General features: G+C 38.6%; 2 protein-coding genes, 2 non-coding genes and 1 pseudogene across 6 annotated transcripts; 1 reads left to right on the forward strand and 4 right to left on the reverse strand.

Annotated features, from left to right (window-relative positions):
- Positions 1-2722: 2722 nt before the first annotated feature.
- Positions 2723-134057, forward strand: EEA1 (early endosome antigen 1). 3 transcript variants are annotated; one of them, XM_030856399.2, is made up of 30 exons: positions 2723-2948; positions 36490-36582; positions 43919-44047; positions 48514-48638; positions 54511-54565; positions 54662-54727; positions 56631-56670; positions 57927-58040; positions 63725-63846; positions 64972-65127; positions 70862-70978; positions 79418-79756; positions 85702-85851; positions 86887-87006; positions 93887-94090; positions 97487-97687; positions 99049-99162; positions 101977-102132; positions 104657-104796; positions 108201-108531; positions 109620-109721; positions 111598-111792; positions 117970-118152; positions 124931-125116; positions 126120-126251; positions 127239-127424; positions 128330-128568; positions 128825-128945; positions 129506-129604; positions 130534-134057. In XM_030856399.2, exons 1-30 carry the CDS (start codon positions 2925-2927, stop codon positions 130654-130656), a joined length of 4362 nt encoding a protein of 1453 aa, XP_030712259.1. In that variant the 5' UTR covers positions 2723-2924; the 3' UTR covers positions 130657-134057. The 3 variants fall into 3 exon arrangements, with proteins under 3 accessions (XP_030712259.1, XP_030712261.1, XP_030712263.1); XM_030856401.2 differs by lacking the exon at positions 43919-44047; XM_030856403.2 differs by lacking the exons at positions 128330-128568; positions 128825-128945; positions 129506-129604; positions 130534-134057 and adding an exon at positions 127973-128323.
- On the reverse strand, positions 22385-22731 carry LOC115853030 (large ribosomal subunit protein eL34-like; annotated as a pseudogene).
- Positions 134058-136898: 2841 nt separating the features above from the next.
- PLEKHG7 (pleckstrin homology and RhoGEF domain containing G7) lies at positions 136899-225574 on the reverse strand. The gene is given in 18 exon segments (XM_060306262.1): positions 136899-137006; positions 138010-138107; positions 143303-143456; positions 145388-145467; positions 151070-151163; positions 151521-151636; positions 153183-153357; positions 193899-194012; positions 197813-197894; positions 197896-197912; positions 198768-198863; positions 201952-202092; positions 203062-203120; positions 203123-203144; positions 208280-208320; positions 211158-211285; positions 224325-224347; positions 224855-225574. Coding segments are annotated over 18 exon segments (2268 nt in total).
- LOC115853103 (U6 spliceosomal RNA) lies at positions 198385-198486 on the reverse strand. The gene has a single exon (XR_004039420.1). It is a non-coding gene; the product is annotated as a U6 spliceosomal RNA (small nuclear RNA).
- A 53273-nt stretch (positions 225575-278847) lies between the features above and the next one.
- Positions 278848-278954, reverse strand: LOC115853085 (U6 spliceosomal RNA). The gene has a single exon (XR_004039406.1). It is a non-coding gene; the product is annotated as a U6 spliceosomal RNA (small nuclear RNA).
- Positions 278955-288358: the final 9404 nt, after the last annotated feature.

Raw genomic sequence — 288358 nt, forward strand, 5'->3', positions numbered from 1 at the left:
GCATATTTGCAAAGGGTGGCGGTGCTATAAAGTTGGATCATAGCTTTAAGCTGGGTTTTGACAGGAAATGAGGATGCTAGGGAAATGGCCGATAGCAAGAATGTTAAGAAGGGCCAATGGACTGGAGGTCATGATGGAGTCAAAGAATTGATGGAATGTTGATGTAAAAGAGTTAAATGGATAGGAACTAGCAGCCAGATGGGTAAATAGGAATGTTTTGTGTGGGAAGCTGCTACATTAGTGAAGGATATTCTTACATGATTATTTCTCATCCACTGCTTATTTTCTTGGAGTTTTCAGTTCCCTAGTATATTATTCCAATGATGGAGTTATCATAAGCTGTAGGGGAGCGCACAGATTTTTGAATAACCCATCTAGCTAATCAGTAGATGAGAGTCTATTATATTAGTCAAAAGATTCCACTGGAGAATTCCAGTGGAGAAGGCCTTAGCATGTGACATTAATAAGCAGCTTTAAACTAATTTTTGAAAAATAAAAACAAATGTCACTTTAAAGGGAAAAAACTGCTTCCTTTCTCTACTTACAAGACTTATGACACCAAATGTGTGGAGTTTTTTTCCATACCAAGCAATTCTCCAATTCCCTGCACACCAACAGTGAGTCCTACAATTTAATTCAGTTCTGGCACTAACAACCCAGAGTTAGCACAGACCCCACAGACTAAAGGCTCAGTCCCACCAAGAATGCCCCCTACTTCAGATACCAGTTGAAACTTCCAGGTTGTCACCTGTACTTTGGGCCAACTGGCTATAAATTGGGTGTTCCCACAATACTCTCCCCAGCTTTGATAATTTGCTATACTGGCTCACAGAAATACTTTACTTACTATTACCGGTTTATTACAAAGGCTACAACTCAGGAACAGCCAAATGGAGGAGATGCATAGGGCAAGGTATGGGGGTATGGGTGCAAAGCTTGCCTGTTCTCTCCAGACACTTCCTCCTCCCAGCATCTTGATGTTCCTCAATCTGGAAGCTCCCCAAACCTCGTTATTTAGGGTTTTTATGGAGGTTCCATTACATAGACATGATTGATTCTATCACTGGCCAATGGGGATTAAGTCTTGAAGTTCCTCTTGGCTCCAGTAGGTGGGCCAGAAAATTCCAACCTTCTAATCATGACTCAGCCCCCACCCTAAAGCTATCTAGGGACACCCAACCACTCAGTAGATCAAACATTACACCAAAAGATGCTCTTATCACCCTATCACTCAGGGGCAGAGACCAAATCTATTCAATATATTTATTATGTCACAGTTTTATTACTCTGCTTCAGTGAAAATATTTCCCATACTGTCTGAAAATAAAGTACCTCTGTCTGGAAAGGTGGAAAAGTGTGTGCTTTGCTATGTTTGCCTGGAAGTACTTAAGTGCACTATCATCAATAGTGATTAATAATGTATGAGTTGTAGGCACGACTGTTTTGCTGCACTACAGACATGACACACATTAAAAAACAGACATGTTTTGGATGGAAACAACATATTATATCATATAATGCTTTATTTACATTTTACAAAACACTTTTACATTAAGTACTTTGAAAATAAGATTTGCTGCATTTTTTTCAGAAGATCTGTGGGGATTTTCTGATAAGCACTCCATTCATTGCTTGATAGACTTCAGATCCCCACCCTCCCCTCCCACCCCCAGCAAGGTTAGTTGCATTATTCTCCTCCTCTCCTTTCCTACTTAAACATTATTAAAGGCTTCTCTTTCCCCCGCTCAGGGTAAAGCTGAACCTCTTAGCTCGTGAATACTGGCAGAATGGTAGGATTCCGCAGCTGTGATTTTTGAGTTTAAATAATAACATCGTGCCTGGAAGTCAGGTCCAAGTCCACTTCCAAGTCCACGTCCTTGTTTTGGCACACTGTTTATCTGTGACCTCATTATTTTTTCTTAATCTATGAAACAGACGCATTAAGGTAGATTCACTTCATACATCTATTGTCAGAAGAGGATTTAAAATTCCCTAGGAGAATGGGCCAAGCGTGGGCTTTAGATGGTGCAACATGTTAGCGACATCAGTCCATTATTGTTGCTATAGTCCAAAGATGACAACCGCAAACTTCTCTTACCAACTCAAATTCCAGTGTCTTCCTACCCTTTCTTCCGATTCTTTACTTTCCCTTTGGCTGATATTAGAAGCAGGAAGGGAGTACGGAAAGGCGCCAGGGGTTGGACCAGGGGAGAAAAAAAGCCCACCAGACCAGTTAATCGTGTCTGCGATTCTCTCCTTTGCTTCCAAGCGCTTCCAGCAGAAATGAGGATCCAGTTCAGGAATGGCCAAGGCCGGGGTCACAGTGACATATTTTACAGAGTAATCTGAGGTGCCGTCGCAGGTACCCGCCCAGAGACCCCTTCTTGCGTCGCGGTCAGGGACCCCCTCCAGGTTCCCCTAGAGAGTACGCTGTCTGCGCGCGGGCGCGTCCTCTGACAGAGCGCAGGCGTGCGCTCGGCGCCCGCGTTGTCCCTCGGCCCGCCGGAAGGAGCGGCGGCGCCAGCGTCCTGCCGCCTGTCCGTCACGCAACCGCCCACGCCGCCGCCGCTTCCGATTGGCCGCAGGGGCGGGCCAGGCCCCTTCCAGCCCCGCCTCCCGCGGATGGACAGGCCGGGAGGGCGGGGCGGTGGCGGGCGGGTCCGCCCAGCTGTCAGTTACGGGGGCGGCCCGGCAGGCGGGCGGGCGGGCGATCGCTGGCTACCTCTTTGCTCGCTCGCGCGCGCTCCCTCTCGCCGCCTGTGGGGAAGTCGGGGCAGCCCGAGCGGCCGCCGCTACAGCCTCGCCCCGACCTCCTCCCAGTCCTTTCCTGGCTCAGTCCCTCCCTCCCGCGTACCCCCGAGTACTGAGTGGCCCCGCAGAAGGTTTGGAGAGTCACCGGGGCGGCGCCGGGTGGTGTTTAAACCATGTTAAGGAGGATTTTGCAGAGGGTAAGAGAGTGAAACCGTCTTTCAGGAGCACGTGAGCGGGAGAGCCGGAGCCCGGGGCCGCGGAAGCCGCCGCCTCGCTGAGTAGCAGAGGCGGCGGCGGCGTGGCCGCCCCCTCTTCAGCGCCGGCCCCTTCCTTTAGGCCCCGCAGCCCAGGCGGCGATTAGGCCTCGGTCGTCTGCTCTGGGGGCGGGCCTCGGGGGGGCAGGGGGCGGGCGGGGCGGCGGCAGGGCAGCAGGCCGGGTACTCCGCGGCCCCCGGCTCACAGGCCCGGGCCCCGCACCCGCGCGGGCTGTCAGTGCGAGCGGGCTGCCGGGCGGGAGGGTGTGGCGCCGGCGCGTTCCTTCCAGATTCTGGAATGGCAGTGAAAATGGAGAGTTAGTGCCCCCGGGTCCGGCCGGCCAGCCGCCCGCCGGGCTGGAGCACGCCGGGTGGGAGACCTCGGGAGGCTAGCTCGGCTCTTCCCCCAGCGCCCCGCCCGGCGTGCCCCGCAACTTTACCCGACACGCACCTGCCTCACGCGGATTCTCATCTGGGCAGCACTGCAGGGTAATGTGGTGAAACCCGGCCTAACGTTGGCCCAGTCGCTGTACCGACACTTAACTGGCTAAAGTCAGCTGCGAAGGAAGCTATTACTCACTGTTGGCAACTCCCCTACCCCACACACCCCCCCATTTAAAAATGCGTTTTCCCCTCCCAGCCCGGTGCCTTTTTGTTTGAGCCATGCAAGTATAGATCCGTTGTCAGCTTAATCCAACGGTACACTCCTTTACTTTCTGCCAGTGCTCTCTCTATGTCAAATCTGGAAAAGCCTGAAGATACAAAGATTAGAGCACTGGAAAGCTGTAGGTGTTTTGTTTAGGAATCAGTTCCTAGAATAACAAAATCTTTTCTATAGGAGTCACTGTTACTCAATTTTTTGTTTTGGTTAGCTTTTTTTTTCCCCCTTAATTTCCTTTTGAGACGGATGGGGTGCAACAAAATGTAAATGACTGAAAAGTTGGTGCCAAACCCATTAGTTGGTTACTGAGAGAGTAGGATAACTAGTTCCAAGGGCAAGAGGAGTTAGTGAACTTGTAGCATGCAGTCAAGGAATGTACCAAAGAGAGTTGAGTCATCCACTGTGTAGAAAGGGAGTGTCCTTGCTCCTGCATAGCTTTGGGAAATGTTCAAGTCATGTGGAACTTGGTCATATATCAGGGGGAGAAGTAGTTAACTTCTGTATCTTCCACCCTGTATTGACATTTGATGATTTTTTGCAATGTTTTGTCAGAGTTTTTTGAAATCTTGATAAGCGCTGATATTGGCAGTAGCGAGGGCATGCCCTTTACTCTGGTCATCAGTTCCTGTGTTCAACATTAAAGACACCTGAGCGTGATTTACTTCCACTACTTAGAGATTTTTTCTCTTGTCAGACCTGACTGATTACCTCATGTCTCAGATTGTGTTTCCGTCGCATAATTCCACAGCTGAAAATTAGTTCACCTGTGGTTTGCTTTATAGTTTATAAATAAAGTGTTTACTGACTTAAGAGTAGCTTCTAGTAGTTGTAGATTAGTTTTCAGAAATATGGACTGCTTTCCAGTACTCTTGGTTTAATGTTGTTAAGCGTTACGATTATATAAAGATCATTTTGAGTGTTGGTGCATACACATCGATGGCTACAGAAGTTTCAGCTGAAACCACAAAATTGGAATTTATTCTGGTTATTGCTGAGGTATGATAAGGAATCATCACACATGAATAAGTCAGTTGACAACTGAGTTTTTTAACCATGGAATTATTGGTATTTGTGACTGGATAATTCTTGGTTGTTGGGGGCTGTCCTTTGCACTGTAGGATATTGAGCAGCATCCCTGGCTTCTACCCACTAGATGTAGTAGCACCCCCAAGTCCCCTCCCCCATCTTGTGACAACCAAAAATATCTGAAGACTTTGCCAAATGTCACCTAGGGGCAAAATTGCCCTGGTTGAGACCACTGTCTTAAATTTATATACTCTTTTATAGGAAAGTTTGAATTGTTTCTCATCGTTAACCACTTAACTTCCTTTTTTTCAATGTCCTTATATTGAGTGTCAGTAAATGCAAAGCATCTGCTAGGGGCTGGGAACCAGTTAAATAAGATATGGGCCCGCCTTTTAGGACTCACAGCTGGTTGGGGAAGTGGACATTTAAAAATAATGGCAGTTCTTTGTAATAGAATGAATAGTGCCTGGGGGCCACTTTGTGGGAGGGTTTTGGGGCAATCAGGAAGAGCTTCTGGGAGTAGGGCATATTTGCAGCTCAGAAGAGTGGAGGGCGGGTTGGGCTGAGGGAACCGCAAATGCCTAGACAAGAAGTCCTAAAATGGGGCAAGTAATATTAAGGGGAATGTGAACATTTAAGTTTAGGGAGTGAAATGATATGCAGGGATTGGTGGGAGGTGAGGCTGCAGAGGTAGCTCAGACCAGATCAGGAGAGGACCTAGAGCCACCTGGGAGGAGTTTGGCTCTTACAGATGGGTCTCTGTTAATGCTCAGCATTTAATAGGGGTATTTGGATAAAGCCTTAAAGAAATCTTGTAATTTGTATTACTAGTATGAACTCCACAGGTGCTATTTACTAACAAGTATGACTTGAATCTTTAAATTATGTAACATGGCAACCATTTTATTTTACTCCACCCTGATAATCTTATTTCTCAGCAGAGGTCATAAGATTAAAACTAAGTTTGCTGATTTAGAGATTTGTTTGAAATGGTCTTCATGCTTTGAAATTAAGTCGCATACCTTTAGCATTCTGTTTTCACATGACCTTTTCATTTTACCTGTTGTAATTTTCTTCTGAATAGCGTCCTTTATTTTTTATATTTTTAAAATAAATTTATTTATCTATTTTTGGCTGTGTTGGGTCTTCATTGCTGCGCATGGGCTTTCTCTCTAGTTGCTGCGAGCGGGGGCTACTCTTCGTTGTGGTGCGGGGGCTTCTCATTGCGGTGGCTTCTCTTTGTTGCGGAGCACGGGCTCTAGGTGCTTGGGCTTCAGTAGTTGTGGCGTACGGGCTTAGTTGCTCCGCGGCATGTGGGGTCTTCCTGGACCAGGGCTTGAACCTCTGTCCCCTGCATTGGCAGTCGGATTCTTAACCACTGTGCCACCAGGGAAGTCCCTGAATAATGTCCTGTAAGTAGCATTTTTGAAAGAAGAAACAGACAATGTGCTTATAATCAATTGTAACTCAGCATCTTTGAACATCACCGATAAGGTCCTAGGGTACTTTATAGAAAATTTAGTTTCTGGTTCTTTTTCTTTTTTCCATTAGCAACTAAAAGGTGTTTCTTTGAGGCTTATAAGAATCTGAAAAAAAAAATTGGGGTAGCTCCAATATGTATGTATTGATTATTTTACTTAATAGACTTTGAAGAGAAATGGGGATTTAAAGTGCTTCATGGCTAGAAAGACATCAGCATTTAGTACTTTAGGCAGTTTATAAACTTCTTTGCTATTTCTAATATCCTTAAGTGTATTAGATTTCCTTTTATTGGTATATATCAATAAGATTGCTAAAGAAAAAAATGGGTTTAATTCTAGAATTGTGGAAATAGAAGGCTTCTTTTATGGGTAACGAGTCTCTCTGATTTTAAAAATGAGGAAGTAGGAAGTGAGAGATTGAGTGATTTATCTAAGGCAACACAGTTAGATGTCAAAGCTGAGACTAGAGCCAAGTTTTCCCAACTCAATCCATTTCCTTTTTTTAGCACCTTGTTGCCCTTTCCTCCACCACTCAACTCATATGGTTAGCACTATGCCAGTCATTGTGGAAGATACGGGAAAAATACGAGATCTGACCTCTCTCTCAGGGAACTTACATGATTAAGTGCCAAAGTAAATTATATAGACAGTGAAGGCTGTAGTAATACAGAGGAGGACCAGTCAGACAGAATGAACCTGTTAGAGTGAAGTGTCTCCTTGGAGAAAATGGGCAAGAGATGGGGTTTTGAAAAGGTGATTAGGAGAGGAAGAGAGTTACTTTTATTCTTGGAAGGAGTTACAGTATAAACAAAGACTCAGAGGTGGGAATGATTTCATTCTTCCTGCCCTCCCTCCTGCCTTTGCTTGCATATTGCCTTTCAATAAACAAATGTTTATAACACTGGATATGTGCTAGATACTGGAGGTACAACAGTGAGTAAAACTGATCCTTACCCTTGAGTAGCTTAAAACCAAGTGACTTAGAGAGAGAGCTCTGTTTAGAGCAGAAAGAAATTGAGAGAGAAACTTATAGATAGTGTGACACCTCATTGTGGAGATTCTTGATCATCTAGCTCTAGTCCAATGCAAATAGGAATCACATATGTAATTTAAAGCTTCTAGTAGCCACATTTTAAAAAAGTGAAAAGAGGTGAAATTACTTTTTTTTTTTAAATTACTTTTTAAAATATATTTCCTTTGACCCAATCTATCTAAAATATTTGAACATATAGTCAATAGAAAAATTATTGAGATATCTTAAATATTATTGATGAGTTTTTTTTTATAGTAAGTTTTTGAAATCTGGTGTATATTTTGCACTAACAGCACATCTGACTTTGTTATTTTTTAAAAAAATTATTTATTTATTTATTTATTGGCTGCATCGGGTGTTAGTTGCGGCACATGGGATCTTTTGTTGCTGTGCGTGGGCTCTTTGTTGCAGTGTGTGTGCTTCTCTCTAGTTGTGGCGCGCAGGCTTATTAGTCGTGGTGCGCGGGCTTAGTTGCCCCGCGGTATGTGGGATCCCAATTCCCTGACCAGGGATCTGCCCAGCGTCCCCTGCATTACAAGACGGATTCTTAACCCCTGGACCATCAGGGAAGTCCCAGCACATCTGACTTTGGACAGGCCATATTTTAACTGTTCAACAGCCTCATATAGTTGGTGGCTACTGTATTGCAGGGCTAGTTGAATACATATATAATTTTTAATTTTTTTGGAACCAATTTCAAGCTTACAAAAAGTTACAAGAATAAAATAATACAAGAAACAGCTGTATACTCTTTATCTAAATTTACTTATTAACATTTTATCCTATTTGCTTTATCATTTAAACACTTTGTTCTCCTATCCTTTTTCTTTTCTCTCTCTGTATGTGTGTACTTTTTCTTTATTTTTCCTGAATCACTTGAGGATCAGTTATAGTTCTTCACCTGTGAATGCTTCAATGAAGAATAGGGATATTCTTTTACATAACTGCAGTATAGTTGTCAACTTCATAAATTTACATTGATTCCATTTACTATTCATAATTCCATTTTTTTTCAGTTGACCTGGTAATGTCCTTTGTAGCATTTACCCCTCACCAGTATAGGGTCAGTTAGGGTTAGGTATTATATGTAGTTGACATGTTGCTTTAGCTTCTTTTAATATGGAACATTTCCATAGCATTTCTTTGTAATTTATGACATTTTTGAAGAATACAGATCGCCTCCTGCTTTTTTTTTTCCTTACAATGTTCCTCATGTTGTGTTGTTTGACGTTTCATTGTGAGTAGATTGAGATTGTGCATTCTTGGCTGAAATGTGGCCTAGAATTTGTTGTGTCCATCTCTGGTTATTACATCTGGAGGCCCATGTCTTTTTGTCCTTCATAGGTGATGTTAATTTTGATTACCTTGTCAAAGTTCAAGGTGTAGCCCAATTTTTTGACCTTATCATAATGATTATTTTTTCTTCCTTTGCAATAAATAGGCAGATACTTATAAGACTATGCAAATATCCTGTTCTTTATCAAGAATTTCTCCTGTATTTACCATTGTTGATTCTTGCTTAATCTAGTCTTCACCATAATGACTGCAAGATGATGATTTTCCTACTCTAGAACTCCTGCACCTTTACCAATTGGTTCTTGGATTTCCCCTCCCTCCCTTGCCTCACATCTCTCCCTCCCCCCTCCCCCCCCCGCTGCCCCCCACCCTTACCTACCTTCCTTCCTTTCCTGTTGGTATGGACTCGTAAGTTCATTTTTATAAAAATGGCCTATAACTCATCACTGTACTTAATTATTTTGGTGTTCAAATTGTCCCAGATTTGAACAGTGGGAGTCCCTTCAGGTGGCTCCAGTGTCCTTTTGTCATGCCCCTATCATTTTTTTGAACTCTTCCTTACTTTCTGGCGTAGTAAGGTATTCCAACCTTATCCTTTACCTACCCTTTCCCAGCGCTGAAACTAGCCATTTCTCTGAGGAGCCCTGTTTCTTTTAGGGGGGAATGGTATTAGAGACCAAGGTCTGGGGTAGTTTTCCTTCTTATTTATTTCTTTCAATAGACAAATCTGACATTTTGAATTTTATTCTATAGGCGTTAGGAAATTAATAGGATTTTATTAAGCAGTGAAATATATTTGGTATGTAGGGGAGGAAAATTCTCCTCTACCCTCTTTGGGTCTCTGGCTGGGCCTAAGAATTAGACTGTCTAGGACAGATTAACAGCAGAGAAGCATACAAATTTTATTAAATTTTTACATGTACATGGGAGCCTTCACAAGAGAATGAAGACGTGAAGGGACCAGAGCAGGAAGTGTTTACAACTTTTAGACAGAGAAAAAAGATTTGTGAAGAATTGACAAGACAAAGGGGTTTGGGCTGAGGTAGTAAATGATGAAGAAGTAACGCGGAAGATAAGGGTTAGTTTAACAAGATTTGTTTGTACGGATTTCTCAGCCCTAAATTCTCTGGCTGTAGTGATGAGGACGTCTTCTTTACTCCTGGTATAGTGAGGGTCCCTTTCACACGGGAGTTTTATCTCCTGCTTTCAGAAAGTAAAAGAAGGGTCAGATGTCCTTTTTTTTTTTTTTGGCTGTGTTGGGTCTTCGTTGCTGCCTGCGGGCTTTCTGTAGTTGCAGCCAGTGGGGGCTACTCTTCTTCGTTGCGGTGCGCGGACTTCTCATTGCGTTGGCTTGTTGTGGAGCAGGGACTCTAGGTGCTCGGGCTTTAGTAGTTCTGGCACGCAGGCTCAGTAGTTGTGGCTCGCAGGCTTAGTTGCTCTGCGGCATGTGGGATCTTCCCAGACCAGGGCTCGAACCCGAGTCCCCTGCATTGGCAGGCAGATTCGTAACCACTGCATCACCAGGGAAGTCCCCAGAATGTTCTTCTTGTACCTGCTGTTTCTTAAATGCCTTTAATTAAAAATAATCAATATGCCAAAGTGACATATTTTGGTGTGACGTTCTGGTTTCCTTTAGGCACATAGTAGGAGTTAATATTTTTTGAACGAGTAAAGGAATGTTTTAGGAAGATTAATTTGTCAGTGTTGCATGAGATGTATAAAACCATAGGAGAATAAAGGCAGAGATCAGATGAGATTTATTTTAATATTTTTGGCACTAAGTAATTATGATTTGCATTATGATGATGGCAACATGAGCAGAAAAAAGTGATGAATAGGGAAGGCCTTTTGGACATATCTACTTCTCAAACATCTATTATGGGTCTACTATATGCTGAAGCTGCATTGATGAGTAAAATAGACATGAATCCCTGTGGAGCTGAGTATCCAGGGGAGGACAGAGCAACTGTTGAAAGGATCACATAAGTATATGGTCACATCCTTGGGTGAATGTTAGGAAGGAAAGCACAGGGAGCCCCAAGAGCGTACAGCAAGAGGGCCCTGATCTAAACTAAGATGTTAGGGAAGGCGTCCCAGATTATTTACACATTTAAGTTTGATGAAATTATTACTCATTTATTGAAGCGAATTTTAAGAAGTGGAATTTTTTCTTACTGTGTAGATTTATTTTTAGTGTGTTAAGAATAAAAAAGAGATTAAGATATAAAAGAACCAAGGCTAGAACTGTATCCTTATACTGGTGTCTTTTGCTTGAGCTAAAGACATAGTATTGAGTTGGCCAAAAAGTGCCTTCGGTTTTTAAGTAAAAATAAAAGACACGTTTTTCATTTTCACCAAGAACTTTATTGAATAACATATTCACCCTTTTGTTCCACTACTTCCTGCCATTTTTCAGGCAACTTCATAATTCCATCTTCCCAAAACTTTTTATCTTTTTGAGCAAAGAACTGTTCCAGGTATCTTTTACAGTCTTCCACGGAATTGAAATTTTTTCCATTAAGAGAATTTTGTAAAGACCTAAATGGAAATCCAAAGGTGCAATGTCTGGTGAACACGGCGGATGAATCAGAACTTCCCAGCCAAGCTGTAACAGTGTTTGCCTGGTCATCAAAGAAACAGGTGGTCTTGCGTTATCCTGATGGAATATTATGCGTTTTCTGTTGACTAATTCTGGACGCTTTTTGTCGAGTGCTGCTTTCAGTTGGTCTAATTAGGAGCAGTACATGTTGGAATTAATTGTTTGGTTTTCTGGAAGGAGCTCATAATAGAGGACTCCCTTCCAATCCCACCATATACACAACATCACCTTCTTTGGATGAAGACTGGCCTTTGGTGTGGTTGGTGGTGTTGCATTTCTCTTCCCCACGATCTCTTCCGTTGCACATTATTGTACGGTATCCACTTTTCATCGCCCATCACAATTTGTTTTAAAAAACGGAACATTTTCATTACATTTAAGTAGAGAATGGCTTGTGGAAATACTGTCAAGAAGGTTTTTTCCCCTTAACTTATGTGAACCCAAACATCAAAGCGATTAACATAACCAAGCTGGTGCAAATGATATTCAACGCTTGGTTTGGATATTTTGAGTACGTCTTTTGAGTATGTCGGCTATCTCCCGCATGGTATAATGTTGATTGTTCTCAGTTAATTTCTCTATTTGATTGCTATCGAATCGCTTCAACTGGTGTACCTGACCCTGAGCATCGTCCAGTGAGAAATCTCCAGCACAAAACTTTGCAAACCACTTTTGACATGTTCAGTCAGTCACAGTACCTTCTCCATACACTGCACAAATCTTTCTTTTTGCATTTCGGTTGCGTTTTTACCTTTCTTGAAATAATAAAGCATAATATGCCGAAATGTTGCTTTTTTTCCTTCCATCTTCAACATTAAAGTGGCTACACAAAAATTCACTGATTTTGGTTTTTTTTTGTTTTTTTTTTGCGTTACTCGGGCCTCTCACTATTGTGGCCTCTCCCGTTGTGGAGCACAGGCTCCGGACGCGCAGGCTCCACGGCACGTGGGATCCTCCCGGACTGGGGCACGAACTCGTGTCCCCTGCATCGGCAGGCAGACTCTCAACCACTGTGCCACCAGGGAAGCCCAAATTCACTGATTTTGATAAGTTTTTTTTAAATGCATGCTGATATGACGGCTGTCACATACAGTCTAACAAAATTGTTCTGAATGAAGTTAAAGATGACTGAGTGCCACTAGAGCCATCTTATGGAAAAAACCGAATGAACCGTTTGGCCAACCCAGTATAATTATTGGTAAAAAACCTGAACTCTGAAAAAAACAACGAACAAAAAAGAACCTGAACTCTGGAGCCAGACTGCCTGGGGTGGCATCTGCACCCTATTTACTAGCTGGGTAGCTTTGAGCAAGTAACTTGACTTCTCTGTGGCTCATTAAAATAGTCATAATAATAGTACCTTTCTCATAGAGTTGTTGTGAGGATTAAATGAATTAATACATGTGAAGGTTTTACAGCTGTATCTGACACACAGTAAACTCTATAAATGTTATTTGCTGCTAATGTTGGTTTTTTGTTATTACATACTTCAGATTTCTTCAAGGAATGCTTTTCTTATCACTCCCTTGTTATCTTTTTTTTTTTAACTTCGTGTATGTGTGTGTGTGTGTGTGTGTGTGTGTGTGTGTGTAGAAAGTCATTTGTCATACTGTTGAACATTCTGTGCTCATTACTGTGCTGGGCTGGCAGAGATTTAATGGGGGAGACAGATACTTAAATAATTACAAAGCAGTGTGATGTGTCAATAGATATACAGAGGAAGAATGTGAGCGCAAAAGAAAAAGTAACTAATTCTGTGGTGAAAGGAGGAGGGAGAGAGACGGAATGGAGATTGTTAAAGGCCTTACAGAAGCTGAACAGACTCAGGCAAGGAGGAACAAGGGAGAGAAGGCATTTTTACAGACAGTGACCAGGCAAATGCAAAAACCTGAAGCAGCCTAGCACAGCATAGGGGAATTGTGAATATTTTCGCATGTGGATGGGGATAGTTATGAGATGAGACTGGAAAGGATTTTGGACTTTATACAGTAAACAATATGGAGCCACGGAAGGTTTTTAAATAATCAAATTTGTAATAAGGAAAACCCTCCAAAAATATTTTCCCCTTATAATCCTTATAAAGAGTGTATCAGGTGAATCAGTCTTCTGTCTAAAATCTGTTGGTGACAACTCAGCGCCCATAGGAGATGTCCAGACTCTTTACCTTGGCATGCAAGGCCGATACTGCTCTGGTTCCTTGGGAAAAAAGATTCCATTTCAGGCTCATCTCCACGTACCTCTGTACATTCACTGACCTTGCCATCCTCACTAACTGTGTTTCCCACAACTTCCCCTGATCTCTCATCCCTTCACATCTCCATAGAAGCTCTTTATTCTGCTGTGAGTGCCCTACCATTACTTGTCCACACTGCTCAGTTTAGGGGATACTAAGAGTTAGTTGCTTGCTATTTTTTCTTTCTCCCAAAGCACCCCATACTAATTAAGAGAATGGGCTTTTGGAATTAGACCGTCATTTAAGCCCTGGCCTCCTCTATTCATGAGCGTGAGATCTTTTGCAAAATTTCAAGCTCTTTGAGACCCAGCTGTTTTATCTGTAAATTGAGCATAATATGTACTTTACAGTATTGTAGAAGGATTAAATGAAATAATGTTCATGAAGACTCACCACAGTATCAGCATTCAATAAACACTTAGTGTGTAGTAGCTCAGTATACTAAAACACTTAGTATATAGATCTCTGCAAAACTTATTCCACTGTTTTTGTGATACTTGACTTCTCCACTGCTAGACTGAGCTCCCTTAGGGTGGGGATTTTGTTTTTCTTCCTTAGTGTGTCGGACCTACATTAATGTTTGATACTTGGTGTATTTTCAGTAATACATGTTGACTTGGTAGCTGTGTAGAGAGGATGGCTCCATAAAGGGAGAGACCAGCTAGAAAGTAATAATGTTTTAGTTCCTAAAATTGTTGCACATTAGAATCATTTGGAATCCTTAAAAAAAAAGAAAAAAAAATTCCCAAGTCCCTCCATTGAATCAGAATTTCTGCATCTCTTGTTGTTAATCCAGGGGATGATGAAAGCTTGAATCAGACAATGGCTTTGGGGCTAGAGAAAAAACAGATTTTCAAGAAAGTTAGGAGAATTAATAGGACTTAGTGACTTGTGAGTAGTCTGGGTGGAAGGAACTAAGGTAAAGAATAGAGGAGGAGGAAGAACAGGTTTGGTGAGGAAGACAAGTGTGAACTAGAGGTATGGACATCCCAACAGAGATGTTCACTAGGCAGGTGGAAATATGTAGGTCCAGCACTCAGGAGACAAGTGGAGGCAAGTATTAGACATGTGTGAATGTTGGAGAGACGTCAATTCAAATAAGGACTGAGAAGTATCCACTGAATGGAACAGTTAGGTCATACCTAGTTCAGTTTCAGGAGAGTCATGGGGAGGAATGATTGGCTGGGAAGTAAGGGTGTAGAAACAGGGAGTGCAGACTATTCTTCCAAGATATATGGAGGAGAGGAAACAGTAATTAAATATTAAATGCATGAATGTAATCTGTCATCCTTGGACAATATTCTAATGAGTGCTTTTTATTTTCAAGGATTATAAACTTCCCCAAATCAGTCTAAATTGAAAGGATTTATTGTAAGGTTTCAAAGTGATCTAAGAATAAGAATTGCTGTACAGTTGGGTCTCTAGACAGTAGGACCTAGAAAGGTGTCGGGGCAGAGGCAGTTCTCCCCTCTGTCTCACACAATCTCCTGGACCACTGGCATTTTGCCTCTGCATCTCTGTGTCCATCCTCCTTGCTACTCCTTGCTTAGTATGCTCAAGACCTCAGATGGCCATCTGACCACATGATTCTACTTGCTTTTCACCTTACCTTTGCATAGCCAACTGGCCAAATGTTGCATAGCCAACTGGCTCAATTTACAAACCCCAACGAGAAGAATCAAAAATGTCCTCCTCATCTTTTCTTGTTGGGTCATGCGTAGGTCTCTGGCTGGCCAGTAATGGAGTTAACTTCCTCTGGGTCAGGTGTCTGCTGCTGGTTTAGTCAGCTGAGGTTGAGAGTGGAGTGAGGTCATTTGATTCATAGGATTCCTCCTTTTAGGAATTGTGATACCATGAAACACATCTTTTACAGATCATTCTAGAAATAAGCTTTACGGTAGCTCTGAAATAGTGATTATAGTTCTGGTTAGGTTCATTTGGTGCCAGCTAATTTTCTTACCCTCTATTCTAGTTTTTTCCTTCATAGCTTCTGCATTCTCAAGAGTCAGTGGTGTTTTGAAACTTTGGCTGGGTTATAACTTTGATTTACTTAAGTCCCTCCTGTACTCTTATTTACCTCATGACTTTGATGTGTATCTGTTTAGTGCCAGTTTGTGTGGCTAATTTTTTTTTTAATATTTATTTATTTATTTGGCTGCACTGGGTCTTAGTTGCAGCACGTGAGATCTTCGTTGCCACGTGCAAGATCTTTGTTGCGGCTCATGGGATCTTCGTTGTGGCATGTGGGACCTTTTTAGTTGTGGCATTTGGGCTCGTTGTTGAGGCACGTGGGATCTAGTTCTCTGACCAGGGATCGAACCTGGGCCCCTGCATTGGGAGCGTGGAGTCTTAACCACTGGACCACCAGGGAAGTCTCTGTGTGACTAGTCATTTCTCTTCATAGTTTGCAGTTTAAAGGCCTAAGCATGGAGCTCAGCAGTAGTTCATTGTTCACACTGGGGTTTGTTTGCGTGTGTGTGTGTTTTGCCACTGAACCATTTTATTGGTTGCTAGCTAGCTTGTAAATGGCTGCTTTTGGGTCCAGGTGATCACATTTGGTCGATTGGCAGTAGACGTGGGGTCATATACCCTGGCTGTCTTGGACTATGTTCTCAATATGGGCTGCGGTAGGATAACTTACTTTGGGATAGATCCATGGCCATTGCTTACACTGTGATTGGTTGACATATTGAACATGAATAACTTAGTTGCATAGACATCTGTTTAAGTATTGCATGGGTCATAGCAGCAGATGGAATTTAATAAAAACCACATCCTTTCCCTCGTTTCAATGTTTAATATTAGACTATGGTTAAGTTTTACATAAGTATGCTAATATGTTTTTCTAGCGTCTCAGTGATACTTTATTGCGACTTTATTAGCTAAATAATATTTGGAAAGTGTTTTAAGAATTCCTGACTTTGTGTAGTGCTATGCCAAAACACACTCTGTTGTGGGGGATTGATTAAGAGGTAATTGTATTGAATTGGACCTCTGATAAGGAAGTATGGGTTTATTTTGTTCTATAAGACATTAATTTTTGTGATGAAACCTTGTTATATCTGTTTGCAACTTCCAAATATTCAAAGCAATGATTTAGTTTTAAAATAGAATATTTAGAAATAATAAAAGAATATATTTCTGGTTATAAAAATAAATCATGTACATCATGGAAGTCTGAAAAGTTCAGGAAAGGAAAATTGAGAAGAAGCATAGGGCTTGTAGCATAGTGGATGTTTTAACTTTGAGAGCATTTTGTTTAAGTCAGGTGGAATCTCCAGCTCTGTGCATTATTACATTTGTAATCTTAGCTAGCAACTTACTTAGTTTCTTTAACCTTATTTTTCCCCCTTGGTTAAATGGGAACAATTCCTTTAATTTTATCCAAAGGATTGTTGTGATGATTAAATGATATAATGTGAATAAAGATCTTGATGTTGTGCCTGTCACAGAGGTTGTAAGTTAGCTATTATTATTATTAATAGAAAGATATAATATTTCATTTAGCACACTACCAATTGACATTTCTTTAACTAGTGTAAAACTCAAGTTTCTTATGTGCCTGATTTTGAAAGTACAAATGATCTAGGAGAAGTTGATATTCTGAGCTTTACAATAAGATTCATGTCTCTGGGTTATTTTGATTTTGTTAAGTTTTTGAATGTAAAGACATCACATCAAGTAGAGAAATCACTGAATTTGGAATCAAAAGACTTGAGTCCACGTTCTAAATTCTGCTATCAGTGTGATCTTAGGCAAATCATGAGCTTCTCCTGGCTTCACTTTCCTTATCTGTTCAATGAGGGCACCACCTAGGTGATTTTTGAAGTGCTTTTCAGGGTAAAAGTATTAGTTGAAAATCACGGAAGTACCAGGATTTTGAGTCTGCAGACCATTTGCAACCCCAAAGTAGCATTTTAAGTGTTACATAACAAATCCTGGTACCTTTTACCCTGTTTCCTAGCCTCTTTGCTGAGAAAAAACACTGTCTTCAGGAAGCAAGGATTCAGTGATAAAATCCCATAGCTCATGTAACATGACTATCACAGCACCTGCTACATAGTAGGCTCCAGAAGAGAGTAGGTCTCCTTTTCTGTTGAGTTCCCTCTGCCACTCCCTTTCCCCAGTGTATAGCCCTTTATGCGTGTCTCAAATGCAAGTAAGGTACATTCATTTTAGTGGATGCTTTGGTGTGGGCCATAGATTCCCCTTCAGGATAGAGACACATTCTCGTAGTTGCTTGGGATCATGGCTGCCTCACCCAAGTTTATGTCCCCTTCCTGGAAGCCGCCTGCATTTCATTCCTGGTTAATGGTGGGGGATGAAAAGAATCATCCTCTTGCCTTGATTAGAGACTAACATGAAGGGTCATTCTCGCTTCAGGACTCTTAGTAGGCTTAGCTGAGGCTGCTCTTGCAACTGTTATTGATCAGTACTGTTCAGCTTCTCCCTTGGCCCAGTCATGCTGCCTCTGTGCCTACACAGGTGTTCTTGAGAGCACTCCCCAGTAAACCTGCTTGCAGATATCAATCTCAGACTCTGTTTCCTTGGGAACCTGAATTACGAGTCATCTGCTATTTGGATAGTCTTTCTCAGGGATTTTTGCATCGTAAAAGATGATAATATTCAGGATGGATTTTAATTTTATAAATATTGTGTTCCACTTCTTTGAAACTGACATTCTACATATTTTTTAACAGGAATCCATAGCCAGTAGATTAGGATTTTTGTTAGATTCTGAAGTTTTTACATAGTAGGTCTTCAAGAACATTTTGGGATTTTGAGTATGGCCCACAGATTCTCTGTTTAGGAAATTTTATTATTAGCACCTTTCCCAGCTCAAGTGATTTTAAGACTTAAAAAATGAAAAGTGCCGTGTGAGGGACGGGAGCAGGAGTGTGGGCCATCCTCCCTCGGGGTGGGGTGTAGTTGTCGTTTCCACACACCCCCCCCCACACACTCTGAGACAGGTAGGAGGGCTGTGTTGAGCCTTGAAGCCTAGGGTGTGGGCCCAGGTGGAGCCGCTGCAGGTGCAGATCTTGGAGATAGTAGCAAATATTCAGATGAGAACTTTGAAGGCCAAAGTAGAGAAGGGTTGCATGGGAACAGCAGTTGAACATAGGTCAGTCGGTCCTGAGAGATGGGCAAGCACCTTTATTTTTTTAAAAAAACTTTTAATTTTATATTGGAGTATAGCCGATTAACAATGTTGTGATAGTTTCAGGTGCACAGCAAAGTGAGTCAGCCTTTCATATACATGTATCCATTCTCCCCCAGGTTCTGAATTCTTATTTTGATATATTTTTGTGTCTGTCTCTCCATATTTATTGAATCAAGACACCTGATAGCCTAAACTTGCTTAAAATATGTGAATCAATTTTAATTACATGTTAGATATTTAAAAAGTGTTAGATATTAAAGTCTTTTATTCTTTCACTTAATATTGAGTTAATTGTATGATGTCTATAAACCCAATTTAGTTGCTAGTAACTTATCTATAATTAGTTTTGATTGTCTCAGTCTCTTATTGACTAGGCTGCCTTTTTTTCTGACTTCACTGCTTTCATATACCTATTAATAACCACTAACTAAATTTTAGAGTTTTGAAAGTATGCATAAGAAAGCTAAGCATATATAAAAATTGGAAATATATTTGACTTTGTTTCTATGGGCATGCTTTTAAGTTAGCCAGTTTAAGGCCCACATGAATCATGGAATGAGAATTTTGGAGCTAGAAAGACCCATGATCTTGTCATGTCCCTGTAGTTTGTCATTGAAGAAGTTGAGATTAGAGAAATTAAGTGTCTTGATGGGTATCAGAGAGATGGCCAAGAAATATTTGAGACAGTAGAGAGGATATTGAATTAGGACTTGGAAACCTAAGTTTTAATTGCAACTCTATCGTTAGATAGCATGATGTCAGGTAAGCCAGTTGTACTTTCTAGGGCTTCGTTTCCTCATCTATGGAGTGTTACAGTTGGAACATGATTTCTGAGATGTTTTCCAGCTTTTAAATTTTGATTCTAGGTCTTTTTTTTATGAGTGCACTTAGTAATAATGTAAGTATCTACTACATATAGTATATCTAACAAATGCCAGGCACCGATTTAAACGTTGTATGCATACTATTTCATTTAATCCTCCCAACAGTTCTTTGAGGCTGACATTAGTTCCACTTTACAAATGGGAATTTGGGGCTTACAGAGGTTAAGTACTTTTACAAAGCTTCTAAGTGGGTAAACTGGAAGCTGAATGCAGGTCTGTGTGACTCCAACTACTGTTTTATGAATCAGTATTCCTAGATTTAGATGTACTTTTGTTTTGGGGACGCTTGACATGCCCTGCTGAAAACAAGAGCCAATTGCATTTAGATAAGTATATGCTTCTCACCCCCCTTCTCTGGCATACTGTATTGTATGTATTGTAGTCTATGTCACTAGGTTAGGCAGGGAAGACTTAGGATGCGGAAGTATATTGTGTGCTGGCACTTGAGAAATTTTGGAGTAGGCTGGAATCAGGTGCAACGGGGGAATATAGCCTCTTAGAGACACCTTAGAAAGACGAATAGGAATTGCACTCAATTCACCATTAGTAATTTAACAACAGGGGTGACTATTTGATGCTTATTAAAGTTGTAGATGGCTCTAGGTTAGGCGGAACTGCTCACATTTAAAAAAATAGGAATTATTTTCAGTTGAAAGCTGATGTAAATGAATTAGTGTTAAATGTGGTATATTTGTAAAGAAGCTTACTATTGTACATGGTTTTATGATGGATACAAAAGCATCTGTGGAGTTACATGGTGGGTCAAGGTCGTACTGCAACAGTCTGAGTAAGTCTTCTACATCAGGATTTGATATAGATTGGGATATATTCGGTTTTAAGAAGAAGGTGGAGAAATGAGAAGGAACTCAGAGGACAAAAAAAAAAAAGTAATTACCAAAAATGAGTTGTAAACAAGTTTAAAGTTGTTAGATTTGTAATGGAGATTAGAACAAAGAGTATTAGTGACCATTCTCAAGGTTGAAGATTGAGAGCAAGCAGGAAAGGACTTAAGAGACAAATTTTATATGAAGTTTGAGGCTGACAGGAGTTAAGGATTAGGAGTATAGAAGATATAAAGTGAAAAGTACAAGGTCCTTCCCAGTAATCAGTGCTAATAGTTTCTTGTGTATTTTTCCACAAAGTTTTAATGCATATATCCATTAACATTATACTATATGAATTTGATTTTTTTCACTTAATATAGTTTGGAGAGCTTTCAGTATCAGCACTTTCAGAACTGCCTCTTATTATTTGTTTATTTTTAATAACTACATTATATTTTATTATATGGATTATTAAAATTTAATCATTTCTCTATTGAAGGACATTTAGTTTGTTTCCAGTTTTGCTAATAAATAACACTGCAGTGAGCATGCTTGCTATACATACATAGGTGGTCCTTTAATGAATTTGTCCACTGGGTAATTTCCTAGCAGTGAGTGAGAGAGTATGCATATTTTTTGTATTTAGTTACACTCCCATAAACAATGTTTGAGAGTGTTGGTTTTGCAATACTCTTTCCACCAATGAGTATTGTCAAAGAAAAAAAATTTTTTGTGGGCTTCCCTGGTGGCACAGTGGTTGAGAGTCCGCCTGCCGATGCAGGGGACACGGGTTCGTGCCCCGGTCCGGGAAGATCCCACATGCCGCGGAGCAGCTGGGCCCGTGAGCCATGGCCGCTGAGCCTGTGCGTCCGGAGCCTGTGCTCCGCAACGGGAGAGGCCACAGCAGCGAGAGGCCCGCGTACCGCAAAAAAAACCCAAAAAACAGTTTTTTGATTTTACTCATATACCCTGAAAACCAGATTGGCAGTTTAGTCTTCTAGTCTCTTGTTTAACTTAGAAAGTTAAAAAAGAAACAATGGAAAATAGAATAATGTAAATCTTGGAGTAGTTACATTAATTCTTTTTAATGTAATGAGAAGTATTGTGTGTTAGTTAAACTCAGGGGGTATTTTTATTGTGTCCTTACTAGGAAATTTGATGAATACCTCATTCTTTATAATAAGGCTCCCATCCTCAGAAAGGTTCCTTTTCTCTCTTGTGGAGAAGATATGACATTATATTTACTGTATCTAATTGTGTCTATTGCTGCATAATAAACCATCCCCAAACTTTGGCTTTGGCTTTGGCTTAAAACCACCATCATTTTATTTGCTCTAGATTCTCTAGATCAACAGTTTTGGCTAGGCTAATCTGAATGGTTCTTCTGCTGGTCTCTCTTGGAGTTACTAATACAGCTGGAGTTATCTGTTGGTTTGATTGGGGTGATAGTCTAACAGCCTCTCTCATATTGTTGATAATATTCCTTGGGTCACGTGTGTCCAAGGTTAGCCTGGGCTTGTGTGGTGACAGAAGAGTTTCCAGCAATGAGGGAGCATATCCCATTGTGCACTCTACTTGTATGTTATTTGCTACTCTGCCATCAGCCAAGGCAAGTCTCATTGCCAGAGCCCATGTGGGAGAGGATTACACAGGAGAATTGCAAGGGCATTAAAACATAGGTGTGATTCATTGAGAGTCATTACTGTAACAATCTACCACCACTTTCTTCTTCCTTGTATTGGTAAGTGTTACAAGAGAAGTATAAATAAGAGATATAACAGTTTAAAGTAGAGAAAGATTTCTTGTCTAAGGAAAGGTTTTATTGATGTCACTTAAGTTAGAAAGACTGATTCCATCAACAGTTGCAGACTGTTGATTTTCCAGATTTTTAATTTCTTCTACATATATTAACTGACATTTTTCTGTAAAGAACTTTTCAGTTTAAACCAGGGCGATTTGGTTGCCATGAATTTCAGAGTATACTGGATGGTCAGGATAAATGCTTAATTCTTTTTCTTTAATTATGAATTTTCAGAATAAGAATCGATACACTACTCTAGTAGTGATCAATGAGGCTTGCTTATTTGTCTTTTGACTTTCTCTTTCCTTGAGGAAAGAGAACTCATGGATTTTTTTTTTTTGCCTTCTAATTTTTTAATTACTCAGAAAAACTTCATTTTTTTATTTAGCTTTCTGACTCTGTGCTTGTGCTTTCAACACTTTCACAACGATTTTATGTTCCTCAGTAAGGAAAGCGTGCTTGTTCCTGTCACGGACACATTTAAAACACACATGGAACCACCATAGGCCTGGCTGATAAGTTTTTTCGTTTTAGACAACCTTGTAAGAGCTTTAGGTCTCACAGCACAAACTCCTCAAAGTTGGCCTGGGCACACGCCACATGTGGATTTTGGTGCTTTGCCAACCTTCTTGGTATAAAGGTAAACACCAGGGGTTTGGGACAGCCTGGTTTTGTTAGAGGCTGTTTTGTAGGATAGCCTACGATGGTGTCTCAAACACTGGACCATCCTGAATGCCTCTAGGTACCATCCCCGGAAGAGGAAGAAGCACTCATGGATTTTTAAATATATTTCATGAACTCAAGGATTTATATATATTTAGTGGGTTTCAGTCAATTGAAGTCAGTGTGGTTTTTTGGTATGCAAATTGTCCCAGCTTTACCTAGTAGAAGTGCCTTCAAGGTGACTTTTGTCATTTTGACAGGACCCTGTTAGTGTTTGATAACTTCCTTGCTTTTTGGCACAACATGTGCCAGGTTCATCTAGTAAAATTTCTCCTCCAGGCTGGAATCATCCATTTCTCCAAAGAGTCCTGGTTCCTTTTAATGGGGAATGCTATTTAAATACCACTGTCTGGGCACTTAGGGTTCTCATTGCTTCTGTGTTGTCATTGCTTTTAAGCATTTAAGATAAGAACTAGGATATATATATATATATATATATATATATACACACACACACACACACACACACACACACGTACATATGGACAGATTTAAAAAGCAAAACAACATGAGTTCAAATTAAAGTATTTTTTCCTTCTTTGAGTTTGTATTTTGAAATTTTATACTGAACATCTTGGCTCTTAACGTTAACATAATTATTTTTTCCTAAAAATATATATAACATAGCTTTAAAGTAACAATACTAATATTACTGTTAATAAGCTTACTGAATCAGTTTTACTAATTTTTTTTAGCAATTCTTTTTGTCCTTATACTATAGCTCGCTAAGGCTATAAAGTCAAAACATTGTGTTCTTAAAACACTTGAAATAATTATATTCTTTGTGTGGCTGTAGCATTAACTTGAGATTCAGTTGGGTTTAAAATTTAAAAAAAAATTAAAAATTGTAACATGAAATTTAGCATTTTTATCATTTTAAAGTATAAAGTTTAGTGGCATTAAGTACATTCATATTGTTGTGCAACCATTACAACTATCTATTTCCAGAATGTTTTTATCATTCCCAAACTGAAATTCTGTACCATTAAACAACTCCTTATTCCCCCTATCCCAGCCTTTGGCAACCACTGTTTTGCTTTCTGTCTCTATGAATTTGATTATTCTAGGTGCTCATATTAGTGGAGTCATACATATTGGTCCTTCTGTGTCTGGCTTATTTCACTTAGACTAATGCTTCCTGGGTTCATCCATGTTGTAGCATGTATTAGAATTTCCTTCCTTTGAAAGGCTGAATAATATTCTACTGTATGCATATACCACATTTTGTTTATCCATACATCTATTGGTAGACATTTGGGTCGTTTCCACCCTTTAGCTATTGTGAATGCTGCGATGAACATTGGTGTACAGATATCAATTCGAGTTCAGTTAGACTTTAGCTGAGGTTTTAAATAAATGAGGATTATTATTAACTAAGCTAGAGAACATAGGAGGAAAAGAAAACTTTTTCCCTGGGGTGGTAAAGGGTTGAGATACGTGGTTTGATTTTGGAAATGATTCATTTGAGGTGCTTTGGGAAATCAATTAGTCTCTCTTTTATAGTCCAGGTGAGAGATGATGACGTCTTGAACTGAGTTAATGGCAAAGGAGATGAAGAAAGGATAGATTCAAAATTTATGTAGGTGATTCAATTAACTTGGTGATTGGATGTGAAGGTTGAGAAAGAGGGGAGTTAAGGATAATGCTTTGGATTTAAACAAGACGGGTATGTGATGTTTCTGTAAGTTTAGGTAGAGAATGCAGATGGATAAAAGGTTTATGAGAACAGATAATGAATTTGGTTTTGAATAAAATGACTGTAGTGTGCTTTCACGGCACTCTGGTAGTGATATTTAGCAGGAAAGGAAAATATGAATTTGAAGTTCAGCAGAGATCTGGATTAGATTTAGAATTTTATTTTTGTCTGCATTGGGGGATAAGTAAAGTTAAGGGAATAAGTGAGATCACCTAACAGTGTATGGTAAGCTAAGAGGTTGAACATGAAAATTCCCTGGAAGCCCTGGAATACTTTCCATGAAATAAGAAAATTGTCATTTGCAAATATACCTTTTCAGTTCATCTGTATGTGCAAAGTTCTTAGTTCTTAATAGTAAGAAAGAGGTAGTGAGGGCCCTAAGAAATCTTTGATTATTCATTTATAGTGCAAGGATCAGGTAATGTATTTAAAGCACCCTTCTTTTTTTTTTTTTTTTTTTTGATAGATTTATTTGTTTTATTTTTGGCTGCATTGGGTCTTCATTGTTGTGCGCGGGCTTTCTCTAGTCGCAGCGAGTGGAGCCTACTTTTCATTGTGGTGTGTGGGCTTCTCATCGCTGTGGCTTCTCTTTTTGCGGAGCGCGGGCTCTAGGTGCGCCTGCTTCAGTATTTGTGGCGCGTGGGCTCAGTAGTTGGGGCTTGTGGGCTCCAGAGTGCAGGCTCAGTAGTTGTGGCATGCAGGCTTAGTTGCTCCAGGGCATGTGGAGTCTTCCCAGACCAGGGCTCAAACCCATGTCCCCTGCATTGGCAGGCGGATTCTTAACCACTGTGCCACCAGGGAAGTCCCCAAAACACCCTTCTTAAGGTCTGAATATAATAGATGGCTTTTCAAACTTCTTGAATTTGTGAAAATTTTCCTAATTGGTCTTTATGGTGGGAGGAGGGTGAAACAGTGACAAAATCAATGCTGAAAGTTACATTTTATAAGAAATCCTTGTCGATGTCTTATAAGTCTCCAAGGTTTTGAGGTTGTATGTCATTTAATTTCTAATACTTGTATCCTTTCCAGTTTCAGAAATAATTTTGCTAAGTATAAGGTGTGTTTAGTATCTTACAACAATTTTTTTCAAAGATTTTCGTAAAAGCAATATTTTATTTCTAGTCAACTCACCTTTTTCTGGCAATTAATGTGTTACTAACTCAGCTTCTGCTGGTTTGCCTTGTTCCCTTTCGAGTTTCAGCTAGAGTGGTATGGGTTGTGCATTTGCTTATTAAGCATTTACTACATCTCTTCTGTGTGCAAAGACTAGTTATCCTTTTAGTTGGTTTTAGTGCTTTGAAGATAGGTATGATTTAGAGATGAGGTTCTTTATTTTTAGTAGCAGTTAGGTTGTAAAACTGAGTTATGTTCTCAATGAAATTATTGCTCTCTTCCTGCTTGACCTTCTCTGTAGTGAAGTCATATGTAGGGGGAGAGTTATATGTAGGGAGAATATGTTGAGTTTGGAAGCTCTGACTCAGTATATCACCAGATATTAGAAAAACTTTTGTTATTCATCTGTAAAATAGGTGTTTTTTATATGCTGCTAGATGTTTGTTTTGATTGTTTTTCTTTGCTATTAGATTTTCAGTCATAATTGGAAGACATAGCTATTGGTTGCTTTGGATTACAGCAGTGTAGTTATGATTCTTACAAGTAGATTTTTAAAGTTGTATTTAATAAACTAGTCTGAAATAGATAAAATGCATTTTAAAGAAACTTCATGTTGTTAAAACTTCTTTGATAGTGATACTACCTTTCAAGGTATTGCGTACAGTGAATAGTAACTTTTTTTTCCCCCAGTTAAGTGCTGTTCTTTCTTCAAAAATTTGTATGTGATTTTTGAAAGTAGTTTTTGGAGAGATTAATGCTGCTTTATGTTGATCTTATAGTTGTTGGTAGTAGGAATGTATTTTTATATTATCAACAACCTAAGGTAGCCAAATATATTGCAGGCATCTATTCTTATTTGGTTGAAATAAATACTTTGAATACCATATAACCTTTTTCCCCCATGTTTTCAAATTTTGATCTGTTTGGCTGACACCACTAAGCATTAATGATAGGTGTTTGATAACTCTAATCATTTGGATCTTTTGCTAGCCCAAATATTTTTTAATTAAAAAAATCTGAAAATTAAAAAAAAATATGACCACACTAATAAAAATTTTTGAGAGGAGATGGGTAGGTGGTTAACTAAATCATCAGCACAAATCTTATCCTTTCAGCAACATAGAGGAAAAGTAGTAATAACAAAAATAGCCCTGACGTAAAACACATCAGTCTTCTGTGACCTTTCAATCTGTGTTTATATCTTTGCATAACTGAAATCATAATATATCCAAACTTCGTATTTTGCCTGTCTTACAAATTCAACATTATATCACATGTGTTATAATTTCTTTGCACAATCTTCACCCTTGTCACTTTTAAAAACAATTTAAAAAATTAAAAAAATTTTTTGGCTGTGCAGCGTGGTATGCGGGACCCTAGTTTCTTCACCAGGGATTGAACCTATGCCCCCTGCAGTGGAAGTGTGGAGTCTTAACCACTGGACTGACAGGGAAGTCCCCCACCCTTGTCATTTTTAATTGTCAGTTTTGTTGAGTTGGGTATGTCACAATTTAGTTAACCTGTTCTTTGTTTTAAACATAGTTTGCTTGTAATTTTTCACTTAAAATTTTTAAGAATTATATGTTTCAGGTGTATAGCATTATGATTTGACATCTGTGTACACTACAAAGTGATCACCACCACAAGTCTAGTTGCTACCCATCACCACACAGTTGATCCCCTTTATCCATTTTGCCTACTTCCCAACTCCCTTTCCTTCTGGTAACCACTAATCTGTTCTCTGTATCTATGAGTTTGTTTTAGTTTTATTTTATTTGTTCATTTGTTTTTTTTTTTTAAGATTCTGTGTATGAGCAAAATCATATGGTATTTGTTTTTCTCTGTCTGACTTATTTCATTTAGCATAATACCTTCAAGGTCCATCCATGTGGTCACAAATGGCAGAATTTCATTCTTTTTTTATGGCTGAGGAGTAGTCCAGTGTGTGTGTGTGTGTGTGTGTGTGTGTGTATATGTATGTGTATGCCATTTCTTCTTTGTCCATTCATCCTTAATGGACACTTAGTTTTTTTTCATATCTTGGCTGTTGTAAATAATGCTGTAATGTATAGGGGTGCATGTATCTTTTTGAATGAGTGGTTTTGTGTTTTGCAGATAAATAGGCAGAAGTGAAACAGCTGGGTCATATGGCAGTTCTAGTCTTAATTTTTTGAGTAACCTCCATACTGTTTTTCATAGTGCCTGCACAATTTATAGTCCCACCACTAGTTCAGGGTTCCTTTTTCTCCACACCCTCTCAAACATTTATTTCTTGTCTTTTCTGACAAGTGTGAGGTGATATCTCATTGTGGTTTTGATTTCCATTTCCCTAATAATTAGTGATCGTGAACATCCTTTCATGTGCCTGTTGGCCGTCTGTGTGTCTTCTTTGGAAAAATGTCTGTTCAGGTCCTCTGCTCATTTTTTGATTTGGTGGTTTTTTTGTTGTTGAGTTGTATGAGATTTTTGTAGATTTCAGATATTAACCCCTTATCCGATATATGACATTTGCAAATGTCTTCTCCCATACAGTAGATTGCCTTTTTGTTTTGATGATGGTTTCCTTTGCTGTACAGAAGCTTTTTAGTTTGATATAATCCCATTTGTTTATTTTTGCTTTTCTTTCACTTGTCTTTGGAGTCAGAGCCATAGAAACATTGCTAAGACGGATATCAATAAATGTTAACCAGACTTATTGTGGTGATCATTTTGCAACATATACAAATACTGAATCATTATGTTGTACACCTGAAACTAATATAATGCTATATGTCAAATATATCTCAAAAATTATAAAAAAACTCAATTAAAAATAAATAATTCATAAAAACAAAAACAAAATAAAACTCACTGCTTAAATGACAAAAAAAAAGACTGATATCAGTGAAGTTTTCTTCTAGAAATTTCATGGTTGCAGGTCTTACATTCAAGTCTTTAATCCATTTTGAGTTACTTGTTTCATTCTTTTGCATGTGGCTGTCCGTTTTCCCCAGCCCCATTATTGAATAGACTATCTTTTCTCTATGGTATATTGTTTGCTCTTTTGTTATAAATTAATTGTCATATATGTGTAGGTTTACATTTTTGGACTCTCAGTTCTGTTTCATTGATCTGTGTGTCTGTTTTTGTGTCAGTACCATACTGTCTTATTACTGTAGCATTATAGTATAGTTTGAAATCAGGGAGTGTGATACCTCCAAGCTTTTTTCTTCTTTCTCAAGATTATTTTGACTATTTGGGATTTTTCTGTGGTTCCATACACATTTTAGAATTATTTGTTCTAGTTCTGTGAAATATGCTGTTGGAATTTTGATAGGGATTGCACCAAATCTGTAGATTGCTGTGGGTAGTATGGACATTTTAACAATATTAATTGATCCAGTCCATGAACACAGAATACCTTTCCATTTGGTTGTGTCTTCAACTTCATTCATCAGTGTCTTACAGTTTTAACTGTAACAGGTCTTTCACCTCCTTGGTTGAATTTATTCTTAGGTATTTTACTCTTTTTGATGCAGCCATACATGGGATTGTTTTCTTAATTTCTCTTTCTTTTTCTTTTTTGGCTGTGCCATGGCACGCGGGGATCTTAGTTCTCCAACGAGGGATCAAACCCGTGCCCCCTGCAGTGGAAGTGTGGAGTCTTAACCACTGGACTGCCAGGGAAGTCCCTTAACTTCTCTTTGTGATAGTTTGTTGTTGGTGTGGAAATGCCACAGACTTCTGTATGTTGATTTGGTACCCTGTGACTTCACTAAATTCATTTATTATATTATTAGTACTGACATTGTGTGTGTGTGTGTGTGTGTGTGTGTGTGTGTATTTGTAGTCTTTAGGGTTTTCTATATGTATCATGTCATCTGCAAATAGTGACAGTTTTACTTTCTGATTTAGAAAACTGTTATTTCCTTTTTTTTTCTAATTGCTTTGGCTAGGACTTCCAATGCTATGTTGAAAATAAGTGACAATAGTGGGCATCCTTGTCTTGTTTACTGATCTTAGAGGAAAAGCTTTCAGTTTTTCATTGTTTAGTGTGATACTAGCTGTGGATTTGTCATATATGGCCTTTATTATGTTAAGGTATATTTCCTCTCTACCTACTTTGTTGATAATTTTTATCATAAATTGATGTTGAATTTTGTCAGATGCTTTTTCTGCATCTATTGAGATGACCATATAATTTTTATCCTTCATTTTATTAATGTGATGTATCATGTTGATTGATTTGTGGATGTTGAACCATCCTTTCATCCCTGGAATAAATTCTACTTGATCATGGTGTATGCTTCTTTTAATGCATTGTTGGATTCAGTTTGCTAACATTTTGTTGAGGATTTTTGCATCTGTGTTCATCAAGGATATTGGCTTGTAATTTTCTTTTTTTGTGGTCTTCCTTGTCTGCTTTTGGTATCAGGTTAACGCTGGCTTCATAGAATGTGTTTGGAAGCCTTCCCTTCTTTTCAGTTTTTTGAAGAATTTGAGAAGGATAGGTATTAAATCTTTGAATGCTCTAGAATTCGCCAGTAATCTGTCTGCTCTGGGCTTTGATTTGTTGGGAGATTTTTGATTACTGTTTCAATCTCCTTACTAGTAATTGGTCTATTCAGATTTTTCTATTTCTTCATGATTCAGTCTTAGAAGATTGTATGTTTTAAAAAAATTTTCCATTTCCTTTAGGTTGTCCAATTTGTTGGCATATATTCATAGATCATGAGCCATCCTTTGTATTTCTGTGGTGTTAGTTATAACATCTCCTCTTTCATCTCTGATTTTACTTATTTGAGTCCTCTTTTTTTCCCCTGGTGAGTCTAGCTAAATGTTTGTCAATTTTATTTATCTTTTCAAAGAATCAGCTTTTAGTTTCATTGAACTTGTTTTTTTTCTTTTTTTGGTCTCTGTTTCTGCTCTGATCTTTATTATTTCCTTCCATCTACCAATTTTGGCATTTGTTCTTCTTTTTCTAGTTCCTTTAGGTGTAAGGTTAGATTGTTTATTGGGAATTTCTTGTTTCTTGAGGTAAGACTATATTGAATTTGGTCCATTTACATTTAAGGTAATTATTGATAAGTATGTGCTTATTGCCATTTTGTTAATTGTTTTCTGGCTAATTTTGGAGTTCTCTCTTTTCCTTTGTGTTTTGGTGTGGTTTCTTTTAGTGTTATGTTTAGATTTTCTCACTTTCTTTTGTGTACTTACTATAAGTTTTTTCCTTGTGGTTACTGTGAGGTTCACCTGTAACATTCTATGTAAGTAGTAGCCTGTTTTAAGTTGCTAGCAACTTAAATTAGAAATCATTCCAAAGCTTTATCTTTTTACTCCCTCCCCATGTTTCCTACTTTTGATGACACATTTTACTTCTTTTTATTTTATGCATCCTGTAACTAATTATTGTAATTTTAGTTATTTTTAGTACTTCTGTCTCTTAACCTTTGTGCTTGCTTTATAAGTGATTGATCCTCTGCCTTTATCATACATTTACCTTTAACAGTGAGATTTTTACTTTCATATGTTTTCTTATTATTAACTAGTGCCATTTCTTTTCAGCTTAAAGAAGTCCCATTAATATTTCTTGTTGGGCCAGTTTAGTTGTGATGAATACCTTTAGCTTTTGCTCATCTGGGAAACTCTTTATCTCTTCGTCAATTCTGAATAACTTTGCTGTGTAGAGAATTCTTGGTTGGAAGTTTTTTCTTTCAGCACTTTGAATATGATCTGCCACTCCCTTCTGGCTTGTAAAGGCTCTGCTGAAAAATCTGCTTGTAGAGTTATAGGGTTTTCCTTGTATGTAACAATTTGTTGCTTTTAGGATTCTCTCTTAATCATTTATTTTTTACTGTTTTAATTATAGTGTGTCTTGATGTGTGTCTCTTTGGGTTCATCTTATTTGGAACTCTCTGTGCTTCCTGGACCTGGATGTCTGGGTCCTTCCCCTGATTAAGGATGTTTTCAGCAACTATTTCTTCAAGTAGGTTTTCTGTCCCTTACACTCTTTTCTTTCTGGCACCCCTATAATGCAAATGTTATTCTGCTTGATGTTGCCCCAAAGGTCCCTTAAGGTGTCTTCATTTTTCATCTTTATTTTATTTATTATTTTAAAAGGATATTTATTTATTTGGCTGCGTCGGGTCTTAGTTGTGGCATGTGGGATCTTTTGTTGCGGTGCGGCGGCTTCTCTCTAGTTGTGGTGCGTGGGCTCTGTAGTTGCTGTGCATGGGCTCCAGAATGTGCAGGCTCAGTGGTTGCGGCACGTGGGCTTAGTTGCCCTGTGGCATGTGGGATCTTAGTTCCTCGACCAGGGATTGAACCTGCGTCCCCTGCTTTGGAAGGTGGATTCTTAACCACTGGACCACCAGGGAAGTCCCTGTCTTCACTTTTTAAAATACTTATTTCATTTTCCTGCTCTGTCTGGGTGAGTTCCATTGTTTTATCTTCCTGCTGACTGATTTGTTCTTCTACTTCACCCAGTTTGCTGTAGAACCCCTCTAGCATATTTTTCAGTTCAGTTATAACTTCTGTTTGGTACTTTCATATATTTTCTATCTCTGTTGAAGTTCTCACTGTGCTAAGTTTTTCTTCATCTGAGTTTGTTTAGTGTCTTTATGACCATTACTTTGAACTTTTTATCAGGTAGATTGCTTATCTCTGTTTTGTTTAGTTCTTTTTTTGAGGTTCTGACTTACTCTTTTGATTGGAATATCTTCCTCTGTCTCCTCATATTGCCTAATTCTTTGTGTTTGTTTCTATGTATTAGGTATATCAGCTATCTCTCTTAGTCTTGAAGGAGTGGCTTTATTTAGGAGATGTCGTATGGGGCTCAGAAGCACAATCCTACCTAGCCACCAGAGCCAGGTGCTCGAGGGGTGTCTCCTATGTGGGCTACATGCAGTTTGTGGGAACACAGCTGCCATGGGGTGCTGGTGGGTGGGGCTGTTGCTTGGGCAGCTGTGAGGCCCACCTGAGGTGTGGGGGTTGGCAGGTGCTCTCTCACCCCTGGTGGGATGTGCTCACTGGTGGAGAATTCCAAAGTGGTGCCTTCCAGTACCAGTATTAGCAAGGTAGCCTGAGATCACATAAATGGCTCCTGCCAGTAACTCAGCCCGTGGGGAGCATTCCAACTGGTTCCTGCCTCTCTGGCAGATGCTTCAAGATTAGTAGGTGAGTCCCCTTCACCTATGGTCTTATGCACTTTTCAATTTGGTGTTTTTGCACTGGTTTTCAGATCAAGTCAATCTGTGTGCAAGTCCTTTAAGAGCAGGTTTTCTATTCCCTGTAGCTTTCCTGGACATATTTCCCGTTGGTTTGCAAAACCAGGTGTTTTGGAGGCTCATCTCTCTTGTGCAGGATCTAAGGGTTGGGGTGCCTGATGTGCTCAAATCCCTCATTCCTCAGGGAAAGGATCCGTGCCTTTGTGGTCCCTCCCAATTGTGGATTGCTGAAGCTGAGGTGCGGTTTTCATATCTTCGCCTGTCCTACACATCTCATTGCTGTCCTTTTATTTCACCCTTTGTTGTGGAGGTTCTGTTCATTCAGTTTTCAGATCCCTTTCTGGGGGAACTGTTCCATATGTGGTTGTACATTTATGTCTGTAGGAGGAGGTCAGTTCATGATCTTTTTATGCTACCATCTTGAACTCTCCCGTAATTTTCCACTTTTGTAAACAATGCTTTGCTTGGAATGCCCATTCATCCCTGCCTGGAAAAGTTTTGATCAAGCTTCAAGCCCAGACACAGTGCTTGTTTGGGTTTACAGCTTTAAAAAATTGTTGTTTATGGCAGGGTGTAGTAGCTTTGGCCAACTTTCTGAGTTCCCACAGTGGGCCTGGCTTCTTGTTACCTATCACATGTAGGGTGTTTTGGTTCCTATTATCTCATTAGAACTTGTTTGCCTCTATCTACTTTAGTTCCCAAACTCTATACTCTGTGTGTTTGTTTTATTTTTTGTCCACTGAGATACTTACCTTGTGTTTGAGCATACGTCTACAATTTTAACATTAAAAAAATTTTAATCAGCTGTTGATCGTTGATTGGAGCTGAGGCAGCTTAGTTTCTATGCTAACTGTGAGTGCAATCTGGACTGGAGTTATGGACACTCTCTCTTTACCATGGCATATTTCAATGTTTTATATCCCTTAGCCTATTCCACATACCCTATTCCACAGTTTAACCTATTTAATACCTGTTTGTGTGTCTATTACTTTATTTCAAACATATGTATTTTTTATCAAATACAGTGTTCTTATTTCTGCCCTGTCTGCTGTTGTGCATTTTTTTCATCTATTTGGAATGATTGTCATTTTATTTAATTAAATTTAACTTTAAGAAATAAGATTTTTTTCAGTTACCACAACTTGCATTGATCTCTTCTTTCTCATAATTCTGCTCACACTCAGAGCTCCCCCCTTTAGCATTTAATTTTTTTCAAATTGTTTCTGATCTCTTTTTTTACACATTAGCTTGGTTTCACCAGCCAAGTTGTATAGTCTACCTGAAGGCTTGCTCCTTGTTTCTCTTACATTGTCCTCATACTCAGTGTCCTCCGTCTGGCATGCAGAGCTTTATAGAATGTTAGGTACTTCATGGGAGATGGATAAATATCTATTGAAGAAACCATAAACAAAATGAATGTGTTTTGTACCTTTTAGTCACTGTAAAAGATATCTAAATTATGTAATAATTTTCCTAAAAAGCACAATTTGGAAGATATTTATCCCCTATCATTTTAAGTTTTTAGCACAAGTTATTCTTATCCCATTGTATTTACAAAGTAAAACTTTTTATAAGTGTAAATGTTAGAATGCTTTATATTGTTTCCTCAGGGTCATTGTTACTGTAATTGCACTTCTCATTGAAGTGATAGGATTTTGGCAGCCTAATAATAGAAAAAGAAGTTCTTAGACAATTTAGCAACAATCTGAGGGAATGAGGGAATATGTGTAAAATATGCACGTCAAAAGCATCTCATGATGATTTTATTGTTTCTTCTTTTTTCCCCATGCCTCTTGGGCTTACTTAGGTCTGTTTACTAGGATTATTTTAGGCAAATTTAAGGAAGGGTATTTTTGGTGATGATAATAGGATTATGTAGATATTTCTGTGAATTGCTTGTTCTCAGGCAAGGTAAATCTCAGGTGAGAAGCCACCTGGACTCTGGAAAAACTTAGGATACAGAATGGGGAAAGTAGTTCTTGGGAGGTACAGCTTTTGTTTGCAGTGCTTTTGGGGATGGGGTCAGTAGTTTTAAAAACCATTATGATGTGAAGCTCTGCAATGTTGATGAGTCAAAAATGAATTTCTAGTTTTATACAATTATTTATATTAAGTATATAATTAAAATGCTCTTTAATTTTTTTTACTATTTAGTTACTTTTTTGTCACATGCATGAGTATATCATCAAATTCAGATAGTAGGCTTGAGACAAATTCATGTCTCAAGTATATCATTTTGAGAAAGAATTTTGCTTTGTTTTTTTGGAAGAGGGTAGCTGATGTAATAGTTCAAACATGAGAATGTTGTGGATGTTAAGTAAACACAGTAAAGACATACTCTGGATAAGTTTAGAAAGAGAGAGTTATGTTTTGCGAAAATATGATAGGAACATAGATCATCCAATTTGGACAACTCTGATTATTTTTAATATCAAAAATTTCTCAATGTAAAAGTAATTTAACTATGAATCTAAAATTCTGAAAAAAATGTAGCAAAAACAAAAACTGAGAAACTAAAGACCAAAAAACCCATAATTGCTTCTTGCTAAAGAAATTATTGTTTGCATTTTGGGATATTTCCTTTGAATCTCTTTTCTTATATAATTAGTTTTTATACATAATTATAATCATAGTATATGCATGTTATTTCATTTTTTCTATGCAGTTTTTATAATCCTTATTTTAATTGATTAATTTTGAAGTAGTATCAGTTCATCCTTCTTTGGCATTTATGTTGAATATGTAAGTGATGTACAGGGTGTTCATGTTTTGAGACAGATGTTTAGCGATTTGTTCTCAATCTTGGGTGCTTGAGGTATATCTCAGTGGAGATGTCAAGCAGTATGAGTTAGTGATTAAGAATCAGACTGCTGAAGTTAAAATCCTTTCTTCCACTTATTAGCCATGTGACTTCGGGCAAGTAACTTAATTTCTACACCTTTATTCTCTCTTGTATAACGTGGGAATAATGATAGTGTGCACCATAAATGTTTTTGGTAAGGATTATTGAGTCAGTTCTTGTGCTCTGAATCTGTCTTTTAGTCAATATTTTACTAGATTTCCAGTTCCTTTAATGTCATACCTAAGTATAATGAATAATGTTAGATGATAAATGTTGCAGGAGAGGGAAAAAAGAAGGCCTTTAACCCTCCAAACTGTATATTTGATGGTGGAATATTAAGTATTGGAAACAGATTGGTAATGGTTGGCATGGGTAGTAGATGGATGGGTGACTAGATAATGTGGCCTGTGTTGATCTTTTTAGCTCCCCTCAAATCATTGTAGTTCACTTGATGTAGTGGGGAGCAATGCAAGAGGAATTAAAATTTCAGCATTTTAGTTCTGCTTCTTTCTGATTTTTGTTAACAGTAGAATCTTGAGAAGTCCCTTAGCTGCTTTGAATTTGTTTTCTCATCTATGGATATAACATTTTACCTGTCTCTCTCAGAGATGTCTTTATGATTAAATAAGATATTCTGTAAAAGTGAGGTGAAGATGATAAAGCACTATATATAAAAGTAAACTTTTTATTAATTTAAAAAGACTAAAGCTGAGAGAAGGCAGATAGAGATCTTGATACAGTATTACGTCCAGTCAGTCTTTAATAAAGGATAGCTTCTAGTGCTGTTTGAGAGGACATCTACCTTTATGTGTAAGGCTAGCCCTGATTACTGTTTAGGTTATTAAATAGTTTATGAATATATTGTTGATATTTACTTTTTTTTCCCCCTTTCTGCTTCTGTTTCAGACTCCTGGGAGAGTTGGCTCTCAAGGTTCTGATTTAGATTCATCATCAGCTCCTATAAACACAGTGGATGTCAATAATGAAAGCTCTTCAGAGGTATGAAAATAATAATTTGGCAATAAATATTGTTTTATTTAAGGAAAAAAATCACAGATATATGGAGTAACAATTGATAATTTTAACTTTTGTAGGGAAAGGTCTCATAAATCTTTCCTACAAATTGGAATGCAATTTTTGAATCTCACTTGTAGATAGATAATAGTGCTTAGTTGTGAGACTGTGAAAGTGTATATTAAGACTGAAAAATAATATTGACAATTTATCTTTAATGTTAAAATCATCTCAACTTAATGAAGATTTAAAAATCTGTTTGTAAAGAATTACCAGTTAATTAGTATCTACTTATGTGTTTGTACTGCCATGAACGACTAAGCTAATGAAGAATTAGATGAACTATAACATTTATACGTTATTTGTTGTCTTCATTTATGACTTTGTAAGAACTTCTATGTTTGATAGCTTATTAAAAATTAATGGAGAAAGTAAATAAGTCTAAAAAAGAAATAACTCAAATTTTTTGAGGTCAGCCTTAGAAGTTGCTACATTACTATCATTATTTTTAACAAATAATATATACTCATTATAGAAAAAGGAGATAAGGTAAGAGAACATAAAAACCACCCATAACGCTGCCCCTAAGAGATCAACACACTCACATTTCTGCTCTGACACTTTTTGTCAATTGCCCCTTTCTCGGCCCAGCTGTACCACCTACCCAGTCCCCTTTTCCCTATTCTTTCCCATCTCTTGGTTGGTGAGTCTATTATGTGTATGTTTCTGGGTATTTCTCTATCCATTCATTTCTCTGTTTTCTCTCTTTTTGACCATCTGTCTTCACGTATATGTATGTTAACCATAACAAGATCGAACAAGACTGTGAGAGTGAGAAGAACAGTATCAGTTGAACTTTATTAAGAGCAAGTTTAATGAAATATCTTTAAGGAAAACATTCCAAACGGTATTTATGATATGATGAGCTCAGAGAACTAGGTTGTAACCCTGGAGGGGAATTTAGTATTAATTGTTGACCTCATTTAGACCAAAAACAACAAAAAAAATCTCCAGTGGGTAAATGAGCAGTGCCTGATAATCCTGCTATATTTTCTTATTAGGCTCCCTTTTCTACTCTCTGTGATAGTTGTACTCTCTGCTTTGTCCTCAAACCTTCCATGTGTCTTACCTTAGTCCCGCCTTCTCACTGTCACCTTCTATACCATTGAGAAAAGATGAATGTTCTCATTTTGCCCCTAAAACTATACTTGCACCTGTATTCTCTTTATTACTTTAGTACACAGAAGACAGGTCTCTTTTCCTATCAGATTTCAGTCCTTTCCCTTGTGCTCTGGATTCCATTCTCTCTTCCATTCTCATCTTATCATCTCTCCCTCATGCAACTTTGGTTTTTACCTATGCCACAGATTATTCCCTTCAGCATACAAATACTGCTCTAGAGGTGCCATTAACCTGGGACTCCCTTAAATTAAGTTCGGTACTTGAAATTTTGCACATTACCCACTAGTGTAAATTTCTAACCTAATTGAGGGCTATTGGTGATTATGAATTCTCAGGGGGTATTGTTTTTTCCATATGCCCAGTGTTAAGGTATTGACTTGTTAAGGTCTCAGTTGATATCTCTCCCCACCTCTCTCAATTTCTCTTTTTCTTGCTTAATCTTCCCTTTTACCCTGATGTTGGCTTCCCACTTTGAACAAATTCTAGGTTTTAACATTGTGCCCTTAGCATCCATCTAAATGGGAATTTGAAATATCATGGTCTCCAGGATTTAAAAAAAATGGTCAGAAATAAAGCAGTACCTTGCTTTAATGCTCATTTATATCATATTTTATATATTATGTATAATAATATATATAATAGTATTTTAGTCAGTTATAGGCTATTATAACAAAAGCACTGAGAGGCTTAAACAGCAAACATTTATTTCTCACAGTTCTGGAGGCTGGGATGTTCAACATCAAGGATTTGGCAGATTCTGTGTCTGGTGGGGGCTTCCTTTCTGGTTTGTAGATGGCTGTCCTCACATGGCAGAAGGGGCAAGAGAGCTCTCTGGGGTCTCTTTTATTATATAAAGGTACCAATCCCATTCATTAGGGCTCCACCCTCATGACTTAATCATCTCCCAAAGGCCGCATCACATTGGAGGTTAAGATTTCAACATATGAATTTTGAGGGTACATAGACATTCAGTCTGTAACAAATATATAATCTGTGTAATACATAATGTAATAAGTGATATCATATCATTTGTTCTCATCAGGACAGCTGTGCAGACTATTTAGTATATTGCATTGCAGAAGCAAATTCTTTGTTCAGTCTATCCATTTCTAATCTGGCTTCCATCCTTAGTACCCACTGAAACGCACTAATGACCAGCATATTACCAAATCAGGTCTTCATTTTCCTAGTCATTTGGCTAGGGAGAGCAGACTTTTCTTGGAGCTTTTTTGGTAGGTGTCCACTGAAGTTTCCAGGTAGCTGGCTTCTCCAGCAGCCAGTCCAGAATATATGAGACGAAAAGAAAACCCAGAGTACTCACCACTCTCTCAGTCCTTGGCTCCTGAGATCCTCAGCTGGTCTGCCTTCTTCTCTTTACCTTTCAGAGTTTTCTTTTTGTTTTGTTTTATATATAAAGCCTCTGGATTTCAGCTGTACTTAGCAGGAAGAACAGAGAAGTATATCTGTTCCATTTTGTCTGGAACTGGAAATCCAACCATTTTGAAAATTAGAGTATTTATCTTTATATTAAGGAATTATAAGAGTTCTTTATCCTTTGTCAATGTTTTGATTGCCTCCTATTCATCTGATTAGTGAGGGAAGGATTCCTGTCCTAGGCTTATGGGAATAGCTAAACACATAATTAGACAAATGAGACAAATGAGATCAACAGCAGTTTATTAGTCACATATACTCACAGCCCAGAGATGGAGGACACGGTGTGCCATGCAGGGCCGCATGAGGATTGCACTTGGGAACAAAATGAACAACCAGGGATTGTTCAGAGGCAGGCATTGTAGTATCAGGAAAGTAAGGTGCCCCCTGGTTTCTAAAGGAGATGTGATTGGCTTGCTTGAATAATTCCAGGGGCCGGCAGAGAACCTTCTCAGGGATAAGCAGGCCCTGTGCTTGCTGCCTGTGAAGAGGAGGGCTGTTTGGCTAGAACTCCTTATCTGTGAGAGCAGAGTGGGGAGGGGAACTTGCAGTTAGGCCATTTGAAGCCCTCCCAGTTTCACCAGTTGTTAAGGCAACACAAAGTATTGGGCCTTAATTTTAGCCCTTACACCACAATCAGAAATATGTGATGTGTATATTTTTTCTCAGTCTGTGGCTTATTTTTCATTTTGTTAATGTTGTCTTTCAAAGAGAAGAAGTTTTAAATTTTGGTGAAGTACAGTTTGTCAGCCTTTTCTTTTATGATTTTTGCTTTTTGGGTACTACAAAGTTTTTTGCCTACCCCAAGGTTGCAAAACTTCCTCCTATGCTTGCTTCTGATTAAAAAAAAAACAAAAAAATCAAGCTACAAGCATATATTGTACAACACAGAGAACATAGCCAATATTTTATAATAACTATAAATGGAATATAACCTTTAAAAATTGTGAATCACTATATTGTAAACTGTAACTTACATATATTGTACATCCACTATACTTCAATTTAAAAAAAAGATGGAAGGATTAAAAAAATTAAAAAAATCATTTTAGCATGTACATTTAAATGTATGATTTATTTTAAATTATTGTATATGGTATGAGATAGCGGTTGACGTTCATTTTTTCCATGTGAATATGGAAACATTTTTCCATATGCTTGTTGCAGTACCATTTGCTGAAAATATTACCTTTTCCCAATGAATTAAATTTTCACTTTTGTGAGAAATCAATTGACCTTATATATGTGGTTATATTTTTTTATGTTCTTTGATCCAGGCATAATGAACTGATTTTAAGGTGTGCCAAGTTTTTTCTTACCTTTGAACTTTTGTATATGCTGATCTCTGTGCCTTACCTAGTTTTGCTATTTCTTTTTTCTTGGTTAACATCTGATTATCCTTCAAGTCTCATCACAGATAATTTTTCCAATAAACTTTCCTGACTCACATGTTGGATAGATGCTTCTTCCACATGCTTCTGTGGAAAAGAATTCCCTATCCTTTTGGTAATGATTATTAGTCTGAGATTCATTTATCTATCAAATATTTATTGTCACCAGACACTGTTCTGGATGCTGGAGGTATGGCACTGAGTGAAATAGTAAAACATCTTTATGCTGGTGACATTTATTTTTAATTTATTTATTTAATTTATTTTATTTTTGGCTGTGTTGGGTCTTTGTTGCTGCACGCGGACTTTCTCTAGTTGTGGTGCGGGGGCTTCTCATTGCAGTGGCTTCTCTTGAGCACAGGCTCTAGGCATGCGGGCTTCAGTAGTTGTGGCATGTGGGCTCACATGCCACAACTACTGAAGTTGCCTCTGAGCAGGGGGTAACTCAGAAAGAACTGAATGAAGTGAGAAATCATGTTGATTTCTGGAGCAAGCATGTTGCAGGCATGTGGAACAAGTCTCTGAGGTGGGAGCATGCCTGGCATATTGAAAAAGCATCCAGGAGGCTAGTGTGGCTCCAGCACAGTGAATGGGGGGCCGTTAGGTTATTGAGGTAATCAGGCCCACCTCATGTAGGGCCTTATAGGCTTTTGCACAGACTTTAGTGTTTTACTCTTGGTGAGATAGGAAGTCATTGGAGAGTTTGGATCAGGGAAAGGACAAAATTTATCTATATTTTTGTAGGATCACTCTAGCTGCTGTGTGCAAAATAAAGCTGTTAATGGGGTAAGGATAGAAGCAGAGAGACTGTTAGAAGGCTTTTACAGTGATCCATGTACACCATGAGGGTGGCTTGGATCAGGGCAGTTGTGGAGGCCCTGAGGTTCTAAACACATTTTGAAGGTAGTTCTAGTAGGATTTTCTGATTAGTGGGGTATTTTCTTTTATAGCTCTTTCAAGAAGCATGCAAGCTTATTGAGGATGGGGTCTTTGCTTTATTTTACCATTGCATTCTTAACAACATAGCATAATGACATAGTAATCACACTCAGTAAATACTTTTTAAAAAAATTATTCCTTCCTTCCTTCCTTCCTCCCTCCCTCCCTCCCTCCCTCCCTTCCATCTTTAGTTGCAGTATGTGGACTTCTTAGTTGTGGCATACGTGCGGGATCTAGTTCCCTGACCAGGGATTGAACTTGGGCCCCCTGCATTGGGAGCACGGAGTCTTACCGACTGGACAGCGGGGAAGTCCCAATACTTTTTGAACGTATGACTGAATGATGATATGTGGAAACTTAAAGTGAAGAAATGAGTAAAGAGGCAGGCAGCATAAAGATATTGTGGTAAAAAACAATGCAACAGTACGTTAAAAAAAGAATATTATTCTGTAGTTTTTTTTTTGTTTTTTTTTTTTTTTCCAGTACGTGGGCTCTCACTGTTGTGGCCTCTCCCGTTGCGGAGCACAGGCTCCGGACACGCAGGCTCAGCGGCCATGGCTCACGGGCCCAGCCGCTCCGCGGCATGTGGGATCTTCCCAGACAGGGGCACAAACCTGTGTCCCCTGCATCGGCAGGCGGACTCTCAACCACTGCGCAACCAGGGAAGCCCTATTATTCTGTAGTTTTAATACTTGGGCCTGTGATTGCCTGGAAGACAACCCTTTCATCAGTAAAAAGAAAAAATAAGTGAATTCATGTTCCTCACTTTCATCCCCTGGCTAATCTCCTTAAAGGGTTGTTAACAAGAGGAACAATGATATTAATGATATTAATGATAGCTAACATTTATTGAATGTTTTCTTTGTATCAGATGCTGTGATAAGGACTTAGTATGTATTATTTAATTCTCACGAGACCCCCTCCCCCATATGGAGTAGGTGTTACTGTTACCTCATTTAACAGATGAGGAAATTGAAGGTAATATAAGCTACTAAGAGTGGTGTGGATCCAGGATTCAAGCCCAAGACTAGCTCTTAACTGCTACCCTGTCTTGCCTCTTACTTTGGAACCTTGTTTGTAGTCTTCCTCTTCCTTGCTACGATCCTAACGTACATCAAGGAACTCAAGGAACATCTTAGCCTCCCAGTTCTTAATGTTATCAGTGCCAATGATCTTTATTACTTTTCTTTTCTAATTACTCAAGCCCATGGCAGTACCTTCCATCTTCTTATCAGGCAGAATAATTTTACCTGACATGTTAAAATCATATCTCTGTGTTCCTTACCTCAACTCACTATCCTCTCAAAAACTTTCATAGTCTCACTACTTACCTCCTTTGGCCTTGCTGATTATTTTAGATTTTTAATTTTTATTTTTTCTTCTAGTCTGTCAACTTTCTTCGCTTCGTTTCCTTTACTCTCTAACCATACATCTAATGACAGTTAATACTTGTTGAGCACTTATAATGTCTCAGGCACTGTACTAAGCATTTTATACACTGCACAATAACTCTAGACAAATAGGTGCTAATATTAGTCCCATTTTATAGATGAGGAAACTGACATTTAGCAGGGTAAAGTGAATTTTTTAAAGTCATATAGTCAGTATTGGTTGAGACTCAAACCCACATCTATTTCTGACACCAAAACTCATGACGTTATAACCTTTGTAACCTATTGTCCTTCACCACTGTCTTCATTTAATTTACTTTCTCCCTGATACTCTGAACTCCTTTATTCTCTTATCCTTTTACTGTTCCTATCTGACAAAACCCCAAACCATAGATCAGTGTAACAGCCCACATTTTAAAATACATATATTGTTAGGTATGGGGAATTTGGGAGATTGTTTTAAAATGATTTTATTTGGCTCATAAAATTAGAAGGAAGGGTAACCTACTGGGAATTATGGGTATGGGCAAGAATGGGACCTTAGGCTAGTGGAATATGGTGAAGACTAAAAATTGCTTTCATTATAACAACTTTTTTGTTGAGAACATCATCTACATAAAAGTATTTGTTAAAACTGCCAGTCATTTCTTGATCTAAAATAAAAGCTACCTTGCCAATACTAGCTCTTAGATGAGTAAGGACAAATTATCATAAACAAAAAGCATAGTAATATTCCAACTAAAGCAACTGGTTACTCAATAAAATTGACCAATGGGAATCTATAGCATAAGGATGGAAACTAATTTCAGAGTCCTAATTTGGATAGGTCTTTCACCTTTTGTACAGTTACTACTTGAAAATTTCCCTTCCATATACTAAAAAGAAATATACTATTATTTTCCTGTTATGTCTATTTTCATTGTTTCTATTTTGTTTCATAAATAACTTTTTGTATATATCCTCCTAAAAGTTGTTATTTCACAGGGTTTCATCTGCCCATTATGTATGAAAAGATGTATAACTGCTATTGATTTGTCGGAGCATTACCAGAAAGTGCACGCTGAAAATGAGACAAGAGGACAGGAACTTCTTCTTAATGACTCCAGTGTTACTGTGGGTCCTGAATATTTTGTTTTAGCAGCTTGGTTTTGGGTTGCTCAAAATAGCTTTGTTTTTCCTTGCCTCAGTGTTGCTTAACTTTTTCTGCTACAAGGGAATGTGGATTGCTTTAATTATGCATGCTCTAAGAAGGTTTAATAAGGAAAAGAGGCTCTTGGGAAGTTGGCTGTTCTTACTGTTTGCAGCAGTCTTTTTGTGAATCTGTAAACATATATAAAAGTTTAAGTTTATATTTTTGCATAAAATTTGCCATGAAATTTGAAATATAAAGTGAATGTTTTTTGTTTCAACATTTGTAAGTTATATCTTTATTATGTAGTTAATGTTTTATTAATGAATGTTTTAAAATGCTTTAGGTTAAGATGCTTTACTCTTACATAGAAAGAGGACTTTGCATGTCAACTGTTACTGTCTTTATTTGGAAAAATATACAGCATTAGAATCTGGATCTACGACTGTTTCAGTCTTTGTTTTGATTCCCCAGACCTGTTGGAAGTGACAGAATGATATACACCTGTTATTAATCATGGGTCACCCAAATGTTCTCTGTAGTGTGTGAGGCTGGTGTATACAGAAGGCTGGGAGTGGGAGCGAGTGAGGGGAAGTGTTGCCCATTTTTAATCTGGAAAAAATTTCTCAGATGATATATCTCCTTTCTTGGAAAACTACTACAGTATTCTAAAAACAAAGGGAGACCTAGCTTTTTAAAAAATTCTTTTACAAATCTTTTAAAAGAATGAAACTTTTTTTACCATGAAAGACAAAAAAATCAGACTTACTCTTTCCTATGAATTAATGATGTATAAGAAAACGATCTGACCAAACTTTCACTTATTTAACATTAATAGAGTACCTCTTATGTGCCAGGTATTTTGGTAGGTACAGGAAATAAAAAGGTAAATAAGATATGGTCTCTATGCCAGGAAGTTTTTCTGATAGATATTTGCAAAAAGAGTACAATGTCTGATTCAGCTTGAGGGGAACTGCAGAAGAACTTGAAGAGGGGAACAATTAAACCAGACATTCTCTAGGGTGGTGGGGAAATGAGTGCAAATAGGACACCAGTTAAACTACGGAGGCAGTGTGAGCAAAGATAGAGGCATAAAAGATTCTTGGAACTCTGCTTAGCATTTTACCAGTTGTTTTTCTTACAGAACATATGGGTCAACTTTTCTTTATGGGTTAGCCAAAATCAAAAGTGACTATCTTACCTACCTGTCACTTAAATAAGAACTTTCCTTTTAACTGAAAGGACACTTGGTACAATAGGATATCATAAGTATCAAGTTAACCTGAGTTCTTAGCTATGGTGGATCTGAGAAAGGATTACAGATAACTGAAAACTAACAGTAAGGAATTTAATCTTAAGTCAGCACTATGTGTGTGTGTGTGTGTGTGTGTGTGTGTGTGTGTATGTGTATGTGAGAGAGAGAGAGAGAGAGAGAGAGAAGGTGAGATATTTGGAATGATTAAGGGAAATAAAATGTAGCTGGCTATTTTGGTGTATTATTTTTTGCTGTTTTACTGTTTGTAAGTTATCTATCTAGCAACCTTAATTCCCTTGAAGATAGTTTAGAAAAAATAGAGGAGTCTCTTAATATCCAGAATTAGTATCACAAAGCCCATGAACTAAAGGTCATGTACTCTATTCATGGGACATCCCTCAGATATTCATTCTGAGCTTATTTTACTTTTTTTTTAAAAAAAATATTTATTTTTATTTTTGGCCGCGTTGGGTCTTAGTTGCGGCACGTGGCATGCGGGATCTTTCGCTGCAGCGTGCACGCTCAGTAGTTGTGGCGCGCAGGCTCCAGAGCGCATGAGCTCTGTAGTTGTGGCATGCGGGCTTAGTTGCTCCATGGCATGTGTTCCCTGCCCAGGGATCGAACCGCATCCCCTGCATTGGAAGGTGGATTCTTAACCACTGGACCACCAGGGAAGTCCCTTTACTTTTATTTTAAATGAGTGATGTGGTTTAATAAACTTTTTTTCCCTTAATCTGTCTTTCCTATCCATATCAGGCAAGTGCTGCTAGAAATAGCATAGGAATAATTTTTAGAAATGATTGTTGAAAGACAAAACAGGGTGTAAGAAAAACTATAGAATGTGGGTACAGGAATTAGAGACTTGCCAGAATTAATAGAGTGGAAGACACCCATTCAGTGATTAATATTTATGCTTCTGGGACATTAAGCAAAGGTTTAATATCATCTTTTTAAGTAGGTGAGGAAGTGCATATATGTATTTTAGAATTATTTTCATCAGAAATGTCCCAAAATTGAAGTTTTATTTAAACATGCAAGCTCTAATCACATGGAAAAGTTACTTAGGTGGAATATTTCTAAATATGTATTACTGAATTTCTAAAATTTCTCTTTAGGGATGAATCAGTTCTTTCTGGAGTATTAACCTGGTGATGTTTAGAAGCTTTAAGAAAGTATGGCATACCCTAATGGGATCATTAGCTTTTTGGCGTCCTTGGGTATCTCGAGCCAAAACCTGGAAGTAAAGACAGTGGTCAAAAAGCCAAAGTTTTGAAGATTAAATAGCATAATTGGGATGTGAATTTCCTGAGGAACACTGTAATTTGCCTTCTAGTTACTAGCAGAAGCTGAGACACGAAAGAGATATGACAAGCTAAATATTATAGGGGTTTATGTGCTGTTGCACTAAAAGCATGTTAACTAGTGTGGTACAGCAGTTACTGGGCAGAAGTTATAAGAATACCAAATAGAGCTTAATATAGAGCCATTATGAAATATGATGGTAGATAATAGATGGCTTTGAAAAAAGATAATACCAAGTAGATTAAAACACAGGCTGGGGGCATTCATTCATTCAGAAGACAGTGCTGAGCATCACATATCTGGATCCTAATGGCATTATTCTGATGTCCAAAGGTGCATCCTCAGTACTACTGTCTTTGCTTACTTTAGGAGTTTCATAAGACATCATTGCATTCATTCACCTGTAGTGCCCCTGCCCTTCACTCTGGCTCTGTGATCAGAACATACCTCTGTTTCCCAAATGCAGCATGACTGTGTTTCATACCTTTTCCTATATCTTTGTTCATGCTCCTCCATGTGCTTAGAATGCCTTTATTTCTGACAAGTAAATTCCTATTCAGTACCTAATTCCAATGTCTCATATAGACATATTTCTACATATATGTATATACACACATACATAATATGTATGTGTTTGTGTGTGTGTGTGTGTGTGTTTAGTTTTTGGAAACTAACTGCTGCTGCAGGCAGATTTGGATATTCCTCTTGTGTTCCTGTAGTTCTTTATATATATCAATACTTCTGTTATACCATTGTCTGGTAATGTTATGTTCATTGAGCCTTGATTCTGCCATATGATGTGCATAAATGATGTGAAGTTATGTTATTTGTATAGCATCCAACAAAGGAGCAGAAGTTATTTGTTTATTCTTAGTTTTTATGTGTCCGGAGTACTTATTACTTAGCTCAGTCTATCCTTTGGAAGGTTTTATAATCTGCAAGCTGTTAAAGCTCTTCTGTTTTTTTGCCAAATTCTGCCCGCCAGGTTCATTCATATTTCATTAAATAAGTACACTCTGTAGAAAGTATATGGTATGTTCAAAATACTGCACTAGCCATTAGGGAAACGTAGATTAAAAGCTTCATTGTGTTGTGCATTATAGTGGATGTAGAAACTTGACAAACTGATGATGAGAATGCTGGAGGAAAAAAGCAATATATGCAAAGGCGTAAAAATGTGAGATACTGTGGTGTGTTCAGGGAAACATAGGTGCTTCAGTATAGTTGAAGCATGTTATATAGAGTAAGGAATGTCCAGAGATCAGATTGGTTAGGTCATTGGGGAACTATACCTGCAGGACCTTGTATGCCATAACTATATAATAATTCTGGGATTATTTATAAGTTTTTAATATTTTATGGGACTATATATTAATTTTAAGCTTTTATAGTGTTAATCTTAAGTTAGCAAGGAATTTATTGATGAAAATACTTCTCAACCATTGTAGATACTCTGTGGTAATTATGAGTTATTTATATTACCTTTTTTCTCAATGATCAGAGTGCTTCATGTTCTTAATATTTTGGTTATTCCTGTGCAGTAGATTGGAGCAGATATTGTTTTACTGAGGGAGATATCTAGAGAGATGGAGGATATGATGGCAAGTCTTCTCAACTAGACTTCTAGATTAGAATTAACTTCTCAGATTAGAATTCTATACTCTAGCCATTAATTTATTCAACCTAAAAGATGGTTGTAAGGGTTTTAAAAAACATTTTGTAAACTGCAACCAGGATAGGCAGTGATGTACATTTGCACAGTACCAGAATTTGGGCTTAACACTGTAAATTACAATTTACCTGTTGGTATGAATAATACATATGACTGTATTTAATAACATACAAGTAGTTATTTTGCAATACTAAATACTATTTTGAAACCTTTTTCTGTAGGGTTTCATATGTCCGCAGTGTATGAAATCTCTTGGATCCGCTGATGAACTTTTCAAACACTATGAGGCAGTCCACGATGCTGGTAATGATTCGAGTCATGGAGGAGAAGCTCTGGCTCTGAAGCGGTACAGTATAATAGTTTTGAAGTGTAATGTAGTGAATGCATGTGATATCATTGTTTTATCATGAATACTTAGTTTTCGAAAAGGGTAGTGTTTTTATATTATTTAATTTAAATCTATTTTCTTTTAGCATAGCCTTCATCTTTTATTGTTATAACCAATCCTATCCTTGACCAAAAACTATCTATACCAGCATCTACAATATGGTTCACTGGTTTATATTTTTAATAAAGATTGTGATTTTTTAAAAGGTTAAATTTGATTTAGCAATTCTGCTTAATAAAGAATGATATGCTTTGTTTAGAAGATTTTACAGTAAGTTGTTAAAATAATGAATTTAGCAAAGAATTAAATTGAATAATTATTAAAAAAACATTTTTTTTGTAATCACCAGTATAACAGCAAGCACACATAACACATTCTACTTCTTGACAATTTTGCCTGACCATTTTAAGAATTAAACTAAAATATAATTAATTAGAACAGCATTCAACAGTATGACTTTGCTTTTCTTCTTCTACTGGTAAGGACTCTTGTCTTATATTCCCACTAAGGAAGAAAACTTGATTTTATTCTACTTATAAAAAATTGTTTTTCATGTTTTTCTTTAAAAAAAAAAAGCCTCTTAGTTGGTTAATATGCTATAGCATAAAGGACACCACATTAAGGAAAAGTATTACGACCACATTTTGGTTGATAGATACGTAGAACTGTAAAATATGGTTGTTTTAATTTATTAAAATATGTGGGAAAACCAGAGCTTTTGGGAAATATGAATCTTCCCTTTTACATGACTATTAGTGCTCTTTAGGATTTTAATGTATGAGTCAATAATTTTGGGTACTGTTCTTTTGTCATTTGTTAGGAGATAGATATAAAATATATACTTATATATAAATGTTTATATATTTAGTGTCAGTTTAACAGAGTTGCTTTCTCAGCTGTGAATTAGTGCCGAATACATGAACTTTCAACATAAAAAGATCCATAGTCTACCTGTGTTCTTGCTTCTTAACTTTTCATCCAATGTTTAGCTCACTAAAACCTGGTTTTTGCCCTATGATTCTCCTGAAAATACTTCTTCAAAGGTCAACGGTAAAAAAAAACCTGGATTATTTTCAGTTTTTATTTTACTTGACCTCTGTTTTGGTTATCTATATAACTGTGTAATAGTCCACTCCAAACCTAGTGGTTTAAAACTGTAACTCTGTATTACTTCTCATGATTCTTTGATTTGACTGGATGGTTCTGCTTTAAGTTATGTAGAGTCGAGTGCTGGGAAGGCCAGAAGGTCCAAAATGACCTCACATTCACGGCTGGGAGATGATGCTGGATGCTGGCTGTCAGCTCAGCTGGGGCTGTATATGAGGGGACTCAGTTTTCCTTCATGTAGGCCTCTCTATGCTGCTGCTTGGACTTACAGGCCAGCAATTGGGTTCTAATAAAGAGCATTACAAGAGGAAAGAAACAGAAGCTGCCAGTTATCTTAAGGCCTGGCTTCAAAAGTTTCAGAGTGTCACTTCTGCCATATTTTATTGGTCATAGTAGCTACAGGAGTGCTCAGGAAACTGAGGGCCAGCTCAGATTGAAGAGGCCAAGAAGTAAGCTCTATCTTTCAGTGGAGGAGTGGCTTCTGTGTATACGAAGGGAAGAACTTGATGGCAGCCATCTTTGTAGACTATTTATTACAATCTCTGCACAATTTGGTTCTTCTGGCTCTCTTCCCTTCTACTCTTCTGAGACAGCACATCATTGTGATAATTCTTTCTTGATCTGTTTAATGTACTCCCTTCCTCTATATAATGTACTTGGGGTAATATCCATATCCATGACTTCCTCCTAAACTACATCTCCAACCTAGAATTATCTCCCAAGTTGCCTACTAGGTATCTTCTCTTAGATGTTCCAAAGGAACATCTCCCTGTTGACATTTGTAAACAGGGTTCATTATATTTCCTTCTAAACCTTTTCCTTACCTACTGTTACATCTTCTGGTTAATGGCAACATTATCTTTCCACCAAGTTACTAAAGCCAGAAAATTGGATATGCTCATTTTTACACACTTACCCTCCCCTATTTGATCTGTCACAAAGTTTAGTTAATTCTATCTCCTTAAAAGCTCTTATAACCCTTTTTTTTTTTTTTTTTTTTTTTTTTTTTTTTTTTTTGCGGTACGCGGGCCTCTCACTGTTGTGGCCTCTCCCGTTGCGGAGCACAGGCTCCGGACGCGCAGGCTCAGCGGCCATGGCTCACAGGCCCAGCCGCTCTGCGGTATGTGGGATCCTCCCAGACCGGGGCACAAACCTGTGTCCCCCGCATCGGCAGGTGGACTCTCAACCACTGCGCCACCAGGGAAGCCCCTCTTATAACCTTTTTTTATCTTCCCTGCTACGGCTTAGTTTAGGCTTCATCATCTCTCACTCAAAAATATTTTTCAGTATTTATAGTTAGTTCTCTCCCTATGTATTGTACCTCTCTACTTAACTCTCCATGTTGCTGCCAGACTAGTATTCTTTTTCTTTTTTAAAAAAATAAATTATTTATTTTATTTTTGGCTGCATTGGGTCTTCGTTGCTGCATGTGGGCTTTCTCTAGTTTCAGTGAGCAGAGGCTACTCTTCGTTTTGGTGCGCGGGCTTCTCATTGCAGTGGCTTCTCTTGTTGTGGAGCACGGACTCTAGGCGCATGGGCTTCAGTAGTTGTGGCATGCAGTCTCAGTAGTTGTGGCTCACGGGGTCTAGAGCGCAGGCTCAGTAGTTGTGGCGCACGGGCTTAGTTGCTCCACGGCATGTGGGATCTTCCCGGACTAGCGCTCGAACCCATGTCCCCTGCATTGGCAGGCGGATTCCTAACTACTGTGCTACCAGGGAAGCCCCAGACTAGTATTCTTAAAATGGAAATTTGATTGCTTTATTCTGAATATTAACTTTCACTAGTTTCTCATTGTTTATGGAATAGTCAGTGTATACTTTTCCAGGTTTATTTGTTATTATATGTGTTCTTCCCATCTTCCTGTACCTCTCCAATTTCTTAAAATTACATCCTGCCCTTCTATAACATATTGGGTAGCATGTGACTATGGGCAAGATATGTCTTCTAGATCAAAGCCCATGTGGCTTACGTGGGTCATGAAACCTTTTTGTTTTAAAGCTCTACAGTTAACATATGACAAACTGAGAATTCCGTCAACATCAATCATATATATGAAACGTGATGCATTAGTTTTCTTGGGTCCAGATTTTAAAATTAGATGTATGGATAGCATATGCAGAATACAAAATTCAAATGGTTCAAAAAATTATGTGGTATAAATTGACTCCTTGCCACCCTTTCCCCCTAGCCTCTTACTTATCATCAGTTTCTTGTGTATATTTACAGAGATAGTGTATGCATGTATACACATATGCTTATATCTGTGTATATATAAAGAAATATATAAATGTATGTAATTACATAAAAGAGAAGTTCTACATTGTCCTATACCTTTTGTTTCTCTGTGTATCTTATGGATTGTTTCATATCAATGCAGGTAAAGCTATCTCATTCTTCTTAATGACTGCATGGAATTTTATCATTCTCCTGATCATAGCATTTAGGCTATTTCCAGTGTTTTGTAATTATAAATGTTGTGGTATATGTCCTTGTGGACATAACATTTGCACATGTTTGAATATATCTGGAAGATAAATTTCTAGAAATGGAATTTTTGGATAAAGTTTCCCTTTAAAATTTTGATTGATGTTTCCTAATTTTCTTTTGTAAATACCCTAGATTGCTTTGATATGTTACACATTTCAAAAGATTTTCTTTGCTAGGCAAATTGCTTCAAAAATTTGTTAAGTGGCACTTTTTAAAAGATTAATTGGAGTAACTGAGCCCACCCAATTAGAAGTTGAATTGGAATTATCTTCCTTTATCTTCCTTGCAATTTCATTCAATTTAGTATTAGCCTTTCAAGAATATTGTTATTAATTCCTCTCTTCATCATTTTAGTTTATACATAGAGTTGGAAGATTAATAAAGAGTAGGGAAAACTTAAAACGTATATACACTTTTCTATACACATATTAAAACTAAGTGTTCCCTGTGTTCTTCTCATATTAAGACTAAGTTGGCAGGTGGTTTCTACAAGTTGGGTAAGTTCCTAGGGCCACATGGGAGAGAGGGAGGGGAGGGGAGACACACACACACACACACACACACACACACACACACACACACACGCGAAGTAAAGAAAACTAATGAAAGTGTCATAAAAAGACAAATTTTAAGAGTCAACAAAAGAAACAGGAATCTATTATCCAGTTTTATTTTTGTATTCAGAGATTAAAGACGTCACCTCAAAGTTTATCTCCATCATGAAGTGCTTGTAAGTAGAAGTGATCACTATCTTTATGCTTCTGTTTTTTAAAAAAATTAATTGATTTATTTTTGGCTGCATTGGGTTTTTGTTTCTGTGTGTGGGCTTTCTCTAGTTGCGGCGAGTGGTGGCTACTCTTTGTTGTGGTGTGCGGGCTTCTCATTGAGGTGGCTTTTCTTGATGTGGAGCATGGGCTCTAGGCGCTCGGGCTTCGGTAGTTGTGTCATGCGGGCTCAGTAGTTGTGGCTCGTGGGCTTTAGAGCACAGGGTCAGTAGTTGTGGCGCACGGGCTTAGTAGCTCCACAGCATGTGGGATCTTCCCGTACCAGGGATCGAACCCGTGTTCCCTGCATTGGCAGGTGGATTCTTAACCATTGCACTACCAGGGAAGTCCCTATGTCTCTGTTTTTATTTTTATCATAGAACTGATGGTCTGTTACTCTTCTTTCCATGTTTACTTGCCCCATTAAACTGAACAACTTGAGAGTCTGGCATAGACAAGTTCTGTTGAATAATGAAGTAATTCTTTACATATGAATGGCTACCAAAGGTAGAGGACTTATTTCTCCATCTTTCACATTTTTCTTTGTTGGCAATTTCCTTCTTTTTCTATTATTAACCATGTTTCACAGATGAAGCTGACTCTGTTATTTGTTCTCTACCCCCACTCCCATCCTAGAGAATAATTCTCGCACCAGTATGTCCCATTATCTTTTACTTTCTGATAACGCTTGTGCTGGTGTGGACTTGGTCTTCTGAAACATTAGAACTGATTCTGTTCTGTTCCCTTTGTACTAGAATCAGTTAACTTGAGTATTCCCAATCAGCTCAGTTCAGTTTTGTGTCTTCTACCATGGCAGCCATTGGAGTGGCGTGGAGGAAGGAGAGTCCCTTTTTCTGCTATTTATAATCCAGCAGGGGAAGATATGTTCCTCATATCCACAAGAATAATCCTAAATGTGTTTTCTCATGGAATCTTTTTCCTGCATTAGGTCCTTGAGGTGTCTGCTCACCATTCTTTGTCAGACTGACAGAGAATTAGGTGAAGTGAACAGAATGTGAAGTTTTGACAGGAAAGAGCATTTCAGACTCAAGAAACAGAAAGAAGCCAGAATTGTTAGAGCTAAAGTAATGAGGGTGAGAGTGGTAAGGCAGGGAGTAGATTGTGCAGATTTTATAGTCCTTGTTAATGAGTTTAGATTTTACACTACTGCAATAGGAAGCTATTGATGCTTATTGCTGGTAAATTAATGGGAGATATTTTGCTTTGGGCTCAGGTTCTTGACAGTCAGTTTTATCATTTCCATGAGAAAATATTCTTCCCTTTATAGACAATGTGCTTTAGGAATAAAATTATTTTCCCAAGGATTTTATATATATATGTATGCCACTATACATAAAATCTATAGTATTTTTTTAAGACTTGAGAAAATTAGAATACTAATATGCAGTCACTGGCCATGATTTGTTAAAGAACATTAACTATTAATTCCTTTTTTTTCAACTTATGTTTAGAGATGACATAACACTACTCAGACAAGAGGTCCAAGACCTACAGGCTTCACTTAAGGTAAGACTAAAAATGATTATACTTGTTTATTTTCAGTGTTTCAGATAAATAAAATCTTTTACAATTTACTAATTAAAAACTGTTTTCTTCTCTTAGGAGGAAAAATGGTACTCAGAAGAATTAAAGAAAGAATTAGAAAAATTTCAAGGGCTGCAGCAGCAAGTAATTGCTTTTAAATACTTGAAGTGTGTTATTAGTTGTTTATTTTCATTGTTGAAAATTAAGCATAATACTTTTTTGTAAACAGGTGGCCTGATATGAATAACTTCCTAATTTGTTTCTCTGTGTATTAGCCTACATGTATATCCTTTGTAGTACTAATGAATGCAAACCAATATAACTAATATGTGGGAAGGTCAGATGTAACTCCTTAAAGGTGCTCCATTAAGAATCATTTACCTATGGATTGTTTAAAACATTATTCTTATTTTCTGACAATATACCTAAATGGTTAAGAAATATAGGTTCAAACAGTAGTGAAGCTCTTCAAAGCATTTGTGTTTGTGACAAATTAGAAATCACTAAAATGTCTGTTAATAAGGAAAGAACCATTAGTAGCTGCTTACAGTTTATATTAGTGGAGATTGTTTGAAAACTTGGGAAAACTGATGTATTAATGATGTTAAAAAACATTTGTGTCTTTGTACACACACAGGCACATACGTACTATACAACTTTACATAAAAATAATATATAGGGAAAAGAACAAGCAAATCATTGTGGTATCAAAAGTGGTTATTTTGAGGGATTTCACTTGATATCTTAGATTCTTTATATATATATATGTTCTTTATAGCTTAATGTATTTTCTAAACAATGTCTTAACCAATTATGATTTTTATACTAAAATTATTTTGACTTTTATACTAAACTTACATAAAGAATCATAGAATAATGAATTTTACCAAATACATATATAGTTTTCATTTATAAGAATAAAACTGACACCCTTTAACAATAGCTCTAATACTTTTATAAAGTAATTAGTGATCCCTGTGCACATTATCTTAGCACATTATGACTCCCAGTTGGTCTTTTTGTCTTTTCACCAAAAATTGTGATTTAGACTAGGAAAAAAACAAATAAATGGATAAAAAAGATATCAGTCTTATTACTGCTCAGCTTCTATAATTGAGGACGCATTAAAGAGGTTTTTAGTAATCCAAAATACTTATAGTTCACTTATGTGTGTTTTACATAGATGCCATTAACAATCATTCAAACATGAGCTGTATTATTTTCCGCACCTGAAAACACAGAGGAAATTGTTTACTATATTTGATACGGCTATTTTACATTTATAATATAAATTAAATACATTCCCACAGTGCAATTGCCTTGATAAGAAATTTACCTTTGGGGGAAAATGTATTTTAATTACTGATGATTATTAGCAATCAGTATGTCTAAATCCAATGTATAGGAAAATAAGAAGTCAGATGTACTATGAGATACCTTATGAAACTTTTTCAGGTATATGTAATTCTTTAGAATATGGGAATAATGACTAGGTGGTATATTATTTTATTCCTAATGCATGGGATAAATTAAACCTTATGGAATACATTCTTTATTTCGGCTCCTTTAAAGACAATTTATAATCTGGAATTAAAAATTTATGTTTTTAAAGCCAATTTTTTAGTAGTGTTAGTTTCATGGCATATTTCAGCTTATGAAAAATTTTGACTATTATAGGATTGAATCTTGTCTGTAACTTAAGTATTTGCTTTAGAATCTATTTTTATAATTGTGATAGTTTATGTTACTTATTACTGTATTTATGGAATTTAAGATGCCATCTTGGCAAGACTCATAAAAATTTAATATATGTTAACATAAAATAATTCTTAGAATCAGTGAGCTACAGTTACATCATTATTCCAGACTGCCTAGTCATACCTTAGAGATCTAGAAGAATGTGAGCAGGCCAAGATTTGATTTTCATCAAAATCTTGCTACTTACCTGACAGAATGTGGATTTCAGAGATTTTTTTCACATTGGCAATTGTAACAGTATTGTCTTTTCCTTTTAATGTATTTGTTTATGTTTTTTGTTTTCATTGAGGACTCTAAACCTGATGGATTAGTGACTGATTCATCAGCAGGTAACTTTACTTGAAGCTGTTATTTTTTCATTTTTCTTTTTCTTCTTTCTCATCCTTTCTTCTTCCTTTTTCTGTGATGCTTGCTACATGAATTTTATTTTGTGATTATACTTTATGGCTTTAAAACAGTGAAGACAACAGTCATATTCTAGGCTGAGAGTATCTATTACCTGTGAACTTTGTAACTTAATCAGTTAATGAAATCTTAGTCCTGTTTTAGTTCATTATATTCTGAAGTTAGAAAGAAACTTCTGAAATATTACATTAATATGGTGGTTAATGAAAATTTAGATCTGTATTAAAGAGCGATGCAGTTTTTTCTCTTGAAATAAAAAAATGATGAAACTAGCATCTTGGTAATGGACTTTAACTGGAGGAATGCTCAATGAATAATCAAAATTATATTTTGAGATTAGCTATTGTATTTAATGTCCCTCTGAAATCCCTTTTCTTTATGAGAATGAAGTAGTAGGAGTTGACTGCATATTTTAATTGATTATTTTATCTAAGACCTTGATTGTTCTTAAAACAGTTCTAATTTCATTTCGCATTGTTACATTTTTCATCAGCGGTGCAGGATATATTTCTTTTTGGTCAGTTGACAGATATAGGAAAATAACTGAGAAATGTGAAGTCACAATAATCCTTAAACAAATATTTATAAATTATTTGGGTATGATTGCTAAATATTCCTTTCATTTGTTTTACATGTTTGTAAACTATGACTTGAGCCTTAAATGAATTGGCTATGCTTAATTCTCTTTTTTTTTTTTAATACATTTATTTTATTTTTGGCTGCATTGGGTCTTTGTTGCTGCGTGCCGGCTTTCTCTAGTTGCGGCGAGCTGGGGCTACTCTTTGTTGCGGTGTGCGGGCTTCTCATCGCAGTGGCTTCTCTTGTTGCGGAGCAGGGGCTCTAGGCGCGCAGGCTTCAGTATTTGTGGCACACGGGCTCGGTAGTTGTGGCTAGCGGGCTCTAGAGCGCAGGCTCAGTAGTTGCGGCGCACGGGCTTACTTGCTCCGAGGCATGTGGGATCTTCCTGGACCAGGGCTCCAACCCGTGTCCCCTTCATTGACAGGCGGATTCTTAACCAGGGAAGCCCTATGCTTAATTCTTAAAATGTGAAGATACTCTACTAGTAATTGGCTAGTAGACACATGTTGATTGTCTTTAACTTCTACAGTGATTATAAGTAATAACAATTTAGGAAATGTAATTCACATTGTATTTGAATAATTACTGTACTTTTTTGTAGAACTACAGTCTCTGGAACAGCAGTTAGAAGAAGCCCAAACAGAAAATTTTAATATTAAGCAAATGAAAGACTTATTTGAACAGAAAGCAGCCCAACTTGCCACTGAAATTGCAGGTAAATTAAATCAGAATTATTTAGCCAATATATCAGTCTCATTACAATTTTGCCATTGTATATCCTAGAAATAAACATTGTATTTTAGTGTGATAAAGCATTTGTTATAGATTGTGGTGGTGATTACTGCCATTTAATGATAATAGAGTTGCTATATAAGTTATTTTGTTTGTTCTCCCACCTCCTCCTTTCAAAGGACTGATTTTCTCTCTAAAATTCTTCTTGAATTTTAGAGAAGATGAATTTTCTTTTGGGGTATGCTTAAAGATTAACAAGTAACATTTTGAAGAAGTTAAGTAATATAGTACAGATTTAACATTTGGTTATGCTAACAATCGCATATAATTTTTTTAACTACATATACATGCTTTTAGGTAATATATTGTATGTGATTAAGTATACATTAAAATGCTAATTAGTAATTTATCGCTGTGTGGAATTTATGTAGACAAAGACATTTGATCATTTAAAGTTTATCATTTAGCACCAGAGGGCAGACAGCAGAAGCAAGAAGAACTACAGTCATGCAGCCTGGGGAACAAAAACCACATTCACAGAAAGTTAGACAAGATGAAAAGGCAGAGGGCTATGTACCAGATGAAGGAACAAGATAAAACCCCCAAAAAACAACTAAATGAAGAGGAGATAGGCAACCTTCCAGAAAAAGAATTCAGAATAATGATAGTGAAGATGATCCAGGACCTCTGAAAAAGAATGGAGGCAAAGATCAAGAAGATGCAAGAAATGTTTAACAAAGATCTAGAAGAATTAAAGAACAAACAAACAGAGATGAACAATATGATAACTGAAATGAAAACTACACTAGAAGGAATCAATAGCAGAATAACTGAGGCAGAAAAACGAATAAGTGACCTGGAAGACAGAATGGTGGAATTCACTGCTGCAGAACAGAATAAGGAAAAAAGAATGAAAAGAAATGAAGACAGCCTAAGAGACCTCTGGGACAACATTAAGCACAACAACATTTGCATTATAAGGGTCCCAGAAGGGGAAGAGAGAGAGAAAGGACCAGAGAAAATATTTGCAGAGATTATAGTTGAAAACTAACCTAACATGGGAAAGGAAATAGCCACCCAAGTCCAGGAAGCGCAGCAAGTCCCATACAGGGTAAACCCAAGGAGAAACACACCGAGACACATAGTAATCAAATTGGCAAAAATTAAAGACTAAGAAAAATTATTGAAAGCCAAAAGGGAAAAATGACAAATAATATACAAGGGAACTCCCATAAGGTTAACAGCTGATTTCTCAGCAGAGATTCTACAAGCCAGAAGGGAGTGGCATAATATACTTTAAGTGATGAAAGGGAAGAACCTACAACCAAGATTACTCTACCGGGCAAGGATCTCATTCAGTTTCGATGGAGAAATAAAAAGCTTTACAGAAAAGAAAAAGCAAGAGAATTCAGCACCACCAAACCATCTCTACAACAAATGCTAAAGGAACTTCTCTAAGTGGGAAGCACAAGAGAAGAAAAGGACCTACAAAAACAAACCCATAACAATTAAGAAAATGGTAATAGGAACATACATATTGCTACTTATCTTAAACGTGAATGGATTAAATGCTCCAACCAAAAGACACAGGCTCGCTGAATGGATACAAAAAGAAGACCCATCTATATGCTGTCTACAAGAGACCCACTTCAGACCTAGGGGCACATACAGACTGAAAGTGAGGGGATGGAAAAAGATATTCCATGCAAATGGAAATGAAAAGAAAGCTGGAGTAGCAATACTCATGTCAGATAAAATAGACTTTAAAATAAAAAATGATACAAGAGACAAGGAAGGACACTACATAATGATCAAGGTATCAATCCAAGAAGAAGATATAACAAATATAAATATATATGCACCCAACATAAGAGCAGCTCAATACATAAGGCAACTGCTAACAGCTGTAAAAGAGGAAATCGACAGTAACACAGTAATAGTGGGGGATTTTAGCACCTCACTTACACCAATGGACAGATCATCCAAAATGAAAATAAATAAGAAAACACAAGCTTTAAATGACACAATAGACCAGATAGATTTAATTGATATTTATAGGACATTCCATCCAAAAACAGCAGATTACACTTTCTTCTCAAGTGCGCACAGAACGTTCTCCAGGATAGATCACATCTTGGGTCACAAATCAAGCCTCAGTAAATTTAAGAAAATTGAAATCATATCAAGCATCTTTTCTGACCACAACGCTATTAGAGTAGAAAAACATAAAAAACACAAACACATGGAGGCTAAACACTATGTTACTAAATAACCAAGAGATCACTGAAGAAATCAAAGAGGAAATCAAAAAATACCTAGAGACAAATGACAATGAAAACACCATGATCCAAAACCTATGGGTTGCATCAAAAGCAATTCTAAGAGGGAAGTTTATAGCAATACAAGCCTACCTCAAGAAACAAGAAAAATCTCAATCTAACCTTACACCTAAAGGAACTAGAGAAAGAAGAACAAACAAAACCCAAAGTTAGCAGAAGGAAAAAAATCATAACGATCAGAGCAGAAATAAATGAAATAGAAACAAAACAATAGCAAAGATCAATAAAACTAAAAGCTGGTACTTTGAGAAGATAAACAAAATTGATAACTCATGAAGAAAAAGAGGGAGAAGATTCAAATCAATAAAATTAGAAATGAAAAAGGAGAAGTTACAACGGACACTGCAGAAATACAAAGTATCCTAAGAGACTACTAACAGCAGCTCTATGCCAAAAAAATGGACAACCTGGAAGAAATGCACAAATTCTTAGAAAGGTATAACCTTCCAAGACTGTACCAGGAAGAAATAGAAAATATGGATAGACCAATCACAAGTAATGAAATTGAAACTGTGATTAAAAATCTTCCAACAAAAGTCCAGGACCAGATGGCTTCACAGGTGAATTCTATCAGACATTTAGAGAAGAGCTAACACTCATCTTTCTCAAACTCTTCCAAAAAATTGCAGAGGAAGGAACACTCCCAAACTCATTCTATGAGGCCACTATCACCCTGATACCAAAACCAGACAAAAATACTAAAAAAAAAGTTACATACCAATATCACTGATGAATATAGATGCAAAAATCCTCAACAAAATACTAGCAAACAGAATTCAGCAACACATTAGAAGGATCATACACCATGATCCAGTGGGATGTATCCCAGGGATGCAAGGATTCGTCAGTATACGCAAATCAATCAGTGTGATACACCATATTAGCAAATTGAAGAATATAAACCATATGATCATCTCAATAGATGCAGAAAAAGCTTTTGACAAAATTCAACACCATTTATGATAAAAACTCTCCAGAAAGTGGGCATAGAGGGAAACTACCTCAACATAATAAAAACCATATATGACAAAACCACAGCCAACATTGCTCTCAATGGTGAAAAACCGAAAGCATTTCCTGTAGGATCAGGAACAAGACAATGATGTCCACGCTCACCACTATTATTCAATAGTGGCAATATTGCCGTGGCAATAGATTGCCACGGCAATCAGAGAAGTAAAGAAATAAAATGAATACAAATTGGAAAAGAAGAAGTAAAACTGTCACTCTTTGCAGATGACATGATACTATACATAGAGAATCCTAAAGATGCCAGCAGAAAACTACTAGAGCTCATCAGTGAATTTGGTAAAGTTGCAGGTACAAAATTAATGCACAGAAATCTCTTGCATTCCTATATGCTAATGATGATCTGAAAGAGAAATTAAGGAAACACTCCTGTTTACCATTGCAGCAAAAAGAATAAAATACCTAGGAATAAACCTACCTAGGGAGACAAAAGACCTGTATGCAGAAAACTATAAGACACTGATGAAATACAGATGATACCAGCAGATGGAGAGATATACCATGTACTTGGATTGGAAGAATCAATCTTGTGAAAATGACTATACTACCCAAAGCAATCTACAGATTCAAAGCAATCCCTGTTGAATTACCAATGGCATTTTTTACTTAACTAGAACAAATCATCTTAAAATTTGTATGGAGACACAAAAGACCCCGAATAGCCAAAGCAGTCTTGAGGGAAAAAAACAGAGCTGGAGGAATCAGACTCTCTGACTTCAGACTATACTGTAAAGGTACCGTAATCAAGGCAATATGGTACTGGCACAGAAACAGAAACATAGATCAATGGGAGAAGATAGAAAGTCCAGAGATAAACCCACGCACCTATGGTCAACTAATATATGACAAAGGAGGCAAGTATATACAATGGAGAAAAGACAGTCTCTTCAACAAGTGGTGATGGGAAAACTGGACAGCTACATGTAAAAGAATGAAATTAGAACACTCCCTAACACCATACACAAAAATAAACTCAAGATGGATTAGAGACCTAAATGTAAGACTGCACACTATAAAACTCTTAGAGGAAAACATAGGAAGGACACTCTTTGACATAAATCACAGCAAGATCTTTTTGATCCACCTCCTAGAGTAATGGAAATAAAAACAAAAATAAACAAATGGGACCTAATGAAACTTCAAAGCTTCTGTACAGCAAAGGAAACCATAAACAAGACGAAAAGACAACCCTCAGAATGGGAGAAAATATTTGCCAACGAATCAATGGACAAAGGATTAATCTCCAAAGCATATAAACAAGCTCATGTAGCTTAATATTAAACAAACAACCCAATCCAAAAATGGGCAGAAGACCTAAATAGACATTTCTCCAAAGAAGACATGCAGATGGCCAAGAAGCACATGAAAAGCTGCTCAACATCACTAATTATTAGAGAAATGCAAATCAAAACTGCAATGAGGTATCACCTCACACCAGTTAGAATGGGCATCATCAGAAAATCTACAAACAACCGATGCTGGAGATGGTGTGGAGAAAAGGGAACCCTCCTGCACTATTGGTGGGAATGTAAACTGATACAGCCACTATGGAGAACAGTATGGAGGTTCCTTAAAAGTAAAAATAGAATTACCATATGACCCAGCAATCCCACTACTGGGCATATACCCAGAGAAAACCACAATTCAAAAAGACACATACATCCCAGTGTCCATTGCAGCACTGTTTACAATAGCCAGGTCATGGAAGCATCCTAAATGCCGATTGACAGACGAATGGATAAAGAAGTTTTGGTACATATATACAATGGAATATTACTCAGCCATAAAAAGGAACGAAATTGGGTCATTTGTTGAGACGTGGATGGATCTAGAGACTGTCATATAGAGTGAAGTAAGTCAGAAAGAGAAAAATAAATATCGTATATTAATGCATATATTTGGAACCTAGAAAAATGGTACAGATGAACCGGTTTGCAGGGCAGAAATTGAAACAAAGATGTAGAGAACAAACATATGGACATCAAGCAGGGAAAGCGGCGGGGGTTGGGGGTGGTGGTGGGATGAATTGGGCGATTGGGATTGATATGTATACACTGATTTGTATAAAATTGATGACTAATAAGAACCTGCTGTATAAATAAATAAAATTCAAAAAGTACAAAAAAATAGTTTATCATTTAATGTAATCAGAAGTATAATTTTATTGTATATGTTTATGGTTATCAAAGGAATGTGAATTAGAGTGATATATAGATATATACTGGAATATACAAGAATTTATAAAACTGTTCTTCCCTAGAGTTAATGTCATGTCATTTGTATAACTATCCTTAATTAGATGTAAAGTCAAAATATGATGAAGAAAGGAGTCTTCGAGAAGCTGCCGAACAAAAAGTGACCTATCTAACAGAAGAATTAAACAAAGGAGCAACTATAATTCAAGATCTAAAGACTGAACTGGTAATTTAGAAGCCATTTATTAGAATGTACCTTATTTGAAATCGAAAAATTAAATGTATACACTGATGAAACATTTTTGGAAGTACAGCTTGAGTAGAATGGAGGAAAGAAAAAAATTCCCTTTAGTTTTTCCACGTAAATGTATATACTTTATACGATTTTTAAAGTAAAAATGGAATTTTATGACACATAATTTATGACTTTAACATTTTTGTTGTTTCTATCTTAATATTGTGTCTTTTTTAGTAGTTTCCATATTTGCATCTCTGATCTTACCATCCCTTGAACTTTAGTTGTATAAATTTATACTTTTCGGGTACTTCTGATTGCATTTCTAGCTTTCATTTCAAATTCAACAAGTATAAAATCAAGTCATCCTGTTTCCTCTGTAACTGTATTTCTGTCATTGGTACCATGTATTTTCATCACTCTCCCCAGGCTTAACAACTTTGGATCTGTCCTTGCCTCCTTTCTGTCCTTTATTTAGCACGCAAGAAATATATGAATAAATGAATCAACTGTATTCAACCTGCAACAAACCCAAATTATGCTTATACCTGTTCGTTCTTCATGTTATTGACCAGTTTCCTAGGATAAAAAAATGAAGGAATTTAGCATTTATCAAGTGATTGTTATCACCAGTGGGTGTACTTTGTGAAGGAAAGGAAAGCAATTAAAGTGCTAAGGATAATTGTGAATTTGTGGTTTTGTACCTTGAGTGCTAATACTATCAAGTATAAGATAGAGCGGGAAAAGGAGAGGGTGGTTGGGGGAAGACATCAGTGTTTGATGTTTGGAATCTAGTAATTGATATTAAAGATTGTTTTATTTTGATTTCTTAGTAGTAAAACTATTTTAAAAATGTGTGTTGGCCTTCCCTGGTGGCGCAGTGGTTGAGAGTCCGCCTGCCGATGCAGGGGACATGGGTTTGTGCCCCGGTCCGGGAAGATCCCACGTGCCGCGGAGTGGCTGGGCCCGTGAGCCATGGCCGCTGAGCCTGCGTGTCTGCTCCGCAGCGGGAGAGGCCACAGCAGTGAGAGGCCTGCATACCACAAAAAAAAGAAAAAAAAAAGTGTGTTATTTTAGTTTCACTGTGATTTTTAATTAAAATGTGTTGTTTCACAGCTTCAGAGACCTGGAATAGAAGATGTTGCTGTGCTTAAGAAAGAACTGGTACAAGTTCAAACGCTAATGGACAACATGACCTTGGAACGTGAGAGAGAATCTGAAAAACTCAAAGATGAATGCAAAAAGTTACAAGCAGAACATGCTCACTCACAGGTAATGAAGTTTAATGCACTTAAATGAGATTTATGTTAACTTGTTTAGTGAACAAGTTAACTGGCTTGAGTGAAGCCAGAATTTTTCAAGTTAACAAGTTTCTGGCTTGAGTGAAGCCAGAATTTTTCCGAGTGACCTATCAAGCAGTATTTGCCTTTCTTTCATCTGGTCTGAGTAATATTTGTATATAGTCAATATAGTCTGATAGTCAATATTTTTAATATTTGCTCTATGAAGCTAGAGCCTTAGAGAAGAATGTTTGCATACAAGAGTATTATTCTGTTTAATAAATGATGTATATTGTATAGAAATTACATTTAAAGTTAAATTTGCTCCAGACTAGTCAGTAAGTAGTAATTAAGTTTATTTCAATTTGGTAGGGGTAAAGGAAGTATGATTTCATTGTCTTCATTTGTATAACCAATGTTGTTTAGAAAAAGTATTTAAGACTTATTTTCTATTCGACTTCTTTTTCATTTATCAGTTATTTAATTTTGTGGTTGAAAGAAGTCATAAAAATCATCTAGTCTAACACTCCATCCAGGAATTCCCTTTATAGCATCTCTGATAAGTGATCTACAACTCTTGCTAGGTGGTGTAGGGGTGCATATTTCTTCCTAAGTCAGCCATTCCATTGAGTTGGCATTTGTTTCCCTATAATTTACATGCACTGGTTCCAGTTCTCAGGAATTAAACATAGTAAACTGTTCTTTTCCACATGAAATATTTGAAGACTGTTCATATTTACTCTGAGTTTTTTTCTTTTCCAGGATAAACATTCTCAGTTTCTTGTACTATTTCTTGCATGACTTTGGCCTGTAAATCCCTTATATAATTATGTCAGCATGTGACAAACTCTAGGATGTGTAGTAAATATATTTGCTTAAAAATGCCTTTGTCCTTCCTACTGTATCATAGGAGGTATTTTGTTATAACTAGTACTATGTGTAGTTCTTAAGCTCCCATATATTATGTGGACCTCTGTTTTTCATGTTTTCAGTTTAAAAAGTTGTTATAGTGACATTTCAACTTGCATCTCTTTCTTAGAGTTTTTCAGCTGGTGATCTAAAAGCCACTCTATTCATAATTAGTAACTTATTAATGAGCTATGGAGTATAAATATTATAGATAACCCATGTCATCCTTTATTTTAGTTCCTCCTGTATCTTATTAGTGGAGGAATGGTGAAAGTTTATGGGTACAACATGCATAGGCATGTGAGGCTTTATGATGCTTAACATTTCAGACTTTAAAGTTTATGAACTTCAGGTGCAGATTTCCCAAAAGTGATCTTTGTAGCCCAATGACACATAGTACCACAAATTTTCAAATAATTTCAGGGAGTTCATGAATTTATCAAAGCCAATAAAAAGCTCCTAATGTGTAATCAAGGAGAGTCTGAATCAAAGAAGTCTCATGAGGTAAAATCCCATCCAGATAATGCTTGAGTAGAAATTTCTTTTAACCCTGGAAGTTAAGTATTAAGTTTGTTTTATATTTAAGGAATCTGGGCTCAATGAGGTTAAATAACTTGTTCAAGGTCATGCACCGAACATAAAGAAGCTTGGATTAGAACTCAAGTTTGGTCTGAAACTCGTGTTCTTTCTATATCATGTTATTTCCCATTTTAGGTGGTCTGGTGATTGCCTTAGAAGTAAATTTGTGCTATTAATCTTGATCTAATACTTATTTTTATTACTTTTTATATCTTGACATATTGTATATTTGTATTGAGTATAGCTTAAAATACTTTTGAGTTGTGTCTAGTACCATTTCCACATGAAAAAAAATTACTGTCTAAATATTCCATCTCATTTATTTGTTTATAACTGTTTTTAGCTTCTGCTTACTCCTTGAAAACTGGCATGTATTTTATTAATTTATTAAAATTCATTTCTATTTATTCTCAGTTAAGTGTGTTAGTGAATTATATAACTTGAACTTAATAGAAAAAAAACTATTTTATATATTACTGCTTTACTGAACCTAAAACATTGGAATCAGAAACAAAACAGTAAAAGGAGTTAAAGAAACTAAAAATGTAATGATTTGTTTGGTATTTCTCGTTGAGGCTCAAGATATACAATCTGGTATTATACATTGTTAAATATGTTCCATTCCTTTCATTAAAAATATAACTTATGAATTCATTGACATTTAAAAAATCTAGATATTTTAGAAGGCATATAGAAAAATAACTCATTCTAAAGCATTTAAAAGTACTTTTAAAATAATTAGCTTTTCTTTAGATCAGAAATTAAGGTTAATAAAAGGATTATTCCTAAAAATCTACATTATTAAACATATCAAAGCTGTCATCAACTTATATTTGGTGTTGTCTTTAATGGAAATGATTTTTTAAGAATTTTATTTGTATTCCAAATATACTTATTTGAATCCCAATTTTTAAAGCTAATAAGGTTATAAAGAGATGGAATAAGTATGATTATACTCATGCATAGTTACTAAAGAGAGCATTTAAGTATCATTTAAAAGTAAGCTAGTATAAGAGATCAGATTTAGAGGTGTGTTTGGACTTTTTATTGTATGTTCAATGTGTACTTTTGTCAGTCTTCCACCTTTCATCCATCATTTTATTTTATTTTTTTCTGCTTTCTAATGGAGATGCTTAAACTTGAGGTAATGTGTTTTTGGAAGGCTTTTAATATTAGTACTACTTTTAATAGTACCATAGCACCATATAATTTTGTGTTTTAAGGCAATCTCAGAACTTCAAACATATGCTCATTTTTGTTTTATTAATCAAGCAAATTTTTAACCATCTTTAAAATGATTATTTACTAAAACTAGTAGAATATTAGGACAATAATTATAATCTTAAAGCACTAGCAGGTTTGCGTGAAATATTTTTCCTTAATTATTTTGTAATTTAAAATTTTTTAGTAAAAATTCGATGTTAAATTCAATAATGTGGCTTCAAGGAAATGCAAACTATTTTATAGAGTCTTATATACTGTTTCCTTGTGTACAAATATCTAGTAACTTCTTGGAGATAGAATCACTCATCCCTTTAGCGAGTATTTTTTGAATGCCTGAGTGTCAGCAACTATTTTACATGTGGGGAATACAACAGTGAATAAGATACAGTGCCTGCTCTTATAAAGCTTATATTCCTTTGTGGAAACCAAATAATATATAAGTAAACCAAATCATGATAGAAAGTCAGTTAATGCTAAGTGCTATGTAGACAAACAAAACAGGATATGGACAGTAGTGGGGCTGGCAATAACGTGGGACAATGTTAGATAGAATGATCAGGAAGGTATCCTCAAAGAGGATACATGGGAGAAGAATGAAGTAAGCAAGAAGCAGGGTGAAGAATTGGGAGCAGCATTCCCAGGAAGTGCAAGTGCTAAAGATTTCTAGCCACAAATGAGCTTGTCCTATTAACTAGTGAGGACTGTCTGTGTGACTTGAAGAACTTCTTTTTGAATTTCACCCAGTGATATTGCTATAGTGAATGTATTTATTTTCTTTGAAATTTTGTCTTCAGTCTTTATTTTTTAAAATAGAAACATATGATCACTGTCAAAAATTAAAACGACTCATAATGTGCAGTAGAGAGAGTGAAAGTGTCCTATAATTCACTCCTGTTCCTCCCCTTCCCCATAACTAAAATGTACCTTTAGGTGTATACTTTTCCCACATCTTTCTTTTTTCCCCCCTTGAGTAAAGTGAAAAATTTTAAATGCTTGCTTTTATATTTTTAAAAATTCTAGTTTAGAAACATATACATATTTAGTGTACGAAGGATACATTATAAAATTATTTATGTTACTGTATCTAAAAGGTATAAGATATAACAAAATAATTTTGGATACATTTGCTTTACATTTTCTTTGTTTAGTTCCTTTTATATGTTGGCATTTATCAGCAAGATAGATACTAGATAGATGTTACACATGGCTAACTGTATCTTATAAACTTTAATGTGGAATCATGGTATTTTAATGAAATATACTCAAAATTTGCATTTTAATACACTGTTACTTATTTCTGTTTATTATGTGTGAAATATTCTAGTAATTCCTTTGAAAGAGAGTTAGAAGTAGGGATTTAAATATGATAATTTATTTTCCTGTGTGATAAGTAGGCATTTGTACTACATGATTAAAACATACTAATTTAAAGTAGCTGGATTGTTCCTAATATTTTTATTAACATCCATAATATTGCTAATAGAAAGTGATTCTGAGGTTCAAAGTTGTTAGACATAACAAATTGAAATAAACTTCCAATACCTATATCCATTTCAACGTTACATGACCAGTTCAAGACAGAAAGCGTTTAGGATACACTTTTTACTTGAACACAGTTAAAAATACATGAATATTTAAATATTTTCTTTGAAGTATATTTTATATACATGTTTTCCTTAAAAAATCAGGTCATAAACATATCTCAGACATGCTGTCATTCCCCAAAACATTTTTGAAACCTCTTTTTATTGACTTTAAACCAGTTTGGAAAGCACTCAAAAAACTAGTTTCATTAATTTATGGTTATTAAAATAAGCCCAAGTGCTTAATCATTCAGTTCAGTTACCTTGTTTACTAGTTTGTTTCTAAAACTTTATACCTTCATCCATTATCCTTATCCCTTCATCCACAATGGATTTGGTTTTATTATAATGAGAATCCTTTAACAAAAAAAAGGGCCACACATTCTGGAAGGCTTTCCAAAAGAAGTAGCAAAAGATCACTTGGCATTATTGTCACAATAAATTAGTAGCCTTCTAAGATTTTTTCCTTGAAGATGAAAGTACTCACTTGTAATGTATGATATAGGTAATTGCCGATGTGTTCATTTAAAAACATTAAGAAATTTATTGTATTCATATTATAGTTTATTTACTGATGAAGAATATAGGCAATTGAAAATAATCATAATGTTAAGAATGTAAAAAGTAAAGCCAGTAAGCAGTATTAGAAATGAAAAAGTTCTCCTGTTAATATCACTTGCAGGAAACCATACTTAAAAGGCAGTACTTAGTCTCTCTCTAGTGGTTGAAGCTTTCATGTATAGGAAGCTTGTATTTCTAGGCTCTTTGCTTATCTTTCTCTTACCTTATTTATTAAATGATTAAACCATTGTTTTCATAATAGACATTAATTTTCATTTAAACAATATTAAATGCATTAAAGCAAATTCATACCCAGCTATTATTCATGGTCATAGAGTGATCCAGGTTAATGAAACTATATATAGCTTCTGTTTGATAACTTCTTTGGACAAATACTTTCCATTACAGTCCAAAAGATGGATCACCACTTTCAATGGTATTTCTATGTTGGTTGTTGCATTTAACATGATTTTGAAGTAAAAAAAAAAAAGGCTGTGCACAGAAACTGGGAGAAAATATAGACATAACTTGGCATATCCTTTTTAAATTCAGGAGGATTAAAGTATAGAATTTAAAGCCAGTAAATTCAAGTTTGCAGTTTGGTGCTTACTTCAGACACATAAAATAGGATGTCAACTTTTCATTTCATGTATTATTAAATAAATGAAGTTGTATATTTTGGATAAATTTTAAAAATTAATTTTCAGCCAGAAAAGATGTAGAGCTGGTAAGATAAAGAATCAGGTTGAAATTTCTGAGTTATTTCAGTTCAACAACAATGACAAAAATATATGTAATCTGAAAACCTTTGGATGCTTTCATTTCCTTTTTCATTTTAGTTTACTCTAATTTTCTTTTTTTTCCTTTTAGGCCATAATAGACCAGCTGAGGAGTGAACTTGCCAAAGGCCCCCAGGAAGTTGCTGTATATGTGCAGGAACTACAAAAACTTAAAAGTTCAGTTAATGAATTAACACAAAAAAATCAGGTAAGAATTTAAAAACTACATATAATGGTGAATTGATTTTATAGATCTTAAACTTTAATCTTGTGTATGTTATTTATATATTGGCACAGTACAGTATGACTTGTTCTGTGTGGGTTTTTTTTTTTAAGTGTTATTTACATTCACATTGTTATGCAACCAATTTCAGAAGTCTTTTCATCTTGAAAAACTAAAACTTAACACTCATTAAACAACTCCCCATTCACTGTCTCCCCTGCCCCAAACCCCTTCTACTTTCTATATCTATGAATTTACTATTCTAAGTAACTCATATGAGTGTAATCATACAGTATTTGTCTTGTTGTGTTTGGCTTATTTCACATAGGATAATGTCCTCAAGGTTCATTCATGTTCCTACCTTTTTAAGGTTATATTACATTGTATGTATATATTGTATTATCTATCATCTGTTGCTTCCTTTTGGCTAGTTCTATTGTCAATAGTGCTGCTTTCAACATGGGTATACAAATATCTATTTGTGATCCTGCTTTCATTTTTTGGGGGGTAGATACCCAGAATTGGAATTGCTGGATTGTACTGGTAATTCTATGTTCTGTTTTTTGAAGAAATCACCATACTGTTTTCCATAGTGGCTGTATCCTTTTAAATTCCCATCAACAGTGCACAGGGATTCAACAGTTTCTTCACATCCTTGCCAACATTTGTTATTTACTGTGATTTTTATTTGTCTTTTTTTGAGTGTTAAGGTGGTATCTCCTCATGGTTGATTTGCATTTCCCTAATGATTAGGAGGTTGAGCATCTTTTCATATGCTTGTTGGCTATGTAATTTTCTTTGGATCGTTTGTGTTTTTGTGTTGAGTTGTAGGAATTCTTTATATGTTTTTGATATTAACCCCTTATCAGATATATGATTTGCAAATATTTCCTCTTAGGTTGCCTTTTCACTCTGTTGATTGTATCTTTTTATAAAGGAAAAACGCTCCTGTGTGTCTCTACTCTCAATACTGTACTACACCTTCACTTCTGACATCAGATGTGAGGGTGTTCCGTATATTAACAGTTCTCAACACCAGCTGGGTGTCCTACAGTTTAGCTCAGTTCTTAAACGGCTTACCTGGAGCTAGCATCGGATTCCACAGATGAAGGGTGCAGTCCTGCAGGGCTGCCTGAGCACCCCAACCCCACCTCCGCCACACATCCCAATTCACACACCAATTGAAAGTCCAGCTTGTTACTTGTACTTCTGACCAACCGGCTATATAAATGGGAGGTTCCCAATCCCCTGCCTCCGGTGTGATTAATTTGCTAGAGTAATTCACAAAATTTGGGAAGACATTTTACTTACTAGATTACTGGCTTATTATAGATGACCATAACATAAGAACAGTGAGATGGAAGAGATGCATAGGGCGAGATATGTGTGAAAGGGTTTGAAGCTTCCATGCTTTCTCTGGGTGCTCTCCATGTGTTCACCAGCTCAGAGTCTCTCAAAACCCTCTCCTTCCTACACAGACATGATTGATTAAATCATTGACCACTGGTGATTAATTCAACCTTTAGCCCCTCTTCCCTCCCTGGAGGTCAGGGTGGGACTGAAAGTTCTAACCCTTTCTTCAAGGTTGGTTCCCCTGGCAACCAACCCCCATCCTTAAGGCTTTCTAAAAAATCACCTCATTAATACGAACGCATAGGTGGTTGAAAGGGGCTTGTTAGGAATAGCAAAGGATATCTTTATTGCTCTTATCACATAGGGAATTCCTGGGGTTTTAGGAGCCTGGTTCCAGAAATGGGAACCAGGACCAAATGTATATTTTACAGTATCACACCTTTGATGCACAGAAGTTCTAAATTTGAGAGAATTCAGTTTATCAGTTATTTTTGTTGCTATGCTTTTGGTGCCATATCCAAGAAATCATTGCTAGGTTCAGCGTCATGAAGCTTTTCTTCTAATAGTTTTAGGTCTTTGACTCATTTTGAATTAATTTTTTTATAGTGTAAGGTAAGGGTCCAGTTTCATTCTTTTGCATATGGAAATTCAGTTTTCCCAGCACCATTTGTTGAAAGGACTGTCCTTTTCCTATTGAATGGTCCTGGATCCCTTGTTGAAAATCATTTGACCATGTATGTGAGTGTTTATTTCTGGGCGCTCTAGTCTTCCTCTGTTGGTCTATATGTCTTTCTTTATGCCAGTACCACATTGTTTTGACTACTGTATGTTTCAATAAGTTTTGAAATCAGAAAGTATGAGACCTCCAACTTTGTTCTTATTCTGTCATGTTAATATTTTCCACCTTGGTTCTTTAAAGATGAGCAACAGATAATATTTAGTTTTGGGATAGGGCAGGTATTGGTATCAATACTTTTTTTCCCCATGTCTTTACTTTTTTGGTGGTAGAGGAATAGGAAGTTATTAAATATTTTTACTCAGAGATATGGTGAATTTGTTGGCTTTGCTTTGATGACTTAATTAATTCTCATATCTGCTTTTACATTTAATCTGTTGTGATATGTTTGAAGCGTGTGAAGAAAATTTAGTCTCACAGATGTGTAGTTGGAAAAGGGAGGACTATCTTAATAGCCCTTTCAGATAATTGTAGCTATTTTTATTTGATATTATACTGAAACAAAAGTATAGTTTCTCAAAAGTTAATTACAGTGTAGAATATGAAACCATAGTAATGCAGTTTTTGTACTTTGTAACAATAAAATTTTTTTCTCTGTCTTGCCTTTTGCATGGGTCTTTCCTGTGCATGATTTTGTAACGTTATGCATTAGTCATGTGGAAAATATTGGTTCACTGAGTTATGCAGATTTTTTTCCCAAATATTGACACATTTCATTGTACAATATAAAACTAATCACATTTGTCAATATCACCATCAATCTTAGAATACTTTATAGGTATGAGGAAGTGTCAAGGTCACGGTGGTGGATACAAGTTTTCCAAAATTCTAAGCTTCATTTGGAAGCTTGAATTTTATCATTGGCAACCAGTACTATCAGTTCTATCCTTTGAAGTGACAGATTTTCTTCCTCCCCAAATCTGAATAGTCATAGTTTGTCTGTCATTCTTAAAAATGGTGTTTCATGGAAAAAAGCAACTAGTTCAGTTTATAATTCAATCACATAAATGCTCTTCTTTATGACAGTTATATTATTTGGTATGCAACAGAAGTGACCCAAATATACTTCCTATTTTTTCACAGTTTTTCTTTTTTCTTGCTATTTCAAATATTGTGGCTATGAACATTCACATACAAATCTCATGCATTTGTGTAAGAATTTCTGTTATGTAGTCTCAGGTGAAATTGCTGGGTTATAGGCTATATACATAATCAAATTTACTAGATGATCCCAAACTATTTCCCAGAGTAATTATACCAGTTTACCATTGTCCATTTTTCCGTATACTCCTGGTGCTGATTGGTTTTTAAAATTTAATCTTTTTTACATTTTATGAAAACCTCTGTGTCTCCCTACCCCATTTTTTCCCTCCTGTCAAGCTATATGTAGACAGCTTCCACATATACTCTAGTTTTATCTTTGTCCCTCAGTTTGATTTTTAATGTCTTTGAGCTCAGAGTTGACCTTCTACCTCTTGGAAATTTACCAGAGGTGTACACACAATGGATGTTTATGATCAGTGTAGTTTATTTTGTATTTTTGAAGCATTAAACTATTAATAAGGGATAATGAAGCACAGATTGTGTGTGTGTATATATATATATATATATATTCACACATGCATATATACATTCACACTATTAAAGGAAGTACTATTTTTTTTTATGAATAATACATGGACTCAAGACGGTTTAGTGTGGTAAAATTAGGATAGTTTTGATTAGGGAATAATAGGATTTTCTACTAATCTTAATAATCTTTACATAAGTAAGACTTCAAATTTTTTTTTGAAGTGTTTTCCTGTGTAGGATTGTTTTCACTGGTTAGAGCAAGCACAGATGTGCATCTACCTTTTTTTATTATCCTTGCTCCCCCACCTCTCCTCACCCAAGTCCTTGGCAAACCATGATTGTTGACAGTGGTGATATCCAAGTGTTACGAATTTGGAAATCTCTGTGCCTGGTCTTTTTTTTTAAAAATTTTATTTATTTATTTATTTTATTTAGTTATTTTTGGCCATGTTGGGTCTTTGTTTCGATGTGTGGGCTTTCTCTAGTTGTGGTGAGCGGGGACCACTTCTCATCGCGGTGTGCGGACCTCTCACTGTTGCGGCCTCTCGTTGCGGAGCACAAGCTCCAGACGCGCAGGCTCAGTAATTGTGGCTCACGGGCCTAGTTGCTCCGTGGCATGTGAGATCTTCCCAGATCAGGGCTCGAACCCGTGTCCCCTGCATTGGCAGGCAGATTCTCAACCACTGTGCCACCAGGGAAGCCCTTGTGCCTGGTCTTTTGAAGGCTATTAATGAAATGCCTTGGGCAGCTTTTGTGGATCACAGGCAGCATCAAGGTGGATAGATAACATTATAAAATATAATGAATTGAAAAAATAGTTACTTTTTTGTTAATGTCAAGATTTTCAGCATTAAACCAGTGTTTTTTAATCACTGGCTTTGAAAACTTAAAAACAAGCCAGGAATCTTGAAGAAATTTCCTTTTTAGTTTCTAATAAGAATCATATGCTGACATTTAAACAAAATTCTGCAGCTCAATTTAATTAACTATTTCCATATAAATTCTGAACAAAATCATATGCTTATTTAAAGCTACTAATGTGATCAATATAGGTCATTGTAAGAGACTGAGTTATTTTTTGGGTCTCACCTCTTACCCATTTTCCATCCTTCATTGCTCTCCGCTTTCCCACAGTCTCAGTATTAAGATGTTCATAGGCCAAAGCAGAAGCCAGATATGGCAAGTAGTTGTATTGCTGTGTATTACCACTGTATTGCAAAGTGGTATATTGAGATGAACAGCATAGTACAGTGGTGAAAGGCATGTTTAAATGCCAGCTTTGTAACTGACTGGCTGTAACCCAGAGCCTCTCAAAGTCTCTTTCCTCTTCTGCTAAGAAGTACTGTTATACTTATTTGCCTCTTAGGATTGATATGAGTATTAAAAAAAGTAATAGATGTTGAAGTGCTTAGACCACTGCCTGGCTTAGAGGAAGCACCTCAGTGAATGTTTGTTGTTACTGTTTTTATTTACTGTAAGTTTTGTGATACAGAGTTGAGTCAAGACCAAGGTGGATGTTTTCCTAACTTACTGCCTAGTAAATCAGGAAAGACTCTTGTTGAAGACATAACTTTTTAGCTTAGTCTTGTTTTTTTTTTTTTTTAAATTAATTAATTAATTAATTTTGGCTGTGTTGGGTCGTTGTTGCTGTGTGCGGGCTTTCTCTAGTCGTGGTGTGTGGGGTCTGCTCTTCGTTGCGGTGCGCGGGCTTCTCATTGAGGTGGCTTCTCGTTGCGGGGCACGGGCTCTTGGCGCGCAATCTCAGTAGTTGTGGTGCTCGGGCGCGGGCGTAGTTGCTCTGCAGCATGTGGGAACTTCCTGGATCAGGGATTGAACACATGTCCCCTGCATTGGCAGGCGGATTCTTAACCACTGCGCCCCTAGGGAAGTCCCTTTAGCTTAGTCTTTAAGGATGCTTAGGAGCATGTCACATGGCAGAGGGGTTAATGGCATTTCATTTTGAGAGCTAGATACAGAAGGCTTGGGGACATGTAAGAGCACAAAATATAAGATGTTGGAGAGGTACAAGTAGTTCAGTTTGTTCTTTCTCACAAAGCTGTTTTGAGGAACAAACGAGATGAGATCCTTGAAACCACTTTGTAAGCTATCAAGCAATAAAAAATGCCATTCTTTTTGCATTTCTTCTCATTACCTGGGCTAGTAACAAGTGAATAACAGAGTCTAATACAGGGAAATTGTCTCTGTAAGGAAATATGTTGAAAGAACAATTGGTGAGGAAGTCAAAAGAGGACTGGACATTCGGAAGGAAAGAATTTTGCTTACTCAAATGATAATTATGTTATGAGTTAAGCTTAACATTCATTTTATAATTTAAACTTGAATAGTGTATGCTTTGGGAAGGCCTGAATTGACTCACGGAGTGTCTGAATTGTGTTGTGAAAACTTTATTGGACTTAGAATCATCATATGTGACTCTGCTACCTGGCCAAGTCATATCAGGTTCTTTCAGCTTTAGCTTCTTCATCCACAGAATGGGGATGATAATGTCTATCTCATCTTTTGTTGTAAGGATTAATATGGAGAAGTGAAAGTGCAATTACTGTTTTCTTTAATGGATTCTACTGTACTTAAAAAAAAATCAATCTTCGAAAACCATGTATTCACTAGACTTTCTGCTTCAGATTCCATGAGAAGACCATAATAAGGATAAAAAGTTTGTGATACTAGATATAGTAAACCTTTTGCATATAAAAAATATATAATGTGAGTGGATTAGGTTATTTAAAAAGAAAGTGATTTAGGTTCTTTTAAATAAAATTTAATTATCTCATCTGTGCAATAAAGCAGGAAGATTTTGATTAATATTTTAGGATAAGTGAATTTTAAAGTGAATGGTTGTAATGTATTTTTGCTTCTTAAAGAGTAAAGCTGTCTGAGGGGTCCTTTTTGTATAGAACTAGTAGGATTACTTGGGCACTTTATGAGTAAGCCTATGAGGAAGGCTCACTACCTCACTACTAGACTTAATTTTTGTAGCATGTTTTAAAATTATATCCCACCCAAGTATTTGTGAGCATGGTTGCATTCATAAAATTTAGTAACTTAGAATTTTCTTTGAAAAGATGCAAGGCATTTATAATGATCAATGAATAGACTTAATTTAGCTTATGAATTCTAAAATAAATATTATTTTCTTAAAAGAAAAAGTATGAAATCAAGTCAAGAAAGATGTGGAGTTACTAACGAGTAAGACAAAGTGTTTATAAAGAGAGAACTTTCCTAACAAGTAGTTTGACTCAAAATTATTATTTTTTTCTCTAGTCTTTTGGCTCTACCTCTTTTGTTCTGTGTCTGTTGGTCAGTCAAGACACAACTAATTGCTAATTGCTAATTTTGCTGAAAACTTCTGGGTGCTGTTTTTACTTTGTCTCCCATTTTGTCTTTCTGACATATATCTTTTTGACACTGCTTTTTCTATAGTATATTTCTACTTGGTAATTTACATTAATGAACTTTTTCTCAGACATGTGTTTAAGAACCATTACTGCTGCCTTTCCCACTCTATTATCTAAATTTATTACTCCCCTGTGTCCCCTCTTGCAACTTGTTTGTCTGTTCCTTTGTGTCTTTTTGTATAGAGCAGATAGCATGAGTCATGTATATATACCTTGTCCTTAACTCCTCTCACTACTTTACCAAGTTCAAACTTTGTTTTCAGGTGATTTTAACTTACTAGTTAGCCCCACCTGACTTTGCTCTTTTCATTTAAAAAAAAATTGTGCACTTGAGAAATTTAACACAGCTTTTGTATTAATCTGTGTTTGTGCATTATGTTTTAACTTAGAAAAAATTTTTAAATGTGTTTCATTTAGATTATAGTCTGTTTAAAGGCCAGAAGTTTTGCTTCCCCTCCACTATTTCTGTATTATCCCCTTCTAGCACACTGTATATAAAAATGAGTATAGTAAATGTCCATGATTGACTCATCAGGTGCTTATAGTGGCTTCTTTTCCTGGCTATCTTTCTTACAGAGTTGAGTCAAAATTCTGATCCATATCTTGTGTGTAAATATCTTGACTAAAAATGTTCAATATTAGTAGTAAAAACTCCACTGAGCCCAGACTTTAACATTTGATTAGGCTGGTTGATCCAGATCTTTGATTGGAGGTGTCATTTTTATATTTTGTACTTGATAGTGTTGAGTAAAATAACAAATATAAGGCAGGTAAGTGATATTTTTAAAAAAGATCACTGTTTTACACACCTAGAAAGAAATTTGAATAAGTCTTAAACTTGTGACTCTTAAAAATGATGTTTGTCAAGAAGAGCAAAAATGAGGAATCAGTAGAATCAGGCATACTAGAGCAGTAAATGGTATTGTTATTGCTAAAGCTCTTACCAATTATGAAATTGCAAAGCCAAAAATCAGAATTGCCATATTGTTACTTAAAGTAATTTTTGATAATAGAGGGGTAGTTTCAATTTTTAACTCAAATGGGAGATTATAAATATGTTGCATAGCCTAAAGAATCTAGTTACTAGATTTTAATGTTTTCATTTTATGTCAAAATTTTGTTGGTAATTCTTAAATTATATTAATAGAGCTTAGTCAAGTAGACCAATAATAAAACCATAAGTTAGTATATAACAATTTAATTCTTCTTGATTAAAATATTTTCACTGTGTTTATATTATTTACTAAAACATTTAGTAGGAAATGATATTGCTCTAAAGATTATTTGAATAATTAGAATAATTAAAAATATTAGGAAAAGAAAAAAATTGTTAAATTGTTATTTCAGAACTTGACTGAAAAGTTGCAGAAGAAAGAACTGGACTACACTCAGTTAGAGGAGAAACATAATGAAGAATGTATGAGTAGAAAGAATATACAAGCAAGCCTTCATCAAAAAGACCTAGATTGTCAACAGCTTCAGTCAAGGTTATCTGCATCTGAAACCTCACTGCAGAGAATACAGGCAGAGCTAGGTGAAAAGGGAGAGGCTACTCAAAAGCTCAAAGAAGAATTATCAGAAGTGGAGACCAAGTACCAGCACCTTAAGGCAGAGTTTAAACAGCTACAACAACAGAGAGAAGAAAAGGAACAGCATGGATTACAACTCCAAAGTGAAATTAATCAAGTAAGAGCTGTTAACTTTTATTTATTGTAATTCCCCCTATGGTTTCTTCTTAGTGTGTTTGATGGTTGTTTGATCATAATATAGTTCATAAAAAAGTTGTCATTTAAAAAAAAAAACTCTTAATTTTCACAACCTATAGTATTGCGTCAGATCTCATTTCTGTTAATTTCAATTTCCCTTAAAATGATAGTATCTATCATATAGTATTATTGTGAAGTGTTTATGAGTTAATACATATAAATTGCTTAGAATGGTACCTGGTACATGGTAGGTACTCAGCAGGTATTAGCTATTATAATAATTCAAATTGTTGATCATTCTTTTATTTAAAAATTCTTATCTTTTTTCTTTTCTTGTTACTAAATTTTAAAAATATAATTACTGTTAAACCAATAGTATAAAAATTAAATATTTTAAAAGAAGAAAACAAATTAGTCCTAACAACTATTTTTTATAGGTAAATAATATCTCTCAGAAGTTTCATGGAAGTTTTGACTTTGCCATTAACTTAAATTTTGAATTCTCTATTCTAATTATTTCTTATAGGTAACATTAAAGTTGGTAGAAAAATGGAAATTTGGGGGAGATTAAAGTCCTCAGCCACTTTTTTTTTTGATAATTTTCGACTATTTTCATTTATAGGGCAGTGATACTTGGCTTTGTGGCATCAGTCCTCTGTCTTCTTAGCCTGAGATACTCTTCCTATTTCTCTTCTCCCTGATAAATACAATTTACTCCACTTGTCCCGTTACCAGAAATCTTTTTCTGCATATTGCCACTTCTCACCACCACCCCCTCCAGAGATGGCTTAAGCATTTACATATCTTTTTTTTTTTTTTTTTGCGGTACACGGGCCTCTCACTGTTGTGGCCTCTCCCGTTGCGGAGCACAGGCTCCGGACGCGCAGGCTCAGCGGCCATGGCTCACGGGCCCAGCCACTCCGTGGCATGTGGGATCTTCCCGGACCGGGGCACGAACCCGTGTCCCCTGCAGCGGCAGGTGGACTCTCAACCACTGCGCCACCAGGGAAGCCCAAGCATTTACATATCTTGATTGTTTTACTTATCACAGTATAGTATATTATCATAACTTATGTATCTTTCTTCACTAGACTCTGAACTCTTCAGGTGCAGAGACCATGTCTTATTCATTTTTTTCCCCAACTACCTGGCATTTTGCTTATTAATCAGCAGATGTTTTAGTAAGTAAGTGAATGAACAAATGCAGGCATTCATAATCGAAGGAAACAGAGGCTTGGGGATATCAATGAATAACTTAAATATAACTTAGATATTTGCCTTTCAGTTCAAATGAACAAATGGGGCATTTATGTTTTCTAAAAGACACTATGCGTTGTTTATTAGGAGATACAGAAATGAAAAAGGAAACAGTACCTACCTTAAATGATTATGTAAATCTCATTGAGGATGAGGCAAGTACTATCCTATACCAATGAATGTGAGAATTAAAATAAAATGATCTCATATACCATGGGAATTTGGAAGAGTTCCTCTCCTGTTTTCTCCCCCTCGCCCCATAGTACTTCATATTGTATAATTATTTTGTCCTGTTAATGTGATCAAAAAAAGCTTTGTGTGAGAGAGAGAGATGGTGCTTGAAATTGTGAATATTGGATGGGTTTTGACAAGTTGCAGTTTGAAGGCAGGAGGGTCTTCCAGGCAGAAAAGTAAACTAGAGGCAGGGAAGTATCACAAGAACCAGGGAGGGACACGCATTTGCTCTGAGGATAGGGTATGTGTAATAGTAGTGGACTATTTTGAATCCAAAGAGCATTTGGAAGTTTATTATGCAGGCTTTTGAATAGCAGGCTGAGGAATTTGGGTTTCATTTGGTTGTCAGTGGGTGGAGGGGCATCAGGAATTTTTGAGAACCTACTCAATATTTTTATTCAAAGACTTGAATGTACCTAATTTTTTGGTTTAGTCACAATTCTGTACAAAATAAAGAAGTTGTACTGAAGACCTTGAAGTGATACCATTTATCTTCTTCTCTTCAGCATGCTGTCTGGATTCTACCTTCAAAGCATGACTCAAATCTGTCCACTTCTTTTCATCTATACTGCTACCACCCTTAATCTCAGCTGCTGCCATTGCTCACCTGGGCTACTGTTAGCCTTTTTACAGGTTTCCTTTTTCTAGAGACCTCCTTAGTCTATTCTCCGTATGGAAGCCAGAGGCCTTGTTTTAAAATGTGAAGGATATCACTTTATTCCTCTGCTTAACAACCTCAGTGGCTTTGCTTACACTTTGAATTGAATCCAAATATCTTACTTGGTCATGTAAGCACTTGTGTGTAGTATGGTCCACACTATGTCTGTTTTCAAGCTTGTCTCCAACATGTGAAGCAGCCATACTGATCTCCTTTCAGTTCCTCAAACACTCCCAACACTTCAAAGCACTTTCCTGCCTTAGGTCCTTTGCCCATGTTTTTTTCTTAGAGTGTTCTTGATTTCAGTTCTTCATAAGGCTTGCTCAGGTATTGTTTCCTCAATAAAGCTTTTCTGGACCATTCTATTTCAATAGCTTATTTTCCATTTATTCTGGACCCTACTTTATTCCAGCAAGCTGCTTCTTTATAATACTTTATATTGTATAGTTAGTTTACTTGTATATTATCTACCATTCCCTTTGGATGGTGAGCTACTTAATTTGAGGAATCTGTTTTATTCTGTACTCTATCAGCCTCTATACTTAGAGCTTTCAGTAAGTATTTATTGGAAGAATGGAAGTGAACCTCACCTTAAACCTTCTTTCAGCGTCCTTAAAGAGTGTAGGGATGAACTGGGTTTGTTTTGCTCTCCACTGTATCCTCAGCTCCCATATCAGTGCTGACAAAAATAGATAGCTGTCAGTTGTCAACAAAGGACTTGAAAACAAAGTACCCCATATTCTTCATATTTGTGTTCGTGAGCACTTTTAAAATAGCCACAGATGTGCAGATAATGATGCTATGTAATTAAACAATTAGTCATCAATTTACTTTTTTAATTTTTAAAAAATTTTATACAATATTTAAAGGTTTCTTTTTCTGTACAGTTATTATGAAATATTGTCTGTATTCCCCATGTTGTACAGTATGTCCTTGAGCCTGTCTAACCCAGTAGTTTGTATCCCCCACTCCCCAACCCATATGTCCAACTTCATTTAAAAAAATTATCTAACATGCCATCTCAAATAGCATAGTGGTTTATGAGTGTGGATTTAAGAACCAGCTTTCTGAGTTCCAGTTCTGTGGCCTACAAGCTGTGTGAGCTTGGACAAGTTATTTAATTTGTACCTCAGTTTGCTCATCTATCAAAAAGAGGATAAGAATGGAACTGTCTTCATAGGGTTATTATAAGGATTAAATTAGTTAATATTTGTGAAGCATTTGGAATAGGGCCTGGCACTTAGCAAACATTAATTGGAACTTAATGAATAAAGAATTATGTATATAAGTTTACAAAACTAAATTTCTCAGAGAACATATACATGTATGTATATCTCAAAATGTAACTTTAGGATAGACCATTCTATTAATAATTCCAGGATGTACTATTTTTGCTCTTAGTTTATCCTTTTTTTTCCTTAACATATTTACTCTAAAATGATATAGGCATTACGGCTTAAGGGATTTTGGCCTGCTTACACCCTTGGGCAGCTTTGATTTGAGATTCATCTCTTTATTAAAGATCAGGGATTTATCAGGATTGTACAGTAAAGAGTGACAGTTATTTATAATATATAATGACAGTTATTTATAATATATAATATCTCTTTTTTCACCCCTTTAGTAAATCTTCGCTTCAGAGCAACAGTTATCTTTATTTATTTAATAAAAAATTTTTACTGGAGTATAGCTGACCCACGATACCATGTCAGTACCAGGTGCACAGAAAAGTGAATCAGCCACACGCATCCACACATCCACTCTTTTCTAGACTCTTTTCCCATATAGGCCACCAGAGGAATATTGAGTAGAGCTCCCCATGCTACACAGTAGCTCCTCACTAGCCATCCATTCCATATATAGCAGTGTGTACATGTCAATCCCAATCTCCCAATTTATTCCACCCCCCCGCCTCACCTGCTGGGAACCATAAGTTTGTTTTCTACATCCAGAGCAACACTTATCTTTAATTTGGTGGTTCTTCACTCTGTCTGCACACCAGAATCACCTGGGGAAATTTAAGAAATTACCAATATCAAGGCCTCACCCTCCACTCAGTTATGCCATAATCTCTGGCATAGGCCTGGGCATTGGTGTATTTAAATGTTTCCCCTGTGATTGTACTGTGTAGTTGAGATTGAAAACTGCTGCTTTTTAAAGTGTTGCTTTTTGGCAAATGATTCCTGAAACTAAATATCATCTGATTCTTGTTATGAAAACATGGATTTCTGGGCTTCAGCTCAAATGTACTAAATCTAAACTTCTAGGGGAGAAGTCTGATTATCTTTGTGTTAATAATGATATTGGGTGATTCTTATCCAACAAGTTCAGGAACTAGATGTAGGGGATGCCTGTCTGTAAGAGATCAAGCACTTAGATGCTTGAAATATGAATTTACTTTGAAGGCCTCCTTTGCTTTCACATACCAGGATTGGATCTACTTCTTGTAGTGAGAAGGAGAGGGTTTGGGTAGTTACTACAGGCTAATTCACTGCATTTTAAGAAGAAGAAGAAGAAAACGGAGAGATGTCAGGGTGCTGGCTTAGGACAAGAATAAAATAAATGTCTTTTCTTTAAATGTTACTGATTCCTGTTTTAGTTAGATTGAAGCATGCTTTACTTTAGAAATCCACTTTGGTTTTCTTTATTGAGGATAGGATATATTTTGACAGCTGCAGCTTGTTTCATAGCATAAGAAAATAGTGGGTGTCCACTCTTCCGATAGAACTTTATTTTTTTCCTTGCCAACTGTGAATTTTTATGGAGAAATATGCAAGTGTAGAGCATATAAGTGTATATATGACACAAAGGCTATAGACTCTTAATATTTTCAGATTTAATATGAATGGGTTTGATTGAAAGCAATTGTATAGTATGCTTGTTATTAATTTCCAGTTTTGCTGAGGCACATGCTGAGATTTGATTTAATGTGTTATGAGGCTGGGGTGTAGAAATACTCTTAGTGTGTAAACTTTGCCGAATGTCTTGCATCTTTATCTCCACGCCACTCTTTTTTTGTTCTGTACTCCCAGCACTTGTGCAGTAATTCTTCTAAAATTAGTACAAACTTTTTTTTTTTAATGGACCCACCCCAGCCAGTCCCACAAGAGAAACCAGCTGTTATTTCTGGTAGTATTAGTGAAAATAAGGAATTTGAGAAAGTGATAGTTCTAGCTCCAAGAAAAATTTCTCCTTTAGTTTTAGCTAGGTGGCAATTTTAAAGCTAATGAATGAGAATCACCTAATATTTTAAGAAACTATTCTTTCCTCTATTTTATTTAGAAATTGTGTGCCAGTTTGAGGACTTGAGAATACTTTGTGCTCTATTCAGTACCCAAATGTAAGAAGTCAGTTGTGGTGGTTCATAATTATGGGAAAACTACAAGAATCACTTTGGGATTCTAAAAACTACAGTGGAATAGGTCTGAATGTGCCTTAAATGTCTTAATTTTTAAGTTTTGTTTTATTTAAGTTCCTCAAGTGATTACAACACTTATATCTAAACAAGAGCTTCAGGTTTGCTGGCTTTTGTTTTTTTTTTAAAGAGTGCAAAAACCCTGAAATCTGTGATGTTTGGTTACAGTTTTATGAGTCATAATTTATGTGATTAAAATTCAGTTGTTTCTTAGGTTCCTCTAAAGTATCAGGAAAATTAATATATTATTTTTATATTGGTGAAAAATAAAACATTGTTTGGAAAGTAGGTGGTAGTAGTAATGGTGGTGATCGTAGGTGTGTTTATACATATGTACTTACTTTTTTTTCCTTTTCTGAAGTTACATAGCAAACTTCTGGAGACAGAGCGCCAACTAGGGGAAGCTCATGGTAGGCTGAAGGAACAGAGACAGCTTTCAAGTGAAAAGCTGATGGATAAAGAACAACAAGTGGCTGATCTACAGCTCAAACTTTCTCGTTTAGAAGAAGAGGTAAGCTCGCATTTCAAATGAGTTTACATTAGTACATTTATTGATAGATTTGAGGCATCTTAAATATTGTTTTTAATCTTTTTATGGTCAAGAGCTTTAATTGGATTTTTTTAACTTTAAGTTGGGACTTTTATTTCTCCCCAGTTAAAATGTCCTATTTATTAACTGCATTAAGTCATTTTGTTGTGATTGTATTCCCTAAAGTTCTCAACAAAAATGTGCAAAGAAGGCTGCTCTTCAGCTTTAGGCAGGATAAATTCTCGGGGTGAACCTGTCAGGCTGCTCAAGAAGAGTCTTCCTATCCAGGAAGGACCAATTCCTAATGACTCTGGAAAATGAACAGTTGATGAGGGCATTAATGACATGTAGTTGGTGCATATAAACTTTGAGTTTGCATTTAAGGATTTTCTCTTTTAAAAATTAAAGATAAGATTGTATGCTATCCTAATTTAAGCTGTAGTTGGCAAAAATGGTAACTGATATTTGGTTAAAGTAAAAGTTATCATTAAAGTACTTCTTTTATTAGAATTGAACAAACCCTGAGAGTTAAAATCTGTAGCTTCAGCAAAAGATTTTCTTCTAGACCCAAAATCTTAGTGTGGTAGATCATGCTGTTGTTTCCCAGTAAGTGATAATTATGATTGTTGTGCAAAAAGTAAAACAAATATTGATACTGTTACAAAAATAATTATATAATTAATTTAAAATTAATTAAAATAAATATATAATTATATATAATTAATTCCTTGATCATATTAGTATATAAAAACAATAATAAACTAAATACCAACCTGGAGAAAGAATTTTATACTTTTCAGGATGAGAATGAATTCTTAAGGAATAATTTCTTAATCATGAGATTACGATTCTATAAGTAATGAGATATTGCTTTTAAAGTTGATTTTTATCTGTTGTTTGAATTGAATTTTCTCTTCAGACTTGAGAATTGTGAGATCTGAAGTACTACCAGATATTTATATGCTAGCATTATGCCTTTAAGTTGTCAACTGACAGTCTTCATTTTTTTTTTTTAAGTTGAAGGAAAAAGTAACAAATTCCACAGAATTGCAGCATCAGTTAGATAAAACAAAGCAACAGCATCAAGAACAACAAGCTCTTCAGCAAAGCACTACAGCAAAACTTCGTGAAGCTCAGGTAAACAGTATTTGAATTTTTAGCCTTTTAAACAAAAATTAACCAAATCATTATCCTTTTGTTGTGGTGAAACTAGATAATGCAAAGTACTTGATTATGAAGAGTTTTGATAATTTTCAGTATCTGGATAATCAGAAAATCTTTTTCTTTTGATTGCTCTGTTGAAAAATTTTTCTAAAATATTAAAAAATATTTATTATAAATAATGTTACTTATAAATTTATATAAAAATTTTAAATTTATTAAATTTCTGTTAAAGAAATTTATTAAATTTATTTAAATAGAATATATTATTTAAATTGTTATTTATACATAATAAATTATTTATTATTGTTTATTAAAAATACCTTACTTTAGAAATTAAAAATGCAAATAAAATTTCTCAGTTTAGTTTACCTCAGTAAAAAATAACATTTTGTATTTCCTACAGTAGAACTTACTGTTTATTGGTCATGTCTTTCCCTGTTTCAGAGCTATCATATGAACATTGGAATTGTAGGTATAGAAAATGTGACTGAGTTAAATTTGTACAGATTCTATAGTATAGCTCAGAAGATTGAAATAAGTTAAATTTTTTTTTTGTTATGGTGAGCAGAAGACGGTACCCATATGTTTGAAATGAATTTGAATTTGACATTCATTTATTTCTTTGGTCTTTCACTAATTCATTGAATATTATTGAGCACTGTGTGTCAGGCCCAGTGGTAAGCACTGAAATTAGAGAGCTGAGTAAGACACAGTGCCTGCCTTCTAGGAAATGGCAATCTAATGATATACACACAGAAGCAATGTTGGAATTGAAAGGAGGCAGTAAGTAATATATGCCTTTCTTTCCCTTCTGAGTTTGGATAGTGGCATGGGAGTCAGGTGGTTAGAGATCCAAATATTGTATTCATTTATTTGTTCTTTCATTCAGTCAGTCAACAAATATATATTAATGTCTACTCTTAGCCAAGGAAGTGATTTTGTGGATATGGCAGCAAAGAAAATAGACAAAGATGTCTGCTCTCATGGAGCTTAGTGAGGAAGACAAATACTAGCCAAGGTAAATAGGCAAAATATATAGTGTGTTAGATGGTGGAAGTGCTATGGAGATGAAAAAAGGGACGGGGAGTAGGAAGTATCTGGGGATCTGGAGGTGGGACTGCAATGTTAGATATGGTTGCCAGGGAAGGCATCTTTGAGAAGATCTAAAGGAAGGGAAGGTGTACAAGAACATCAAGAAGCCAGTGAGTGGAGTGGTGTGAGTGATAAGAGAGTTAAAAGCCATAGGGATCACAGCCATAGAGATCACAGAGGATCAGAACATGTCGAGCTTCATAAGTAATTTTAAGGATTTTACTGTGAGATGAGAAATCATTGGAGGTTTCTGAGCAATGGAGTAGTATGATCGGACTTATAATTTCATAGGATTACTCTGGCTACTGTATTGAGAGTAGGCCGTAGGGGCACATAAGTAGAAACAAATTCACTAAGAGACTACTATAATAATTGACACAAGAAATGATATGGCTTAGATCAGAGTGGAAACAGTGCAGGTAGTGAAAAATGGTCAGATTCTAGATATACTTTCAAAGCTGACAGATTTACTGATAGATTGATATGGGGCATTGGCAGAGAAGTCAAGGATGATTACAAGGATTTTGGCTTGGGTAGTTGGAAGGATGGAGGTCAAACAAGATGAAAACTGGGAATCCTACTGGATTTGGCAACATGAAGTCACTGATGACATTGGTAAGAGCAATTTGTAAAGAGAAGGAGGGGCAAAAGCCTGATGGAGAGGGTCCAAAAGAAAATGGGAAGAGAGAAGTTTGATGCAATGGATATAGATAACTCTAGGAGTTTTATTATAAAGAGTAGCAAAAAAATAGAGTAGTAAAGATGAGGTAGAGAATTTGGTATAGATTGCGGGCAAGAGGACTTTCTTATAATGTACCGCAGAATTAAATTTATTCATCCAATCACAGACAAAGCTGGAAATGACAGCCTTTTACCTTCTTATAGGCAGGTTGTCTCTTAGACTGAGGGGAGAGCAAGGGGCTGAGTTAAACATTCTTGATTCCTTATTCCAAGCTTTCCAGTTAGTTAAATTCTCAATCTCTGGGGAGGAATAAGAAAAGGATGGCAAAGAGGCCAGGCAAAGTCTCTCATTATGAAAAGTCCTAAAAACTAATTAAAGAGATGTGATGAGTATAGTTCTAGGTGTATATATGTGTATAAAATTATTATGATAGCATAGAGAAGACAGTTATGTAACTCTGATAAAATTTGGAAAAGAGCAGTTACAGAAAATTTCCTTAGAAGGGGCAGTCTGTTGCAAAGTTTGTGTAGATGTTTCTGGGTTGCAAAGATGGTGATAGTGAGTAGTATACTCCAAGTAGAAGTTACAAGGAAAAGAATAGTGAAGCTGGTATGAACGAAACTGTTAGGTTTTGCTGGAGCTTAAAGTGTAACTTAGAGATGAGTTGGAGAAGAGCCCAGAGCATTAGACATGGGTAAGTTTATGGAAGGCCTTTCTATCTATGCTTGAAGATAGAAAGGTATTGAAGGTCTTTAGAAGTGCCATAGCCAGATTTGATTTTTAAATAGATTATTCTCATGGTTTTGTAAAACATGAATTTTGGAGAGAATATTCTGAAACAGGAGATCAGTTAAAAGACTAATATATGCAGTAGTTTAGGTGAAAAATAATGATGGTCCTTTTTTTATCAATTTATTTTTATTTATTATTTTGGGCTGTGTTGGGTCTTCGTTGCTGCACGCGGGCTTCCTCCAGTTGCGGCGAGTGGGGGCTACTCTTCTTTGTGGTGCACGGTCTTCTCATTGCGGTGGCTTCTCTTGTTGCGGAGCACGGGCTCTAGAGTGCCCCGGCTTCAGTAGATGCGGCACGTGGGCTCAGGAGTTGTGGCTTGCAGGCTCTAGAGCGCAGGCTCAGTAGTTGTGGTGGGCAGGCTTAGTTGCTCCGCGGTGTGTGGGATCTTCCCAGACCAGGGCTCGAACCCGTGTCCCCTGCATTGGCAGGCGGATTATTAACCACTGCGCCACCAGGGAAACCTAATAATGATGGTCTTAGTTTAAGCAATTGCTAAAAAATATCATAGGGACAAATATGAATGCTACTTTGGAGGTAGAGTAAATACTACTTTGGAGGTAAAATACTAAATAGTTGTAGGGAATGACAGAGATAGGGAATGGCTTGCAGACTGATAACATTGGGTACATGGTAAATGGAGGTATCATCAGCTGTGTTAATGAACTTGAGAAAGATGGCCAGTGCAGTGAGTTCAGTTTTGGACAAGTCTTGAGGCACCTATGGGATGTATTAATTTAAAAAGCGTGAAGGAGAGGACCATGCTATATATTAGCTGTGAGAGACAGTATTTATGGGGTAAATGGAATTATTACAATAAATGTGATCAACCAGGGAGAGAGTGTAATGAGAAAAACAGACAACTGGTGACACAAGACTTCTGGGAAACACTAACATTTAAGGGATGGATGAGTAGAGGAAGAACAGCTCAAAGAAAGAATGATCAGAGCAATTAAGGAGACCTTGCAGAGTGAAAGCCAAAGGACTAGGGAGAGTCAAAAGTTGGGAGTAAGCAGCAACTTCAAATGTGGGTGTGTGGAGAGGACGCCCAGTATGATAAATGAAAAATATTCATTAGGTTAAGTAGTTAAGAATTAGTGACCTTGTGAAGCATGATTTCATTAAAGTGATAGACATGAATGTCTGATTTTTGATTGATGAGTAAATGAGAGATGAGGGAATGGGGAAAGTAAATATGCATTACTTTTGAAGTTAAAATGTGAATTGCATAAAGACTGGGCAGAAGCTGGAGTGGGACTTGGTCTAGGAAGTGTTTTTGAGAACCAGAGATACCTGAATGTGTTTATAATGTAGGACAAAGGGACTAGTAGAGGGGGAATAATTGAGGATATTGGAGAAGGGGAGGTGACTGAAGGAATAAGGTATTTATAAGCTATGATGTCACTGATACAATGGGTGGTGGTAAATTCAAACTTATCCTGTGAAGGATATCCTTTGAAGAAAGGAGGGTGTGTGTGTGTGTGTGTGTGTGTGTGTGTGTGTGTGTGTGTGTGTATTTAAATATATTTTACTTCATTATTTATTTTTATTGTATAGTTGATTTACAATATTGTGTTAGTTTCAGGTGTACAGCAAAGTGATTTAGTTATACATAAATACATACATATGCATGTGTGTGTGTGTGTATATATATATACATATATTATTTTTCAGATTCTTTCCCTTTACAGTTATTACAAAATATTGAGTATAGTTCCCTGTGCTGTATAGTAGGTCCTTGTTGGTTATCTATTTTACATATAGTAGTGTGTAAATATTTTTGAATTATATATGTCTATGTATAATTTTGTAGGTAAGAGGAAGAAAAGTCATGGTAGGTCATTCCTGAAGATAATATAGCACCGCCCACCCCCCAGGTTAAGTTTGAATAGTAATAGCTGAATGTCTGGTGGACAGAGATTAAGAATTTGGAGATTAAGATTAAGCTTTTAAATGGTTATTTAGGGGAATATTTGAGGATGAGAACCCCACTCAAGTGACAGGAGTGAAAAGATGATTCTGAGTATATAATAGAGGTTGGAGTCTAGAAATTTGTGGTGGCACCAATCTATGGAGGTTTGTGATTTTGCTCTAATAGTGCTTAGAAATGTAGGTGTGGAGAAAGCAGATTGCACCATTGATCTAGGATTGGGTTTTTGTTTGGAGTGGCTGTATTGGAAACTTGGGAGGTAAAAGGAAATGGAGAATTAGATGAAAGAATAGTTAAGGTTAGTTCATATCCATATATGAGGTTCAGGAAGAAAAGCTAGGTGTATGCTAAATATGCTAGAATAAAATTGAGGTTAATGTCTCTTTGACATTGAAGAGCAGAAATGAGGTCATGAAACTGGAAGACAGTCAGGAAGTTGTGGTCACAGAGTAGGATAATTGACATTTTTTTTATCTAGAACAATTTCAGGTGATTACAAGATCCTGCATGTGAGTGATTGAATAGAATGAATAAAGGTCCAGGAATTAAGATGATATGAATGTTGAGGCTGTCCTCTTAATTCTCTATGTATTTTGTATTTCCCAGGAAATTGGCAGAAATTGGGATTGAGAGAAAGACTAAATCAGGTCTCAAGTCTTCAGTGAATGAGGTAGGGATTTATAGATGATAGCAACACAGCATAGAGGGTAGAATAAATGAATACATAATTCCCAAAGCAGCATAAACCTTTTACTTGAGGGAGAGAGTAATGGCAGTGAAGAAATCTAGAAAAAGTCAACCTCTCCTGCTTGCCCAACAGAACAGTCCTTATATATCAGAGAGGGCTGATGGGGAATCAGCATCTGTACAGGGAGCACCAAACTTCAGTTAGACTTGGAAATAGAGTGATAGTTCTAGAAAAAGCTTAGCCCTGGAACTGTGTTTCCAGAAGATGGGTAGAATGTACAGAGAGGGTTCTTTGTGGCAGGAACAGAGGATGAGAGCAGAGAGATATGTTGCTTTTCATCGTTTCGTGACTGAAACTTAAAGGGATGAGAAACATGTTTGAAAGTGACTGATCTTACATTTTTTTTTTTTTTTGCGGTATGCGGGCCTCTCACTGTTGTGGCCTCTCCCGTTGCGGAGCACAGGCTCCGGACGCGCAGGCTCAGCAGCCATGGCTCACGGGCCTAGCCGCTCCGCGGCATGTGGGATCTTCCTGGACCGGGGCACGAACTTGTGTCCCCTGCATCGGCAGGCGGACTCTCAACCACTGCGCCACCAGGGAAGCCCCGATCTCACATATTTTAATATTGGCACACTTCGTTGAGGGTACCAGGGGGTTGCTGGCTCTGTCTCAGGAAGGTGGTGTGGGCTGCTATAAAGTTTGCATAAGGGCTTGGTAGGGCCTTGTTCTGGGTGGAGGCTCTCTGGCTCTCTTAGAATGATTGAGGCAGAGGCAAAGGCTGTGGGTCAGATAGCTCTCAACATTAATGAGTGTTGCTCTGGATGTGGCCTCTTGCATGTGCTCTGTGTAACATGACGGTCCTTGGTGAAGTAAAGAAGAGGGATCCCTTTATGTAGTGACAGAAGAGTCCTATTGGGGTATTGAAATGATCTTTCATGAGTGTATGTGCGTTAGAGTACAGTCACTTACTTTTCTGCTCATTCAGTAAATATCTTAGAACATACAGGTCTTGGATACCTTGATGAATAAAACAGATAAAAATCTTCACCTTCTTGGAGCCTACATTCTTGTGAGGGGGCAGAGGGAGGCACATAAACATGAAAAATAAGTAAATTATTTAGTGTTAGAAGATAAGTGCTATGGAAAGAAAAAATATTCAGGAGAAGGGAGTATTTGGAAAGGCTGCAATTTTAAATGTAATGATCAGGGTAGGTATGATTGAGAAGGTGGCATTTGAGCAAACATTGGAAGGAGAGGGAATGAGCCATGTGACTTTGTGAGGAAGTGTGCCAGGCAGAAGAGACAATTGGTGCGAAGGCTCTGAGGTGGGCATGTGCCTGGTGTGATTAGGAATAATGAGGAGTCCCACATGTCTGAAATGGAGTAAACAAGAGTCGTCGTAGGTGGTGAGGTCAGAGTGTTAGAGTAAGAATGTGGTTAATTGAAGGGGTATTTTGGTTAAATTCTAGTTTATTATCAATAATATAGGTTTATATTGTTAAGTATATAGTTCTAATTATTTAATTAAATTTGCCATGTTAAAATGTAATGATTAGTAAAAAATATGTAAGACTAAGAGTTTGAGTCTTAAAATTTATTTATTATCATTTTGTTTGAGGAATAACTTTTTAAGTTCTCTATCATTAAGGTAGTAGTTTTCAATTCTTTACAGAATGATTTAGAACAAGTACTACGTCAAATTGGTGATAAGGACCAAAAGATCCAGAACCTTGAAGCCTTATTACAGAAGAGTAAAGAAAATATTTCTTTACTAGAAAAGGAAAGAGAAGACCTTTATGCAAAAATTCAGGCTGGTGAGGGAGAGACTGCTGTTCTTAACCAGTTACAAGAAAAAAACCATACATTACAAGAACAAGTAAGCTTGTCAAGTGTATTCTATTTCTAAAATTTACTTTTCAAGTGTATTCTATTTCTAAAATTTACTTTTATCTCTCTAAATCTTACTAAGTGCTTTATCTAAATGATTCTTCTGTTATTTTTAGTACTTTAAAAATTATTATGTATTTCTGACAAATACTATCTTATTTACCTTAGAGGTGGGTTGCTATTGTAGTGAAAATAAGCTAACATGATATGATGAAGGAACTCTCAGTTCATGTCCCAGGATGTAATTTATTACCTGTGATGACCATGAGCAAATCATTTCCCCTTGTTAGCTCATTTGAAAAGTATAGTTAGCTCATATTGAAAAGTTATTAATAATATATACTTGCCTCATGGCATTTTGTGATGTTTTGAAAAAAGTAAATAACAAAATATATTTATAAACTAAAACCACTAATCAAGTGTTAGTTGTTATTATGTATTGGTTAATAACCAGGCTTAGTGGTTCTATATTTTGATATTGTATATGTGTTTGGAATAGCTAATAATAATTTTGGTAAGTTGCCTTATCGTTCTAACATCTATGTGTTAGTTTAAGTGAAACTTATAAAAGTTAGCTTAATACATTTTCAAACTGTAAAGAATTTATAGTCACTTTTTGGAAGAATTGTCCAATAAGAGAATTCTAATTATCTAAATGAGAAAGTATTAAAGTATAAGTAGGTCATATCACTTTTCTAATTTGGGTATTAGAATATGACAACAAATTTTTCCCCCAAATTTCAAAGTTAGCCTAGGTTACCAGTTTTGATGAAGAATTATTTAGACTAGCTTTTATAGTTGAAAGCTGCTCAGTGTTCAGAACTCAGTGTTCAGTATGAGTTTTGATACAGATAAGAAGGAACATGATACCTAAAAGAGACTCAAGTGATGGGGGTGTATTGATAAACATAAAGATTGCTTCCAGGATTATAGAGCTGATAATTTCCCTCATATCTTAAGCTTTTAAATTACCAGCTGCATTGATTTAGTACTCTAATTTTAATGTTGACATGAAACAAAGATGGCTTCTTTTTTTAGGCTTTTATCTTGAACACAGTGTCTGGATTTTAAAAAGGTATCGGTGGGCTTCCCTGGTGGCGCAGTGGTTAAGAACCCACCTGCCAATGCAGGGGACACGGGTTCGAGCCCTGGTCCGGGAAGATCCCACATGCCATGGAGCAGCTAAGCCTGTGCACCACAACTACTAAGCCTGTGCTCTAGAGTCTGTGAGCTACCACTACTGAGCCACGTGCCACAACTACTGAAGCCTGCACACCTAGAGCCCGTGCTCCACAACAAGAGAAGCCACCGCAATGAGAAGCCCATGCACCACAACAAAGACCCAGTGGAACCAAAAATAAATAATAAATAAATTAAAAAATATCATATTAAAAAGGTATTGGCATATCCCAACGATCTGTACTGTTCTAGGGTGTGATGGCTTAGGAGTGAATGTGATTTGAACCTAATAAATTTTTTTTTTTTTGCGGTATGCGGGCCTCTCACTGTTGTGGCCTTTCCTGTTGCAGAGCACAGGCTCCAGATGCACAGGCTCAGCGGCCATGGCTCACGGGCTCAGCCGCTCCACGGCATGTGGGATCTTCCCGGACCGGGGCACGAACCCGTTTCCCCTGCATCGGCAGGCGAACTCTCAACCACTGCGCCACCAGGGAAGCCCTGAACCTAATACATTTTTAAAGGGTGTCAAATTCAAAACCAGGCAGATCCAACTCCTGACCCTAAACGTGGTCCTAAAGTAAATTGCTCGAGGAAATTGGATCCCAAAGATTACAGGATGGAAATTTTGAAGTGTGTTCGTATTCCATTGGAGATATAAGAAGCCCAACTAAAAGAATTGTGGGCTGACTCACATGACAACTTCTTTTCGAAAGGGCTATTTTATCTTGCAGATTTTGAGTTTGGAGGAACTAAGGTGATTGGCAGTGGAAAGAATCAGAACACTTGAAATTCCTTAAAAATTTATTGACTTAAATAATTTTGCCAGGACTTCACTGGTGGCACAGTGGTTAAGAGTCCACTTGCCAATGCAGGGGACATGGGTTCAAGCCCCGGTCCGGGAAGATCCCACATGCCACAGAGCAACTAAGCCTGTGTGCCACACTACTGAGCCTGCACTCTAGAGCCCGTGAGCCACAACTGCTGAGCACTTGTGCCACAACTACTGAAGCCAGCACGCCTAGAGCCCGTGCTCCACAACAAGAGAAGCCACCATAATCAGAGAAGCCTGCGCACTGCAACGAAGAGTAGCCGCCGCTCACCGCAACTTAGAGAAAGCCCGTGGGCAGCAACGAAGACCCAACGGAGCCAAAAATAAATAAATAAAATAATTTTGCCTATGTTACACATAACTTTAAAAAACCCTTTACACTTAAAAAATAAAATATGCTTATGGATATAAAGAAAAAACTATAATAATGGAAATAGAAACTAAAAATTAGAACTAGAGATTAAAAAAAATCTGAAATGAAAATTTCACTCGATGAATGTAATAGATTAAGCAAATGGAAAACAGTATCAGTGACCATTAAGACAAGGTAATTGAAACTGTCCACAATGAAGCACAGAGAGAAAAAAGGCTGGAAAAAAAATGAACAGTGCCTTAATGACCTGTGGGATAGTATCATGTAATCTGGCATACATATAATGAGTGTCAAAGAGTGGGAAGGAGGAAAATATTTATAGAACTAGTGGCTGAAAAAATTGTAAATTTGATTAAAAATATGAAACCACAGATTCAAGAAACTCAATGCATTCTAACCAGAGTACCCCAAAGAAACATCAGATGAATTGGATTTCACCTAAATGAAAAATGAATGTTCTTCAAAAGACACCATTACAAAAATAAAAGCCAAGACAGACTGGGAGAAAATATGTGTAGTACATATATCTGACAATTCAGAAACATCCAGGATATATAAGAAACTCTTATTACTCAATCAGATCAGTGATTGTCTGGGGCCAGAGATGAGCGGAGGGTGGGTACTGAGTGCACAGGAGCATGAGGAAACTTTTGGGGGTAATCGGAATATTCTCTTGCTTGATTGTGGTGATGGTTAAATGAATGTATTTATCAGCTCTCCTCAAACTGTACAATTGAATTGGGTGAATTTTATTACATCTAAATTATAGTTCAGTAGAGTTGGTTTTAAAAATAATAGGAATCTCTGAATTTGATGTTATTCTTATGATTTTGAGAGATTATGTTTACTTATTTTTGGAAAGATGTGAATAATGTTTCTCGAAAAAAAGTTGAGATAATCTATCATAGAGCACTTTAACATTCTCATGGTCCTTAAATTTGGGTTTCTTAGTTCTTGTTACATCATTTATGACCTTCGTAATTAGAGTCTTGCTTATATGGTAGGTAACTCAACTAACAGAGAAGCTGAAGAATCAGTCAGAAAGTCATAAACAAGCCCAGGAGAATTTGCATGACCAGGTGCAAGAGCAGAAGGCACATCTCAGAGCTGCACAAGACCGCGTCCTTTCCCTAGAATCCAGCATTAATGAATTAAGTAGTCAATTAAATGAAAGCAAGGAGAAGGTCTCCCAGCTTGATATACAGGTAATATCGAATTATGTAACTTAATATGAGTTTGCATGAATAAAACACCAATTTTAGGCCATCACATATTTTAAATCGTTTCTCTCTCCCTCCCCACCCCTGCCTTACTTATTAATGGAAAAAAAAATTAGGAATAGGAATTAAATAAAGTTTGTATTTAGACAGTTGTTGAGCCTTCCTGTTTGCCTTTCTCCCTTTCCCTCCGTCTCTTTCTCTCTCTCCCAACAAATTACTCTTCCTGAAACTACCAGATCTTTTCACTTTTTTTTTCATGAAGCCCTTATTATTGTTTCCTAAGTTCAAAGTTGTTTGATATTATTATGCCATTAGATTTCTGTTACATATATTTGAATTATTTTGAATTTTATTTTTTAAAAGGTTTGGTTAAAAAAAAACTTTAGGGAATTCCCTGGTGGTCCAGTGGTCAGGACATGGCACTTTCACTGCTGAGGGCCCAGCTTCAACCCCTGGCTGGGGAACTAAGATCCCGCAAGCCTCGAGCACGGCCAAAAAACAAAACAAAACAAAAAACCCAACTTTGTATGGTACCATTATGTATTGTTTTTTTTTTTTTTTTTTTTGCGGTACGCGGGCCTCTCACTGTTGTGGCCTCTCCCGTTGCGGAGCACAGGCTCCGGACGCGCGGGCTCAGCGTCCATGGCTCACGGGCCCAGCCTCTCTGCAGCATGTGGGATCTTCCCGGACTGGGGCACGAACCTGTGTCCCCTGTATTGGCAGGCAGACTCAACCACTGTGCCACCAGGGAAGCGCCCATTATGTATTTTAATGTGTTTACTTTCAGAGGCCAGTATGGAAGCCTTGCTCAGTGAGTCAGTCATGGTGTGGAAATTAAGACATATTCCTTTTTTCATTCTCATCATTGGTTTTTTATTCTATACTATAGTAGAGAAAGTTATAGAAACATTTCTAAGCCTTAATTTTCTTTATTTGAGGAGAATAATTCCATTGAAAATCAGAAATGATATAATAAAATAACAAGTATACTATTAGAATTTGGAAAAAGAGGATACATATTTCTTTTGAAAATATATTTGTTAGATGAGTTAAAGATAATTCAATATGTGGATGTCCAATTTTAGAGAGGGGGAAGTGTTTTGCTGTTATATAGGGGCATCTTTTTATCATTTTATCATTTATTCAAGCATTATTAGGAGTATTCTCTCCTACTCATTCCTGTTTGGGGAATTATCACATACTTATTTTTTAATGTCTAAATCTTTATGTTTTCTGGCAAAAGATTTAATTTTTTAAAATTATTTAGTGACAAAAGTAATGTACAGTCAAGCAAGGGGAAATCAAGAAGTAAATAGAAATTAAATGACTTGTAAATTTTGTTACAGATTAAAGCCAAAACTGAATTATTGCTGTCAGCAGAAGCAGCAAAAACTGCTCAAAGAGCAGATCTTCAGAATCATTTGGACACAGCCCAAAACGCATTACAAGATAAACAGCAGGTAGGAGAACCTGATGCAATTTCTTACCATAACCTAATGTTTTGGTAGATAAATTAACTGGAAACATGTAAAAATGATACTCAGTTTTATATAATATTGTGATTGACCTGCTTATTCTCCTTAATTTCTCCCTGAGTTCAGAACCAGTTGAGTGGTAGATGCAAGAGTCAGACAGATGGAGATAAAAGTATCATCTTTGGGAATTCCCTGGCAGTCCAGTGGTTAGAACTTGGTACTTTTACCGTGGTGGCCCGGGTTTAATCCCTGGTTGGGGAACTACGAATTCCACAAGACAAGAGGTGTGGCAAAAAAACAAAAACAAAAAACATCTTTTTTTTTTTTGCAGTACGCGGCTTCTCACTCTTGTGGCCTCTCCCATTGCGGAGCACAGGCTCCAGACGCACAGGCTCAGCGGCCATGGCTCGCGGGCCCAAGCCGCTCTGCGGCATGTGGGATCTTTCCTGACCTGGGCACGAACCCGCGTCCCCTGCATCGGCAGGCGGACTCTCAACCACTGCGCCACCAGGGAAGCCCCATCTTTGCTTTTGATAAAGCTCGACTTGTGCAGCTATGGTTGAGCTTCTTAATATTGTATTTCTCCCATAACATAGACCTTGGTGTGGAGCTGAAATGTTTACTCCTAATTGTTGAATTGTTGCTTCATCCCATCAAGTGCCAATGACTGGGGAAGAGACAGATTTCCACACCTGTTTTAAGTAGGTAATCAGGCTGTGACCCAGGTATACTTCCTACTTGGAAGCAGGAAAAGAGCACCATGTATTCCATCTCAATAGTAAGAGTTACTCTCTTTTCTTGGGGGTAGGAGTAAGTAGGGCTGGAAAGCATACACAAGTTACTCTTCTCAACACTTCTGGTAGAATAAAAGCTTCCTCCTTTAGGGCCAAGCTCAAAATGCTGGTAGATTTTTCTTACCTTTGACCAGGTAGGAATTTTTAAAGTTTACTTTTTGCTTGAGAAGTAAATACTGGTTGTTGGTCCAAACAGTTTTTAAACAATATAGTAGTGTCTGAAGTTAACAAAACAAAATGATTTTCTATATTAACCCTTAACCCCAATCCGTCTTTTCTCCTTATATGGAAATTTTGCTTTTAAATTTGGTATGTATCCTTCCAGACATATATAAACATTGAACAAAAATATATGTGTGTGTGTATATACACATACACAGATCTTTTTGTTTTATACATATACTATCATTATATATGTTGTTCTGCAGCTTGCTTTTTACTTTATATTGTTATTTACATTATTGCTAAACACATCTGGAAAGTATTTTCTAAGTATTAGGTCAGTGCCAGGAACTATAGTGGAAAAAGTATTTATAAGAATAACCACATAAAAGTTTAAAATTTACCTGCCAAAAATATTACAAAATTCTAAAGCAAGTAGCAAAAGAATAAAACATTTTCTGAAGTATGTCTGATGAAGGGCTAATATTGTTGATGTTTAAAACACTTTTACATAAGAAATAAGTGACTAAAAACAAAAGTAAATGATCAAAACTATATTAGCAAATCCTCAAGTTCATTAAGAACCAATTGCAAATTAAGACAATAATGGAATATGCCTTTATTAAGGTAAAATGTTTGTAAGTGTTTAACACTGGAAGGATTGGACATGGTGTAGAAGAACAAGCCACTTCCATACCTTGCTTGCGATAGTATACATTAGTTGAACCTTTTGATGGTGGTAGGGGAAGCTGGTTGGCAATATATTTATTTTAAGACCTTTAGGATTTTTCATATTCATTAGCTCACTTTTAGTCCTTTACCCTAAGGGAATAATCGTAGTTTTAAGCATGCTGTTAGCATATCTGCAGAAAGGTTTGTAGCAATCTAAGAATATAAAATAGGACATTTGGCAAAAAATGGTCTCTATTGATAAAATAGAAATTTACGCAGTCATGTATAATGATATTTTAGAAAATAATGTCACAGTTTCATGACGCATTGTTATGTAAAAACAAAGGAGGTTAGGGCTTCCCTGGTGGCGCAGTGGTTGAGAGTCTGCCTGCTGATGCAGGGGACATGGGTTTGTGCCCCGGTCCGGGAAGATCCCACATGCCGCAGAGCGGCTGGGCCCGTGAGCCATGGCCACTGAGCCTGCGCGTCCGGAACCTATGCTCCGCAACAGGAGAGGCCACAGCAGTGAGAGGTCCGCGTACCGCAAAAAAACCCACAAAACAACAACAAAAAAAACAAAGGAGGGTACAGTAAAACAGTATGTAAAGCGACCTCCTTTATTTTAAAAGTACAAATCAAAAAATAGAAACTAACATACAGAAAAGACTAGAAGGAAAGTTATGAAAAAATAGTAATTATCTGTGGGTAGTGGATTTACTAGTAATTTTTATTTTGTTTTTTTCTGTGCAACTAGATATTCCCAATGAATTGCTCAAGTTTTATAATGTAATCCCTGTAATTAAAAAATTATATTAAAAAATGGTGTTTTGAACATTGAAAACATTTAATTATAGTATAAAAGTGTTGTTTTATTATTAGCCTGTTTAATATTCTGTTGTATCTTTTGGCTCCTAAAATAACTCTTCCTAGAAAAAGTTATTGAGCTCTTATGTATGTAAACGTAGTATCTCAGACTATGTACAACTTCAGTTCAGGTCCTTTACATTGGTGGGTAAATATAACCTCTGATATATTATTAGACTTATCTATGGTCTTACTCACAATAGTTTCTTAAATAAAGTTAGAGTTTTCTACTTTACTTTGAACAAACATTTGGGCATTACAGCAAAGTAAACCTTACCAAAGTTATCTTTAATTGTATTTTTTATAGGAGTTAAATAAGATCACTACTCAGTTGGATCAGGTCACTACAAAGTTGCAGGATAAGCAAGAACATTGCAGTCAGCTGGAAAGTCATCTTAAAGAATATAAAGAGAAACACCTCTCTTTAGAACAGAAAACTGAAGAACTGGAATGTCAAATTAAGGTTTGTATAAAGGAAACTGTGGCCATATTTTCTACTGCTGTAGCAATGGAAATTGATGACCTAGAAGGAATCAAAGATTTTAAATTTGCAAACAAGTGTGAAGTTGTGATATACCAGTTTAAAAAATTACTTGTAGTTTTTTCATGTCTTAATTTTGGATTCCACCTTTACTTTTAATTTCTTCACTAATGGATGGCTTTTACAAATAGCAGTTTACATATATACGGGTTGCATTGTAATGTGTAAGTGTTTTAAAGAGACAACCAACCAAGGATCTACTCTAATTACAAGGAACTTAGTTTTTTATTGTTGTGAAGTCTCTTCTGCCCTATCATTCCTGTCTCCTTCCCTCCTTATTCCAATGTAATATTCAGGTATGGTATATTTCTTCCTTTTTTTACATTTTACATTTATACCCTTTGGATTTTGTTTCTAATTTAATATTATTAAAACTATTATAATTTACATTATGGTAAATTGCTTCTTTCTTTAACACAACTTCAAGTGAAAGTATTGATTTATACTAAAGAGATTAAATGACTGACTACACATATTAGAGAAGGATTTGACCTGAGTCCTTTGTCCTTTAAATTAGAACTTCTGTAAGTTAAAGAAAAATTTCTCAAGTTACTATATATGTAACTTATACCTTCACAGTCAGATGAAGCACTTCTGTACAATTATAGAATCATGGGCTATGTATATTTCTATATGTGCATCTATAGCAATATAACATGGAAGAAGAAAATTACATTTACAATTCTATTTGTGGGTTCCCTTTTCTTTATGGTCAGTGATAATGGTATGATCAATTACATAATGTAATGGTTGAAAAGAACAGAAAAACTTTATTTTGGTCTTTTTTTTAAGATGAAAGGCATCTAATGAGAATTCTATTTGAGTATCTTTTAAAAATAGTTATTTAGGGACTTCTCTGGTGGTACAGTGGTTAAGACTCCATGCTTCCACTGCAGGGCAGGTACGCGTTTGATCCCTGGTCAAGGAACTAAGATCCCGCATGCCTCGTGGCGTGCCCCCCCCCCCAAAAAAGATATTTAGAACCACTAGTGTCTATTGTGATCCATGACAATGTCGGATATTTAACATTTTGTAATTATTATTTTAGGAAGTATTCCACCTGTTTTATATATATATGTGTGTGTTTGTGTATATATGTAGTTAATAGAATTAACATAGTTACATTGAATATCCAGTGTAAGTGTTGAGTAACAGCCACGGGTACCTAAATTGCCTTATAAAATAGTATGCAAAATTTTTACAACTATACAAGAAAAGCATTGCTTATAGATGTTTAAACTATATATTTAACAGTTTGATTTTGTAACTTCGTAAAAATACATACAGTTATATGTATATGTATGAAATAGAAGCCATAGTGTGAAGAATAATAATCTCTAGACCAAGAGATTAAAGAAGCAAAATCAGAAGTTTAATTGGCTTTATATTTAGGGTCAATAGGTGTTAATGAGAAGGATGACATGACAACTCCATTTTAGTTTTGAATATTTATAATTATATAACAGTGTTGTAAGCTGAATATAAAGGATTATATATTTTATTTATTTATTTTAAAATAAATTTACTTATTTTTGGCTGCATTGGGTCTTCGTTGCTGCGTGCAGGCTTTCTCTAGTTGTGGCGAGCGGGAGCTACTCTTTGTTGCGGTGTGCGTGCTTCTCATTGTGGTGGCTTCTCTTATTGCAGAGCACGGGCTCTAGGTGTGCAGGCTCAGTAGTTGTGGCTCGTGGGCTGTAGAGCACAGGTTTAGTAGTTGTAGCGCACGGACTTAGTTGCTCCGTGGCATGTGGGATCTTCCCAGACCAGGGCTTGAACCCGTGTCTCCTGCATTGGCAGGCAGATTCTTAACCGCTGCTCTACCAGGGAAGTCCCAGGATTATATATTTTAAGTGGGCCCATGTGTGAACCTGTTACTTAGTTTTTTCATACTTGAGTTAATAACTTTTACTCAAGTAATAAATATAATTAAATTTATTCTCTTATTCAGAGTTCATTTTATTTATTTATTTAATTTTTTAATTAATTAATTTTTTTTTGTGGTATGCGGGCCTCTCACTGCTGTGGCCTCTCCTGTTGCGGAGCATAGGCTCCGGACGCACAGGCTCAGCGGCCATGGCTCACGGGCCCAGCTGCTCCGCGGCATGTGGGATCTTCCCGGACCAGGGCACGAACCCATGTCCCCTGCATCGGCAGGCGGACTCTCAACCACTGCGCCACCAGGGAAGCCCCAGAGTTCATTTTAAAAAGTGAAAACTTAGTGACTGCCTGTCATATATAAAGCCAGCTGCTAGGTCTTCTGAAAGATTCCAAGATAAATGGCTTCTTTATTCAGTGATGGCTTCAGAATGTGTTTTTTATTATAACATAAATATTTTTGGTTATTTTTGTGTGTTATGTCAACACTAATTTGAGTGTAAATAAATGTTATAATGTTTAATAGATAGATAATCGTTGACATTAAAATGGTTTTATATTTCTGCCATAGAAACTGGAAGCTGATACTCTTGAAGTTAAAGCAAACAAGGAGCAAGCTTTGCAGGATCTACAAGAGCAAAGACAGCTGAACACAGATTTAGAACTTAGAGCCACAGAATTGAGTAAACAACTTGAAAAGGAGAAAGAAACGTAAGCTAAACTACTTAAGGGAGAGGATTATAAACTAAGTTTCATAAGATTTCAATTTTGCTATCACAGTGCTTAAAGATTTATTTGATTCTATCAACTACTGATATTAATGTGAATGAAAAATAAAGCCATCACAGTATGGTTAAATAGGAGGGCTTGTGACCAGTCACATTTCAGTAGACTTTGTCTTTAAAGGCCAAATACACCACTCTGACAGTTGGCAGACTGGATCTGTGTCAGGATGGTGAGGGTTTTTGACTCTCAGTAGTAAAGCTGGAAGCTGAGAGCCTGGGAAAGTTATTCAGTACCTTTCAGGGAAATGAAATAAAACCCATCAAAGTTGATGATAGTAAATTGTTTTATACCTTCATGGTTTCATCCTTGTTTTGGGAGTGATGACAAAATGTTTTTGTTCTCACAGCTAGTAAATTGGGTCCTGACATTGTGAACTTGAGGATATACAGATGCATTTTGTGCCTCAAGTGGCATTTCTTCTCTTAACATCGTCGTTTCCAGTGCCTAGGTATTTGGGGAGTACATCTGATCCTTTGTATCACCCACTGAGTGATTTGTCACCTCTGGAACCCAGTCATGTGTCTGTGAAGATGACCTTTGAGTTGGTTCTTGTTCTCTTTCCCAAGGCCCGCTATGGGCCCAGTGTTTCTTTCCATTTCTACTGAGGTTTTAAAAATTTTTGCCTTTATACTTTATGCAAACATTTCTTATGTGGGGTCCTGCATTTCTAGAGAACTGCCTAAGAAAGAAGGGCTGGGTAAACACATCTGAGGTTTGACTAAACCTCACCCCTGGTCATAGGACTCAGCCCAGATAACAGGGTACAGAGCTCCACTTTCTCAAGGGCCACCTTCACTCTGCATGCAACTCTTTCCCTCCAAATTCCATCTTATAATGTATTTTCATTACTCTGCGGTTTAATGTATTTTCAAATATCCTTTGTGATTTCTTTGATTTACAGGTTACTTAGGAGTATATTGTTTACTTTTCAAATATTTAGGACCCTTCTAGATATCTTACTGTTATTCATTTCTAATTTAATTCCATTTTGGTAGGAGAACATACTCAGTAAAATTCAGACATTTCAAATTTTCATTTAGGGCACAGTGTATGGTTTATCTTGGTTAAGTTTCCATGTACACATATATGTGTTTTTGGGTAAAGTGTTCTATAAATATCAGTTAGGTTAAGGTGGTTGATAATGTTGTTCTAATCTTCTATATCCTTGCCAATTTTTTTCTCTGGTCATTTCTGTCAGTTTCTGAGAAAGGGATGTTAAGGTTTCCCAGATTGTGGATTTATTTATTACTTCCTTAAGTGACTTTGAAAAAAATAAACTAAGTTTTATAGTCACTATGCAAGGCTTTATTTCTTTTTTTTTTGTACTAAAGAATTTTTTATTATTTTTATGTCTAGAGGTTTGTCATGAAATGTAAAGCCACTAATTTAAAATATTTAATGAGATATGTCTCAAAGGGTTTTAGTGTAATAGAAAACAGGCATATTTAAAATAAAATTCTGTATGTATTTGTGTGATATATATATACAAGTTTCAATATAAATAGGGATCTACTATTAACTTTTTTACATAATAGAGAGCTGGTATAGATAAAGATAGATATCAAAACTGACTTTTTTTTTTTACATCTTTATTGGAGTATAATTGCTTTACAATGGTGTGTTAGTTTCTGCTTTATAACAAAGTGAATCAGTTATACATATACATATGTTCCCATATCTCTTCCCTCTTGCGTCTCCCTCCCACTCTCCCTATCTCCCCCCACTAGGTGGTCACAAAGCACCGAGCTATCTCCCTGTGCTATGCGGCTGCTTCCCACTAGCTATCTGTTTTACGTTTGGTAGTGTATATATGTCCATGCCACTCTCTCACTTTGTCACAGCTTACCCTTCCCCCTCCCCATGTCCTCAAGTGCATTCTCTAGTAGGTCTGTGGCTTTATTCCCATTTTACCCCTTAGGTTCTTCATGACATTTTTTGTTTTTTTCTTAGATTTCATATATATATGTTAGCATATGGTATTTGTGCAAGCCTTTATTTCTGTTTGCTTTCTTTGATTCACATAGTCTTATGATTTTATAATAATTACTTATGGAAAAGTTAAGTAGCATAGTAAATATATCAAGTCCCAGTTTTAGGGTTGCTTGACAGGGATTTTAACTATATTAAATGGTAAAGTAATATTAGTACAATGACTTTTCTATTTAGACCTTTAAAAATCCACAAGGTACAGGATCCTGTGAATGTGCCTTCATATGTTCTAGCTACTTTTTTTAAAGTAAAAGTAAGTTTCTGGGACTAAAAGTTAGAAAACTTCAAGGTATAGATGCAGTTCTGGTATTGTTTTAATACCCAACTTCAATTATGTGGCTGGTACATTTTTTAATAACCTCTCTTTAACATATTGTTGAATTTATAATAAAGTACATTGATAGTAAAGTACATTGGAAATAGTATGCATTCTAGAAATATTACTTTGCACTTGGTTTCATTTGCACTTTAAAAAATGGTTGATCTTTAATGTGTTCTTTTCTTTTGATATGTAATATGCATAACTTTATTCATTTTATGAAAGCAAAGTCTTTAGTTTAACTTTCTTAAACTTGAATGAATATCTTCATTTCCTCATTTAAATGAGGAATTATGAATGAATATCTTCATTCATAAAAATGAATATCTTCATTTCCTCATTCTTATAACTTTTTTTTTCCTGTTTTAAAAAATTGAAGTATAGTTGATTTACAATATCATGTTAGTTTCAGGTTCTTGTAACTTTTTAATTCATTCCGGTGTAGAAAACTTATATTAAATGATAACAAATCTTTTATATAATCTGCTAGGCTCTAGGATTAAAGTAAATCTTTTGTCTTTCCTCCATGTTTGAAATGAAATATTTCTTCTATTTTTTAACTTTATTTTTCCTGGTTATCTTATGTGTTTTCAAGTTTAAGACCTGGCAAACACATAATGTGTTTTAGTTTTTCAAGGAAAGAGGCAGAGTTCTGTGCATGGGGGCTAATGTAATAAATAGGTTCTTTAGGGCACATGGGAAAACATTTCTGGCTGTCATACACTAGAGGGTTTGCTGTTTGCACAGATTTATTTGGTGATACATTGTGGTCAACAAGACTGGATTAAGTCATGGGCTTAGATGGTCTTGGCTTTACCACTAATTTATTTGACTTGAGGAAAATCATCTTCATCTGTTAAATCATTGGATCAGATGTTCTAAGGCATTTTTCAGTTGTGCGGTTTTATGATATTAAATTATTGTTTTTACTTCTTAACTACACAAGAAAGTTTTAAAACTCAATAATTTATTTGAATGGTAAATTATGCATTATTAAAGAAATTGTTTCTTAAATATTTAGAGTATCCAATGCAAAGTTGGATCTACAGAAGAAATCTGAAGCGCTTGAAAATATTAAGCAAATGCTTAACAAGCAAGAAGAAGAAAAAAAAGTCCTTAAACAAGAAATTGAAAATTTAAGTCAAGATGCAAAGATGCAGTACAAGGAATTGAATAACAAAGTTCACACAGCAGTAACAGAACTACAAAAAGTGAAGATGGAGAAAGAAACTCTAGTAGCAGAGCTTTCTGCAGCAAAAGAGAAATTATCAGAAGTTTCTGATTCTTTGAAGAACTCCAAAAGTGAATTTGAAAAGGAAAACCAGAAAGGAAAAGCTGCTGTATTAGATTTGGTTAGTTGTTTATGTTTACTGTCTTAGGTAGAAGTGATTTTTATTTAAAATGTAGTGACTTTTCTGCTTAATTCACTGTTGACTTTTCACCCTGCATTTAAGTGATTTTAAGTGTTCTTAGAGGAAAGGAATTGGGATTACTTAACCTGAGAAAAAGATATTGGTGTTTGTGTGTGTGATTTTCCAATGGCCCAGAAAATTTTCAGTTGAGTATATAGTTTTTCTCTATTCTGGGTCTGGTGCTAGATTTGGGAAAGACTACAGCATGTTTGTCCTCAGGGACACTTCCACAGAGAATATAGCTACTAGTTGAAATGTTTTTCACTTGACTATAAAAAAAAAGAAAGAAGACCAGAAAGATCTAAATGATTTTTAACTCTGGTGCTATAAGCTTTCTTAATTCTTCATTCAATTTTCTAAAACTCTAGATAATACCATGTCTTAGAGATACTGTAAAAAATATTTAAACTATAGAGAAAAAAAATCTGAGTCTCAGGAAATGTGTAAAGAGGAATGTATTCTCAGAAATATTTTGACCCAGAATAACAGCAAAAGTAAAATTCTTTTGTTCTCAATATGAAGGTCAGTGAAAGTGTTGAGTACCATAAAAAACATGATTTTCGTATGTTGTTTTTATGTTCCTTTCTGTTTGGAGGAAACATCTTCTATCTGTATATGTTCCCACTTAAGTTATATGTAATTATTTTTATTTGTTGTTTCAATACTTTAAAAAAATTTGCTTCCATTTTTTGAAGCCCATTATTCTACTTTTAAAATAGTATAAGTTAATTAATTCTGTGACATAAAAATGTGGTTTCCAAAGTATTCTAAAATCTTGTCTAAATATTATCTAAAGTATTTATTGTGACTATTGGTTGATAATAGAAACTCTTAGCCTTTTCCTCTCCCTCCCCATTTACTGCTATAATATTTGCCTGTTTTTATTATTGAAATGGATGATTTTGTCCCATCTTAAATCATCAGTGATTCTGGTTTATTTCCTTGCGTGGATCTTACTGAGATTGTAAACCAAAATTCTTAAATTCACTACAAATATTTTCTGCATAATGTAGTTTCCATTTTTTTAGGAGAAAACGTGCAAAGAATTAAAGCAGCAACTTCAAGTACAGACAGAAAGCACGCATAAGGAACAGAATGAACTGAAAAAGTCACTTGAAAAAGAGAAGGAGGTAAGATTTTTTTTCTATAACAAAAAATATGTAAAGCATAATAAGGTCTTTATATTTTCAAAATATTTTCACAATACTTAAGTCAAAAGAAGGTTTTTTCATTTGTGTTCTACCTACTACTAAAAAGTTTCAAGCTAGTTTAATAAAAGGCCCAAAATAAAAGATTATTATTAATAAAGGTAGAAAATTGGGTCAACTAACTGTAGAGTTATAATTAGATAATCTAGATTAAGGAACATTACTATGGATAAAAAGAGTCTTAATAGATTTTCCATAGAAATGACATTTTAAGGGCTCTTTATTTCATGGACATTTATATTAATGGCATATTTGATAATGGTTTTATAACAATTCAGAGATTTTTCTATGATTAATGCTTCTTTTGTTCTCCATCAAAACAAACAAGCAAATGAGGAAATAAATGGGTATAATATATATTGTTATTCTCTGAAGACATACCTCTAGCAGCTAGAGTCCAGGCATGTAGCTTTCTAGAGATCAGATTTGATAAAGCAGCAAAACATGGTCCTGACAAGTCTTTAGTGCGATTGTGTTCTGGTTGTTGATTGAAAGAAGACACCTGTGCTTTATATGCCAGCCATGTAAGTGGCAAAATTATAGAGGTTTAATACCCAAGCTGTGAATCCAGATTGTGCAAATTTATATCCTGACTGTGCCAATTATTAGCTATGCTGTCTTGCCTTGCCTTCTTAGGCAGATGACTTGATCTCTCTGTGCTCCAGTTTCCTCAGCAGTAAGATGGGGCTAATAGTAGAATCTGTGTCATAGACTTATTGCGAGAAATAAATGGGTTAATATATTTCAAAGTGCTCAGAATACCAGCTGTAACAAAATAAATGGTCAAATGTTAGCTATTACTTTATTATTGGTTATCATAACATAATCATTATTAACACTACCTGACTCCTGTTTTGCACAAAAATATTTCCGTTTGTATTGGAGATAAGCTGAAGCATCCATATATAGCACTGAAACTTTTTCAAAAGTAACTTTGAATGGTCAGATGCTCAAATTAGGTTCTTAATGAAATATGCATAAAATATGTAAACATTACTTTGGTTGGACGGGTGAGAGGTAGTGTAGTTCACCTTGGCCACAGAGGAACCTCAGTGTGACTTCTATATGATATCTAATTTTGAACAGAAATATATCCTAGAAGATTGTTAAAATAAGGTAGTAGCAAAATATGCCTCAAATCTCTAAATGAGGAAACAATTGTGTGGTATAGTTTAGTGTCATCAGACAGATACTAAACATATTTGCCAAAAATTATCTTGGTTTTATCACAGTTAATATGAAGCTAACTTTTCTGATTCACTGGCCAACAGGCTCATTTAGCATTTTTTTAAAAAAATTATTTATTTTACTTTCTTTGGCCCCACTGTGCTGCTTGCAGGGATCTTAGTTCCCTGACCAGGGGTCGAACCCAGGCCTGGCAGTGAAAGCGCCGAGTCCTAACCACTGGACTGTCAGGGAATGCAGTTAGCATTTTGAGAATATTCAAAACAGTAGACATTTCAGCAATCTAAAGATTGATGTTGATTTTCCCTTTTTCTATGATATAAGAGAACACTAATCTAGTTCATTTGCAAGCTCTATCCAAATGTATAAGTTAAAAAGGAAGGCAAGATTAAACAAATATTGAAGATTAATCCAGCATGTCATCCAGTAGTGAATAGTGTCAGTTATGAAAGCTCCATGAGGGTAGGGATTTTTCTTTTTGGTTTACTACTGATTATTTGTGGCCAATAGACTCAGTAGTTTCTACTTAGAGTAGTGCTTGGCATGAATAGGTACTCAATAAATGTGTGTTGCATGGATAAATGAACGCTAAACAGGTTTTATTTTCTTTTAGACTTCTCATCAGCTGAAGCTGGAGCTCAGTTCAATGCAGGGACAAGTCATACAGGCCCAGAATAGTTTAACACAAAAGGAAAAAGAAGAACAACAACTTCAGGGTAACATAAATGAGCTAAAGCAATTGACTGAACAGAAGAAAAAGCAAATTGAAGCACTCCAAGGAGAGGTTAAAATTGCTGTTTCACAGAAGGTAGTGATATATTTGTTTACTTTTTATGGGAAGAAAAAGTTTGCAGTTAAGATAACAATATGATAGTAACACAGATGAGTTACAACGAAGAAAATTTTACATATGCTCAAATTTTTTCTAAGTTAAATGTATAAATGCACTTAATTATATGACTAAATATCTATGTCTGGATTTCCATTCACTATAACCATGTTGTTAGATAATTCTTATTTGAAATTCTAGCACTAATCATTTGTTTGATAGGCATAAAACTACCTTTTTGTAAAATAAGATATAACTAACAATGTTAAGAGAATAATTTATACATTTCTAGTGTATTAGAAAATTTTACAGGAATTTAAAAATAAATTATCCTCATTAAGGGAATATAATCTAGAACAAAAATCATAAATTGAGATATATTTAAATATTCAGTAGTATAGGTTTCATATATTTATAATTGTTTGGTTTTTTAAGTTATAATGGTTTCCATTTCCAAACCTATCCTGATTTATTATTAAGCATCCGTTCTTCATCCTTAAGTATGTTTTTTTTTTTTTTTGCGGTACACGGGCCTCTAACTGTTGTGGCCTCTCCCGTTGCGGAGCAACAGGCTCCGGATGCGCAGGCTCAGCGGCCATGGCTCACGGGCCCAGCCGCTTTGCGACATGTGGGATCCTCCCAGACCGGGGCACGAACCCGTGTCCCCTGCATCGGCAGGCGGACTCTCAACCACTGCGCCACCAGGGAAGCCCCTTAAGTATGTTTTAATACTTGTCCAGACTAAGAGTTGATAAAAGTGGATTGAACTTAATATTTGAACAAAATGAGGTTTTCCCCACTGTTGATGTATGCATATTAATTAGTTCATGGAGTAGAAAGATATAAGATCCCTAGTATGTAAAACAAGCAAAATATGTCATGTTATTAATAGTTGGCTTGTCACATTACTAGAGGAAAAAAAAAATTAACCCCACAAATACATATTTTATGTTGACCACTATTTTTATAACTATTATTATGGTTATTTTACAAAAGGGTAATTTTCTAATAACAGAAACAAGAGTAGACAAATTTGTCTATCCTTTTTTTGTGTGTGTTGTATATAATCATACATCAGGATATAATTATCATAGTATGTATTTTGTTCTATGATTTGATATCTTGAGGTCATTTTTTCCCAAAATCTATTAGCCTCATATTCAAGTTTTCCTTAGATCTTCATTTTTATAACAGTATGACTTAGTAAATTAAAAAAAAACCAACAATTATTTTTAGCATATTTTCTTTTTTATTAACTTATTAATTATAGTAAGATTTCTTCCAGATTTATGATTAATATATATTGCCTATACTTTGCATGGCTTTACTAGATGACACCTTAAGGATTTTGAGATTCAGAGGAAATGTTCTTATCGGTAGTTGTCTTACTTGGGACTGTTATAACAAAAATACCATAGACTTGGTGGTTTAAAAAATAAGCATTTATTTCTCACAGTTCCGGAAACTGGGAAGTTTAAGATAAAGGCACTGGCATATTGAATGTCTGGTGGGGGCCCACTTTCTGGCATGTGGACAGCTGTCTTCTTGCTGTATCCTTATATGCTGTATCCTTATATGACTGAGATTATCTCTTGTGTTTCTTCTTATAAGGGCACTAATCCCATTCACGAGGGCTCCACCCTCATGACCTCCCAAAGACTCCACATCCAAATACCATCACATTTGATCTAGGCTTCAACAAGAATTTGTCGGGGGGAGGGGGTGTCACAAACATTCATAGCAGTAGTTCACTTGTGTCAGTGGATGAATGCTAGAAAAAGGAACACCTTTAACCTCGGGGAGGACAGCATTTTGGGGGAGTGTTGGGTAGATAGCCAGTCTCTGTAAATTAGACTTGGGATTTGGAGTTACCTAGAGAATCACTGAAAGGCAAGAATTGTTTAGTTTTATTGAGGAGCAGTGTACTATCATGGAAAGAAGATAAATTTTAGAGGCAGGCAAATTTGAATTTAAATTCTGTGTGACACACATTAGGTTTATGGTCACAGGAGAGTGATCCATCTTTCTGGACTAAACAAAGTAGGGTCATAGAGTTGTAAAGGTTGAGATAATTTGAAGCAATTATACTTCAATAAAGATCTATTAAAAAAAAAGATTGCGATAATGTATTTAAAGTACCTAGTACTGTGTGTGCCCAGTGCCATTTTGCCTGGTAAACCATACAGTGATGGTCTCCGGAAACTTTTCACTGGGCCACAGTGAAATAGGAAAAACAAGGATAAAGTTTAAATGGGTATAGATGTGTATGAATACACACACACAACACACACCCCATATATATCTATATCTACATCTATCTATCTATATGAAACACACATATACATACACTTTTTTAATGTGATTGTGATTGTTTGGGAGTCACAGGTAAATCCAGCAAGGCTATATAAGTCATCAGTTCCTGTACCAACCTTATTTGAAACCTAATGTGGGAATACAGAATGAATAGGATATGGCCCCTATTCTCAAGTAGCCTATAATTTAATGAGGAATCAGGTATGTAGGGAAAAAGAAAACTAGTAGAAAGGAGAATGAGAAAAATTAGAACTTAATGGAAATTTTGACTGGCTTTCTAGAGGAGCTAGCATTTGAACTGTGTCTTTGAAGACTACGCTAATTTTGAAAGATTAAACAAAAGAGGAAATTAGATATTTCAAAGGAGAGGAAACAATATTAGCAAAGTTTGCAAAACTTAAAAAAAATGTCGTTATAGAAGATTTGCTATTGGAATACCTCGTAAGTGGAGAAGTGAGGGGAGATAACGCTACAGAATTAGATGAAATCAGATCACAGTAGATATTGTATAGTTGTTTCCACTTTAAATTTTTAATATTGGAAGACTAAAGGTAAAAATCTTTAGAAGGGAGAAATGTAGTCAGACCTGTTTTAGAGCAAAAACTGATAAGCTTGTGAAGGATAAATTGTAAATGATTGACCCTCCTGTATTCTCCTTTGGAACTTTGGGTTTACTTCTGTTAAACCCATTATCAAGCTGTTACATTGATCTTTTTATTTTTTTATTTTCTTTTATTTAACTTAACCACTAATAGATTTGAATCCCTCAAAGTCAGAGAACTGTGTTTTCTAACAAATAAGCTATCAATGATTTTTAAAAAAATGAATGAATGAATCAGCCTGTCATTTAGAGTAAGTAAAATGAAGGCCCAAATATGAACCCAGAGGGCAATTATGATCAGTGTTGAGACTTTGTAGAGGGCTTATTTGAGCCATAAAGGTGATTGAAGAGAAAGAAAACTAGATTGTGGGGGGGGAAATGTTAAAGAAAAGAAGTAGTATTCTACCAAAAAAAAAAAAAAATGCAGTGTAGTCTTCAACACGAAAAACAATGTCCAGGAATTCTTCATCGTGAAGACTCTAAATTGGAGGTAATGTGGGATGTTATCAGATAATGTGTGTGGTGATGAGCCCCCTTTCCTCTATAGGCAGTTAGCACTGCCTCCTGGCAATCTGCTTCCTAGCTCTCTTGAATCTATCCCCTTTTCTTATTTCCCAACTTCCACAGTCTTAGTCTAGGCTATTTTTTTCTCTTATGTGGACTATTATAAGAGGCTCTTAATGGATGTCGTGGGCTCTATTTGTCCACCTCCCATCTGTTTGTCATTTATTCATTCGAGAAACATTACTAGGCACCTATTCTGTGCCACGGACACAGTTCTAGGTGTTGGAGGTGTAGCTGTGAACAGACAAGGAACCTATTCTCATGGACTTAAACTTTCTTGGGGCGAAGAAACTTAAACAGGGTGATGTGAAAGACAGTGATGGGACAGAGTCCTACTAAAAGGTTGAGTGATCAAAGAAGCCCCTCTGAAGAGATTTGAGCTGATAACATGAAATACAAGAGCTATCCATATAGTGGTCGGGGCGGGACAACTAATGCAAAGATCTTAAGGCTAGAACAAGTTTGGTATTTTCTAAAAACGGAGACCAGTATAAGTTAAGTATAGTGGAGAGAGGAAGAGTAATATGCGATGAGCTCAGAGAAGTAGACAGGGGTAAAGGCATAAACATAGAAACTTGAAGATTATAATCTTGAAGATTATATATCTTGAAGATAACAATGATGTATTTTGTTCAAAGGATAATTAGAATCGATTAGGAGATTTTTGAGCAGAGAATGGTGGGATCTGACTAAAGGGACATAAAGGAGCAAGCAGGAAAGGCATTGAAAAACTATTGCAGTAGTCTAGAAAGTACAAGATGCTGGCATGAACTAAAGTGTTAGCAGTGGATGATTTGGGAATATCTTTTGTAAGCTGAGTCATCAGGACTTGCTGATAGGTTAGATGGTGAGAGATGATGGAAAGAGGAGTCTAGAATAATTCTAGGTTTGTGGCTTGTACAAGTGGATAGATGGCCATATTTACTGGGGGAAGTAGCATGTTTTTGAGGAGCAGGGTTGCTGTCAGGGATCAAGATTTCTACTTGAGATAGATATCTATCAATCACTCAAGTGAAGATGTCAGGGAAGTACTTGGATATAATGAGCCCAGAGTTCAGGCAGAGAGGTTGGAGCTAGAGACATAAATTCAGGAGTCAATTGTAAATAAACAATATTTTTTAAAATATTTAACTTAACAAGGATTTATTCACAGGAATACTTGTAAGTAGAGAAAAATAACAGAAAAGCTAAACAAATGAAATGAAGAGGATCCAAACCAACTTTCACTTTGTAGCTTTTTAATTGCACCGTGTGTGCATATATCTAGGGCACAGAGGGCCACCAACATACGCCAATACAGTGTAGGAACCCTGCGTTACGTCCATTAACTTAAACATATATTTAAGATCATGCTTTGAACAAAAAAAGAAAGCTTAGAAGGCAATATGTTGAGTGGGAATAAACATTGAAATATAGCAATCATGTCTTCAACTTCTACAATTATCTTTATGTGCCAACTAACACTTAGGCAGCCTCTTACAGATCTTTTACCATGTAATTTAAGTTTTAGAAGTTTTGATAAAATCACTAGTAATATATAACCATGCAGAAACCACATCACACTGACAGCACAGAGGCAAAGATTTTGCACAGATATATCTGCTTTCCACATTGTGCAGTTTACACACAATACAATATCAGTCTTATTCCTAACAGATCCTAAAAAAGATATTTCAAGGCCTAGCTGTAAACTACAGTACTTTATATCTATATCCTTAATAAAAATGGGTCTAGTTGGGATCTTCTAAATAGAGACTGTATATAGAATAAAAGAGGGCTAGAGACTGAACCGTGGGGTCACACAGTATTGAGAGATCAAACAAGAGAGGAGCTAGTAAAAGATTTTAAGATGGAATGACCAGTGAGGTAGGAGGAGAACCTAAAACACAAGATGTCCTGGAAACCAGGTTGAAGAATGTTTCTAGGAGGGGGCATCATCAACTGTTTGAAGGACTGCTGGGATGTTCAATGAGATGTGGACAAGGACATGAATATTGGATTTTGGAACAAGGGGGTCGCTGATGACTTCAACAGCAGTTTCATTGAAGTGTATTTATTTTAAAAGCCAAGTGCTGCTTTTCATGCTATGCTTACATATATTTTATTTATGTCATAATTTGTGCATATCTCCTGAACCTTCTTAAAGACTGAAGGTTTAGAGTTTAGAGGAGTTGCACCTTTGCAACATTTTCTTCTCTTCTTCTGCCTTGATGTTAATAAAGATGACCTGTAGAAATTTCTTGTTATTCTTGAATTTCAAGGAGTAGAAACAGTATACTTCAACTTAGTAATGGCTTTTTAATTACTTCGTGTAGAAATTTCCCATAGTTCAACCTTAAATTATATCATTTTTTAAAGCATGCAGCACTGTATCTTCCATCAGAATGTAGTTGTTACTTTCAGTCTCCTGAGACCTTGGTACTTGGGATTCTCAGTGAAATTCTTTTTTCTTTATTTAATTGCTGTTTCATTTTTTGTCTTTTAAATTAGGACTTGTTGAATTTTGTAATTCTTTAATTTTGTAACTATAAGGTAAGTTACACTTTATTAAAGTAGAATTTTAGGGCATAACTACAATTCAGTTTGTTCTTAGGAATCTTAGTTGTGTGGATTTCATTCTATATTTGTAACTGGTTTTTGGTATGCATACTGTTTTAAAAAACTATTGTATGTTTCAGACAGAACTTGAGAATAAACTACAGCAGCAGTCAACACAAGCAGCACAGGAACTTGCAGCAGAGAAACAGAAAATATCAGTGTTACAAAATACCTATGAAAAAAGTCAGGAAAGTCTAAAACAGCTTCAGTCTGATTTCTATGGGAAGGAATCTGAACTTCTTGCCACAAGGCAAGATCTTAAGGTATAGTAAACTATATTATATGATAAAAACCAATAAGTTGTTTATAGACATTCATTAAATGATTGATTTGAACACAAATGGGCACAGGAATGTTAGTATTTGTGGAATATCATGCTTCTTTTCTGTTGAATTATTATATTTGGAGAAACATGCTTTTTAAATTGTTTTATATAACAAAATATATATGTAAATACAGGCATTTAAAAATAACATCTTTAATAGAAATAATTTGGAAATTGTTAATTGCTACATTGGCTTATCTAAGGACTTTGCTGCCTTTATGTAAAAAAAATAACTTTTAAAACGGACTGCTGTTAAAAAAATCTAAGGAGTTTTTTTATTTTTTTGCGGTATGTGGGCCTCCCACTGCTGTGGCGTCTCCCATTGCGGAGCACAGGCACCGGACGCGCAGGCTCAGCGGCCATGGCTCACGGGCCCAGTCGCTCCGCGGCATGTGGGATCCTCCCGGACCGGGGCACAAACCCGCGTCCCCTGCGTCGGCAGGCGGACCGCCACCAGGGAAGCCCTAAAAAAAATCTGAGGAGTTTTAAATGTAAACCACTTGTGAAAATGCAAGCAGTTTTACTGTTGCTTGTCAAACAATATTAACTTCAGTTTTATATATTAGTCAACTTCCCAAGACTACTGGAATGCATAATGATTAAAATTAGATTATAGCTCAAAGTAAACTTAACCTTAATTATCTAAACATATATGGATATTCTGTCCTTGGCAATACTGATTAAAGTATCATTTTTACTAAAATGAAGGCTATGGAAATAGGGTAAACAATTTTTATGTAGCATTAAGGTATCAATTCTCTAAGTGAAATGGAACATTTGTATTCTCTCGCAGAAGAGTTAGACATTTCTCTCTTTTTTTTTTTTTGCGGTACGCGGGCCTCTCACTGTTGTGGCCTCTCCCGTTGCGGAGCACAGGCTCCGGACACGCAGGCTCAGCGGCCATGGCTCCCGGGCCCAGCCGCTCTGCGGCACATGGGATCTTCCCGGACCGGGGCACGAACCCGTGTCCCCTGCGTTGGCAGGCAGACTCTCAACCACTGTGCCACCAGGGAAGCCCCGGCCATTTCTCTTTTTTGTCATAGTGAAATAGTATGCTTTTTGATTCTTTCCTATGTTTGGATTTTTGTTTCTTAATTTAAAATGCCTTATTGAAAAGTTCTGTTGAAAATCACAGAATATTTTTATATATAATATACATAAATATGCTATGTCACTTTATTCATAGGCTGCTATAGGGAAGGCTTTATGAAGGAGGTAGGACTTGACCAGGTCCTGAAGGATATAAGAATTTGAATACACAGAGAGTCCTGAGAAAGATCAGTTCACTCAGGGGCACATTTGAGAAAAGGTGCAGCAGTGGGAACCAGCAAAGCCAGGAGGCAGTCACCATAATTGTCTTGCTAGAGTGCTGGTTTGTGTTTGGAAGTTAAAGTTAAAAAGGTTGGGATCAAACTGTGAGGTATCTTAGATGCCTAGCAAGGACGACTGACTGGACTTTATATTGGGTTGCGGGGGGGATGAAGAGTCTAAGCAGAGGAATAAAATGAAGAAGGTATAATTTAGGCAACAACCTGGAACTGGTTTATAGATAGCAGCTTGGTTTGGATCTGGCGTAAACTAGTGCTGGGGAGATTAGTTAAGAGGCTATCTCCCTTCCTTCCTCCATAAACTCCAGTAATCTAGCTGTGAGCTGATTAGAACTGGAGTTAAAGAGGATGGAACAGAAGAGATTAATGGGAGAGAGAATATGAAACAAAAGGGCGTTTCAAAACGTACAAGGTGCAAGGAAGTGAAGGAATCAGTGGTGACTAATGATCTGACAAACAGGAGACTGGGTAAAAGAATTTTCATAGGGCCAACAGTAGATATTATATATATATATATATATAGTTCACAATTAGCAAGAGTTCTTTAAAAAAAATACCACCTGACATTTAGAAAGTGTCTTACTTCCTATATTCTCTAAGTAGCTTTAAATTATTATTAGCTTTCCTTTACAATACTGTTGCAAGTCAGGGAGGGTTTGTGGAAGAGTTTGGACTTTATCCTAAAGGCAGGAGGGAACCACTGAAAGGATGTGCTCGGATTTGTATTTTAGGCCAATAACTGGCTGCAGGAGAAGGAATGGATTGTAGGGGAACGTGGCTGAACGTTGGGATGAGAGAGGAGACTTTGTGGTAGTCCAAGTGCGGATGGTGACAGCTCGGGCTGGTAGTAGTAAGGATGCAGAATGTGCATGAATTCCAAGGACACTGAGGTGATAGAGAAGATGAAACCTAATGACTGAGTAGAAGTTCTGTAGAAATCACGTTTTTTCTTCATATGGATGTATTATTTACCCAAGAGCATAACACAGTAATAAGACTTAGATCTTTTAAATCAGTATTTTTTTCATTAAGCCAACAATTATTTTTATTATGCCCGAAAGCTACATCATGTTCTAATTTTATACACAAAAGAAAAATTCAAATGTAAACATGGGCAAGAAGAGAAAGACAGAGGGATAAGGCTGTTGTGGAGTTTAACAACTGTTGAGAGGCCATGGATAGACTCTCTCTTCAAAGCTTCCTTTTGCAGATGAAACTGAGGCCCTGCTTGATTAGTGACAGGCCTAGTGTTTGCACAATAACAGAACGATGATTGGATCTCAGCTCTTCTGATTCATAGCCCTTTTTTTAAAAAATTAATTAATTAATTTGGCTGTGTTGGGTCATCGTTGCTGTGCGTGGGCTTTTCTCTAGTTGTGGTGAGCGGGGGTACTCTTCCTTGCGATGCGCGGGCTTCTCATTGTGGCAGCTTCTCTTGTTGCGGAGCGTGGGCTCTAGGCGCTTGGGCTTCAGTAGTTGGCACACAGGCTCAGCAGTTGTGGCTCTAAGTCTCTAGAGTGCAGGCTCAGTAGTTGTGGTGCACGGGCTTAGTTGCTCTGCAGCATGTGGGATCTTCCCGGACCAGGGCTAGAACCCATGTCCTCTGCATTGGCAGGCAGATTCTTAACCACTATGCCACTGGGGAAGACCAGTAGCCCTTTATTGTTTTACCATCATTTCACTAGAATTTTTTTTATAAAATAGGATATTGACAAATATAAAATAGGATATTGAAATTTTTTAATAAAATAGGATATTGACAAATTTTTATAAAATAGGATATTGACAAAATATCCTGTTTTATTTTTTTATGAAATAGGATATTTGGACGTTAATCCTTCCAAAATGACAGGTATCTGAACTACTTAATTTTTTAAAAAAGAAATTCCTAGGAAAGTTCAAATAATATTTATAATAGGTCAGAATAATGGATCAGCCATTCTTTTGCTTCAGTGACTATTATATGACCTTATGTATAAGAGAGAAAGGGAGACGTTCAGAACCTTGTAACATGACACGTAAGTCAAGGCTGCCATCTGTGGGCTGATAGTGTATACCAAGACACCAGTAGAATGCAAGACCGGCTGGCTTGATCTATGCCTTTAGCCCCATCTGCTGGATTATTTATGAAATACTAAAATTTGTTGACTGTATATTTCAAACTGGCTATGCTGTGTGCTATTCTTTGTTTTCCAGGAAAGGTAGAAGTGGCGTTTAACTGTAAATTTTGCACCCTCAGTGAAGTGAAAATTCTAGGATAAAAAGTTTAGAATTAAATGTAAATCTTCTTAGCCTAGTACTGTTCTTTATGTCATTTCATCGAACATCAAGAAAAAATAATAACTAAAAATTTTAAAGTTTTATTTTGAAAGAGAAAAGAGAAAAATTGTTGAACAGACCCCCCCCCCCAAAAAAAACCCACCAACAGCTACCACAGAACAGTGTAGAAAATCTTTTTCTTTGCTACATTACTATAATGTGATTGGGGTATTCAGGATCAGGGTTGGTACTTGATATACTCAGAGATTTGCTTATTCCAGTAGCAGTGGGTGGGTTAAAGATAGCCCCAGTAAACCATCTAATGGAAGAGGGAGTTCTCCAAGGGAAAAGATGCTGAGCAGATGAAAATAATATAGTCTGAAGCAAGAAAGATAAAAGGAAAATTTGAAACGGCAGTATACTGCTGAATGACATAGATGAATATTCAGAGGCAAGGTAGAACAACATGTCTTGGCTCAGAAAATAGTGCAGATTTTGAACTTGACTTTAAAGATTTAGTCACTAGGATTTTGTGAGTTCAGAATTTTATAGGCTGTTATTTAAACCATGGGCATTTTGGAATTCTGTGGTCAGAGATTGGGGGTGTTCTTGCTTTTAGGCTCTAGCAAGTGTTGGTATTCTTTAGCATTAGATCAGGACCTCTGTTACCGAATTACAATTGCTATAGACAGCATGGGCTAGGCTTTGTCAAATTTTATTCTTTTTCTATGAAATCACTCTCACCTTTTGTGATACTTAGGTCAGTTCCGACATGCCCACAAAGCCTTCTTTAAACATTCCACAGAGAATACACTCACACTCGTTTTTCTGTGCATTTGGCACATAGCAAATGCTCTAATACCCTGTACAACTTCCATTTTATACCCTGGTTCTGTTTTCCAGGCTATATGGTCAGCTTCTTTAAGTCCAGGACCATCTTTTACCCTCCTGTCTACCTTAGTAGTATACTCAATTAAAGCTTAGCTGCTTGATTAGTAAAGGACTAGATGACTTTAAGTCTTTTCCAAAAAGGAAGTCTTACAGTTTTTAGTGTTCTACTGGAAACTATTGAAAATGGAAATTTGATTTATATCAGAAAAGACTTCTGAACCGGGTTATTTGTAAGGAATAATCTCTTTCAGGAAGCTTAAGTAAAGCCCTTTAAATAAGGTTTTCATTTATTCATTTATTTTTCATCGATTCTTTATCAAATGCTTACTGTAGCCAAGCCTAGATAGCAGTGATTCCTCCTGAATTGTATCTTCTGCCTTTTTTTCCAAAGAAACTGTATCTCCAGAATAAGAAAGATAAACAACTTCTAGATGGTGGAAGAGCATCTTAGAGTTATTTCCCTTAGCAGCTGAGAGTGGCAAGGTTCCTGCCATTTTCCATTCCCCACCTGTTACCATATCCACCTCCAAATCAAAACCTAATGAGTCAAAAAGTTGCTGTTTCCCCAGCTTCAGCTTCTTGAAATATTTGGGCCTTCGAACAGTTAGTAACTATGGACTGTGTTAACTGACAGAGCTACTTCTACCACACAGATGAGAAGTTAAGAGGATGGGGGTGATGGCCTTGTTAGAAGTAGAGCCTCAGATGTCTGGTTGACTTTACTCTTTTAGTTCACTTAATCAGGTTGGCAGATTAGAAATACATTTTTTCCCCCAAGACAAAAATCCCTTTCTATTTATTAAATAAACCTTTTAGCGTGTCAAGGGCCATCATAGATCCTACAAAACATGTATGCATATATGTCACGTTTAACTATCTTTTTAAATTGCTTTCTTCCCATGTCTCCCCATATCTTCTCATTATGTATATGTTCTCTGAGTGTGTTTGATATGGTTCCTACTTATTTGATATTCTTCGTATCACTTAGCTAGTAAATACAGATTGTTTCTAAAGCTTTGGAATTGCTTCCGTTTTATTATTTTATACTTGCCTATGGAAAATACTACAAGTATTTTGCATAGGCAAGAGAGTTAGTTATCTAGCATTCTTTCTCTTTTACATCATCTTACTGAAGGGCATAACATACTATCTTTTTTAATTTAACTTTTTTAACATCTTTATTGGAGTTATAATTGCTTTACAATGTTGTGTTAGTTTCTGCTGTATAACAAAGTGAATCAGCTATACATATATCCCCATATCTCCTCCCTCTTGCGTCTCCCTCCCACCCTCCCTATCCCCCCCACTAGGTGGTCACAAAGCACCGACCTGATCTCCCTGTGCTATGTGGCTGCTTCCCACTATCAATTTTACATTTGGTAGTGTATATATGTCCATGCTACTCTCTCACTTTGTCCCAGCTTACCCTTCCCCCTCCCCATATCCTCAAGTCCATTCTCTATGTCTGCGTCTTTATTCCTGTCCTGCCCCTAGGTTCATCAGAACTATTTTTTTTAGATGCCATATATATGTGTTAGCATACGGTATTTGTTTTTTTCTTTTTGACTTCACTTTGTATGACAGACTCTAGGTCCATCCACCTCACTAATAACTCAATTTTGTTTCTTTTTATGGCTGAGTAATACTCCATTGTATATATGTGCCACATCTCCTTTATCCATTCATCTGTCGATGGACACTTAGGTTGCTTCCATGTCCTGGCTATTCTAAACAGTCTTGCAATGAACATTGTGGTACATGTCTCTTTTTGAATTATGGTTTTCTCAGGGTATATGCCCAGTAGTGGGATTGCTGGGTCATATGGTAGTTCTGTTTTTTTAAGGACCTCCATACTGTTCTCCATAGTGGCTGTATCAATTTACATTCCCACCAACAGTGCAAGGGGGTTCCCTTTTCTCCACACCCTCTCCAGCATTTATTGTTTGTAGATTTTATGATGATGGCCATTCTGACTGGTGTGAGGTGATACCTCATTGTAGTTCTGATTTGCATTTCTCTAATGATTAGTGGTGTTGAGCATCCTTTCATGTGTTTATTGGCAATTTGTATATCTTTGGAGAAATGTCTGTTTAGGTCTTCTGCCCATTTACTATCTTTTTAAAGTATATTACTTTCCACTATGCTATGCATAACTTATGTATAACTTGTTAACTATTATGTTTCTGTTGAAATTTGCCAAAAAATGACGTAATAATTTGGGGAAATTGTTTTTATAAGTCTGTAGAAGAGAAGCTTTCTCTAGCACAGGAGGACTTGATTTCAAATAGAAATCAAATTGGAAACCAAAATAAATTGATTCAAGAACTGAAGACCACCAAGGCTACTTTGGAGCAAGATTTAGCAAAGAAAGAACAGCAATTGAAGGAGCAGAGTAAAGCACTACAGGATATACAGAAAGAAAAGGTATTTTATTTTCTGACTAAATCTAGAATCTTAGTATTTAAAATTAAGAACCAGCTTTTTCTAAAGGTAAGTAGGGGTGTATTTTATATAAATGATGCTAAGTTATAAAGTTGAAAGCATTGTATTATGACCAGTACGTTTAAAGATCAGTTAAAATTTTATATGAATGAGAAATTCAAATTCTAGGAAACAGTTTTTGGTTTCATAATTGAAATTTTATATTTCCATCAGCTGATATTATTCTGAAGTGTACAGTTCCTGAAGTTCTTGGTATATTTTATTTGTGCAGTTCCTGAATTATGTGTTTTTTTATTTTTTGCTGCACTGTGTGGCTTGTGGGATCTTAGTGCTCTGACCAAGGATCAAACCCAGGCCCTTGCCAGTGAGAGCACGGAGTTCTAACCACTGGACCGCCAGGGAATTACCTCTGAATTATTTTTAAAAATTGGTGGATGTTTTTGTAGTGATGGCGCTGGTGAGGCTGGCATGAAATTTATGATTTGTGCCTCAAGGTTAGAAAATTCTGATAGAACTATAGTTTAGAGGCCTTTAATTACAAGGGTTTTAGATCAGGCAGATCTTGTTTTAGTTTTATGGTTCTACTTTTAATAGCTTATTTAACTGCTCTAAGTCTTTGTTCCTTTACCTATAAAATGATTAAAAAGAGCTACCTGGCATAGAGATTAGATAATGTATACTCCTCCTCCCTAGGCGCCCTATATAAAGATAGTGATGATGATAATAAGCATAAGATGGTAGTTTTAGCTAAACTTTAGCCAGGCACTATTAATTTTAATAGTTACTGTAACTATTTAATCCTTATAATGATCTTTTTGTTCATATTGTATAAATAAGGACACAGAGGCAAGAGAAGGTAAATAATTTGCTCAAGTTAACTAAGGTGGAAGGGGCAGAGACAGTCATAAATAGTAGCAGTCATTTTTGTTATATTACTTTTAAGTATTTACTTTAAAACTTTTTTAATAAATCATTTTTTCTATAGTCACTGAAAGAAAAAGAACTAGTAAATGAAAAATGTAAATTGGCAGAGATAGAGGAAATTAAGTGTAGACAAGAAAAAGAAATTGCTAAATTGAGTGAAGAACTCAAGTCTCACAAGCAAGAAAGCATAAAGGTATGTGAAGATAATCATTGTTTTTCCTTTTGTATTGTATTAGTGTTGTTAAAAAGATTTGTGTATATATATTTATTTTATTTATTTATTTTAGGACATACTATGTGCCAGGCACATTGTTTTGCTGTTTTTTGACAAATACTCTCGCTCTCACAGTGCTCGTGTTGCATAATATCTATACACATATTGAAATTATGTTACCTTTGTTTTCAAATTACTGAATAAAGCAAAGTAACCCTAAAAGTTTAGATTTTATTGAGGTGATAATCGACAGAGCTATCCGTTATGCTTACAGATAGTAAACTTCAAAATATGTAAGAGTTTAGAATTAAGATTTTAAGGGATTGTTTTTTAATCGTTTTTCTTCCTAAAATCCTTTAATAATCTGTTGTTTAGAACATTTTTCCTATCATTAGCATGACTGGCATGCCACCTGAAAAAATTAACTGCTTATAATTTGCTTTGTAAAGTGTTTGTAAAATGTCATTTTCTTAGAGAAAGGTTGGATTTTCCCTTGAGTGCTCTCATAATACCTCTTATGTCTATCAGTATACTTGCCATTTTGCTTTATAATTACTTACCTCTTTATGTCATTATGTTCTTCCAGACTGTGACTTCCTTAAAGCAGGGAATGTATATAATTCATCTTTATATATATATATCCCTAGAACGTGACACAGTGTGTGATGCCTAAATGTTGAACCAATAAATGCTTCCTAAATGAAGAAAGGGAAAATAAGGTGTAGAAAATTTTCACATAATTTAATCAAAACATATGCATGCAAAGCATCACTTGAATTTAAATGATTGTTGAGGAGGAAGTACATAATATTTCACCTTTTTAATCAACTGTTTGAAATACTGAACTTTAAGACTCTTGTAAGAGGCTAAAACTCTTTGTTTGTATTGTAATAAGTTGCATAAATTTCAGCTACATTTTTTTTTTTACTATAAAGGATGGTTCATTTTGGCCTCACTTTCTCATAGGAGGTAACAAATCTCAAGGATGCCAAACAGCTTTTGATTCAGCAGAAATTAGAGCTTCAAGGGAAAGTAGATTCCCTAAAGGCAACCCTTGAACAGGAGAAGAAAGCCCAGCAAATGCTAAAAGAGCAGATGAAAAAGGAAGAAGATGAGCTGAAGAAAGAATTTATGGAGAAGGAAGCTAAACTGGTAAGTTAGTGGTGGGAGGTGTGTTTTTTAATTGATTTTGTAAATTAATCCAGTAAGAGAGGGTTTTTCTACTTAAAAATTATGATTCAAATGCTCACCTAACATTTAATTTTTGATTTAAGACAAGAGATCTGATTTGTCTAAATAGCTGACATGTGATTGGAAATATTTTATTCTGTGATTATATTTTGGTTTATATAAGTGAAAATTCAATAAAACATGATGGGGGGGCACTTTTAGTGCCAGAAAAACAAACAAACCTATAACTATGTAGATTGAGGTAAATGGCATGAATGCTAATCATGTTAAACTCATTTGTTTGGTCAAACTGAATGTTGATAAGGGGGAACGGAAACTTCAGTTTGGAATTACAATGACCAAAGTCTACTTTTCCTTCCCTAACTTGTGCATGCCAAATGGGAAGCATCTGGCTTTCCTCTGTTGAATTAAGTCCAGATATCCCCAGATAAATTGACTGCTGAATGTTTTCATTGAAGAACTGCAATTTCAAGTTCACACAGTGATTTGAAGTTCTGTTTTTTTGGCAGGTTGATAGAGACAAAAGGATGCATTTGGAATTTGAGACATAAGAAAATGCCAGCTCTATCTCCAGGGCACCTTGCTATCCCTAACTATGTGTTCTTCCCCTGTTCTAGTGGAAAAAAGGAAAATCTCAAATTGCTTTACTTTAGTTTGATCTTATAAGAGGCTTGCTGACCACCATTTCAATGTTATGACCATTGTCAGTTCAAACTACACAGATGTTTGTGGAATCAGTTTTATCAGTGCCTTCTTCCCTGAAGAAGTTATTATTTATGTTGCCAATATTTAAAGTTCAGCAACTAACTTAAATTTTGCACTACTTTTGTAATAGGTTTTTTACCCACTGTTTTTCCTTTTCTCAGCTTTCCGAAATAAAAGAAAAAGAAGTAGGAATGAAGCAGCATGAAGAAAATGAGACTAAACTTACCATGCAGATTACAGCATTAAATGAAAACTTGGGCACCATAAAGAAGGAGTGGCAGTCCAGTCAACGGAGAGTCAGTGAGCTTGAGAAACAGACGGACGACTTACGGGGTGAAATTGCAGTATTGGAAGCAACGGTTCAAAATAATCAAGATGAAAGGAGGGCACTACTAGAAAGGTGGTTGATGTCTATTAAAATTAGTTTATTTCCATGCTAAGTGATAAAAAGGTTGTTGTACTCCACATTTAAAAAAATAGAAGTCTTGAGAAAAGTGCTCCTGCAGGTATTTAAGTAGCCATTTAAAAATTAACCCTTACAACAGAGTTGAAATTAATGTATTATGTTTAAAGTTACTAAAGTAGTTCATTATCTGTGTTCAGAGAGGGTCTTTAATGATTTTTTAAAAATGAATTGTTTTTGCAATCTATTTCAGGTGTCTTAAAGGAGAAGGTGAAATAGAAAAGCTTCAAACCAAAGTACTAGAATTGCAAAGAAAGCTGGATAATACAACTGCAGCAGTGCAGGAACTGGGCAGAGAGAATCAGTCCCTTCAAGTGAGTCACCTGGTGTATGAGGCAGTTTTTTAGTCTAGAATTTACCTCTTAGTGAAAAGTATATTTTCAGCATTTAAAAAAAATCTCATATTTAATAATACTTTTGAATGGCTACTGCCTGTGTAGCAGTATTGCAGGTGTTACAGGTAATTAAATATAAGATTTAAAGAACTTATCTGAGACCCCAATGATTAGAGAGCCACATCATTCATGAATTGTCATTATTGGGAAGAGCACAAAGGAATGAATGAGTTGCTATGTGATAAAGAAGTGATCTGATTATATGCTCAGAGTTCCAAGGAAGGATTGATCCTTAGGGTTAGAATGAATGGGAAATCACCAAAGGTTAGAAATTACCAATGCCTTTGAGGTATAAAACTTGCTTTGCTTTATTTATTTATTGTCATTCAGACTTAATTATGTAACAACTATGATAATGGAAGTTGACCAAAGTATTTCTGATTTTTAAAATTTTATCCATTTTAAAACTTGGCCACCAACTTAGAAATTATCATTCTTTACAGCACTGAACATTATAATGTATTTTTTTTTTTGAATAGATCAAACATACACAAGCGTTGAATAGAAAGTGGGCTGAAGACAATGAAGTACAAAACTGTATGGCCTGTGGGAAAGGCTTTTCAGTAACCGTGAGACGGGTAAATGGTTTTGTTATATTGCTGTGGTTCTTGATTTTATTTCTCAGTGACAATGTTTTAACCATCGAAATTGTCCTGCATTTGACAGATTTTAAAAGTTTTGCCATTTATTAACTTTAATTTACAACTACATAGAATTAAGTTTCATGAAATCTTGTTTCTGGTTAGTGTGTTTCTATTTTAGTTTTAAATTCAGTTATTACCTTCCTACTGAGTTACTCTCTTGGATAATCATTTTCTGAACCAGTGCATCAGTATTAAACTCATGTTTTAGTCATCATAGGGTTCTCTTAAAGGAAAAAAAGCAGAGATAAAAAAATCATTTTAGGGCTTCCCTGGTGGCGCAGTGGTTGAGAGTCCGCCTGCCAATGCAGGGGACACGGGTTCGTGCCCCGGTCCGGGAAGATCCCACATACCGCAGAGTGGCTGGGCCCATGAGCCATGGCCGCTGAGCCTAAGCGTCCGGAGCCTGTGCTCCGCAACGGGAGAGGCCACAACAGTGAGAGGCCCACGTACCGCAAAAAAAAAAAAAAAAAAAAAAATCATTTTAAATAATGCCATTATGTGATGTTTCAAGTTTATATTCCTATTGAAGAAATTATGCCTGAAACATTTTATAAATAGGAATAATTTTCACCTGATAGAAGTGCTTTATTAAGCACTTTATTAAGGCATTAAAATGCCTCCTAAGGTTCTTCTGAGAATTCCAAGATAAATTCCATATTAAATGTTTAGTACAGTATCTGATTAAATAGGAAGCATTCAAATTAACTAAGGGATTAAATCGACATACTGAGATTTTATATTATTAAATGCTAATCACTTGAAAGTTAGTATACCTTCACAGTGAAGTTTGCTGTATTCTTGTAGTCTCATAATACTTTTGGTAGTTTTTATGCTTAAAAATGTTTAATTTTTGTCATTTACAGCATCACTGCAGACAATGTGGAAATATCTTCTGTGCTGAGTGTTCAGCCAAAAATGCCTTAACTCCTTCTTCCAAGAAGCCTGTTCGTGTCTGTGATGCATGTTTCAATGACTTGCAAGGATAATGGGTTATCACAACTTCAGAGTAATATTACACTAACATTAGATTTTTAATAATACACTTAATAGATATCTTGGACTACTACTATTCGGTTTGGACAGTGGTTGCAATACTAAACCAAATTAGAATTCATATATTTTGGAATGTTATTAAGTAAAACTCTTCTATTTTTGTGAGACTCAAGCCCATCTTTCATTACTTTTTTCCATTTACCCTGGAATAGCTTTCATGCCAAGTTTAGAAGTAGCCAATGAAATGTAAATAAATTTTGGATGGAAATGAATTTTGGACGGAAAATAGCAATGTATTTTTTTAAATATAATTTCATTGTTCAGAAATGACATGAATGCACTTCCATAGCTTACTTCTTTCTCCCACATTTAGTATCAAGAAATGTACATGGGTGATGTTACCATATCAGCTATGTTGCACAATAACACATTATATTAAATATTCTCATTGTGAAATGCATAGAACTATAAAGCTTTTTTTCCCTTATACACAGGTCCATAGCTCAGTTGCATTGTTATGTTACAAATTTACTACTCAAGTGTTCCAAATACAGATTATATTTAAATATTAACTATGAATTCAAACATGGTTTTTATTTTAACAATACTGATTAAATTCTCTTGGGTGGATTTTATGAAAACCTGGAAAATTATTTTATGGTTATCCTCGGGTTGTATTTTAAAGATTAGGGTTAATTTTTCTTTTTGTCTTTTTCTATCTCATTTTTAAACTCCCACGTAGTCTTAAGAATCCTACAAAACTTCCCACCCTCATCCCCAGTTGGAAGGTGAATAATAGAAGTTGTATAATGCTTGTATTCTCTGTTTAAGTGGGAAGTCTTCTGAGATTAGCCTTCATTTTATATCCTCATTTTGTCTCTCCAGCATCTTCAAGAATCTGAATTTGCTTTTTTAATGGATCTGCTTTTTTCAAGGTAATTTGGTTTAACCTTCTCAAGCATAGCTCAGCTTCACTGTAATTGTTTTATAGATTTTGCATCTTAAAGCTAGTAACTGATATTGCTATAGTCTTATCTGTGAAAACAAATACAAAATGGTAAGGAGACATTAAATATTCTGCTTTATATTCTCTTCTTACCTAATAGGGAAGAAATTTTTTAAGTTTTAAATTTGACTTAAATTTTAAAAGGTTCTGAATTTGGGGTTCCATATCAACTGTGTATCTGTTTACTCTGCAAAAATAATGCTATGAAATTACCTTGAAATAACAGTTGGATAATAGAGTATCGCCAAAAACAGATGTATTTAGAAATCCCCAAATTATAACTAGAACTGAAACAGACTGGCAAATTGAGGGTAATTAAAAATTAGCTTATTTGGATGCTGAACAATGGAATTGAACTTTATCAGTCTTATTAATTTGGAAAATTGGAGAACATCTGAAGAGAGAACTCATTAATATTGGTTTATTACTCTGAAGAAAGTAAAGCTATATATTCATTCAGTGCAATCATTTGGTAATAGGGAAGGATGGGAGCTAATATTTCATTTATAATACATAGTTTATAATGTACACTTGCTTTCAAATATCATGCTGAAATTATGTTTATGCTCTTCCTATAATGTATACAAACAAAGAGATTGCCATATATTCATTTAATTATTTAAAAAACCCATTTAAGTAAACTCTGTTGTCAGTAGCTACTAAGGACCCTGATTGAGTCCCTGGACTCAAATAAACATATATCCTTGAGCGTATAGAATGAAGAAATACAGTGGATCTTTATTAAAAATAAGTTGGATAATAAAAATTGAGCTAAAATTATTTATGCATTTTCATATAAATTCTTTCAAATAGTCTTAATTCTGTACTTATAAGTAAATTAATAAGCATGTTGGAAAAACATTCACAGCACTATTGTTATTATTTTTTTATGATATGAAACTTCACGGGAATTCTTCTGGCTTAGAATATTTGTTCACTCATCTCCCAGTTGGGTGCACTGAAGGCCTATCCCTGTCTTGTCCCCCCACCCACATATTCATAAAAAATTGTGGGGACAACAAATATAACCATATGTATTTAAGTGATTTTCTACTCTTCATCTAGCTAATCTCACTTCCTAGGCCCCAAATAATTAGGCTATTATATTTAGAAATGAAACAATATTTTGCTATTAATCTCACCAATAAGATGTTTTGGAAACAAAAATTAAAGGGTTTTCTGTTTCTTTTAATTAAAAAGTCATCTTCTGAGTGCTTACTGGTTCGACATTTTAGATGTCTGCTGGTACTATTTGTCAGTGATTTAGAGCTGGCACGTATGGAGTCCCAGCTCTCAGCTCTAATGCAAAGCCTATTGGCATCACCTGTTAGTAAATTCTAAACCCAAGCACAGAAATGTGAGTTAAAATCAAGTCTTGCTGGGTTAGTGTACAATAAACTACACCTACACCTACAGAATTTTTAGTAGAAAGAAGACAAAGCTGCTGGTATAGGATTTGTTTATTTTGAAAAAAAGAGGGAAACAAACACAACAACCTCAATGCAGTGTGTAATTTTGTTCAACTACCTCTTAATGTGGAATTAGCTAGTTTAATAGTTTCTTCATAGTAGTGTTACATAGTAACTGCCAAATTTGTTAGTTCCCCATCTCTCTTGAAGAGGCTTTATGATTATTTTATAGTTTTGGGAACTTAAAAGCCACTTTTTTTTAACCTTGCATTTGCATAAAGATGTTTAGCTTTTAAGTGGAAAGCAAATTATGATCATATATTTTGATATTCATGACCTATTTGACTACAGCAGTTTTTTTTAAATGCACTTTGGCTATGAAACCATGGATGATTTGATCCACAAAATTTAAACGTGCCATCAATTTAGTATTCCTAGACAAGAGCTTGATGAATGGTATTCTGTAATTATATAATGTACCACACATTATTGTCTTAATTGCCCTTTGCCTGAATTTTAATGATCAGTTATTGTTGCAAATGTGAATACTGTGCATAAACTTACTAAATTTATGTAAAATTGTATAAAGCAGAATTGGAAATAGCTAGGTCCTCTCCCTGTAGAAGTAGTGAATTTACTGTAACATGATGCAGTTATGTATATGACATTCTGTACTTCTTGAACTGGATCATATATTCATAACTTCTGTAGATACTTTTGCATGAATATTTTGTTTAGTTTTTGGATTCATTGTGTTGTTTACTACTTGTGATCATGTAGTCGTGCCTTATTTGTGAGAGAGTTTAGCTCAGTAAATACTGTGGTTTCTAAACTCAGTGAGTGGAAGGTTATTGATTATAAATGTAACTGATAAATTATATAACATTTGAATCTGTATAAAGAACAATGGAAGAATCCTTTATTGAATTGTTGCTTTTTTAAAAAATATGCTAAAGATATTAAAAAATAATTTCTAGTATATTCTGTGACTAAATTATTTTGTCTATTTAAAAAATTAGCCATTTTACATTAATTTATTTACAGATTTAGAACTTTGCACTTGGATATAGACAATGGGTGTGCTTTATTATTTTAAATTAATTTTTATTGGAGTATAGTTGCTTTACAATGTTGTGTTAGTTTCTAGTGTACAGCAAAGTGAATCAGCTATACGTATACATATATCCCTTTTTGGATTTTCTTCCCATTTAGGTCACCACAGAGCACTGAATAGAGTTCCCTGTGCTATACAGTAGGTTCTCAGTTATCTATTTTATAGATAGTATTAATAGTGTATATATATATGTCAAGCCCAACCTCACAATGGGTGTGCTTTAATGTTCAACTAAGACTAGTAATTAAGTTCATATTTCAAGAGAAATTACTAATGCTATTTTGCTCGAGACAGCCCCTTTTCATTTCATTCATTATTGAGAAAAATAACAAAACTAAAAAATATTAAACAATATTAATCTCTTCTTTCATTGTACATTTAATACCCAGGTGACCATTTAAAGGCTCAATGTACCATTGCTTTTTACTGATTTTTTTTTTTCCCCTGGGAACCAAAGTTCCAGAAGGGATTTTTCATTTTACTCTGTGTTTCCCTCTGAAGACAATAACATGTATATCCTCAAGCACTTAATATATTATATATTAGATATGCTCTTTTGTGAGCTTTATAGAATTTCACTTTAAATACATAGTATATTCTTTTTTTTATCTTATTGTGGTAAGAACAGTTAACATGAGATCTACCCTCTTGACAACTCTTGTAAAAGTGTACAGTACAGCAGATCTCCCGAGCTTACTCATTTTGCTTAACTGAAACTTTATGCCCATTGATTAGTAACTCCCCATTTCCCCCTACCCCCAGCCTCTGGCAACTACCATTCCACTCTTTTTGATTCTATGAATTTGAGTATTTTAGAAATCTCATATAAGTGGAATCATGCAGTATTTGTCTTTCTGTGACTGACTTATTTCACTTAGCATAATGTCCTCAAGGTTCATCTATGTTGTTTCATATTGCAGAAGTTCCTTCTTTTTCAAGGCTGAATAGAATTCCATTGTATGTACGTACCAGAGTTTCTTTATCCACTCATCTGTTGGTGAACATTAAGGTTTTTTCCATATCTTGGCTATTGTGACTAGTGCTGCAGTGAACACAGAAGTGCTAATATTTCTTTGTAAAAGCTGTTTTACATCTTAACTAATTAAATTTACATGTTAATTTAGTCAGTCTTTTTCTTCCTTTAATGAGATTTAAGGGAGAAAATAGTTTTATACATATAAACAAATATATGTTTACTGGACTCAGACTAAAAGGAATCTTGGGAGATCACCTAGTCCATTGCCCTTTTCCTAAGTTGGCTGATATCTAGAAATCCTTGCAAGAAATTGTTAACTTTTTTCTAAAAAAGTACATATTTTTCATCTCTAAGAACTCACTTGAAATTTGTTCTCCTGTACTTTGCCTTTTTTTTCTCATTTATTCTTAGGCATTGACCATAGTTACTGCCTTCCTGATTTTCCTTTCATTTTCACTTACTCCTAATAAATATGACATTATTATACATGGGCTGTGACCCTCCATTCTAATGGTGCTTGGCCCTTGAAAATAACTGTTATGCTGCACTTGTCTATACTGCCTGGTTTACATGGTGAAATCACATTTTTCTCAAAGAATTAACTGTGCATGTGACTTCCCCAAGCATCATCCTTTCTATCCCATTCTCCAGCTTAAGGAGATCAGTTAAGGTATAATTTGTCTTGCAGTCCAAGTTGATAAATTTACTACTTCCATTTTGGAAACTGCAAAAGGTACCATGTCTGAAATTGAAATCTGTGGATTTCCTTTTGATATAATCTGACTATAAGAACTAGTTCCTTACATGTAGTTAATAGTATATTCCACCATGATAATAGTTCAAGCTCTCTTTCTTAAGAAATTCTAATGATGTTTCAAGTCCTGCCAAATAAGACGAAGTAACTGTACTGTGTCTCTCTCTCTCTCTCTCTCTCCTCTCTCTCTCTCACACACACACACACACACACTCAAAACCAGAAAGAAGTTTTATGACAAACTCCACTGTTCTTCAAAAAGTGAGATTTAGAGAAAGATATCCTACTATTTCTATGAAATTTCCCAAGTAAAACTGTTAACTGGTGAAACTGGAACAGATATTTGCTTTTTCTTTCTTAAAACAATGGAATTTAGTCTTTGGGATTTTCTCCTTCCATGTTAAGAGTTATATAAAGTATACCTGAGATAAATAAACTGTTGGAGACTAGGAATTTAAAAACTGCTACAAAGATGGAGACCTTATTATTCATTGCTTAGTATGTTAAAAGAGCAATCAAGCTTTGTATGAGGTAGGACTGTAGAGCAGTAAGGCTGATTTATAAGTCATGTAGGAAACTTGGTTTCATTACAGATACACACAAAGTAAGATGCTAGAATTCATATCAGATGCAAGCAGTGGGCATTGTTTTCCTCCTGATACTGCATTTACCTGATCATTCACCTTTTACGAATTATAATAGCATCATACTTCCCTCACCCCTCTTGCAAGCCTGACTGAAGCATTATAACGTAGTCTGGATATCAGCATGTATACACTTACCAAGAAATTCCTTCTGGTTCAAATTTGTTGCAGCCATTATTACTCTACGCTGAGGAATTTCCTAGCTTAAATTCTGGAACTTCTTTAAAATGCACATTTTCTTTTAGCTCATCACTAGGTAAGTGTTACAAGTTTGAATGAAAGAATACCTTAATCCCCAACGTGTAAAAAGGTGTGCCACTTGTTTTGGGTCCTTAAATTTCCGAGGATTCTGCAGGCAAAGTGAATATGGACATCATCTTGGTTTCCTGACTCTTGGTGAAGCAAGAGATTGCTGCTGTTAATTGTGCAATCCATGTTTTCTGTTAAGAAAGAAAAAATATATAGAGAGAAGAAAATGTTAAATTTCTCACATATTTGGATTAATATTTTCCTTTGTATTTGTTGACTTGCTCTTTAAAACTGAAGACTGATGAAACATTTGCCTATGTTTCCCATTTTCTTTCTTAAATCGAATATATCATAAATACCTGTAATCACATATGAAAATGCAAATGGATTAGATGAATATGGTATGCAAGCTGGATAAACAATTGTGAGGAATCAAGAAACCATAATAGTCAATGACGACTACTTACAAAGATGAATACTGGGAATATAAGTAGTTTGAAAGCTGAATTTCTTGAATTTCCACTTTGTGTAGAAACAGAAGTTCTTAATCAGTGGCATAACTTGAAAAACAGACTGAGGGAGGAAACTGACTCCTTGAAAATAATGTAGTCTTCCATTAATTGTCTGGCCACATTGCTGCCCTGATGAAAGCCTACCAGGGGAAAGACAAAAATGGAAACTTCTAAGATAAAGAAACCAGAGTCAGATAGGCAGCTGCTCTTCAGCTCCATAGCTGTAAAAACAGTAGCATAGTTTCAAAGGGTGAAAAGAAGACTTGACACAGTTCATTTCTGCAGGAGCCCCTCACTTAAGCTGGCATCATACTGTGTGCATACTGGGGCTTTGGAAATTGATCGGAGCATCTTAAAAATCCAGCACGCAATCCAAAGCAGTTCTTCCCTCATTTCCTACAGACCTCCCAGAAGTCAGAGGCAGCTCTTGAGCTTCTGCCACAGGAAAAAATGAGGGAGGCTGTGTCCACACTGGGGATGTAAGAAGATGGTCAGTTCTGAGGTTTCTGAGCCTGGTATGGTCTAGATATTCATATCCTTCCCCTCCTTCCAACCTCCCCCCTTTCCAAAGCAGGAGAGGAAAATACACAAAACTTTCCATTCACTGTTCCTTAATGAGCTTGGGGTGAGATTTTTTTCCTTAAGTCTGAAGAATCAAAACCTACAAAATTGAAATACATACCTTGATGTTTTCTGTTTGGGCTTGTAATAAGAATGCTGCTATACACTGTTGATAGCTGTTTTCATGTTGTATGAGGAAAGAGTTTCTCAGCCCAAAGACTAGAAAAAGATTAAAGACAAAAAGCCAAAGCATTTAATATGAAATCCAGTTCCTCAATACAAGAACCTGGATTTCTGTTTGTTTATTAATGAGTGTGGGAGGTTTATGTCGATTAAAAAAGAATCTGATTCCAAGACCAAGACTTTACTGCTATGTCCAAGGAGAGACCACTTAAATATGAAAACCTTTTCTTCCTTAGCCAATGACTTCTGGGGCCTGAGGAAATGCATTTATGGCTTAAGTGATGGAAAATGTGTTCCTTCCCAAGGAAAAAGCTTAGCATAATAGGTAGATTTTGTGTGTGTAAAATATAGATAATACAAATATGAAAAATAATACAATCACTGTTTCTTTGACCTCCACCACTCCTTTTAAAAATGTTTTATTTTTGTACTTAAAGGGAAGTCACATCAAAACAACAGTTAAACAAGTTAAGATGTACCAAAAATACAAAACCACCTGAATGCTTCACAGCAGTCCAAGAAAAGCCAAAAAAATGGACTCAAATAAAATCCAACATCCACCAAATTACGTGAAATGTAAAACAAAACAAAAAATGTTGGCATGGTTTCTGTGTTTGAAAAGAAACAGTCTATTCTGTCATTTCCTAGCTGGTCTCTTAAAGAAATGATAGGAGATACTGGGAGAGCAGATTTTCCTCTTTTTATACAGCTGGAGCTCTTAAAATGAAAGCTTCTTCCTTGAATTATTTATACAGCACCAGGAATAAAATTTTGCAGCCTATACATTCTTTCTACAGTCAATTTATGTTCAGGAACAAACAAAACCAAACCAGGGCTGGCTCTGGGTCAAAACAAGTACTTCAGAGAGGAGGAGGAGAACACTGACTCTTCCTGGATGACCATTAAGCTGATGCTTGCTCACAGTCATTATTTCTGTTCCTTGAAGTTTGTGTTTTGTTTTGTTTTGTTTTTGCGGTACACAGGCTCCCGTTGTGGAGCACAGGCTCCGGACATGCAGGCCCAGCGGCCATGGCTCACGGGCCTAGCCGCTCCGCGGCATGTGAGATCTTCCCGGACTGGGGCACGAACCCGTGTCCCCTGCATCGGCAGGCGGACTCTCAACCACTGCGCCACCAGGGAAGCCCAGTTTGTGGGTTTAATTCAGACTCACTGAGGCAAGTTGGGCCTCATTTCAGAAACAAAGCAAATGTGAGACTTTTATTTTCTTAACTGCAAGAACTACTTCACTATTACAGATTGTAATAGACTAAACCTCATAATTCCTAAATTCTACCACAACAAAGCCTGTCAAGGTCATGAAATTCTGTCCAGCTTCTCTGGGGTGAGAGGACTTAAACCTATTAAAATGACTTTCTGGAAAAAAGATCTGGCTGTTTTTGTTTTACTCCCTGATTTTTCTCTTTATAAATTCCCTATAGTAAGTGAGGCTTTAAAGATCAGGTTGTTGTTCTTGGCTGGATTTCAGATTCCATGTTCCTCAAAATTGTAACTGTAGTTCTCAGTTATTTAAGGTATCCCTCATCTGTTTAGTTTGTAATATGGCTACTAAGGGCTTAATAAACAAAAGGACCTGGTATGGCTAGGCTTAGAAAATAAAATAAGGAGATAATAAATGGTCAGGAATAGCTTTTTTCTCTCTGATGTTCTAATATAATGATTAACAATTAATAGTTGACATCATTTATTCAGCACCTACTATGTACTAGGCACAGTGCTATGTATTTTTTTCCTTTTTGTGTCATTAACACCACACAGCAACTGTATAAGATAGGTCAACTAACTCCAAATAGCCAAAACAATCTTAAGAAAGAAGAATGGAGCTGGGATCACACTCCCTGACTTCAGACTATACTGCAAAGCTGCAGTAATCAAAACAGTATGGTAGCAGCACAAAAACAGATACAAAGATCAATGGAACAGGATAGAAAGCCCAGAAATAAACCCAAGCACTTATGGTCAATTAACCTACGACAAAGGAGGCAAGAATATACAATGGAGAAAAGACTGTCTCTTCAATAAGTGGTGCTGGGTAAACTGGACAGCTATTGTAAAAGAATGAAATTATAATGTTCTCTAACACCATACACAAAAATAAACTCAAAATGGATTAAAGACCTAAAAGTAAGACCAGATACTATAAAACTCCTAGAGGAAAACATAAGCAGGACACTGACATAAATTGCAGCAACATTTCTTTGGATCCATCTCCTAGAGTAATGAAAACAAAAGCAAAAATAAAAAAAATGGGACCTAATTAAACTTAAAAGCTTTTGAACAGCAAAGGAAACCATAAAACAAAAAGACAACTTACAGAATAGGAGAAAATATTTGCAAATGATGCGACCGACAAGGGATTCATTTCCAAAATATACAAAGAACTTATAAAACAACCCATCAAAAAATGGGCAGAAGACCTAAATAGACATTTCTCCAAAGAAGATACACAGATGGCTACAGGCACATGAAAAGATGCTCAACATCACAAATTATCAGAGAAATGCAAATAAAAGCTACAATGAGATACCAGCTCACACTGGTCAGAATGGCCATTATCAAAATATCTACAAATAATAAGCTGGAGAGGGTGTGGAGAAAAGGGAATCCTCTTACACTGTTGGTGGGAATGTAAACTGGTGCAGCCACTATGGAGAACAGTATGGATGTTCATTAAAAAACTAAAAATAGCATTACCATATGATCCAGCAATCCTACTTCTGGGCATATATCTGGAAAAGACAAAAACTATGATTTGAAAAGCTACATGCACCCCCAGTGTTCACAGCAGCACTATTTACAGTAGCCAAGACATGGAAACAACCTAAATGTCCATCGATAGATGAATGGATAAGGATGATGTGGTGTGTGATGTGTGATGCGTGTATGTGTGTATGTGTATATATATATATACACACATACACGCATCACACATCACACACACACACACACTGGAATATTGGCCGTAAAAAAGAATGAAATAATGCCATTTACAGCAACATGGATGGACCTACAGATTATCATATAAAGTGAAGTAAGTCTGACAGAGAAATACAAATATCATATGATACCGCTTATATGTGGAATTTAAAAAAGGGATACAAATGAACTTACTTACAAAACAGAAATAGACTCAGACATAGAAAACAAATTTATGGTTACCAAAGGGAAAAGGTGGGGAGGAATAAGTTAGGAATTTAGGATTAACAGGTACACACTACTGTATATAAAATAAACAACAAGGACCTACTGTGTAGCACAGGGAACTAAGTTCAATATCTTGTAATAACCTATAATGGAAAAGAATCTAAAAAAGAATATATATGTATGTATAACTGAATCATTTTGTTGTATACTTGGAACACTGTAAATCCACTATACTTCAATTAAAAAAAAAAAAAGTCAACTAATTCCCACTTACAAATGAGGGCACAGATTAGGTGAATTTTTCCAAGGTCACACAGCTTGTGAATAATATAGCCAGGATTTGAAACTAGGTCTCTGCCACTCCAAAGCACAATCTCTTCTTTTTTCACACTTTACACTCTCTCACTCTACAGCTATTCTACCTCATGCACTGTGTCTGAACAGTTAAAATAGCCACCAGAGCAATGAGAAAAATATTTAAAAAACAAATGAAATGGTAGTGACAAGTCAAAAAGTAACAAAAGATGGTGGAAGTATGGTTTTTAAAAAGGTATTGATTTTATTTAAAAAGAAAAAGAAAAAGGAATACAGGAGAAAAAACATGCATCTCCTAAGGGAATCCTGTGATGTCAGATTTCCCATAAAGTCCAGTTGGCTGGCAGGGCTGTGGCTGACCTGAGCCCATGCTGCTTCCCTCTCTTGCTTGGGGGATCTGACACCTTCCTCCACTCACACCCATTTATCATGGCAGAATCTTCTAACTATGGCCACTGTAGTAAGAAGGTTGTGCTCCTCTGAGATGCCCCCTTTTAGGCTTGCTCGGGAAAGCTCTCTGGTTTATGCAGACTTTGGCCTGTGACAGTGATTGGTCCGTGCCAAATCCGATCTAAGAGGCCTTAAGGGCTGCCCAGTTGCTTTTCAGCAAATCTTAGTAGACACAGAAAGAATAGACAAAAGAGGCAGAAGGCTCTAGTTCTGGATACAGGTTTCCCCTCATTGGAGCCCTGCTGCTCTTGGGGAGAGAGTTTGCATCCATTCACGAGTTAAACATTTAAATGTACAACTTACATAACTTAATGATGTGAAGTTTTGCTATTATTATTATTCATTGGTGTATTCACTGTGTAATGTGGCTCTGCTGAGTACAAGTAGGTCCCGTGCTAATGACTGGTGCTCTGGGCTTGGCTGCTGGAGTGGGAACTGCAGGACATGGATGGTGCTCCCTCTTTTCCTGCTCCTCCCTTGGGACAGGAAGGCCCTCCACTCCTGCCTGGCTTTGCTGGTCTTCTAGGAGCCTGTACCCAAGACAGAATGATGGATGCTTCCTTCTGAACACTGCTGCCACCCACCCAGTTGTGAGTAGGCCAGAATGTCCTTCAAGTCCCTCCGAGGCCCAGGGCTTTCCTGACAGGATTTATTGATCTTTCATTGCTCTGAGAGCTCCATCTTTGTAACTCCAGGGCACTTACAGAGTGCCTGGTTCACAGGAGACGCTCAGGAAATGCTTGAAAAATAAAAATATGCATTTCTGATCTATACACATGATGTATATACGTATGTACATGTACATATTTATATATTTATTTCTGGCATTTTTCTATAGAGCAATTGCAATAAAATATCTTAGGCTTGCATAGCATGTCATGGTTTACCAGTGCTTTAACAACAGCAATAGTACTAAAAATGGTTAACAGAATAACAATCCTAATAATAGCTATCATTTATTGAGTGCTTTACCTGCATTATTTCATTTAATTCTCATGACAGCTCACTGGGGTAGATACTATCCTGATTTTACCAAGATGAATCTGTGGCTTAGAAAATTTAAGTACCTTCACACAGGGTCACACAGCTAGCAAGTGGCAGAGCTGGGTCATCCAAACATTGGAAGCAAGTCCAATACTCTTTCCGTAAGTAGCCTGTAGAGTGAGTGATATTTAGCTACACAGGAACCCAGTATTATCTTTCATGAAGATTTAAATTAGATTCATGTCCTGTTACCAAAAAAGGCCAACATAAAACTCTGGGAAAGCAAACAGATGAGCTGAATGATGAAAATAGACACATACCTGACATGTGGAGTGGATCGAGACCTCTGACAACCAATCTGTCTAGTGGAATGGGCTGATCGAGTACCATACATGAACCACCTTCTTTGATTGCTGTTTGTAGCTCAGGAATAAGTGAAGGGCACATTAAACCCGGGTCTGAGCCTCCAAGTTTCTAAAATTAAGGAGAAAAATAATGCAATAAGTAGGAAGTAAATATTGATGCACATACTTCAGGTACATCCTTAAGCAAACTGATTTTTAGAAACAATTGCTTGAAATACAGCTTACTATTCTTTCTGGGTCTCGAAAAGCATTTCCCAAAGTACACAGTGATTTAAAGCACAGTGTTTCTGATCCCCAAGTTTAATTACCTGAATAAATAACAGGGTAATTTCATAGCTGGGAAACATTTAAATCATTATCACATCAATGGGAAGATCTTCATTTACAGTAGTATCCCTCTATGGTACTGAGTTAAATGAACAAGAAAGAGAAGCCTCATGTTGGCCAACTCTGTCCATGGGATCTTATACTAAAATCTAAATAAATAAATTCCATGCTCTATGATTTGTAAATAACTGAAATTGTTTTGAATATATAAAATACTGAATTTTTTAAAAAAGGGTGTCAGAGATTGGGATGTACGTGAAGTAATTTCTGCATTAAATAGTGAAGAGAAATTTAAAACAGATAACATTCCTTATTTCTTCTTCCAAAAAAAAAATGAAACCTGGTGTCTTCTCCGGGTGGTTCTCTCAGATTTAGCAGACGGAAGAATTTAAAGAGGAATTTTAAACAGATAACATTACTTATTTTGGAATCAAGTTGTGAAGCATGAAACCAGAACATTATCTTATAATATGGCCAATAATGGGCTGCCACTAGTTCATGGGCTCTGAGTTGTGCCATCATGTAAAGAGAAGGTAAGCTGTGCTTAACGTCAGGTTTTAGAAGGGGACAGAGATTTTTCAGAGCTTGCCTGTCAGACATGCTAGCTGGGTAGCTGAAAATAAGAGGCCATCCAACTTTCAAAACTGTGACTTAGTATTCTCCAACACCCATTCCCCCCTCAACCACTGATCAACTATGCACGGATTAATGGGTGTCTATTTTATTGCTTAAAGACACTTAAATTATTTAGCTCAACTAATCAACATGCCATCTAAAAGCTTAGGTTATTAAAAGATCTGAGAGATCTAGTCTCATAATCTTACATCTGTGTAAGGCTAGTCGTTTAGTAAAGAAGTGAGTGGGTTAGAACAACATTAGTTATCTCCGACAGCCAAAAACATACTGCAGATCCTCTTCCCATCTCTAAGGGCAGGTGTCTGAGGGCTGTAGAGGAGGCCTCTTCCTGAAAGCACTCACACACACCAGTCAGGGAAACTGTGAAATGGGACATTAGATAGAAAGCCTTTGGTGGACCATGAGACCCATGGCTTAACGGGGAGTAACAACAGTAATGGTAACCATTAATACTTAAGGGAGAAATCCCTATTCTTAGAAGGGATTTTGTGGCTCTAGCCCCTGGTGACTCGTTTTTTTCCTGTGATGCCAACTGTACGTTTGTTTGGCTTCTGCAGTTCTTAATTATAGGCAGACACTGAGAGACCAGGGCTCCTTCCCACCTGCAGCCCCCAAAGCATTATTTCTCAGGAAGAACATGAGAAGGGGTGGTGGATATCACCTCAGCACTTGGCAGCAGACGGTTTAGAGAGGCCCCCTGCTCTGGCAGCTTTTGTTGTGATTGTCAATTTGGATGAGGAAAAGGCGGATATGGACAAAAGTATCTTAATTTTATTTGCTGAGGCAGGTCAGGCATAAAGTCCTGTGGCTTCTGGGACTCTCCTCGAAAGTATACAGACTAAGTCATTCTAAAACTATACACACCCTTTGACATCCTTAAGAAATGGGACTTGCTTTTGTTACTGTTTTCAGTCCAGCACTCTACGATGGAAAAAGCCAGTATTTTAAAATGCCTCCATTTTTTAGAGGGTAAAGTCCGATCTGATGTATAAGAAACTTTTCTCTTTTTAACTCAACTTATTCAGAAATATTTCTAAACTCATTTAGCAGAATTATTTAGAGACAACAGCATTTTACCTTTTTGTTGCGCTTAGTTTTCGTAACTAAGAGGAAATCATCAAAGAGAAACAGATAAACATCTAGGAATCTTGTGCTTTCTGAGGAAAGAAAGAAGATGAAATTGGGGCTGGAAAGAGTAAGCAGAGTTTTTTTTTCTCTTTCTTTTTAAATCAAAGAATCCCTTAGAAAACAACACAGGCCGGGGATCAGGGCACACGAGGCTTGCAGCTCAGGGGGCTACAATCACGTGGGTCAGAAAACTGCATTATGGTTGAACTGATTTCTCCCCAAGGCAGGGACTTGATGTGAGCCCACCCTTCCAACTTTAAAGACATTGTATTTGTGAGGCATTTCATGTGGATCTAAGGTTACCTGGATGATATCTGTCGTGGTTTCAGCTAAGCCTAGGACACATCTATTGACTAACAGAACTCCAGCATTTTGGCCTCTTGACTCATCTGTGTGGTCATTGGCAAAGGTATACATTACCAGAAAAAAAGGCACTTTGTCATAGCTGTGGACTGAATTGCATCTCCCCCAAATTCTATGTGGAAGCCCTACCCCCTCCCCACTGTGTATTTGGAATAAGGAAATAATTAAGATTAAATGAAAGCTTAAGGGAGGACCCCTGATCTGACAGGGTGAATGTCATCCCCAGAGCATGCTCTCTCCCTCTCTCTCTCTCTGCCACGTGTGGACACTGAGAAAGCTGGAAAGAAAGCTTTCACCAGAAACTGAATCAGCTGGCAACTCGACTTGAACTTCCAGCCTCCAGAACTGTGAGAAATAAATGTCTGTTGTTTAAGCCACCCAGTCTGTGATATTTTGTTATGGCAGCCCTAGCTGATTAAGACAGTCACTAAAACAATTTGTTTCTTAAGTTTTACAATGTGTCTATACAAGCGTTAAATAATCTTCATGAAGCTTTATATTTAAAAATATATTTCTGATATCACTTTTGATAATAACTGAAGGCAAACAGGCTTTTCTACTTTTCCCTAAGAAGGGGATACTCGTAGAAGAGAAATAAAATATTAGAATGAGATATCCCCCTCTCAATTTAACTCTACCCCTTAGAAATTAGAAAAAGAAATGGTTAGTGAAGTCAGAAAGAGAAAAACAAATATCGTATATTAACGCATATATGTGGAACCTAGGAAAACGGTACAGATGAACCAGTTTGCAGGACAGAAACTGAGACACAGATGTAGAGAACAAACGTACGGTCACCAAGGGGGGAAAGTGGCAGGGCGCTGGTGGTAGTGGTTGGATGAATTGGGAGATTGGAATTGACATATATACACTAATATGTATAAAATTGATAACTAATAAGAACCTGCTGTATAAAATAATAAATAAAATTTTAAAATTAAAAAAATAAAATTAAAATTTTTTAAATTAAAAATTTAATTTTTAATTTAAAATTAATCTGACAAAGGTTACCCTTTCTAAAAGTTCCCAAAATAGTAATTTATATTAGCATACCAGAAAAAAAAAGAAATGGTTAAATTTAAATGATTTTAGAGGAACAGGCAGTCCTTGAGGGGGATGTGACAGGCACTTAAAGTACAAGAAAAATCAGTAAATATTTTTTATTATTCTAGTTTATTTATATTTTTCTAGAAGTTCTTTCTCATATACATTTACCTGTGGAAACAAGACGTCTAAGGTTAAATTAATAAATAAAATATCTGGGATTCATTTTTAGTCTAAGTTTAGAGGAAAGATACTTTCTGTATTTACATAGAAGAGAAATTAGATATTTTATTCAATCTTGAATTGTCCTTGAATAGTTTTTTTTTAAGGTTTTCCATCACTACTAGAAACTCCTTTTTGCAAACTGGGCTGCAGCAAAGACTGCTGGTTGTCCCTTAAAAACCATTCTTCCCTTCTTTTGTAGTAATAACATTTCCAAGTTTTAGTGGGTAGACGCTCACTGTGAATAAATACTACATCTCCCAGCTTTCCTTGTAGCTAAATATGACCAAGTGACTAAATTCTGACCAATGGAATATGAGCTAGAACGTAGGCACACTGGTGACTCATCTTGGGGCCACAGAAGAAAGCAGTCTCTAGGATGGCAGAGCAAAAGGACATAAGAAACCCAGATCCCTTGTGGCTTCATGGAGTAAAGCTGTCATATAGCTCAGAATTTTACATGCGAGATAAATAAACCGGTCTGTCTCCAAGAGCTGGCTTAATATCCTAACTAACACATAGGGTGAGGAATGGGGCTAGACCTTTAAGACCTGTTAAATACTGCTTTCCTCACCCTCTGCCACTCCTATCTGATTAGGTGAATGATCATTGTCAAAATGAAATAGCTTTGTTTTCTCCTTCTAACTTCAAGTATTTTAACAAACAGGTATGAGCATCTTCTATGTCCTAGACTTCATTCTAGGAAATGATGATTATTTTAGCTACCGTTTATTAAGGCCCTCGTTTTCCACCAAGCAGTCAACAAATACTGAGCACCTCCTATGCATCGATGATTAAGACAAAATCTCTCCTTCAAAGAGCTTTAATTATAGTGAGAGCAGATACATAATAAACAGAAACAAGATTTAAGATAAATTCAAGAACTGATAGTGCTAAAGTAAATATGGGATTATGAAAAAGGACGACTAAGGAGGAAGACTGTAGGCATAAAGTCAGAGTATTCACATTTATTATCCCAGGAGTTTCAAGCTATGTGCCACACAACCAGATCTGAGACTTACAAACGTGTGCAGTTCTAACTCGATTAGGTCTTTATTTTTTCTCAAAGAGTCTGGCCTGTGGGGTTTTCATCACACTGCTAGAGAACAGAGCAGCGTCACTGACTTATTCTAGTTCTGCAGCAGCTTGAACAACGTGTGTTCTCTAGGTGCTACAGCTGCTGTGCCATCCTATTTGTCTGAACGTTACCTCTTTTTCTATTTAGAAATACCAGTCTGTGGGGAGTAATGCATTTGTGAAGGGCGTGCTGGCATGAATTCCAGTGGGAAGCTGGTTATGCTCCAGAAGTTACAAAAACTTGGACCTTCTGGGAATGAGAAAATGCACTTAATTTCAACACTACAGTTTTTAAGGCTAGAAGAAATTTGAAACATATTAAGCGGTAGATACCATCGTCATGGTTATCACTATCACCATCATCATCATCAACATTTACAGAAGAGATTAAGAGAATTTAAACAATTTCCCCAAAGCCCACAGTTGGGGCTAGACCCCCTAATTCTTGGTCCAATGCTTTTTCCATTCAAAATGATGTCCTGTTTCTTTTAACACTGTTACCCCCACCGACACCATATCTCTATGCCAACTCCGAGCCAAAGTCCCAGTGACTTTAAACTTGATTTGACACTACTATACGACACACCCCTCTCTGATGAAATCTGACTAACAGCATGTGCTGTCAGACAGGAGCCTGGTGTTAGTAATGGTTACGTAGGTCATCCCCATTCTACCACATCTGACTCTACAAGAAACTTTTCCTGAAAAGTTGGGTTGAACCATAACGACTCCTTCTTAGGCCAGTCTCCCACCCATGCTTCCATGACAAGCACCCCCATCCCACTTGGTATGTGAATACACATCTGACACGGCTTTTCACCAAGAGATTTTTCATGGTCATGTTCATCCAGCCTCTACATGGCCTCCCATCACGTCCACACCTGAACGCTAAAACGGACTCCCTGACCCACTCCCTCCGCCACCCTCAGGGTCATCTACCAACCTTTCAGGTAGATAGATAAGCACACTTGAAGGCCTTCGACTCATTTCCTCTTCATTTTATCAATCATAAAGCTCTCCTATTTTTGCCTTTGAAATAGCTCTCACATTTATCCTTTTTGATCCACGCCCATTTCTAGCATTTTAGGATAGGCTGGTGGGTCTCACAGTTGGGAATTTGGTAGATAGAGGGAAGAGGGGAAATAAAATCTCTGATGATTCCAGGTGGAGGCCAGTTTTGCAGGGACAGGCACAGGACTGTACACAGAACTGTGTCTTGCTTCATGACTTTTGGTTTTGGTTGGATCTGACTTTGTCACAATGATATAATTAGTTTTGAAATTGTAAAAGAAAGGGTAAGATTGTTATCTTTCCAAACGAAAGTGGGAGGGGAGTGGTCTACAGGTGGAGAATGGTTGAGAAACACAGGCCCAGGCTCTTCCCACCCCATCCTGCGTCACTGTGACGCTCTCAGGCTGGCCTCTCTGCTTTGGTCTCCTCTTCTAGCCATTTTGGGCATTGCTTCCCATAGCTCTTTCTCCAGCACCCTTTTAAGCCTCTCATGTCCCCGAGTGCTCAGTGGCTTCCTGTTGCCTGCAGTGTCCTGGCTGGGCCCCTCTGGCTTTCAGGGCAGTGGCTATGGTTCTGGAAGCCTGCTAGGGTGAGGCAGCCTGGCCTGGGTCTGGATGCTGCCATTAGCTTGCCAAGGGACCCTGAACATGACAGACAACCTCCCCGAGTCTCCCCTGTGACATGGGATGAAATGTAACTTCTCTGCATAAGTCACTGGAAGGAAAACACGCATGAAAAAGCCCTTGGATGTAAAAAGCTGGGCATGTCTATCTTTCGAGTTGGCAGTTGCCTGCGGGGGTTATGTCCCAAGCTGACATCTGGCGCTATCCCTAAAAGAGAGCAGGTTCTCAACAGGTGTGTACTGAATAAGGAATTACTGCCTGGCACCCCCCAAAAGATCTCAGGCAACCTCACATCCCACAGGGCTTCACACACTGCAGGTGCTCAATCAAGATTTTGTGAAGAAATGAATCAATGAATGAATGCAAATCTCATTTCAGTCGGGTAGCCCTTTCTGATAATATTTACTGAGCCCTGACTCTCTCTCTGCCAATGGTTCAAGTGCTTATACATCCATTAGCTCATTTAATCCTCACACCAAAGAGGGGACACTGCAGCATGGGGGGATTGCTGTTAAGTGGCCCCAGGTTACACAGGCAGCAAAGGCTGAGCTGGGAAGGGAAGCTGGCAGGCAGCCTCGGGGATCTCCCTCCTAACCACCCTGCCGTAAGCCTATTCTCTCAAGTGGCTTCTGCCTCCAAGCCTTTTCTCTTGCTGTGCTTTTCATCCGGGATGTCCTCCCTCCTGTCCTTTCACTGAACTACACCCTTCTATCCCCCCGAAGCCCGCCTCCAGTCCCATGGACCACATGAAGCCTTTCCTGGGTACTCCAGCATCAGACTCTCTTCTGGACTTAGACTGCAGGTCTGCTCATTATGGCAGCGCTTCCCAACTAGAGGGAAAGGATTATCCAGAATAGTGACTTTTCTATCCTCCAGTGGTACCTACACAATGCAACGTGTGTTACATAATAGGTTCTCAGTCAACACTGAGAGTATGATTGCCCAGCTCACTGGAGGAGTAAAATGAGGGTGGTAACAGCTGACATTGAGTGGTTACTATATTCCAGACCTTGAGCTAAGCTCTTCACATATGTTACTTCACTTTAACATCCAGCTTATAAGACAGGTATCGTTATCCTATTTTACAGAGAGAAAATGGAGGGCGTGTGGCTAGTTACGTCGTGGTTTGATCAAGCTGGAGTCTGTGTGACTCCATAGGAGCTCTCTGATTCACATCTTCCATTGCCTTGGCCATACGGAAATACAATTCTTGCCACCCTTCAATAAGCAACAGTTGGACAAGTCACAAGGTAGCAAAGATGTTGGGTTTGTAAAGGAAGCAGTTATTTACCTGCAAGAGTTAATTTTCCTTCATAGAGAAGGTGTCTGTTGGTTGCTGACAGGATGTTTTCTGCCATGTGTTCTTTAAAAACGTGTTTCAGGCACTGGCAAAACAAGGGAGGAAATCAAAGAGATGTTGTTAGTGATTGGAGGACAGCATATTCTAGAAGCTGGGGCAATGTACTCTGCCTAGAAAGTTCCTGACATTTGGAAATGCCAGTAAATGCACATGGGAATGGGAAAGAATGGGAAAGAATGGGAAAAATGCTAAGAAGGACCAGTTCAGGAATGGCATGAGGAGGTCAGCCTCCCCACACACAATGTCATGTGGATGAAGGCTTTACTTCTTGCTAGATTTTTAATTCTAGTGGGCAGCTGGGGACTTTGTAAGACTAGTATACTTCCACTTGAATGCCAAACGTTTAGAAAGGGACATAGGTTCTAATTGATCCTTTCTGTACCTCTGGAATGAAAAACCTCTTCTCTCTATCCCAAAGTGGAGGCCACACTATAATCTCCTGTAGATGTCTGCATTTTTGAAAACTGTCAAGCCACTTCACTTTTCCTTCAAGATCCCCTGAAAGACAAGACACATCCAGTATCTGTTTAAATGCATGAGGCATTACAGCATAAAATTTAACCAAGATCCGCAGGAATCATTTAGAGATATTGACCGCCCCTGGAGCCAAACCATATCTTAGGTTCATTTAACATATTTCTTGCTGTTTAAATGCCTTAGAAAAACTCACTAATGTGAAATCAGCCTCTTGCAGAGAAAAATGAAGCTGAACTAATTTAACTCAGTAAGTTGGAAATGTATTGTGCATTTTTATTTCAATAATACTAACAGTTCCCTTAGTAGCTTTCTCATATTCCCTACATCACACAGCTTGTGATTACAGGAAGGAAAAAAAAATCAGACTAACAAGGACAAACATATCCTTTTGTCTTAATCATAAAACATATATTCACTTTATGGTAAGGTTGATTATTTCTTTTGGTAAGAACTCATTTTCTCTTTGAAGGTCTATATTAATTTTCCAATGTTTTTTAATAACATATTGCTATTGAGGTTTTGAAATGATTTTTGAAAACATGGAGGGCAAGTCGTAGACCCACAGAATCACATGGTTAGGGAATCCTTGAGAATTCTCCATCTCTAAGCTTTAAAGGAAGGCCACAGGGATCTCTTTCCCCAACAATGAGAATTCATTTTATTGAGAAATTCCTAGAAGAGATGTTATCTCCCTCACAAACTTACCAAAATGAGTAATAATCTGCAAAATTACTTTAAAAGTTTAAAAAAGTCTGTCTTTAACTAAATTTTTTGTCTTAATCACTTGATAAGCTGAATTCTAGTTCCTTGGGTTATTTTAGAATTGCAACAAAAAATTTTTAAAAAGGAAAGAAACTCCTAAGTGAATGGTCATTTTATTTTTAAACATGCAAAAGAAAAAGAAATATGTCATTTCTGTACAGCTGATAATCATCATTTTGAATTGTTCCCTTTTGATGCTCCCCAGGAAATCTTGGTTTATGGACATATACCACGAACTTCTTTATTTGAATTTGATTATACAGAGCTACCCAAATAAACTTAAGTCATCACAGGGCTTTCTCTTTTCCTATTCCCAAATTTCGGGTCTAAAGATTGCAGTTGGCATTATGTTTAGATTGGCCCTAGACTTCAGTGACCTAAAAAAAATGACGGATGGTAATTTATTCTCCGGAAAGGCTTCCCATGCTGTTTACTCCCATTTGCTTTGTGTGTGGGTTCAGTATGGATGTTAAAAACAAAGTGGCTTCATCATCTGGGAAGTAGAACTTTTCCTGCCTGAACTCACATCTGAAAGCCTTGGAGACGGGGCCACGTCCTGCGTGAACTTGGAGTTAAGAGTTCTCATAGGGTTCGCCAGGATGTGACTGGAGCCCATTGTTTTGAGCGTGTTTGATTTACAATGCAAACTCGAACTGGAATCCACATTTCGGAAAGCCATGACCTCAAGGCAATGGAATTACCTCCTAGGATGGAAGCCCAAATGGTTCCCAGGAGCCAGAGGGTCCCCCAACTCTTTGATTAAAGCTGACACTGGAGCTCTGGGTCACTCATCTCAGGGACTTACAGATTGACTTTTCCACCTTTTCCTTGATGGAGTAGATCATGATTTTCTCCGTAGAGTCTGTACTCCTTTTCCAGATGCTCTTCAGCAACAAGGGGTATCGAGTCAGCCTGTGTAGTGGGGCCACTAGGAGCTCAGGTAGGTGAAGGCATCTGCACTGTTCATTGTCCTCACACCACTGGGGAAGGCAAAAGCAGGTGGATCAGAACATCACTTCTCCTGTCAAGACACTGAGAAGTCCGGACACAAGAAACCCTTAGAGATTTCACTCAGTAATGACATGACACACCTGTGAGCTTGCTAGGAAAATTTATAAGCCATGGACTAGACTTTGCTTTTGAAAATTCCATATTAAATTGTCTTAGCAAGCATCTATCTACCAGTACTAAATTCAGGGTCTGAAATGGGTTTTTTCAATGTGCTTAAGAAGTATTATTGAATATTACTGACTGAAACATTGCTGCTTTCCAATTAAAGAAATGAAAGAATCTTCCTTCAGATATCTTGCCTTCCCAGCAATGGTGATGAAGGACGAGGTCATCAGCACCACCTATAACACCACCCCCTCAATCCTCCTAAATGGGGAAACTGATGTCAAGATTTGAATGCACAGGAAAAGTTTGAATTTGGTTAAATCCCCTAGAAATTGCATACTCCATCAGTGACCGTGTAAGATGTATTAATACACATATTTCAGGCTTGTTTACCCTTGTCACTGAAGAGTTTGGTTTTGCCCCTTGCCTTCTCCTTTTCCCTGGCCCTTGGGGGAGATTTCTGGTTTTGCCAACTGCTCCCACTCTTGCTGCAATGCAGTTAGGAGAACTGAGAGTTAACACTACACAGGTAGACAGGAAAAGGAAGGATTTTTGCTTCGTGGGTCAGTTCCTTGACTCCTTTGCTGGAGGGAATCAGGATAATGAAGAGAAAATGAAAATAGAAGTTGAGGACGCTAAATTGTTCTACATGATACAGAAAAGAGAGGAGAGGGAAAAAGACGTAGACAATTGTCAATAGGGAGAGTTTGTTCAAAGAGGCAGTTGCCAGGAGTACACACAATGGGGAATACATGAAAGGAAACTTTAGTAAGTATTGCTATGGGTGATACATTGGATCTCCATAAACGGTATTTTGAGAAATGCAAGCAACATGAGAATAGCTCCTCCATTTGTTTCATCTGCTGGACTGTTTCTTTGAATGTGACACCGTTTGAACCTGAGGGGTCCCAGCCTTTGTGCAGGTGACACATGACGCCTGAAGCCAGGTCTGTGGCTACTGCACACACAGGTACATCAAGAAGTATTATTAAGAGTGTGTTCACTTCCTCTTCTCTCCTCCCACCTGCTCACACCATTCTGGTCCTGAGTTCAGCTCTAAATGGATCCTGCTCTCACACTAAATATTTTTCTTGCTGCGGGCTCTCGCCTCTTCCCTCTTTCATGCTCACTTCAGGCCCAGGTTAAGTCCTGACCCTCATGACCCAGACCCTCAAGACCAACCTCAGGTAGGTCAAGGTACAGTCGGTTCTACTATCTGTAGGTTCTGCATTCTGAAATTCAACGAACTGTGAACTGAAAATATTTGGGGAAAAAAATTCCAGAAAGTTCCAAAAAGCCTGAATTTGCGGCACAGCAGCAACCATTTACGTAGCATTTCCACTGTATTTACAATATTTACATAGAACTTACCTTGTGTTAGGTATTATGAGTAATCTAGAGATGATTTAAAGTATACGGGAGGATGTGTATTGGTCATATGCAAATACTATACCATCTTATATACGGGACTTGAGCATCCTCGGACTTTGGTATCTGTTGGGGTTCTGGAACCAATACCCTGTGGATACAAAGGGACGACTGTGCACTGCGGAAGGCTCCCTCTGCTTTCCCAAAGATATCGTCATACATCTTTATGCCCAGGTGTCAGCCCTTGCATTTCAGAGAGGTCGGTACAATTGGCTCAAACCTCCAACAAGTCCAAAACTCTCTTAGATATTTATAAAGAGATATTCCAATGGCTTCTTCTGGCCCCTGGGCTCCTGTTTGTACACATTCTGTTTCTTCGCTGAACAGCATGGGCCAAATGCCACACTTAGCCCTTTGGTAGGTTTCCTGTGTCGGTTTCCACTGTAAACCCATTCATGCCAAACATTTTATGAGTGTATGTGTTTATTTTACTGAAGATTTCAGATCATGGGTAGGGCTCACAGCCCACAGTCACCACCCACCACCCCATTTTGCTGGCTCCATTCTCTTCTTTGAAAGGAGAGAGCTCTCTCTCTCTCTTTCCTCTCCAACTTTCCCCTTTTTCTCTCCTAGCCTCGTGCTTTGCAATTTGTCCTGGTCTTTCATAGCCTGACCATGTCCCTGGAGGGTCGTACCCTCCTACACTAGCAGCTTTATCACATTTCTTTTAAAAACATCCGGGACTCTTCCTTACAGGAGTTCTGCCGGGAGTGATCTTTCCCACCTCCCCACCTACAGATGCCAGGTCAGAAAGGTGCATGGAGGATGGAGCTCTAGGGGCCAGGCTTCAAGGCGGAGGGACCAGCCCCCTGTCTCTGCACCTCAGATTCTTCTTTAAAATGGGGGACGGCACTAGATGACTTCCCCTCAACCAGCTCAAAATGGCAGTGATTCTCATTGGGGTTGGAAGGGATGAAGGGAGCAGGGACTGCAGACGTGGAAAGGCTGGAAGTGGGGAGGAGTGGAAAGAGGAGGTGTGGAGAGGCTGTAGTCTGTGGCCTTAGTGGCTGATTTCCATGCTGAGTCACTAGCAGCAGCATTCCAGCACTACCTGCTGGTCCTTGTGGGAGGCTGGGGAGTTCCAGTAACTGATTTCTCAGCAGCAGTTAGGGATTCCCTCAAAACACACAACCCTGAGCCAGTGCTCCAAATTTCCATGTTGTAGGGAACAGCTCTGGCTGCCAGTACCCACCGGTGTTCAGGGTAAATATAAAAACACCTAATCCCCCCCACATATCAATCAGAAAAGAAACACCAGTGGTAAATAATTCAGACAAAGATCCAGGCAGAGATACTGGAAGCTTTTAGTGTTTTGGAAGGTCTCAGAAGAGCAAAAAAAAAGATATTTGATGATTCTAAAAGTAAAACTATAGGTTTTTTTTTCATCTCTCTATTGGCTTTACTTTTCAGAAACATTAGGGAAAGAAAAAAAATTCTCTGTCATGAGAGATTGGACATAAAAGTCCTTTTCGTGGATGGGTCTAGATCAATGGACTCTGCGTCAGTTTTATAATAAATAAATTTATAGGTGGGAGATCAAGATGGCGGAATAGAAGGACATGGAGCTCAATGACGCCCACAAATACATCAAAAATACATCTATAAGTGGAACAACTCTCACAGAACACCTACTGAATGCTGGCAGAAGACCTCATACAGCCAACACTGCAAGAAAGATCACCGTGTAACCAGGTAGGACAAAAGAAAAGAAAAAGAAAGCAGGATGGGACCTGAACCCCTGGGAGGGAGCTGTGAAAGAGGAAAGGCTCCCTCACCCTGGGAACTCCCTTCACTGGCTGGGAGATCAGCTGGGACAGAAAGGGAGCTTCAGAGGCTCAGAGGAGAGTGCGGCAACCAGCTTACAGCTGGCAGGAGAGAGAGACACCAGCACACCTGGTCCTGGCCACCTTGCTGCACTCCCCAGCCCAAGACATGTGTCTCCTGGTATGAGTGGAGGCTGGGTGCTGAAACTTGGGCTTCAGTGGACAGAGCTGGGGAGAGGACTGGGGGTGGCTCTGTGGAGAAGCTGGAGGGGCTGGAGTGTGGCCTGGGCTGCAACTGGAGCTGTGTGCAGGATGAAGCCTGGGTCCACCAAAGCAGCCCCACTGTTAACAAGCCCTTGAAGGGAGGAGTGGGGCCCCGCCGGAGCAGCCTCACCCGCACAGGGCTCGAAGTGGGCAGGGCTCCGCCTCTACGAATTCTGTGCCAATGGATCGGCGCTGGTGGCCTTGTGAGCACAGCACCTGAGGGACATCCAGCCTGACTGCCTGCATTCCCGTGGCTGAGGAGGACCTGAGGGCAGTGCCAGCAATGGTGTACGTTCTGAGCACGCACAATGGGTGACAGATGACACCACAGATCGCACTTGCCGGTGGACAGCTCCTCAGGAGGAATACTCAGTGACTCCCAGTGGGAGTGCTCCAGTACTGCCTACCTCACACCACAGCTCAGAAACAGACATGGGGGCTTCCACCCCAACAACTGGGAAGCAGACCCTGTCCCAACAAGGCTGTGACAAGCACAGAGCAAAGAGGAGGCCCCACTCAACTTCCAGCGCAGGCTCTGGTCACCACAGAAACAATAAGACCCCCTATCAGGGGGATAACAACCAGCATACATGGAGGAAAGACATGGCAGGCATCCATACTAACAACAGCCCTGGCACCAAAAATGAGAGACTCGCATAGACTACAAAGGGAGGCTTCCACGTAAAAACAGCCCTTCAAGACCACAGTAGATAACTGTTTCTCCTAAATAAATGGAGTCAAAGAAATATAAGCAAAACAAAGAAGCAGAGGAGAGTCACTGACAGGAAGACACTGGATCTCACCAAAAAAGATACCCCACATCCAAAGAAAGGAGAAGCCACAATGAGGTGGTAGGAGGGGCACAATCACAATGAAATCAAATCCCATAACTGCTGGGTGGGTGACTCACAAACTGGAGAACACTTATACCACAGAAGTCCACCCACTGGAGTGAAGGTTCTGAGCCCCACGTCAGGCTTCCCAACCAGGGGGTCCAGCAATGGGAGGAGGAATTCCTAGAGAATCAGACTTTGAAGGCTAGCAGGATTTGATTGCAAGATTTGGACAGGACTGGGGGAAACAGAGACTCCACGCTTGGAGGGCACACACAAAGTAGTGTGCGCACTGGGACCCAGGGGAAGGAGCAGTGACCCCACAGGAGACTGAACCAGACCTACCTGCTAGTGTTGGAGGGTCTCCTGCAGAGGCGGGGGGTGGCTGTGTCTCACCGTGAGGATAAGGACACTGGCAGCAGAAGTTCTGGGAAGTACTCCTTGGCGCGAGACTTCCCAGAGTCTGCCATCAGCCCCACCAGAGAGCCCAGGTAGGCTCCAGTGTTGGGTCACCTCAGGCCAACAACCAACAGGGAGGGTACCCAGCCCCACCCATCAGCAGTCAAACGGATTAAAGTTTTACTGAGCTCTGCCCACCAGAGCAACAGTCAGCTCTACCTACCACCAGTCCCTCCCATCAGGAAACTTACACAAGCCTCTTAGATAGCCTCATCCACCAGAGGGCAGACAGCAGAAGCAAGAAGAACTACAATCCTGCAGCCTGGGGAACAAAAACCACATACACAGAAAGACAAGGTGAAAAGGCAGAGGGCTATGTATCAGAGGAAGGAACAAGATAAAACCCCAGAAAAACAACTAAATGAAGTGGAGATAGGCAACCTTCCAGAAAAAGAATTCAGAATAATGATAATGAAGATTATCCAGGACCCTGGAAAAAGACTGGAGGCAAAGACTGAGAAGATGCAAGAAATGTTTAACAAAGACCTAGAAGAATTAAAGAACAAACAAACAAATGAACAATACAATAAGTGACATGAAAATACACTAGAAGGAATCAATAGCAGAATAACTGAGGCAGAGGAACGGATAAGTGATCTGGAAGATAGAATGGTGGAATTCACTGCCACAGAACAGAATAAAGAGAAAAGAATGAAAAGAAATGAAGACAGCCTAAGAGACCTCTGCAACAAAATTAAACACAACAACATTCGCATTATAGGGGTCCCAGAAGGAGAAGAGAGAGAGAAAGGACCCAAGAAAATATCTGAAGAGATTATAGTTGAAAACTTCCCTAATATAGGAAAGGAAATAGCCACCCAAGTCCAGGAAGCGCAGCAAGTCCCATACAGGACAAACCCAAGGAGAAACATGCCAAGACACACAGTAAACAAATTGGCAAAAATTAAAGACAAAGAAAAATTATTGAAAGCAGCAAGAGAAAAACGACAAATAACATACAAGGGAACTCCCATAAGGTCAACAGCTGATTTCTCAGCAGAAACTCTACAAGCCAGAAGGGAGTGGCAGGACATATTTAAAGTGATGAAAGGGAAGAACCTACAGCCAAGATTACTCTACCCAGCAAGGATCTCATTCAGATTTGATGGAGAAATCAAAAGCTTTACAGACAAGCAAAAGCTAAGACAGTTCAGCTCCACCAAACCAGCTCTACAACAAATGCTAAAGGAACTTCTCTAAGTGGGAAACACAATAGAAGAAAAGGACCTACAAAAACAAACCCAAAACGACTAAGAAAATGGTAATATGCACATACATACTGATAATTACCTTAAACGTGAATGGATAAATGCTCCAACCAAAAGACACAGGCTCACTGAATGGATACAAAAAGAAGACCCATCTATATGCTGTCTACAAGAGACCCACTTCCGACCTAGGGACACATACAGACTGAAAGTAAGGGGATGGAAAAAGATATTCCATGCAAATGGAAATGAAAAGAAAGCTGGAGTAGCAATACTCATGTCAGATAAAATAGACTTTAAAATAAAGAATGATACAAGAGACAAGGAAGGACACTACATAATGATCAAGGAATCCATCCAAAAAGAAGATATAACAATTACAAATATACATGCACCGAACATAGGAGCACTTCAATACATAAGGCAACTGCTAACAGCTATAAAAGAGGAAATCGACAGTAACACAAGAATAGTGGGGAACTTGAACACCTCAGTTACACCAATGGACAGATCATACAAACATAAAATTAATAAGGAAACACAAGCTTTAAATGACACTATACACCAAATAGATTAAATGATATATATGGACACTGCATCCCAAAACAGCATATTACACTTTCTTCTCAAGTGCACACAGAACATTCTCCAGGATAGATCACATCTTGTGTCACAAATCAAGCCTCAGGAAATTTAAGAAAACTGAAATGATATCAAGCATCTTTTCTGACCACAACACTGTGAGATTAGAAATCAATTACAGGGGGAAAAAAATGTAAAAAACACAAACACATGAAGGCTAAACAATACATTACTAAATAACCAAGAGATCATTGAAGAAATCAAAGAGGAAATCAAAAAATACCTAGAGACAAATGACAATGAAAACACGATGATCCAAAACCTATGGGATGCAGTAAAAGCAGTTCTAAGAGGGAAGTTTATAGCAATACAATTCTATCTCAAGAAACAATAAACATCTCAAATAAACAACCTAACCTTACACCTAAAGGAACTAGAGAAGGAATAACAAACAAAACCCAAAGTTAGTAGAAGGAAAGAAATCATAAAGATCAGAGCAGAAATAAATGAAATAGAAACAAAGAAGACAGTAGCAAAGATCAATAAAACTAAAAGCGGGTTCTTTGAGAAGATAAACAAAATTGATAAACCATTAGACAGACTCATCAAAAAAAAAGAGGGAGGGCTTCCCTGGTGGCGCAGTGGTTGAGAGTCTGCCTGCCATGCAAGGGACACGGGTTCGTGCCCCAGTCCGGGAAGATCCCACATGCAGTGGAGTGGCTGGGCCCGTGAGCCATGGCCGCTGAGCCTGCGTGTCCAGAGCCTGTGCTCCGCAACGGGAGAGGCCGCAACAGTGAGAGGCCCTTGTACCGCAAAAAAAAAAAAAAATAAAAAATAAAAAGAGGGAGAGGACTCAAATCAATAAAATTAGAAATGAGAGGGAGAGGAGCTTCAAGATGGCAGAAGAGTAAGATGTGGACATCACCTTCCTCCCCACAAGTACATCAGAAATACATCTACATGTGGAACAACTCCTACAGAACACCTACTGAATGCTGGCAGAAGACCTCAGACCTCCCAAAAAGCAACAAACTTCCCAAGTACCTGGGTAGGGCAAAAGAAAAAGAAAACACAGAGACAAAAGAATAGGGATGGGACCTGCACCAGTGGGAGGGAGCTGTGAAGGAGGAAAGGTTTCCACACACTAGGAAGCCCCTTTGCAGGCGGAGACTGCAGGTGGCAGAGGGGGGAAGCTTTGGAGCCACGGAGGAAAGTGCAGCTACAGGGGTGCGGAGGGCAAAGCGCAGAGATTCCCACACAGCGGATCAGTACCGACCAGCACTCACCAGCCCGAGAGGCTTGTCTGCTCACCTGTCAGGACGGGTGGGGGCTGGGAGCTGAGGCTCGGGCTTCGGAGGTCAGATCCCAGGGACAGGACTGGGATTGGCTGTGTGAACACAGCCTGAAGGGGGCTACTGTGCCACAGCTAGACGGGAGGGAATCCAGGAAAAAGTCTGGACCTGCCTAAGAGGCAAGAGACGATTGTTTCTGGGGGCGCAAGGAGAGGGGATTCAGAGCACCACCTAATGGAGCTCCAGAGATGGGCGCAAGCCACGGCTAACAGCACAGACACCAGAGACAGGCGGGAAATGCTAAGGCTGCTGCTGCAGCCACCAAGAAGCCTGTGTGCAAGCACAGGTCAGAAGCCACACTTCCCCTCCCAGGAGCCTGTGCAGCCTGCCACTGCCAGGGTCCCGTGATCCAGGGACAACTTCCCCGGGAGAACACACGGCACGCCTCACACTGGTGCAATGTTATGTTGGCCTCTGCTGCCGCAGGCTCGCCCCACACACTGTACCCCTCCCTCCCCCCTGCCTGAGTGAGCTAGAGCCCCCAAATCAGCTGCTCCCTTAACCCCGTCCTGTTTGAGAGAAGAACAGACACCCTCAGGCGACCTACACACAGAGGAGGGGCCAAATCCAAAGCTGAACCCCAGGAGCTGTGCGAACAAAGAAGAGAAAGGGAAATTTCTCCCAGCAGCCTCAGGAGCAGCAGATTAAATCTCCACAGTCAACTTGATGTACCCTGCATCTGTGCAATACCTGAATAGAAAATGAATCATCCCAAATTGAGGAGGGAGCAACGATATATACATTTTTTCCCCTTTTTGTGAGTGTGTATGTGTATGCTTCTATGTGTGATTTTTGTCTGTATAGCTTTGCTTTAACCATTTGTCCTAGGGTCGTGTCTGTACGTTTTTTTTGTTATTTTTTGCTTTTGTTTTCTCTTAGTATAGTTTTTAGTGCTTGTTATCATTGGTGGATTTGTTTTGGTTGCTCTCTTCTTTCTTTCTTTTTACTACTGAAAAAAAATTTTTTTAATAATTATTATTTATTTTAATAACTATTTTACTTTATTTTATTTTCTTCTTTCTTTCTTTCTTTGTTTTTTCTACCTTTTTTTCTGAGCCGTGTGGAGGACAGGCTCTTGGTGCTCCAGCCAGGCGTCAGGGCTGTGCCTCTGAGGTGGGAGAGCCAACTTCAGGACCCTGGTCCACAAGAGACCTCCCAGCTTCATGTAATATCAAATGGCAAAAATCTCCCAGAGATCTCCATCTCAAGACCCAGCTCCACTCAATGACCAGCAAGCTACAGTGCTGGACACCCTATGCCAAACAACTAGCAAGACAGGAACACAACCCTACCCATTAGCAGAGAGGCTGCCTAAAATCATAATAAGGCCACAAACACCCCAAAACACAACCCCAGACATGGACCTGCCCACCAGAAAGACAAGATCCAGCCTCATCCATCAGAACACAGGCACTAGTCCACTACACCAGGAAGCCAACACAACCTACTGAACCAACCTTAGACACTGGGGGCAGACACTAAAAATAAGGGGAACTACAAACCTGCAGCCTGAGAAAAGGAGACCTCAAACACAGTAAGTTAAGCAAAATGAGAAAACAGAGAAACACACAGCAGAGGAAGCAGCAAGGTAAAAATGCACCACACGTAACAAATGAAGAGGAAATAGGCAGTCTACCTGAAAAAGAATTCAGAATGATAGTAAAGATGATCCAAAATCTTGGAAATAGAATGGAGAAAATACAAGAAATGTTTAACAAGGACCTAGAAGAAATAAAGAGCAAACAAACAGTGATGAACAACACAATAAATGAAATGAAAAATACTCTAGATGGGATCAATAGCAGAATAACTGAGGCAGAAGTACGGATAAGTGACCTGGAAGATAAAATAGTGGAAATATCTACTGCAGAGCAGAATAAAGAAAAAAGAATGAAAAGAATTGAACAGAGTCTCAGAGACCTCTGGTACAACATTAAATGCACCAACATTCGAAGTACAGGGGTTCCAGAAGAAGAGGAAAAGAAAGGAACTGAGAAAATACTTGAAGAGATTATAGTTGAAAACTTCCCTAATATGGGAAAGGAAATAGTTAATCAAGTCCAGGAAGCACAGAGAGTCCCATACAGGATAAATCTAAGGAGAAACATGCCAAGACACATATTAATGAAACTTTCTAAAATTAAATACAAAGAAAAAATATTACAAGCAGCAAGGGAAAGACAACAAATAACATACAAGGGATTCCCCATAAGGTTAACAGCTGATGTTTCAGCAGAAACTCTGCAAGCCAGAAGGGAGGGGAAGGACATATAAAAAGTGATGAAGGGGAAAAACCACCAACCAAGATTACTCTACCCAGCAAGGATCTCATTCAGATTTGACAGAGAAATTAAAACCTTTACAGACAAGCAAAAGCTAAGAGAATTCAGCACCACCAAACCACATTTAAAACAAATGTTAAAGGAACTTAGCTAGGCAGGAAACACAAGAGAAGGAAAAGACCTACAATAACAAACCTAAAACAATTAAGAAAATGGTAATAGGAACATACATATAGATAACTACTTTAAATGTAAATGAATTAAATGTTCTAACCAAAAGACACAGACTGGCTGAATGAATACAAAAACAAGACCCGTACATATGCTGTCTACAAGAGACCCACTTCAGACCCAGGGACACATACAAACTGAAAGTGAGGGGATGGAAAAAGATATTCAATGCAAATGGAAATCAAAAGAAGGCTGAAGTAGCAATACTCATATTAGACAAAATAGACTTTAAAACAAAGACTATTACAAGAGACAAAGAAAGACATTACATAATGATCAAGGGATCAATCCAAAAAGAAGACGACAATTGTAAATATATATGCACCCAACATAGGAGCACCTCAATACATAAGGCAAATACTAACAGCAATAAAAGGGGAAATCGACAGTAACACATTCATAGTAGGGGACTTTAACACCCCACTTTCACCAATGGACAGATCATCCAAAATGTAAATAAATAAGGAAACACAAGCATTAAATGATACGTTAAACAAGATGGACTTAACTGATATTTATAGGACATTCCATCCAAAAACAACAGAATACACATTTTTCTCAAGTGCTCATGGAACATTCACCAGGATAGATCATATCTTGGGTCGCAAATCAAGCCTTTGTAAATTTAAGAAAATTGAAATTGGATCAAGTATATTTTCCGACCACAACGCCATGAGACTAGATATCAATTACAGGAAAAGATGTGTAAAAAATACAAACGCATGGAAGCTAAGCAATACACTACTTAATAGCGAAGTGATCACTGAAGAAATCAAAGAGGAAATTTAAAAATACCTAGAAACAAATGACAATGGAGACACGAGGACCCAAAACCTATGGGATGCAGCAAAAGCAGTTCTAAGAGGGAAGTTTATAGCAACACAAGCCCACCTTAAGAAACAGGAAACATCTCGAATAAACAACCGAACCTTGCACCTAAAGCAATCAGAGAAAGAAGAACAAAAAAACCCCAAAGTTAGCAGAAGGAAAGAAATCATAAAAATCAGATCAGAAATAAAAGAAGAAGAAATGAAGGCAACAATAGCAAAGATCAATAAAACTAAAAGCTGGTTCTTTGAGAAGCTAAAGAAAATTGATAAACCGTTAGCCAGACTTATCAAGAAAAAAAGGGAAAAGACTCAAATCAATAGAATTAGAAATGAAAAAGAAGTAACAACTGACACTGCAGAAATACAAAAGAGAGATTACTACAAGCAACTATATGCCAATATAATGGACAACCTGGAAGAAATGGACAAATTCTTAGAAATGCACAACCTGCCAAGACTGAATCAGGAAGAAATAGAAAATATGAACAGACCAATCATAAGCACTGAAATTGAAACTGTGATTAAAAATCTTCCAACAAACAAAAGCCCAGGACCAGATGGATTCACAGGCGAATTCTACCAAACATTTAGAGAAGAGCTAACACCTATCCTTCTCAAACTCTTCCAACATACAGCAGAAGGAGGAACACTCCCAAACTCATTCTATGAGGCCACCATCACCCTGATAATAAAACCAGACAAAGATGTCACAAAGAAAGGAAACTACAGGCCAATATCACTGATGAACACAGATGTAAAAATCCTCAACAAAATATTAGCAAACAGAATCCAACAGCACATTAAAAGGATCATACACCATGATCAAGTGGGATATATCCCAGGAATGCAAGGATTCTTCAATATACGCACATCAATCAATGTGATAAACCATATTAACAAACTGAAGGAGAAAAACCATATGATCATCTCAATAGATGCAGAAAAAGCTTTTGACAAAATTCAACAACAATTTATGATAAAAATCCTCCAGAAATTAGGCACAGAGGGAACTTTCCTCAACATAATAAACGCCATATATGACAAACCCACAGACAACATCGTCCTCAATGGTGAAAAACTGAAACCATTTTCACTAAGATCAGGAAGAAGACAAGGTTGCCCACTCTCACCACTATTATTCAACATAGCTTTGGAAGTTTTAGCCACAGCAATCAGAGAAGAAAAAGAAATAAAAGGAATCCAAATCAGAAAAGAAGTAAAGCTGTCATTGTTTGCAGATGACATGATACTACACATAGAGAATCCTAAAGATGCTACCAGAAAACTACTGGACCTAATCAATGAATTTGGTAAAGTAGCAGGATACAAAATTAATGCACAGAAATCTCTGGCATTCCTATACACTAATGATGAAAAATCTTAAAGTAAAATTAAGAAAACACTTCCATTTACCATTGCAACAAAAAGAATAAAGTATGTAGTAATAAACCTACCTAAGGAGAATAAAGCCCTGTATGCAGAAAATTATAAAACACTGATGAAAGAAATTAAAGATGATACAAATAGATGGAGAGATATACCATGTTTTTGGATTGGAAGAATCAACACTGTGAAAATGACTATACTACCCAAAGCAATCTACAGATTCAATGCAATCCCAATCAAACTACCAATGGAAATTTTCACAGAACTAGAACAAAAAATTTCACAATTTGTATGGAAACACAAAAGATCCCGAATAGCCAAAGCAATCTTTAGAAAGATAAATGGAGCTGGAGGAATCAGACTCCCTGACTTCAGACTATCCTACAAAGCTACAGTAATCAAGACAGTATTGTACTGGCACAAAAACAGAAATATAGATCAATGGAACAGGATAGAAAGCCCAGAGATAAACCCACGCACATATGGCCACCTTACCTTTGATAAAGGAGGCAAGAATATACAGTGGAGAAAGACAGCCTCTTCAGTAAGTCACACAGAGACGAGGGGAAGATGGCAGAAGAGTAAGATGCGGAGATCACCTTCCACCCCACAGATACACCAGAAATACATCTACACGTGGAACAACTCCTACAGAACACCTACTGAACGCTGGCAGAAGACCTCAGACCTCCCAAAAGGCAAGAAACTCCCCACGTACCTGGGTAGGGCAAAAGAAGAAACAGAGACAAAAGAATAGGGACAGTACCTGCACCAGTGGGAGGGAGCTGTGAAGGAGGAAAGGTTTGCACACACTAGGAAGCCCCTTCGCAGACGGAGAATGCGGGGGGTGGGGGGGGGGGAGCTACGGAGCCGCGGAGGAGAGCACAGCACAGGGGCGCGGAGGACAAAGCGGGGAGATTCCCGCACAGAGGATCGGTGCCGACCGGCACTCACCAGCCCGAGAGGCTTGTCTGCTCACCCGCCGGGGCGGGCGGGGCTGCGAGCTGAGGCTTGGGGTTTGGACGGAGCACAGGGAGAGGACTGGGGTTGGCGGCATGAACACAGCCTGAAGGGGTTAGTGCACCACGGACAGCCGGGAGGGAGTCCAGGAAAAGGTCTGGAGCTGCCGAAAAGGCAAGAGACTTTTTCTCCCCTCTTTGTTTCCTGGTGCGCAAGGAGAGGGGATTAAGAGTGCTGCTTTAAGCAGAGCTCCAGAGATGGGCGCGAGACACAGCTAAAAGTGCAGACCCCACAGACGGGCAGGAGACGCTAAGGCTGCTGCTGCCGCCAACAAGAAGCCTGTGTGAGAGCACAGGTCACTATCCACACCCCTCTTCCAGGGAGCCTGTGCAGCCCGCCACAGACAGGTTCCCAGGATCCAGGGACAACTTCCCTGGGAGAACGCATGGCGGGCCTCAGGCTGGTGCAACGTCACGCCGGCCTCTGCCACCACAGGCTCGCCCCGCACTCCGTGCCCCTCCCTCCCCACCCCCCCACCCCCCACCCCCAGCCTGAGTGAGCCAGAGCCCACGAATCAGCGGCTCCTTTAACCCCGTCCTGTCTGAGCGAAAAACAAGACGCCCTCCGGCGACCTACACGCAGAGGCGGGGCCAAATCCAAAGCTGAGCCCCTGGGTGATGTGAGAACAAAGAAGAGAAAGGGAAATCTCTCCCAGCAGCCTCAAAAGCAGCAGATTAAAGCTCCACAATCAACTTGATGTACCCTGCATCTGTGGAACACATGAATAGACAACGAATCATCCCAAATTGAGGAGGTGGACTTTGAGAGCAAGATTTATGATTTTTTTCCCCTTTTCCTCTTTTAGTCAGGGTGTATGTGTATGCTTCTGTGTCAGACTTTGTATAGCTTTGCTTCCACCATTTGTCCTAGGGTTCTATCCATTCGTTTTTTTCTTAATAATTTTAATTTTAATAACTTTATTTTATTTTACTTTATCTTCCTTCCTTCCTTCCCTCCCTCACTCCCTCCCTCCTTTAGACAACGAATTGTCCCAAATTGAGGAGGTGGACTGCGAGAGCAAGATTTATGATTTTTTCCCCTTTTCCTCTTTTTGTGAGTGTGTATGTGTATGCTTCTGTATGAGATTTTGTCTGTATAGCTTTGCTTCCAACATTTGTCCTAAGGTTCTATCTGTCCGTTTTTTTCTTGTTTTAAATTTTTTTCTTAATAATTTTTTAATTTAATAACTTTATTATATTTTACTTTACTTTATCTTCTTTCTTTCTTTTTTTCCTTCCTTCTCTCCTTCCTTCCTTCCTCCCACCATCCCTCCCTCCCTCCCGCCTTTCTTTCCTTCCTTCTTTCTTTCCTTCTTCCTTCCCTCCTTCCTTCCTTCCTTCCTTTCTTCCTACTTCTACTAATTCTTTTTTTTTTTTTTTAACTAATTCTTTATCTCTACCTTTTCTCCCTTCTATTCTGAGCCGTGTGGATGAAAGGCTCTTGGTGCTGCAGCCAGGAGTCAGTGCTGTGCTTCTGAGGTGGGAGAGCCAACTTCAGGACCCTGGTCCACAAGAGACCTCCCAGCTCCACATAATATCAAACGGCGAAAATCTCCCAGAGATCTCCATCTCAACGCCAGCACCCAGCTTCACTCAATGACCGCAAGCTACAGTGCTGGACACCCTATGCCAAACAACTAGCAAAACAGGAACACAACCCCACCCATTAGGTGAGAGGTTGCCTAAAACCATAATAAGTCCACAGACACCCCAAAACACACCACCAGACGTGGACCTGCCCACCAGAGAGACAAGATCCAGCCTCATCCATCAGAACACAGGCACTAGTCCCCTCCACCAGGAAGCCTACAGAACCCACGGGACCAACCTTAGCCACTGGGGACAGACACTAAAAACAACAGGAACTACGAACCTGCAGCCTGCAAAAAGGAGATCCCAAACACAGTAAGATAGGCAAAATGAAAAGACAGAAAAACACACATCAGATGAAGGAGCAAGATAAAAACCCACCAGACCTAACAAATGAAGAAGAAATAGGCAGTCTACCCGAAAAAGAATTCAGAATAATGATAGTAAGGATGATCCGAAATCTTGGAGATAGAATGGACAAAATGCAGGAGACATTTAACAAGGACCTAGAAGAACTAAAGATGAAACAAACTACGATGAACAACACAATAAATGAAATGAAAAATACTCTAGATGGGATCAATAGCAAAATAACTGAGGCAGAAGAACGGATAAGTGACCTGGAAGATAAAATAGTGGAAATAACTACTGCAGAGAAGAATAAAGAAAAAAGAATGAAAAGAACTGAGGACAGTCTCAGAGACCTCTGGGACAACATTAAACGCACCAACATTCGAATTATAGGGGTTCCAGAAGAAGAAGAGAAAAAGAAAGGAACTGAGAAAATATTTGAAGAGATTATAGTTGAAAACTTCCCTATTATGGCAAAGGAAATAGTTAATCAGGTCCAGGAAGCACAGAGAATCCCATACAGGATAAATCCAAGGAGAAATACGCCAAGACACATATTAATCAAACTGTCAAAAATTAAATACAAAGAAAGCATATTAAAAGCAGCAAGGAAAAAATAGCACACAAGGGAATCCACATAAGGTTAAGAGCTGATCTTTCAGCAGAAACCCTGCAAGCCAGAAGGGAGTGGCAGGACATATTTAAAGTGATGAAGGAGAAAAACCTGCAACCAACATTACTCTACCCAGCAAGGATCTCATTCAGGTTAGGAGGAGAAATTAAAGGCTTTACAGACAAGCAAAAGCTGAGAGTTCAGCACCACCAAACCAGCTTTACAACAAAGGTTAAAGGAACTTCTCTAGGCAGAAACACAAGAGAAGGAAAAGACCTACAATAAGGAACCCAAAACAATTTAGAAAATGGGAATAGGAACATACATATCGATAATTACCTTAAATGTAAATGGACTAAATGCTCCCACCAAAAGAAAGAGATTGGCTGAATGGATACAAAAACAAGAGCCATATGTATGCTGTCTACAAGAGACCCACTTCAGACCTAGAGACACATACAGACTGAAAGTAAGGGGATGGAAAAAGATATTCCATGCAAATGGAAACCAAAAGAAAGCTGGAGTAGCAATTCTCATATCAGACAAAATAGACTTTAAAATAAAGACTATTAGAAGACACAAAGAAGGACACTACATAATGATCAAGGGATCGATCCAAGAAGAAGATATAACAATTGTAAATAGTTATGCACCCAACATAGGAGCACCTCAATACATAAGGCAAATACTAACAGCAATAAAAGGGGAAATCGACAGTAACACATTCATAGTAGGGGACTTTAACACCCCACTTTCACCAATGGACAGATCATCCAAAATGTAAATAAATAAGGAAACACAAGCATTAAATGATACGTTAAACAAGATGGACTTAACTGATATTTATAGGACATTCCATCCAAAAACAACAGAATACACATTTTTCTCAAGTGCTCATGGAACATTCACCAGGATAGATCATATCTTGGGTCGCAAATCAAGCCTTTGTAAATTTAAGAAAATTGAAATTGGATCAAGTATATTTTCCGACCACAACGCCATGAGACTAGATATCAATTACAGGAAAAGATGTGTAAAAAATACAAACGCATGGAAGCTAAGCAATACACTACTTAATAGCGAAGTGATCACTGAAGAAATCAAAGAGGAAATTTAAAAATACCTAGAAACAAATGACAATGGAGACACGAGGACCCAAAACCTATGGGATGCAGCAAAAGCAGTTCTAAGAGGGAAGTTTATAGCAACACAAGCCCACCTTAAGAAACAGGAAACATCTCGAATAAACAACCGAACCTTGCACCTAAAGCAATCAGAGAAAGAAGAACAAAAAAACCCCAAAGTTAGCAGAAGGAAAGAAATCATAAAAATCAGATCAGAAATAAAAGAAGAAGAAATGAAGGCAACAATAGCAAAGATCAATAAAACTAAAAGCTGGTTCTTTGAGAAGCTAAAGAAAATTGATAAACCGTTAGCCAGACTTATCAAGAAAAAAAGGGAAAAGACTCAAATCAATAGAATTAGAAATGAAAAAGAAGTAACAACTGACACTGCAGAAATACAAAAGAGAGATTACTACAAGCAACTATATGCCAATATAATGGACAACCTGGAAGAAATGGACAAATTCTTAGAAATGCACAACCTGCCAAGACTGAATCAGGAAGAAATAGAAAATATGAACAGACCAATCATAAGCACTGAAATTGAAACTGTGATTAAAAATCTTCCAACAAACAAAAGCCCAGGACCAGATGGCTTCACAGGCGAATTCTACCAAACATTTAGAGAAGAGCTAACACCTATCCTTCTCAAACTCTTCCAACATACAGCAGAAGGAGGAACACTCCCAAACTCATTCTATGAGGCCACCATCACCCTGATAATAAAACCAGACAAAGATGTCACAAAGAAAGGAAACTACAGGCCAGTATCACTGATGAACACAGATGTAAAAATCCTCAACAAAATATTAGCAAACAGAATCCAACAGCACATTAAAAGGATCATACACCATGATCAAGTGGGATATATCCCAGGAATGCAAGGATTCTTCAATATACGCACATCAATCAATGTGATAAACCATATTAACAAACTGAAGGAGAAAAACCATATGATCATCTCAATAGATGCAGAAAAAGCTTTTGACAAAATTCAACAACAATTTATGATAAAAATCCTCCAGAAATTAGGCACAGAGGGAACTTTCCTCAACATAATAAACGCCATATATGACAAACCCACAGACAACATCGTCCTCAATGGTGAAAAACTGAAACCATTTTCACTAAGATCAGGAAGAAGACAAGGTTGCCCACTCTCACCACTATTATTCAACATAGCTTTGGAAGTTTTAGCCACAGCAATCAGAGAAGAAAAAGAAATAAAAGGAATCCAAATCAGAAAAGAAGTAAAGCTGTCATTGTTTGCAGATGACATGATACTACACATAGAGAATCCTAAAGATGCTACCAGAAAACTACTGGACCTAATCAATGAATTTGGTAAAGTAGCAGGATACAAAATTAATGCACAGAAATCTCTGGCATTCCTATACACTAATGATGAAAAATCTTAAAGTAAAATTAAGAAAACACTTCCATTTACCATTGCAACAAAAAGAATAAAGTATGTAGTAATAAACCTACCTAAGGAGAATAAAGCCCTGTATGCAGAAAATTATAAAACACTGATGAAAGAAATTAAAGATGATACAAATAGATGGAGAGATATACCATGTTTTTGGATTGGAAGAATCAACACTGTGAAAATGACTATACTACCCAAAGCAATCTACAGATTCAATGCAATCCCAATCAAACTACCAATGGAAATTTTCACAGAACTAGAACAAAAAATTTCACAATTTGTATGGAAACACAAAAGATCCCGAATAGCCAAAGCAATCTTTAGAAAGATAAATGGAGCTGGAGGAATCAGACTCCCTGACTTCAGACTATCCTACAAAGCTACAGTAATCAAGACAGTATTGTACTGGCACAAAAACAGAAATATAGATCAATGGAACAGGATAGAAAGCCCAGAGATAAACCCACGCACATATGGCCACCTTACCTTTGATAAAGGAGGCAAGAATATACAGTGGAGAAAGACAGCCTCTTCAGTAAGTCACACAGAGACGAGGGGAAGATGGCAGAAGAGTAAGATGCGGAGATCACCTTCCACCCCACAGATACACCAGAAATACATCTACACGTGGAACAACTCCTACAGAACACCTACTGAACGCTGGCAGAAGACCTCAGACCTCCCAAAAGGCAAGAAACTCCCCACGTACCTGGGTAGGGCAAAAGAAGAAACAGAGACAAAAGAATAGGGACAGTACCTGCACCAGTGGGAGGGAGCTGTGAAGGAGGAAAGGTTTGCACACACTAGGAAGCCCCTTCGCAGACGGAGAATGCGGGGGGTGGGGGGGGGGGAGCTACGGAGCCGCGGAGGAGAGCACAGCACAGGGGCGCGGAGGACAAAGCGGGGAGATTCCCGCACAGAGGATCGGTGCCGACTGGCACTCACCAGCCCGAGAGGCTTGTCTGCTCACCCGCCGGGGCGGGCGGGGCTGCGAGCTGAGGCTTGGGGTTTGGACGGAGCACAGGGAGAGGACTGGGGTTGGCGGCATGAACACAGCCTGAAGGGGTTAGTGCACCACGGACAGCCGGGAGGGAGTCCAGGAAAAGGTCTGGAGCTGCCGAAAAGGCAAGAGACTTTTTCTCCCCTCTTTGTTTCCTGGTGCGCAAGGAGAGGGGATTAAGAGTGCTGCTTTAAGCAGAGCTCCAGAGATGGGCGCGAGACACAGCTAAAAGTGCAGACCCCACAGACGGGCAGGAGACGCTAAGGCTGCTGCTGCCGCCAACAAGAAGCCTGTGTGAGAGCACAGGTCACTATCCACACCCCTCTTCCAGGGAGCCTGTGCAGCCCGCCACAGACAGGTTCCCAGGATCCAGGGACAACTTCCCTGGGAGAACGCATGGCGGGCCTCAGGCTGGTGCAACGTCACGCCGGCCTCTGCCACCACAGGCTCGCCCCGCACTCCGTGCCCCTCCCTCCCCACCCCCCACCCCCCACCCCCAGCCTGAGTGAGCCAGAGCCCACGAATCAGCGGCTCCTTTAACCCCGTCCTGTCTGAGCGAAAAACAAGACGCCCTCCGGCGACCTACACGCAGAGGCGGGGCCAAATCCAAAGCTGAGCCCCTGGGTGATGTGAGAACAAAGAAGAGAAAGGGAAATCTCTCCCAGCAGCCTCAAAAGCAGCAGATTAAAGCTCCACAATCAACTTGATGTACCCTGCATCTGTGGAACACATGAATAGACAACGAATCATCCCAAATTGAGGAGGTGGACTTTGAGAGCAAGATTTATGATTTTTTTCCCCTTTTCCTCTTTTAGTCAGGGTGTATGTGTATGCTTCTGTGTCAGACTTTGTATAGCTTTGCTTCCACCATTTGTCCTAGGGTTCTATCCATTCGTTTTTTTCTTAATAATTTTAATTTTAATAACTTTATTTTATTTTACTTTATCTTCCTTCCTTCCTTCCCTCCCTCACTCCCTCCCTCCTTTAGACAACGAATTGTCCCAAATTGAGGAGGTGGACTGCGAGAGCAAGATTTATGATTTTTTCCCCTTTTCCTCTTTTTGTGAGTGTGTATGTGTATGCTTCTGTATGAGATTTTGTCTGTATAGCTTTGCTTCCAACATTTGTCCTAAGGTTCTATCTGTCCGTTTTTTTCTTGTTTTAAATTTTTTTCTTAATAATTTTTTAATTTAATAACTTTATTATATTTTACTTTACTTTATCTTCTTTCTTTCTTTTTTTCCTTCCTTCTCTCCTTCCTTCCTTCCTCCCACCATCCCTCCCTCCCTCCCGCCTTTCTTTCCTTCCTTCTTTCTTTCCTTCTTCCTTCCCTCCTTCCTTCCTTCCTTCCTTTCTTCCTACTTCTACTAATTCTTTTTTTTTTTTTTTAACTAATTCTTTATCTCTACCTTTTCTCCCTTCTATTCTGAGCCGTGTGGATGAAAGGCTCTTGGTGCTGCAGCCAGGAGTCAGTGCTGTGCTTCTGAGGTGGGAGAGCCAACTTCAGGACCCTGGTCCACAAGAGACCTCCCAGCTCCACATAATATCAAACGGCGAAAATCTCCCAGAGATCTCCATCTCAACGCCAGCACCCAGCTTCACTCAATGACCGCAAGCTACAGTGCTGGACACCCTATGCCAAACAACTAGCAAAACAGGAACACAACCCCACCCATTAGGTGAGAGGTTGCCTAAAACCATAATAAGTCCACAGACACCCCAAAACACACCACCAGACGTGGACCTGCCCACCAGAGAGACAAGATCCAGCCTCATCCATCAGAACACAGGCACTAGTCCCCTCCACCAGGAAGCCTACAGAACCCACGGGACCAACCTTAGCCACTGGGGACAGACACTAAAAACAACAGGAACTACGAACCTGCAGCCTGCAAAAAGGAGATCCCAAACACAGTAAGATAGGCAAAATGAAAAGACAGAAAAACACACATCAGATGAAGGAGCAAGATAAAAACCCACCAGACCTAACAAATGAAGAAGAAATAGGCAGTCTACCCGAAAAAGAATTCAGAATAATGATAGTAAGGATGATCCGAAATCTTGGAGATAGAATGGACAAAATGCAGGAGACATTTAACAAGGACCTAGAAGAACTAAAGATGAAACAAACTACGATGAACAACACAATAAATGAAATGAAAAATACTCTAGATGGGATCAATAGCAAAATAACTGAGGCAGAAGAACGGATAAGTGACCTGGAAGATAAAATAGTGGAAATAACTACTGCAGAGAAGAATAAAGAAAAAAGAATGAAAAGAACTGAGGACAGTCTCAGAGACCTCTGGGACAACATTAAACGCACCAACATTCGAATTATAGGGGTTCCAGAAGAAGAAGAGAAAAAGAAAGGAACTGAGAAAATATTTGAAGAGATTATAGTTGAAAACTTCCCTATTATGGCAAAGGAAATAGTTAATCAGGTCCAGGAAGCACAGAGAATCCCATACAGGATAAATCCAAGGAGAAATACGCCAAGACACATATTAATCAAACTGTCAAAAATTAAATACAAAGAAAGCATATTAAAAGCAGCAAGGAAAAAATAGCACACAAGGGAATCCACATAAGGTTAAGAGCTGATCTTTCAGCAGAAACCCTGCAAGCCAGAAGGGAGTGGCAGGACATATTTAAAGTGATGAAGGAGAAAAACCTGCAACCAACATTACTCTACCCAGCAAGGATCTCATTCAGGTTAGGAGGAGAAATTAAAGGCTTTACAGACAAGCAAAAGCTGAGAGTTCAGCACCACCAAACCAGCTTTACAACAAAGGTTAAAGGAACTTCTCTAGGCAGAAACACAAGAGAAGGAAAAGACCTACAATAAGGAACCCAAAACAATTTAGAAAATGGGAATAGGAACATACATATCGATAATTACCTTAAATGTAAATGGACTAAATGCTCCCACCAAAAGAAAGAGATTGGCTGAATGGATACAAAAACAAGAGCCATATGTATGCTGTCTACAAGAGACCCACTTCAGACCTAGAGACACATACAGACTGAAAGTAAGGGGATGGAAAAAGATATTCCATGCAAATGGAAACCAAAAGAAAGCTGGAGTAGCAATTCTCATATCAGACAAAATAGACTTTAAAATAAAGACTATTAGAAGACACAAAGAAGGACACTACATAATGATCAAGGGATCGATCCAAGAAGAAGATATAACAATTGTAAATAGTTATGCACCCAACATAGGAGCACCTCAATACATAAGGCAAATACTAACAGCAATAAAAGGGGAAATCGACAGTAACACATTCATAGTAGGGGACTTTAACACCCCACTTTCACCAATGGACAGATCATCCAAAATGTAAATAAATAAGGAAACACAAGCATTAAATGATACGTTAAACAAGATGGACTTAACTGATATTTATAGGACATTCCATCCAAAAACAACAGAATACACATTTTTCTCAAGTGCTCATGGAACATTCACCAGGATAGATCATATCTTGGGTCGCAAATCAAGCCTTTGTAAATTTAAGAAAATTGAAATTGGATCAAGTATATTTTCCGACCACAACGCCATGAGACTAGATATCAATTACAGGAAAAGATGTGTAAAAAATACAAACGCATGGAAGCTAAGCAATACACTACTTAATAGCGAAGTGATCACTGAAGAAATCAAAGAGGAAATTTAAAAATACCTAGAAACAAATGACAATGGAGACACGAGGACCCAAAACCTATGGGATGCAGCAAAAGCAGTTCTAAGAGGGAAGTTTATAGCAACACAAGCCCACCTTAAGAAACAGGAAACATCTCGAATAAACAACCGAACCTTGCACCTAAAGCAATCAGAGAAAGAAGAACAAAAAAACCCCAAAGTTAGCAGAAGGAAAGAAATCATAAAAATCAGATCAGAAATAAAAGAAGAAGAAATGAAGGCAACAATAGCAAAGATCAATAAAACTAAAAGCTGGTTCTTTGAGAAGCTAAAGAAAATTGATAAACCGTTAGCCAGACTTATCAAGAAAAAAAGGGAAAAGACTCAAATCAATAGAATTAGAAATGAAAAAGAAGTAACAACTGACACTGCAGAAATACAAAAGAGAGATTACTACAAGCAACTATATGCCAATATAATGGACAACCTGGAAGAAATGGACAAATTCTTAGAAATGCACAACCTGCCAAGACTGAATCAGGAAGAAATAGAAAATATGAACAGACCAATCATAAGCACTGAAATTGAAACTGTGATTAAAAATCTTCCAACAAACAAAAGCCCAGGACCAGATGGCTTCACAGGCGAATTCTACCAAACATTTAGAGAAGAGCTAACACCTATCCTTCTCAAACTCTTCCAAAATATAGCAGAGGGAGGAACACTCCCAAATTCCTTCTACGAGGCCACCATCACCTTGATACCAAAACCAGACAGGGATGTCACAAAGAAAGAAAACTACAGGCCAATATCACTGATGAACATAGATGCAAAAATCCTCAACAAAATACTAGCAAACAGAATCCAACAGCACATTAAAAGGATCATACACCATGATCAAGTGGGGTTTATTCCAGGAATGCAAGGATTCTTCAATATACGCAAATCAATCAATGTGATAAACCATATTAACAAACTGAAGGAGAAAAACCATATGATCATCTCAACAGATGCAGAGAAAGCTTTTGACAAAATTCAACACCCATTTATGATAAAAACCCTGCAGAAAGTGGGCATAGAGGGAACTTTCCTCAACATAATAAAGGCCATATATGACAAACCCACAGCCAACATCATTGTCAATGGTGAAAAACTGAAAGCATTTCCACTAAGATCAGGAAGAAGACAAGGTTGCCCACTCTCACCACTCTTATTCAACATAGGTTTGGAAGTTTTAGCCACAGCAATCAGAGAAGAAAAGGAAATAAAAGGAATCCAAATTGGAAAAGAAGAATTAACCTGTCACTGTTTGCAGATGACATGATACTATACATAGGGAATCTTAAAGACCCTACCAGAAAACTACTAGAGCTAATCAATGAATTTGGTAAAGTTGCAGGATACAAAATTCATGCACAGAAATCTCTGGCATTCCTATATACTAAGGATGAAAAATCTGAAAGTGAAATCAAGAAAACACTCCCATTTACCATTGCAACAAAAATAATAAAATATCTAGGAATAAACCTACCTAAGGAGACAAAAGACCTGTATGCAGAAAATTATAAGACACTGATGAAAGAAATTAAAGATGATACAAGTAGATGGAGTGATATACCATGTTCTTGGATTGGAAGAATCAACATTGTGAAAATGACTCTACTACCCAAAGCAATCTACAAATCCAATGCAATCCCTATCAAACTACCACTGTCATTTTTCACAGAACTTGAACAAAAAATCTCACAATTTGTATGGAAACACAAAAGACCCCGAATAGCCAAAGCAATCTTGAGAACGAAAAATGGAGCTGGAGGAATCAGGCTCCCTGACTTCAGACTATCCTACAAAGCTACAGTAATCAAGACAATATGGTACTGGCACAAAAACAGAAATATAGATCAATGGAACAGGGAAGAAAGCCCAGAGATAAACCCGCACACATATGGTCACCTTATCTTTGAGAAAGGAGGCAGGAATGTACAGTGGAGAAAAGATAGCTTCTTCAATATTTGGTGCTGGGAAAACTGGTCAGGTACATGTAAAAGTATGAGATTAGATCACTCCCTAACACCATACACAAAAATATGCTAAAAATGGATTAAAGACCTAAATGTAAGGCTAGAAACTATCAAACTCTTACAGGAAAACACAGGCAGAACACTCTATGACATAAATCACAGCAAGATCCTTTTTGACCCACTTCCTAGAGAAATGGAAATAAAAACAAAAATAAACAAATGGGACCTAATGAAACTTCAAAGCTTTTGCACAGCAAAGGAAACCATAAACAAGACGAAAAGACAACCCTCAGAATGGGAGAAAATATTTGCAAATGAAGCAACTGACAAAGGATTAATTTCCAAAATTTACAAGCAGCTCATGCAGCTCAATAACAAAAAAATAAACAAACCAATCCAAAAATGGGCAGAAGACCTATATAGACATTTCTCCAATGAAGATATACAGACTACCAACAAACACATGAAAGAATGCTCAACATCATTAATCATTAGAGAAATGCAAATCAAAACTACAATGAGATATCATCTCACACCAGTGAGAATGGCCATCATCAAAAAATCTAGAAACAATAAATGCTGGAGAGGGTGTGGAGAAAAGGGAACACTCTTGCACTGCTGGTGGGAATGTGAATTGGTCCAGCCACTATGGAGAACAGTATGGAGGTTCCTTAAAAAAACTACAAATAGAACTACCATACGACCCAGCAATCCCACTACTGGGCATATACCCTGAGAAAACCATAATTGAAAAAGAGTCATGTACCAAAATGTTCGTTTCAGCTCTATTTACAATAGCCTGGAGATGGAAACAACCTAGGTACCCATCATTGGATGAATGGATAAAAAAGATATGGCACATATGTACAATGGAATATTACTCAGCCATAAAAAGAAACGAAATTGAGCTATTTGTAATGAGGTGGATAGACCTAGAGTCTGTCATACAGAGTGAAGTAAGTCAGAAAGAGAAAGACAAATACCGTATGCTAACACATATATATAGAATTTAAGAAAAAAAAATGTCATGAAAAACCTAGGGGTAAGACAGGAATAAAGACACAGACCTACTAGAGAACGGACTTGAGGATATGGGGAGGGGGAAGGGTGAGCTGTGACAGAGAGAGAGGCATGGACATATATACACTACCACACGTAAGATAGATAGCTAGTGGGACGCAGCCGCATAGCACAGGGAGATCAGCTCGGTGCTTTGTGACCGCCTGGAGGGGTGGGATAGGAGGGTGGGAGGGAGGGAGACATAAGAGGGAAGAGATATGGGAACATATGTATATGTATAACTGATTCACTTTGTTATAAAGCGGAAACTAATACACCATTGTAAAGCATTATACCCCAATAGAGATGTTAAAAAAAAAAAAAAAAAGTCGTGTAGGGAAACCTAGAGAGCTACATGTAAAAGAATGAAATTAGAACACTCCCTAACACCATACACAAAACAAAACTCAAAATGGATTAAAGACCTAAATGTAAGGCCGGGCACTATTAAACTCTTAGAGGAAAACATAGGCAGAACACTCCATGACATAAATCACAGCAAGATCCTTTTTGACCCACCTGCTAGAGAAATGGAAATAAAATCAAAAATAAACAAATGGGACCTAATGAAATTTAAAAGCTTTTGCACAGTAAAGGAAACCATAAACAAGACGAAAAGAGAAGCCTCAGAATGGGACAAAATATTTGCAAATGAAGCAATTGACAAAGGATCAATCTCCAAAATTTACAAGCAGCTCATGCAGCTCAATATCAAAAAAACAAACAACCCAATCCAAAAATGGGCAGAACACCTGAACAGACATTTCTCCAAAGAAGATATACAGACTGCCAACAAACACATGAAAGAATGCTCAACATCATTAATCATTAGAGAAATGCAAATGAAAACTACAATAAGATATTATTTCACACCAGTCAGAATGGCCATCATCAAAAAATCTACAAAGAATAAATGCTGGAGAGGGTGTGGAGAAAAGGGAACCCTATTGCTCTGTTGGTGGGAATATAAACTGATACAGCCACTGTGGAGAACACTATGGAGGTTCCTTCAAAATCTAAAAATAGAATTACCATACGACCCAGCAATCCCACTACTGGGCATATACCCTGAGAAAACCGTAATTCAAAAAGAGTCATGTAGCACAATGTTCATTGCAGCTCTATTTACAATATCCAGGACATGGAAGCAACCTAAGTGTCCATCGACAGACGAATGGATAAAGAAGATGTGGCACATATATACAGTGGAATATTACTCAGCCATAAAAGAAACAAAATTGAGTTATTTGTAGTGAGGTGGATGGACTTAGAGTCTGTCACACAAAGTGAAGTAAGTCAAAAAGAGAAAAACATACTGTACGCTAACACATATATATGGCATCTAAAAAAAACCAGTTATGATGAACCTAGGGGCAGGACAGGAATAAAGAAAAAGACGTAGAGAATGGACTTGAGGACACGGGGGTGGGGGGAAGGGTAAGCTGGGATGAAGTGAGAGTGTGGCGGTGACATATATACACCTACCAAATGTAAAATAGATAGCTACTGGGAAGCAGCTGCATAGTAGAGGGTGATCAGCTCGGTGCTTTGTGACTACCTAGAAGGGTGAGATAGGGAGGGTGGGAGGGAGGAAGCCGCAAGAGGGAGGAGATATGGGGATATATGTATATGTATAACTGATTCACTTTGTTATAAAGCAGAAACTAACACACCATTGTAAAGCAATTATACTCCAATGAAGATTAAAAAAATAAATAAATAAAATGGGAACAAAAAATAAACTAAAATTAGAAAAGAAAAAGGAGAAGTTACAATGGACACCGCAGAAATATTAAGCATCCTAAGAGACTACTACAGGAACTTTATGCCAATAAAATGGAGAAACTGAAAGAAGTGGACAAATTCTTAGAAAGGTATAACCCTCCAAGACTGAACCAGGAAGACATAGAAAATATGAGCAGACCAATCACAAGTAATGAAATTGAAACTCTGATTAAAAATCTTCCAACAGGGCTTCCCTGGTGGCGCAGTAGTTGAGAGTCCACCTTCCGATGCAGGGGACACAGGTTCGTGTCCCGGTCCGGGAAGATCCCACATGCCGTGGAGGGGCTAGGGCCGTGAGCCATGGCCGCTGAGCCTGCGCGTCTGGAGCCTGTGCTCCCCAACGGGAGAGGCCACAAGAGTCAGAGGCCCACGTACCGCAAAAAAAAAAAAAAAAAAAAAAAAAAACTTCCAACAAACAAAAGTCCAGGACCAGATGACTTCACAGGCGAATTCTATCAAACATTTAGAGAAGAGCTAACACCCATTCTTCTCAAACTTTTCCAAAAAATCGCAGACAAAGGAACACTCCCAAACTCATTCTATGAGGCCACCATCACCCTGATACCAAAACCGGACAAACATACTACAAAAAAAGAAAATTACAGAGCAATATCACTGATGAACATAGATGCAAAAATCCTCAACAAAATACTAGGAAACAGAATCCAACAATGCATTAAAAGGATCATACACCATTACCAAGTGGGATTTATCACAGGGATGCAAGGATACTTCAATATAAGCAAATCAATCAATGGGATACACCATATTAACAAACTGAAGATGAAAAACCATATGATAATCTCAACAGATGCAGAAAAAGCTTCTGACAAAATTCAACATCCATTTATGATAAAAACTCTCTAGAAAGTGGACAAACAGCGAACCTACCTCAACATAATAAAGGACATATATACAACAAACCCACAGCAAACATCATTCTCAATGGTGAAAAACGGAAAGAATTTCCTCTAAGATCAGGAACAAGACAAGGATGTCCACTCTCATCACTATTATTCAACATAGTTTTGGAAGTCCTAGCCACGGCAGTCAGAGAAGAAAAAGAAATAAAAGGAATACCAATTGGAAAAGAAGGAGTAAAACTGTCACTGTTTGCAGATGACATGATACTATATATAGAGAATCCTAAAGATGTCACCAGAAAACTACTAGAGCTAATCAGTGAACTTGGAAAAGTTGCAGGATACAAAATTAATGCACAGAAATCTCCTGCATTCCTATACACTAATGATGAGAAGTCTGAAATAGAAATTAAGGAAACATTCCCATTTACCATTGCAACAAAAAGAATAAAGTACTTAAGAATAAACCTACCTAGGGAGACAAAAGACCTGTATGCAGAAAACTATAAGACACTGATCAAAGAAATTAAAGATGATAGAAACAGATGGAAAAATATACCATGTTCTTGGATTGGAAGAATGAATATTGTGAAAATGACTATACTATCCAAAGCAGATTCAATGCAATCCCTATCAAATTACCAATGGCATTTTTTACAGAAGTAGAACAAAAAATCTTAAAATTTTTATGGAGACACAAAAGACCCCGAATAGCCAAAGCAGTCTTGAGGGGAAAAAAAGGATATGGAAGTATCAGACTCCCTGACTTCAGACTATTATACAAAGCTACAGTAATTAAGACAATATGGTACTGGCACAAAAACAGAAATATAGATCAATGGACAGGATAGAAAGCCCAGAGATAAACCCATGCACCTATGGTCACCTTACTTTTGATAAAGAAGCAAGAATATCCAATGGAGAAAAGACAGCCTCTTCAATAAGTGGCGCTGGGAAACCTGGAGAGCTACATGTAAAAGAATGAAATTAGAACACTCCCCAACACCATACACAAAATAAGCTCAAAATGGATTAGAGACCTAAATTTAAGACTGGACACAATAAAACTCTTAGAGGAAAACATAGGAAGAACACTCTTTGACATAAATCACAGCAAGATCTTTTTTGATACACTTCTTAGAGTAATGGAAATAAAACCAAAAATAAACAAATGGGACCTAATGAAACTTAAAAGCTTTTGCAAAGCAAAGGAAACTACAAACAAGACGAAAAGACAACCCTCAGAATGGGAGAAAATATTTGCAAATGAATCAATGGACAAAGGATTAATCTCCAAAATATATAAACAGCTCATGCAGCTCAGTATTAAAAAAAACAAACAATCCAATCCAAAAATGGACAGAAGACCTAAATAGACATTTCTCCAAAGAAGACATACAGATGGCCAAGAAGCACATGAAAAGCTGCTCAACATCACTAATTATTAGAGAAATGCACATCAAAACTACTATGCGGTATCACCTCACACCAGTTAGAATGGGCATCATCAGAAAATCTACAAACAACAGATGCTGGAGAGGGTGTGGAGAAAAGGGAACCTTCTTGTACTGCTGGTGGGAATGTAAATTGATAACAGGCACTATGGAGAACAGTATGGAGGTTCCTTAAAATCGAAAAATACGATTACCATATGACATAGCAATCCCACTACTGGGCATATACTCAGAGAAAACCATAATTCAAAAAGACACATGCACCCCAATCTTCATTTCAGCACTATTACAATCACCAGGACATGGAAGCAACCCAAATGCCCATCGACAGACGAATGGAAAAAGAAGATGTGGTACATATATACAATGGAATATTACTCAAGTCATAAAAAGGAACAGAACTGAGTCATTTGTAGAGACGTGGATGGATGTAGAGACTGTCATACAGAGTGAAGTACGTTAGAAAGAGAAAAACAAATAATGTATATTAACGGATATATGTGGAACCTAGAAAAATGGTACAGATGTACCGGGCTGCGGGGCAGAGACTGAGACAAAGATGTACAGAACAAATGTATGGACACCAAGGGGGGAATGTGTGGGTGGTGGTGGTGGTGTGCTGAATTGGGCGACTGGAATTGATATATATACACCAATATGTATAAAATGTATAACTAATAAGAATCTGCTGTATAAAAAAAATAAATTAAAAAAAAAGCAGAGGAATCACTCCCAATTTATAGAACATGAGATATCCCCTGAAAGACCAACAAACAACAAAACAGACCAGTCTATAATACTAGATCCCAAGTTCAAAAAGGAGGTAATAAAAAGAAAACTGTAGAAATTAAGAATATTGAGAGGAATGAAGATTACTGTAACAAGGAACTATAAACTATAAAGAGAAGCCAATTAAATTTAGAAAACTCATTTGCAGAAACAAAAGCCAAGCTAAAGGCAATAAATAGCAAACTAAACAATGCAGAGGAACAAATAAGTGATCTAGAAATTAGAATAATGGAAATCATGCAATCAGAACAGCAGACAAAAGGACAAATGTAAAAGAATGAAAGCTATATACGAGACTTATGGGATAATATAAAGCAAGCCAATCTACACATAATAGGGATTCCAGAAGGAGAAGAGAAAAGGGAATCAAAAATGTATTTGAAGAAATTGTGGCTGAAAAATTCCCAAACTAAAGAAGGAAACAGATATCCAAGTACAGGAAAGTCCCAAACAAGATGAACACAAACAGACTTATATGAAGATGTATTAAAATTAAAATAGCAAAAGTTAAAGAGAGGATTCTAAAGAGAAAAACAGAGTTAGTTAAAAGGGAACCCGCATAAGGCATTCAGCTGATTTCTCTACAGAAAATGTTGTAGGCCAGAGGGGAGTGGAAAGATATGTTCAATGTCCAGAAAGGGGAAAACCTGCAACCTAGGATATTCTACCCAGCAAGATTATCATTTAGAATAGAAGGAGATACAAAGAATTTCTCAAACAAAACTAACAAAACAAAAAGAAACAAAAACTAAAAGAACACAGCAATACTAAACTATCCTAAAAGAAATATTGAAAGGTCTTCTCTAAATAGAAAAGAAGAATCTACAGGAATAAGAAAGTCACAATTGGAAAATAAATCACTTAAATAAGCCAGTATATAGATTACAATTATTTTGTGTGTGTGTGAAAGCAATGATAACTACAATAAAAAGCAAAGTGATAAACATGAAGATATAAAAGAGGACATCAAAATCATAAAATGTGGGGGGAGGGGTAAGAAAATGTAGACTTTTTTAGAAGACTTTTTTCAGAATATGGTTGAACCTATATGACTATGAATCTAATACAAGTAGATATAGTAATGGGTTAACATACTTGTAAAACAGGGCAACAAAAAATCAAAAACATACAACAGATTCAGAAAAACCAAAAACAAAAGAACTCAAGCATAACACAAAAATCATCAAACCACAAGAGGAAAAACAAAAAGAAAAAGAAAAGAACAAAGAGGAAATACAAAATCAACTGAAAAATAAGGTTTAAAATGGCCATAAATACATATCTATCAACAATTACCTTAAGTGTCAATGGACAAAATGTTCCAATCTAAACACATAGAGTGGCAGATTAGATAATAAAAAAGAGTGGCAGATTAGATAATAAAACAAGAGCCTACAATATGCTGCCTACAAGAGACCCACTTTAGGGCGAAGGATACACAGATTTAAAGTGAGGAGATGGAAAAAGGTGTTTTATGAAAATGGAAATGACAAGAAAGTGGGAGTAGCAGTACTTGTATGAGACAAAATAGACTTTAAAACAAAGGCCATAAAGAAAGATAAAGAAGGACACTATAAAATGATAAAAGAATCAATACAGGGCTTCCCTGGTGGCACAGTCGTTGAGAGTCCGTCTGCCGATGCAGGGGACACGGGTTCGTGCCCTGGCCCGGGAGGATCCCACATGCTGCGGAGCGGCTGGGCCCATGGGCCATGGCTGCTGGGCCTGCGCGACCGGAGCCTGTGCTCCGCAATGGGAGAGGCCCCAACAGTGAGAGGCCCGTGCCAAAAAAAAAAAAAAAAAAAAATCAATACAAAAAGAGGATATTACACTTGTTAACATATATGCACCCAATATAGGAGCTCCTAAATAGAGAAAACAAGTAATAGGAAACATGCTAGGACACAAAGCAAGCCTTACTATATGTAAGAGGACAGAAATTATTTCAAGCATCTTTTCTGACCACAACAGCATGAAACCAGAAATCAACCACAGAAAGAGAAACGAGAAAAAAATGATTACATGGAGACTAAACAACAGGCTACTAAAAAACCAATGGATCAACAATGAAATCAAAGAGGAAATTAAAAAATATCTTGAGACAAATGACAATGAAAACACAACTATACAAAATCTCTGGGATGCAGCAAAAGCAGTCCCATGAGGGAAGTCCATAGTGATACAGGCCTTCTTCAAAAAATAAAATAAATCTCAAATGACCTAACTTACCACCTAAAAGAATTAGAAAAAGAAGAACAAACAAAGCCTAAAGTCAGCAGAAGGAAGGAAATAATAAAGATCAGAGAGGAAGTAAGTAAAATAGAAATCAAAAAAACAATAGAAACAAATCAATAAAATCAAGAGCTGATTTTTTTGAAAGGGTAAACAAAATCGACAAACCTCTGACCAGGCTCATCAAGAAGAAAAGAGACAGGACTTCCCTGGTCGTACAGTGGTTAAGAATCTGCCTGCCAATGCAGGGGACACGGGTTCGAGCCCTGGTCTGGGAAGATCCCACATGCCACAGAGCAACTAAGCCTGTGCACCACAACTACTGAGCCTGTGCTCTAGAGCCCGTGAGCCACAACTACTGAGCCTGCGCGCCACAACTACTGAGCCTGCATGCCTAGAGCCCATGCTCTGCAACAAGAGAAGCCACCGAATGAGAAGCCCACACTGCAATGAAGAGTAGCCCCTGCTTCCCACAACTAGAGAAAGCCCGCACGTAGCAACAAAGACCCAATGCGGCCAAAAATAAATAAATAAATATTAAAAAAAAATCAGTGAGGAAAAGTAGGATAATCCATTAAATTGGACTCAGGTTGGGTAATCTGCCCAAAGTCACACAGCCCATAAGTGGTGGGTCAGTGATTCTGTCTGACTTCGAGTGTCTGATGTTCTCACTCCACAACTTGTGCTTTTAAACATTTCGCTATCCTTGTCTATCTCTGTACTACCAAGGCTTTGACAGGGCACTGCAAACAGAAGGCATCAATGAGTGAGACCACAAAGCCATGCAGGGGGGAGAAAAAAAGAGAATAAAAGAGAGGACCCAAATAAACAAAATAAGAAGTGAAAGAGGAAAAACTGATACCACAGAAATACAAAAAAAAAAAAAAAAAAAAAGAGAGAGAATAAGTAAAAAAGAGAATACTAAGAACAAATATATACCAACAAATTGCACAACCTAGAAGAAATGGACAAGTTTTTAGAAACATACAGCCCACCAAAACAGAATCAAGAAAAAATAAATAAATTGAACAGACTGATCACTAGAAGTGCAATAGAATCTGTAATTTAAAAAACTCCTTGCAAACAAAAGTCTGGGATCAAATGGGTTCACTGGGGAATTCTACCAAACCTACAAAGAAGAAATTATACCAATCCTTTTCAAACTCTTCTAAAAGACTGAAGAGGAGGAACACTCCCAAATTCATTCTATGAAGCCACCCTCACTCTGATACCAAAACCAGAAAAAGACACTATCAAAAAAGAAAATTACAGGCCAATATCTTGATGAATACAGATACAAAAATTCTCAACAAAATATTAGCAAACCAAATCCAACAACACATAAAAAATATCATACACCATGATCAAGCTGGATTCATCTCAGGGTTACAAGGATGGTTCAACATATGTAAATCAATCAATGTGATATATACCACATCAACAAAAGACAAAAACCACATGATCATCTCAATAGATGCAGAAAAAGCATCTGATGAAATCAACATGTATTCATGATAAAAAACACTTACCAAAGTAAGTACATAACTCAACATAATAAAAGCTATTTATGACAAACCCACAGCCAACATAATACTCAACAGTGAAAAGCTGAAAACCTTCCCATTAAAATTTGGAACAAGAAAAGGATGTCCACTCTTACCACTTATATTTAACATAGTACTGGAAGTCCTAGTCACAGCAACCAGACAAGAAAAAGAAATAAAAGGTATCTGAATTGGAAGGGAAGAGGTAAAACTGTCCTTATCGGCAGATGACATGATACTATGCATAGAAAACCCTAAAGACTCCACACAAAAACTACTAGAACTGATAAACAAATTCAGCAAGGTAGCAGGATACAAGACTAACACACAGAAATCTGTTGCACTTCTTTACACTAACATGAAATATCAGAAAGGGAAAGTTAAAAAATCCTTTTTAATATCACATCAAAAAAAAATACTTAGGAATAAACCTGACCAAGGAGTAGAGGGAGACAAGATGGCAGAGCAGAAGGACACTGAGCTCACCTGCTCTTACGAGCACACTAAAATCACAACTAACTGCTGAACAACCATTGATAAAAAGGACTGGAACCTACCAAAACAAGATTCTACATCCAAAGACATAAAAAAGAAAACATGAGACAGTAGGAGGGGTGCACTCATGATATAATCAAATCCCATACTGCCCGGGTGGGCAACCCACAAATTGGAGAATAATTATATCGAGAAGTTCTCCCACAGGAGTGAGAGCTCTGAGCCCTACGTCAGCAGAACATATGGCTTTGAAGGCTAGTAGGGCTTGATTGCAGAAGCTCCACAGGACTGGGGGAAACAGAGATTCCACTCTTGGAGGGTGCAGACAAGGACCCATGTGCACCAGGTCCCAGGGCAAAGCAGTGACTACACAGGAGCCTGGGCCAGACCTACCTGCTGGTATTAAAGGGTCTCCTAGGGAGGCAGGGGTGGCCATGGATCTCTCTGGAGTCATAAAAGCTGGTGGTGGACATAGCGGGGACCTATGTGAACTCTGGCTGGAGGCAGACATTTTGGGTCCTTGGCACTGAGACTTGGCCCCATCCAACAGGCTATTAGCTCCAGTGCTGGGACGCCTCAGGCCAAATAACCAACAAGGTGGGAACACAGCCCCAGCCATCAGTAGACAGGCTGCCTAAAGTCATCCTGAGCCCGCAGTCACCTCTAGCCACACCCCCTCACATAGCCCTGCCCACCAGAGGGCAAAGACCCAGCTCCAACCACCAGCCCCTCCCACCAGGAAGCCTGCATAACGGCTAGAGCAGTGTCAGGGGTCAGACACCAGAAGCAAGGAAACTACGATCCTGCAGCCTGCAGAACTAAGTCCACAAACATAGGTCAGAACCTAACCTGGGACCAGTTGGTCCCTGGCCCTTGACTGATGAGAGGGGAGTGTACTGTTGGCACATATAGGACTTCCCCTTCAGGGGATCACTTATCCAAGACTGAGAAACGTAACTAAGCTACTACATACATAAAAATACAAACAGAAATTTAAACACAATGAGCTGGCATAGGAATACATTGTTCCAGACGAAGGAAGAAGATAAAAACTCCAGAAGAACAACTAAGCAAAGTGGAGATAGCCAATCTACCCAAGAAAAGAGTTCAGTGTAATGACCATAAAGATGATACAAGAACTCGGGAAAAGAATGGATATATAAAGTGAGAAGTTACAAGTTTTTAGCAAAGAGTTAGAAAATATAAAAAATAACCAAACAGAGTTGAAGAATACAATAACTGAAATGAAAAAATACACCAGAAGGAATCAATAGCAGAATAAGTGATGCAGAAGAATGAATCAATGAGCTGGAAGACAGAGTGGAGGGAATCACTGCCGCAGAACGGAATAAAAAAATGAAAAGAAATGAGGACAATTTAAGAGACTTCTGGGACAACGTCAAACACACCAATGTCTGCATTATAGGGGTCCCAGAGGAGGAGGAGAGAGAGAAAGGACCTGAGAAAATATTTGAAGAGATAATAGCTGAAAACCTCCCTAACACTGGAAAGGAAACAGTCACCCAAGTCCAGTAAGTGCAGAGTCCCTTACACGATAAACCCAAGGAGGAACATGCCAAGAAACATAGTAATCAAATTGACAAAAATTAAAGACAAAGAGAAAATATTAAATAAATACGAGGGAATCCCCATAAGACTTTCAGCTGATTTTTCAGCAGAAGTTCTGAAGGCCAGAAGGGAGTGGCATGATATATTCGAAGTGATGAAAGGGAAAAACCTACAACCAAGAATACTCTACCCAGCAAGGCTCTCGTTCAGATCTGACGGAGAAATCAAAACCTTTACACAGAAGCAAAAGCAGAAAGAATTCACCGTCACGAAACCAGTTTTACAACAAATGCTAAAGGAACTTCTCTAAGTGGAAAAAAGGGCACAACTAGAAACTAGAAAATTAAAAATGGGATGGCTCACCAGACATTTAGAGAAGAGTTAACACCTATCCTTCTGAAACTATTCCAAAAAACTGCAGAGGAAGGAACACTCCCAAACTCATTCTATGAAGGCACCATCACTCTGACACCAAAACCAGACAAAGATATCACAAAAAAAGAAAATTACAGGCCAATATCACTAATGAACATAGACATGAAAATCCTCAACAAAATACTAGGAAATCAAGTCTAACAATACATTAAAAGAATCATACATCATGGTCAAGTGGGATTTATCCCAGGGCTGCAAGGATTTTTTAACATCTGCAAATCAATCAGCGTGACACACCGCATTAACAAATTGTTAAATAAAAACTTTATGATCATCTCAATAGTTGCAGAAAAAGCTTTCGATAAAATTCAGCTCCTGTTTATGATAAAAACTCTCCAGAAAGTGGGCATAGAGGGAACCTACTTCAACATAATAAAGGCCATGTATGACAAACCCACAGCAAACATCATTCTCAATGGTGAAAAACTGAAAGCATTTCCTCTAAGATCAGAAACAAGACAAGGATGTCCACTTTACCTCTATTATTCAACATAGTTTTGGAAATCCTAGCCATGGCAATCAGCGAAGAAAAAGAAATAAAAGGAATACAAATTGGAAAAGAAGTAAAACTGTCACTGTTTGCAGATGACATGATACTATACATAGAAAATCCTAAAGACGCTACCAGAAAAATACCAGAGCTCATCAATGAATTTGGTAAAGTTGCAGGATACAAAATTAATGCACAGATATCTCTTGCATTCCTATACACAAATGATGAAAAATCTGAAAGAAAAATTAAGGAAACACTCTCATTTACCACTGCAACAAAATGAATAAAATACCTAGGAATAAACCTACCTAAGGAGGCAAAAGGCCTGTACTCAAAAAACTATAAGATGCTGATGAAAGAAATCAAAGACGACATAAACAGATGGAAAGATATACTGTGTTCTTGGACTGGAAGAATCAATATTGTCAAAATGACTGTACTACCCAAGGCAATCTACAGATTCAATGCAATCCCTAACAAATTACCAATGGTATTTTTCACAGAACTAGAAAAAAAATTAATTTGTATGGAAACACAAAAGACCCCAAATAGCCAAAGCAATCTTGAGAAAGGAAAATGGAGCTGGAGGAACCAGACTCCCTGACTTCAGACTATACTACAAAGCTACAGTCATTAAACAGTATGGTATTGGGACTTCCCTGGAGAGTGGTGGTTAAGAATCTGCCTGCCAATGCAGGGGACATGGGTTTGAGCCCTGGTCCAGGAAGATTCCACATGCCACGGAGCAACGAAGCCCGTGTGTCACAACTACTGAGACTGCTCTCTAGAGCCCGTGAGCCACAACTACTGAACCCTCGTGCCACAACTACTGAAGCCCGTGCACCTAGAGCCGTGCTCTGCAATAAGAGAAGCCACCACAATGAGAAGCACGCACACTGCAATGAAGAGTAGCCCCTGCTCGCTGCAACTAGAGAAAGTCTGCACACAGCAACGCAAACCTAACACAGCCAAAAATAAATAAATAAATAAATTTATTAAAAAAAAAGAGTTGTTTGAGAAAGTACTTGGCAAAACATTATGCATTATAAAAGTATCATATGTCATCATTACAACAGTGCATCCCTTATTCCTTTCCCTAAATATCTTTGGATGCTGTATATATTTTATATATAAATATAAACTTCTGTGTCACAGTTGTTACAGGATTTTCCAGTTACTTGAAAACAATGTCTGAGCCTTGTTAAATTATTCTCTGCCCTAGCATGGAAGGGAGAGGAATGAACCTGGATTCTCCCTAGTTTGGGGGCTTGGCGAGGGTCTCATCCATAAGCTTCCAGGGAAAACTTTTGCAACAAGGTTATTCATACCCTGGAAATCTAATGAGCTTTCAGGTTTTGGTTTGAGTAGCAAAGAAAACATTGAAAGGATGAAGCTACAAAAATAGAGCCAAGTCTCTTTCCAAGATCATTCATGCCACGCCCAGGTTTCCCGGCATATCCTGGCCATGGCAAAGATGCACCAATTCACAGCAAAGTTGTTGGAAACTGTGTGTGGTGGCCATTCCTCCCACAGCTCTGAGGTGATGCTCTGGCAGGTGCTTCCTGCAGCTGCAGGGAAGAGCTGGTTTTCTGTAAAGGCTTGAACCATTTTCTTGGGTCATGAAAAGGGCTCTGGCATAATACTGAAAGGCTGAAAGGTACGGTTCAGACTAAAGACATGTCAAAAAGGGGTTAAAGGAAGTAGGGAAGGCAAGGAAAATTCTTTTGTTTTGCTTATTAGCAAACACTGAAGGTCCCTAGCAGAGATTCCTTGTTCTAATAACACTTTGGGACCCATAGCCACCATGCTGGACAACTTCAGGGGCAGTGTTTACACTGTGTGCTCTGACGTCCTCCAGGAAGCACCATTCACACAGAATACAAGGTAAATGGTGCGCCCAGCTTTTGTGCAACAGGACCTTGCTGGGGCCAAATCCTGCAAGAGCCAAACCTCTAGTAACAAACAAAGCCTCAGTTCCTACTCTAGTTTTCTCACCAATTCCTTACAAAAACAAACCAATGAACAAATAAAGCACTGTAAAGCTCCAGCCAAAATCTCAGGAGGGACATTAGATGATCAGTGTTTCCAGAAGTGCACCATTTAAAATCCTAAGTATGCAGAGGATGATGTCTTTATAAGGAAAGCAGGTTTGTAGTTAAAATGTATGGTTGATCATTTATTTTCCTTCTTTCCCATTTAATTTGGGTCTAATAATCCCTGGTACCTGTTATATCCAAAGAGTCTCAGGAAAAATATAAAAGAACCTGGTACTTTACTTTTAAATAAATTCCGAAGTCCCCTCTCTGCCTCAGACTCTCAAGATAAAAGACAGCAGCTGAGTAATTCAGGCAGTAGGTCTGGTGGCTCTGACACAGGCTTCCTTGGAAATACTGCAAGAGGAGAAGGACAGAAGGAGAATGATTGGAAGCAAAGAGAGCACAGACAGACTTTCTCTTTCTCTTCACTTTTATCAGCAACTAGAACAGGGAAAGTGGAGGAGGCACCATTATCAAGTAGGAGCTATGACTGCATGGATAGTAACAGGTAATCTTCAAAATAAACATTGTTTAAAAAACCCCCGATATCCCTATAATAAACAGTTAACTCCTCAACAAGTTGCCTTTTTTTTTTTTTTTTTGCCCATAAAGAAAATTCTATTTAGGACATATTGATTTAATTCACCCTTGCACTTATGCTTTGTTGAGGCCTACACACCACACTGCATGGAACCTGATAACAAACACCTCCTTTGGTTTCACTGCTCATGTTGTTGATGTCAAGCTTGTGTTCGTAGTAAGTGATTAAAGTGACAACATCTGACCTTTCACGAAATCTTCCTCAAAAATATCCACATACTGAATTCTCCTTCCAGCTTCTAAAAATAGAGAGTCAAATTTAGGGCACCTCTACTAAATGTAGTTTCGTAGCGTGCGTTTTATGTGCTTGTCTTACCCAATCTAACACTTGTGTTCCTTCTTCATTATGCTTACGTAATGCCTTAAACTTGCTATAATGACTACACATTCGTAAGCCATATCAAACTTATTTTAAAATGAGGCAAGTGGCCAATTCGTATGTATACATTCATATGTATAATGGTCAAACTGGGCACATCTCAGTTAAGTGTCTGTCTCGGGAATGAGTTATTCTTTTCGCTTCACCAATGTTTCTGGCTCCTTACTGGCAGACACTCTCTTTAGGAATCCATAGTGCCTACCACGTTGCTAAGCCTACGTGCTCCTTGATAGGTTTATTAATTAGTATAATGAGTAATGGGTCCCATTAGGGAATTTCCAATAGTGTCATAATGTGGTGAATGGGAGAAGGAAGACGCACTTGCTGGTAACATTATAACTGCAGTGAGTAGAGACAGCAGACCAAGCCTAACAGGCCAGTAAAGGAAGTGACAGTAGTAAAGGCAGAAATAACAAAAACCTAGAAAAATATTTTGCTATAGGACCTCAGAAGACAAAACGCTATGGGGGGAAATGTCAAGTTTTGCCTTCAAGAAGAAGTAATTTGAAGGCTGATAATGTGAATTAATTTTTTCCTGGGGGGTTGGTGATAGCTGGGGGCTTGGAAATAAACAGAAGGTTTTCTCACAGGTCACCTTGAGATGCTTGAGAAAGGCCATTATGAGGAGCCTGCTGTGAAGACCATAAACAGTCAGGCTTAGAAATGCAGCTCTACAACCCACTGGCTACGTGAACTTGGCCAAGTGATTTAACTTCTCCAAGCCTCAGCTTCCTTCTCAGCGACTTCTCAGATGGCTTTTGTGTAGATAACAAACGTCCCAATCTTCCACTGGTGAGCTTCTTGTGAGACACCGTGGTAGACTGTTATCACTGCTCATCTAGTTCCCTTTCCTGGGGAGGAATATATAGGCCCACTCCACCGAGGGTAAGCTTGGCCATGTGACTTTCTTAGGCCGATGAAATGTGAACAGACATGCCAGAAACTTGAAGAGTCAGTAAGAGCTCTGCCTCAGTCTCTTACGTCTTTGCCCTTGAGACTGGTAACATTCCAGGTGGTGGATGCTCCCTCAGCAGCGGTCCCAGAGCGAGGACAAAGTAGGAGCAGAGCATAGGTGAGATATGAAACCAAGCCACTGAGATTTGGAGTTTGTTCCTGTGGTGTAACTGAAATTAACCTGACTCATGTAGGCCTTTTTAAATTTAGGAAACACTTTTATAGCCCATCTTTACACATCTGTAATGTAACAGGAAGCATTCATATGTGGGTATTATTATTGACTTTCAGCAAAGAGTCTATGCTGTAGTAGGCTGTAAGTGCACTTACGCTACAGTCTGAATATGTGTGTTCCCCTCAAATTCACATGTTGAATCCTAACCCCCAATGTGACAGTATTAGGAGGTGGGCCCTTTAGGAGATGATTAGGTCATAAAGGTGGAGCCCCCATTAATGAGATTAATGCCCTTATAAAATAGGCTCCAGGCAGCTGTCTAGCCCCTTCCGCTATGCAAAGGATACAGTAAGAGGTCTTTGACTGGAAGAGGGCCCTCACATGACCTGGGCACTACCCTGATCTCAGACTTCCACCCTCCAGAACTGTGAGAAATTGATTTCCGTTGCTTATAAGCTACGCAGTCTGTGGCACTTCATTATAGCCGCCTGAGCAGACTAAGACAACTTACGTGTTTTGATGAGAAGTTGATATTTCTCCAGACTATTTACTAAAAACTACATTAAAAATAAATTCTAGGATGCCAGATCTTGGTGCTAATGTCCCAAGCAAGATGTCAGCCTTTAGATGAGTATTCCCGGATGTTTGCCACCAGCTTCTATGTCCCAAGCAAGAGCCACAAAATGAAACACCCAATATAATGGGTGTTTATGCTCTCTTGTGCTTCCACCCATTACCATGAGAAGAGGATGACCAGGCTAGTGCACTGATCCAAGGAGATGGATAGAGCCAAGTGGAGCAAAGCCCACCAGTTGTCCTAGCCTTTGATGGAGTAAAGAAATTATCAAGAAAACCAAGGGGACTTCAGACCTTGAACCAATACACATCCAAATATTCATGTCCATTATGTAACTTACTAAGGGCTCTGCCCCTTTGATTAACAAAAACAAAAAATGTGTATCATGTGATGGTCCTAAAAAAAAGATAATTTCTGACTCTAAAGGAATTGAGAGAGTGTGAGATTTTCGGTAATTCCCAACACTTTACATTCTTTCTCTTGTTTTTCAAAGCTTTTCTTATTCTAATCTGCTTTCGAAGGTCACTGAAAGATCTCCCCACTTTATACCTAATTTTTGCTTGTTTTGCCTTGTTAAACTGTCCTTCTTCTTCATATCTCACCTCAAGCATCATCGCCCCAGGAAGAATTTCCTGTCTGTAACTACTTCACCATCTGCCCCAACCTAGAAGTTTTCCTTCATAATATCTATGTTCCTTTTTTCCCCAGCATTGATCTCAATTTGATTATATAATCATTAGTGTCATCATTGGATTAATTTCTTCCCCACTAGACTGAAAACTCCCCCAAAGCAGGGGGTGTGTCTAATTCTGCACATTACTGTGCACAGGGTATCAGTCCCACACGTAAGTACTTAGTAAGTGCTCGATAAACCTCAATCTATGTTTCTTTAAGTAGATTGCAACAATTTAAATCTTGCTAAATGAGCATAGACAGGGACTGAATTAAAAAGCTCAAAGTAGGGGAAGAGGTTCAAATACCTACTTAAGAAAAAAAATAGCATTTATCAGACCACGGGTACAAGTTTTCCTCTTTTCTCCTCCTTTCATACACAGAAGTCTTATTAAGGGTGTTAATGGATTTGAAGGTTTATTTTGTTCCTTTCAGAGAGCCTGGCACTTTTGTTAGAAGAACAACTGAACCATGTAATTAGCCTACACAAACTACTGCCATGAATACAGCTTTAAATTGAAGTCATTTGAAAACCAGACTTGAAAAGGGCTTTTCCATGCATGCAGATTTTTGTCTTAATAAAACCCACACAGGAGAGATGACAATGGAGAAACAGATTCTGCAAGTTATTTCTGAAAATGTTGATTGGTGGGGAAAGGGATAGTTCCCTTGTGGGAGGGTGCAGGTGGAACCTTCCCAGGAACAACAATAACAACGATTAAGGAGATATAAACAACTATCCTGAGAGGTAGGTGAATTTATCACATAGAAGCTGAGATCTCCCATACGGATTTTACCTTTGTGAGCACAGAAATGAAATCCAACGATGGTAAAGTCTCAGAAGTGTCGACATAGTCCTTGAAGATGTGGAAAAGACTTCACAAAACCAAAGCTTGTCTAGGGCGAGAGAGAAAGAAAACAAGAGTAGGTATACTTCCAGGGGTAAGAAATAAAAATCTGATGAACTTCAAATGTCATTCTCACAGATGTTTTCCATTTCAAATTTATCTCCTGGCAAAATTCAAAGATTTATTTTCCTCTACTTTCCAATACATATTTTCTTATAAGTTTTTCTTATAAATGAATTCTTGTTGGTACCTCACTTCCTTTTTTAGAGGAAAGATATTATTTATTTATAATATATGTGAGAAAGAACATTCATTTGACAATAGACATTTACGGTGATGACGGAGATCTTAGGAATTCTTTTTTTGTATTTAACATCATTTATTGAGGAAATTCATGTATTCAACATTACTTATTGAGACTTCCCATGTACTCAGCACTGTTCAAGGTCTTCTGGATACAGCAGTGAACAAGATGGGTTCCTGAGCATATTCTAGAAGGTGTTCAGAGCTTGTATTCTAGAGGAAATATGGAACATTGCCCAAATTTTTGTGTCATCCTTGCATAGGAACCATGCTAATCCTTTTATCGCTCCAATTTTAGTACATGTCCTGCTGAAGTGAGCCCTATGTTTACTTTCTTAAAGAGCCATGGAAGAATTTTTTAAAATGTTACTAAAGGCTAACTAATAACTGCCATCTATTGGAAAGATACCAATGGATGTGTAGGTTTCCTTATTAACCTGAACTCCCGACCATAAGATTGAATGGGGATGAAATATGGAAGAAACCATATTCCATGTTCCAATATGGAATACAAGCCAGAAGAATAGACTAAGCATGAATTTTCATCATCCTCTGGTGAATTTTAACACATGGCTACTGGAATCTTCCTACTTTGGCTCACCTGACTTAACTCCTCCAGGTTTGCAAAAAGTCTCCATAAATCCACATCCAGGAGATAGTCATGAGTCTGTAGGTATTTTAATGTATTCATGAAGATCTTAAAAAAAAAAAAAAAAGCACATTACTTTGTTTTTCAATTTTGATATTTGCCCTTTGCAAGAACATTAAACATAAACCTCCCGAGTATAATTTTACAAAACAACTTGGAGATCAGTATTTTCAATCGTTAAGAGGTGTGCTAAACACGAATGATGACATTTAAGCCCCCACAGAACATACGGGAGAGGTGCTCTTCTGTGTGAAGCTGCTGCTGCTTTGTGAGCCCTAACAACACTCCTGTTGAACATAATCTGTTCAGATGGGCTTTCTCTGCTCCCAGTGCCAAAGAAATCGCCAAGGTTCTCTTCTTGCCAACAGCACGTGAGACCAAAACAACATTCATACTGAGTTCTTATTTATTCCTTTCTCTGTGAAAGACCCAAATGTCCTTTACTTTCAGGAAATTAAAAATAGAGAACTAATGAGTTAATACCTGATAACTGGTAAGATGTTTAGATGTGGATAAAGCCATTAAATATTAATGAAAACACTGAGAGAGGCTTTATGTCATTACTTGATTTGATGTTTTCCTACAAGAGAAAAACTACAGCAAGTCGATCCTCACAGAATACCTGCCTCTCATTCTATAAACTAAAGAGAGATCAATTTATTGAAACAGGAATACTTTGTATAAATATGATGAAGCATTCAAAGGGACCAAATATTTCAAGAACTATAGGTGTGAAAAGACTGGACTTTAGACCACCAGCGTTCTCCAATTCCCATTTCCATATTTCTTAATTAATGCAGTAAATGGTTCTTGAACTTGCATCAGAATCATCCAGAGGCCTTGTTAAACTGGAGGTTAGCGGGACCTACCCCAAGTCTTTCTGATTCAGTAGGTCTCTGATGGGGTCTGAGAATATGGGTTTCTAACAAGCTCCCAAGTGATTCTGATGCTACTGGTCCAGGGACCACACTTTGAGAACCACTGGCTCAGAGTTTCCCCCAGTCCAGGAAGCATCAGTTGTCTGGAAATCTGTCAATATCCAAGCATTTAAAGCATGTAATTGTAAGAAACAGAAATCATTAGTTCAGATAAATTGGGAAAATTTAGAAAAAACCATCTTTGTGCTATAAGATTATTTTCTTTATAGAAATTTTTGCCATTTAAGGAAAACATTGAGTCTTTCAGTGAATTTATTATTTGAGTTACAAAGTTCCAATTTACAAGTAACTTTGGGAAATTCATATTGATTGTGTAAAGAGAGGTACTTATATACTTTAAATACACTGGGGCATTTGAAAATAAACTCAAATTGGCTTTCTTTTAAGCAGAAAAATGCTAGTTTAAAAAGCTTATGTAGCTTATAGTGGGATGGAAAGTTCTGTACTGTCTATTAGGGCAAGGGAGGTAGCAGAGCTCACAGGGTGAGTGCTCTGCAGTGAACATCTATTGGGTACCACTCAGATTCAGTGCCCCCCCTTCCCTAATATCATCCCAGTTTTCACCTCAGCATCTACTCTTCCTCATACCTTAAATGTGATCATCTTAAGCCAATGAGCACTTTCCTTCCTTATCCGGGTAGCTGGCTCAGAAGTGGGCATGTGACTTAAGCCAGTCCAATCAGAATGACAATCAAGACTTTGGCTATGAGTGCGCTGAGATTCTCTCTCTCTCCCTTCTATTTCTCACTCTCTCCGTGGCCTCAAGGACAGCAGTCACTCTGTGACTACAACAGAAGCCACACACAGGATGACACTGATATTGTGGAAGGCAGGGATGAGGGACGAAAAGAAATTTTGTCCTTGCTTTTGATCCCCTTGATCAAACCAACCTTGAATTCTGTCTCAACTCTGGACTTTACAGTCACATGGGTCAATAAGATCCTTACTTAAGCTAGTTTTCTGTATCCTGATACAGTCTCTAAGTTTTAACTTTCTGAGTGTCTTTGTGGTTTACATTTTGCTAAAGTACTTAGCAGTATGACTGTCACAATAAATATTACTTACAGAAAAGAACATCTGTCTAGCACTTGATAGATTTCAAAGGAAACTAATCTGATCATCTCAATGATCAGATGTTATTAGACAGTCAGAGACAGTACTGTCATCTCTCTTTTATAGCTTAGAACAGGAATTGTCAAACGACAGCCTGTGGGATAAATCAGGTCTGCTACCCATTTGTGTGAATAAGGTGTAACTGTAATACAGCCACACACATTTCTTTACAAATTATCTATGGCTTCTTCTGCACTGCAATGGAGGAGTTGAGTAGTTGCAATAAAGACCACATGGCTGGCAAAGCCTAAAATATTTACTATCTGGACATTTACAGAAAGCATGCGCCAACTTGTGTTTTATGGAATGGAGGACTAGACTTTCCTAAGTTCACATGGCAAGTCAGAGGCAGATCCAGGACTTGAACTCGTGTCTCCCAACACAGTGCCTTTTCCTGTGTAAGGGAGCAGCCAGGATTCAAAAATGCTTATGGGCAGAGGCAACCTTTGGAGCAATGTGGCCCATCCTCCTCTGTGGTCTTAGAAGGCATTTGCTCCCTTCCTATCCTTTGCCCTGTGGTTCTTCTATAAGGAATTCTCTGCTCAGAGCCTCCCCAGATCAGGGCTACTGCACTGCACAACCTCAGGAGCACCATTTACATGACAGACATCGTGAACACACCGTATAATCCATCCCTCCCCACCCACCCCCGCGTTACACGTGGATGGTTGCCCTGAAAATCTGTGGCTCCGTAGCTGATAAAAAGCATTTGCCTGGCACTGTTCATAAGGGAGTATAAGAGCCAAAAGAGGAAGCTGAACGAAGGTGGGATGGTCGCCTTGAGGGTGGCTGTGAGCTCCCTGACTTGAGGAGTATGTAAGCACAGGGTGAGAATCAGGCAGAAGAGATTCAGACATCACATGGGGAGCTGGAAGGTCTCACCCAATCCTAAGAGGCTATGTTTAAGAAAAGAATGAAGAGAAACGAAGTTGCAGATAACCAAAAATAAACAAAATTTCCTTAAGATCCTCTGAAAGAGGGGAGCCCACCCCATACTTCCTTCCTTCCTTCAGCATGGAAGAGAGAAACAAGTCCCTAAAGAAGCAGTGTTTTCCATCTACTACAAAAAGTAAAGCCAGCATTACCATCTTAAGAACTAATAAATGGTCCAAGAAATAAGTGCATTCACTCGTGAAGAGTTCCCACACAGCCTCTTGCTGCTTTAAGTCTAATTGATTAGTAGGAAGTTTCTGATGTGTTTCCACGACTTCATTCCAGGTCTTATCCTGTATGTGGGAGAAAAGAGAGAACAAAACATTTCGATGGGTTGACCTGTTCACCCTTCCTCTGACTTGCAGTACAGCAGGAACAAGCAATCCCCCAAATCATGATTTCTCACTACAAGCCCCAGACATCCCTCTGGGTAGAGTTATCTAAACCACAGTTCTCTCTGCATGGCTTTGGGGTATCAATTCCTCCCACGCATGGGATGGACATGCTATTTTTAGTTTAAAATGAAAACGAATTCAAATTGATGTTTTGAACTATGCTTGTGAATTTTATAAGTCCTTTTCAGTTTTTTGCAAAAAAAAAGAAAACAACCCACCAAAAGAACCCCAAACCCGGAACTGGGAAGTTTGATCCAGGTTCCACTGGTAAAACTTGTTGAAATTAATTACTGAAGAATCGTGAAATAAGAGACAAAGCTTTTAAGAGACCTTCAGAAATTGTCTTATCAAAACCAACTTGTTTTGTAAATGAGGAAACTAAGGCCCAGAGGGGAATGGTTGTAACAACTATTAACATTTGTACAGGGCTTCATGGTCTACAAAGTGGTCTCACGTCCATTACCTTACTTAAGGTGAAATGACTTTCCTGAGATTTCAGTGTGCTTTACAGCAGCGGTCCCCAACCTTTCTGGCACCAGGGACCGATTTCGTGGCAGACAATTTTTCCACAGAGGGCGGGGCGGGGGGATGGTTCAGGAGGTAATGCGAGCGATGGGGAGCGGCAGATGAAGCTTTGCTCGCTCGCCCGCTGCTCACCGCCTGCTGCGCGGCCCAATTCCTAACAGGCCTCGGACTGGTAGGGTTGGTGACCCCTGCTTTAGAGAGAGCAGACCTCGGTCTGCCCAGGTCTGGGCTTCTCTCTTGCACTTTGCTGTTATTATGAACAAGCCAATAATCTGACAACTTAAAATAATGGCTGAAACAACAAAAAAAGCTATGCCACACAGAAAACAATGCATGAGATACCTTCAGTCTGTGGAACCCATAGTCCCTGAAGTCTGTAACCTTCAAAGAGGAGAGGCAGATATGTGCTTGTGTTTGTCTTTGCCCTCCTTAAAGATTGTTAGAAACAGGATTTTCAATCTTTTAACAACACACCTTTGGCAGCTTCGGCATCTTTGGTTCATTGTCCAACATGCATGAGAACAGACTGCACATTTTGTCTATGAGTCACTAACAGGTGAGACACCATTTCTGAGCCACAGTCTGACCCACAGGACCTCAGAATGTCAGACATGGAGGACAGAGGCTGGTGAGGATGTCTGATGCAAATCTCTCATTTTACTAATAGGAAAAAGAAAAAAAGACAGAGCTCAGAACACTCCTATAGCAAATAGATGGATTTCAGTCTAGCACATACCTTGTGGTCCTGGAGTCCTCATATTCTAACTTTTCCAAATGTTGAATCATAGAAGTTTACCATGAGAAGGGGTCTCGGATGTCTTAGTTCAACCCCTCACTTAGTAGATGACTAAATAAAGCCCAGAGCGTTAAAGCAACTTCTTAACACGATAATTCACAGCTGGAGAATACCAGGATATGCTAGAAACTCTAGTTTCCTTAGGATGGAACCTCTGATTCATTTTTGTTATAATTTTTATTTTAAATAATATTAGTTAAAAAATTGGATTACAGGGCTTCCCTGGTGGCACAGTGGTTGAGAGTCCGCCTGCCGATGCAGGGGACGCGGGTTCATGCCCCTGTCCGGGAGGATCCTGCATGCCGTGGAGCGGCTGGGCCCGTGAGCCATGGCTGCTGAGCCTGCGCGTCCGGAGCCTGTGCTCCGCAACGGGAGAGGCCACAATAGTGAGAGGCCCGCCTACCGCAAGAAAAAAAAAAAATTGTGTTACAAAGGTAATATATGGTTATTAGAGAAAATCTGAGAAACCAAACCACAAAGAAAAAAAGTTACACAAAGTTAGCTGTAATCTCCACCGCCCCTTCCTCCCCTCGGGGTAACTACTGAAAACCTTTTTCTGATTGTATTTACAATTAATTTTTAATGGTGTCATATTTATACATCCTTTTGTAACTTGCTTCTAAACTTTATCGTGACCTTTCAATTTTTTCTGACTCATTCAATATCCTGGTGCAATGTCATGAATTACCTGCTTAAAGAGCTCATTTTACCAACTAAACCAGGAAGAAGCTATCAAATAACGAAGTGTGAGGCTTTCTAAAGTCAACTTGGCTGCATTTCAAATGAATATTTAGCACAAATCATTTTTCAACTTGTTCTACTGCCTCAGGGCACATGACGCTGGTGTGGATCTAAGCAGTTTGGTGGACATTTTCTGACTTTAGGTTAAGGAGCCAGAGAAGGCACAGCTTATCCGTTGTGGGGAGACAGCTCCCTGTGTGTCTGAAAGGAGACCCCGCAATCGGTTCAGAAAGTGCTAAAGGGCTGTGGCTGACTTCTCTGCTAGGGCTATGGCACTGAAAGAAGAAACTTACTAGAGACTAATAGGCTTCACAGTAGCAAAGGAATCCTGGAGCTGGTTGGGGACCTACACAGCAGTTGGGACGTATGCCTTTTGTTGATGTCTGAAACCACAGTGACTGCATGTTGTGGAAATTAAAAATCAGCAGCCAGTTGGAAAAGAAAGAAGCTGAGGCAATGGAAGAGGCACTGGAGCTGTGGGAAAGGGGGCGCCAGCCCTCTGTCTTGAAGGACAATCACCGTGGCTTTCCAAGGGTCTGAATGACCTCCTGGCCAAAGTGCTTGGTGGATATGCTAGTGAGAAGGGAGGGGACAGTCCTCTTGGAGGAAACATTAACTCATTAGAGTTACAGACCCTTTGTTGGAACCTGTGCTGCTTCCACTATGGTGGCATTGGCTAGGAGACGCAATGAGAAGATGTGAAGGGTATCTGAGAGGATAGGGAGGATAAAGAAAAGAAGCCAAGGTTAACTCTGGGGCCTCAAATTTAATAACTAAGAGACGTGTGGAATGGAAATTTGTAGTAGGCACTGGTGACACGGAACTGGAGTAAAATGGATATACAGTCGTCCCTCAGTATCCTAGTGGGATTGGTTCCAGGACCTCTTCGGATACCAAAATCCTCAGATGCTAAAGTCCAGTTTATAAAATGGATTTACATATAATCCACACACATCCTCCCATACAGTTTAAATCATCTCTAGATTACTTGTAATACATAATGCAATGTAAATTCTGTGTAAATTGTTGCTGGTGGATGGCAAATTCAAGTTTTGCTTTTTGGAAATTTCTGGAATTTTTTTTCAAATATTTTTCATTTGTAGTTGGTTGAAATCAAGGATGCAGAATGTACAGACACAGAGGGCTGACAGTATGAGAATATATGGATTCTGTAGTGGTTGACCTTGAATTGGCAAGCTGGTGGGAGATGCCCCTTCTCCTGAGACCCTAGACCTGATTGACAACTGACCCTGCTTTCATTTAAATGAGGAAGGAAAAATATACAAGCAGCTCATGCAGCTCAATATCAAAAAAACCAAACAACCCAATACAAAAATGGGCAGAACACCTAAACAGACATTCCTCCAAAGAAGATATACAGATTACCAACAAACACATGAAAGATGTGTAAAGATGCTCAACATCATTAATCATTAGAGAAATGCAAATCAAAACTACAATGAGATATCATCTCACACCAGTTAGAATGGCCATCATCAAAAATCTACAAACAATAAATGCTGGAGAGGGTGTGGAGAAAAGGGAATCCTCCTGCACTGTTGGTGGGAATGTAAATTGATACAGCCACTATGGAGAACAGTATGGAGGTTACTTAAAAAACTAAAAACAGAACTACCATACGACCCAGCAATCCCACTACTGGGCATATACTCTGAGAAAAACATAATTCAAAAACAGTCATGTACCAAAATGTTCATTGCAGCTCTATTTACAATAGCCATGACATGGATGCAACCTAAGTGTCCATCAACAGATGAATGTGGCACATATATACAATGGAATATTACTCAGCCATAAAAAGGAATGAAACTGAGTTATTTGTAATGAGGTGGATGGACCTAGAGTCTGTCATACGGAGTGAAGTAAGGCAGAAAGAGAAAAACAAATACCAGATGCTAACGCACATATATGGAAGCTAAAAAAACGGTACTGATGAACCTAGTGGCAGGGCAGGAATAAAGACACAGACATGGAGAACAGACTTGAGGACGCAGCGGGGAGGGGGAAGATGGGATGAAGTGAGAGAGTAGCACTGACATATATACACTACCAAATGTATAATAGATAGCTAGTGGGAAGCAGCTGCATAGCACAGGGAGATCAGCTCGGTGCTTTGTGACCACCTAGAGGGGTGGGATAGGGAGGGTGTGAGGGAGACACAAGAAGGAGGGGATATGGGGATATATGTATAGCTGATTTACTCTGTTGTACAGCAGAAAGTAACACAACATTGTAAAGCAATTATACTCCAATAAAGATATCAAATAAGGAAGGAAGGAAGGAAGGGAGGGTGGAAGGAAGGAAGGATCCCAGGAGAGGTTGCACCACAGGCCCTGTCTCAGGCCTGCCAGGAAAACAGTCAAATCATGTCCCTAAAGAGGGGCAAAATGAGAAAGATTGGTAAGCAACAGCCTTGGTGACAATGGTATCATAGTTTTACTAACAGTTTATGATTTGAAACTTGTAATGTTTAGACTGTGTCCCTATGGACTGAATGTTTCTTTCCCCCCCAAAAAATCCATATGTTAAAGCCCTAACCCCACAATGGTATTTGGAGGTGAAACCACTGGAAAGTAATTACACGTAGATGAGGTCATGAGGGTGGGGCCCTCACAATGAGATTAGTACCCTTATAAGACGAGGAAGAGACACCAGAGCTCTCTCTACACCACGTGAGGACGCAGAGAGAAGATGGCCATAGGTAAGCCAGGAAAAGAGCTCTCACCAAAACCCGACCATGCTGGCACCCCGATCCTGGACTTCCCAGCCTTCAGATATGTGAGAACTAATACTGGTTGTTTCAGCCACCCAGTCTGTGGTATTTTACAGCAGCCCAAGGGGAGTAAGACACTCACACAACTTTTTAACCCTTGAAAAAATAATGTGAAAGTCACTCCTATACTTGATTATGGGAACACACAGTTTTCCAAGCCCTGGTTATGAACAACACTAACAATAATATGGCCAGTAACGATTGTCTAAGGCGCCCAGCTCCGGGGTGAGCTTCACTCGCATTATTTGACTCACTTGTCACAACCATCCTAAGAGGCTGCCACTATTACCACCTACTTTTTACACGAAGGACTTGAAGCTGAGAGAGACATGGATTCACTTGGCCAAGGTCACAGGGCAGTACATGGAGCAGCTGGGATTGAAACCTCAGAGGACTTCTAATTTAGCTACAGTAGTTAAGTATCAATGTGTGTGCATCCACAGAACCTCCAAGGTAGATGTCGATAATTGGTGGCCAACTGCAGAGGCCATGTGGGCAGATGTTTAACAGAAAGAAGTGCAGTAACTACTCATAAGGCCCTCCTGGTGCTGCTGGCTGTGGTGTGTAGGTACTGTGGGGAGAACACAGTCAGTCCTTCTCCTTCCTCCTCACTCCAGAAGCGAGGAACACTCCTTCCCTCTGCCCCCAGCATGCTTGCAAGAAAGGCTTCACTGTGGCTAACTCCTGACCTAGGCAGGAAAGAATCAGGCACTACTGATTTCAATTTATAAGTCTTCAATAATTGAGGGTGCAAGAATGAATTTAAAGAAAACCCGCTAGGTCTAACCCAACTGGCTTTCCCAGAAATAGAAGTGTATTTGTGGAATCTGTTTCTGTAATATCTCATTAATTTTTCAATGTTCCCAGTATACTGGGCACAGACTGCAAACTGGGGCATACGCTTGTGCAAGTTTTCTTCATCGAGTGAGCTGTTTCCCACAGTGTCAAGTTATAAATTTGGAGCTGTAAGGCACTGCAATATTAGGATTGCTTTGTTTTCTTGCAGAGCTCATTAACCACTGGCAATTAGCACCGTATCACTGCAAAAAGCGGCATCATTTGGCAAGTTCTGTATCCACTACTATGAATGTGATGATACAATTTAAACTTCATGTGCCATCTGCTGTCATGAAAAGATAAAGTAGGATGAAGAGGCTCTTTAGCCATTTCTTACTTTCCTAGCTACTGGAGGCTTAATTAAAACAAAAATGACAATGCACAACACTCACCACTCCTCTCTTGGAGAAAGGCCATCTTGGCTTTTTGGATTCTGGTTGGTGAAATTAAAGAAGATTTAGTACTTTGAGTAACTACTGACAGATCAATGGAGTGCTTTACAAAACCTGCTTTTCAAATGAGCCGAACAGAATTTGTCCTGCTTTAATTCTCCTTCTCTTGAGAATGCACAGGATGAATATTTATATTTATGCAGATGAGTAAACGAAGCGATGTTCCAACTGAAAGGCTGGTGTACTATTGCTACCTTATGGTGATATTGTCCTGTTTCAGCCTCCTTTCCCCCCCCCATCATTCAAGGAGAAATCTATAAAATGCAATAAAATGTTGAGTATTCTTTTAAGACAGAGTCACAGGACTTTAGGGCTGAAAGGACTTTATTTTTATACTGGAAACCACCCCAGCATATGCAACTTCAATAGCCTGACCAAACTTGAGACTCAGAGACTGCATCGGCCTGATAACCCCCAGGTGTGTTTGAGTGTAGATTCCTGAAATAGGGGCACATCAACCCATGTCACCAATCTTTAGGTTGGGGGCTTATTATCTCTATTGGCCACCATCCACATATTCCTTAGGAGTTGCTTTAAATTGAAAAGGAAGTCATTTTTCAGTAACACATTCTTTTGATGATCAGGAAGTAAAGAGATTAGATTGTGGATTCTTGATTTTTATGTCATTTGCATCAATCTCTAACGCTACCCAGAAAAACGTGGGAATCATCTCTTAGGTTTTGGTGAGATGTTCCGATAACTCAGTACACAAAATGGATGTTTTAAAGGTTCATCTCTGTTTCTACCAGTTTACCAGGAGACTGCATAATACTTCCATCAGATGCAAGCAATTACCTGAGCAGCATTTACTAAAAATCAGTGTGCTTGAGGGACTTTTTTCATTGGAACCCTGGAATCCAACCGATTATCCTGCTCATTCTGACCACCTTTTTGACCTTTGTAAAGGGGAGATTAGGTGGAACCTCCCTCAGAGACAAATCTGCTTCACCTCTCTTAGGCTTCAAATGCCTGGTGGTAAATTATTATGTACAATTTGAACTGCAATAATTGGGATCTCTTGTCTTAGCAAATTTCTCTCCTCTGCTTTTCTAACTTCAGGGGTAATTTTAGGGCCTTGGGAAATCTTCACAAGTATTCAGAAGAAAATTTAAATTGTCTCTCTATTGAATCCCTAATCTTTCATTACCTTTATTAAATATTAAGTTTTGCTGAATCAGAATCTGTATTTCAACAATATCTCTAGGTGACTCATATGCACATCAGAGCTTGAGGAGCACTGCATCAGACCATGATGGGGACATGAGAACTCTATTCTAACCTCCTGGAGAAGAGGGCTTGGAGGGATATGGTGAAGAATGCTGCATATCTTTTATTACGCGGTATCTACTGTGATGCCAGGCACACATGCCTAGCAGAGAACTTAACAAAGAACAGCATGCAGCAATTATGACCTTGTTCCTTAGCATGCTGGTTCTCAAACTTTAGCTGGTATCAGAATCACCTGGGGGGGCTTATTAAAAAACATACTGCTGGGCCCCACCCCCAGAGTTTCTAATTCAGAAGGTATGGCATGGGACCCCAGAATTTCCCAGGCAATGCTGAAGCTGTTAGTCTGGGACCAGTATTTGAGAAGTACTGCTTTAGTTTTTAACCAGTTTAGAGCATTTGCAAAGCATCACAGAACATGTACTAACCTCTTAAGGTTAGCTGTGCTTAGAACTAGCTCTAATTTCTAGGGGCCTTCCTTGAGTAGATCACTTAATTCCCGCTTGGTTCATTCATTTGGGCATTTGGATTCTTGTGTCATATAGGACAGTAGATGTGAAAGGGCTCTATAAAGAGTGAAGAGCTATACATATGTTAGTTATGCTTTATTCACAGCTGCCTGTGTAATGGGTGGTTGATGCAGACTGGTGGAGCGTATACAGGGTTAGGAGTCAGGAGTCTCGATCCCATTCCTCTGACACAAACCAGCTGGCACCATGGCTAGGCCACTTCTCCTTCCTGTGTCTCACTTGGCACATATGTGAATGAGGAAAGAGCTTGGTGATTTTCCATGTGTGTTGTCACAGGCTATCCTGGGCTTCTAGGGATGCCTTGGAGGTAAGTCTTTGGGACCTGCCCCATTTTCAAGCACTACAACTCCACCTGGATCTGTTTTATAGACTGGATTTCCAAGTAAGGATTCTTTTGTAAAAAGAACTCTGCTAAGAACAAAACCAGTTTAAAAACTACCAGGATGGATGATGATCTTGAAGTCTCCTTTTGGCTCTCAAAGGCTACCATCAGAATCATGGGAATGTGTCCTGAACACCACAATTGTTCTTTTCTTTCACAACTGAGTTCAAAATGCAGATTTATCCCTAAGGCTGCCTCTCTCTAATCTGCTCTAACAGTAATCTGCTGTCACTGGGCCCGCTGCCTCCCCACGGTACCACCGTGGTTAGAAGATACCAGTGTGAGGTTGAAGGCCAGAACAGGGTAGGGGGTGGCATTACAGCAATGACAGCGACGCTGCCCAACAGCCCAGAGAGGGCATTCTGCTCCAGGATGGTGACCGTCACTGGTGTACCTGTTCCAGGTCCTAGATGAGGGGTATATCATTTGACAAGAGGACCTTTTGAGGCAAGGTCTATACCTTATCCATCTCTGTAAGTGGAATGCCCAATACCAAGAGCGGTATTCAGCTGGTTCCAGTAACTCATGGCTGATGCTCGTCCTAATTGGTGAGACATCTGTTCTAATGTGTCAGTGCCCATGTTCTATTAGTCATTAAATATTCTGAAAATACCCTTTGCTTATTATAACACCCATCCCATAGCAGGTATGTAATATAAGTATGGTGAATGGACAGGACCTGAATTCAGCAGCAGAAGCGGGTGGCACACGTAATTGGCAGCTCCATCTGACACCAGAAGGTCCCTGGGGAACACCTCAAGTCCAGATGAGTTGAGCACCACAGAACTCCTCCTGTGCTCGTAGAATCTGGGTTTAAGAGATGGAAGGAGAGAGCTTACAGCTTACATGCCCATGCGTGGGCACTCGGAAGTGACTGCTGGCAGCCTGATTAATGCCTGCTTTTGCAGGAGGCCACTCCAGGCTCCAGGCATGGAGGGCTGTGATGACCCACACACCGCCCCATGTTTGACACCTTTTTGAGCCTTACTGACTGCTTATGATTTTGACTAATCCAAAGCAGAAAAGCTCACCTGGAAGTGTCAACATAAACATACTGGATATGTCCTGACTCAGGAGGACACTAGGAGAAAGCCCTTAAACACAAGAGTCTTTGCAAATTATGAACATGGCCTCAGAGGGAACAGGATGCATGGGCATGGCCATGGCCACGACACCCCTAGATATTGGAGGCCGGTTGTTTAAAGGCAGCCCTTTTGTTTTTCCTAGAGAAAAATGAGGACTGTTGTTGGAAAAGCTTAGCAAACAGGCCTATCTACCTTCTCCTTTCTTCCACCCTATTTCATGAAACTTCCTGTCTGTTGGATGTTCAGAAAATAAATGCTTGACATCAGACACAGTGGGGAGTAGCTCCAAAGCCACTGGGCATTTGCTCTGTGATCACTAAGGAACAAAATGGGTAAGGAATGATTGCATCGAATTGTAAGGATTTTCAGAGCTTCCCCATAATAGCTGTTCAGATATTCCTTTAGTCTATTCTGAGAATAAGAGATGCAATTCCTTCTATTTACTGACCAATGTAACCTCTAAATTCTCTTTTCATCAACAAATAGCTTAGCATATAGGTTGCTTTACATACAAAGGAATTTTGTAAGTCTGACTTAGCCCCTCCTGGCTTCCGATAAACACATTTTTAAAGCATCCACAGAAGCCTTCCATAATCTGGCCCAGTTACCTTCCTAATATTCTTTACTTTGCAATTTATTCTCTGGAAACAGGGAATGGATTGTAATTTCCCACGCAAAATGTTTCACACATCAGTAACTTAGCTGGGAATGCTCTGCCCTCTCTGAACCTGTCTAACTCCTATTCATCCCATGAGATTTAGGGCCATGGATTACCTAAGTAACTTTACAGGAATTACTTAGATACAATCAGGCTCAGATTTATTCAATTAGCTGCATTTCCTGGCATTTTAAAATCTGTTTTGACTTGCCTTTCTTTTTTTTTTTTAATTGGAGAATTTTAGAGCAATGTTGCAGGCACTGCTAGCTGCCCAGCCAGCATGCATGCTCTCCACTTTTATTATTATCAAAACCCTGCTTTGCTGGGGGTGGCATGTGCCGAGTTAATGCACTGACAAGCCCCGACTCCCCTGCAGCAATCTGGCCAACAAGATTTAAATGGAAGTTGCAGGGTGTGGCTTCTGGGAAAAAATTTTCAAAGGGGACAGAGGTGGCTAGCTTCTTCCTTTCACCTTTTGCCCTTTGTCCTTCTTGTTGTCATGAATACGGCTTGATACCTGAAAGTATACCTGTGATCTTGCAAAGATAACAGCAGAACAGGAAAACAGAAGGAGCCTGGCAGGATGCCGACATCTGTCCTGGCCTGGGCTCTGGTTATGTTATAAGAGAAACATTATTTGCTTAGGTTGTTCTAGTTTGGTTGTTACATGCAGACAAATGCTGTCTTAACTGACACAGATCTCCTCATCCTGGACTTCCTTCTACAAGAATGTCATCTTTCAGCATTCTGCACTCTTATTTGACTTTTTCACCATCTATTTATGATGAGGTTTGTAACAAAATCATTAAAGTTACAACTTCTCACAACTCTCCCTTTCTTGTTATTTGCCAACCTGATGTCCATGGTGGTTATGAGGTTAGAGGGGGCTGAATTAGGTGGGAGTTGGAAAAGTTACAGTAATTTGAATGAGAAATACAATTCTAGTTTCTTCATTTTGCAAACAGGACATTGGAACTGATACAAAATGAATTAACAGTATACAAATCCAGCCAGGAATTTTCACAGTGCTATACAAAAGGTATTAGATAACATAAACTTCTTCTTGGGAGCCCCAAGAAGTCTCCTGAAAAGCAATATTAGAAGCTTCCCTGTAAACTTTATACTTCTCTTGATAAAGACCCTGGAAGCATACAATGAGATTTGGTGTTTATGGGGATAGAGGGGATTGGGAAAAGTACAGTGATTTGAATGAGAAATGTAAGCTAGGTAAACTTTGGGAAAAAAGTTTACTCTTTTGAGCTTCAACTCTAGATGGTACACAATCTGATAACTATTATGAATTTGGCATGAGTCTATAAGCTATCTTTATATTCCCTGGGGACCTCAGAGAGGACATAACTAATGGTGGAGCGGAAGAATTAGTCTTCCCCGGCCTCCTCTAGGCTGGTTTATATGTTTCTCTGCCATGCTTCTACAGTTCTCTGGAGCAGTGGTTAAGAATGTGGACTCAAATTGCCTGGATTTTAATCTTAGCTGTGTGATCTTGATTGAGCAAGTAACCTCTCTGGCCCTGACTGCCATCTGTGAAATGTAGACAATAATCATATCTACTTACTGTGTGAGGATCAACTGATCAACATAAAGCGCTTAGATCGACGTCTGGAATTTAGTAAGCTGTCAATAAATGTGATTATGTTGGTTGAATATAGTATAATATGTTCTATTTGTCTGTTTATTCCACTAGACTGCTACCTCCTTCCTTGCAAGAAGCATGTCTTATAATTTGTGTTGGTGGGTGCCCATTTAGTACTCAATCCATTGTTACTGATGAACACGAATGAATAAAAGACTCTTCTGATGTTGTCCTCCCTCGAGGAAAGTACCTTACTTTATAAGGTAGTTTTGCAGATTCATGTCTTATCTCCTCTCCTTTTATCCTAAGTTCCTACCTCCTGGTCTAAATCCCTGTGTTTAGTAAGGGCTCAATAAATATTTGTTCAGTAAATGAATAATAACCAAACCTGTACACACTGAGTCATCCATTGCTCTTTCCTGACGTGATCTCCTGCAGAATGTGTACTCCACTAATAGCTAGCTACTCACTGTTCTTTAAACTCACCCTGCACTTCATGCCTCCATGCCTTGGCTCAGGTAGTTTCCATCTGCTTGCCTATCTCCACTGAGCCTGACACACTCGTATTCATCTCTAAATTCCCACTTAGATGCTCTCCCTCCAGAAGTCTTTTCTGATCTGCTCAGAGAGAGCCAATTCTCTCCCTCCCTACTTCCACCCTGCCTCTTTATAATGATTTCATTGAAGGCTCATGCTGTGTCTTATATATCATAGAGTCTAAGCACCAAGTATAGAACCTGACATAGAATAGGTAATCAAATAAGCTTGTTGAATGAATAACTATGTTGACCTACAGGATGATATCCAGATAGTCCTCAAATGAATTTGCTTTTCCATTCTGGATCAGAATTGTATAATTCTATGCATATACAATACACAGAGTGCAATCTGAGTCTCCCCCACAGACCTTAAAGGTGATTAAGTTACCCCTATCCATTTCTTCCTTGTCTGGGCTACCTTCTGACATAAGGCATCCATTTGGGAGCACATAGGGCAGGTTTTGGAGTTCCATGTGCACATATGGAGCATAGGGAAGACAACTAGCTTGAATAGTGCTTGAGCCATGACCTTGGCTTTGTTGCCTTGGTGTTCAAAACCCAGTGATGCTATTTCTGGAAAGGGGGGCATGCCCCTGGGAGGGCGTAACAGAAGCTCTGATGACATTCTTATGTCAAGAATTATCAAGAATTACATATCAAGAATTACAGTTATAACCAGAGACTTAGGAAAACAACAAGAAAGAACATCTGCACATACTAACATGGAGACATGAATTGGTACAGAAAACATGCCCGTGCATCACCCATGCCTGGCAGCCAACTAGATTTCTGGGCACTCTGCACAGGATCCCATGCCTGTGTCACCCAGGGTTGCTCATCATTGGATGAGTGATATTAATGCAAACAGTTGCAGTGAATTCAGAATGACTTTGCATTTAGGTCTCTGAGGGGAGAGGTGTTGGTGGTTCCAAATTGGTATTTTATTTTTGCTATTCTAAAAGGACTGCTTCTCATAAGACATGGCATGCACACAGGGTCACTGTATCCAGTTCTGGATTGATTATCCACTGGAAGCAATCACTGTAATAAATTCAGACTTTTTATCTCCCTCCCCCAAACAAAATGGTATGTGCATGGGGTCATGGCATTCTGTGTGAAGAGGGTGGGGAAGAGAATTTTTTGGTACCTAATTTCCTCAGAGGGAGATTACACTAAGGAATGAGCTGATAATAACTGCAAAATGTTTGGGGTGTGGCTGGCAGGCCACTGTCACTGTGTAACTACAGTATAGCTTCTTGCTACCCTTTGTTTGAAAAAGTACACTAAACAAATATCCATGGGAAACACTTTTTTTGTTGTTGTTTTTGGTTCAATGCTTGGCTGTTCTGATTCTTTGTTTCAGGACAAAATTCTGGACCCAGGAGGTTGTATAACTAACTGGGTGCCTGACCCAGACTTCGCAGCCCTCTCGGGCTTGCCAGCCACCCCACTCCCCACAAACCCAAACGTAACCACACTTTCACTAACCCTAAGCTGCGTTGCCCCAGGCCGGTCAGATCTGAAGGGATTAGTCCCATGGTTGCTGGAATAATCTTGTCTCCTTTCTGGTACCAGGATTTCTCCTTTTTCTGTCTTCTGCTGAAGATCCGAAGGTCCACGGTGTGGGCTGGGATGGCAACAATTTAGAGAATCCAGAGAATGCTCCCCCCACCTCAGCTGAGCAGGCCATACACTCACGCGTCACACTCAGGAATGAGCTTGTGCTCACGTGTTGGTGCCAGAAAAGTTTCTGGTGGGGGAAATGTGTCCCCCAGTAGATCTCAAATACATACACTTTGTAAAGAACAGATTGGTCACGGTGAATATTATTCTAACTTAAAATCAGCTGGCACTTCCTGAGCATGGGCTTTTACTAGAAATTCTGTTAAGAGCTTTACATGCATTATTATATTGATTTTCACAAGTACTTATGAAGTGGAAATTACCGTTCTCATTATAGAGCTGAGGAAACTGAAGCTCAGAAGGACAGGAACTCACTTAAGGTCTCATTGTTAGTGAACAGCAGAGCAAGAATTCAATTCAAATACCCAAGTCTGACTCCAAAAAGACTTGTAAATGGAAGGAGAGAAAAAGATACTACAAACCATTTCAAAGCACTAAGCGTTTTTAAAAATTGATATAATGGTAGTTATTACTTTAGATAAAAGAGGGTGTGTTGTGGGTTGAACGGAAATCCCTGCCCCCGCCCTCCCCAATATATGTCCATCTCTTCACTCCTGGAGCCTGTGAATGTGATCTTATTCGTAAAAGGAGTCTTTGCAGATGTAATTAAATAAAAGATCTCGAGATGAGGTTATTTTGGATTATCTGAGTGGGCTCTAAATCCCATGACCTGCGTACTTATAAGAGATACTTAGAGAAGAGACACAAAAAGGAGAGAAGGCCATGTGAAGACAGAGGCAGAGATTAAAGTAATTCAGCCATAGCCCAGGAACACCTGCATGAAGAAGCAAGAAAAGGTCCTCCCCTACAGCTTTGAGAGGGAGGGTGGCTCTGCTGACACCTTGATTTTGGACTTGTGGCTCCCAGAATTCTCAGAGCATAAATTTCTGTTGTTTTTAAGCCACCAGTTAGTGGTAATTTATTTTATTTATTTATTTATTTATTTTTTTGCGGTACACGGGCCTCTCACTGTTGTGGCCTCTCCTGTTGCGGAGCACACGCTCCGGACGCGCAGGCTCAGCGGCCATGGCTCACGGGCCCAGCCGCTCCGCGGCATGTGGGATCTTCCCGGACCGGGGCACGAACCCGTGTCCCCTGCATCGGCAGGTGGACTCTCAACCACTGCGCCACCAGGGAAGCCTCAGTGGTAATTTATTACGACAGCCACAGGAGGTGAGTGAAGGGGGCAATGCAATTGAATGGCAAGGGCACCTGACTTAGGATTGTGATTCCCAACTCTGACCTTCATTACGTGTGACCGTGGCATGTCGCTTCCCAGGGCCTCAGTTTCCTTATGTGGAAAACAACTTTGAGTGAGACCCTTTTCATCCCTCATGATCTATGAATCAAGGGTTTAGGTTTAGCTCTTTTCTTCCCTGCCAGTGGGTGGGGCAGTAATTATGTGATGACCTTTATCTTGGCAGAAATGTATGAAGATGAATAATTAAAGCTCCTCCTTCAGAAATATGACAAATATATCACTTGCATTTTTTTTAAAAACAGATTCCTTGGGTTTAACATACACCCACCACACTATGTATAAGATAAATAACCTATTGTATAGCACAGGGAACTCTACTCTATATTCTGTGATAACCTATATGAGAAGAGAATCTGAAAAAGGATGAATATATGTATATGTATAACTGAATCACTTTGCTGTACACCTGAAACTAACAAAATATTGTAACTCAACCATACTCCAATAAAATTAAAAAATAAAAAAAATTGCAAGTAAAAAAAAAAAGATTCCTTCTGTACAGGCGGCTTAAGCCAAGGACTACTGGCTCTAACTCCCAGGTGCAAATTTTAAAGGAAAATAACAAAGATATTAGAGAATATGGGGAGGGAGGTTTGCAACTGCCCTATAGTGATATGTGTCTTAATGGAGTAAAAATCTTATTGAAGGTACTAGTGTTTGGATAAGGCACAGCCTAATCCTTCCCCTCTGCTGTGAATGTTGCCCAATGGTTTTTTTTTTACCTTAATAAAAAGTACAATTGAGTTTTTTATTCTAATATTTTTTCAATTTCACTGTTGTAGACTGACAATAGTAAGATAACCCAAAGGTTTTTTTTAATCAGGCAAGCTTATCAGGCCTCATTCCTTGTCTGATAGTGAAATTCGTGGTAAATATACCTTTTCCAGCAGGCAGTTTTCCAGTAACTGTGTGACTAGAAAAAGTAGGTGTTCTATTTTAGGAACCATAGTGTTCTACCCTATGGTAGAGATATAGTGCAAATGGGAATGCTTGCTTATAACTGAGTTTATTATACAGGAAGAGCCAATTAAGAATCAGTAACAATCTTTTAAAAAAAATCCCTTTTAAGAAATAATCAACAGAGAAATGACAACTCGACTGCCACTTTAAGGAACTGTAGCTTTCTTGGTTAAATCTGGGAAATATTTTTTCATTATGAGTCTCACAAGATTGTTAGGAACTTTCCTTTGATTATAATTTCCCATTTTCTACCAAAATGTTCCATTGGCTGAAAATCCAACGGAGAAGGGAGAATGAATGGGGAGCCTCTAGCTTACTGTCCAAGGTCTGGCACAGAGCGGACACTTCATGAATGTGGAGTGAACAAATGGAACCCTTCCTGACACAGTTTGAACACAGAAACAGAGACAGTCTTTGCAGTTCCAACTGCATGGAGAAAACACCATGCTGTGACATTTTGGGCTCAATCAGTAATGGTTATTAAACACACACGTGTTCAGAGCACCAGGGTAGCTGCTGATACTGGTAACTTTCTAGAACTCTTGCCGTCTTTTGAGGCTACTACCTTTTCTGGACAAGGGTCAAAATACTACCCAGTGGGATCAAACCATACTTGTACAAATTGCCAGCAACCCAATGTACACTCAAGAGATGAACACAAAACAGATTAGGAAGATGGGGGAGGTTGAAAAGAGCTAGAGAGAGATAAACAAATAGCTGGAGGAGAAAATTTCCAAAAAGGGATCATACAATTTCCCCTACGAGGCTTGACCTAACTTAACTAACCAACAAACGCACTTCCTTTCTTCTTCCTTAAACTTTCATTGAACATCTACTATGTGCTGGGTAGTGTTCTAGACACTAGGGATACAGCAATGAACAAAACAGGCACAACTCCTGCTGTCATGGAGTTTACATTCTGGGGGAGCTGATGCCAGTGCAAGAATAACACATGGTTCCTGATGTGAAAGGAAGCTGCCGGTTCCCACTCTAGCCTCCAGCCATGCCCGGATCAAGAAGGCTTCCCTGATGCCCTGAGGCTGCAGGCTCCTCTTCCGACTAATTAACAGTATTCATGTATCTCATCACAAGGGAAAAAACTGTAACTATGTGTGGTGATGGATGTTAACTTATTGTGGTGATCATTTTGCAATATATACATATTTCAGATCATTATGCTGTACCCCTTAAACTTATATAATGTTCTATGTCAATTTTATCTCAATACAATTGGAGGAAAAAAGAAAGCAACACAATAAAATATGATGCTGTGGAGGGCTGAGATTTAAATAAAGCAAGCAAGCAAACAAAATAACCAATATGCCATCTATTAATCATTAGTTAGTAACTTTCTAATAAGCTTTTAAGCTCAACAGTTGAGACAGGGCCTTCTCCCCCTATGGTGTTACTTAGAGTTTACAGACAGTGCTAGCTGCACAACAGGTTTTAGGTAAAAGTCTGGGGAGGACTTAACATTGTATTGAATCTAACATTTAGACACATTAGATGAGCGTCCTGTGATCGATCATTTCACTCTGGGGTCAGAATATTTTAGAAAGAATAAGTCAGTGACTTGCATACAGGAAGTGCTAAATGAATGACTGAATGAATGAAGGTTTCTTAAAAAAGGTAACATTTAAGTTACACTATTTATCATATCAAAAGCCTATTGGATGGGTACTACTGTTGACCCTTGAACAACACAGGTTTGAACTGAAGAGGTCCACTTATATGCAGGTTTTTTTTTCATGAAATACTATAGTACTACATCATCTGTGGTTGGTTGAATCCACTGGTTACTGAACCTTTAGATAAGGAAGGCAGACGTAAAGTTATATGCAAATTTTTGACTGCACAGAGGGTCAGCATCCCTAACCCCTGTGCTGCTGAAGGGTCAACTGTATCTGCATCTCCACTTCACAGATGAAAACTTTGAGGTTTTGAGTTGTTCACAGCCTTGCCCAAGGTCACGCTACTAGAGAAGTAGAGATAGAATTCAAACCCCGGGAGATTGATTCCAGTAATTCTTAACACCATGCCGTGCTGCAACCCCCCACCCCAACCCCCCAGGATAACTCCAGATAAATGTGGCTTTGGGAAGCGCTTGACTGGCATTCAATGTTTTTGTCTGGTCTCTTCCTTGTCATTTTGTTTTCATGTTTTGGATATATTTAGGTTTTCTTTCCTATTTCTTTTGAGCACTGGAAGGTTAGTCTGTTCTCATAGATGTAATAGTATGTACATTTCCTTTCTCAGTTTCAGGGCTGACTAAAAAGTTAGGTGAGGCAGTTTTCTGTGATTATCGATTTTAAGGGGTGCCAGGAAGGTGTCCCTACCCACAAAATCCCCCCACTCGCTTCCTGATGTTTAAAATTCCACTAACATGGCTTCACTACTTGGATTCAAGTCATGTCCTCTGTTAAAATTCAAATACATCGGGGACAGATAAGTAAACTGTAAGCCAAGCAGCCCGCCTGTCATCCTTCCACCCATCCTTTCCTTCAGTAAGTATTCTGGGGACAGACTCTAGCTGAGTAATAGCTGCTGAGATGAAGGGTAGATAAGTGGTCTCTGCCCTCAGGAAGATCTTGTTTCTGAAAGGAGACAGATGTGAGAGAAATACAATACAGTGTTTTAGGTACTGTGATGGAGGCATTTATGAGGTGTAGGGAGACCCAAAAGGGATAAATACACTGCTCTACTTGGAAAGATGAGTGTAGATATGCCTTAAGCCTGAAGTCCTTCACACTTTAGTAAGAATGATTTGTACAGACTGTTTTCCAGGAGGCATAGTTTGGTGATAGGAGAAAAAAGTTTAGAATGAGTGTTAATTCACTGGAATGTTATATATAGGCAGAGGGAACAACAATAAGAAAAAAAGTCCACAAAGAAAAACCTGGAATCAAAGTCAACACTGAGCTGATTTCAGAAATGAGAGGAGATTGGGCCCTTCTCATTTATATAAGCCTGCCCAATTGTCAGGCCATGTGTTAAAACACTATATTAAAAGAAAAAATTTTGCAAAAGGGCTACAAGGAAAAAAAAAGTTGCTGTGATTGACTGACAGCCACAGAGGCAAGCATTTCTTAACTGAACATACCAGGGTCAGCAAACCTTCTCTATAAAGTGCCACAGAGTAAATATTTTAGGCTTTGTGAGCCATATGGTCTCTGTAGTGGCTACTCAATTCTGTGGTTGCAGTGCGAAAGCAGCCACGGACAGTATTTAAATGAATAGATGTGGCTGTGTTCCAACACAACTTTATTTACAAAATCAGGTAGTGGGCCGAATTTGGGCCATAGGCTATATAGTCTGCTAGCCCCTGGTTTATACCATCTCATAGGCATATTAAAGGCCTAAGTTAAATAAGTTTAAGTATGTTTTAAATAAAGTTTAAATAAGTTTTTGAGGTGAGTCCCCCAGCTCCTCAATGGACATCAGGGCCTCGTGCAGAGCCCTTTACCTTACACTATCTGACTACAAGGCCTGGGAAATAGCCACCTGCAGGAAGAAGCCCTTTGAACAAATGACTGCTGAAAAGACTGTAGTGACAGGAAGGAGAGAGAGAAAGGGAGGGAGCAAAAGACAGGCAGACAGAGGATCTTTGTGCCAAAGACGGTTAGCTGTTTACCAAAAATTCATGCTTCTGGTGAACTTTTGATTAAAAAAGTATAGATTGAGTGGTCTGCAGCTGATGCAAAATTACTTCTTTTTAGCAGTAATGCATGAATGTTTATTAAGCATATTGTTTATAGTTACTTAGCCTTTCATTTATTCATTCAATAAACATTGCCTACTACATGCCAAGTATTGTACTAAGTCCTGAAAAAAACAATACTGAATAATTCAGGGTCATTACCAGATACCAAGATGTCTAAATTACTTCCCCTCTGATTCCCTGTTGTGATTTTCTGTAACCTTCCACTATTTTGTAGTATGTGATTGTGACATGCTGAACCTCACAGAACTTTTTAAGGCCTCAAGCCCTCTGACCAAGTTTTCCCTTTGCATCTTTTAAGACTATTTCTGTTATTGCCTCACAAAGATTCTGCAGGTCAATAAAAATTACCTGCATGTCATCTTTTGTAAATGGCTTGGTGTGTCCCATCAGTTAGCCTTTATATCTGCTAACTCCATCTTACACACAAAGCTGGACAGACTTTACCTGCTCTAGGAAGTATTCCTTGATCAAAGACTCTCATATATACATATATATATATATCTCCATCCATGATGCTTTCTCTAGTCAACTATCCACTCAAAATATCCACTCAGATGTTCCATAGGTCCTCAAATTCAACATGTTCAAACTTACACCACACTTACCCATATCCTTCTCCCTTCCAAGGTTACCTAGATCAGAGAATGGAACCATTTGGCACCTAACAGTGGAAGCCATAAGCTCGGAAGTCCTTCTTGACAACTTCCTTCCCCTCTCCCCCGATGGTCTACTATTCACAAAGTCTAGGTGATGGTATCTCCTGAACCGAGATACTTCCTTCTAACTCCACTGCCTTCATCAGAGCCTAACCTACCAACCTCTCATACCTGAACATTCTAATTGTTCTGCTGGAATCCACTCTCATCTAACTCTCATGTCTACCCTGTATCTATATGATCATATCAATCCATTCAGTGGTTTCACACTGTTCTTAGGGTAAAGAACAAAATTCCTAAACACCCTATTAGACTCTGCATGATTGACTCTAAACAACATCATCTTTTTCTGACACTACTCTCTTTTTCACTTTCTCTGACACATCTGAATTAGGTGTCATTTTAGAGCTTTATTCTGGTTCACACCTGTGGAAGATTTCCATTAAAGGACCCTTTCTTCACCAACCCTTGCATCCAAACACTTTGCCATATAATACTTAAATGTTCTCCCACTGCTGGTGACACATAATTTTTTACCCTTGAGTTCAGCCACGTGACTTGCTTTGGCCTGTAGAATTAGACAAGGTACAGAGCCCAGGGTCCAAGAGGCCTTGCATGTTTCCATTTATCCTCTTGAACCTCTCCCCTCACCACAAGAACATGCCCCGTGTAGAAATTTGGTTCCATGAAAAGGATGAGGGACATGTGGAGTGAACTACCTAGCTGAGCGCAGCCTAGATCAACTGATCCTCAATGGACACACAGATTTATAAGAAACAATACCTGGTTGTTCTTTTAAGCCACTGAGGTTTGGGGTGGTTTGTTATGTAGCAATAGCTAGCCGATATACTAACACAATACTTTGTATTTGCCTATGGCTTTGTAAATATCCTCTACCTTAGCTGACATTTAGGTCAACTAGGGTTAAAAGTAAACAAAGACTGCATAGATGGATTTCATCCTTCCTACTACGAACAGCAAACTTGCTTGAGGATTTGAGGTCCAGTAATAAAACAACAGCTAATTTCCTGAGGATTCCTCCATGACTTTCCAAATGAACTGAGGGCTTTCCCACCAATCCTACAAATTGGGTGGATGTAATTGGGCTTGAATCTTTCCCTTACTGCCACAGAAGCTCTTCATCCCTGAAAGAAATGGAAAATCCACTGCCACAGCTGGGGGACCAAGCTGAAAGTTCAGAGCTGGTTTCTGAAGTGACACAATCTACCTGCATTCTAGATAAAAGCAGTCTGTCATAACAGGCATTTTAAAGGTCATCCTAGATTTAAACAGCACATCTTGTTCCTTTTATCCTTGTCCTCTGAATTTCTCTTTGAAAAGTTGTTGAATGTTTCTGGCCTTTACATTTTCTCTTCCTGACAAAACCTATTACTGGTGGATGTTAATTAAGCCACAGGACCAAGTCATTGACAATTCAAAATGAAAACCATGCTCACCTGTGGCTGTTATACCCTGCCCCAAAAGCCACAGCAAAAGGCTGGGCGCTTAAAGGAGACTCTTGAAATTAAGACTCTCTCACCCATAATATGAAGAGTGACTTGAGGGATGTAAAACAAACTGCCCTGATTAATACACCATCAGGTTTGCTATGTCAGAACAGAAGTAAAAGACATAAAAGTAAACAGTCAACAGACTTCATAGCACTAGAGAAAATAAGGACACACATACCTGGACTGATGCAATTCTTCTCTCTGAAATAAATTTTAAAAATGCATGTTTTAGTCGTGCTCAAACCCACCCAAAATTCCAAAGCAGACATCTTGAAGGGAGAGGTCATTAACTTTCCTAGCTAAAATGTTTTGGAATTTTTCTTTTCAGGGGGAGAACGTTAGAACATTAGAAATTTAAGTAGTTTGCTCCTTCTGCCCTTTTAAACCAGCCACGCCAGGTGGTCTTCACATAGCGTGGATATGCAAGAGGGCCACCTTTACTATCTAACGACTGACAATCTCTAGCCTGGGTTCCTTCTTAAAGTGCCTTCAAGTATATTGAAGAAGAAAGTGAGCTCGACCTCCACGCTCCTTCCTCAAACTGCTGCACCCCTTTTACTTGACAGCCAACTCTCCTAAACACTGTGCGTCCCCCCAGCCGTCTCCCAACACAGCACCCCACCCCGCGACCGGGCAATATGGCAACCTCGAGACCTAGTATGCTTTGCATCCACCAAATGAGAGGCAGGAGGCTTAGAACTGTGTTACCTGAGGCCTGGGGAGCTGTGGGGCGCGGCTGGGTGCTGGCTGGCCTCCACTCCGTGGAAGGGAGGCCTGAGGAAGCGACCCCTCGTTGAGGGGCTGAGGCACGGGAAGGGCAAGCTCATCACTGGGCGCCATTTGGAGCTCAAACGAGTCGGCTGCGTTGAGTGCCCTTTCGGGGTCCGGAGGCAATCTTGAGTGGAGTCTCAGGGGCCACAGGGAGTGCGAAGACTCCTCTGGGCTTTCAAATAGCCCGCTGGAAAAGCAATGGGAGGAGCCGGAAGTCTCCCTGCAGCTGCCCCCAGGCGGGCCCTTTAAAGGCCGCCGGCTGAGGCGGCGCATGCGCAGTGCGGTGCGCAACCCGCGCACACTCTCGCAGCTGCGGCCCCTTAACCTCCTCAGTGTGGGCGAGGTGGAGACGCGGCCCGGGGCTTGCCGGTCAAAGTGGAGAAGTTTCCCCTGGTTCTGACAGTGCTTCTTGGACAGGCTTTCCAGGGGGTGTCGAGGAGAGGGCCCGCAGTCTGGGCGCTGCACCTCTGGGAAGGATGGCTCCGTCTTCTCCACGCCACTAAGAGGCCCGGTTGCTGGAAGCTTCCAGGGGACGCCGTCAGAGTTGCTGTTCTCCCGACCGCACTGAGGTTGTTCCAGTTCCGCCTTCAGGTGCCTCTCTTCCTCGGGTGTGTCTTCGTCCTTTTCCAGAGGATAACTGCAAGCAGGTGGCTGCATCTTTAATGAGGAAGAGCAGAGGCCCGGTTGCTGGAAGCTTCCAGGGGACGCCGTCAGAGTTGCTGTTCTCCCGACCGCACTGAGGTTGTTCCAGTTCCGCCTTCAGGTGCCTCTCTTCCTCGGGTGTGTCTTCGTCCTTTTCCAGAGGATAACTGCAAGCAGGTGGCTGCATCTTTAATGAGGAAGAGGAGAGTGCGGAATCTGTTGCAAACAAGGAGACGGAGGTGAGAAAAAAGGTGTCTGAAATTTCACATAAAAACTTATAATTCACCAGAGCAGATAGGGAATGCCCAGTTAACATTAGTATCTGTTATGTTTTGTAGATAATTAACATAAGTGAGTCCAGTTTCCCCCCTCCCGACTAAATTGTTTACGTATTGAAATTTGTTTATGTTACCGAATTAAGTCGTTTGGACCTTGCTTTGTGCCTCGATGGGGGAGAGTTCTTTTTTCCATTGGGGTTCGAGTAGGTGAATACGAACCCCATGCAGAGATGGACACAGTGCAAGCTTTACTTAGTGGCCAAAGAATGGAGAAGCGGGAACCGCGTTTGCAGACCAACCTCTCGCCCACGTGGCGAGAGTGATTTAAAGAGTAAAGACAAGGGAGGAGGAGTGAGGCTAATTTATGGGGAGGCTTATGCGTTAGTCTACCAGGCAGGGGCAGGGCTTTGTCCGAGGGAGTGGGGTGCCACCCCCTTTTTATCCTTTTTTTGTCCTTAATGTCTGGTCCTGGCCACCGGTAGGTGTGTCACATAATATGTTAATATAGTAAAATCAATGTATAATGAGACTTAGGATCTGTTGGGCGTCAAATTCATGCCATCTTAGTCCCAGCTGGTTTCATCTGTTTTCTTTGTTCGTAGCTTTCTTATCTCTGGACCCTTTAACTTAAAGATTTGTGTTCACTCCTGCTAAAGGTGGGGTGGGGGGCATTTGGCAGGTTTTGAGCAAGGACACTTCTGCTAACTGTGGAGGTTGATGGGTTCTGATTAAAGACCTGGAACAGCTCTGGCAACATTTACCGGTTACTTAATATCCCTTCCAGTTCAAACAAAAAAGCTTTTAAAAACCTTGGTGATCTAAGAGATTTCTTGGAAGCCACAAAGCTCATCACCTTTTGATTATTCCATTTTAAGAGAATCAAATATACATTCAATTTCCCTTACATTCTGCATTTACATATGTATGAATATGTGTATATGTGCTTTGGAGTATTCCAGGGATATAAGGATGAGAGAACAAGAAAAATGAGAACCCCTTCCCTCAAGGTTTAAATTACAGAATGAGACATAATTTCAAAGATAGTGATGCAAAGTATTTGGCAAGAGGCATTTTAGATTTTCTCCGTCCCCGTGTTCTGGAAAAATAACTCACCAGTTTGAAAAGAAAAACTGCGATGTCACACAGATGCCCTGCTTCTTGTGATTAGAGGTGCTTTCTATGATTCACTAATGCAGAATTACCTCCCAATTAAGCTCTTCTCATGTTCAAGCAAATCTGATTCTCCCATGGTGTAAATATGTTCATGGTGACATGGAAATGACTTACTGCTATTCCGTTATTTTGTAGTTTTCCATTTGAAGAAAGTAGTTGCCTGTGAGAAAGCATCAGTCCTTACCCATCCTATCAACTATTGCATAAGAGGCAACTCCTGATTATTTACAGGTCTGGTGTGGGACTGTGGAGCAAATACTAACCGTTTTGCCTTGCCATGGGCAACGTAGGAGGTGGTTTCAGGCTGCACATGGCTTGTTGGTGGATGGAACATCAGTAGTTGACCACATATTCTGAGATCTCCAGTAATAACTGCAGCAAGTCTATAATTCTTTTTTTTTTGGCCATGCTGTGCAGCTTGCGGGATCTCAGTTCCCCGACCAGGGTTTGAACCCAGGTCACAACAGTGAAAGCCCAGAGTCCTAACCACTAGACCACCAGGAAACTCCCAGCAAGTCTATAATTCTAAAGCAATCTGTAACCCTTCAGGAATGGACACATTTGGATTCCCCAATTTTAAGGATAGCTAATAATTTACTCTTTTAGTGCTGTATAATTTTAATTTCACTGACAACACTTTTGAGAACTTTTTCTACTGTGTATCATTTACATCCTCAATTTGATAATAGAGAATACTGACCACCGGAAAATTCCTGATGACCTGTCCTCCTATGTTGTGACTCATGAGACTAGATGACATACAGTATTATGGCTATTTATTGTAGTACCATGCAGACTAATTGTTATAGGTTTTTAATAGCATATGATTATTTACCCCATACGAAATAGCCTCACACTGATGTACTCCCTAGTTTTTAGTCATTACTTCTCCTGATAGTTTTGTACTTGCCTATGGCAGATACTTTATTTCCTTTAATTTGTTTCTTCTAATCTGTTTCAGGGGTAGAAGTCTAATAACCCTGTGTCAAGAGAATTAATAGACTCTTAGATTTATTCTTATCAGTAAAGGGGAAGAGCCCAACATCATGATATTGTCATGACAATTCTGTGAGATTGATTTGAGGGACTCTGTGTTCTCTTATGTTTATACCCTGGCTCTCATCTGGTTTAAAGCCAAGTGAAACTACAAGGTACTGGATTTTAGATTGGAGAGTTGTTTAAGGAACTACTTAGATACCAACTAAAGTCAGTTCGACTCTTACTACAAAAGAAATCTGAAATTCTTAATGCTGGGTTTGCTTTAATATTTTGAGCCGAGGACTCAAATGTTACAGGACTTCACATATAGAACAAAAATGTATGAGGTACCCTTATTTTGGGGGTCAGGAGAGACAGTAATACCTACTAGGAAACTTACATTTTAGTTAAGGTGAGGTTGAACTGGTTTTGATTTTAGATTGGTAATTTCTGGCTGACACCAGCTTCATAGGAGAAGAATGAAAAGACCCATTTTGACCACTGATGAAAACAGGTTATTAGGTCTCTTTTCAGGTCCTTTACTGGAGGGCCAGTTCCTCATTCTCCCAACAAACAAATGCCTGAGCTGAGGACTGGAGTTACAGGTACTTCCAACACACATACACACCCAGGGGACTTTATTCCATTCCCCTTCATAGCATTGTCCAAGTTCTAGGCAGCAGCATGGTTAAAGGAGTTCAGTATGTTTACACAGGCACTTGTATAATAGTTCTATCAGAATTCTTAGTCCTCGGGTTTCCCCTCTGTTTTTGTGCCTTCTTTCTCCTCCTTAGAGGGGTTAGGACACTGCTTCAGATTTCCTTTCTAGTTGTCCTGACATAGGGTGTGGCAGTCTGTAGGTATACCCAATGGGACTCAAGGGTCATTAAGTATTGTTTACTGGCCAGTGTCTCATATATTGGAACCGAGGCAGTAGTAACTGCTGACATGACCCACGGCAGAACTGGAGAAACTTTAACTACAGCGGAGCTCTGGGAGGTTGTTTGATGAGAAGGGGAGCCCAAGCTCTAGAGTTAACCATCTGCTTGCTCTCTTTGCCTCACCAGCTAGCCCTGTGACCTGGGATAATCCACTCCCCCTCTGTCAGCCTCCAGGCCACACTTATGAAAGGATATTAAAGTCCCTCCCTCACAAGCTCCTTGCAGGGATAATGGCTGAGGCTCCTGGGAGGCCCTCCCTAAATGATTATCCCTGTGGATCTGGTAGGAAGCCAAAAGTTAGCAGAAGAGTTCAGGCTAACTCTTCTCCTTTATGTTCTCTAAAAGACTAAATCAATAAATGCTCATTATAAAGTAAATCCACCAGGCTTTGACCTCCCAAGCTTTAAGAAGCCAGCAGCCACCACCCACGCTGTTAGGGGAAGCAATCTCAGTGTACTCGAAATTAAACCACACACATTAATGATTCACCCATTCTACTTAGACCTGACCGAGACCAGCAAGACAGGACCAAGAGAAGCTGGTAGCAACAGGGTCTGACCAAATGAAAAGTGCAAGAGGGAAACCCAGATAGCAGCTGAACGGCCTCTAATACCTGCAAGATGGTCTGCTTCTGAAGGTGACATTGTCCAGGTGGGTCCTGACAAGGGAATCAGCAGAACCACACAGAGAGCTGCCAGGCAAGGGTTCGGAAGAACAAGTTCCACACCTGTAACAATAAACCCTCCTGGCCGAGCACAGGCACACTTGATGGGAGCTGAAATGAGGAACTGGCCTCTCCCCTCCTTAGAGACTTTTCTAGTTATTTGTTTATGAAAAAGCCTAAGGGGAAGCGAGTTCAGAATCTAAGACCGCCTAAGAAAAAGTCAGGTGATTTGTTGCTACTGAACAGTGACTGATCCAATACAGAAATGAGGCAGATGTGGCTTTTTACTTCCCTTCAGGTGCTCAGTGATTATCACTGATAGTTCAGTGAGACAGTTCTAGGTTTCTTATCTGTTTATTTTCTCCGAAGTTCTGAGAAGTCATTCCTTTCAGCCTTACTTTGCTTACATCCTAAAACATTTCATTTGGATCTATTTACTTAGTGGAATGTTTTGATAAGCATTAAATAATAGAGGAAATGATCATTGCACTTGGGAACACATTTGTGAGCATTAATTTTCAAGTAGTTAAAAGGCAGATGGAAAGGGATTTGTATCTACCAGCATTCTCATTAGAGCAGTACCCCAGAGAACCTTTATTTGGTGTCTAGGTAGAGATATGGCATACATTCCCAAGAATGTATGCAGTCTTAAAAGATATTTCTGCAGACTCTTTACAAAAACAAATTCAAACGAATTATAATTCAGTCTAATTTACTGAAGTTGTCATTGTTTAGAATCATTACAGATACTTACTGTGAAGGTTTTTTTAGGTCAGTGGTTCTCAAAGTGGGGTCCCTGGGTCAAAAGCATCAGCACCACTTGCAAACTTGTTTGAAAGGTGAATTCTTGCCCCTTCCCACCTCCTGCATCAGAATCTCTGGGGGTGGGGCCCACAGTCTACGTTTTAACAAGCCGTCCCTGATTCTTACACGTGTTAAAAATTTGAGAGCTGCTGCCTTAGGGGGGAAAAAGGTCTAATTTGTAGATGTTGGCTTTGTGATAACCCTTGCATTTGTCTTTAATCCTCTCATGTTGGTCTTATTAGAACATCATTTACTTAGAACTTTGAAAAATGACTCGACCTTCTCCCTTTACCGCCATTGTCACTCACTGCCAAACCCAAAACGCAGTATCAGGGCATTTCTCTATTTTGCCAGCATGGAGCCAGCATGAAAGTCTGAGCTCCTGCCAAAGCTGTCTAGAAATGAACTGTTTCACTTTAGTTAGAAAGAAAAATGAATAAAGTATTTTAGCTTTTGGTTTGTGGAAACAAAGGTCGTACTTCATCTGCAAGTCCCCTCACGCACACGAGATTGTAAAACTGTCTCTCCTGGGGGATAATGATAATGGGATATTTGACACCCATCCCAAAATTTCCAACCTCAGGTTGTATCTTAAAGAAGAAAATTAAGAGTATACAGAAAAAAAAAAAGAGAAAAAAAAAAAGAAAAAAAAGAAAAAAAAAGAGAAAAAAAAAAAAGAGTATACAGAAAGGTCACAAAGGATTATCAGGAAAAAAAATAATGCAACCTCTAAAGAGTAAAAGGGACAGGGAAGCATTGGATGGGGAAGGGATACCATGATGGAAAGCCGATGCTGGGGGTCAGCTTCTCCTTCAGAACCTAGGGCAACTCCTTGAAACAAAGGTGGCTGCCCTTTATCTCCAAGTGTGACACACAGATGTTCTTTCCACTACTTCGGAGGGGGCAGCTTTTCTTATGTTTTTGCCTCCTCCTTACTTGATCGTGGTAAGACTTCATTGGGGAGAAAACCACTTGGGATGTGCCCCTTACAAAGTCTAAAGCCTGACAAGCTCTTTTTGTATCATGAACACCTAGATCTGAGGCTGTAAGCTGTGGAATTCTGACTGGTCTTCCAGCTTTTTTTTTTTTATTAATTTTTAAAAATTGGAGTAGAGTTGATTTACAATATTGTGTTAGTTTCTGCTGCACAGCAAAGTAAGTCAGTTATACGTATACATATATTCACTCTTTTCTAGATTCTATTCCCATATAGGTCATTACAGAGTATTGAATAGAGTTCCCTGTGGTATACAGTAGGTTCTTATTAGTTATCTGTTTTATAAATAGTAGTGTGTATATGTCAATCCCAATCTGCCAGTTTATCCCTCCCCCACCTTTCCCCCTTGGTAACCATAAGTTTGTTTTCTATGTCTGTGTGGCCTTCCAGCTTAAAAAAAAATCTGACATTAAAAATTAGGAGATTTTATAGAAAATTTTGGATTGCAAGGATTTTAGAAAAATTAACCATTCCGGCAACACTATATTCATATTCCCACAATTCCATATCTATATAAAAGGACTAGATTTGAGGACAGGCTCCCTGTTTCAGGTAGGACAAACAGTGACCAGTTCACCATACTCTCTGCTTCTCCCAGTCTTCCTGACACGGGCTGATGCTGGCTCTCATTTATCTTTGTGCTTGTAAAGTTTTATTTCTTATAACAGAACCACAAAGAATGACCCCAAAGCAGAAACAACCCCAGTGTCCGTTTCAATAGAATGTCCATCATCAACAAATACATTGATATATTAAACTCTGAAAGTGAAAGAACAATTTCTCTAGTCCCAAACGTGATGTTCAGTGAAAGAAGCCAGACTGTATGTTTCTATTTATAAGAACAACAAGAATGGGCCAAGTTAATCTGTAGTATTAGAAGTTAGAATTGGAATTTTTATCTTTGGGCAATGACAGTGACTTTGAGTTAGGAGTGTGACTTCTGGGATGGCTTATATGTTCAATCTCCTGACCTATGTGCTGGCACTTGGGTGTGTTGTCTTTGTGTCATTCACTGTGTGCAGTTTTCTGTTTACACACGCTTTGCTTGAATAAAAATAAGAGTGTGCCTGTGCAAACAGATTATATCCTGGTTTGCTTACTTGTTTACATGACTTGCTGGCCAATACAGGTCTTCGAATTGAAAAATTTCTAAAAAAAAATTGTTTTCCTAGTGTTTGAAAAGAGGTGTGATTTTTACTTTAGCTATTTTTTAGGTTTTAGGGTTATAAAAGTCCAGTGCAACCATGTTTAAAATGATTAATTTCAATGCCTCCAGATACATCTCAATATCTTTGAGTTGTTTATTCAAGAAAGTTTTCTGGGCAGTGCATATTCTGAGCCGTTTCATATCTGCTGTAGCATATGAATGCTGGATATAGAATTCTTGCGCCACAATATTTTCTTCTAAAAGTCTGTAGACATTTTTATAAGATTTTCAGCCAGCGGTATTTGAGATAGGAAGCCAATAGAATATTTGCTCTTTAGTGGGGTACTTTAAAGATTTTTCCATGTGATGTTGTACATATTGTTTAACTTATTAAATTTGTTTCTATATTTTTTCTTTTAAAAATTGATTTTTTAATACTTGAAGTTAGAAATGTTCAATCAGCATATGTCAAAGTGGGTTCAGTTTTGCCTAGGATCTGGTGTGTACTCTCAGTTACTTAAAATACTTTTCCCAAATAAGAATTTTTTTCTGTTATTTGACAATTCTCTCTCTTTCGGTAGTTCTCTTTCTTTAGGGGACATCTGCTATTATCTCATCTTCTCTCTACATTATTTTCATTGCTTTTACCTTCTCCCTTGTAGTTGGGGATAATTTCTTGACATCATTTACTATTTTGTTTGTTCCATTTTCTGTGGAGTGCAAACTGCATTTAACTGCTTCTATAATGACTTTAACATCCATTTTACTTTTAAGATAAAGAAGACTATTCCACTGCAATTCTTTTTTATTGTAAATGTTTCCTTTTTCATGATGACAGACTCTAGGTTCTTGAATCATGTTGAAATATGAATTATTTAGTGTGTCATAAACTGAGGTATATGAGACACTCAGCTATACACTTGTCTAAAAATTAAAATAAAAAAAATCCTGAATCAGATAATTTGTAATTTTTCTGTTTTTTGAAATAACTCTATTTCGAAGAAAGGTAGCTCTACTTAGTCATCTTAGAATCTTTTACATTATTCTTATGATGTGTAGACTATTTTACTGAGTTCTGTAGTTATTCTCTTTGCTATTCTTGTAGAGGGATATATTTACTTGCTTGGTGTCCAAGAAAGCATTGGACTGGGTTCTGACAATGTGTGGGTTTATGACAAGATATCTCAAGTAGCATTTGTTTGAAAGAAGAAATGAGAAAAATACAATTAAATCATCAGATTGCTTGCTCAGTGACTTTTGAGACTAAAAGGCATGGAGAAGTATCTAGAGCCACAGCTGCAGTCACAACCAGCTCTTTGTGCCATTGCACAAATGCAGGGCAGAGCAGCTCCCCAGCGTGCTCAGTCTTCTGCTTGCTGAGACTTTTGTTTATTTTGTTGTTGTTGTTGTTGTTTTGCGGTACGCAGGCCTCTCACTGTTGTGGCCTCTCCCATTCCGGAGCACAGGCTCTGGATGCGCAGGCTCGGTGGCCATGGCTCACGGGCCCAGCCGCTCCGCGGCCTGTGGGATCTTCCCGGACCGGGGCACAAACCCGTGTCCCCTGCATCGGCAGGCGGACTCTCAACCACTGCGCCACCAAGTGAAGCCCTGCTGAGACTTTTTGCAAGAACGAAGTCTGAGGCCTTCCAACACAGAAGCTGTTATCTATCGGCTGAGGCGAGAGGATCCCAAGGGCTGGGCTTACCAGTGAGTTCTCAATGCCCTCTTTTCTGAGTCTTAGGATGGCACCAAACTCTCCTCTTTAGGTTGGGGTTTCAGTAAACATTTGTTAGTAGCCTCACTGGATCCATGACCTCTTCCCCTTTCCAAAGAGTTGTGACTTCCATTTAGGTTTTATGTGTTTCCATCATGATCTTCCATGCCCAGCTTGAAGGGTGGAACACATGGCTTCCAACTCCCTGGCTGCAAGGATTGTTTAGAAGATGGCATGTAAACTAAGCCAGTCCAATCAATGTGCCTCTCAGGAATTTTGCTGAGAATACAGGGACAAAGACTCTCTTTCCTGATGGATGTGGACGTGGCACTGGAAATGTTGGCAGCTGTCTTGAGACCATAGGGGTGAAGGAGCCAGTCTTAGGATATATCTGACACCAAGGCTGGGAGAGTGGAATTAGAAAAAAAAAACAAAACAAAACTGGGCTTTAGTGACATCATTGAGTAGCTGAAATAGTCCTCATTGGACTCCAGAAAGACATTCTTCTGCATTTACCTTTTCCCAAGTCATTAAGTTTCCTTTATTGTTAAGCCACTTTGAGTCATGCTTTCTTTACTTGCATACAAATGGATCCTCAGTAGTATAGTGGTGTCATTGGGGGTCTATTAGTTCTTCTCCCTACCATCTAGAAACATTGTTCTCAGGAAGAGGGCAGGCTTCATCATCTTTCTTTGATCCAGGACCTCTTAGACTATATCTGGAGAATAAATTCCTGTAGATTTCTGATAGGTAGGTGACACCAGTCCTTGATTTCCAGTGGTTATGCAGATGTTTTCCAATATGATTATTTTGTTGGTCACTGTATTAGTTTTCTATTACTGCATAATGAATTACCATAAATTTAGCGGCTCAAAACAATGGACACTGATTATCTCAAGTAACTGGATTAGGAGACTGGGCACAGCTTATCTGAATCTTCTGCTCACTGTCTCACAAAGCTACAGTCAAGGTGTTGGCTGAGCTGCATTCCTTTCCGGAATTCAGGGTCTTCTTCAAATTTCATGTGGTTGGAAGAATTCAGTTCCCTGTGGTTGAAGGACTGAGGCTCTAGGTCCTAGGGCCCACCTACTTTTCCCTGCCACATGCTTCTCTCCATAGGCAGTTTGCTTTCAAGGCTAGCAGGACAGCCTTTCCATCTAGTCTGGTAAGATGGAGTCTTGTAGATGTATTGTAGCATAATCACAGGAGTGACATTCCATCACCTTTGCCATATTCTACAGGTTAGAAGCAAATCACAAGTCCCATCTACACTATCAGGGAGGGGGGTACTCATTGTGACTTGGGGGTCACATTATGCTGTGTCCACCACAGTCATTTCAATAGTAATTTAGTTTTTTTAGAATCGGGTTGTGGCTAAGATATGTCCCCAACCTTTCGCACCGTATCTTTTTGTCTTTGACATCAGTTTGGCCTGAAGAATGGTTTTAGTGTTTCTGAGAGAGAGAGGCCAGTGTGGAAAAGTGGAAATAAACCAAGCAACTGATCATCATAGAAACCCAGGAGGAAGGCACCGCTAAGGTTTCACAATTCCTTAGGCTGCCCTGGCTCTGTGGCAGCCCATCTGTGTTTGCCAAGACCCAACAGAGGCACTGTGGAATGTATTTCTTCAGTTTAATTTTAGCATGGGCTGCTTTGAATTTTACTCTGATATTCGACAGGGGCTCACAGTAATGCTCAGACTTACCTGAATGAATTTGTTCTCATGTTGACTAAACCAGCAAGTCGCCTACCTTGGAAAGTATGGAGATGAGATTTCGGTGTGAAATTCATTTCTGAATAGTGCTGAAGTTCTAAGCTGCTGCTGATTTTCCCAGCATGTTTCATCCAGTTAAACTCAACCAGTTTTTAGTGATGATATTTTTCAAGTGACTGAGTTTGCCTCCCTTGTCAGAATTCTAGCTGTGAAGAAGTTAATGACTACAATAACAAGCCTGGAAATGAGTTTTAAAAGCCCAGTGGGGTGGCGGGGAAGGGGGGGAAGCAAGCCTGTGGATTTTATTTTTAACTGTAGTAAAGCTAGAACAGATAATTTGGATGAAAATTTTTCTGCTTCTGGTTCTTCTCTGTGAGTTATGACCCATTGTAAGACTTCATCCATTTCCCTGTGATCTCTGTTCTCAAGTCATAATTCTAGCATGATTATGTCAAAATTATCTCCACAGTAGCCAGTTGTGGTGTTACAGAGAGTTAAGACTTCAGGTGGTGAATAAGCAGAAGCAGCAGGAGCCCTAGAAACAGAGAAGCATAAACCTTCTGCTCTTCTGAAAAATGTTCCTGAGAACAGTAGAGTGAGGAAAGAGAGAAAACATGGTTTGTTACATAAGCCGGAATTATTTCTAAATGGAAGGAAGATGGATGTAATTTTCTCAAATGACATTTGTGAAATTGTTCTCAAGCAAAGGAACTCTGTGAGATGGGTCATATTACTGTCACATTATATATGGATGTAAAGCTTTTTCAAAATGAAATATATGCTACTTCCTGTACCACCTATTATATAAAGAGGTTCTTTTTTTTTTTAAAGGTTAGACTTTATTTTATTGCCCAGATTCTATTTTTATCTCCCAGCAATTTTTAATGGGCTTTGCCGGTGACAAACCCCTCCTCTGCCTTTTGTCCCGTTCCTCAGAGTCATCTTTAAACTTTTATGACCAAAAAAGCGCTTTACCTGATTTTATTGTCTTTGCATGCAGAAATACTTCTCAGGTATATCGTCCACGGGACTGTGTAACCTGGAACTCATGTGTGTGTGGAATAGCCTAGTGAGTGCATTTATTGGGGAATAATCAGTGCACAAGGCTGATTATATCATATTAGAAAGTTAAATAGTCACTCCCAATTAATCGGTTTTATTTCTTTGTCAGAGGTTGCTGTATTCGGTGGCTATGCATTTTGTTTAACCCTAGGAGTGCCCTTTGTGGGTGGTTAAGGACTCAGCATCTCCCAGGGTCAAACAAATTAACTCAGGAAAGGTTTCAGGAGTCCATAGGGCCTGACTGAAAACAAATCAATGCTTTCTATTCTTATTTTCTGCTTTTCATAGATAAGGAGAATTTTAAAAATATGTAGAGTATACTTTAATGCTGTTTGTGACAAAGATACTCCTGCTTTCTTTCTGGGCAAGATGGGGAAGTGTGGGCTAAATTGGAGTTCAGGTAGGTTAATGGGGATCAGTTGTACCCCAAAAGGGCTCATGTGGATGACAGGCTATAGAGGGGGGCCACAAGTTCCTGCTTTTGGTCTGTGTTGATCAACGTTTTTATCAATGTTTGTATGATGGAATAGAAGTCCTGTTTATCACATTTGCGGATGCCACAGTGATAGATAGTGCGGCCAGTGAAATAGACAGATGAATCAAAATTACACAAGACAACCCATTCACTGATGAGAGTGATGAAAGAAATCCAAGAAGATGGTATATGACTGGGATATACACTGAAAGTGATTTAAGTTTTTCTTTAATTTTAGATATTAAAGATGTTTAAAAATCATACAAAAAAGAAAAAAGTTTCTCATGTGCTCACTTTCTAAATGCTAATATTTTGGCTGTTTTCTTATAGACTTGTTAAAGTGTGTGTATACATGCTCATACATATATTTAGATTTATATATTTTGGATGCACATAATTAATATAGAAATATGTTGCCCTGTGGGAAGATATTACAGGTAAAGTTAAGTCTTGCTGTGGTCTGATGTGCCCCCCCACCCCCCTTTCCTATGTTGAATCCTAACTTCCAGTGGTGATGGTATTAGGAGGTGAGACCTTTGGGAAGGTGACTAGGTCATGACCAAGAGCCACCTCATTAGAAGAAATGACACTCTTGTCACTCAGGAAGTTCCAAGAGATTTAGGAGTTCTGTGTCAGGAACTGGGGTCAAGGACCAAATATTAGAACAAAAGATGCTCTGAGCACCCCTGGTGCTTAGGAAATTATAAGAGTTTTAGGAGTTCTGTGTCAGGAACTGGGGGCAGATGTGTCTCTGTCTCTGTCTCTATTTCTGTATCTAGATATCGGTATTTCACAAGTTTACCTGCCACTTTGCATATTTTAATGTAATCATGCCTCTATTGATATCACTGTCTCCCAATTTGTAGCAGGACATTGCCAGCCAAGAGTGATTTTCTTCTCTTCCTCCTCCTGGTGGTTGGATCTTTTTTCCTTTGGCTGGAGTGGGGCTGTTTTTCCTTCTGCCTTCCCCTCAACACAGAACGAAACTTGGTCAGTCCAAAAACTTTATCACCCTGGCTGCGTGTGATTGGTTAGGAGTTGACAGCTGTTACAGTCCAGGTCAATCAAGACTTGTGCTGTAGTTCAAAGAAGCAGGTGCTCCCTGCTCTTCAGTCACATGCCTTGAAGATGATGTCAACTGGGATTTCCTCATGACCATAGTTGCTTTCATGTGAGAGACCTTCCCCAAATCAAGTCACTCAAGGAAAATAAAACTTATGGATCCCTGAAGCCAGTTTTAATCCCTTACATTTAATCCCTTACATTTCCCAGCTAGGTAATATATTCTCCCTTTTAAAGCCAGTGTTAGCTGGGTTTCTATCACAGGTAACCAAAAGAGTCCCAATTGATACAGAAGTAAGATATAGTCAAGAGAAACAGAGAGATTTAACTTGTATAAATTTAGCTGAGGGCATATGAGAACTATCTTCCTGTGCTTAAAGAGTTGTTGTGAGTAATTTATAGTAGTAGACTTATTATAAATGACTTCATCCCAGAATTAGATTGTGATTTAGACACAAATTTTAGCCCTAAATAAATAAAAACTTGTAAAACTTTAGGGCTCTCCAAAAAAAATGACGGGCTGCTTTGTAGGTATTCAAAAGGCCAGGTCCTAGAGCAGTAACAATAACAAGAAACTTCTATACAAAGGATACCTGTGGGTGTGGCTCATCTCCTGGTCCTCAGGTTCTTAAGACCAGTGGTAATAGCACAGAGGAAGTCCCCATTGGAAGATCAGGGCCTCCAGATTGGGGCACAGGCAAAAGATGGCGACCCCAGTGTGTTGATGTCACTAAGAAGGGAAAGAGTAGTCAGGAGAAGGGGCTGGGCTAAGGTGACTGGGGAGCTGCTGATGCACTGCAATGGGGCTTATTTATTCTAAGAATACAAGGTTTTTTTAACATTAATAATTAATATATTTCATGTAATTAACAACATTAACAAAGGAGAAGAATCAGGAAATTCTGTGATCATCTGTTGCCAGTATTGCTTTGTTCCATTTTCTCTCTCTCTCACCCATCCTTCTCAGACTCCAATTACGTATGTTTTGATTATGTCCCACATGTCTGTTATATTGTTATTTCCATCTCCTCCCCCACTTTTTAACTTTAGGGCTTCATTTTGGAATTTTTTTTTTTTTTGCCACAGAGCATGTAACATGCAAGATCTCAGTTCTCCAATCAGGGATCAAACCCACGCCCCCTGCAGTGTAAGTGCAGCCTCTTAACCACTGGATCACCAGGGAAGTCCCATGATAGAAAAAAAAAATTTTTTTAACATCTTTATTGGAGTATAATTGCTTTACAATGGTGTGTTAGTTTCTGCTTTATAACAAAGTGAATCAGCTATAGATATACATATATCCCCATATCTCCTCCCTCTTGTGTCTCCCTCCCACCTTCCCTATCCCACCCCTCTAGGTGGACACAAAGCACCAAGCTGATCTCCCTGTGCTATGCGGCTGCTTCCCACCAGCTATCCATTTTACATTTGTTAGTGTATGTAAGTCCATGCCACTCTCTCACTTCGTCCCACCTTACCCTTCCCCCTCCCCGTGTCCTCAAGTCCATTCTCTACGTCTGAGTCTTTATTCCTGTCCTGGCCCTAGGTTGTTCAGAACCATTTAAAAAAAAATTTTTTTTTAGATTCAGTATATATGTGTTAGCATATGGTATTTGATTTTCTCTTTCTGACTTACTTCACTCTGTATGACAGACTCTAGGTCCATCCACCTCACTACAAATAACTCAATTTCGTTTCCTTTTATGGCTGAGTAGTATTCCACTGTATATATGTGCCACATCTTCTTCATCTGTTCATATGTTGATGGACACTTAGGTTACTTCCATGTCCTGGCTATTGTAAATAGTGCCGCAGTGAACATTGTGGTTCATTGTGGTTCACTCTTTTTGAATTATGGTTTTCTCAGGGCATACGCCCAGTAGTGGGATTGCTGGGTCGTATGGTAGTTCTATGTTTAGTTTTTTAAGGAACCTCCATACTGTTCTCCATAGTGGCTGTATCAATTTACATTCCCAGCAACAGTGCAAGAGGGTTCCCTTTTCTCCACACCCTCTCCAGCATTTATTGTTTGTAGAGTTTTTGATGATGGCCATTCTGACTGGTGTGAGGTGATACCTCATTGTAGTTTTGATTTGCATTTCTCTATAATTAGTGATGTTGAGCGTTCTTTCATGTGTTTGTTGGCAATCTGTATATCTTCTATGGAGAAATGTCTATTTAGGTCTTCTGCTCATTTTTGGATTGGGTTGTTTGTTTTTTTGATATTGAGCTGCATGAGCTGCTTGTAAATTTTGGAGATTAATCCTTTGTCGGTTGCTTCATTTCCAAATATTTTCTCCTGTTCTGAGGGTTGTCTTTTTGTGTTGTTTTGGTTTCCTTTGCTGTGCAAAAGCTTTTAAGTTTCATTAGGTCCCACTTGTTTATTTTTGTTTTTATTTCCATTCCTCTAGAAGGTGGGTCAAAAAGGATCTTGCTGTGATTTATGTCATAGAGTGTTCTGCCTATGGTTTCCTCTAAGAGTTTTATAGTGTCTGGCCTTACGTTTAGGTCTTTAATCTATTTTGAATTTAGTTTTGTGTATGGTATTAGGGAGTGTTCTAATTTCATTCTTTTACATGTAGCCCTCTAGTTTTCCCAGCACCACTTATTGAAGAGGCTGTCTCTTCTCCATTGTATATTCTTGCCTTCTTTATCAAAAATAAGGTGACCGTATGTGCATGGGTTTATCTCTGGGCTTCCTATCCTGTTCCATTGATTAATTTTTCTCTTTTTGTTCCAGTACCATACTGTCTTGATTACTATAGCTTTGTAGTATAGTCTGAAGTCAGGGAGTCTGATTCCTTCAGCTCCATTTTTCTTTCTTAAGATTGCTTTGGCTATTTGGGGTCTTTTGTGTTTCCATACAAGTTGTGAAATTTTTTGCTCTACTTCTGTGAAAAATTCCATTGGTAGTTTGATAGGGATGGCATTGAATCTGTAGATTGCTTTGGGTAGTATAGTCATTTTCACAGTGTTGATTCTTCAATCCAAGAACATGGTATATCTCTCCATCTGTTTGTATCATCTTTAATTTCTTTCATCAGTGTCTTACAGTTTTCTGCATACAGGTCTTTTGTCTCCTTAGGTAGGTTTATTCCTAGGTATTTTATTCTTTTTGTTGCAGTGGTAAATGGGAGTGTTTCCTTAATTTCTCTTTCAGATTTCTCATCATTAATGTATAGGAATGCAAGAGATTTCTGTGCATTAATTTTGTATCCTGCTACTTTACCAAATTCATTGATTAGCTCTAGTAGTTTTCTGGTAGGGTCTTTAGGATTCTCTATGTACAGTATCATGTCATCTGCAAACAGTGACAGCTTTACTTCTTCTTTTCCAATTTGGATTCCTTTTATTTCTTTTTCTTCTCTGATTGCTGTGGCTAAAACTTCCAAAACTATGTTGAATAATAGTGGTGAGAGTGGGCAACCTTGTCTTTTTCCTGATCTTAGTGGAAATGGTTTCAGTTTTTCACCATGGAGAACGATGTTGGCTGTGGGTTTGTCATATATGGCCTTTATCATGTTGAGGTAAGTTCCCTCTATGCCTACTTTCTGCAGGGTTTTTATCATAAATTGTTGTTGAATTTTGTTGAAAGCTTTTTCTGCATGTATTGAGATGATCATATAGTTTTTATCCTTCAGTTTGTGAATATGGTGTATCACATTGATGAATTTGCGTATATTGAAGAATCCTTGCATTCCTGGGATAAATCCCACTTGTCATGGTGTATGATCCTTTTAATGTGTTGCTGGATTCTGTTTGCTAGTATTTTGTTGAGGATTTGTACATCTATATTCATCAATGATATTGGCCTGTAGTTTTCTTTCTTTGTCACATTTTTGTCTGGTTTTGGTATCACGGTGATGGTGTTCTTGTAGAATGAGTTTGGGAGTGTTCCTCCCTCTGCTATATTTTGGAAGAGTTTGAGAAGGATAGGTGTTAGCTCTTCTCTAAATGTTTGATAGAATTCACCTGTGATGCCATCTGTCCTGGGCTTTTGTTGGTTGGAAGATTTGTAATCACAGTCTCCATTTCAGTGCTTGTGATTGGTCCATTCCTATTTTCTGTTTCTTCCTGGTTCAATCTCGGAAGGTTGTGCTTTTCTAAAAATTTGTCCATTTCTTCCAGGTTGTGCCTTTTATTGGCATATAGTTGCTTGTAGTAGTCTCTCATGATCCTTTGTATTTCTCCAGTGTCAGTTGTTACTTCTACTTTTTCATTTCTAATTCTATCGATTTGAGTCTTCTCCCTTTGTTTCTTGATGAGTCTGGTGAATGGTTTATCAATTTTGTTTATCTTCTCAAAGAACCAGCTTTTAGTTTTATTGATCTTTGCTATAGTTTCCTTCATTTCCTTTTCATTTGTTTCTGATCTAATCTTTATGATTTTCTTCCTTCTGCTGCCTTCGGGATTTTTTTTGTCCTTCATTCTCTAATTGCTTTAGGTGTAAGGATAGGTTGTTTATTTGAGATGTTTCTTGTTTCTTGAGGTAGGCTTGTATTCCTATAAACTTGCCACTTAGAACTGCTTTTGCTGCATCCCATAAGTTTTGGGTCATCGTATTTTCATTGTTATTTGTTTCTAGGTATTTTTTGATTTCCTTTTTTATTTCTTCAGTGATATCTTTGTTATTTAGTACTGTATTGTTTAGCCTCCATGTGTTTGTATTTTTTATAGATGTTTTCTTGTTATTGATATCTAATGTCATAGCATTGTGGTTGGAAAAGATAACCTGATTCACTTTCAATTTTCTTAAATTTACCAAGGCTTGATTTGTGACCCAAGATATGATCTAACTTGGAGAATGTTCCATGAGCACTTGAGAAGAAAGTGTATTCTGTTGTTTTTGGATGGAATGTCCTATAAATATCAATTAAGTCCATCTTGTTTAATGTATCATTTAAAGCTTGTGTTTCCTTTTTTATTTTAATTGTGGATGATCTGTACATTGGTGAAAGTGGGGTGTTAAAGTCCGCTACTATGATTGTGTTGCTGTCGATTTCCCCTTTTATGGCTTTTATTTAGCATTTGCCTTATGTATTGAGGTGCTCCTATGTTGGGTGCATAAATATTTACAATTGTTGTATCTTCTTCTTGGATTGATCCCTTGATCATTATGTAGTGTCCTTCTTTGTCTCTTGTAATACTGTTTATTTTAAAGTCTATTTTGTCTGATATGAGAATCGCTACTCCAGCTTTCTTTTGATTTCCATTTTCATGGAATATCTTTTTCCATTCCCTCACTTTCAGTCTGTATGTGTCCCTAGGTCTGAAGTGGGTCTCTTGTAGACAGCATATATATGGGTCTTGTTTTTATATCCCTTCAGCCAGTCTGTGTCTTTTGGTTGGAGAATTTAATCCATTTACATTTAAGGTAACCATTGATATGTATGTTCCTATCACCATTTTCTTAATTGTTTTGGGTTTGTTATTGTAGGTCTTTTCCTTCTCTTGTGTTTCCTTCCTAGGGAAGTTCCTTTAGCATTTGTTTTAAATGTGGTTTGGTGGTGCTGAATTCTTTTAGTTTTTGCTTGTCTATAAAGGTTTTAATTTCTCTGTCGAATCTGAATGAGATCCTTGCTGGGTAGAGTAATCTTGGTTGTAGGTTTTTCCTGTCATCACTTTAAATATGTCCTGCCACTCTCTTCTGGCTTGCAGAGTTTCTGCTGAAAGATCAGCTGTTCACAGTTTAGGGATTCCCTTGTATGTTATTTTTTTGCTTTTCCCTTGCTGCTTTTAATATTTTTTCTTTGTATTTAATTTTGATAGTTTGATTAATATGTGTCTTGGCGTGTTTCTCCTTGGGTTTATCCTGTATGGGACTCTCTGCACTTCCTGGACCTGATTGACTATTTCCTTTCCCATATGAGGGAAGTTGTCATCTATATGATCTCTTCAAATTTTTTCAGTCCCTTTCTTTTTCTCTTCTTCTTATGGGACCCCTATAATTCGAATGTTGGTACATTTAATGTTGTCCCAGAGGTCTCTGAGACTGTCCTCAGTTCTTTTCATTCTTTTTTCTTTATTCTGCTCTGCAGTAGCTATTTCCCATATTTTATCTTCCAGGTCACTTATCCGTTCTTCTGCCTCAGTTATTCTGCTATTGATTCCTTCTAGAGAATTTTTAATTTCATTTATTGTGTTTTTTATGATTGTTTGTTTGCTCTTTAGTTCTTCTAGGTCCTTGTTAAATGTATCTTGTATTTTCTCCATTCTATTTCCAAGATTTTGGATCATCTTTGCTATCATTACTCTGAGTTCTTTTTCAGGTAGGCTGCGTATTTCCTCTTCATTTGTTTGGTCTGGTGGGTTTTTACTTTGCGCCTTCATTTGTTGCGTATCTCTCTGTCTTCTCATTTTGCTTAACTTACTGTGTTTGGGGTCTCCTTTTCTCAGGCTGCAGGTTCGTAGTTCCCGTTGTTTTTGGTGTCTGCCCCCAGTGGCTAAGGTTGGTTCAGTGGGTTGTGTAGGCTTCCTGGTGGAGGGGACTGGTGCCTGTGTTCTGGTTGATGAGGCTGGATCTTGTCTTTCTGGTGGGCAGGACCACATCCAGTGGTGTGGTTTGGAGTGTCTGTGACCTTATTATTTTAGGCAGCCTCTCTGCTAATTGGTGGGGTTGTGTTCCTGTCTTGCTAGTTGTTTTGCGTAGGGTGTCCAGCACTGTAGGTTGCTGGTCGTTGAATGGAGCTGGGTCTTAACGTTGAGGTGGAGATCTCTGGGAGAGCTTTTGCCGTTTGATATTATGTTGAGCTGGGAGGTGTCTGGTGGACCAATGTCCTAAACTCAGCTCTCCCACCTCAGAGACACTGGCCTGACACCCGGTTGGAGCACCAAGACCCTGTCATCCACGTGGCTCAGAAGAAAAGGGAGAAAACAAGAAAGAAAGAAAAGTAAAATAAAATAAAGGTATTAAAATAAAAAATAATTATTAAAAAAATTTTAAAACAATTTAAAGTATAAAAAAAGAAAAGAAAAAAAAGAATAGAGCAACCAAACCAAAAAAAAAAAAAATCCACCAATGATAACAAGTGCTAAAAACTATACTAAAAAAAAGAAAACAAAGCAAACAAAATGGACAGACAGCACCCCAGGACATATGGTTAAAGTGAAGTTATGCGGGCAAAATCACACAAAGAAGCATAACGTACACACTCACAAAAAGAGTAAAAGGAAAAAAATATGTATATCGCTGCTCCCAAAGTCCACCGCCTCAATTTTGGGATGATTCGTTGTCTCTTCAGGTATTGCACATATGCGTGGTACATCAAGTTGATTGTGGAGATTTAATTTGCTGCTCCTGAGGCTGCTGGGAGAGATTTCCCTTTCTCTTCTTTGTTCGCACAGCTCCTGGGGTTCAGCTTTATATTTGGCCCCACCTCTGTGTGTAGGTCACCTGAGGCCGTCTGTTCTTCGCTCAGAGAGGACAGGGTTAAAGTAGCAGCTGATTAGGGGACTCTGGCTCACTCGTGGGGGGGGGAGGGAGGGGTACAGAGTGTAGGGCGAGCCTGCGGCTGCAGAGGCCAGCGTGATATTGCAACAGCATGAGGTGCGCCATGTGTTCTCCCGGGGAAGTTGTCTCTGGATTACAGGACCCTGGCAGTGGCAGGTTGCACAGCCTCCCTGGAGGGGAGATGTGGATGGTGACCTGTGCATGCACACAGGTTTCTTGGTGGCTTCAGCAGCAGCCTTAGCGTTTCCTGCCTGTCTCTGGTGTCCGCGCTGAGGGCTGCGGCTCTCGCCCGTCTCTGGAGTTTGATTACGTGGTGCTCTGCATCCCCTCTCGTCGCGCACCCAGAAACAATCGTCTCTTGCCTCTTAGGCAGCTCCAGACTTTTTCCCGGACTCCCTCCCGGCTAGCTATGGCACACTAGCCCCCTTCATGCTGTGTTCACACAGCCAACCCAAGTCCTTTCCCTGGATCTGACCTCCGAAGCCTGAGCCTCAGCTCCCAGCCCCACCTGCCCTGGTGGGTAAGCAGACAAGCATCTCGGGCTGATGAGTGCTGGTCGGCACCGATCCTCTGTGCGGGAATCTCTCCGCTTTGCCCTCTGCACCCCTGTTGCTGCCATCTCCTCCATGGGTCTGAAGCTTCCCCACCGCCCAGCCCCCTGTCTCCAGCAGTGAAGGGGCTTCCTAGTGTGTGGAAACTTTTGCTCCTTCACAGCTCCCTCCCAGAGGTGCAGGTCCCATCCCTATTCTTTTGTCTCTGTTATTTCTCTTTTCTTTTGCCCTACCCAGGTACGTGGGGAGTTTCTTGCCTTTTGGGAGGTCTGAGGTCTTCTGCCAGCGTTCCAGTAGGTGTTCTGTAGCAGTTGTTCCACATGTAGATGTATTTCTGATGTATTTGTGGGGAGGAGGGTGATGTCCACATCTTACCCCTCCACCATGTTGAAGGTCTCTCTCCATTTTAGAAAATTTTAATTGACCTATCTTTGATTTCACTAACACTGTCTTCAACTTCTGGTCTGTCGTCAGACCCACTCATGAGTACTTAATTTCAGGTATTTGTTCAGTTGTAGAATTTCCATTTTTTATTTTTTTAATAGGTGTAATTCTGTGTTATGTTTTCCTCATCTTTCTTCCATTTTCATGAACACGTTTATTAGATTTATTATGTTATTTTAAAGTTTTTGTCTCCTAACTCTAATATCTGGGTCATATGCAAGCCTGATTCTATTGTCTCTTTTTTCTCTTGGTTACTAGCCACTTTTTTCATGCCCGTTCACATACCTTGTAATGTTTGTTGGGGTGTCACACATGCATTGTATATAAAAGAAGCAGTATTATTTTTGACAAGGAGTATTTGTCTTTTCCTCTGGCAGCTAGATTGTTGTGTTAATCACCCCAATCTAATCAGATTTTATCTATGTTAGTTAGGGTGGGGTAGCAGCTTTGGTTAAATTCTGTCTTCTGTTTTCAGATGTCTCAAGGATGAGATCTATGGTATGCTTGTTACAGAGCACACTCTCTAGTGGAATTTTGTTGCCTAAGAATTGTGGTATGGGGATTTCATTCAGTATTTCTCCCCCACCTCTGCCTCCTGCTGCCTCTGCACTTGGCAAATGCCTTATGGGAAAAATGATCACGTATTTGGGGCTGTTTTGGATTTCATCTGTTATGCCAACTCATGTGACTATCAAAAGCTGGGCTGACTTTTCTCGCCACTAACAGTGTCCCTTTGCCTATGTTAAACTAGTCCTCGGCTCATACCAGATTGAGCTAATGTCCTCAGGGAAGAAAAGAGCTAACAGTCTCAGTTCACACAGGAAGGTCTTTTCATTTTTTCCTAGTGTTGCAGCTGGAATGATGGCTTGCTGCTATTACTATCTCCTACCTACCTGGATGAAAGGGATGTCTTGGCCCCAGTAGTTCATAGCAGCTTCCCCTAACCACCTCTACTCTGAATTCATACAGAGCCAACATGCTTAAACACCTCTAAGTCATTTGGAACTCACAAACAAATGGACATGCAAACAACCTTTTGGCACTTATTTTTTAATCTCCCAGGACCATGTACATGAAAGTTACACATCTACAAGATAAAAACAATTGAGCATGTCCTATATTTTAGGGTCTAAGCCCTTTCTCAAAAACTCCATGAGGAGGGCATCATTACATCCTTGTTTTACAGATGTAGAAACTGAAGCTCCAAGAGGTAAAGTACGTTGTCCAAAGTCACTCAGTTCTCAGCTAATAAGTGGCAGAGCTGTAATTCAAACCAGCTTTATCTGACTTCTTTTCTTCTTAATCATTATATGATAAACATTTATCAAAAAAAGGACATGGGATGTTATAAATCAGAAGGCATAATAATGGTGCCTTGTTATACAAAACAAATTTATCTGCACTGAAAAGCAGATGTACGTATGTCCATAAACTACCATGTTAAACTCTCATTTAAAGCCATACTGTGAAGAACATGTGAATAATGTCTTGACATTTATCAGGAAAAATCCTTCATATAATTTATTTCTGGTATTATTTCAAATGAACTCTTGCTATTCAATATGTGGTTAAATTTTAAAGTGTTTAAGTCCCAATATTTAAGCACTAATTTGACTTCTTCATAGTTTCTCATCAGCAGAACCAATGTATTTTTTAGTTTGTAGGAAAGATTTAAAAGCAGTTTTAATTCAGGGTTTTCATAGAGTAAGGCTAGATTTGCTAAGTTTTTTTAAGTTTTAGTTGTAGCTATATCTTTCCTGATATTAGTGTCACCCAGAGATGAGGGACATGGAAGCATCCTTCATGCATTGTTCCTGCATGTTTTCCTTGGTTCTAAGTGTGTTTTTACTTAAATGTTTTTCAGACACAATTGCCTCATTAGAAGGTCCATGGCTGTGTTATCCTGGGCTCATTATATATACTTTCTCACATTTTAGTTTTTTTAGCTTCTAGGTGTCCTTGGTCAAAACTCCTGTGAGTGCTTCCTTCCTTTCGCATGGTTTTGCCTGCAGCAAAATCAGTCTCAGAAATTTCCAGCTAGCAGAGAACAAAGGGAAAGTCACAGAAAATACAAATGGTGACAATATCTGTTCCTCCTGGAGCAAGCTTCTCAGGGGAATGAACTTCTTAGGCTCCACAGGCAGCAGAGAATCAAAAACTGGGAGGAAGGTACAGAGTCACCAGGGTGAATCCCTTCATTTTTCAGGCACAGAAACAAAGCCCAGAGAGTAAATGATTTGCCCAAGATAATTTAGCTTCTAGTGTGATGCTGATATTAAAATCTGGGTTCAGCGTTCTTTCCAAAGATCATTACTGACCAAGCCCTTGTTATGAAGCCACTCAGAGTAATGCCAGGAGGATGACACCACCATTTATATTTTGTGACTTGTTCCTTCATAGATTAACATTTCAGGAATCCTCATTTTTACCTTGACATTTCAGGTCAAGACAAGACATCCAAGGACCTTATAACCATTATCTGTGACATCAAAGAACTTAATGGTAACTTTTTTTCTGGTGGCTTTGTCTTTGACCCTTTTTAAAAGAATTTTATATCATGCGAAGGTCTTAGCAACACAGAGAGATCATTCTAATCAGAACTGGAGAATTGTCTCAGTATCCAGTCTTGTGTAAGTCCACAGCACCTGTACTGAGCTAAAGAAATAGTGAGAAACAGTACCTTTTGGTGTGTGAGGAGCAAAAAGAAGGTGCAGTTATAAATTATCTCTATTTTATGGATTTATTTATTTAATATTTTTTATTTTATGGATTTATTTGACTGTTTTAAAAATTTGATCTGGTTCCCCCACTTCTTACATTATCTCTAATATTTGGCTCCAATAAGCTTACTGTACTGATTCTAATATTCGGCTCATTAGCTACAGTACTTCCTAATCAAATAGTGCCTCTAAAATATACCAGTAAAAGTCTATTTAAAGCCATGTTTAGTTTATACTTTGCTTATCTGCTTTACCCTTTTTATTATGCTCCAGTGTTATAAAAGTTCCATATTGGAGGTAAAGTTGTACTGAAGTTAACATACTAATTTACTAGTTACATTTAACAAGCATTTAAATAATAACAAAAACAATGACAAAAACAGCCAGCAACAATAATAACAACAATCATAGGGTTCTTACTTTGTGTCAGGATTTAGAGGCCAAAAGATGAATAAGACACTGTCATTGCCAATTTGCAGGCCCCTTGAGGATAGGCCTGGGTCCCATTTATTTAACTCTTCCTTCCAGTACCTGGCCCTGTTCATGTTTGCAGCAGAATTGGGTTTGGCTAAGCAGAGAGGAGGCAGAGGCCTTTTCACTAAAATTTGCAGTTGAGTATGAATAGGGTGTGTAGAGGAAGGAGGTGGGCATGAAGTGGTGGCTGGACAGAAGGGTCACGCTGCCAGGGAAAGTTCAGCAGAGGTGGGGTCAGCCATATCTCTTCATTGACAAGGCCAGGATGAGGCAGCACGCTAAGGTGGTTTATGTAAGGACCCTGGTGCCCAGGAGAGCACAGTCGGAGAGAGCCAGACACTGCATTTTAGCACAACTCCCCAGCATCCTGGAGTAAGAAGAATAAAATGATGATGGTGATGATGATAGCTTTTATTTATTGATCATTTAATATGCACCAGCTACTTTCCATACATAATCTCTTTGAATCTGTTTGCCAGAGGCTCACACACTTAATCTGGGCTGCAAGTTTATTTTGTTTGGCCCTACCAGAGAGTTTAATTGACTTGCTCGAGGTCACATGGCTAGTAAATAGCAGAACCAGGTTTAATCCCAAATATGTCCCAACTGGTCTGTGTACAAATAGCCAGACTGCCCTCCCTCCCTAAATATTCTTCCTAAGACACCTTCACAACTGGCTGTTCTTGGTCAAAGTCTATTCACAGTTGGGAGTGTCACAGGGGTGAGATCCCCTATTCTATTTTAAAACAGAGGAAAACTATCAACTGCAAAATCTTAATTAGTAGATAATCAAAATTATTGACAGACAACACAGCAGACACAAGAGAGCCATCCTCTTCCCCCTGCTTCACACCTCCTGGTCACATCACAGTTAAGGAGCTTCCTAAAGGGTCAAGGAAATGGACTGGAGAAATGTTGAACCTGAACTCTGCGGTCTCCTTTTGTTCTGAATACATATTTGTTGCTAGTGTGGAGAGTTATTTATGTGCTGATAAATGATCTTCTATATTTCTTGTCTCTACACTGAGGTTGTAAAATAATTTCCTGCTCAAAGATAGCGTCTCGTTTCCTATAGAATGGATCCAAGATCTCTTCCAGCCTCCACATTCTGGCTCCAGTGTGCTTTCCCAATCTTTTTTCTCATTTCTATCCCTTTAGTTCTGGGTCCTGAAACAAGCATTTTCCCCTGACATATACCTGTACCTCTTCTTTGCCTATGCTGTCCCCTTTGCCTGGAATGCCCTTTTAAAATCCAACCTCCTCACTTAAGATTTTCATCAGTATCTGTAACTGGAAGTAATCCTGTTCTTTCTATCTAAAAACTCTATTTTATCTTCTTGGGCTTATCACAACAACCTTGTAATAATACAGCTGTAGCAAGGTATTTAGTGGATTACTTTAACAGCTGGCACTGAAATAACCCTTAGGGAGGTAAACACACTGGTATATAGATAAGGTACATGTAGGAAGAAAATGGTGATGGTTTCAGCGGGAGCCAGGAGAACAAAGGTGATGGGTATACTCTTTTGAAGGAGACAATGAGATGAACGTCTTTGAGCTTTTGAGAAGAAAAATGGAAGGAGAGAGAGGACAGAGAAGTGAGAGGGGTTTTGTGTGCAGTTAGAAGCCAAACAGACCTGTACTGTGGTTGGGTTTACTCGGGGGTGAAGTGGCTAGTTGAAGTTCCTAGATGCTTGGTTAGCTAAAGGTATATTAACAGAGAAATCTAATGTCTAACCTGAACCTACAATTTGGTTTCAGGTGGAATGCACCACAAGGTGTTAACCTCTCCTTTGTAAACCCACGGTAAATTAAACTATAACCAGAAATCTTTTTTTTTCTTTTTTTTTTTTTGCCGTACACGGGCCTCTCACTGTTGCGGCCTCTTCCGTTGCGGAGCACAGGCTCCGGATGCGCAGGCTCAGCGGCCATGGCTCACGGGCCCAGCCGTTCCGCGGCATGTGGGATCTTCCCGGACCGGGGCACGAACCCGTGTCCCCTGCATCGGCAGGCGGACTCTCAACCACTGCACCACCAGGGAAGCCCTAACCAGAAATCTTTTTGGTGTGTGGTCATGTACATTTGTGTGAAAATATCAGAGAGGGCTGAGTTTCATGTCTCTGTTGCAGTGGTACTAAACTGAGCCAGCTTAGGAGGCAAAGCAAGAACCTGGAGCCAGGCATGACCACATCAATGACCCACTGAAAGTGACAGAAATCTTCGGTGCAGAGTTAAACCTTGGAAGGTGGCTCAAGCCAACCTCATTTAGGTTCCAGGAGAGAGTTATTTGTGTACTTACCTTATTTACTAAATGACATGCTCCTGGAAGACAGAGTTCATACCTATTTCGTTCATCTAAAAGATCTTATGATGTAATATTAGTGATAATAGTAAAAATAATGAAGACGATACCATTGCATCATTGTAGACACATTGTAGGTATATTAGATTCCATCTGCTGAGCACTTGCAAATGACAGAAAGAGGCATGGACTCAAAAGATCTAGATTTGATTTCCAGGTTTTCTATTTTCTAGTGATGTAACTTTAGGCATTTTTCCCCCGTGAATCCCTGATTTCACGTCTGCAAGATGGAAAAATACCAGCTCTAACTCATAGCTTGTTGTGAACATCAAATTTAGCTGTTCACTCAAGTATTACTTTGACCTTCTACTTGCAGAGCTTTCCCTCCTCAGTCTGTCCCATCTCCTCCACTGCAGCCTCCCTGCTGTTTTTTCCCTAATCGTGGGGGCATGCTGTCATCCCTCTTGACATCACCCTGGATGACTTGGTTGTATTAGCTTGGTCCTGACTGCTTTCTATCCAGTGGTTGTCCCATGATGGCAGAGATAAGGGCTTTCATTTAAAAAGTATTGAAATGTTTTTTCTTAAGCTTCCAAACCTGGTCAGCACACTCTTAATTTCATCCTGTGCTTTTAAAGTTATGCTCTTTGCATTTTACCCACAGTTAATGCTTGATACAAAGTCAGGCTAAACTGGGAGGAGAGAGAAGTTCAATGACACTGTGGTATCAAACTCAAAGCTCCAGTCACCATCCTGTGTCCCTGGTACTGCTCTGGTTCTCCTTTCTCCAAGGATGTATGCCTTCCCTGCCTGGTCTGGTGCCCAGAGTCTACAGGTTGGGGTCTTTGTTCTTTTCTTGTTTGGGAGTCAGTCTTAGAGGCTGTCAACTATCAACTGTCAACTATAATCTGCCATTGTTCTTGCATTCAGAACAATCCTTGACATGCCTGATTCCAGAGCAGACAGACTTCTTTTTAGGAACCTTGTAATGCCTGGGTATTTCTTCTCTCTTCAATCAAAGCAATATCTGTTGTCAGAGAGCAGAGATAATTTCCAGGTGGGTCTCTGTTTTCCTTAGCAAACATGTGTTGAGCACTTATTTTGTCCTGGACTTGTTACTAAGTGTTGCAGAAGCATTATCTTAATTCTATATAAACCCTGTGAAATAAGTACTCTTGGTGTCCCCATTTTACTGGGGGTAACCAAAGCCTAGAAAAGTTAAGTTACTTGCCCAAGGCCACACAGCAAAGAGTGGATTCGGATTTGAACCCAGGTCCTCTGACTCTAGAGCCCTTTAACCATTTTGCTCTTTTGCATGTGGCTCTGGGCTCTGGGGCTTTATCCACAACTTTCCAATGGGGCTGGATGTGGAGTGATAGGATTCAAGCGCATCAACGTGATGATAATATTATCCTAGGCTTGTCCAGAGATTCCATTCTGATCCAAGGAGTGTTGCAGAGGATCAGGACAAAATCAGGAACTTCTGTGGAGACTTTGGGACAATCCAAGTAGGCCCTTATAACACGCAACCTCTGACTTCGTGAGCTTCTTGACCCCCAGTTCATGTGCTTTGAATGTAGGGGCTGGGTCCTAGGTTTTAGTAAGCCCTTTGAGCCTGCAGCGAAGTGGACAAGGCCAGCCTAATGGTGAGGGGTTCCCGTTCTGTGGGGTTACGAAGTCCTCTTGGAGATGGCCAGGCTTTGCTATTTTGTTGTTCTTTTTTCTTTTTTTTTTTTGCTGTACGCGGGCCTCTCAGTGCTATGGCCTCTCCCGTTGCGGAGCACAGGCTCTGGACGCGCAGGCTTAGCGGCCATGGCTCATGGGCCCAGCTGCTCTACGGCATGTGGGATCTTCCCGGACCGGGGCATGAACCCATGTCCCCTTCATGGGCAGGCGGACCCCCAACCACTGCGCCACCAGGGAGGCCCTATTTTATTGTTCTTGGTGTGCAACAGAGGAATTGCCGAGGTGACAAACCCTCATAGATCACCTGGTCCCAGTGCCCTCATTCAGCAGCTGTGCATAAGCAAGCACAACGTGCCTCTGCACTGCGTTGCCTCCTTGTTAATCGTAACCTGGCTGTCTGTTTTTCCATCTCATTTGCATAGATGGCTCTAATTAGACTGAAATTGCACCATGTGGAAGCATTGTGAGGAAAGGGTCAATCTGGCCACAGTTTCGTACACACTGCTTGTTTCTGGAATGTGCAGATGTGATCCCTAAAGCATGAAAGTCACTGCTTCATTTTCCTTATGAATCTGGGTATTATACCTGCTTTCTCCTCTGAGGAAGTTAATGTGCTACTCTTGGTTACAGTTTGTCCAGCTTTGGAAAATCATTTGCATTTCAGGAGGTCTTAAGCATCACCATAGTAATCAAGCATGCCCTGAGATCCAGATCCTTATCACTGTTCATATATTAATTGAGAAAAATATAGTCCCTTTTGGAGAAGGGATTGAGTGTGTGTGTGTTTGTTTGTGTGTGAACAGGAATGTACTATATTCATACTGGTGGTCATCCCTCTGACCCACCATTGAAGACCGGTTAATTGCCTTTTTTTTTTTTTTTTTGCGGTACGCGGGCCTCTCACCGTTGTGGCCTCCCCTGTTGCGGAGTGCAGGCTCCGGACGCGCAGGCTCAGAGGCCATGGCTCACAGGCCCAGCCGCTCCACGGCATGTGGGATCTTCCCGGACAAACCCGTGTCCCCTGTGTTGGCAGGCGTACTCTCAACCAGTGTGCCACCAGGGAAGCCCTTAATTGCCTTTTTATAGTGGGGTTAATTTACAGAGGCTTCTTATTCTCTCTTTTCCAGTGCCAAATGTAGTCATGAGCTTTTCAGAATTTGAGAGTTGAGTTTGAATAAATGGGAGAGAGGGAATATTTATCTGCAAACAGTATTTTTTATGTGAAGAAAATAAAATCCATAGAGAAGCGATTATAATGTGGAAGTGACAGATGCTGAAAATAACTCTTAATGATTAACTAATGATAAAATAACTCAGTGATTTCTACTTTCATATTCTGTCAGGAAATAAATTATTACATGTGCTCCAAATTGGCTCCATTGCTATTTAGTAAAGCAAAGCCAGTTTTCATTCCTCTTCTGCTAGAGCACTTACCATTTAGCACAATAATTCTGTAGTCTGTGAATAAAGACACATCTTTATTAAGTATACAGCACATTTTAATGAAATTCTGTTTGTTTATTCATATCATTGAGCTGACAGTTTGTGTCAATATATAAGGAAAATATATCACATATACGTTTCTGTATAGATTTACAGGTTTAAAGAAGAACAGAAACACACACACACAAAAGATAATTTAATAGAGGTCCTCAGATGTGCAGATGATGGTATAAGACATTAATTTGCTCTTCTTAAAGAGGCAGATGCTGGGCATTAAGGGCAGTGAAAGGAGAACTTTTTATATTTAAAAATCTCGAATGGTAACCAAGATGGAGGAGTAGAAGGACGTGTTCTCACTCCCTCTTGTGAGAACACCAGAATCACAACTAGCGGCTGGACAGTCATCGACAGGAAGACACTGGAACTCACCAAAAAAGATACCCCACATCCAAAGACAAAGGAGAAGCCACAAGGAGACGGTAGGAGGGGCGCAATCACAGTAACATCAAATCCCATAACTGCTGGGTGGGTGACTCACAGACTGGAGAACACTTATACCACAGAAGTCCACCCACTGGAGTGAAGGTTCTGAGCCCCATGTCAGGCTTCCCAACCTGGGGGTCCGGCAACGGGAGGAGGAATTCATAGAGAATCAGACTTTGAAGCCTAGTGGAATTGGATTGCAGGACTTTGGAAGGACTGGGGGAAACAGAGACTCCACGCTTGGAGGGCACACACAAAGTAGTGTGTGCATTGGGACCCAGGGGAGGGAGCAGTGACCCCAGGGGGAACTGATCCAGACCTACCTGCTAGTGTTGGAGGGTCTCCTGCAGAGGCAGGGGGTGGCTGTAACTCATCGTGGGGACAAGGACACTGGCAGCAGAAGTTCTGAGAAGTACTCCTTGGCATGAGCCCTCCCAGCGTCTGCCATTAGCCCCACCAAAGAGCCCAGGTAGGCTGCAGTGTTGGGTTGCCTCAGGCCAAACAACCAACAGGGAGGGTACCCAGCCCCACCCATCATCAGTCAAACAGATTAAAGTTTTACTGAGCTCTGCCCACCAGAGCAACAGTCAGCTCCATCCACCACCAGTCCCTCCCATCAGGAAACTTGCACAAGCCTCATAGGTAGCCTCATCCACCAGAGGGCAGCCAGCAGAAGCAAGAAGAACTACAGTCCTGCAGCCTGTGGAACAAAAACTACATTCACAGAAAGACAAGATGAAAAGGCAGAGGGCTATGTACCAGATGAAGGAACAAGATAAAACCCCAGAAAAACAACTAAATGAAGTAGAGATAGGCAACCTTCTAGAAAAAGAATTCAGAATAATGATAGTGAAGATGATCCAGGACCTCGGAAAAAGAATGGAGGCAAAGATTGGGAAGATGCAAGAAATGTTTAACAAAGACTTAGAAGAATTAAAGAACAAACAGACAGAGATGAACAATACAATAACTGAAATGAAACCTACACTATAAGGAATCAATAGCAGAATAACTGAGGCAGAAGAATGGATAAGTGATGTGGAAGACAGAATGGTGGAATTCACTGCCACATAACAGAATAAAGAAAAAAGAATGAAAAGAAATGAAGACAGCCTAAGAGACCTCTGGGACAACATTAAATGCAACAACATTTGCATTATAGGGGTCTCAGAAGGAGAAGAGAGAGAGAAAGGACCCGAGAAAATATTTGAAGAGATTATAATTGAAAACTTCCTTAACATGGGAAAGGAAATAGCCACCGAAGTCCAGGAAGCGCAGAGAGTCCCACGCAGGATAAACCCAAGGAGAAACACACCGAGACACATAGTAATCAAACTACCTAGGGAGACACATAGTAATCAATCAAAGTTAAAGAAAAAGAAAAATTATTGAAAGCAGCAAGGGAAAAATGACAAATAACATACAAGGGAACTCCCATAAGGTTAACAGCTGATTTCTTAGCAGAAACTCTACAAGCTAGAAGGGAGTGGCATGATATACTTTAAGCGATGAAAGGGAAGAACCTACAACCAAGATTACTCTACCCGGCCAGGATCTTATTCAGATATGATGGAGAAATCAAAAGCTTTACAGACAAGTGAAAGCTAAGAGAATTCAGCACCACTGAACCATCTCTACAACAAATACTAAAGGAACTTCTCTAAATGGGAAACACAAGAGAAGAAAAGGACCTACAAAAACAAACCCAAAACAATTAAGAAAATGGTCATAGGAACATATGAATCGATAATTACCTTAAACGTGAATGGATTAAATGCTCCAACCAAAACACAGGCTCGCTGAATGGATACAGAAACAAGACCCATCTATATGCTGTCTACAAGAGACCCACTTCAGACCTAGGGACACATACAGACTGAAAGTGAGGGGATGGAAAAAGATATTCCATGAAAATGGAAATCAGAAGAAAGCTGGAGTAGCAATACTCACATCAGATAAAACAGACTTTAAAATAAAGAACATTACAAGAGACAAGGAAGGCCACTACATAATGATCAAGGGATCAATCAAAGAAGATATAGGGCTTCCCTGGTGGCGCAGTGGTTGAGAGTCCGCCTGCCGATGCAGGGGACGCTGGTTCATGCCCCGGTCCGGGAGGATCCCACATGCCGCAGAGCAGCTGGGCCCGTGAGCCATGGCTGCTGAGCCTGCACATCTGGAGCTTGTGCTCTATAACACGAGAGGCCACAGCAGTGCGAGGCCCATGTACTGCAAAAAAAAAAATAAGAAGATTTAACAATTATAAATATATATGCATCCATTATAGGAGCACCTCAATACATAAGGCAACTGCTAACAGCTATAAAAGAGGAAATCGACAGTTACACAATAATAGTAGGGGACTGTAACACCTTACTTACGCCAATGGATAGATCATCCAAAATGAAAATAAATAAGGAAACAGAAGCTTTAAATGACACAATAGACCAGATAGATTTAATTGATATTTATAGGACATTCCATCCAAAAACAGCGGATTACACTTTCTTCGCAAGTGTGCACGGAACGTTCTCCAGGATAGATCACATCTTGGGTCACAAATGAAGCCTCAGTAAATTTAAGAAAATTGAAATCATATCAGGCATCTTTTCTGACCACAATGCTATGAGATTAGAAATGAATTACAGGGAAAGAATCATAAAAAATACAAACACATGGAGGCTAAACAGTACGTTACTAAATAACCAAGAGATCACTGAAGAAATCAAAGAGGAAATCAGGAAATACCTAGAGACAAATGACAATGAAAACACGACGATCCTAAACCTGTGGGAGGCAGCAAAAGCAGTTCTAAGAGGCAAGTTTATAGCTCTACAAGCCTACCTCAAGAAACAAGAAAAATCTCAAATAAACAATCTAACCTTACACGTAAAGGAGCTACAGAAAGAACAAACAAACCCCAAAATTAGCAGAAGGAAAGAAATCATAAAGATCAGAGCAGAAATAAATGAAATAGACACAAAGAAAACAATAGCAAAGATCAGTAAAACTAAAAGCTGGTTCTTTGAGAAGATAAAATGGATAAACCATTAACCACACTAATCAAGAAAAAGAGACAGAGGACTCAAATCAATAAAATTAGAAATGAAAAAGGCGAAGTTACAACAGACACCACAGAAGTACAAAGCATCCTAAGAAACTACTACAAGCAACTGTATGCCAATAAAATTGACAACCTGGAAGAAATGGACAAATTCTTAGAAAGGTATAACCTTCCAAGACTGAACCAGGAAGAAGTAGAAAATATGAACAGACCAATCACAAGTAATGAAATTGAAACTGTGATTAAAAATCTTCCAACAAACAAAAGTCCAGGACCAGATGGCTTCACAGGTGAATTCTATCAAACATTTAGAGAAGAGCTAACACCCATCCTTCTCAAACTCTTTCAAAAAATTGTGGAGGAAGGAACACTCCCAAACTCACTCTATGAGGCCACCATCACTCTGATACCAAAACCAGGCAAAGATACTACAGAAAAAGAAAATTACAGAACAATATCACTGATGAATACAAATGCAAAAATCCTCAACAAAATACTAGCAAACAGAATCCAACAACACAGTAAAAGGTTCATACACCATGATCAAGTGGGATTTATTGCAGGGATGCAAGGATTCTTCAATATTTGCAAATCAATCAATGTGATACACCATATTAACAAATTGAAGGATAAAAAACATATGATCATCTCAATAGATGCAGAAAAAGCTTTTGACAAAATTCAACTCCTGTTTATGATAAAAACTCTCCAGAAAGTGGGCATAGAGGGAACCTACTTCAACATAATAAAGGCCATACATGACAAACCCACAGCAAACATCATTCTCAATGGTGAAAAACTGAAAACATTTCCTCTACGATCAGGAACAAGGCAAGGGTGTCCACTCTTACCACTATTATTGAACATAGTTTTGGAAGTCCTAGCCACGGCAATCAGAGAAGAAAAAGAAATAAAAAGAATACCAATTGGAAAAGAGGAAATAAAACTGTCACTGTTTGCAGATGACATGATACTATACATAGAGAATCCTAAAGATGCCACCAGAAAACTACTAGAGCTAATCAATGAATTTGGTAAAGTTGCAGGATACAAAATTAATGCACAGAAATTTCTTCCATTCCTATACACTAATGATGAAAAATCTATAAGAGAAATTAGGGAAACACTCCCATTTACCATTGCAACTAAAAGAATAAAATACCTTGGAATAAACCTACCTAGGGAGACAAAAGACCTGTATGCAGAAAACTATAAGACACTGTTGAAAGAAATTAAAGATGATACCAACAGATGGAGAGATATAGCATGTTCTTGGATTGGAAGAATCAATATTGTGAAAATGACTATACTACCCAAAGCAATCTACAGATTGAATGCTATCCCTATCAAATTACCAATGGCATTTTTAATGTAACTAGAACAAAAAAATCTTAAAATTTGTATGGAGACACAAAAGACCCCGAATAGCCAAAGCAGTGTTGAGGGAAAAAAACGGAGCTGGAGGAATCAGACTCCCTGACTTCAGCCTATATTGCAAAGGTACAGTAATCAAGACAATATGGTACTGGCACAAAAACAGAAACATAGATCAATGGAACAAGATAGAAAGTCCAGAGATAAACCCTCGCACCTATGGTCAACTAATCTATGACATAAGAGACAAGGATATACAATGGAGAAAAGACAGCCTCTTCAATAAGTGGTGCTGGGAAAACTGGACAGCTACATGTAAAAGAATGAAATTAGAATGCTCCCTAACACCATACACAAAAATAAACTCAAAATGGATTCGAGACATAAATGTAAGACCGGACACCATAAAACTCTTAGAGGAAAACATAGGAAGAACACTCTTTGACATAAATCACAGCAAGATCTTTTTTGATCCACCTCCTAGAATAATGGAAATAAAAACAAAAATAAACAAATGGGACCTAATGAAACTTCAAAGCTTTTACACAGCAAAGGAAACCATAAACAAGACGAAAAGACAGCCCTCAGAATGGGAGAAAATATTTGCAAATGAATCAATGGACAAAAGATTAATCTCCAAAATATATAAACGAGTCATGCAGCTCAATATTAAGAAAACAACCAGTCCAAAAATGGGCAGAAGACCTAAATAGACATTTCTCCAAAGAAGACATACAGATGGCCAAGAAGCACATGAAAAGCTGCTCAACATCACTAATTATTAGAGAAATGCAAATCAAAACCACAATGAGGTATCACCTCACACCAATTAGAATGGGCATCATCAGAAAATCTACAAACAACAAATGCTGGAGAGGGTGTGGAGAAAAGGGATCCCTCTTGCACTGTTGGTGGGAATGGAAATTGATACAGCCTCTATGGAGAACAGTATGGAGGTTCCTTAAAGAACTAAAAATAGAATTACCATATGATCCAGACATGCCACTACTGGGCGTATACCCAGAGACAACCATAATTCAAAAAGACACATGCACCCCAATGTTTATTGCACCACTGTTTACAATAGCCAGGACATGGAAGCAACCTAAATGCCCATTGACAGACGAATGGATAAAGCAGTTTTGGTACATATATACAATGGAGTATTACTCAGCCATAAAAAGGAATGAATTTGGGTCATTTGTTGAGACGTGGATGAATCTAGGGACTGTCATACAGAGTGATGTAAGTCAGAAAGAGAAACACAAATATTGTGTATTAACGCATATATGTGGAACCTAGTAAAATGGTACAGATGAACCGGTTTGCAGGGCAGAAATTGAGACACAGATGTAGAAAACAAACGTGTGGACACCAAAGGGGGAAAGCGGTTGTGGGGTGCGGGTGGTGGTGTGTTAATTGGGCGATTGGGATTGATATGTATACACTGATGTGTATTAAATTGATGACTAATAAGAATCTGCTCTTTAAAAATAAAAGAAAATTCAAAAATTAAAAAAAAAAAAGAAAATCTCAAGTGCTCAGCTCAGAAAACCTTGCTCACCATCATATCAGGGACCCACAAAATTCCAGTATTCCTTCACAGATAATTACAGGGACAAGAACATTAAAAGGAGAATCTGCCAGAAGAATTTGAGGTCACCATTTGGTGCTCAACCATGGACTTTTCTCTTATTGTATTCACTCTCTGTTGCTGCAGAACAAATCATCCTATAAGTTTGTGAGTTAAAACAACAAATGTTTATTATCTCATGGTTTCTGTGGTTCCAAAACTCAGGGGTGGCTTAGCTGGGAGCCTCTGACTCAGACCTCTCACAAGGTTGCAATCAAGGGGTTGGCAGGGCTGCGTCATCTCAAAGCTCCATTGGAAGAGCATCTGCTTCCATGCTCACTTACGTGGCTGTTGATGGCCTCAGTTCCTTACTGGGCTGCTGGCTGAAGACGTCACTTCCTGTTAAGCAGACCTTTCCATGGAGCAGCTCACAACATGGCAGCTGACTTCATCTAGAGCCAGCGAGCCAGGAGAGGGTGTGTGTCCAAGACAGAAGGCACAGTCTTTTCGTGACCTAATCTTGGGTATGGCATCTCATCACTTTTGCTGTATTCTATTCTTAGAAGTGAGTTACTAGGTCCAGCCCACACTCCAGAGGAGGGAATTACACCAGGCATGAAAACCAGGAGGTGGGGATCCTTGGGGACACCTCAGAGGCTACCTACTGTACCTCTTACTTAATGTGATGGAATAGGGAATTGGTCCCTCAAAATCACATAGCAAGAGAGCCCAAGGAGGGAACAGGAGCCAGGAACCATCAGTGGCTCCTGCTTTGTGGGCTCCTTATCGTATTGGCCTCTGAGACTTCCCAAATGTAGAGAGCACAGGACTTATTACTACTGCAGGTAACGTCTCCAGCCCTTGGTTCTTTTTCCAGCTCTGAAGGTCGCATCGGCGGGGTTGGGGGCAGCTGGCCCAGCGTGGCATCAGGCAGTGGAGCATTCCACTCCCAGTGGTAGCAGCTAGAAAACCGCCAGACATCTTGGAGACATCTCCTAACACAGGGCCAAGCCACTGAAAGGCTTTCCTGGTCCCTGGGAATCAGAAGCACTAACCTGTAGATAACTATCTTAGAGCCTATAATTGCAGACCAAAAAGTATTTCTTTTAAAACTAATTCTTACAGAGATCAGACCTTTGGGTTTACTTGCACCATTTTAAGGCAGCACAGCAAAGTGGTTGAAATGGTTTTCAGGGTCAGAGTTGAATTTGAATGCTGGCTTATTAAGTCAGTGAACCTCACAAAGTCCCCCTTTTCTCACCTGTAAAGTGGGGGTGACATTAGTGCTGCCCTACCAGGGTTGGTGGGACTGGGCATCGTCTGTGGGAGGAGTTAGTCCTTATGGCTGTGGTTATAATAATGATGATGACATCTGTGGGAAATGTATTCCTCAACCCTTCATGTTTTGGTAGAAGGGCTGGGATTTTTACTCCAATTCCCAGAAATAGAAAGAGCGGGAAGAAGGCTTCCAGCTTCTCTCTGTCCCTGCACTACCTCCCTCCTGGAAAAGGAGGCATGGCATCCTGACTGAGACTGGGGAGAAGAAAGGAGCACACTCAGCTCCCGTTTGTTGGCCTTTCTGCAGAGGAAGGACTTTTTCATTTGCTCTTCACTGTACTGAAAGCTTATCTAGGCAGATTCTGCCCTGTCAGAGGGGAGCCATACAGTTTTGGGGGGTAAGTTCTTTTTTATGGAGGGGGATATTCAGGAAACCTAATGTGGTAACATTCTCCCATCCAGCTGTTATCAGTCGTAAAACTGTGAGTTTGATCTTAACTATCTGTATTTTAAAATTAATTTCACACAGGCAGGAGTGGTGTCACTTCTCAGCTCCCCCAGCCCCCCTCAGTGATCATTATTAGTGTTTAGTCAGCTGTGCAAACTGCCTCAGATATACATACATGAAGGCAAAAACAAAGGTGAGAACATCCCCCGCTGCATCTTCCTTTGTTGCTCTGGAGACCTCTTGCACCTTTGCGGGGCGATGCGGGCCAGATTTGGGGATTAAATTATCCCCGGTGCTTTTCTCTGGTTCTGTTTGGTGTGTATGCAGCACGTCTGACTCCTGCAGGCACATGGTGTTACTGCAAGCCTGGGGGCCTTCCCGCAGAGTCCCCCACCTCCCAGGGCAGATGTGTGGGAGTGAGCTTGCCTGATGCTGAGGCTGGAAAGCTGGGCAGGTGGTCAAAGGGGGTTTTAGTACTTGATCATTAAATCTTCTAGCTCCTGGTTCTCAAATAAGAGTCCTGTGCGTATTGACTTATCTCATCGTCCCCCTCCTCCCCTTCCTTCTGCTCTGTGGTCACTTTCTCAAACCCCTGGTCTCAACCATGTGGGTCTTTCCCAGCACTCATGGTGTGCGTGTCACTGAGGGGTTATTCACCTACTGCCCTCTCCCTCCAAGACTGTAAAGTGGATGAGGGGACCCTTCCTCTGAAATTCTGACTACAATTTGGGAGTGATATGACTTGCCTAGAGGGACTTCATATCTGGTGGCGTGGACCAGTGAAGTACTGTTTCTGTTAGTTTTGTTTACTCTTATTAAGGCTCTTATTATTTTTTCATCCTGGGAAACATTGGAGTACAAAGTACAAAGTCAATTATGATGAGGGTCCTATGGAAGCTTTATAAAAAAGCAGGTCTTTGGGACTTCCCTGGCGGTCCAGTGGTTAAGACGCTGCGCTTCCACTACAAGGGGCACAGGTTCAATCCCTGGTCAGGGGAACTAAGATCCTGTATGCCTCGAGGCTCTGCCTGGGGGCAGGGTTGGGAGGGGTGGGAAGCAGGGCTTTGGATGTATGTAGGCAAGAGCAGCTAATTTGGAAGGTAATCCTGATAACCCACACTCGTCAGTATTCTGCTCTAAGCACTTTTCGGTATTTACTCAGATACTCCTCAGAGCAACTCTAAGAGATTTTACAAATGAGGAATCCAAGACGGAGGTAAGATGTCTTCTTACCTGGCATGCTTCTTGTAAATGGAAGAGCTATGGTCTTAACCCAGGCTGCTTGAATCCAGGACCTGCCATGTTGATAGTACGAATGGCTTCTCAGAAGAGGTGGCCTTTAAGATGAATCTTGAAAATTAGATAAGATTTGGATTTTGGGAGACTGGTAGTAGTTGGGAGGGGAGGATATTACAGGTGAAGACAAAGACAAAAGGGGTGGGGAGAGGTGGGGCATAGGTTCCTGAGCTTGGCTGGAGTGGAGGGTAAGGAAGGAGAGAGAGAGAGCATGTTGGGATGGTAGGCTGGAGCCAGAGCCTTGAGTGCTGTGTTCTTCCTTTTTTTTTTTTTTGTTTTTTTTTTTTGCGGTATGCAGACCTTTCACCATTGTGGCCTCACGGGCCCAGCCGCTCCGCAGCATGTGGGATCTTCCCGGACCGGGGCACGAACCCGTGTCCCTTGCATCGGCAGGCAGACTCTCAACCACTGCGCCATCAGGGAAGTCCTCTCAGTTTCTTTCTTACATTCCCCAAACTCTCTCTGGATGGACCCAGGCTTCCTCCTTAGGACTTGGAAGTTCCTCTCGAGTCTGATTCTGACCGCAGTGCACAAGGAGGAGCTGTTGAGAGTGGAGATGATAACGATTCCCCCATGGAAAACAGGGTCAGGGCACTTAGGGGAGCAGCAGCCCTTGAATTGCATTGATTTTCATCTTTTAATTCTTATTTTGTGTCTGGCTTGCAGCACTGCTTTCTCTTTTAGTGGCTGGCAATCACATCTAGTACTTCATCAAGAAGCCATGACCCCTGGAACCAATATAATGCTCTCTGTCAATTGTATCTCAGTAAAAAAGAAATAGAGGCCAGGTCACTAAACTACAAGATGACTTTCTTACAGAGTTGCCAATGGGTGACTCTGCTAATCTGAAAGCTTTGTTGCTCTTCTTCTCTCTTGCCTCCTCCCTCTTCCCCCCGCTTCCCTTCCCTCTCTCTTCCCCTCCCTCTCTCTTCCCCTCTCTCCCCCGGCTCCTGTGGAGGAAAAGTATTGGTGAGTCAGACTTTACAAGTTCTGCACACCTTCACAGTTTTCAGAGGGTGTCTCCAAAGAAGAAGAAATGTGTGGTCTACCAACAAGGTCATAATCATCTTCATGATTATGTGGTTGAGGTTTTCTGGCTAAATGTATTCAGGCTCTCTGGTGTCCTGGCCAGTGCCCTTTGCAAGACTGATCTGCAAATTCTCCTGAAATCTCTCTGGGGTCTTTGTCTTTTATAAAAGAGGTTAGATCCAGCTAAGAACTGCCACCGCAGATGGGAAGGGAGTGCCAACCCAAGCACTCAGAGACCAGAGTTCCTGATTTCTACCCAAGGACTCAGACTCAGAATCACCCAAGGGTGGTAGTGATTCCATTTAAAAGAGCCCTCAGAGGAATATGGCACTCAAGCCAAAGGTCAGAGCTAATGTTGATACAGAAAAGTCACTCTTCCAGGAACTACTTTTCTTCTTGTCTTTAAAAAAATCCCTATGTGTTAAAGGACGTGTTTTTCCTGGCCTATATTTTCCCTTTCCAAATTATTATTTTATTAGCTGAACTACTGTGTTTCTAACCTACACTCAGATCATGTTGACAAAACTAGAAAACAGCAGAGCCTTCTGAAGCTCCAACTGGCTATAAAATCTCTTCTGCGGTCAAAGGATTGCTTTCCATTTAACAAGGGAATCCACAGATCGGTATCCTCCAGCTTGGTGGTCAATGGAAGGAAAAGGAAAGGCCTCCACTTCCTTCTACCAACAGAATTCAGAGTGATAGCGGGGAAAACACAGATGCTCATCTGAGCCAAGTTAAGTTGATTTGGGAGATTCAGGGGCAGGAACTCGTGATCTCCTTTGCAACCATATCTTTCCTGAACTCACTCTCATCCATCAGCTGCTGTCAACAGCATACTGGCTGGGAGTTAATTTCAGCCTTGCTGTTACTTTCTAAAAGCTATCAATTCTTCTGACACTTAATAATTGCATGGTGGTGTGGCATCCAAGGTCAAGGCCCATCAGTATCCTAAAATATACCACTAGGGGGTCATTAATAATAATGAAAATAATAATAGAAAAGTACTAAAATATTCACTCACTTTTAGTCTGGTTTATTTTAGAATCTTTTAATATCTTTCATAATTTAAGACCCATTAACTTATGTTAATTCCGGCATAAGTTGGGAACCAACTTCTTGTATTTGCGAGAGACCTAGAATTGAAGTCCAGGGATGGGATTCTAACGATGGTGTGACCTACGATAAATTTATTCATCACAGTGTACCTCAGTTTCCTCATCAATACAGCAGACATATTATCTCCCATACCTACTGCACAAGGTATTGGCAGTAAAAGAACTTTGGCCAGTATGAAAACTGTGTGTAAGTACATTGGATTGTTGTTGTCCTTTATTATTTTCAGAATTTTCCCCCAGTTTTATTGAAATATAATTGACATACCTCACTTATGAGTTTAAGGTGTAAAGCATAATGGTTTCACTTACATATATTGTGAAACTTACATATATTGTGAAATGATTACCGCAGTCAGTTTAGTTAGCATCAATTATCTCACATAGATACAATAAAAAGAAAAAGCAAAAACAATTTTTCTCCTTATGATGAGAAGTCTTAGGATCTACTCTCTTAATGACTTTCCTACCCTACAGCAGTGTTAACTGTAGTCATCATGTTGTACATTACATTCTTCCTTATAAGTGGAAGTTTGTACTTTTTGAACACCTTCCTTCAATTCCCTCTCCCTTCACCACTCCTGCCCCCCACCCCCTGAGAATGTTTTTTAGTCAAAAAAAATCATTCCAATATCAAACACAAGCAGAGTTATGTTCTTATGGCTGGGGAAGAAATACACAGAAAATACACGGTCTCTCAGCCTTGAGGGTCGGGCCTGGGAGGGAAGATGGGGTGTGTGTGGGAGGGGCCTCTGCGGATGATCCATGACTGACAGAGAAGCAACACCCAAAGAGCTCCCCTCCCACCCAAACTTTTAGATGGAAGGTTAACTACCAACTATCTGTGGCACTCTTTTTACATTCCTTCTTGTGAGGATATTTAATACAATTTAGCAATCATTATGTCAACATATTTGGTTAAAATTTTTTGAAAAGGCATCGTTTTGGAGAATGTGCTCAAGTCCAGCAGCTCCAAACCAGCCCTCCCTCCAGCTTTGTCACTACAGTTGCATTCTTTTTTTTTTTTTTTTTGCGGTATGCGGGCCTCTCACTGTTGTGGCCTCTCCCGTGGTGGAGCACAGGCTCCGGACGCGCAGGCTCAGCGGCCATGGCTCACGGGCCCAGCCGCTCCGCAGCATGTGGGATCTTCCCGGACTGGGGCACGAACCCGTATCCCCTGCATCGGCAGGCAGACTCTCAACCATTGCGCCACCAGGGAAGCCCTACAGTTGCATTCTTGCTTCTGCATCAAATGTAAACAGAAGGTCAGCCTGGGAGTGGACAGATGTGATGAGACAGTGACCTTCCTTCAACTAGGAGGGCCTGTGACACAAAATTCCACATCATTAGGAGAGCAAAACTTACCAGTCTAGGAGTTTCTGGCAAGCAGATGGTTACCGGGTTCAAGTCTGTTCAGGGGAGAGAGAAAATAGAGAGCTAGGGATGGAAGGTAGAGGATTGGAGATACGGCTTTCACAAGAAAAAAAGAGGTGGAAATCAGTAAATATCGTGCTTAGACCTGCATATGGAGTCACCCTCTGTGAGAAGGGAGGGGCTGGAAAGGGGACAGGAGGAAGACAGTGATCTGAGACATTCATAGGCCAGGCGGGATGGACAGTTATGCTGTCTTATTGTTATTGTCCCCTGATTGTCATTTTGGTCAGGTTTGATGAGTTGTTGTAGAGCAGTGAAGTGTTTCAGGATCACACCTTTGATCACTAAAATCCCAAGCAAATGGCATTACTCAAGACCCACAAATACAGGTGCTCTGCCGGTACCTGCTGCAGTCTGTTAGCACCCCTGCAAGTGCCTGGTCAACAGAAACTAAACAGGTTTTGCAAATGCCTGTATTGTTCCAACGATTTTGTCTCCTAGCTAGGATTGAGACAAAACTTGTTTGGTATAACAAATCTATGTTGAATCCACTTCCCGTATGCACTTTTCACGTTCTCTTACGAAAAACAAATGAAGAAGCATTTTTTGCAACTGTAAAGGTGACAACTTAAAAAATATTATTAAAATCCCGTTAGTTATGTAGGATATTATGTATGCAAATTTAGATGGAAGGGGAGGGAATTGAATGTCATTTTATATAGATATTATGCTTCAATTAATAAAAGTATAGTGATTCCTCATGTTCTGTGAGTTGTCAAACATATTTATCTTCTAGATTATTCTCAATAAAGTTTCATGAGTTCTTTTTTTGATTTTCTACTGCTAACAGAGCTAGATGATCAAAACTTACATAATATGCTAATTTCAAGGGCTGCATAAGATATATTTTGTTTATTCTCAGTTCTCATGTGCAATATGAATAAAATGTATACAAAATATACCAATTGGTCAACATAACAAGGAAGCTATTAAGAATTTCCCACATTGGAAGAGAAAACTGACATTATTGTCCAAACTAGAAATCTCTGCAGGCTCAGGAGCAGTATGTCTGCTATTAGGTGATGGGAGGAGTATTTTTACACCTTGCCTTGAGTACTCATGACAGTTTGGCAAGGCAATACTGTTCCCCTCTGCCCCCCATTTTACAGATGGGGAAACTGAAGCCCAGAGAGATGTCACTGTTGTAAGGGAGCACAGTTAGCAAGTGGGTAATACGAATTTAAACCAGGCCTGAATCCAAATGCCCTGCTCTTTTCACTACATGCCTTTCCTTCTCAGTAGAGGGGATACTGAAAATACTGATTCTCTTAACTCTTCCCTTAATTCACTAGGTTACAGCCACAGGCCTATATGTTTGTATGATGGAGACCTTGAACCAGCATTACTTGAAAGGAACCCATTTGGGGAAGAAAAGAGAGAAATCCTAAAATAATCTCCTGGTGATATTTACCTTGTAAGTGGATAAGCACACCACATAGAGAGGTATAACCTGTGTAATTCTGGAGCTTACAAAAGACTCAGGTGGCAGACATTAAGTTGCTTCAACGTCACACCCTCAACCTGTCTCCAAGCTTTGTAATATCATACATAGTACTAGGACATCAACTGACGAATCCATTCTGCTTCTATGTTGTTCTTTCTATTTTATAAAATGCTTTTCCATTGATTATCTCATTTTGTCCTCACATATGGATATAAAACTAAAGAGCTAATAAAGACAAACTTTAATGATTCTCCATTCAGAGGTGCAGAGGGTTTCAAAGACTTGCTCTGTGTCCTGTAGACAGTGGGTGGCAGAGGCGGGTTCATCCATCTTTGTCCTAGGAGGGCAGATCCAATGCTTTCCTGGGACCCCCTTGCCTCTCATTGCTGCCCTGCAGTTCCCCTGAGCAACTCTGTCCTTGGGTTTTGCCTGTGGTGTACGATAACTTTTCAAAGCTGGCAGGAAAAACATTTGCTTCTCCCCTCATCATCTTCTGTGAAGGATGCAGTGTTGGCCACACAGGGGATGGGGAGCTCCCCAGGATGGGGATTTTGCTGCTATATTTTCAGCATTTAATACTTGGCATTAGTAACTAAGTGAAATCTGTTAATGGTGTAAGTATCCTGTTCTTATTAAAAGCTTATAAATTGTTATCTATTCAGAACAAATGAGGACATAATTACTTTTTTCTGGATAATCTTAAAGAAGTATTCTAGTGTCTCTCCAACTCTCTTTTCTTTATTCTATTCTGCTATATTAAGTTGGCTCTGGGGGAACATCAGACATTTTATGTCCTTTTTCCAAAGGTTTTTAAGGATGAAGGTGTCATTGGATACTTTTCTCAATTCTAATTCCTAACATTTGTAGTAGAGATTCAATCTCTGCTCTTATTTTTCTAAAACCTTGCTATGAGTCTCTTAAAACACCACTGGCCAGTTCTTGTGCATTATTCCGGGTAATGTCATTTAGAAATTCTCTATTGAAATGTTTAGCCTTGTGACTTGTTTACAGCTAACCATTTACAAACTGAAACTACTGCAGGGAGTAGCATAATTTTCTGGACCAACTCCCCTAATTTTTAATCTGAATTTTATTTTATTTATTTATTTATTTTTTGCGGTACGCGGGCCTCTCACTGTTGTGGCCTCTCCCGTTGTGGAGCACAGGCTCCGGACGCACAGACTCAGCGGCCATGGCTCATGGGCCCAGCCGCTCCGCGGCATGTGGGATCCCCCCAGACCGGGGCACGAACCCGTGTCCCCTGCATCGGCAGGTGGACTCTCAACCACTGCGCCACCAGGGAAGCCCTAATCTGAATTTTAAATGCAAAAAGGAAATGGACATTTTCAAGAGTACAACACTCTGTGTGTGTGTGTGTGTGTGTGTGTGTGTGTGTGTTCAGCTCTTCAAACTCAGAAGATTTAGCAAGATCAAAGTTGTTGACTTTGGTTTATGACCCTGGTTTTCACTTGGAAACACCAAATGTACTATTTATTAATCAAACTTTATATGATGTAACTTCTGCTATTTTAATTCAAGCCTTGTGTTCTATAATTGCTTTGAAAACCTCTGATACCCAAATCTCTTCCCAGAGAACTTTCCTCTGGTAATTTTCTTCCTGTACCTTAAACCTGTGAAAATATGGTTCAAATGAATTATATTTCTTTTTGAAGCAACAAATCAATGGCGTCATCCATCCACATTCTCATCTGGAAACTTCAGAAGTTTTCCTGCTCCTCTGTGTCTCTCACTACCTTCATCCAGTCAGTAGCCAAATCTTGCAAATTCTAATTCAAGGTGAAGATTTCCCTTCTTTCTTCACCGCCAAGGGCTCAGCTCAAGCCTCACAGTCTCCTGCCTGCTCTATTCCCATCAGCTTCCTCTCTGGCCTTCTGGTGTCTGGTATCACCTTGCTCCAGATCATCTGCTACACCCCATCAGATGATTTACCCCTAGGCATAAAACAATAAGAACAACAATGACAAAAACCAAAACAGGCAAACAGCCTCACATTTGGTTATTTTCTGATTCAAAAGCCTCCATTACCTATATGGAAACTGTCAAAGATAAACAAAGCTGGATACCAGTTAAATTGGAAAGGGCAGATTTTAATCAGTAATGTACTATTGCCATAAGGAAAAGAGTCCAGCATGAACTGAACTCAATTTGTAGAGAGGAGACTGAACATTTTAAAGGAAGAATGAGGGAATAGGGAGGTGGTGAACAGGGGCTCAGTAGAGACAGGGAAGTGAAAAGTTATAAGAAGTGAGAAGTGGGAATTGGTCCATGTGAAACCCATCTGGGTTTACTAACCGGCACTTATTAAAGTTAGGCCCCTACCTTCCCACAGAGGCTTGGAGACAGGGGCCTTATCTTCACCTGCGGCTAGAACAAACAGTAAATTCTTCTGGCAGCCTTGAATTTCCTCAGGCAGACGTTTTAAGGGGAACTAGGGTCATCCTAGGGATGCAGCCTTGAGTTGTTAGAAATTAGTTAGTGTTTGTTCAAGTCTTTTGTAGGCCAGAGTTGAAGCCTAGTCAAGAAGAGGCCTTAGAGGAGCTGCCTAGAATTTGGTCAAGGAGAGAATATCTGTGAAAGCAAATGCAAAATCTTGGGCTTGACAGTTAAGACCTTGTGTATCTAGACTTCCTTATGTCTTATTAGTGCCCACTCACCCCATGATCTTTATGTTCCGACCATATTGATTTTCTCCTTCAAATGCATGCACTCTCTCAGACCTGTACTTTCAAGTGTAGTGATTCTTCTTCCTGAAATCCCTCCTTCAGCAGAGGAAAGTGAAATCGCTTCTCTGCCAAGTTCTTCCAACTCTGGGGCCATATATCCACTTTCCTCTGGATTCTTAAAGCACTTTGCTCATAATTTAAGCATAGCACACTCTACCTTGTCCTGTTGTTTTCTGTTTCTTTGTATGTCCTTCCTGCCCACAAAACTGAGTGGTAAGACAGAGGGACTATGTTATTCCAGCTTTTGCTAAATGTCAGTATTTAGCATACATACCCCCTTTGCAATTTTTGCAACCATGATGTTTCAGTGAATGGTTGAAACTGAATATTGGGATATATAGGAAAAGTCAGTATCTACATCATATACACTAACTGCATTTCCAAACAGTATGGTGCCTGAACATCCTGCAGTAGACAGAAAAGAGCCAGCAGACAGAATAAGGCAGTGCTGAGATGGAATATGGTGGAGACAAGTGAGAGCGTGTGGAAGAGATCTCACATTAGGGTGGAACCTTGGACCCATTGGTGCCTGATATACCACTTCTGCCTTCCCTGGCATAAAGTCTAATTGTGCAGAAATTGCAGTGTGTTTATCAATACTCATTTCCTCCTCCTCTGGTGCACACAGCTAGACTACAGTTCCCAGCTTCCCTTATACTTGGATACGGGCTTGAATTCTCACCAAATGTGCTGACACACACAACCTATTTCTAGGCTTAAACCATTAACACATCCCACGAGGAATCTTTCATTTCCTTTTCTTATCCATTGGGTAGGAGGCTGAAGTCTTGGAGAAGGGTGGATCCTGTGGCCATCTGACTAAGATACCACCATGGAACAGTGGCATGAGCAAAAAATAGATGTTCATTATGTTATGACACTGAGATTTGGGGGTTTAACTTTTTAAGCAACTAGTGATTAATACCTTAACTAATCCATGTAGAAATTAACCTTTCATTGCTTAAGCTAATTTAGGCTACATTTCTGTCACTTGCAACCAGAGGGCCCTGCTAACATTTGGCCACTTGAATACAATTAAAACAAAGGAGTGGCAGTGTGGCAGTGGAAAAATACTGGACTTAAAATCAGAATCCCCAAGTTCCTTGTCCTTGATCTGTTCACTTTGTAATTTTCATTGAGTGCATTTGGGGTTTACATTTGTAAACTGATTTAATTTCTTGGGTTTGACTTTACCATGATGATTTAGCTAATCTAATCTCCACCTCCATTACTTGATTCCCTCTGCTTCCACAGTGGCACAGTGAAATTTACTGGTTATTTGAGCAGGCAATCAGGCCAGTGATTGTACAGTCTTTCTATTTTGTGATTGCTTTCTTTTCATGTACTTGGAAAAAAAATCCCAGAGATAATCTTAAGAACTTCTTCCTATGTGAAATATTTTAAAAAATTATTTTGGAAATTTTCAAGCATACACAAAAGTAGAGAGAATAGCATGACAAACTGCCATGTAGCCATTATCAGCCTTCAAATATTATCACCATAATATTTTGCCCATTTTCTATTCCCTGTCTTCCCCTTTTTTTTCCGTTGCTATAGTATGTTAAAGCAAATTCCAAGCATAATATTATATCATGCCTAAATGTTTCTGGCTGCATGTGTACATGTATGTCTGTATATGTATGTGTATTATATATACATTTATATATGTATGACTATATGTTAAAATATATAAATATATATATTTGTGTCCCGAACCTAAGCACAGTGCCTCTTTATATCTCACAAAATTGGCAGTGATTCCTCAGTGACATCTAATTTCATTTAAAATTTCTCCAGTTATCTTAGGAATCCTTTTACAATTGGTTTCATTTCAATCAGCATCCAAAAAAAGGAAAGATCCACATATTGCATAAGGTTGGTGCATCTTTTGAGTTTAATCTGTAGGTGACTGTAACAGTTACCTTTAGCTGCTGAACCGCTGCAAAACTTGGTGGCTTAAATAAACAGCCTTTTATTTAGCACAGGGTTCTGTGGTTTGACAGTTTGAGCTGGGCTCAGGTGTGATTCCGTGTGGGTCAGAGGAAGTCTGGCTGGGTGGAGGTAGGGGGCTCACTGAATGGTTCATCTTTGCCCTGTGTGGTCTCTCATCCCCCGGAGGCTGACCTAGGTTTATTCACATGGTGCCAGGTTTCCCTACACAGTACGTGGGAACTCCACAGCTGCTTGGAGCCTCAGCTTGCACTGAACATACTGCCTTGTCACATTCTAACTGGCCAAAGAGGTCAGAAGGGCAGCTCACATTCAAGGTGTAGAGAAGTAAACCTTACCTTTTAATGTGAGAAGTTGCAAAGTCACATTACAAAGGACATGGCTCCATAAGAAGAACCCACTTATAGGCACCTTCTATTTCTTCCCAGGCAAATATATTTGAACTTCTATAACCCTTAAAAGCTGTCAAAGAATACTTATTTCCTAAAGTTTATATATATAGATGTATGTATATATATATTATTGAATAAAAAACTATATTTTTATTATTTATTTAACAATGTTGTGTTAGTTTCAGGTGTACCTAAGTTTATATTTTAAGTGCAAACTAACTATTCTTGAGCTAGTAGAAATCGATCACTTACTAAGTTTTGAGGAACACTGGATTAGGAGCCATAAGATATTTTTGTTCCTATATAAAAATTTTATCTCATTTCCTTCACATAGCAAGTTCAATTAATGGATGCATTTATTTCAAACACACCTTTACAATGTCTGAAAAAATTCCTTAAGATACATAACTAGAGCATAATAAAAGGTTTTGAATAATTTTAATTTCAGCATATGTGTAGCAGATTATTTTTTTCCTCTTCCTAGAGGGTTACCAAATGCATGGGAACCATCAGGAAGGGAATTCTGATTCTCTGGTCCAAGGCAGTAATTCAATAGGAGACAAAGAAAGCTATTTATAGAAGCTATCTGTAGACCAAGGGCCTAATTTATGTGGTGGGAACATTTCTGCCAAATAATTTGTAATAAAGAAAAATTATCAACTGTTAAAGACCTTGCCAGGTCAGCTTAATTTGGTAGTAAAGGGAGGTGATGAGGAGGTTGATAAAACAGCTATAAATCTTTACTGAATATACAGCTTTAATTGTCTGGCATTAAACTTACAGACTTCACTTGTGATGTCCTGGAGCCAGTTTGTACCAGCTGGTGAGAGCCAATTGTATTTATCTCTTTCTAATTCCATGTTCAATAAAGTCACATTGTTAGCTTGAAATTGGCCAGGGTGGGAGTATACACCTTGGGGATTGGACAGCCAATTTTTTTTTTGTTTGTTTGTTTTTTAACATCTTTATTGGGGTATAATTGCTTTACAGTGGTGTGTTGGACAGCCAATTGTTAAACATTTACAGCATACCACTGGCCATTAACCACGTAAAAAAAAAGACAGGTGCTACTTCCTAGGAATATTCAAAGGAAGTTTCTTCTGCAGTGGAGGACAGCCATAATACAGCAGAGGAGGGCTCCCCTTGGCATCTTTTCCATCAACCTGTGTCTCTAGATTGCTGGTAGCCCAGTTTGATGTGGGTAAAGAAAGAGCACCTTTGAGAAATGAAAAGAAGCAGAGATAAGAGAAAGGATCAGGAGTTGTGCTTGGTTCTTTGCTTATCCTATCAACTCAGACTGTCATCAGACTAAAGCTAGATGTGCTTAAACATCCCCTGAGTCTTAAGGAAGAAAGGAAGAGATTAAAGCAACACTTTCTACATTAGAGGATTCTGCCATTCAACCCTGTGTGACTCTCTTACCTGCCACAGTTTCTCATCTGTGAAACAGAGACAGGACACCTGTTCCTCCCCACTGTGCAAGTAGTTATGGTTAATGCCACGTTGCCTCACACTTTAGGGTAAGAAATGGAATAGGATGAGATTGTTGAGAAGAGTCAGGGCTCTCTGGAGAAAGAGTTGGAAGTCATCAGTTAAAAGTTGAGTCATCAGTTGAAAGTTCATGTGCCGGCAGTATTGGCATCCCCTGGGAGCTTGTCAAAAATGCGAAGATCCCATCCGGACTTCAGAATCAGAATCTGCATTTTAACAAGCTCTCAGGGGATTTTTATGCACATTATAGTTTGAGAGTGATTTAAGTGGTGGTTTATTCATGGCACGAGAGAAACACCTATATGTTTTCTTACAGAGTGCATTTTGATCTTATTGTTAGCTCCTTTTTATTTCTTAGTCTTTGTTTTTTCACTTTCGGTTCCCATTTAAGCTTCATGCTTAGCAAACGGCTTGGCCTTTCCAGGGAAAACATTTACATAGTCATCATAGTAGAAAATGTATATTGATTTACCTAAAATAGTGGAAGGATGGGGACGGTGAGTGTTAACTCCTCATCGATAATAGGAGAAATCAATAGATGAGGTATAAAAATGGAAAGATCAAGAAATAGCTTTCTTTTTATTGTATTTATATGCGATGATGGATGTTAACCAAGCCTATTGTGATAATTATTTCACAATATATGTAAGTCAAACCATCATGCTGCACACCTTAAATTTATACAGTGCTCTATGTCAATTATTTCTCAATAAAACTGGAAAAAAATATCAATGTCAGCATATTGTTAAGAAATATGAAAAGCAGCAATCAGGATTAAAAAGAAAATAGCTAAATGATTTAAAGCAGTTGGCTCTGGAAAGTGGGGCTAATCTTAAAAAAAAATTCTGACTGGATTATTTTTTTCTTTAAAAAAAATTTTTTTTTAATTTAAGAATTTTATTTTTTCAATACAGCAGACTCTTATTAGTTATCCGTTTTATACATATTAGTGTATATATGTCAATCCCAATCTCCCAATTCATCCCACCACCAACAACCCCTCGCCACTTTCCCCACTTGGTGTCCATACGTTTGTTCTCTGCATCTGTGTCTCAATTTCTGCCCTGCAAACTGGTTCATCTGTACCATTTTTCTAGGTTCCACATATAGGCGTTAATATACGATATTTGTTTTTCTCTTTCTGACTTACTTCACTCTGTATGACAGTCTCTAGATCCATCCATGTCACTATAAATGACCCAATTTCGTTCCTTTTTATGGCTGAGTAATATTCTATTGTATATACGTATCACATCTTCTTTATCCATTTGTCTGTTGATGGGCATTTAGGTTGCTTCCATGACCTGGCTATTGTAAATACTGCTGCAGTGAACATTGGGGTGCATGGGTCTTTTTGAATTATGGTTTTCTCTGGGTATATGCCCAGTAGTGGGATTGCTGGGTCATATGGTAGTTCTATGTTTAGTTTTTTAAGGAACCTCCATACTGTTCTCCGTAGTAGCTGTATCAGTTTACATTCCCACCAACAGTGCAAGAGGGTTCCCTTTTCTCCACACCCTCTCCAGCATTTATTGTTTGTAGATTTTTTGATGATGGCCATTCTGACTGGTGTGAGGTGATACCTCATTGTAGTTTTGATTTGCATTTCTCTGATGATTAGTGATGTTGAGTATCCTTTCATGTGTTTGTTGGCAATCTGTATATTCTCTTTGGAGAAATGTCTATTTAGCTGTTCTGCCCATTTTGGGATTGAGTTTTTTTTTTTTTTTTTTTGATATTGAGCTTCATGAGCTGCTTGTCAATTTTGGAGATGAATCCTTTGTCAATTGCTTCATTCGCAAATATTTTCTCCCATTCTGAGGGTTGTCTTTTTGTCTTGTTTGTGTTTTCCTTTGCTGTGCAGAAGCTTTGAAGTTTCATTAGGTCCCATTTGTTTACTTTTGTTTTTATTTCCATTTCTCTAGGAGTTGGGTCAAAAAGGATCTTGCTGTGATTTATGTCATAGAGTGTTCTGCCTATGTTTTCTCTAAGAGTTTTATAGTGTCTGGCCTTACATTTAGGTCTTTAATCCATTTTGAGTTTATTTTTGTGTATGGTGATAGGGAGTGTTCTAATTGCATTCTTTTACATGTAGCTAAAAATATGGAACACTTCACGAATTTGTGTGTCATCCTTGTTCAGGGGCCATGCTAATCTTCTCTGTATTGTTCCAATTTTAGGATATGTGCTGGTAAAGTGATCACTGGACTATTCTTTTAAAAATATGTGCACATATAACTTTGATATCATTTAATGATTTAATGCAATCTTGTATTTTATGCATTCCTGTAAACCACCTTAGATCCTTTCTGAGAACAAGGTGGAATATAAACAACTATGCAAAACCAAAAATCTTCTCCACGGAGAACAAGTAGCCTATGATTGTGGCTAAAATAGGAAACAATGGTTTATTCAGGAAAAATGTGTCAAGTACGGTAACGTAGAGAGGAAATGAGATATTCATACCAGTGATGACCTTATATTGATGACCTTATATATGTGGGATGAGAAGAGGAAATCTGGGAATAAGAAGACAGATGGAGAAGCTATATGAAGTTGTGGTAGTATAATATTCCTGAGAGAAGTCCATCTCACCAGGAGAGGAACTTTTCTCAGAGACTTTTCCCCTTGTAATTTATTTGCCAGAGATGAAAGACTGATGTGTTCTGCAAGAGGCAGAAACAATGAAGTTTGGGAAAACAAACCACAGGACAGGAATGGACTTTAAATTCATTTAGGGCAGTAGTTTCCAAACATTATTTTAGCCGTTGAAGTTTTTTTCTTTTTCCTCCAAATGGGATCTTACTCTGAACTCTGATGTAGTAAAACAGAAGCAAGCAGAACTTCTGAAGTTGAAGCAGGGAGATGGAAGGTCTGTGGCCAGCCTGGTCCCATGAACCTCCCTCTTGCCTTCAAGATGCTGAGAGCTCTGAGGAACATAAGCAGAAAGTAAACTAGGTGGCAGCTCACAAACATCCCTCACTTCCTAGAGCTTGGGGAGACGCTTATGGTCACACGTAAGGTCAATGGCAGAGCCAAGTCTTGACCTCAGTGTTCTTGACTGAGTCCGGTGTTCCTTCCAGCGTACATTAGCGCTGCCTGACACAGTTGGAGGGGCAGTCAGCTCCAAGAGACTCGAAAGTCTGCGAAGACTGGAATTAGGTTTACTTTGCTGTTGTAGAATGCTTGGCCTGCAGTAGGCCCTCAAGAAGTATTTGTTGAATAAATGAAATAGGTGACATATACAATGTCTTAAGTTGATTTACTCCTTGATGCTATTAGGGAGTGAAATGGAGCTGAAAGATGTGAGAGTCTCTTCTTCAGGAAGAGAGGTTAGTTCCTGGAAGATAAATCATTTACTATTTTCATCTCCGTGAGCCTAACATGATCCTTGCGCTGTTCCTTTCCAGTTTAGTACTCCTCAGCCAGAGTGTCTTCACTTGTTTAGGTTTAAGATCTTTTTGGTCTTCCTGTCTTTGAATAGCCCAGAATGCAGGCCATTTTTTAAACCAGCTCGTTCATAAGCTTTCGTTCTGTGGAGATTGACTTTAGTTATGGAGATAGATCTCGTTTCACAGATCTGGAAGTTGATGTGAAGGCATCCCCACAGTAGCATCTCAGAAGAATCTTTATTCAGTTTAAGCCAAGCCCTCTTCAGCTTTTATTTTGCAACAAAACAGAAGTGGCACCTGGGCATAACTCAACTGTGATCACTCACTGTAATTGCCTTTTAATGGCTTATCTTGAGAAGGGGACTTGTGCACAAAATCTGTGTGTTGGTGTCAGAGTTTCCATTTAGCTCAGGTTTACCTGAGATGGAAGCTAAGGGCAATTTATTTGGTGACTTCCACCTGTGTCTTAATAGGTGCCTCACCTTCTCAGGTGTCCTGGGCAATTGACCATAAGAATGAACATCAGGAGAAATGCACTGAGAGGAGAAAGGAAAGGGTGAGCAGCTATCAGCTTTTCAGATATCAGAGTTACAGGCGTTAGCTTAGCTTGGCTGCCAGCACATTCTCTAGGGCCCTGCAGTGTCCATGTTCACTTTGTTTTTCTTTGGAAGAATTAGCAAAGGTATTGGTTGACCTACCGGCTGCACCCTGTAGCTGAAACAGCCTGTTTAGGTCAGAGTAAAATGGTTAGTTATTCTTCCACCCTATTAGTTATTCCACTGCACTGAAGTTACCTTTCCAAAGAAGCAGCCTCAAAGATCATTTTATCCGCAGTGCCAAGGGGTGGACCAGAGAAGGCACTGCCAAGATTTGGAGTGGCTGGGGTTTACGGGCTGGTTTTTATGCAGGCAAATGGATCAGAGGGACTTTTAAAAAGTTGGCGTCAGGACTTTTTCTCTGTTTTTTTCTTTCTTCTGACAATAATGAATGAAGTGTGTTAAGACTCATTTTCAATTATGCAACAAGTCCGCATTCATTAGAAACCCAAGGCAGTGATCCCAGCTGTATTTCAGTGGCTTTGAAAATGCAGCTCCCTATCTGACCCAAGGTTGAGCAATTTCAGTGCGCAGCATCCATGCTGCTAGCTCAGGTATCCTGGGAGCAATTAAATGTTCGCATATTCAGGAAAGAAAGCTGAATCTTTCCCACTTGAATTTAGAGCGCTCAGGGCTTGTCATTTGTTTCTGGGATATGGACAAATGGGAAATACAAGAGTTCCAATCTCATCCTGTTGTTACAAGGGAAGGGGAGTGTTATGTAGCCAGGTGGATAGGACCCTTGGATGGGTCCTCCCAGTGACTGCTCCATATACGAAGACTGTGGTTTTGGGAATTCGTGTTCTTATGGCTAGGAACGTTCAGGGAGTCACTATAAATCTAGAGTTTCGGATACTGGGGAGGATAACAGTAGATAATAGTAGAATCCGCCTATATTCCGTAGTCTTAAACTGACATCGAGTATCAGATATACCCTGATTTAATAACATCTTTTTTTTGGAGGGAGTCGGGGACTGGAGAGAAGAAACAGAAACATACATGTTGATTAAAAAATATACTTCAATTTCAGAAACATCAAAATGTGAAAAATTTCATTTTAGCCTTGAGAAAATAAGTGTATTATGAAATCATGGGGAAATAATGTTACATTGGAACTGCATAATTAGACGCTAGATGAATTGGCTCTTTCTCTTCCAAGTGCCCAATGAATCTTTGATGGTTAAGGTGAGCTTAAAGGTTTTGTTGCTTCTTGAAGGATTGGAAAATTGGAATTAATAAATGTAATCACAGCAATAATAATGACTACCACATGGAATAATGACTGTGTGCAAGACAGCCAGATGCTTTGTCTATACTGTTTCCAATTTTTTCTGTAATCTGGAGACATGGTTATTATTCACCCTATTTTACAGGTGAGGAAACTAAGGCTCAGGAAGTTTACATGACTTGGCAAAAGGTCACAGAACTGCTAGAGGGTTAGGATGTGATTGGAAATGTGCTCTGTTTGGTGCCCCCAAAGCCAAGTTCCTAGGGTAGAAAAAGATGAAATGTTTAAGCCTCGAACCAGAGAGCAGCAAAGTGGAAAGGGAGGACCTCTTTGTGACTTTGGAGAGGAGAGCGTGGTTCTTTTTCTTTTTTTAAATTTATTTATTTATTTTGGATGAGTTGGGTCTTTGTTGCTGCACATGGGCTTTCTCTAGTTGCGGCAAGCGGAGGGTACTCTTCGTTGCGTTGCTCAGTCTTCTCATTGTGGTGGCTTCTCTTGATGTGGAGCCTGGGCTCTAGGCGTGTGGGCTTCAGTAGTTGTGGCTCGCGGGCTCTAGAGCTCAGGCTCAGTAGTTGTGGTGCGTGGGCTTAGCTGCTCAGTGGCATGTGGGATCTTCTTGGACCAGGGCTCGAACCCGTGTCTCCTGCATTGACAGGCGGATTCTTTTTTTTTTTTTTTAGGATTCCTAATCATTTTTTATTCCAAATAAAAGATAAAGATTGAGATTTTTAACCCAATTTTTTTAACATCTTTATTGGAGTATAATTGCTTTACAATGGTGTGTTAGTTTCTGCTTTATAACAAAGTGAATCAGTTATACATATACATATATCCCCAATCTCCTCCCTCTTGCGTCTCCCTCCCACACTCCCAATCCCACCCCTCTAGGTGATCACAAAGCACCAAGGTGATCTCCCTGTGCTATGTGGCTGCTTCCCACTAGCTATCTATTTTACGTTTGGTAGTGTTTATATGTCCATGGCAGGCGGATTCTTAACCAGTGCACTACCAGGGAAGCCCGAGAGCACGGTTTTTGTCTTGGCCCCACGATAATAGCAGGTTTTATTATGTGGCAGGTTCAAGGCCAGGTACTTTGCACGCATTGTTTCGTTTAATTCTTACAATAGTCCTGAGAAGTTATTACTATTCCCATTATACAGACAAGGAAACTGAGGCCCAAAGTAGTCATTTAGTTGGTAAGTTTAAACGATTGTCTGACTTCAAGTCCTGTGCTCATGACCAGTAAATTATTTCGTGACAAATGGAATTATGTTTTTCCTGATAAGTTAGGACATCCCTTCTAAATTATCTCCCAGACACCTCCGTTTCGCCTTCAGCCCCTGCTCCAAGCCCCCTGTGGTTTACCTGACCGGTTTTGTCAAGCCCATGCTTTGTTTCTGAGCACACAAGAAGAAACCACAAGGTGTCAGTATAACATTACACAGTTCCAACATGGGGGAAAGGGTTGTGCATCTTCCCAACTGCATTAACCAGGTCAGACAGACACGCCATTGTCAGCAAGACTGGCCTTCATAGTTCATCCTTTTCTACATGCAAACACATGGAATTAATTCCCCACTAGCTGATCCTAAGGGCAAGGATCCCAGAGACCTCAGCTTAGTGACAGTGGGGTAGCAGGAATAAATGCTCCACCAAGACCTCGAAAAACCAGGAAAGGCTATTTTTAAATTTTTATTTAAAAAATATTTTGCATCCTGACCCTCCACTCCCCCTCCCTATTTAGTTTTTATGGAATTTATATTTCAAAAGTACAGAAGTGTGGAAAGAGCAAGGAGAATAGGAGAAAGGCAGAGAGCCAGGCTTTGTTGTCGAAGGACAAGGACTCAGAGCTCCTAGGTTTCTTTCTAGGTGATTTTGACCTCGATATCCAATACCCTTGGACTCGTTTCCTCATGCATGAAGTGGGAGGATAGTGTCTGCCTTGCAGATTGTTGGGAATGTTAAATAAGGCTAAGTCATGAAATATGTTTAGGTGCTTAATCATGGAAAATATGTTCTTTCTTCAAATGTTTGTTTCCTTAGCGTAGAGACTTATGGCAACTAAGAGAAAGACCAAGATTCATATTAAAGAAGGGAAGAGGATGACGTAGCTGGGGTAGAAATCAATACACAGTGTATGAACAAAGAGAATTCATGTTGAGCTAATAACAAAAAATATTTACCAGGCTGACAGAACAAAAGGAATTCTGTTTGCTTCTCTCTGTACCACTTTGTAGTTTGTCATAATATAGTGGCAACAAGAAATTACCATGTTTTTCAAGAGGAGTGGGAAGATATGCATATAGAAATATGTTTGATTTCTAAAGGTTCTTAGGCACCAGTTAAGTTTTATAGATGCGTATCTCAGATCATTCTTCATACGTGCCAGGGTTATCTGAATATAGACCAGGGTCAGGAGCGTTGAGCTCTGTTTCACACCCAGCTCTGTTCTTTACTGGCTTTATGATTTAGGGCCAGTTGCTTAACCTCAAAATTATAGTAGCTCCTACTTTAAAGGGTGATATAAGGATTATATAAGGTAATGCATGTAAAGTGCTCAACACATAGTAAGCCTTAGATAAATGCTGATCATTATTATTGATAACTTTGCACAGTTACATAATAATAGCGATTTTCATGGGCCAGGAATTCAGTCACAGCTGGGAATCTGGTAATATCTGAAATTGCTTAGCAAACAATAAAGAGAACAAAAACCTAGGCTCCTCCTTGCAGATCCCTGCTGAAAGACTTCCTTATATCCTTTTATATTCTTTTAGGGTACTTGCAGCAGTGCAAGGATGTGGTGTCTTCTCAGGCCAAATTGACTTCCCTTTGCACTTAAATTGCATTCTTGGGGACCAGTTGGGAACCCACTAATGCTTTGAACTGCAGACTCCAGCAAGCCAGTAGAGTCAGAGGAATCTCTGGTTTCCAATGATTCACAGAACAGATGTTGCCACAAATAACAGCACTTTCGACCATAATTTCAATCCCTTTAATTCCCATTCCTCACCTTTTACAGAGATGCTTCCATTTGAAATCAAGCACTTTTATGTTCAGTAATCAAAAATCTCCCATCAAATAAAAGCCTGGGAACATATGGCTTCAAGATGAATTCTGTCAAACATTTAAAGAATTAATTCCAATCATCCTCAAACTATTCTAAAAACTTGAAGAGGAAGGAACATTTCCAAATTAATTTTACGAGGCCAGCATTTTCGAGGTACTAAAGCCAGACGAGGACGCTATAAGAAAAGAAAAGAAAACAGGCCAATATCCCTGAGTAACATAGATGCAGAAATTCTCAACGAAATACCAGCAAACTGGATTCAAGAACATATTAAAAGAATCAGTCACCACGATCAATGGGAGTTCATCCCTGGGATGCAAGGATGGTACAACATATACAAATCAATAAATCTGACACATCACATTAACAGAATGAAGGATAAAAATTGCATGCCCATTTCAAAAGGTGCAGAAAAGCATTTGACAAAATCTAACACCCTTTAATGATTAACAGCTATCAGCAAATTAGGTATAGAAGAACTGTTTCTCAATATAATAAAGGTCCTATATGACAGGCCCACAGCTAACATCATACTCAGTGGTGAAAAGTTAAAAACCTTCCCTCTAAGATCAGGAACAAAACAGGAATGCTCACTCTCACCATTTCTACTTAACGTAGTACTGGAAGTCCTAGCCATAGCAATTAGGCAAAGGAAAGAACTAAAAGGCACCCAAATTACAAGGAAGAAGTAAAAGTATCTCTGTTTGCAGATGACATACCCTTATATATAGAAAATCCTAAAAACTCCACTAAAAAACTATTAGAACTAATAAATGAATTCAGTAAAGTTGCAGGATACAAAATCAACATAATCAGTTGTGTTTCTATATACTAAAAAAGGACTGTCTAAAAGAGATACTAAGAAAATAATCTCATTTACAACAGCATCAAAAACAATAAAATACTTCAGAATAAATTTAACCAAGGAGATGAGAGACCTGTCCACTGAAAATATAAGACATTGATGAAAGAGATTGAAAAATATACAAATAAATGGAAATCTATCATATGTTCTTAGATTTGAAGTATTAATATTGAGAAAATGTCCATATTACCCCAAATGATCTACATGTTCAATGCAATTCCTATCAAGACACCAATGGCACTTTTCACAGAAATAGAAAGCACTATCTTAAATTTGTATGGAACCACAAAAGACCCTGAATAGCCAAAGCAATCCTGACAAAGATGAACAAAGCTGGAGGCATCACACTTCTTGATTTCAAGCTATATTACAAAGCTATAGTAATGAAAACAGTATGGTACTGGCATAAAAAGAAGCACATAGACCATTGGAACAGAATAGAGTACCCAGGCATAAACACATGCATATATGGTCAACTAATTTTTGACAATGGCAACAAGAAGGCACGATGGGGATAGGATAGTCTCTTCAATAGTGTTGGGAATTAAAAAATGGGCAAAGAATCTGAATAGACATTTTTCCAAAGAAGACATGCAAATGGCCAATAGGTATGTGAAAAAGTGCTCAATATCACTAATCATCAAGGAAATGCAAATCAAACCCTTAATGAGATATCACTTCATAGACGTTAGGATGTCTATTATCAAAAAGATAAGAGAGAACAAATGTTGTTGGCAAGGATATGGAAAAAAGGGAACCCTCCTACACAGTTGATGGAAATGTAAATTGGTACAGCCATTATGGAAAACAGTATGGTGGTTCCTCAAAAAATTAAAAAGTGAACTACCAGATGATCTAGCAATCCAACTCCTGGATATATTTCTAAAGAAATTGAAATCAGTATCTCGAGAGAGATCTGCACATCCATGTGTATCGCAGCATTATTCACAGTAGCTAAGATATGGAAAATACCTGAGTGTCCATCAATGGATGAATGGATTAAAAAAAAAATGTGAAACATATATATACAATGAAATATTATCCGGCCATAAAAAAGAAGGAAATCCTGCCATTTGTGACAATATGGATGAAACTGGAGGGCATTTTGCTCAGTGAAATAAGCCAGACACAGAAAGACAAATAGTGTATGATATCACTTATATGTGGAATGTAAAAAAGTCACCTTCCTAGAAATAGTAGAATACTGGTTGCCATGGGCTGGGGGTGGAGGGAGGAGAAATGGGGTGATACAGGTCAAAAGGAACACATTTTCAGTTATAAGAAGAATGAGTTCTGCAGCCTTAATGTGTAGCATGGTGACTATAGTTAATAATACATTAGGTGTTGTGTACTTGAAAGTTGCCGAGAGTAGATCTTAGCATTCTCACAACAACAACAAAAAAGGAGTTTATGTGAAGTGATGGATGTGTTAATTATCTTGACCTTGTTAATCATTCCACAATGTATACGTATATTAAATCGTCATGTTATACACTTTAAATATACACAATTATATTGGTCAATTATTCCTCAGTAAAGTTAAAAATGAAACAAAAAATCCCCAACACTATTACGTTCTCCTTCCAACCATCCTCAGGGAGTTGAGCATTTCTACAGAAATATCAGTTATGTGGATTAGGTGTTTTCAAAGTATGGTCCCTAGACCAGCAGCATCAACATCATCTGGGAGCTTGTCAGAAATGCAAATTCTTGGGCTCCATCCAGCCTATTAATTCAGAAACTCTGAGGTGGTAGGGCCCAGCAATTTGTGTTTTAACAAGCCCTCCACATGATTCTGATGCTTGCTCAAGTTTGAGAATTCCTTACTTGAGCCTCCAAAATAGGTCAGCCCTCTACCATGCAGATGCTTTGGTGCTTGTTTCCAAGCACCTGGCTGTTGAGGTTAGATGCATGATGTTTTTCTTGATGGTCTTATCTTTATTTTATCATATTATCTCTTATTTTTCCTGTAGAGAAACCAACAGGATTTGGAATCCTAATGACCAAATCCAGCTGTCTTACTCAGCCTGCATATGCATAAATATATTTGACTTATTTCCCTCTATTACTCATTATTGCAAACTGCAAGGTTGAAAATTTTAACTGAATTTGCCCTTTTAAAAAATTTACAGTAACAGACTATTTCATTCCCTAATGATTCTTTTCTTTTGTGTGTGTGCTTTTTTCTCTTCAGGAAACAAAACAGTGTATCTTTGTCATCTTTAATCCTGAGGCTGAAAATTGAGAACTGGTTGTGGATTTTGCATGGGTATGTATATGACAGCACTTATGATTGCTTCAAGTATTGTGATACTAATAACACCAGTGCCAAAACTAATATATTAAATAAGGCTAATACACCCATATAATTTACAAAGTACTGTTACGTGTATTTTCCTATTTAATGCTTACTTTGCTGTAGGTACTATTTTTACTTTAAAAATGGGAGAAACTGAG

The sequence above is a fragment of the Globicephala melas genome, chromosome 10 (genome assembly GCF_963455315.2).
Source record: "Globicephala melas chromosome 10, mGloMel1.2, whole genome shotgun sequence".
NCBI classification, from domain to species: Eukaryota; Metazoa; Chordata; class Mammalia; order Artiodactyla; family Delphinidae; genus Globicephala; species Globicephala melas.

Excerpts from the sequence above, each read along its gene's own strand:
- EEA1 (XM_030856399.2), top strand. The coding sequence starts at position 2,925 with ATGTTAAGGAGGATTTTGCAGAGG. Across the intron at positions 58,041-63,724 it reads ACTTGCCACTGAAATTGCAG|ATGTAAAGTCAAAATATGAT; the intron begins GTAAATTAAATC and ends ATCCTTAATTAG. Across the intron at positions 118,153-124,930 it reads CCACAAGGCAAGATCTTAAG|TCTGTAGAAGAGAAGCTTTC; the intron begins GTATAGTAAACT and ends TGTTTTTATAAG.